General features: G+C 39.6%; 4 protein-coding genes across 8 annotated transcripts; 2 read left to right on the top strand and 2 right to left on the bottom strand.

Moving 5' to 3' along the window:
• Positions 1-54,903: 54,903 nt before the first annotated feature.
• On the top strand, positions 54,904-223,175 carry Frem2 (FRAS1 related extracellular matrix 2). 4 transcript variants are annotated; one of them, XR_011367901.1, is made up of 26 exons: positions 54,904-60,172; positions 66,745-66,834; positions 132,024-132,170; positions 135,389-135,619; positions 151,145-151,270; positions 152,911-153,162; positions 174,474-174,623; positions 176,910-177,119; positions 179,089-179,286; positions 180,762-180,926; positions 182,313-182,495; positions 185,589-185,719; positions 188,007-188,165; positions 190,328-190,631; positions 192,323-192,454; positions 193,165-193,496; positions 201,329-201,521; positions 203,282-203,386; positions 204,716-204,843; positions 204,964-205,098; positions 206,692-206,818; positions 207,594-207,781; positions 208,225-208,371; positions 209,524-211,119; positions 221,952-222,035; positions 223,095-223,175. XR_011367901.1 is itself a non-coding variant. In XM_070002916.1 (24 exons), exons 1-24 carry the CDS (start codon positions 55,003-55,005, stop codon positions 210,034-210,036), a joined length of 9,516 nt encoding a protein of 3,171 aa, XP_069859017.1. In that variant the 5' UTR covers positions 54,904-55,002; the 3' UTR covers positions 210,037-215,931. The 4 variants fall into 4 exon arrangements, 1 of the variants encoding a protein (XP_069859017.1); XR_011367902.1 differs by lacking the exons at positions 221,952-222,035; positions 223,095-223,175 and adding an exon at positions 221,885-221,947; XR_011367900.1 differs by lacking the exons at positions 221,952-222,035; positions 223,095-223,175 and adding an exon at positions 213,302-215,931.
• Positions 219,635-241,998, bottom strand: Stoml3 (stomatin like 3). The gene is made up of 8 exons (XM_070003313.1): positions 241,947-241,998; positions 232,632-232,735; positions 232,475-232,547; positions 227,006-227,088; positions 225,030-225,233; positions 223,199-223,333; positions 220,804-221,010; positions 219,635-219,706 (listed from the first exon to the last, which is right to left on the bottom strand). Exons 1-8 carry the CDS (start codon positions 241,996-241,998, stop codon positions 219,635-219,637), a joined length of 930 nt encoding a protein of 309 aa, XP_069859414.1.
• Positions 241,999-249,958: 7,960 nt separating this feature from the next.
• Positions 249,959-272,441, bottom strand: Proser1 (proline and serine rich 1). The gene is made up of 13 exons (XM_070002915.1): positions 272,017-272,441; positions 269,472-269,537; positions 267,044-267,112; positions 265,185-265,279; positions 264,075-264,168; positions 262,019-262,129; positions 259,724-259,807; positions 258,245-258,323; positions 257,678-257,773; positions 255,480-255,524; positions 252,434-254,186; positions 251,815-251,965; positions 249,959-251,296 (listed from the first exon to the last, which is right to left on the bottom strand). The coding sequence occupies exons 1-13, from the start codon at positions 272,059-272,061 to the stop codon at positions 251,174-251,176; spliced, it is 2,811 nt and encodes a 936-aa protein (XP_069859016.1). The 5' UTR covers positions 272,062-272,441; the 3' UTR covers positions 249,959-251,173.
• A 784-nt stretch (positions 272,442-273,225) lies between these two features.
• On the top strand, positions 273,226-283,914 carry Nhlrc3 (NHL repeat containing 3). Of its 2 annotated transcripts, XR_011367899.1 has the most exons (8): positions 273,226-273,504; positions 274,271-274,420; positions 274,836-274,983; positions 277,358-277,558; positions 279,611-279,702; positions 281,274-281,386; positions 281,488-281,620; positions 281,883-281,972. XR_011367899.1 is itself a non-coding variant. In XM_070002914.1 (7 exons), the coding sequence occupies exons 1-7, from the start codon at positions 273,421-273,423 to the stop codon at positions 282,133-282,135; spliced, it is 1,041 nt and encodes a 346-aa protein (XP_069859015.1). In that variant the 5' UTR covers positions 273,226-273,420; the 3' UTR covers positions 282,136-283,914. The 2 variants fall into 2 exon arrangements, 1 of the variants encoding a protein (XP_069859015.1); XM_070002914.1 differs by lacking the exon at positions 281,488-281,620 and having other exon boundaries at positions 281,883-283,914.
• Positions 283,915-288,358: the final 4,444 nt, after the last annotated feature.

Raw genomic sequence — 288,358 nt, 5'->3', positions numbered from 1 at the left:
GGTAAAACAGAAGGAGGGAGGAAGAAAGAGAGGATAAAAGGTAAATATGATCAAAGTATATAGCATGAAAGTATATAGTATGAAAATGGTCAAATGAAGCTCATCATTTTATACAACTGATTTGTAAATTTAAAATGAAAGGCTTTTCAGACTGGATCCTAATGTACTCAGTCTGTTCAAGATATTTGTGGTTACATGTCATGCCCTGTGGGAGACACAGACTCATATGACCCTGCCTAAGGATTCCTGTGTTGTGTGAGGTTTATGTATGCTGGCAAATGAGGAGAACGCTCCTCCACAACCCTGGAATAGGAAGCTCTTCCCCTATCTGGAGGAAGGACTGGACCTTGTGGAGGCCGTGGGGAATGTGCCCTTTCGTATTCCTCCTGAATGACTCTGTAGAACAATGTCTCTAGAAGGATGCCTCATTATCCCCTTTTCTAAGGGAGCCCACCTGCACCTTGCTTACTCTTTATAATTTCTGATCATAATGGAACTGTTTCACCTTTGTTGACAACGATTAACTCTTCCTGCTCACTGACTAAAGGTTGTTCACTCTCTGCATCCCCAGAAAACTGTTTAAAGTTAACTTTCTGTCCCGTGACTGCCCCATGATTGAAGATTCATTTTTCTATGCCCCTATGCTGTGTGTAAGCATATGATGTTTTAATAAACTTTGTCCTTACCCACATAGTGTGGTCCACTTTCCTGCCTTCCAGATACATGTTCCCAGGTCTCGCTGAAGAATCAGCAACAATGCCCCAAATATTTTCACAAACACTGAGAAACCCTATATATCTGGTAGGTATTTCCGAATATTGCAATCAGGTGGAAAGAATCTGCTTCCAAAGCCATGGAGAGGCAAAAAGTAAGAAGACAGAAGGCCAAATCAAAAAGAGTGATTTAAAGCCAAAAGAAAATAAGAATAGTGTGCTTCAGATTTGGGGGTATGTGTAGGAATAAGAACACCAACCGGAAAGGAGCTTGGAAAGTTTACTTCTACAGAAGGGTACGCCACCAACCCAAATCTAACAAGTAAGCAAGCACATGGAGCAGTTAGGCTGCTCCCTTTTTAATCTCCCTGCCTCAATTAACCCAACTCAGGTTCACAATTTGCAACTGGATGTGGCTTAATTAACAGAAACAGGATGCCTTACTTAGCAGGAAAAGGTTGTCACTAAAATTCAATGTACTTGTAACAGAATATCTTAAAACAGAGCAGGAATAGGATGTAATTATAATTTAATCAACAAGGGCCAAGCCCCCTGGCCAAAGCAGGAACTTTTCAGAAAAACAATTCTCATGAGATTAACAGAAAGGAAGAGCTCCACTTGGAAAGAAATGACAACTTTTCTTATAGTAGGAATGTGCTAGCATTGGGTAGCCTTTGACTGGAGCTCAAGGTAAAGCAGGTGTGGGGATGAGAACAGAATGGTTAGGCAATAGCACCAATTCTGTCTTCCAGGTTACATTTTATTTGTTTCCCAATTTGTCCCCCAAAGGATAGTGAATTAACTTGTTTGGGGGAAATAATTAGACCATTATAATAAATCACTTGCCATACTTTATTGTCATACACATAACAAAAGCTTCTACAACAGTGGAATAAAAAGGCAAAGCTATTTCAGGCAAAGGCAAGACAGGCATATATACAGCAAAAGCCACAGACACCTTAAATAAAGACAAAAAGCTTACGTTGATGCTTTGCTTGTAATTCTGTCAGAATTCTGCGGTGCAGATAGTGGGAAGTTATTTTGGAAACAAAACTCAAGTGACTACTAATCCTTTTTTTTTTAATTTAATTTAATTTTATTTGTGAACATACTGTACAAAGGAGTTACAATTACATGGGCAGGATAATGCGTACATTTCTTACCAAGCATTGCAGCCTCCTCCTGTGTTTACCTTTCACATCCCTTCCCAGCCTCCCCCCTCCCCCCCAATCACAATCCTTCTCCTTCCCCCCCTTCACCCCCCCCACCGACGTTGTAAAGCTCACTACTAATCCTTTTATCATCACTATCATCACATTAATAGAATAGAATCACGTTAATGGAATCACTTGAAAGATTTAGAATTTTGTAAAATAATGTAGTATTGAAGAAGATATGCATCAGGAACAGCATTTCATGTTTAGCTTCCTAGAAAGACAATGCATTCAGTTCATCATTCCATCAAAGGTTTGTTTGTGGTTTGTTTCCTTGTTAAAGTGGGTAGTGATTAGTGCCATGTGGAGCCTTCAGACCACAAGTTAAACCTCATATCTGCAGAACTGCCTCACCTGATTGGCCAGTATAAATTTGGTTATACAGTTTTGCATCCTTGTAGTATGCTATGGGGCTTATTATAATTGCTGTATCCTGACACACACACACACACACACACACACACACACACACACACACACACACACACATAACTTATTTACTTATTGCCAGTCCTGAGGATTGAACTCAGGGCCCAGTTGCTGTCCCTGAGCCTCTTTGTACTCAAGACTAGTGCTCTATGACTTGCGCCACAGCAATACTTCCAGCTTTTCTGAGTACACTTTGATATGTTTAAAGTCTGTCTCTTGTGAAAAGTACCACAATTTGAAGGAGCCTGTTTGCTTGATTTACCTACTGTCACCAGCTTTGTATACTGTTTTTGGCAAATGTTACTTTGCCAAATATGAACTTTGAAAAAAACTATTTTTCCTCTCTTAGAGCTATTCCAGAGCCATTTATATTGTGAACCTCATAATAGAGAAAGTCTAAAATATGCAAAAGCAAGGAGATAATGTCAATGATTTAGGGAATACCAGTGTCTAAGGCTCCCTCACAGTCACACAGGAAGCAAAAACTTGAAGAAATAGGAAGTGGATTTTGGACAGAGACAAGTAGCTAGGCCAGAAAGATGTGGCTTGGCCCTAAGGGATGTTGGCAAACGCGTGGGCTCCTTATGGCCTCTTGAGTTCTACTTGCTTAAGAAAAAGATGACAAGCAGATTTAGGAAGAGAACTAGCTCAGTTGAGCTCTTTTCAAAAGTAAATAACATTTGTATCAATTCTATAACCCTGAGGATATGTATTTCAGGTTAGGGCTATCACTTACTAGGATCGTTTCTTCCCTAAGGGGAAATGAGATTTTCAGATAATTGTTAAAATGACAGTCTATCCATGAGAACTCATAAATAAACACAAATTTCATTGTGTTGGAAAAGTTCCAGCCTTCCATTCTGGTTAGGTTCTGTTAGATTCTATACTTGGAAAGAATATATGATAGACTTTACTTTGGCCCAGTGTGAGAACAAGAAGCTAGATCATCTCTGTAATCCACTCACTTCCCAAATTGAACGAGAGCACCACGCCTCATTCATCTTCATGATCCTGTGACCTATGCAAGTGTCTGTGCATAGCAGAAGCTCAAGAAATATCTGGCAAATGAAAACTCCACATAAGAGAGCATCTCATCAATGGTCATCCTAATCACCCCACACTCCATTCAAGTGTGTGCATTCTGATTTGGATCCATGAGATAACACCACAGAAAAAATAAAATAATAAAATAAAACAAAATAAAAAGTACTGGGTGCCAGTGTAATCTTAGCTACTCTGGAGGCTGAGATCTGGTGGATTCAAAATCAACTCAGCCAGAAATGTCTATGAGCCTGTCTCCAGAATAACCAACAAAAAAAGCAGAGTGACTCAAGCGGTAGAATGTCAGCTAAGGAAGCAGAGTTCAAACCACAGTAACTACATTTGGAAAAGCATGATACATACCATGATCTCAGTTAGCTAAAAGCGATAGGTGTGTGTACGTGGAGGATCTAGGCAGTCGTGTCCAATTGAATTGCTTGTGGCACTAATACTTTGCTTTTTGCTTATCTATGTATACTCTAATGCATATGGTAAATAAAGGTTATTTTTAAAATATAGTAACTCAACAAATAACTAATAAGTGTTTGGGTTTTTTTTAAAGGATTTAATGTAAAGTTGCTAAGGACATAGAAAAGATGCTCCACACACAATCCCCAAATTAAAAAAAAAAATCAGTCTCACACAAGTTGCGACCAAGATTCACCAAATTGCTCAATGTTCAGTGTTGATACCAGAGTTCCACTGGACGTTTGAGAGGGTGACGTAGGTAGAGATAAGACAGGACAGACAGGACAAGCATGTAAAATGATAACAGTAAATCAACTTGGGACCACAGTCCTAAGAGATACAAAACAGATAATGCAGTCATATGCACTATGCACCAAGCAGGAGCTGCTACCTTCTCTAGAGGGCAGTGGTTCCTAACCTTTTGCAATTATGTACTACTAAGGAAAGCTGATGAAGTTGTTGGATACTGAGAAGTGGTTGCCAGTTTCCTGAATGGATGGGAAAGACTGCTACTTTACTAACAGCACAGGAAACCCTTAGTCCATTTACCCTTCCAACAGATATGTAAGAATAAGTTGAAATCCTTACAATATATATGGCAAAGATCTTAAAAATTCAGGAAATACTTTTTTGTGGTTTTTTTTTGGTGGGGGGAGGGGTGGGAAGGAAGATAAGAGGGGAAATGCTGGTCCTGAGGCTTGAACTCAGGATCTGGGTTCTGTCCTGAGCTTTTTTGCTGTATCACTTGGGCCACAGTTCCACTTCTGGCTTTTCAGTAGTTAATTGATGATAAAGAATCTCACAAACCCTTCTGCTCTGGATGATTTTGAAATCTGGTTCTCAGATCTCAGCATCCTGAATAGGTAGGATTAGAGGAGAGGCATGAGCTACCAATGTCTAGTTGTTTTGTGTGTGTGTATGTGTGTGTGTGTGTGTGTGTGTATGAAAGAGAGAGAGAGACAGACAGACAGACAGAGACAGAGAGACAGAGAGAGACAGAGAGACAGACAGAGACACACACAAAGAGAGAAATAGAGCACACAGATAGCAGAAACATTATAAAAAAAAAAAACTAAGATGAGACTAGAGTTGGCAATGTCTGACATCTGCAACACTTGCTTTAGGGAAAGTACCCTGAGGACTTGAGAGCTTTCTACACCACATTCAGCTCCAAGTGAATTGTTTTATCAGATGGATGCATGTCACCAGGATAAATCAAAACTGGCTCTGTCTCATTCTCTTAGGAAAAAACTTGGAAGGAAAAGGTACCCTGGAGATGAGGGCAGGTTTGCTCCATCTCTTAGGCCTGAGTCTCTCTTGATGAGAAAGGACTTTTTATTTTTTTTGCAGGGAGGGGGTAGGGGGTCCTAGGGCTTGAACTCAGGGCCTGGGCACTTTCCCTGAGATTCTTTTGCTCAAGGCTAGTGTTCTACAACTTGAGCTACACATCCACTTGCAACTTTTTGTCGATAGTTTATTGGATGTTAGAATCTCACAAACTTCCCTTCCCTGGGCTGGTTTCGCACTGCGATCCTCAGATCTCAGCCTCCAGAGTAGCTAGGTTTATAGGCATGAGCCACCAGTACCCGGAGGAAAGAACATATGTCTTATTTCCTCTTTAAAATCTGCTTATTTTAAGTTGTTTTTTGCTCAATTGATTTATTGATAGGTTTATGTTCTCACACAATGCACACCTCATTAGACTCAGGAAATCACAGGGAGAAAATTTTGACATGAATTTTTGTGGGCTCTTTTAAAATATGTGCATTGTCTGGATAATGTACATTTTTATCCTGTGTGAAAAATAACAATATATTTATGCGAAATTTAATAATTCAAAAGTGATCAGTGACTTCTTGCTTGGATAACCATAATGACAAAGGCTATTCTACGGAGTGAAGGGAGTAGACCGCTTACCTAATAAGGGTGACATCCTGAGTTCAAAACCTAGTATAAAAAAATTAAATAAAATTAAATAAATATAAATAGCAAAAGTCTGCCTTATACTTTGTTCAAAGCAAGATGTAATTTAGGATGGACTGGGGACTAACTTTTACACTCTTTGGTTTATTTTAATAATATAATCTCTATTGTTGGTGTTTTGTTGTTGCCTTTTTCCTTGGAATTTACTAGTCAACATTGTTCCCTCCTAATCTATGAGGCTAGTTACATGGTAATGTACCAGAGAAATAAGTAGTAAACAAAGCTGTTTTTTTTCTCAACTATAATTGTTCAAGTAAAGTTCCAGTATCTCTTAAAATCCTAAACCCTAGATGTGTGTGTGTGTGTGTGTGTGTGTGTGTGTGTGTGTGTGACAGAGAGAGAGAGAGAGAGAGAGAGAGAGAGAGAGAGAGAGAGAGAGAGAGAGAGAGAGAGAGAGAGAGAGAGAGAGGAAGGACTATATTGAAATAGGAAAACCATGATAAATTTAAACTTCAAACACCAATACTGACTCTACTTCAGGGATTTAAACACGGTTGGGGCAAATGCCTTCTAAAGCATAGGAAGTTAGTGGGTAGAGCATGGGTAGCTGTAGATCCAGTTCTGTAGGACTAAGCTAAACCTTTCAAATGGCCTGTCATTTAGAACAAGTTGAGCAGGTCTGTCCACTCCTCATCAATGCATTTTATCAACAAAGACTGATTAAACTTTAACTCCACATTCTGAGACTGTAGCAGTCATTTGTGGTTGAGCATATAGAGGGTATGTGTAAAACAGGAAATACATTCTCAGAATAGCGACTACCAGGTATTTGGTAAATAATGTGTCAGTCTACTCAAGCCAGATTGAATGAGATATGTTTGATACACTCATTAACTTTACTTTAGAAATGTTTAAGGTATAACTTCACATGGGCAAAATATTTATACCTAATAAAATATTGCATATATATTTAGCACAGGTTTATTCTCTGTGTATACTGCTAATAAAGAATAATGCTCAATAGGAAATGTACTCATTACTCATGTAACTGTAACCCCTCTGTACAGTATTTTTACAATAAAAACATATAAAAAAAAGAATAATTTCAGAAGACCAGCTTTGGATACCTGTAATTTTCCCTATAACTATAAATAAGGATTTCACAAAGGATATTATTATTAGTTTCTAAATAATATAATAGAAAATTTCACCCAAATTTGTGGTGTTTCTTTAAACCACTTAGCAATTGATTTCTGCTGAAGTAGAAAAAATAGTTAATAGAAATCATTGACTCCGTGATCCTGATTTCTGAATCTTAATTAAATACATTAATTCAAATTTCAGTTAGCCATCTGAAGGGCAATTTCAGTGACAGGATTACAAATCTTCTATGCATCTGAGCATAAACCCTCTAGAATAGATGGTGAGAAGGGAAGACATGGTTTCATCACACCTACCCTATGCAACTAAAAATCCTTTTTATTATTTTATCACAGTGAACCAAAGCATCCAGGAAAAATGTGGGAAATACAGTTTGAGCTTATTAGAGAAAATTTTATTTTTTTAAGTCAAGTAGGATTCCCTAGAGATATCTTAATAGGAGCTGCATATTCCAACTAACACCTGAGAAAGCAACATATAAAACATTAAGTAGATGGAATAAAATTGTAGACAGGTGATACAGAGCATAATGCCAGACAGGAAATACAGACTCAGTGGGGTTAGAATCAAGCCAGATGGGAATCCTTAATGAGACAATGTGGCGATAAGTGAGTGTATATAGAAAATATAGGAGAGAAACAGGGTACCCTGGAGAAAAAAGTCTGTTTCTTCCCAAAACTACACTAAAGTGAACATCAAGACACCTTTTAAAATAAGCAAATGTTAATTGTACAAAGAGATCTCATTATGACATTTCTACCTCTCCACAGAACATACTTTTTTTTTATCATCACCATCCTTTATTAATCTTTTCTATCCCTCCCCTTCTATTTTTTGTTTACAATTTTTCTTGTTTTCATTTTTCTTTTTCAGTCTTGCATATAACGTAGTTTGATCATATCCACACATCCAGCACTTTTTTTTTCAAGTTGAGCATAAATCCCCAAAGACAAAAAGAAGAGATGTCAGTGAAGCTAGAAAGCCAGTGAGGGAGTGGTAACTAATTCAGCCGTCTAGAAGGAGCCAGGCTAAGCCAGCTGGCAGCCGAGAAAAGGCAGTGCCAAGACTGTCTCAGTGGCAGAGACTTAAATCCCCACAGAACTGCAAGTCTCCTGTACTTCTGAAAATGATGCTGCAATTAGGAATACACCTTAAGATGCACTAAATGTCTATATAAGTATCAATTGGTCTCCTGGATCCTGTCCCTTGCCCCACTCCGCCAGAGGCAATCCTTTATCTACCCAGGCAATAGACTTCAGTTTGCTGCTCTGGAAGACTGAGTCAAGGGGAATCCACAGTCCAACGCCAGCCTCAGCTGGCATTGGAATGTAGCTTGCTAAAAGGAGATTCTTTGAATACTTTACAAAAGGAAAAGGAAAATTTCCTACTACTTCTCCCAATCAAATCTGGGAAAACCAGGTGATGTATATTCCGTTCACTTTCAGGCAGAACAGAGCTTACACTTATGGAGAAATCAACTAGGCCACAGGGAAAGATAGACAGATACCAAATGTTAAGGATCTCGCCAACAAAATCATTTAGTAACATAAGTCTATAAGTGTGATTCATCTCCTGAAAAGTACTTTTCAACATACAAATACATGTACATACAAACACACATACAAATATACACATAAACACATTCACCTGGGTACCTGTGCTTATGCCTGTAATCCTAACCACTCAGGAAGCTGAGATCTGAGGATCCTGGTTTGAAGCCAGTCCAAACAAAAAAGTTTGTGATACTGCCCTTATTTCCAATAAATTACTCCAAAAGAGCCAGAAGTGGAACTGTGTCTCAAGTGGTAGAGTGCTAGCCTTGAGCAAAAAAGATCAGAGACAGCATTCAAACCCTGAGTTCAAGCCCCAGGATTCACAAACACCCCCTTTCCCACCCCCGCCACCCCCACCACACACACATACGTACACACAAACTCACATTCAAATATACATGCATACAAATATACATACAAACAACATTTCAAGTCAATTTCTTATAATTAAGACAAAGGCTAAAATGATCACAAAAGAGAACATACACTTGTCGGAGAAAATGTCTCAAAATTCTCATTGTTACTTCAAAGATATAATGAAAAATAACATGATTAAACTAAATATAAAATATCATTTTTTGAACTTTGGAAAGATATTTTTAAAACAGTGTTAGCAGAGAAGTGATTCAATGGTCTATTTCATATTGTTACTACTTTGTATGCATAATTTTTTTAATTGTATTTTATTTTATTTGAGAACATACTGTACAGAGGGGCTACAATTACATGGGCAGGATAATGCATACATTTCTTACCAAGCATTGCAGCCTCCTCCTTTGTTTACCCTTCACTTCCCTTCCCCACCTCCCCCCTCCCCCCAACCCAATTTTACCCCCCTCCTCCCACCCAATTATACCCCCCTCCCCCCCTCCACACCGACATTGCAAAGCTGGTTTTGACATGACATTTTGTACTTCTCATTGTTGCAACAGGTCCACCTGAATCCTTAAACGACTTGTTTGTCCCCATCTCCTCCACATGTTATACTGACATCAAATATAGTGAAAGCGGGGGTTACACTGTGGGGGAGGGACATACAAAGCAACAAAGAAATAATCTTATAAATGCGTTAGAAACACATGCATGAAAGAAACGAAAACATTAAAATACATATTTAAGGGTTCATTTTCCTAACATCACATTATCTGACCTTTTCCGCTTGACTCATACCTATACTAGATATTGCAAATAAGGGAAACCATGGGACCTATGCTTCTTTGGGCCTGGCTTACTTCACTTAATATAATTTTTTCCAAACCTTTCCATTTCCTAACAAATGGGGAAATGTCATTCTTTCTGATGGAGGCATAGAATTCCATTGTGTATATATACCACATTTTCTTGATCCATTCATCTACTGAGGGGCATCTGGGTTGGTTCCATATCTTAGCTATGGTAAATAATGCTGCAATAAACATAGTTGTGCTGGTAGCTTTAGTGTGGTCTTGTTTGGAAACATTTGGGTAAATGCCCAAAAGTGGGATTGCTGGATCATAGGGGAGATCTATGTGAAGTCTTTTGAGGAAACTCCATACTGCTTTCCAAAGTGGTTGAACAAGTTTACATTCCCACCAACAATGAAGTAAGGTTCCTTTCTGTGTATGTATAATTTTTTAGATGACAAATAGATATTTAATAACTATATCTTTGACCAAGATTAGTTTAATCAACTTCAGATCATCTGTGGATTTTGGGTTTTTTTTAGGTCATAATGACTCCAGAGGGTTTTCAATCAGTTGTGAATTTTATCTCCTATTTTTATTTACTATTAAACCTAGAAATGGTCTGGGGTGTGCATCAGTAATTCTACCTGTTCAAGAGTCTGAGAATCAGAGCATTTTGGTTCAAAGCCAACTCAGGCAATTGATAGAGTTTGATAGAGTTGATAGAGTCTACAATACTCTATCTTCAAATAAAGAGTAAAATCCTAGGCTGGTGACATGACTCATGTGACAGAGTACTTCTTGTTCAAGAAGGGCAGCTAGATGAATTTAAGTTCTAGAACTCAAACTCCAGTAAGGGGGGGGGATAAAAATGGGGGTTCCTTGATTGTTTTTTTCAAATGATAATTAATACTTGCTAAATCTCAAGATCTTCTAGGAGTAAGAAGTAAAAAGACAAAAAGCTAGGCTATCATAGAAACATAGTCAAGTACTACTACTGGTTAACAATGAAAGAACAGTATTCCACAGGGACCTAGTACGTAATTATAAAAAGAAAGAAGGCATCCGTGTTGAAAGGGTAGATAGATATTTCCTAAATAGAGAAGGGAAAATGAGAGCTTGCTGAATTCAATCTGGTGACTTGCAGCAGAACTCAGGGACAGGAATGGCAGGGGAACAAGATGGTATATTTTTAGAGGCTATATTTTTATCATGAGAAATAAATGTGTTGTAACTAAACTATCAATCATCAGCTCTCTTATCATCTGACCCATGAGTCAAACATTCACTTCATCTTCTTGTAGCAAGCTTGATTACAAAGATTGTATTATTTTGAGAGATTCCATTTTAGTCAATTCCAGCAGGTTAAAAAGAGTAGAAAAAGGATTTTAATATGTGTTTTCAAGCTAATCATTCATTTCTTGAATAAACGAATTAAAGCAACTGTTGTGTGTCCGTCAGATAGACCAATAATGTCATAAGGTAAGCAAATAAAATTTATTTTTTAGAAACTAATTTAATTGGGAAGCAAACGTGACCAAGGTAATCACCTTAACCCACCATATGTGTTCACCTCCAGAGGGAGAAGAATTTTTCGGGAGCAAAGAGCATGTGGGCACATCAGGAAAAATCTAGACTATGTCTTTAAGAATAATCAGGAGTTTGCCAGAAGGAACAGTGAGAAGAAATTATTCTCAGCAGAAGGATAAAGATAATTTCTGTCTTCTGGCTATAAATGTTCCTGGCAGATATCGGTCTACCCCAGTTTCACACATTAATGAAGATATACTCAAACTTCAGAAAATTGTATTTTTAAGACACTTGTTAGTTAAAACTGCCTGTTTTACTTGATTTTCTGTGCTGCAAACTAGGTCTCATACTTCAGAGACATATTGTCTATGAAATAAACATAATCCTGAAATCAAATCCATTTGACCCAGTTTTGGGTTCTCCATCCTATTCAGACTGGTTCTTTCTACACAAAGCAATTCTCTTATTCTGCTATTGTCACAGGTGGGGAAAACTGTAGAATAAAACACAAACCTGGACATCCTGAGAGATGGAAAGCTAAAACTCAAGCAACTCTCATCTAAAATTTCCTCTCCTAAACTTCCTAAGTGGAAATGCTGGAAACAGCTCATTCATATGTGCTAAGGTAGGACTTTCTCCTTTCCTATCTAAATTATAGTTTACATGGGATGAAACACAAAAGCCCACATGTAGTATTTGATATGTTTTCACAAATACCATAAATGTGACTTATACTGTAAACAAAACCCTATCAATGTTTTTAATCAACCAAGAAAGTTCCTTTTCTCTTCCATATGTAGAAATAAGGATTAGTTATAATTGTTACATTTATTTATTTATTTACTGTAGTATCTTAAGACAGATTTTCACTATGTGGCCCAAGCTGGCCTCCAATTTACAATCCTCATGCCTCGGCCTCCCAAGTACTGAATTTATAAGCAGGCACTACCATGCCTGACTTTGTTATCTCTATATATTGCTTTCTTATACAAAGTATCAGAAAAATTTTTAAGTACATAGTCTCTGCTCACAGAAAATGGTGTTTAAATACATATATAAACTAAGAAGTTAAATCCTACATTTACAGTTTCACTAGGAAATAGTAGTACTCATAGCATGGAACAGATATCAAAACATTATCACCATTAAAAATATTTATTAAGTATTTCTATCAGAGGAATAGTATGTATACCTATATACATATATATGAGTGAAGCAAAAGTCCCAAACAAAATTTCTGTCAAATATAAAATCCACAAGAATTGTAAAACAGATCAATGATACATGTAAGACTTCCTGGTAAATATTTTCATGAAAGAACTGAATTTTCAGCAAAGCCCGAAGAAGAATATGAAGAGGATGATTGTGAGGATAATGGTAGACATGGTAGAAGAGCCATGTACAAGTAGGTGTATATAAGTGTTTATGTGAACTTTCCAGGGCATGTGTGTTTTCCCTCTTATGTATATATGTATATTTGTGTATACATATATACAATGAATGCATTGGGAGCACATTAAGTGCAAAAGAGTATAACTTGTGAGTATTGAATATTAGCAATTGCTTAATAAAAATATGAAATAAATGAAATAAAAATTGCTTTGTGGGAGAATGCAGTCATAATATTCAATGCATATCTTATGGAAGTAGGAAAGCTAAAGGGAGGGGCTGAATTGAGAGGGATGGACAAGAATGATGAAAAAGGTGATATCCATTAAGATGCATTGTGTTTATAAAACAACATGTTGAATGGGAGCCCCTTTGTACAACTACATAATCAAAATACAATTTTTAAAATTGCATTGTGATTGCCCATAGAATCTATTGAATATAAAGGTCTCAAATTTCAGGGTGAATTTCTGAGACACACAGAGTTCAGATGAACTGTTGTTCAAATGGCTCTGTTGTGAAAGAGTTTTGTCCAGATTTTTTTCATATAACTAGCTATTGATTGTTGGTGAATATTTTGAGCTCCTATCCTTGGCTGATCCCATTATTCCCACTAAAAACATTTGTTGAATATTTTTATGCTCAACAGATATAATCCTCAGGATCAAGGCCCTTTAGGACCGCTATCTCGATGACATGATTTATGCATGGAAACAAATGACAAAACCTCAGGCAGGTGCTGGTGACCATTCATGAGGTTGAGATCTGTGGATCATAGTTTGAAGCCAGCCTGGGCAGGAATGTCTGTGATACTCTTAACACCAATTAACCACCAAAAAGCTGGAAAGGGAGCTGCGACCCAAGTGGTACTGTGCTAACTTAGAGAGAAAAAAAACAAACTGTGGGACAGCATCTTGTCCCTTATTTTCAAGCCCAAGGACTGACCAAAAAAAATGCCACTGTATCTGTTTATATTACTTAATATTATGTGGTATCATTTAACTGCTAGCACAACATTGTAAATATAACGTTTGACTGATATAAAATTTGTACATAGACTGCAGATATCTTTGAATCAGTGCTTACTTATCTTTAAAATCAATGTGATAGGCCTTTTGCAGATAGCTCAAAACTTCCCAAATATCTTGAGTCAAGAGTCTATATATTTTAAATGTTCACTAGAGGTTGAAGACAGGTTTGTTTTTAGATGGTTACTCATAATGTAAGCTCATGATGCTCCCTAGAAACCTATTAAAATAGATTCAACTTCCTTCCTTCATTCTACAGATATATCCATAGGGACCTTCATAAACACATGTGATACAATTTTATTTATTTATAAAGGATAAGTAACTATTTACTTTCTCTTTTCCCTTAGGTTATAAAGCTTAAGAGAGAAGTGATTTTTATCTCAAGTTGAAAAGTATTTATCTAATAGGACATCAGCTTCATTGGGGGCTTGATGTTAAGTTCTGCATTAAGCATTGAGGTCTAGCTGGGCTAAGAGCACGGGTCTGGGCTAAGAGCACGGTGAGCAATGTTTCGTTAATTGTCCTTAATTGGAAAAAAATAAGTTTTTCTAGGGAGAAAAAAAAGCATGTATTTGAAATCAACACATTATACAAGTGAAGGGAGAAAAAACACTAAAAGGAACTGAATAAAGGAAGAGGGGAAACACTAAGAGAAAAATGGAAGTACATATTGGTCTTTGATATCTTATCTTGGCCAGGTCAAGTCACACTATAATCTTCTTGTTGCTATGAAAGTATTTTGAAGTTGTGATTAAAGGTCATAATCAGCTGACATTAAGGGAGATAATTGTAAATACTGTGAGTGGGCCTAATTTAGTTGGTTGAAAGTCCATAAAAAGCAGAGCTGAGGCGTCCCCAAAGAAGAAATTCCACTTGAAACTGAGGATGGCAGCTTGGTACACAATTGTACTTCCTCATACCTGACCTCTGATGCTGCCCCAAGCCCCCCTGCCCTTCCCCCCCCACCACATAGCCAATATCTTACAAAGATTTCTCTCTCTCCTCTCTCTTTCTCTCTCTTTCTAGTTTTGCTTCTGTGATTGAACCCTTTCTGATATCATACAAGCATTGCAAATACTGAAGTTGATGCTTTTCTATAAAACTTCTATCTAGTCTATGGTTTTTCAGTGACAAAGAACTTAGTATAACTACAGCAGAAATAGCTAAAGAACAGGTGTATTTTCCAAAATAAAATCCCTTAAACTCAGAGAGTTTTGCCTAAACCAGAAAAATAAAATAAAATACATATTTAAATAAGTGATTTTAAAATTTTAATGTTTTTAGTGAAAAAAAGTCATAGATAGGAAAGTATCTTTTAAATCAACAGACACAACATGTGAACACTAAGCAAGTTTAAAAATTACAGTAAAGCCATTTTGGCCCAGCATTCCTTTCTCCTTTATTTATTTATTCAATGAGATCCATTAATCATACTATTTGAATGTAAGCAAATGTGTATGAACCTTGAACTACAACTCTCATGTAGCCAGACCACCAACATGCAATTTCTTTTCTTACATGAACAAACAATAAATGTAATAGAGCAAATAAATAAATTGGGGACAAAAGTCACACAGTTATCTCAATCAATGTTAGAAACAGTCTTGGAAACAATTCAGTACTCCTAATTCTGAAAGTCCAGAAGAAACTAGACATGGAAGGAACATATCTCAACAATCAATGCTATATACAAGCAGTCAGAACAAATAAAGGAAATAAAGTATTTATAATCTAAGCAATTAATGAGCATTCAAAAAAATGTTTGACCTGGATGGAAATGTTTGATAATTAATGAAAGCCCCTAAAAGCAATATAAGTTGGAGGTAGAGGAGAGAGGAGATAATGAAAAGTAACAGAGTAAATTGATTAAAATATATGCGCAGATGAAAACACCACTTAATTTAAAAAGACATGCTAGAAACTCACTTTTATTTTTATTTCAAAAGAATCTTTGTTGCCATTGACTCTCAAATAAAATATTTTAATATTTTTCTAGATTTATAACATTTACTTCTCATTTGTGATTTAGAGAAACACATTTTTAAATTGCCTTGATAGTGCAATTTTCTGCCTAATTGCCACTAATTCTTTCTTAATTGATAGATCAGAGGAAAAGAAAGAAGAAACTTAGTCAACATAAAGTAAAAAAAGAAAAAGTAAAATTAGAATCTCATAAATAAAGTATTTTTCCCTTGGAATATAAAGTCTACATTCTCTTCAAATATGAAGGGAAAGTAGCAAAGCAAACAAAGCAAGATCTATGTAAAGAAATATGAAGCAGATGACAAATGAAAATTAAAACAAGGAAATAAAAGAAAGGACTAAAGGTCAAGTAAAAGGAATTTTTCAAAAGCCATTATAAAATGGCTAATTAACAATAAAATAGGAGTGCTAGCATAAAGGTTATGCAGTGAAATGAATTCCCATATAATTTTTGTCTAAGATTTCCATGAAGTAAGATTAACTAAACTCTCACTAAACATAAGGCATGAATTTAGTAACATTGGAATTTACCCCTTGCCTTCCTCAGAAATCTTAGAGTAATCTAACATTTAAGAAAGTGTCCACTTAAGAGAATGATGGCTGGCAACACAGGTCTCTTTCAAAATTCCTGTCTAGGATATATTAATAGCATAAAGTAATGTTTGTCTCCATTAACTTTTAGCCAACAATATCTGAGCAGGTGGCATGCTTTATTAAAGACTCCCTTTTGTCTTTATACAGTTGACAAGGTATAACTATAATCATCTGTGGAATGAAATCTCTCAGCTCTTAGCATGAATTACTGAAGTCAGATCTGTTCTCTTCTACTGTTCAGAACTTCTTTCTTCCTTCTTTTCTATAGTAGCCGATTCGGTGCGTGGAAGGTTAGTTTGGGGCAAAGGCTTAGAAGCAAGACAAGTTACCAAACAGACATCAAAGGTCAAATTTATAATGGCCTTTTCCTTTGACTATTCTCTGCCTAGATATTTCCTATGGTCTAAACCAAAGCTATGTGTTCATTTCTTCCAGTCAGGACATTTGATTCCATTAAGGCCCCCAAAGAACACAGGAGGAAAGACAGAAAAATTGGTAAACATGTACCTGGTTAGTTTAATGTAAATCCTAATGTGAAAAACATTCACAACAAAATCCTTATTTGCTATGTTAATCTTTTTATCCTTACCACTGTTATTCTCTGGTATTCTAAGCCCTGGATCATTTCCAAAGATTCTCTAATGCAAGAAAAATGTCTCAAGGCTCTAACCTATTTGCAAAGATTTATGAACATTTAAGGAATTAAAGATTTAAATATTAAGCATGGTCTCCTTGCTAATGAAGCTGGCATGTATGCGATTTCCTTAGGCATAGTTTACATGGCGTTGTTTTATTGGAAACAGCCTGATGGAAAGTCCCAGGTTTATTTATGTGAAGCATTAAATGCTAATTCTCTGAAACTTACTGTGGTTGTACTTACATGATTTCCTTCCCTCCCTATCCCTCCCTCCCCTTCTTATTCTGATCTACTAGAGAAGAAATCTTCCAACAATAAAAAAAGGAAGGGGCTGTTTTTGTCAGTTAAGTCAGTAAATATTTGATTCTGGAAGCAAGGGGAGAAACCTACGAAGTGGGAAGAGATGTGGGATAAGAGGAAGAAGAAGAAAAAATTAGAGGAGGAAGAGGAAGAGGAAGAGGAGGAGGAGGAGAGGAAGGAAGAAAGGAAGAAAGAGAGGGAAGAGGGGAGGAAGGAGGAGGAGAGCTACCATTTCATGAAGAATGACTGATTATGAGACATTCACACTTTGTTCTGCTTACATGACTCCATTCAGGCAATGCAACTGTTTATTCAAAGTACAACTTAGAGAAATAAAATAAATTGCCCGTTGATAACACAACTATGGTTAGTAGTGAAAAGAATTCAAGTTTAGGTTCACCTGTCCAATTTCTACAATGTCATACTATGCAATGGCTCCCTTAAATTATCCCTCAGAACCTCCTTACTATGAAATAATTGGAGAATAATAATAATTTTCCATAATTTGGATACTATTGTTCCTTAGTAATGTGTCAATAACTCTCAACACATCATGTCATTCTGTCATTTTAATTGAAGTTGTTTTGGCTACTAGATATGTCATTAGAAGATAACTTTTCTTTGTTTGAGTTTTAATTTTATTCTTAGTTGTTCCCATATACTACTGTACAAAAATAATTTGTGTGTTTTACCCCTCCTGCTCTTATCTTCACTTTATTTAATTAAATTATTTCTTTACTTTTTTGTGTGTGCTAGTCTCAGGGCTTGAACTTTTATCTTTTTTTGCTCAGAGCTAGCCACTCTACCACTTGAGTCACAACACTGCTTTGCTTTTGTTTTTGGTGGTTAATTGTAGACAAGAGTCTCACAGATTTGTCTACCTGGGCTAACTTTGAACTGCAAGTCTCAGATCTCAGCCTTCTGAATAGCTAATATTACAGGCATCACTAGTACATGGCTCAAATGGATATTTTAACCTGCTTCATAAAAGATATTTTTAAATGACAGTGACACTGTGGTTGTGCTAAATAATGCAATGATCATTGATGTAGTTGGCTTTGCTGGGCTGGCATACTACCTCCAATTTTACCCACTCAATACAGATGCCAATCCATCACAAGAGATAACTAATGTCTTATGGATGCAATGAAAATAGTTTGGGCTTTGCAAACTCCCCAGATCCCAAGGAGCCCCCAGTGTCTCTAAAACACAGCATGAAAATTACTAGACAAGGAAACAAGACATTTGTTCTTATATGCTTTGTTTTGTCAGTAGTGAGACTTGAACTCAGAGTCTGTGCCCTGTCTTTGAGCTCTTTTGCTCAAGACTTGCACTCTGCCACTTTGTACCACAGTTCCACTTCTAGTTTTCTGGTAGCTAATTGGAGATGAGTCTCATGGACTTTCCTGCCCAGGCTGCCTTCGAACTGCACTCCTCAGATCTCAGCCTCCTGAGTAGGTAGGATTACAGGCGTGAGCCACCAGTGCCTGGCTTATGATGTACTTTTAATTTCCCATGAATTATAAATCTTTTTTCTCTACCTTCAGGAAACCTGACAGTCGCCATTTAGAAGAAGCCCAATCAAAAACATTATTTAAAAGGACAATAAAAAAAATGCATTGAAAGTAATAGCAACCAGCCGGGCGCCAGTGGTTTACACCTGTAATTCTAGCTACTCAGGAAGCTGAGATCTGAGGATTACAGTTCAATGCAGGCCCGGGCAGGAAAGGCCTGTGAGACTCTTATCTCCAATTAACCACCCAAAAACCAGAAGTAACACTGTGGCTCAAGTGGTAGAGCACTTGCCTTGAGCTGAAAAGCTCAGGGACAGCCCCCAGGCCCAGAGTTTAAGCCCCACAACTGACAAATAAATAAATAAATAAATAAATAAATAAATAAATAATAGCAACCAAAGAAACATTTCTACCAGTAGATCCACTATTTTTTAAATAGTGTGTGTGTGTGTCGGGTGGGGGGGGGGAAGTACATTATTTTCTAGCACAATGATTTTCACCATTTTATTTTGATGCAATGAAGAAAGTTGAGTTAAAAAATGGAAAACTTGCTGGGCACCAGTGGCTCACTCCTGTAATCCTAGCTACTCAGGAGGCTGAGATCTGAGAATCACAGTTCAAAGCCAGCCCGGTCAGAAAAGTCCATGAGACTCTTATCTCCAATAAACCATTAGAAAACCAGAAGTGGCGCTGTGGCTCAAGCTGTAGAGCACTTGCCTTGAGCTGAAGAGTGCAGGGACAGCGCCCAAGCCCAGAGTTCAAGCCCCCCAGCCAACAAAAAAAAAAAAAAAGAAAGAAAGAAAAAGAACACTTGATCTGAGGCCAAGAGTACAAAGTTTCGCACTGCTTTCCCTGTCAGGTAGCAGCTGTTTCTTGTAACCAAGACTTATGTTTTGTTTTCTAAAATAATTGTGAGGACTAAATAATGTCTACAAATACTTTCTGTAAAATTATCCTAGTTGTATTTTTTATTTGGTCTGGGAAACTTTACCAAAATTAGAGATCAAACACTGTCTAAAGGAATTGTTTGAAGTTTATCGAAAAAAAAAAAAAAAACAGATCTGGAGAGAACTTTTATGATGCTGGGTCTTCTCTTTGATACATACTACATAAAACCCTGGCAGACATTTATAACCAGCTTTCAGAAATTGGTGAGCAAATGTATGATGAATACAGTACTGTCTGGTGTTGGTTTATCATTGTGTCTTCTGACAATTGTTAACTAAGCAACACAAATCTTTGTTAACATAATATTATTAAAAACACTATCATCTGGGTAGAAAAGTCTATGGGACTCTACTATCCAGTTAACTACCAAAAAAAAAATAAAGCTGGAAGTGGAGGTATGGCTCAAGTGGCAGAGTGCTAGCCTTGAGCACAAAAGCTTAAAGCACCAGGAATGGCACGCACACACACACACGCACACACACATGTGCACACAGAGAGAGAGAGAGAAATACACAACTCTATTTGACATACTTATGATGAACAGAAAAATCTTGCCATAATCAATTAGGAGCCATAAAACTAACTTTTCTGTTGGTTCTTCTTAGAGACTATTTGTAAACACAAGTCAAATTAAGAACACTATCAATGATAGTGCATCAACATTGTTAGGTATGAACACTCATCCTATGTAGGGGTACTGCAAGTCGTTCTTAGCTCTACCTGTCCCCAAGTAGTGGCAATAATGAAACTTAAATGGAATGTCTTCTGCCATATACATTTTCTGAGTCTCCAGGCTTTTGGGCTAAAGCATTTTCAAGCCGCTATCCTTCAATTATATTTAAAGGCTAGCTCTGTAATTCTCTCTTAAATACATGTCTCCACCAATGGCTAATCTAAGAGTTTCTCTGTTTAGTACACACTGTTATTGTTTTTGGCTTGAGTGTTTAGGACTGTCTTCCTCTTGAACTGATGTTAAGATTAAAACAATACATCCTTGGCATCCCAGCTCTAAGCTGGAGCCTGGCACACAGAAGGAACAATAGAGATGCATACATTCTATTCCACAAGGGCACACATTCCTGAATGCTACATCGCAGAGCCTAGTACAGCAGTAAATAGTGGGTCCTGTAATTGAAAGGCACAATTGTGGGTAGTGTCTCAGGCCTTCTGAAAGGCCTGTGGAACTATGTTTGTTTTCTGTTCATTTCTTCTCAAATTGCATGTCCCATTGTCATACATTTGTTCCTGTGATTCATCCTTAAAAATGTTCTCTGAGTAGGCCCAGAGATAATGAACTCTTCCAAGAGCAGAGGCAAATATGTGCTCTGCTCCCTCACTTCTCTGTACAATAGTAGGTTCCGAGGCTGTTATTCAACGGCAAAATGTCACCATCTTAATCCTAACTGCTTTATTGGTATGTGAAAGCACTGTTAAGCCAGTGTCTTACTTACATGTCTTACTTTCTTCTTCCATCAATAAAATTTAAAAAAATAAGAGAAGGGAGTGGGTAGGGGAGGAATGGGTGAGAATGTTGAAAGTTGTGTGACCTATTATATTCATAAACTTCTTTGTTAAATGACAACTTCTTTGAACAATTACTTAAAGAAAAATTTAAAAAATCCACAAAGACAAAAGAAAATTGAATACATATATTGACCTAGAGAATGCTGGCAATGTTGGAAGAATTAATGGAAGCTTGCTGGCAAGTCAGAAATAATCAAAGATCAATTGGAAGGCTAACTCTTTCAGATTAACATAAGCCTTAGTAAAATGATCTTGTCTCCTTCCCAGCTCTCCTGGCTCTGACTCAGTCTAATCCTAAACATTTCCTTTACATTGGTATCAGAAAGGTTAGATATTATATTGTTCAGGAAAGAGACGCAGTCTTCTAGCTCAGGAAACTGACAGTAGTTATTATGATTAATGGAACAAAAACAAATAAAGTCCTATTTCTGTATGATGACTACTAGGAGAAAATATCTAGAGCAATGCGATACTAACACTGTTTGAATTGAAATTCTAAGCGCAGTTTAATATTATAGTTAATGTTATTATATAAAAATCAAGAGTATATAATTTATGAAAGTGTCTGTAGACATTTTAGTCTCAAACATATTTTAATAAAACTGGAAGCAAGTTTAATATACAATTGGATATGAGACTGCAGCTTTGTTCATTTCCATTTTATCCCACACATTGTAATATACTTTATTTATAATTTTCCCACACTGCTGTAAGAGTTTCTTCTCTAATAAAATCTCAAAGTAGTTTCCAGCAATTCAGTTGACACACATATGTATGCATGACACACATCTATATGTATATAATATATACATGATAAAAATATATATGATAAAAATATAAATATAGGGGCTGGGAAGGTGGCTCAGTGGTAGAGTGCTTGCCTTGCATGCTCGAGGCCCTGGGTTCAATTCCTCGGCACCATATAAGCAAAAAGAAAAAAGCCAGAAGTGGCGCTGTGGCTCAAGTGGTAGAGCACTAGCCTTGAGCTGAAGAGCTGAGGGACAGCGCCCAAGCCCAGAGTTCAGGCCCCACGACTGGACCCAAAAAAAAAATATATATATATATAAATATATGTGTATATATAATAAAAATGGAAGCAACAACCATGGAACCAAAAAGTATAAGAATATCTTACAAAGAAATGTGTAGTGAGGCATGGTGGATCATGCCTGAAATCCCAGCTACATAGAACGTATAGGTAGGCGAATTATAGTCTAAACAAGTCCTCTGCAAAAACACAAGACCATATCTGAAAAATAACTAAAGCATAAACAGACTAAAGAATATAGTTCAGGTGATAGAACATCTGCCTAGTAAGTATGAGGCCTTGAGTTCAAGCTCTTGTTTTGACAAAAAAAATGTATGTAGAACAATATTAGTATGATCATTTGTTGCATTGTGATAGTTGCTGTGGAGGCATAGACTAAAGTTCTGTTTGGGTTAAACAAAAAATGAGAACACAAAGCATCTCCTTTTTGGTCATAGATACATGTGCCAGGTTCTGTCAACTTTGTCTCTTCTCTCTATCCAAAAGCACTGGCATCACAGGCTCTACACCTAGAAATGAGTACTTCAGGCCTGAAAGGGGAGGCTGGGTTTGGGGGGGTAGAATTCTCAGGAACACAACACCAATATAGAAAACATAGCTCTTGTTCTTAATTGTAAGTTGTAACTTCCCTAAGATGGTTTTAATGATGTCCTAGAGTGCTCTACGGTAAAGAATTTTGCGTGTCATGGAGAAGGCCAAACATGCACCAAACTAAAAAGATCCCCTCTCCACCTTCTTCACGGATGGAATTCACAGAATGCAATGACTTTGCTGCTATAGTTCATAGTTAAGTATACTTCCCTTTGTCTTAGAGGCCATGATCACTGTGTTTCCCTGCTTCCTAGACTATCTACCTCACCCCCACTCCCTCTACTGGGTTGTCTTTCCCAAAGATTATACATCACCTTCTAACCTTTCAGTCTAGTGACTGCTATTCACTCTGTATCATGTGTGATTCTGTAGAGTTACTTCATTTCCTTTTCTGTTTCTGACCACTCATGCTCCACCTGCCCCTCACTTCTTAAAAAAAAAAAAAAACAAGGTCTTTGATCTTAGCCTTTCTTCACTTTCTCTCTATTTCATCAAAGGTCCTATTCTCTGGCCTCAGCATCTCTTTCTGGCAGGGAGAACTTCCAAATCGACATTTTTCACCCTCACCTTTTCCCTGAGCTCCAGTTCAGCATCGTCAGTCAGTGGATATTTCCATTCATGAACTGAAAGACAATATACTTAAGATTGAGCTTTTCAACTTGGCCCACTTAGCTTCCTTATTTCTGTCTGTAACAGCATCTTTCCCAAGACATCTCTCTCTCCCCCCCCCCCATTTTGTTCAAGATTATCAGGGCGAACTATATAATTTTCCATTGATATAGGTCAAAACCTATCAACTATCAAAAATGTCATATGATTTTCCTTCTAAAGCTCAGGTTCCTTTGATCTCAACTTATTCCAGTACCCTCCAGTTTCCTACACTTCAAGGACTACAGTCCATTCTTGAGGTCACTCGCTTTTTAATTCACAATGCTCCACTTTCTTAAGTGAAGAGACTAAATTCCTTCATATGTCATGCTACATCTCCCAAGCCTACTTCATCAGTTTCTTGCTCCTGGAGAGTTTACTCAAAATCATTCTGCTGTAGCATCCTCTCATTTCTCTCTTTACTCTCAATACCTGCCTTCCTTCAGAAATCCCTATGCATTCAGAGTTCTCTGTTCTTTAATCAGACACAGCCTAGTGACAGTGCAGGTCCACTATCATCCCCTTTACTTACTTTATTCTATTTTTTATTTTTTTTAATGCTCAGACTGGAGCTGGAACTCAGGGCTTCACACTCTCACTTGGCTTTTCTGCCTATGTTTGACTTGCATTCTACTACTTGAGCAATGTATCCATTTCTTGCTTTTTGTTCACTATTTGGACATAAAGTGTTTTGGATATGTCTGCCCAGGCTGGCTTCGAACCATGATCCTCAGATCTCACCCTCCTGAGTAGTTAGTATCATAGATATGAGCCAATAGTGGCCAGCCATTTCACTTTTGTTTTTCTTTTAGATATTCTCACTCATGGATTGCCCTTCATGTTGTTTAAATGTAAAAAATTATCCATTACTCCTCTTTATTTCTTCACTAAGCAGAAAATACAACCTTATATATAGTAAGTGGTCAAAAAATGGTTGCTACTGCTTTTCATTATATATATAGATAAAAATAGATATATAGATATATAATATGTTTAAATACGCTAAACCTTGGCTCAGACAGCATACTTAATTGTATAAATATCTCTCCTGTTCAGAGAAAGGATATCATTTAAAATCATTTTAGTCTGCCTCTCTTTCTTATCAATGCTACAGAAATTCTTGCTATCACACACTTGTAAACTGATCTACCTCCTGAACAGACTTCTAGATTTCATCAGAATGAAAACTGATGAAAGATAGAAAGATTCTCTACAGATTTTTAATTTCTTGGACTAGACTTGAATTTCTTTACATCTCTAGCAATGAAATCTTACCAAGATATATATCAACATCTCTCAGAATTCACTAAATCCAAACAGCTCAGTGACCACAGTTAAATTGGAAAGCTTTGATACATGAATCCTGCTTTCACAGGACCTCATAATCTGTTATCTGAATATCCAAGCAAGAAAATGCCTCTTTGTAATCTACTCAGAATTGTTCTGGATCGCCCACTGCTTGCTTGATTTATTTTAAAACACCCTTGAGCTTTGTCTTCCCATGGATATAAATAAAATAATTCTTCCAAGCTCTACTGGTCTCCTAATATCCCTCTATCCTTATTTCATCTATTCTACCAGACAGTCACTGAGATTCACTCCAAGAGGATTTAAAAGTAAGCTAGTTTTCAGATAACACTCTAAGCAAATACCCAAGATGTTTTCAGATAATACCCTAAAAAAGCAACTCAGTTTCTTGTAAGATTTCTATTGTATTGTATCTTTTATTGCACTCCAAAATAAAGACAAAGAATTACTGTTTTTACCTTAAAAACATTCTGCTATTTATAAATAAAGGAAAAAACTTGAAATAACCTCTATAAAACAGCATACTTGCTTCTGTTTTTTTAGGTCATTTTCAAAAGCTACTTATCCATAAAAACAAAAAGAGTAAACAAAATAACAAATCTTTTATTATGAAGCACCAATGAGGAAAAAAATGAGTTCAGAGAAGTATAAAATTATGCAAATAACAAATAACATTAATTAAAATGGTCATATTTATCTTCAAACAGAACATATTTAGTAAAATGTTCTAATTATGTGATAGAATAGTCTACAAGGTCATTTGGTTTAAATTCATGAAGAAAAAAATAGATACCATTTTATTTAAATGCAACCATATTCATTAATTATTGAACCACATGACTGACCTGTTATTTTAATTTTGGTTAAAGATTAATACTGGTTGTTCTTAAACTTTCCTTAAGTCTTTTTTACTTTGTACTTAAGTAGAAAGATTGCACTTAAAGTTCATTTCTCTGCCAAATTAGGAAGGGAAATTGATTGCATTAAGCAGGGAAAGGAGAAGGAGGAAGAAGAGGAAGAGGAGGAGGAGGAGGAAGAGGAGGAGGAGGAGGAGGAGGAGGAGGAGGAGGAGGAGGAGGAGGAGGAGGAGGAGGAGGAGGAGAAGGAGAAGAAGGAGGGGAAGAAGGGGAAGGAGGAGGAGAAGAAGAAGGAGCAGGAGGAGGAGGAGGAGAAGGAGGAGGAGGAGGAGGGGAATAAGGAGCAGGAGGAGGAGAACAAGAAGATGAAGAGGAAGAGGAGGAAGAAAGAAGAAATCCAAGTGCAATGTAGAGATATGTTGTTAATTTAAGGTACAGCAGGCAGCCTGTAAATGTTTGCAATGATCCTTTTTTTTAATTTATGAAGGGTTTAAAAATATGGAACACGATCCTTACTTTTCTGTATGTATACCCTCGTATAGCCCCTTCAACATTTTTGTAAGATTGAACTATATGAAAACAGAATATGTATGTATAGTATTGAATAATAAAGAAGTTAACTGGCTCTGATCTCTGGTTTTGTTTTTTTTTAAACCCTCAGAATTTCTTGGTGACTAGAGATGGGGGTCCCTTGGACCACACCCAAGCCAGTAGTGGCCAGGTGACTCACACTGGGCCTCAAGATAGTTTTATAATGGGGGGGGCCACAGGCTTTTCAAGGAAGACCAACCATGTAATTAGAGGACTGGGACTTGACCCCCATACTATATCTGACCTTTCAAGAGGATATAAAAAGCTGGGATTTAATTCTATCATTTGCCCATTGATGCATTCAATCTTACCTATACAATAAAACCTTAGTAAGAATCAAAGAAACTCCGATGTGCTCCCTGGTGAGTGGGATGCAATGGTGGGCTGTGAAGGTGACTTGTCTTCAAGCAGGAATGTTCTGCTCTGTACTGGGGACTTGTCTTCAAGCAGGAATGTTCTGCTCTGTACTGGGGACCCTTCGAGACCTTGCGCTCTCGTCTGCATTTGGCTGGTCCGAATTTTTAACTTTTGGGATAAAAGCACACATTTTTCTTCATTCTATGAGTCACTTTAGTGAACCATTGAGCCTGAGTGAAAGCCTTTAATTGGTTGCCAGTGTGGACAGCCTGGAACCTCCTAGATTTCCGCTGATGTCTGACGTTAAGAACAACCTTGTAGGAGACTGTGCTCTGAATCTGAAGATAGGCACAGCACACTATTGTATGTGCTATGCCACTTCCAAGAGTAAAATGTAAGAGACTTTGTGCCCTGTCTCTCCCGTTCTTCCTCTCTACCTTTTTGCTTCTCTCTTCCCCTCCTCTATATCTACTTCCTCTCCTCCCTCTTCCTCCCTCTTTCTCTCTCTTTATTCATTCTCCTCTCTACCCCTCTCTTCTTCTCTACTCCTCCCCTACACCTCCTGTACTCCTCCCCACTCTTGCGGGTTTCTCTTGCTCTCTCTGCCTCTCTTTCCCTCCTTCCTTCTCTCCTTCCTTCTTTTCTTCTCTCCCTCCCTCTCTGCCTATCTGAAGAAGGTGGTAAATAAACTTATGGAGAGTTCCATGGGCAGTAACCAGAGATCTCCAACCAACAACCATTACACTGACTTATTAAGGACTAGCATCTTTGCCCTCAGCAAAGCCTTTACATGACTACAATCCTGATTCACATTTTACTTATAACTTCATCTGAGACTCTGAATAGGAACTACCCAACAAAGTAATTCTGACCCAGATTCTGACTCAGAAACCACAGATGGCAAACACTTGTTTTTAGTTGCTAAGTTTAAGATTTTTTTCCTTGGCACAAAAGTAAGTAATACGGGACTGGGAAGGTGGTTCAGCGATAGAGCGCTTGCCTTGCATGCATGAGGCCCTGGGTTCGATTCCTCAGCACCACATAAGCAAAAAGAAAAAAAGCCAGAAGTGGCGCTATGGCTCAAGTGGTAGAGCACTAGCCTTGAGCTGAAGAGCTGAGGGACAGCGCCCAAGCCCAGAGTTCAGGCCCCACGACCGGACCCCCCCCCAAAAAAAAGTAAGTAATACAATTCAGGAAGCTAAAGTTAAGAACCAGATCTCTTCTTTTCCAATTGATCTCAAAGAATAATGTGTCAGTTGCCCCTTTCCTGCCTTTCATTTTCTGTTGAGTTCGTCTCAGCAAACTTGCATACCTTCTTTATTAACAGTGAAATTTCTCCTCTTGATTCTAGCTTTGGCTAGACCAACCCCCAAATCTCAGTAGCTTATCACAGTCTATTTCCTAATCATCTCAGTTAGACATGGTTCAGTGGCCGGGTCTGCTTTCATTTGTTCACATCCTCACATGAAAGAAGAGGATGTCACACAAGTCTCCTCACCACCACCAAATATCATGGATGTCAGCTGACCCACATCCCTGGGTCAAACTCAGTCACATAGCACCACCCTATTAATCAGTACACCCACACAATATGCTTTTTCTATCTGGCCAAGGAGAACAAAAGGAATGTGTGACAATCAGAACTCTTTGCCTTAGCTGGGTATGGTGGTTGAATCCTGTAATTCTAGCTATTGAGGAAGTTGAAATAGGAAGTCAGAGTTTTGGGTCCACCTGGGCAATATAGCAAGAAATAAGAAAAATAAATAGTCCCTGATACCCTATCTTTTCTGTAGCATTAAAAAATCTAAGTAAGAGCCAGGCGCTGGTGGCTCATGCCTATAACTCCAGCTACTCAGGAGGTTGAGATCTGAGGATCACAGTTAAAAACCAGCTGGGCAGGAAAGTCTGTGAGACTCTTATCTCCAATAAACCACTAGAAAACTGGAAGTTGTGCTGTAACTCAAGCAGTAGAGCGCTCACCTTGAGCTGAAGAGCAGAGGGACAGCACCCAAGCCCCAGAGTTCAAGCTCCACGACTGACCCCCCCCCAAAAAAAAAATCTAAGTAAAAGTTGGTGCCGGTGGCTCACCCCTGTAATCCTATCTACATAGGAGACCAAGGTGTGAGGATCTCAGTTTGAAGCCAGCCTGGGCAGGAAATTCTGTGAAACTCTTATCTCCAATTAATCACAGAAAAAGGTGGAAGTGGTGCTGTGGCTCAAGTGATAAATCACTAGTCTTGAGCACAAAGAAGCTCAGGGACAACACCCAGGCCCTAAATCCAAGTCCCAAACCAGAAAAAAAATAGTGTAACAATCTCAAGTATTTAGGGTGATTGTAGTTGGAGACCAACCCAGGCAAAAGTTAGCACCACCTTCTTTTAAAAATCAATCCAGGCACAGTGGCAGTTCATGCCTGTAATCTCAGGTACAAAGGAGGTGGAGGTGGGAATATCACAGTCTGATTTTACACAAAAGTGTAAAATAATACCTGAAAAACAAACTAAAGCAAAAATGGCTGAAAGTGTTAGAGTGCTGGCCAAGCATGAAGCCCTGAGTTCAATCCCTAGTACTTCCCCAAAAGCTCTCTAAATAACACCTCTCACCCCAAAGAAACAGAAGTACCTTCATAGTTAGCAGGACACAGACTGAGACCATAACATTAAGCATCTCTGAGACAGGACTCATGGTATTTCACAATGTACGGAGGCATTTGTCTTCTATCTGGATGAAAATGCTATCCTGTCTACACTGTAATAAAGAAAAAGACCTTCAAATGTGAACTTCCTTATTTTGTGCATTATGGTGTTTTATCTATCACATTTGGGGTAGTTATATTTATATACTTATATCTAACTGCACTGTGTGGAGCAGGTTAAAAAATACCTACACAATGATGAGAGAGGGATGGCCATTCCTGACATATCCAGGAACACATTGTAAGTTGTGGCCGTCGGTGGACCAGTTCATGTCTAACTTCTCTAGCTCCTCCCATCCTCAGATGTTCTCTCTATTGAACTTGCAGTCTCTGCTAAGCTTAGAACTGAGACAGTCTATATGAATATGTAGACAGATAGTTGATAAACACATAGGTAGGTAGGTAGATAGGTAGGTAGGTGGATAGATAGATACATAGAAATATAGATCCATAGATAGTTATAGAGATACATACATACATAATGGTTATCCAAGTTATTTGGACTCACCCAAGCCTAGAATTTAAACTCAAATTCAAAACTCAATTTTGTGGCTTTTTGATATACACTCTGAAGAACTTATTACCCCAAATCCCAGATTCTCCCTCTTCTCACACACCTGTCTGGAGGACTACATTGATGACTAAAAAGTTAGAGATGTTCTCTTCGGTATTGCTTTCATGAAGAGCGAGTTGGGGTATGTGTGGGGAGGAGGGGGAAGGCCACTAGACACACCATGCCCATTGACTGCCCTCTGTAAATTTCGATTCATCTACACTTTCCAAACTTGGAGACTCAGTATCTGAGTTTTGTCAGTGGAAAGATTCGAGGGAGAAATTTTTAGAAAATAATAAAATAGTCTCATGAGCTCTGACCTCTTCTGTAAGGGGCTATGAAAATCATTTAAAACATAGGCATGGAATGTTTTGTTTCTGTTCTCTGTAGAACAAGAGAGCAAGGGGCAGAAATTTCCACTGGCCTTTTTTTTTTTAAATGCTTTATTTTATCTGCCAACCATGCTTAGTGAAGATTACAAAACCAGCCCTGAGCACTTTTACGCTAAGAGTCTAAAAGTTGATGTGAATCATGGAATTGAAGACCTGGGCAAGACCCCAACTGTTTATAGGCAGTAACTCTCACAGTTAAGATAAAAAGAAAAACTCAGACCGAAGCAAGTTTAACTCTTCCCTCCCTGGACATAACAGAATTAAATCACTTTTGTTTTCACATGAAAGCGAGGTGGAATGTTTCCTTTCCAATAAGAACATATGAAAATTCTTTTATCCCCTCATTGTAAATACAGACTCTAGGCTAATATACTAACTTTTCTATCTAGCTTACTATTTTGGAGGGTTGTATTTTATGAGCATGATACAGGCAGGCCTCTATATATATATGGGTACCTTGTCACAAATTCAACCCATCTTGGATCCCAAATGTTTTTTTAGGAAGGATTGCACTGAACATGCTTTTACTTGTCCTTGTTTCCTAAACAATATGATAGAAAAACTATTGCCATAGCATCTACATGGTATTGGGTATGGTAAGTCATCTAAACATGATTTAAAGTATAAAAATGAATGACAACATGGATGTCAAATCAATAGAACTGGAAGGAGCCCTGGTAAGTGAATCGATTCTATCTTCCTTTTCCAAGAACATAGAATTGTGTCAGACACATAGGGTTCAAAACTCTTTCTTTTTTGGCTAGTGGTGGTGTCATGTCTGACACAGTACCAGTTTCTTGGAATAGGAAGATATAATTCTGAGGTGAAAACTAGAAATAAGAATGGAGGGAAGATAAAGAAAATCATTCTTAGTCTGTCCTCATGTTGTTAGGCATCATAGTAATTATCATAATTTTTACAAACACCTACAAAATTTATGTTATGATTATATTAGCAATTAAAGAGATATAAAAGCTAAGCAGTAAAATAGCAATGTTTTTTATTTACACACTGCCTTAATGCCTAATAAGGAAAACCCTAGAGAGTAAATTAGCCTTTGACATAAGTTTAAAGCAAAAACAAAAACAAAACAGAAAGATTGAATGAACATTAAATAAGCAGTGTCTACCAAATGTGACTTCCTTCTTTCCCTCTTCTGTCTTCATGCTATTTTTTGAGAACACTACTATCCCCCCAAAGCCAAAAATAAGAAATTTCAAATAAATTGCTAACTTTCCTCGCTGTTTTCACATGTACCATGTTTCAGCTATTCAATATCTCTCAAATAATTTCACAAAAGTTCCTTTCCTTCATTGTTTTTCTGCCTTGTTACCCATCTTTTATTTGACACACTTGCAACTTCTCAAGTGTTAAAATCTCCTCACTTCATCTCCTGAGTTTCACGCTCCTTGTCCCTTTGCTTTTCCTTCTCCTAACACCTATGGATTCACATTTTCCTTCTAAAACATTCATCCCCAGAGCAGCATTAGAGGCAAAGCTGCCTTCATTAGCCACATAAAGAAACCCATGTACAAAAGATGTTTTTCTCTATGTTTGATTTATAGAATCTGTCCCTAAATCCCTACATGTCATTACATTTCTCCACTAAGAAGGAAGGAGAATTTAGTTAAGTCTTGAGTCTAAGCAATTGAGAACATATTAAATTTCTTTCCTCATGCTAAAGAAAACAAGGCTGTTCACTTGCTTATCATTTGTCTTGCTCTAAACGGCAAGGTCCTTCAATGGTAGATAGAGATCAGATGGTTTGATTTGCTTTCGATGGGTTTAGTTTAGTTTGGTTTAATTCTAATTGAACAGTACAAACTCAGAGCACATGAATAATGGGAGGGGCACAAACTCAAGAGTGATGTCTGCAATCTTTCAAAGACTGGTTTTGCAAGTTAGCCAAGTGGCCGCAAACCCACAATTAGTCCACAGGAATTTACTGCACCCTCCACAGTGTGTGGCACCTCTGCATTTTGTCTGACTCTAGAAACATGTATCTGCCCTACAAACTGTCAGCATCGCTCTTGCAAAGATTACCAAAGAGAGGGGCATGCAGGGGTGGCTTGACAATAATGCCCTCGACATGTTTAAACTTGATGGGCTGGCATGCCATTTTGATGTTTGCACAATAAGACCTGTCTGAGTGAGTTATGACACGTATGTATGAATGGTATTTTGCCTGCAGATGTACCAGAAAGGGTTTGCTTCTTCAAATCCTTGACAATCAAAGACAGATTCACAGGGCTAGCCACCAGGTGATATAAAGAAAGGTGTTTTTTTTTTTTAAATCACTTTCTGAAATGGCAAAAGACATGAAGTGAAGTAATTTTTCCCACTGTCATGAAGTACAACCAAAATACCACATGAACACAAGCAGAGAGCATAGGCAATGAACTTCCCAATGTAAAAGCCATGTATTGAGGCGGACGCTGGTGGCTCATGCCTATAATACTAGCTACTCAGGAAGCTGAGATCTGAGGATCACCATTGAAAGCCAGCCTGAGCAGGAAGGACCATGAGACTCTTGTCTCCAATTAAACATCAGAAAACTGAGAGTGGTGCTAAAGCTGAAAGCAGTAGAGCACTAGCCTTGAGCAAAAGAGCTCAGGGACAGAGCTAAGGTCCTTTGTACAAGCCTCATAACTGACAAAAAAAGAAAAAAGAAATGTACTTCCACATGGTTTTTTTTCATACATTTAATTTCTGTTTGAATGTCTCCATCTGCAGCAGCACTAAGGCCCAGTGACAGCACAAACAAATTTTGCATTGAGGACACAAATGGAGTATCAGACACCATTTGAGAGGAATCATCTGACATAGATCAGCCTGGCTTTAATAGTTTTCAAGCTCAAAACTTTCTAGAAGGGAAAAGCAAGAAAGAGAATCAAAGAAATCAAGAGTAGATGGGATAGATTTTTTGACTCAGCAGAGGGATAACCTCTGCAAAGATTCCTTGTGGGTTCTCAAGCCTCTCTGTTTCCAAGCTTTCCTCCATTCTATTCTCCATACTGAAATTTCAGCCCTTGGTTTCCTTTTTGCCTTTCTCATATAGTTTCTAGGAAATGGGTATTCTGATACAAACACCTATGAACTCTTGTAGTATATGGGCAAAATTGGTCAGGGGTGCTCATATTTGTAACTTCCCTGAAATGTGTGTGTGTGTGTCTGTGTCTGTGTCTGTGTCTGTGTCTGTGTCTGTGTATGCGCTGGTCCTGGGGTTTGAACTCAGGGCCTATAGGTGCTATCCTTCAGCTGTTTCCACTCAAGGCTAGTGCTCTATTACTTGAGCCATTGCTCCACTCCAGAATTTTGGTTGTTATTAGAGATGAGTCTCGTGGACTTTTCTACCTAAGTTTCAAAGCTTGATGTTCAGATTTCAACCTCCTGAGTAGCTAGGATTACAGATAGGAATCACTGATGCTCAGCCCTGAAATTTCTTAAATTAATGGCACTGATGTACAGACGACTAAGAAAGATAGAACTAAGAGTACTTGTTCAATAGCCACAAGGTCCTGGGTTCAATTCCCAGAACCAAGGGGCAAGATAAGACTTAAACATAAAACCGAAACCTGTAAAACTACTAGAAGAAACAATAAAGTGAAAGTCTCTCAAAATTGGTATAGAGAATGAAATTTTAGGACATGATCCCAAATGTATAAATCAACAATATCAAATCATTACTCATTGCATCACATTTTAAAAATTCTGTACAGGAGACGAGGAAAGAAAAAGCAATAAAGACTATTAATCTGATTATAGTAAAGTATATGCATATGTGAAATAGCATGGCAAAAACCCTTTGAATAATTAGTATACATCAAAAGACTAATAAAATGATTTTTTTTATTTTTCTGCACAGTAAAGGAAATGAACAGCAGCAACTGACAGACAGAAAAGAAAATTGCAACCCAAGTGTCTTGTATGGAATTAAAACATAACTCAAACAACTTAATGGAGCAACTATTTGTCAAGAAAACACATGCAAATAGCCAACAGGCATATGGGGGGGGGGGGCGGAGGACAGGGGCAGTACTTCACTTCACTAACCATCAGGGAAATGTAAATTAACAAAAAACATTACCTCACACTTGTACCAAAACTTACTATCAGAAAGACAAAAGAAAGCAAGTGTTGGCAAGTATGTGGAAAAAAGGAAACACTTGTAGGTCTCTGCTAGAAATTGGTAGAGCCATTATGGAAAATAGAACAGAGATTCCTCAAAGTTAAAAATAGTGCAAAGTTTATCTTTACTACACTGTCCAATGATGCACCATTCCTAATAGCCAAGACATAAAAATTACTTAACTATTCGTGGAGGGGGGTGGTGATAAGAGAAGAAGAAGAGGGGGAGAGATAAAGAGAGGGAGGGATGGAGAACACACAGACATAAAAAAGTAGAAAACAGCTGGGCGCCGGTGGATCATGCCTATAATCCTAGCTACTCAGGAGGCTGAGATCTGAGGATCGAGGTTCAAAGCCAGCCTGGGCACAAAAGTCCGTGAGACTCTTATCTCCAATAAACCACTAGAAAACTGGAAGTGGTGCTGTGGCTCAAGCGGTAGAGCGCTTGCCTTGAGCTGAAGAGCACAGGGACAGCACTCAGCCCAGAGTTCAAGCCCCACAATCACCAAAAAAAAAAAGTAGAAAACCCTGTCATTTGCAAAACCATGGGTGTATATGGAAGGTATTATGCTAAGTAAAATAAGTCAAGTACAGGAAAACAGATGCTGCATGGTCCAATTTATACATGGACTCTTACAAAGTAAAAGTAATAGAAGCAAAGTTCAGAGTAGCAGTTTATCAAAGGCTAGGTCAGAAGGGTATGTTAGGTCAAAAATATACAATTACTGCTGGGAGAAAGAAATTCTGGAGATCTTATTATGTAGCATAGTTAATAATAGTATATGATATACTTGAAAATTGCTAAAAATGTAGATTTTCAATATTCTCATGACAGTCAAAAATTAAATACATGGGGTGAGGGATAACATGCCTTTAATTTAATAAAGCCCAGAGAAAAAGAAATGTCCTATATTAGAAAAGGTATTGATCTATAATATATCTAATACCTGGCATTTTCCAGATTGTAATGACCTTGTATTAAAGACTGATTAATCTAATCTACAGCTGACTTTCCGAACTTATTGTGGAAAGAGTGTTTAGTGTTAATTCATCAAACTAAAATCCTCACCTGAACTTTTCATGCTAAATCTACTGAAGGAGCCAAGACACAGGAAACAGGTTAAGGATAGAAAAGCAAAAAATATCTCATCATAGGATGAATTTTATTTGAATTTTTAAAAAATTCTATATTCATAGAAAAAGACAGATGGCTGTGTAGCACTGGCACACCAGTACAAGTAGCCACCAGAACTTCTTTAAGTTCAGTTTAATTAATGATGATTTGCTTTTGGGAACACACTTTTTCAGGCCAACAGTTAGTAAGGCTCATCACCAATCATGAATCAGCTGGGAGGAAACAGACTTAGACTCAATCCTCTACATAGTCCACCGATCCACAGCAGTGCCATTTGAGCTTTGTTTCTTCCCACTCCTGAAAGTATACCAAGCCCATATCAATAACTGCTATGCTCTGAGAGACTGCCTGATAATGTAGTTCTCCTTTGTTAATGTAAATAATAAACTCAGCTTTGTGCTTTTGGCTTCAATTACTGAAATGTTAATGTCATAATCTTTTGACAGACTGTGTCGAAATGATCTCTTCTTTTTATCAATATCCACCACTGGGTAACAGGTATCTAAGACAAAGACTAAATTTGTGTTCGTTACACATTCCTTCCTGCTACCTGCTACAAAGACTCATTTATTGCACTTCTTGACTAAATAGGTGAATGCAGACAAGGAGAGATGCATACACAGATGGACAAACATACCGGAGAGTGGACACATCAATGGACCGTGGAGGAGTAAGTTCTTCTAGAAGTTTCTAGAAGATAAATACTACATCTAAGGTTTCATAGAGGACCCCAATAGTAAAGATGACCCTTAGCAAAGACATGATTGTATGTGAGACATTGAAAACATTTCTCAGAATTAAGTTTCTTGAGATCTTTTGTCTGGTTTTCTAGAGAAGGAAAGCAGATCCCAGAGAGGAACTGATTTGGAGAAAAGGGTGTCTCCATGTAAATGGAACCTGCTTGTTACCTTTCAGTAGACCTAAGAGTGTTCAGCTTCCTGTCAAGGTTTGCAAACCATTACCAACCCTTGTAGAGAGCTGTGTTGGGAATCTGTATTTCAATTAAGTTGTCTTCTGTGGATGCCTTGGGAACAGAAGCCCCCAAATGAAGAATCTTATTGATTTCCTAATGTTCTCAGGAAAACAGGTTAGCAGTAGAGGAGTATAGAGGGGAAAGTGTGTCTATTAGCCGCCTCTCACAGTGAAAACTGCTCAAAGCACTAAGAGCTACCACTGGAGCCATGATGGTGCTGAGTTTGAGAGCAGGGAAAAGCACCCTGGTACAGGGATATCTTGCACCTTGTAGGATGCTCAGTAGCATCCTTGACCTCTCCCAGGGTGACACCAATACCAGCAGCACCACACGCCTCCCCCACCTGGGAGAAGCTGAAGTGCCCTGATATTGCCAAATGTCCTTGAGAGCCCGACTCCCAACTGGCTGAGAATGACTAAGCTGGCACAAGAAGCAAAGTGAAGGTTAATGACACAGCGTTCTCCTTTTTACCCTGAACAGTGCAAGACCCCCAAACATTACTCGTTAGAGGTTATTGAACAGTAGCTCTTAGTGTGAAGTAAAGGATAGAACAGAGATTCTGCAGAAAGAATTCACAGCTGACTCTCTTGTTAGAATTAGCATATTGATTTTACTCGTTTACGGAGAGGAAGTCAATGTCTAGTTCTTGTTCTCAGTGCACAAAATGTTTCTAACTCAGTGTACTATAGTTGACCCTAAATGGTTTTTCTTGTTTTTTTGTTTTTGTCAGTTGACTTAAACTCAGGGCCTGCCTCTAAGCTTTTTTGCTCAAGGCTAGTGCTCTATCACTTTGAGCCACAGTTCCACTTCTGGCCCTAAACGTTGTGAAGTTTTTTCCCCCCAAGTCATGATGTATCTGTCATCCTGGAATTGTCTGACAATGACAATTATCAGACACTTTTATTGTTAAGGCTGAAAAAGTGAAGAGAAATCCATAGTCTAAAAGAGTAGCTTAGAACAGAGGATTAGACTAGATAGAACGTAAGCAGAGTAGGGCAGAACATTTGGGAATAGGAAACAAAGCTAAAAGGTAAACATTCATATATGAGAAAAGAAAGCAAGGCCGCCCATTGCACTGATCAGATGGAATCGGCACTAAGGTACTTCTATGATTAAGTGCTCATAAGGGCAGGTGTCAAATGGAGCTCCAGCCGCCAGTATCTGAAATACTCATGGGTACACTGAGTACCTTCCAACCTGTCTACTTGATGAATGTACAATAATCCCTTCCTTGAGGCTTGGTTGAATTTGTGTCTTTACTATGAAAATTTCTAGCTTGGTTTCCTCCTGCCCCAAAAAAGAGATAAATTTTCCCTCTGCCCTTCTTCTATTACATACAGGGCATAACTCTTGTTTGAATATTTGCACTTTGTTTGGTCACTGTTAATTTGTCACTCTCCCAGTGAACTAGTAAGCTCCTTAAGAAAGACTTTGTTCTCTGTTTGCCCTTGTAATGTAAGTGTCTAGAACAGGTATGTTACATTCATCTGCAAACCTCTACTGAATACTTGTTATGAATCATATATGAGTTATATATAAACCAACCTTGATATTCTTTTCCTACCATTCCATGCTCAAGAGAGATGATCCCTTACTCTTCCTCCAAAACAAGTACTTCTTTTCATTTTCTTGAGATCAAAACACTCATTACCCAAGACCTTCTCTGCCTTTGCAATGAGCTCTGGTCAACTTTGTTCTTCCAGGGAGAAGCTGCACCAGTGTCTATTAAAGTCAGTGTGTTCTAACCTTTCCCTTGGCATTGTAATATAATGTGTGACTATTGATGAGCTACTTCTGCAGAATGCCATCAGCAAAGTAGAATACTATATTTGAGATATGCTACTGGATTGCCTAATTTCCTTGCTAGTTTGTAAGAACTGTGCAATCATAGCCACTTTTCAGAAACAGTTGTGAGCCAGATTTTTCTCATATTACTAAACGCTAGTAGGTTGCTTCCATGAACTTACAAATTGATCATAAGAGAGAAGTCCGAAAAATTCTGATATTCCAATAGTAATATTACTTTATTCACACCACCCATACTAGGGACAGGCAACATATTCTGAGAAAGAAATCATAGGGCAGATTTTCATTTGGAGTTGCTAGTTCTTTTAATAAGCTACATTCTCTGTATCTAATATTATCTGGACACTTGTGAAATGGGTTGGTATATTTAGTTATAATCTACCAGTACTTGTACTCATGTAAATTCCCAGATGGCATTAAAGTAACACTCCAAAGTAATAAATGTTTTATAGACAGCATTATTAGATATTATTGAATATAATATATGGTCATATATAATATAGGCATCCATGTATAAATTTTGTTATTTCTTTTTCAGCTTTCCTACAGAAGTCAGCATCTCAAAGTCAGCATTATTATTATTGTTGTTGATGTTGTTAATTATTAGTGTGTATGTGTGTGGGGGGGGTGTAGTTTCTGGGACTTGAACTCAGGTTCTGGGTACTGTCCCTAAGCTTTTGAGCTTACATTTTACCAGTTGAGCCACAGCTCCACTTCTGGCATTTTGTTGTTTAATTGATAATAAGAGTCTCACTCAATTTCTTGCCTGGGCTGCCTTGAGATCACAATCATCAGATCTCAGCCTCTTGAATAACCAGGATCACAGTCATGAGCCACTGGTGTCTGAGACTTTTGGCATTATTCTGAAGCATCTACAGTAGCATATTCGCAGATGTAATGGATATATTTTTCCTCAGCTTAACTTTGCATTCCTACAAAAAAAAAATCCACCCACTTTGTAAAGCTATACTCAGATACACAGCCAGACAGTCACTAACATGCAGGAATCTTGAGGAATTGGGAAGATTATGTAGGAATGTGCTAAAAAAGAAATATTTGTTTGGCAAAATAATAAAAAAGACCTACTTCTAGAATTTAAGTGGCAAGATCCACATTTTTTAAAATATGATAATTATATTATTTCACAAATCTAAAGCAATAATACAAAGACTCAGAAGAAAAGCACTTATTAGAGTCTGAGACATTACTGCAATTCTCAAAAATCCCAACATGAATATCTTTGAGCATAATAGTTTTAGACTGACCAAGAAAAGATGAAAGCAACTTAACAGCTGTGGGTTAAAATTATAGCCTGCCTTCCTTTGATGGCAGTAGGGTAGATGTGGGTGTGTCTGGAAAATGGGGCAAAAGTCTCCTCTGAGCTCATCTTGAGTTCCAGGTCTCTGCCCTCAACTCCTATATACTTTAGCCCTCATAATTCCATTGCTGTGTGAAATAAGTTCTTCCACCCATCTAATTCAACTTGATGAAACTGTCTCTGATTCTTCTTCATCGACTAAGCCTCTGTCCATTTTGAGCATTTCTTTGCACGAAGAGAGAACTAAACCATTATTTATCAGAACTGTTTGCAATGAGCACCTTTTTACTTCCAAACATCCCATCTTCTTCCTTTTTCTCCTTATTGCTGCTAATCATCTTTTTCATTCAACCCTATTGGTTTTACTGCAATAACTTCCTAGCACCTGTATTTTCATTCTCCCTACAAAGAGCTAGTTGCCAATATACTAATTGTCCTAATACTAATATTTTATTAGTAGTTTTTTTAAAACTCTTAAATGACTAGCACTGGTTTAGCTTTCAAACCATTTCCTTCCATTTGCTAGTAATGGGATTTGAACTCAAGGCCTTGAAGTTGGTAAGCAAGCACTCTACCACTTTGGCTACAATGTCCAAATTTTTTACTTTATTTTTCAGGTGATATCTAAGCAGTTGCCCAGGTTGGCCTCAGACCCTGATTCTCCTAACAACACCTCCCACATGGCTGAGATTATAGGCATGGGTACAACACCCAACTCATTTTTTCAAATCTTAATACTTTTCAAATGACTTACAGGTAAGGTACTTGCGTTGTACAGTTTGTAGATAATTCTGGCAAAAACTCAAGGACCTTCTATCTCTGTGATATTTCTGTGGGTCCAGCAAAGAGAAGAAGGTTCAAGTGTTCCTCTAAAATGAAAAGATAAATTTCATCTGGCCCCTCCAACAATCAAAAAGGAAGCATACTCCTAAGTGAGTTTCTTTGGATTGTGGAGAAAAATATTCCTGGGTGTTACACAGGGTTCCTCACTAAGAATGAACTGAAAAGTTGCTAGTTTCAAGTGATACTCAGAAGGTTCTGGGACAGGTCCAGCTACTGTGCATGCTTCTCTGCCACTATGTCATATGGTCCAATGGATTCAATGATGCTTAGAGGGGTGCTGTTTGGAGAACTTGGCAGACCCAACAGTGGATTTGAAGACACTTATGAGTCCTTTGCAGACCACTACACTTTTTTCTAGGAACAAGCTCCCCCTTGCTTTTGGGCCTCAGTGGAGTCTGGATGATTAGCCTTGGGCCACCAAGTTTCTGTATAATTTTAGCCACTCACCTTGAACTTAATGTTGTGTAACTCAACAACAGTTGTCTGTTAGCAGATAGGCAAGGCATCTACATGACTGAGCACGAGCCAGTCCTGAAGATACAAGCAAGTTGCATGAAAAAGAGACCTTGGCATCCAGTCCCCACTTGTGTAACACTACCCATTTTTTTCACTCTTCTAATCCGACAGGGTGTTCGTTCTAACCAGGTGACAGAAGAAGAAAAGACTCTGGCCTGGTTGATCGATGGTTTTGCATGATAAGTAGGCATCTCCTAGCAGTGGACAGTTATAACACCAAAGAGTAGACACAGACTGTTTATTTGGGGGCTGCCTGTCCAGGCTGGGTTGGGAAGAAGAGGCAGCACAGACCCCAGGTACCAATCTGGATGTCCAGAAGAGACAACAGAAGAGTCATGAGGTTGTTGAGAAGTGTCCTGAGAGTCAATGACTGGCCTAGGACTGGAGGGGATATCAGGTATTAGTGCTGGGTCTGCTCTGTGCCTGATGCCCACAGGGGCCAGTAATTGGTGGTCAACCTTTATCCTAACCCAGTGCCCAAAAGGAAACCAACAGGGAAGCCTTAGTGTCATTTGGGATGGCATCTAGACCCATGAGGGTCAGATTAGTGTCTGGTAAGTCCTGTCCTGAACCTTGACAAAGCATATTATGAAGATGGCTACCACCTGCAGGCTCAGCACCAACATTGAAGCCAGGACCATGCTCTTCGGGGACTGCCAGGCTACCTGTTGTGGTTATCTTTCATTCATAGGTGTACATGACTCTGAATGGTTGTAGACAGAGCAAGCCTCCTTGGTCACCTGTTTGGGCCACACAGGGTCCTGGCTCTTCTGGCTGACCGTGCTTGCCAGATGTAGCGAGAGAGGCTGAGCAGTTGGTCCCACTTGATACCGTGCTCACAGTCATGGGCAGCCTCCTTGGTAAGCTGGAACATATGAACCTTCCCTCAATGAAATTTTTCTTACCAAAAAAAGCATCTGTGGTTTTTCAAGTGCTTTATCCATGAATATAGCATTCTACAGCTTCTGAGCAAGTCACTTCCAAAGCAAAAAGATGTGACAATTGGCTCATAGAAATCGCTGACTGGTCTAATCATGGTTCCTGTCCATGTTTCAAGAATGGAATAGCCTTTTGTTCACACATAAATACACTTAAAGAGTAAACATATACAAATAGCAACATGAGTTTAAAGCAATACCAACTATATTTTACTGTGTACCGTAAATCATAAGTTATTCACTCTCTTAATATTGCAAATTCTTAGAAAAATGGTAGATACAACCTACATGATTATTTACAATGGATAAGGAAACACCTCATTTCTGGCAACAATGTACCTAACTCTGGATTACCAATAAAGTATATTGAAATTGCTGTTTTTAGTATAACCAGTGCTATTAAGGTGTGACTAAATATCTTTACTCCTTACTTTTATTAGTTTACATCAGTTATACAGAGGTGATTCAATTATCTTTTTAAATTTACCTTTTATTATCACTAATAGTCACACAAAGTATCAAATTATGTGTACAGTGAATTTTACTTTTCTTCCATTTTCTTTTAGACAGGGTTTCTCTGTGAATTTCTTTCATCAGTATCATTGTCACAAATCTTTGTTTTTACATAGCATGTACATCCACTTGGATTATCTCCTAGTGTATATTCTTTTAAAAATTTTGATTAACCTCCACTATTGTACAGAGGGGTTTCAAATAAACATGTCAGTTTGTGAATACAATGCATCCTGGTCAATATCACCCCTTTCATCATTCTCCCCTATTTCTCCCAACCCCACCCATCCTCTCAAGTTACCTGGTTGCATTTTCACATATATACATTGAATATTGTGACTGTATTTGTGTACTCTTCCTGTCTTAATTTGTCTGTCCTTCCTCCCCTTGACCTTACACATGTTCCAGATTTCTTGTTTTCTTTTTTTCCTTTTTTGTTTTTTGTTTGTTTTTGGTTTTTGTTGGTCATGGGGCTTGAACTCTGGGCCTGGGCACTGTCACTCAGCTGTTCAGCTTAAGGCTAGTGCTCTACCACTTGAGCCACAGCACCACTTCTGGTTTTCTGGTGGGTTATTGGAGATAAGAGTCTCATGGACTTTCCTGCCTGGGCAGGCTTTGAACCTCGATCCTCAGATCTCAGCCTCCTGAGTAGCTAGGATTACAGGTGTGAGCCACTGGTGCCCAGCTAATATTTGTTTTGTGAAGCTCTAAATTAGTTGTTTAAAGGAGGTATGCCTGCATTTTAACTTTAGCAAATGTGTGTGTGTGTGTGTGTGTGTGTGTGTGTGTGTGTGTGTGTGTGTGTGTGTGTGTGTGTTCCTAGGATAAATTCTTTTTTTCTTTTTTTTTCTTTTTGTTTTTCTTCAATTCTTTTTTTTTAATTGTGAAAATACTGTACAGAGGGGTTACAATTACATGGGCAAGATAATGAGTACATTTCTTATCAAGCATTGTAGCCTCCTCCTTGTTTCCCCTTCCCATCCTCCCTCCAGCCCCCCCAATCCTTCCCTTCCCCCCCACCAAAGTTGTAAAGTTCGTTGTCGACATATCTTCTTGTACATCTCATTGTTGCAATGGGTCCACCTGTATCCCTATTTAAACGATTTGTTTTTTCCCTTTCCCTCCACAAATTATGCCAACATCAAATACAGTGAAAGCAGGGGTTATACCATGGGGGAGGGACATACAAAGCAACAAAGAAATAATCTTATAAATGTGTTAGAAACAATCGCATGAAAGAAGAAAAATCATTTGAATACACATCTTAGGGTTCATTTCCCTAACATCAACTTATCTGACCTTTTCTGCTTGACTCAGACATATACTAGTTATTGCAAATAAGGGCTTAGGATAAATTCTTGAAATTGAAGTAACTATTTCAAAGGAATAAAACTAATCTCCCTCCCATTGGAAACTAACCAAAATACTAACAATGAACTAGTCTCTTTCATCAAGTCTGGTAATGCCTTTTTTTTTTTTTTTTGGTCGGTAAGGGGGCCTGAACTCTGGGCCTGGGCGCTGTCCCTCAGCTAGTTCTCTGCCACCTGAGCCACAGCACCACTTCCGGCTTTTTTTCTGTTTATGTGGTGCTGAGGAATCGAACCCAGGGCCTCATGCCTGCAACACAAGCACTCTACCACTGAGCCACCTTCCCAGCCTCTGGTAATGCTTTCTACCTTAAAAAGGTAAAACCTTGTCTAACTTAGCTTTCCTGATTTCCTTTATCATTTTTTAAATTTTGCTTTTGTTTGTATATCTGTAATGTTAGTGTTGAGATCTTTCCAGTTAATTCCTTTCTACTCTTCCAAGAATGGAGTATATTTTACCTTAATATATCTTATAGCCACAAATAACAGAGAACAGAAAAAATATAAAGGCTGGGTACTAGTGGCTCAACCTCTTATCAGGAGGTTGAGATCTGAAGATAACAGTTCGGAGCTAGCCAGAACAGCAAAAAAAAAAGTAGAAGTGGAGCTGTAGCTCAAGTGTTAGAGTTCCATCCTTGAGAAAAAACTCAGAACAGTGCTCAAGCCCTGAGTTCAAGCCCTAGGACTGGTACGAGAAAGCGAAGGAAGGAAGGAAGGGAGGAAGGGAGGAAGGGAGGAAGGGAGGAAGGGAGGGAGGAAGGAAGGAAGGAAGGAAGGAAGAAAGGAAGGAAGGAAGGAAGGAAGGAAGGAAGGAAAAGAAAGGAAAGGAAAGGAAAGGAAAGGAAAGGAAAGGAAAGGAAAGGAAAGGAAAGGAAAGGAAAGAAAGGATCAAGCACAGTTATATACTTCCTTGGTTCAAATTCTAGCTCAGTCATGCAGTAAACCACAAGACAAAGACAGCAAAATGGCAAAGAATCTGACACACAGGTCTCAGGAATAATTGGGAAAAACAACAACATTTAGTCTGGTGGAAAGATAACATGTTGTGGAATTGTCTGCTGACTTCAAATACTTGATCACCTCTCATGTGGAAGACAGAGTAGATGGAATCCATTTCATGCTAGAAGAGAATACATGGAAATCACTAGAACAAAGTTTTCAACTTTATAGAAAAATGGACTTTCTAATAATTATCACCTTTCTGTAACAAGCCTGACTTCCACCCAGATGGCTGCTATTAGATTCTAGCAGTAGCCAATTATTACTATTCTATATAGGAAAGCAGTGTAGATGGGGAGGCAGTAGTTTGGGTTCCTTCCAAAATGTAACAGTAATTAAGCCTTATGGAAGACATTTGCTTATGAGCCTAGATGAGGCATCGAAGTGAACAAAGCAGGCAGCTGTCTAGACTGAAAAGTGGAAAATTACTTAGAAACAGGTCTAAGATTAAGTGATCATAAAAAAAAGAAAAGAAAATATTTGGTGAAATGTTACCTGACCTGGTCATGAAATCATTCTCTCTAAGGGAAGGTGTGTGCGTGCAGGCACACAAATTCATGTGCGTTTGTGGCACTTGTATTCTCAGCTACTCTGGAGACAGAAATTAGGAGCATGGAAGTTCAAAGCCAACCTGGGAAAAAAAAAGTTCATAAGTTTCTTTCTCAACAAATGAGCTGAACCTGGTGGTATATGCCTGTAAGACTCATCATATCTGAAAGGTTTAGGTAGAAGGATTACAGTCCAAGGCTAGTCTGGATAAACAAAACATAACTAAAACAAAAAAGGGTCAGAGGAGTGGCTTACCTGGTAGAGTGGCTGTTCAGCAAACCAAAATGTTTCCTTTAAACCCAGTACTGGGCTGGGAAGGTGGCTCAGTGGTAGAGCGCTTGCCTTGCATGCCTGAGACCCTGGGTTCGATTCCTTAGCACCACATAAGCAAAAAGAAAAAAGCCGGAAGTGGCGCTGTGGCTCAAGTGGTAGAGCGCTAGCCTTGAGCTGAAGAGCTGAGGGACAGCACCCAGGCCCAGAGTTCAGGCCCCATGACCGGACCCAAAAATAAATAAATAAATAAATAATAAACTATCAAATAACAATAACAACAAATCATTTCAAGAGCTGATTCATCTTAAGCAATAGTTTGTAATATATGTAATATAACAATTCATAACTATGTATGCATAAATAAATATGTGAGCCTAGGGGCTCATACCTGTAATCCTAGCTACTCAGGAGGCTAATTTGCGTGCCATGGTTTGAAGCCTCCCAGGCAGGAAATTCCATGAGACTCTTGTCTCTAATTAAGCATTAAAAAAGGAAAGAAAAAAAAAAAAACATGCTGGAAATGGTAGAGTACTAAATTTGAACAACAATGTCTCAGGGACAGTGCCCAGGCTCTGAGTGGAAGCTCCAGGACTGGCACACTAAATTAATTAACTAATCATTAATGAATTAATTTAATACATAATTGGTTTTTATGTTATAACTTTATAATTCAGTTTTAGAGCTTTTAAAATAAGGATTTTTTTCCCTTTGAAAGACATGTATATTTTTTTAGTCTCCTTTTCAAATTAGCTCTCTAACTTAATTTTTCTTTTAGCCTACTTCATAGACTCAGTACTGTAAGACAAGAGAGGTAGACTCTATTAGAGGCTTTTCTCAAATGTCACCTTATCTCAGAACACAGTAAGACCTTCAGTGGAGGTCTATAGTAATAATCAGAAAATAGAGCTGATGTAAGACACCTACAAAAGTAATCCTGTGAGTTGTTTTAGAAAATTTAAAATAAAGCTCTTTGTAAGGAAACTATTTCCCATCCTTATTTGTTCTTGTTTAGTTTTTCTGGGTTCGGCTAAATGATGGTCTCTTGTTTAAACAGTGTTTAAATTGTACTTCATCCTGGACTTTGTTTGAAAGCCTGCAGGTGGAGAATCTGCGAATATTAACACTCCAGGATCATTGGCTTCAAAGAGATCTTAACAAGAGGCCCAGCCAAATATTTGGGGAAATTGAACTAATGGAGAGGATGTGAAGGGAGGGCTTTCATGCTGAACTTCAGGCCACAAGGAGGGACTGCTCAGGGCTGACTCAGCTCAGGTTCCCACAGCCATGGGGACTAGGCATCACTTCACCCCTCCTCCCTCTACCTAATCTACGCAGCTCATAATTGTGTGGGCCCTTTAATACCTTCTACCTATCTTGTTGGAAAGTAAACGCCCCTCTCTTTCCTATATGAGAAAGGAAAAAGAAGAAGACTTAACCAAATGTTCCTGAAATTTTTTTCAAAGGCATGATTCAGGAAATAAGAGAAGAAAGAAAAGACTAGGAAGAAAGTAGTCTCCATTGGACAGTGCTTATCTAAACACATGGAATATGAAATGCTCCAAAATCCAAATAATTTTGAGTGCTAACACAGTCCCACAAGTAGAAAATTCCACACTAGTGATATCATGTGACAGGTCACAAAGCACAGGTGCACTAAAAAGATGAATTCACAATTACCTTCAGGCAGTGTGTGTAAGATGACTATGAAACACAAATTATTGTTGTGTTCACATGTACATTCTGATACCAATATATCTCATTATGCATATGTGAATATTCACAAATCTTAAAAAGATGCTAATTCAAAAATATTTCCGTTCCTCAGTATTTCAAAAAGGGATACTCAATCTCTAATTAGAGGACTTCAATGTTAATTCCTTTAATTAAACTTTTAGTTATTTAATTTACTTATAATTTTTTCAGTAATTATGTGAATTAGAAGAATTATTGGATTCTGCAAGGTTTCAGTTTTCTCAAATATATAAAATGGTACAATTGACTCTTATCCTACTGTAATTAATGGTGGCTGTGTTTGGCTGTCTTAAAAGCAAATTCACCAACAGGAGCCCAGAAAAACCCAACATTCATTTCCCTGTGCCATTGGGAGCTGGACATGGGCCTAGTTCCTGAGCTTACTCAAATTAACTGAGACAGAATAGTTCATTTCATTACTGGCTGTAGCAACATCCAAGGCCCACAAGCAGCAGTGGCAGTAGCTTCTAGAAGGCTGACTCTTACCAAATATTGGCCATACTTGAAGGTCACCTGCAAGGTGTGGTACCTGACCAGTGATTGCAATACCAACCTACTTTGGTCCCTTAGAAATTATGGGAGTGACCCAATATCTTCACATTTCCTTTCTGCTTAATTCAGCAAAGTCAGTTTCTGTTGATTGCTGCCACTAAAACTGAGTAACACATTTGTGTGGAAATGGAAAATGTGGCTCATGTGGTAGAGTTCCAGCCTTGAGCAAAAATATTAAAATGTTTGAGACAGAATAAAATGTGGACAGTGTAGTTTAGTGAACATTATCTTTTATGTAGAAAAAAGAATCAGATGCAAGCTGTAGATTCAAGAGATTTCAAAATATTAAAGGGAACATAACACTTATGAATATAAACAGAAAGGATCATTAAGACTTGTATCATAAGAGGAAAACAGCAGAGGAACAGGAGGAGAGGGAAGAGTAAAAGATGCATAGCTCCCTTGTATTGCGTGATAAGCAGAGATTCCACAGAAAATGAAGTATCCAAAATCATCCCTAAAGGTATACTGTGCAGTGTGGGATGCACTCACAGATATTGGAGTCAATCAGCACTCTCTCTTCACCCCTCACCCGGGTCTTTACTTTCTTACTTCATTTTCTGAACATATGAAAGACAACAGACTTTCACAAACAGCAGGTTGGGAGGAAGAATTTCTAAAACTCTGTAGCACAGTGGGAAAACACAATGATGATTGAGAACAATTTCAAAATGCCAAGAAAAGAGGATTTAAATGTTCTAGCACCAAGAAATGATAGGTGTTAGAGTAGATGAATATCTTAATCACCATGGACCAATCATTACCCATGATATGCATGTATTGAAATGCCACTCTGTGCTCTATAAATATGTGCAATTACTACATGAATCATGATGTACAAAAATATAATCTTATGTAAAATTATAATTTTTTTAAAAAAATGTACAATCTAAAGGTAAAGAGAGATTTCTTAATTTGATAAGCAATGAAAAACCAGAAACAATTCTGCAAAATGCCACAATAAATGATGGACTTTTGCTTTATTTACAGCTCTGTATAATGGGGATATATGTAACAGCAATAAAACAGGCATTTGAAGAAACCTTGATGGAAAGTAACGACGAACTGAGCAAGGACATTGATGAACAGGCCTGAGAAGACAACACAGTTGTGGAAGGCACTGTAGAGAGATTCTCCCAGCTTGATGACAGATTACACAAAATGGGTTCAGTTGTGGTTAAGATATGAGATGAGCATCACCTTCTATAAGGTCCATAATTATTTTGATGAGAACACTGAAGAAGCAATTATGCTTATGTGCTAGGAAGACTCGGAGATATTGTTGAAGGAAGTTATTTTTCTATGGAATAGAAAAATTAAGAAAGACTTTAATCAAAGATGAAGAAATTAGAAAGACTAGACAGGTAAAAGAGGAAAACTAATAGAACAATCAAGACACAGTAGGTGCATTATCATTTATTATAATCATAGGCAGATATTTCAATCTTTCATCCATAGGATGGTAAGTCCAGAGAATAAATAGAAACAAAGAGAAACTGAGTTCTTCATCTTTAATTAGGAAATATTTGCATATACAAAGTTTATATGTGCACTTAGAAAATATTCATATATATGCTCAATTGAGAAAGACAAGTGACTGAAAAAAATATTTTTCTACATTTCTCACTTGCTTATACTATATACACACAGACATAATTTTATTTATATACATGTTACTTTGTCCTAATCACATTTTTGGAGGGGGGGGGTACAGTCGTGGGGCCTGAACTCTGGGCCTGGGTGCTGTCCCTCAGCTCTTCAGCTCAAGGCTAGCACTCTACCACTTGAGCCACAGCACCGGCTTTTTCTTATGTGGTGCTGAGGAATCGAACCCAGGGCCTCGAGCATGCAAGGCAAGTGCTCTACCACTGAACCACCTTCCCAACCCTCCTAATCACATTTTTAAAGATAGGTATACTGACTTGCCTTGAGCCTCAAGTTGTGAAAGTCAGCTTCTAGTCCCATGTTCTTTCTTCTTATGCAAACTAATCTCCTAACCGAACATAACTTTGGAAGGTATAGGTCCTTATAAACAATGTGTACCACTTAACAATAAATTTACCTTGAAATCTTATCTATCCTCAAGATGGTATCATTTTATATTGCTGGATTTTTATCTCAATTTTCTTTTTATCTAAAAACATTAATTCATATGAGATGTATGTTAGCTCCCCATATCAACAAATAAAAATGTCATTCCACAGATCCTGGAAAGCAGTGATCCCATGAACAAGGAGCATGAGGTCTGAAGTCTCAGTTTTCTGATTTTGTAACAGTGATATAATTTTTTTAAATATCATTAATCAAGTCAGTCTTTCTGGCAAGAACGAGGCGTCACAGGCAATGGGGCAGCAAAATCAGAGCTCATCTATAAATTAGGGCACTTGCATGTTAGCACCACAAAGGAACTCATCCACATAGATGCGTCCTTCATTTTGCATTTGAGGCATCCATAGTTGGAAGCATAGAGGCTATTACAATTCATACAATTGACATCAGAGCCAAGGCTGAAGTGCTGCTCAGGAATCATCCCAGAGTTCTTTGCTCTTCCCTGTGACTGCACTGAAATCTGCAAATTTTGTGCTGATCAGAAAGCCATGCATTTGAAGCTCAAAGATTATAATTCTGTTGAGAACTAGTAACAATATTTGGCACCAAGCTTTAACCATTTGTCTACAGGAACAGCTGGCCTTTCACATCTTCAAATCCATGTTTCACTACATTATTGATAATCATCAATACAAAAGATATGTAAGCAAATCATAACATGCTTCCTGTATTTATTCCCTATGTAATATAGCATAACAACTACTTGCATAAGACATTTAGAGATGTCTTAAGTATAAACGGCATGGGGGTGTGCATAGTTACATGCACATATACTATCCTATTTTATATAAGGGTAAGCATCCACAGACTTTGATGTTTGAGAGGATCCTGGAACTCATCCCTGTGGATGCTGAGGCATAACTGTTCAGGAAGTTCTTGTGAGAAAGTCTCACTTTAGAGTTTCATCATCTAATAAAGGAGCATAAAGGTGCAAAAAACTATATATGAAACCCGTAAGATATTTTTACCACATATAGCTTTGAGAACTTCGTAATCTAATTAAAAATTATAAACAAACAAAAAATATCTGTGTGAAATTCCTACATGAATTCAGGCCAGATCCATAATCCAGCTGATCTAGGTCTAACTTCAGAGTCCTAGACCTGATTCTTGCCTGAATCTTAAATGCATACAAGTTCCTCTTTTACTTTAGGAAAAAGGTTCTCTGATACTTAACTTTAGAGCAGAAAGTATTCAAGTCTCAATAACCAATAACTTTAAATTGTTTTCAGGAGCCACTTAGTTGTGATTTCTAAATTGTAGTACACACACACACATATATTATACATACACACACACACATATGGTGAGAGAGAGAAAGAAAGAGGGAAGGAGAGAGTTTATTTTAAGGAATATTTTGTCAGGAGTACATACAGAAAGTATTAAAGGGATTAGGAAAATAAGAAGTGAAGAGTCGGGCTTAGATTTAAAAAGAATCACACATTTATTGAGTTATTTTATCTCTTAGTATATTGAACTTGCTGTGAATATTAGTATTTTCTTGCTAATTTTAAGCACAGAGACAGTTTAGCACTGGACTAACTTATTGTTCAGAAAGATCATCATCAATAATAGTGGATCAATAATAGTGGATCTCAGATGAAAATGCAATGTTTCACTAAATGAACAAAATCATCAATATAAATGGTATTTAAATAGATCATTATATTCATTGCCATCTAGTTGTAATATAAACTACAATACTTATGAGAAAAAAAATCTTAAGAATCATTCCATCACGTTAATCAAGGCAGGCTAAATGTAAAAGTTAGAAAGATTATTGATTTCCTAAGGCAACTTACAAATAAAGGTGGGCTGGTATTCTTAACATGAAACGAAATATTGAACTCTGCCCTTCAGGCATCCACCATACTTTAAATGCTGATCTTATCACTGCTGGCAAGTCAAACAGAGTTGGACTTTAAAAGGAAGAAAGGGAAACCCTGGAGCCACTGGGAAGCTTCAGGGGTCAGTCAGTCGTGATTCCGCTCAGAACTCACCCACGCTCAGCTCACAATGCCTATAGGACTACTTGGCTTTCAGTTGACATTTTTCAATAAAAACATACAATCAGCATCTGAAATATGATCTAGAAAGAGCCATGCCCTGAAACTGATTTTCTATTCCATTTGGCATCATTATATTTGTGTACAGGAAATAGGACATCTTTGTATCTGGCATTTGAATCTTGCATGAAATAAATCATTATCACAAATTATCAAATACTAATGAAAAAGAGAACTGGAAATTGGCATAGAGTGAGATGGGGATTTTTCTTAGGTGATTTTTAAAGTAATGGTCACAACCTGTTTGTGTGCTTGACTGTGTATTTTGCAATACATTGTGAAGTCTAGTTTTTAATTGTAAGTGCAAATTCAAAGCCCCCCAAAGATTGGGAGCGATGTCTATAGTACTAGCTAGCTACTAAGAAAGTGGAGACATGAGGATTTCCACTAAAAGCCAACCCTGGCAGGAAAGTCTGTGAATCTCTAATTAACCACCAGAAAGCAGTAAGTAGAGAGTTAAAGTGATAGAAAGAGTTCCAGCTTTGAGCTCAAAAAACTTAGGGAGTCAGGAGCAGGTAGCTAGAGCCCAATTCTACCTAGTCAGGAGGCTGATATCTGAGGAGCACAGTTCAAAGCCAACCCATGCAGGAAAGTTTGTGAGACTCTTATTTCCAATTAACCAGCAGAAAACCAGAAGTAGAGCTGTAGCTCAAAGTGGTAGAACACTGGCCTTAACAGAGAAAGCTGAAGTGCAGCACCCAGGCTCTAAGTTCAAACCACACAACTGACAAAAAAGAAAAGAAAAAAGAAAAAAAAAAAAAAAGCTCAGGAATATTGCTAGTTCAAACTCCAGCACTGGCATGCTGCCTTGCGCTCTCTCTCTCTCTCTCTCTCTCTCTCTCTCTCTCTCTCTCTCTCTCTCTCTCTCTCTCTCTCTCTCTCTCTCTCTCTCTCTCTCTCTCTCTCTCAGACACACACACACACACACACACACACACACACACACACCACACACACTTCTCCAAAGATCACACGCACTGAATAAGGTTTTGTGATTCAATTAGATGTTTTTTGTTTGCATTATTATCTTCCTTCTTTTTAAAAAGTTTCTGAAATTTCCATCTCTAACTCTCAGAGATCAACTGCTCAGTGGCTTTGTGGAACTGAACCTGCTGTCTCTCAGAGATGCTTGTGCTCAGAGTTGTTCTGTGGCCTGGAAAAAGCTGCATGTGTCAGCCAGGGATCAAAATCCTCACCTAGGGATCTCCAGTTAGCCCCAGAAGGTTAAAAAGACAGGCATGGCATGTCTTCCTGAATTTACCCAAACAAGCACCTGCATATCTTTAATTCAGAAATTTCAGAGGGCAGTCACAATTCTTACAGATGTCTCTTTTTCAAATTCTAAGTACTTTTTGAAGAGGAAAAGAGTAGAATAACTATTATCTCAAATCTCTGTTCCTGTGTAATAAACAGATTTGTATGATTAGGGGAAAAAGCATTACTGGGAGTAAACAAGGGAGGAAGTGACACTATTCAAAAAGAAATATACCCATTACCTCACTTATGCAACTGTAAATAACTGTAACTGTAACTGTACATCACCTTTACAATTAAAATAATTTTTAACAACATTGCCTGTGGATAAAAATACCTGGATCATAAAAAAAAAACACAAGAATGCTTGAAGAACCAATTTTAAAAATAGTTGAGTTTAAATTTTGAGAGTTTAGGGTGAAGGAGGTCATTGGGATGGGCAGAAAACCTATAAAAAGGAATCTGCACCACGAAAAACAGACAGACACCAGGGGGCAGGAAGAGCTCAAGCTGTGACTTCAATCCGGGGTGGCTGAAATGGGGTCTCAACTATTTTAGTTCGCCCTCCGGGTATTTATCAATTCTCTCGGCAAGCAAAGAAACGTGATGCTGACAAGTGGGTTGAGTTTGTACTTGGTCTAATCGTCTGTAATGACAGCTCTCCCGCTCAGCCCCGGCTCTGAAACAGCCTGAGGCTACATTCCCTAAAACTTATTCTTCGGTGCGAGTCTAGCCATTCTGATGCGAGTGCATTTCTCACGCATTCCAAATACCTGAAAGTTTGTTGGTGTTGCTGTTTGGTTTCCCTTTTTGCTCAGTGAATGTTGATTGCAAAGGAGTTTGTGAAACAAAACAAAAACCTCACCAGTCCGAGGTAATCTATGAGAAATCCACGTGGGGCGGGCTCTGGGTGGGGAGACCTTGCTCTAGCTTCTCATTTCAGTTGCGCTTTTGTGTGTTTGTTTGTTTAATAAGCCCCAGAGTTTCTTCTTCTAACACTGCCTTGGGTTTCGATGCAAACTCCTGCTGCTCCGTCTTTAACTTTCCACTTCGGGTTTGCAAGTTTGATTTTTTTTTTTTTTTCATTGATAGCAGAAGGGAGGTGGGAAGGAAGAGGGGGGAAATGAGTTGATCCGCATCGCAGGCCGAGGAAGAACTGGATCCCTCACCGCGGGGGTGGGAGGGAGACCCCACTTTCCCCCCAGATGAAGCCGGTCAGAGCCATGCGCCCTGCAAAGCAAGGGCTCCAGGCTGCGCCCCTGCTCTCTCGCTCACTCACTTCCCAGACAACCTGTTGCGCCTCCGTCCCCCAACCCCCACCCGGACCCCTCTGCCCGCGGTTTCCCCGCCTCGTCCCCCTAAGAGCTGATTGACAGGAGTCGCTACCCAACCCTGGGCTCGGGGCCTCCTCCGGGGAGCAACGATTGGCCTCCTGGGGGGGGACTAGGGTAAATGGGGGAGAGGAGGAGGGATTTCCCTCAAAGCCCGGGGTCGGAGGCGGGGGTGGGAAGGGACGGGGGAGACCCGGAAAGTTAGGAGTGCAGCGGGTGGCGGAGCCAGCGGGGGCTCCAGCCCGGGACCGCGCCGCGCGCGCGCCGCTCACCACTCACCCTTCTGGGTTGAGAACGCTGCGGGCAGCGCGCGGAAGACGGGACGCTTCCCAGAGGTGTCGCCCGCCGTCCACCCCGGGGTGGGGGGACCGCTGGTGCACGCTTCCAGGCTCACCACCAGTTCGAGCCCGAAGAACACTCGGACCATGCCAGCCACCGGGACTCCCGCGATCGCCCCCCGCGCGCGCCGCGCCGCGGACCCCACGGGCTTTCGGCTGACACCTGCGGCGCCGCCCTGGCTGCCGCTGCTTCTCCTGTCACTGGGAAGCCTCTCCGCCCAGCCCGCGGCCCCCGGCGGCGCAGCCCTGCTGTCCCCGGGTCTCTCGGGGGCTGCTGGGGTCCCGGCGGAGGAAGCCATCGTGTTAGTGAATCGCGGACTCCGGGTACCTTTCGGACGGGAAGTGTGGCTGGACCCGCTGCACGATCTCGTGTTGCAGGTGCAGCCTGGGGACCGCTGCTGGGTGACCGTGCTGGACAACGACGCGCTGGCCCAGCGGCCCGGCCGCCTGAGTCCCAAGCGCTTCCCGTGCGACTTCGGCCCCGGGGAGGTGCGTTATTCTCACCTGGGCGCGCGCAGCCCATCCCGGGACCGGGTCCGGCTGCAGCTGCGTTATGACGCCCCCGGAGGGACCATCGTGCTACCTCTAGCCCTGGAGGTGGAAGTGGTCTTCACCCAGCTGGAGGTGGTGACTCGAAACTTGCCCCTGGTCGTGGAAGAGCTATTGGGGACCAGCAACGCCCTGGATGCACGCACTTTGGAGTTCGCCTACCAGCCCGAGAAGGAGGAGTGTCGCGTGGGCATCCGGCCGGGCTTGGGTGCGCTGCCTCGCTATGGAGAACTCCTCCACTACCCGCAGATCCCGGGAGGAACCCGAGGAGGCGACCCCGAGCCTCTGTTGATGGACTGCAGAGCGTTTCAGGAGTTAGGCGTCCGTTACCGCCACACAGCTTCCAGCAACTCGCCAAACCGGGACTGGGTACCCATGGTGGTGGAGCTGCGTTCCCTGGGAGCTCCGGTAGGAAGTCCTGCTTTAAAACGCGAGCACTTCCAGGTGCTGGTGAGGATCCGAGGAGGAGCTGAGAACACCGCCCCCAAACCCAGTTTTGTGGCCATGATGATGATGGAGGTGGACCAGTTCGTCCTCACCGCCCTGACTCCAGACATGCTGGCGGCTGAAGACGCTGAGTCTCCGCCTGACCTGCTGATCTTTAACCTTACCTCTCCCTTCCAGCCTGGGCAGGGCTATTTGGTGAGCACGGATGACCGCAGCCTGCCCCTCTCTTCCTTCACTCAGAGGGACCTGCGCCTTCTGAAAATTGCCTACCAGCCCCCTTCTGAAGACTCGGATGAGGAGCGTCTTTTCGAGTTGGAACTGGAAGTGGTGGATCCAGAGGGAGCAGCCTCTGATCCTTTTGCCTTCATGGTAGTGGTGAAACCCATGAACACGCTGGCCCCAGTGGTCACCCGGAACACTGGTCTTATTCTCTATGAGGGTCAGTCTCGGCCCCTCGCGGGTCCTGCAGGCGGTGGTGGCCTGCAGAACTTGGTCATCAGTGATGAGGATGATCTGGAAGCAGTACGGCTGGAGGTGGTGGCTGGACTCCGGCATGGTCACCTCTTCATTCTGGGGGCTCCCAGTGGTAGCTCTGCTCCCAAGACCTTCACAGTGGCAGAGCTGGCAGCTGGCCAGGTGGTCTACCAGCATGATGACAAAGACGGCTCACTGAGTGACAACCTGGTCCTCCGCATGGTGGATGGAGGAGGCAGACACCAGGTCCAGTTCCTGTTTCCCATCACCTTAGTGCCTGTGGATGACCAGCCACCTGTCCTCAATGCCAACACGGGGCTGACACTGGCAGAGGGGGACACGGTGCCCATCCCACCCCTTGCTCTGAGTGCCACGGACATGGATTCAGATGACTCACTGCTTCGTTTTGTGTTGGAGTCTCCCTTTCCCACCATGGGGCATCTTCTTCTTCGCCAGAGTCACTCTCCTGGGGAGGAGCAGGAGCTGACCAGGGGCCCGTGGAGGAAGCAGGGAGCATTTTATGAACGAAGAGTGACAGAGTGGCAGCAGCAGGACATAACCCAAGGGAGGTTGTTCTACAGACACTCTGGGCCCCACAGTCCTGGATCAGTGATGGACCAGTTCACATTTCGAGTCCAGGATAACCACGACCCTCCGAATCAATCTGGACTTCAAAAGTTCATGATACGCATCCATCCCGTGGATCGGCTCCCTCCAGAGCTGGGTAGCGGCTGTCCCCTTCGGATGGTGGTGCAGGAATCTCAGCTCACACCCCTGAGGAAGAAGTGGCTTCGCTACACTGATGTGGACACAGATGACCGAGAACTTCGTTACACTGTGACCCAGCCCCCCGTGGACACAGATGAAAACCATGCACCTGCTCCTCTGGGTACTTTGGTCCTGACTGATAACCCCTCAGTCGTGGTAACCCATTTTACGCAGGCACAGGTCAACCACCATAAAATTGCTTACAGACCTCCAGGTCAAGAGCTGGGAGTGGCTGCTCGAGTGGCCCAGTTCCAATTCCAGGTGGAAGACCGAGCTGGAAATGTGGCTCCTGGCACCTTCACCCTTTACTTGCAGCCCGTGGACAACCAGCCACCTGAGATCCTAAACACCGGCTTCACTATTCAGGAGAAGGGCCTCCACGTCCTGGCCGAGACTGAGTTGCACGTGAAGGATGTTGATACCGATGTGGACCACATCTCTTTCACTCTCACAGAGGAACCCAAACATGGCCACATGCGAGTGTCTGGGCAGACACTGCATGTAGGAGAGATCTTCTATGTGGAAGACATCAAACAAGGCCGGATTTCCTACCTTCATTCCGGGGACAAGTCTTTGTCTGATAGCTGCTCCTTGGAGGTGAGTGACAGACACCATGTGGTGCCAATCACGCTTAGAGTGAATGTTCGCCCCGTAGAACATGAGGCCCCCATGCTGACCCTTCCTGCTGGGAAAATAGAATCTTATCTGGATGTCTTAGAAAATGAGGCTACTGAAGTCACGGCTAATGTGATTAAGGGGACTGATGAGTACACAGATGATTTGATGTTAACTTTCCTCTTAGAAGACCCACCCTTGTATGGGGAAATCCTGGTGAATGGAGCTCCAGCAGAGCACTTTAATCAAAAGGACATTTTGGAGGGCTCTGTTGTCTATACCCACACCAGTGGTGAGATTGGTCAGTTGCCCAGAGCAGACTCTTTTAACCTGAGTCTGCCAGATACATCTCAAGAATGGACAGTTGGTGGCAATACTATCCAAGGTGTTACTGTGTGGGTGACCATCCTGCCTGTGGATAACCAGGCCCCAGAAATTTCAGTGGGTGAACAGTTTATAGTATTGGAAGGTGATAAAGGTGTGATCACCTCCATGCACATCAGTGCTGAAGACATTGATTCCCCAAATGATGACCTCTTATGTACCATAGTGATTCAGCCAACTTCAGGTTATGTGGAGAACATTTCTCCAGCCCCAGGCTCTGAGAAATCAAGAGCAGGGATTGCCATCAGTGCCTTCACTCTGAAAGATCTGAGGCAGGGTCACATTAACTATATCCAGAGTGTCCATCAAGGGGTGGAGCCCGTGGAAGATCGATTTGTATTCCGTTGCTCTGATGGCATTAACTTCTCAGAGAGACAGTTTTTCCCCATTGTCATCATTCCTACCAACGATGAACAGCCAGAACTGTTTATGAGAGAATTTATGGTGATGGAAGGCATGAGCCTGGTGATCGACACCCCCATTCTCAATGCTGCTGATGCCGACATCCCTTCTGATGAGTTAACTTTTGTCATCACTCAGTTTCCTGCTCATGGTCATATCATGAGCCAGCTGATAAATGGCACTGTCTTGGTGGAAAGCTTCACCCTGGACCAAATCATAGAAAGTTCCAGCATTATCTACGAGCATGATGACTCAGAAACCCAGGAAGACAGTTTTGTGATTAAACTCACAGATGGCAAGTATTCTGTGGAAAAGGTGGTCCTCATCATGGTTATTCCTGTGGACGACGAGACCCCCAGAATGACCATCAATAATGGATTGGAGATAGAAATTGGGGAAACCAAAACGATCAACAACAAAATACTAATGGCCACTGATTTGGACTCTGAAGACAAATCCTTGGTTTATATTATCCGTTATGGGCCAGGACATGGCTTTCTCCAGCGACAAAAACCTACAGGTGTCTTTGAAAATATCACACTGGGCATGAATTTTACCCAGGATGAAGTGGACAGAAATGTCATCCAATACGTCCACGTTGGGCAGGAAGGCATTCGGGATCTAATTAAATTTGATGTGACTGATGGAATAAATGCCCTCATAGATCGTTACTTTTATATCTCCATTGGGAGTGTTGACATGGTCTTTCCTGACGTGGTCAGCAAGGGAGTCTCCTTAAAGGAAGGTGGCAAGGTCACTCTCACAACAGACCTCCTCAGCACCAGTGACCTGAACAGTCCTGATGAAAACTTGGTCTTTACCATCACCCGGGCTCCCATGAGAGGCCACCTAGAATGCACAGACCAACTTGGAGTCTCCATCACATCTTTCACTCAGCTCCAACTAGCTGGTAACAAAATCTACTACATCCACACAGCTGAGGACGAGGTGAAGATGGACAGCTTTGAGTTTCAAGTCACCGATGGGCGTAACCCTGTCTTTCGCACATTCCGTATCTCCATCAGTGATGTGGACAACAAAAAGCCAGTGGTCACCATCCATAGCTTGGTGGTCACTGAAAGTGAGAGCAAGCTGATTACTCCCTTTGAGCTCACTGTGGAAGACAGAGATACTCCAGACCAACTCTTAAAATTCACCATCACCCAGATCCCTGTTCATGGTCATCTCCTCTTCAACCATACCAAACCTGTCATGGTGTTTACCAAGCAAGACTTGAACGAGAACTTAATCAGCTACAAACATGATGGCACAGAGTCAAGTGAAGATAGCTTCTCTTTCACCGTGACTGATGGTACTCATACAGACTTCTATGTTTTTCCTGATACAGTATTTGAAACAAGGAGACCCCAAATGATGAAGATTCAGATCTTAGCTGTTGACAATAACATCCCCCAAATTACAGTCAATAAAGGGGCCTCTATGCTTCGCATCCTGACCACTGGCCACTTGGGGTTCATGATCACAAACAAAATATTGAAAGTGGAGGACAGAGACAGTCTACACTTTTCTCTTAGATTTATTGTGACCAAGGCCCCTCAACATGGATACCTCCTCAACCTGGGCAAAGGCAACCACAGCATCACCCATTTTACCCAAGGTATGTTTGACTTTTCTTTAAAACCAAACAATGTTCTAGGTCTTACTTCTTGAATAAATGCCTGTCCTTGAAAGCTTTATATGTAGAGCAATAAAAGCAGAGTTCAAAGGAAGGGAGAAAGAGAAGGAGACAGTAGATTCACTTTCCTGGGGAAATCGCTCCATTTTGGTTTATATCTCCTTACAGTAACTTCTATCAGAGTGACTGTAATGGATTGGGGGGGTCTTTTTTGTTGTTGTTGTTGTTTGCTGGAACTATGTTTGAATTCATGGCCTCACATTCTCTCTTGCTTTTCTGCTTAAGGCTGGAGGTCTATCACTTGAGCCACAGCTCCACTTTTAGCTTTTTTTCTGATTGATTTGAAATGAGAGTCTCATGGACTTTCCTAAGCAGGCTGGCTTCAACTAGTGATCCTCAGATCCCAGCCTCCTGAGTAACTAGAATTACAGTCATGAGCCACCAGTGCCCAGATATCAATGTATTTTGATAGTGGCAAGGTGTACTGTTAAAGCAGGAGCAAGACTTTGGTGAATTAAAAAAATCAAAGCAGAATTCCACTCTGCTACATTTTCCACACCTGTCTTCTGAGCTGTTATGTTTCATATACTGCATGTCCTTCATGAAGTATTTGAGTACATTAAAGAAAAGTGTGCTATTGGTTAATTGCTTTCATTCACATTTAAATTTATGTTATTTTCATTATTTTTAAGAACATTTGTGTCCACATTGTTGCAGTTATTAGGAACTTTGTAATGGGAAGAAAAACTATGTATGTATTGTCTCTAAGATTTTTATATTATGTTTATATTTTATATTTATATTTTGCGATATATTTATATTCAGACAAATACCTGTCTGAAAACCTAAGAGATAAACACCTGTCTAGAGTTGTAAAAGTTATATAGCATTGTAAGCTACTATGACAGACACACAAAAAGGGGGAGTAACAATGAATGAGGTATATAAAGGTTAATGATCACCTCCAAACCATACAGCTATTTCACTATTCTATTAAGACTCCAAAGAAAAGTAAGCAAGATAATAGTAGATGGTGGAAATTACTTTATCATTTGTGCCCTTCTGTCTCTCTCTCCTGTTGGAAACACAATATCAGACATTGGTTTCCTCTCATACCTGCATTCCTTAGGCAACAAGATTCCTCTTACCTCAATCTCCTGGGGTAGATGGATGCCCTTTGAAACAGGAAGGTTAGGTGACCTATGCACAGTTATTCAGCAAGGGAAGGGAGAGGTTCATTCAGTGTGCTGCCTGGAGAGTTAGGGCTCCGTTCTCCAGAATATACAACTCTCTCATTACAAAGGGATTTGTGTTGCTTTCATGAAAATCTGCCCACATTGGAATGGAAACTAGATCTACCCTGTGTGGGCTCTGTGGGTAAAGCTGGAGTCTAACCCTAGGCCATCCCAGAGCGGTATTCTTTTCCTGCAACAGTGTTCTGCACTTAGATAACAAATACTTTAATACACATTGATGTAGCAAATGGCAGTGTTTAAGTGAACTACTTCTCTGTTTGATGTTGGCAAATAGTCTCACACTCCAGCCTCCTGATTCTTGGCCCAAAGCCTGCATACATCCTAGGGCCTGTAGGGACAGGAAAACCCCAGAGTGCCAAGTGTCATGCCAGACCAGCAGGACACTTTTGTGTGAAGTCTTTCTGAGGATAGAGGGGCCTTGCCAGCTTAGCCCACTTTACTTTCATGGAAAATGAAGAGGATGAAAGGAATCTGTGAGAGGAAAGAAAATGGTACTTGCAATCTTCCTACTGAGCTGAAAAGGGAGTCTGATTTTGCAGAGTATTTTAAAAAGAATTTTTGGATGAAGGCAGGCAAGCTATTTAAATTCTGTGGACCAAGTTCAACAGTTGTAAATATTGGAATATTATTTCTGAAATATTAAACTCTAAAATGAAGCTATGTTATCATAGGAAATTGATCTATTTCTTAGTGGTTTTTGAGTTGCCATGGCTCATTTTCTTATGGCATTTGTAAAGGTAGAGTAGTTATGTTTATGATAAAAATTTCTAGTGTCTTTCAAAAAATAACTTCTAAGGGGAGTTAGTCATATTTGGTAAAAACTCAAACACTAACTAGGGAAACTGTTGGTATTGAATCATGCCGTATTCATTGGAACAAGTTGAGGCTAGAGTGTGGTTCGTGGCGGTGATTTATGGAGATTAGATAAGTGTTTAAAATGCAGAAAGCTCTAGAGAGCTGCCATGGCTGGCTGTTACTCCAGGAGGAGAAAGGAGGTGGTGTTTAGAGAGAAAACTGGGCTCTCTTTCTAATTTGCTTTTTGCTTTATCATGAGCAGAGATGCAAAACTGATGTGATAAATTTTTTTTTAATACACTGAGTTAAGTCAGTTTAGCGAAGGTGGTTCGTGAAGGTTGATTCCTAAGTTGATTGGCTTAGTGGCCCCTGGGAAAAAGAATTAATTAGTTTGTAAAACTCATCATTAACAAACAGTATAGAATTAGTCGGATTACAGAAATTGTTTATGTCAAATTTTACCTCTTTGCCAAGTTATCCCTACCCACAATCCTTCACTTTCCCCAAGGTCTGAATCACTTGTCTGGACTCTTTCTTCTTTGGGTAGAATACATAATGAGGGGAGAGATTGATGGAAGAGGTGACATTGATCAAGATGCATTGGTATTCATAAACTGACTTGCTGAGTTGAAACCCTTTTGTATAATTATTCAAAGATAGTAACTTTTTAAAAAAGAATATGTTATCATATCTTTTGTGGGATAATTTATTAATCATTTTCAGAAAAAGAGTAATGTCCCTAGATTTTGAAACAGGTATGGTTACTGAGCATATTAATGAATTACCATTTCATATTAATGAAAAACTATAGGATGATTTAGACTAGCTGAAATTAAAGCAATGCATATTCAGCAATCTGAAGAAAACCCAGTTAATCCTTAGATAGTTGCTTACCTCTTAGATTTTTTTATCCTTGAGTACTTATGTACTTTAAGAAATCTGGTGTTTATACTTATATTACATTTCTGTTATTCTTTTTTTAATCTTATTTTATTTTAAAGATGCAGTACAGAGGGGTTACAGTTACATGAGTAAGGTAATAAGTACATTTCTTTTCTTTTCTTTTTAAAAAATTTTTGTTTGTTGGTCATAGGGCCTGAACTCTGGGCCTGGGCGCTGTCCCTCAGCTCTTCAGCTCAAGGCTAGCATCCTCCCACTTGAGCCACAGCACCACTTCTGGCTTTTTTGAGTAGTTTATTGGAGATAAGAGTCTCACAGGAACTTTTCTTCCTAGGCTGACTTCAAACCGCAATCCTCAGATCTCAACCTCCTGAGTAGCTAGGATTACAGGGGTGACACAACCAACACCCAACTTAAGATAATATTTTGATCAAAGTCTTTACCTACCATGGAATTATCACAGTGAGGCCCCCTGGTTCTATTCACGCGTGTGTGTGTGTGTGTGTGTGTGTGTGTGCGTGCACACACACGTGCACACATGTGGTGTGTGTGCATTTGCATTTGTGCTGGTATTAGGGCTTGAACTCAGGGCCTCACACTGTCACTTAGCTTTTTTGCTCCAAGTTAGAGTTCTAAAACTTGAGCCACAGCTCTACTTCTGACTTTTACTGGAGATAAGAATCTCATGGACTCTTCTACCTGTGCTGGGTTCAAACCAAGATCTTCAGCTCTCAGCCACTTGAGTAGTAACAGACAGGAATGAGCCACTGACACCTGGCTGTTTCATTATTTTTATATAAAAATTTTAAATGTCAAAAGAAGTAATGCTGACAAAAAGTCTTTACCTACTTGAGATTTTAATAGAGTCCATTTCTTAAACCATAAATTAGTATTAACAAAGTGATGAGGAAAATAAACATGGTTTGGGTATGTGCCAATCAATGTTACATACTTTAATTTGGAAAGAAATCATGACATTTGCATGTCCTACAATTGTACTCATGTTCTATTTGCCTTTTAAGGTAATTGGTTAATATAGATAATAAACAACTTTCTTTTTTAAAGAAAGTTCTTAAAAAATAAGTCAATGCAGTGACAGATTTCTCAGATACTATCTGTTCTTACAAAATTTAAGAAAAGGTAGAGCATTGGAACAGTCATCCTCACATGATCAAGGGCATTGCCCCAAGAAAGGGATGTGTAGTCAGCAGAGTTCAGTTCATTCCTTACTGATAAAGAGAACCAACATACAAAAGCTGAATTTTCAGAGTAAACAGACCAAGAGCTGTACAGGGGAGGGGCCTGAACTGCTTAGCTCTGCAGAAACACACATGGGAAGGTACTGATACAAGTGTGAGCCAGCACCACTCAGTTCTTTCATTTCAAACTAAGTAACACTTGAGCCTTTCTTAGAATAAGACTTTGAGCAAAGGATTATGGGAAACTAGATAGGGAAAAACACACACAACACACACAGGCAAAAGTTTTCAATCTACTGGGAAAGGTAGCCAGATAGAGAGATACAAATGACACCAGCCAGAGTATGGAGGGGTCCTGGTATGCAGGAGAAGAATTCAATATTGTAACTCCTGTAAACAACAAACTTACAGTTTAGCAAAATGAAAACCAGAAAGCTGGAACAAGTGTTGTGGGGGTCAGACAGGCCAAGAGGAGGAGGGGCATCAGAATGGAGGGAGAAAGGTTGGGTAAATATAGACATAGTAGGCAATGTGCATTAGTGAAAATGGAACTAGGTCACTTTGAAGAGAGAGGTGGGGTTGAAAGGGATGGGGGAAAATGATGGAAGGGGTGACATTGATTAAAACCTCTTTATACAACTACTTAAAGGTAGTAATAAAAATAAAGCACACAAAAAAGACACCAGTGAGGAAGTGTGGGGAATTACTATAAACATAAACGTGAGATACCTTGGGACTTGCTTCACCTACAAGTACCTATGTTAATAAGCACATAATATTAACTCTAAAATCAGATTTTCACCTTCCTGAGATTTCTAATTATAAGTGAATCAACTTTCAGAATTGTATAATCCAGGATAGAGCATACATTTCACATCCGTTACACGGAGCTCTAGGAAATCATGAAGTAATTTGGAGATCCCAAATCTTGCCTTGCTTGAGATGATTCTTCCTCTTCCTTAGACCCATTGGCTTATGACTAACACCTTTGAACTCTGTAACAAGAGCTTTCAGTAGCTCTTAAGAAGTAGAAAATCCATAAAACATCACATACCTAATGTGGAAGCTATTTTTATTATAATCTGACTTTATATAACACTTGTCAATTCACTGATTGGCCCAGCTCAAGTAACAACCTATTGTTATTATCACACAATATAGTAGTTATTTGCTTTATTCTATTGTCTGGAACTGTTAAATAGATGAAAAAGAAAGTCTTAAAAAGGTTTGCCTTAGTACATGTTTTCTCTCATATATGGAAGCTGGATCTGAAATACAACTGGACATGATAACCTAGACAAGATTCTTGGTATTTACACACAGACTCCAGCAGGACACTCTAAGGGGAGAAATCCACAGAGGTACACCTCTGAACATTTTAAATGTATTGAAACAAATTCCAGGAAATGGAAACATGGGGAAGGGAGTTATTGTTTTTGTTCATGGTGGTAGTGTTCATTTTTTCTTTTGGATTTTTTTGTCTTTTATTCTGCAGTGGGCAAAAGAAGAAAGAAGGGTGAACAAATACATTCATGGTATTCAGTAAACACTATTCAGTAAACTATGCAGGGATGTGGTATGCAGGGATGAGAGAGGGGAACTGGGGGAAAGCAAAGGAAGGGGTGACATTGTCCAAAAAAAAGAAATGTACTTATTGCCTGACTTACGAAATGGTAACCCCTCTGTACAACACTTTAATAATAACAAAAATATGTTTTAGAAGAGAGTTTGCCTTAGTAATGAAAACAAATCTAGCCAAGTGGATTTCACAAAGGAGCAAGCAGTGTGAGGTGCATGTCTGAGAGAGTGTAACTTTCTACTATGAATAAAAGCTTCTGTTTTTATTAGATTTGTGTTTGAGTTCTAACGATAATTATTTAGATCTGTAGGATTTTTTTAAATCTCCTTGATTTTTTTTGTTTTAAACTTCAAAGAGCTTAAAGTTAGAAGCACAAAAAGTGAACAAGAGTGAGGAAGCAAAGGCTTTTCCTCTTCTGTGCCTGCTGGTAGGGCCAGTCGTACAGGGAGGCAAAGGATCTGATTTCAAGGCGGCCAGGAAATCTGCCATGCTTCAAAATATCTTCGTTTCCACCTGTCATGGTGTCTAGCATTCCGTATTTAGGTAGTCAGTCACTCCTTTGGTGCCAGGAGCAGCCACACCTTGCTATTATTATAATCTAAGTCCCCAGCTCTATTTATCTGTGTAAGGATCAGATTTCCATGAGACAGCTGGAATCCAAGGGGTTTAGAGATCAGGGAACTAATAGAGCACTGGGCCCTTTAGAAAGTGACCTAAAAAAAAAATCACGTTTACAGAAAAGTTAATAGCCAATAGCATAAGTAACAAGGAATTGGTTGTCTTATTTTTTTCTGTTTTGTTGTTGTTGTTGTTATTGTTTTCTAGCTGACATTGATGACATGAAAATCTGCTACGTTTTACGAGAAGGAGCGAATGCCACAAGTGACCTGTTCCATTTTGCGGTTGAAGATGGTGGTAAGTGTCTCATTCTCCTGGTAGTGAAACACAGGAGAGAAGTTTTTCCTGGTTGTTCCTCAGAAAAATTCTTACAAGGAATCTTTACTGAGTATCACGTGATGCTTCTTGGAATCTATGCAGAGTGAATTTGGCAAATTGGGAACACTTCTCATTGCAATCTGGCACAACCCTATACTGTAATAACTATAGAGAAATGTTCCAGTAGCATTTTGATTTTTAAGCATTCTTGTGATTTTTAACCATGAAAGAAAGGAAGAGATGGAGAGAGTTGTATAAATGGAATCCCACAGCCATATTCCTTGTCTGAGGTTGAATGCTTAAGGTCACTGGAAGATGTTGGAATCCAACTCTTCTCCACCCACAACCCTGTGCCCACTGATGTGCAGTTGCCCAAATGAGATACTGAGCTACACTTTCCTAGTGTGCACAGGGATGCTGTGTGGACTAATGATGGTGGATAGAGTGTTACGTTACCCTCATGAGGAACTTGGTACTAAGTAAATATCTACTTGATCTCATTGATATCATAGTATGTCTAATGATTTTCTCAGTTTGGAGGATTTTGTGACACAGTGTAGCTAAAAGTTTTCCAAGTTTGAAAAACAATGCCGAGAATGGGACATGCTTATGATTATGATTATGATGATGATGATGATGATTATTTATTTTTACTTTTGTGCCAGTATTGAGGTTGAATTCAGGTCCAAGGTGCTGTTTTTCTTCTCTCAATCCTGGTGCATTATTACTTATGTGACAGCTCCACTTCTGGATTTTTGGTGGTTAATTAAGTTACTTGAACTTTTCTACCTCCACTGGCTTTGAAGCTTGATTCTCATGTCTCAGCCTGCTGAGTAGTTAGGAATACAGGTGTGGCCGTTGGCACCCAGCTTTTGATCTAAGTTTCCTGGGGAATATGATTGTCATTATTCTCCCTAAGCTGACAAGCCAGTCACTCTGCTCAGCAACCAGTGCCAGTTCTCCCTTGGTCTGTAAAGGAAAATCTGACCCACTCTGGTATTGAATACACATATTTTGGTTTTGTTTGCCCTCAAAGGAAACACAGGGACCTCACTAAGTACTTATGTGTATAAAGTAAGTAAGGATATGTGCAAGAGAGAAGAGAGGGGAGAAAGAAATGATCTCAGTCTGATCTGTGTTCTCATGATTCTTTTAAAAACTGATGCATATTAGGTCATCCATCTCAGAATGGTTGCATCCTTACTCTGCAGGTTTATTGAAGCATTAAATAGCATTTGTTAGAAATATCACTGGACACAATGTGATCACAGCTGAAAAATGACATCTCTTGGGTGTGTGCCAGGGAGGCTAACTTGAGTTCAACTGTTTGATTCCTGCTATAAATCTGAGGCTTAATAAAGCTTATGCTATTATTTTGAGAGTAATCAAATCATAGTTTAGTGTTCTCCATCATGATAAAAATGTATCCCAATAAGGACCAAAGTTTTAAGAAAGAAACCAACTCATAAAAATTAGTCTGGTCGGGTGCCTGTGGCTCATGCCTGTAATCTAGCTTCTCAGGAGGCTGAGATCTGAGAGTCATAGTTCAAAGCCAGTCTGAGCAGGAAAGTCCTTGAGACTCATCTCTAATAAACCACTAGAAAATCAGAAATTGCACTGTGGCTTAAGTGGTAGAGCACTAGCCTTGAAGTGTAGAGCTGAGGGACAGCACTCAGACCCAGAGTTCAAGCCCTACGACTGAAAAAAAAAAAATTAGTCTGGTTATTGACTCTTGCTGCTCAAAGGAGAAAAATTCTACTCACTGAAACTATAGAGTAAGGACCTGAAATATTCAGATATTTTCTGCAGGCATAGACTAGGTTTATTTCGTAGAATGACTGTACAAACCGCAACAGTGAAGTGCTTTTCTTTAAAATTAGAAAAACGAACAAGTAGCTCATGGCTATAATTGTTCTAAGATACTGTAGCCTATATTTCAAAATATTTGCTTTACCTCATAAGCACACACACACACACACACACACACACACACACACACACACAAACCAAACACACACAATTATTCTACTATTCTACACATACATTGCTAGATGAAATAGTGGTAGCATTCACCTTTAAATAATTTGCCTGCATTCAAATGTTGAGAAACATGTAGTATTATATTTAGATATTTTCAGTGAGGAATGAGTAGGTGAAGAGGCTGGGCTTATTTTTAGAATTGCTCAGAAATGTGGTAGGGCTTTAAAAGATGATCTTTGTGTTTGTGGAAACAAGAAGGGAGTCTTTTCAGATTTCTTGGAGCTGCAGTTCACGTGGAACTGAAGATTCCAGAGATATTTCTTCTTTAATTTCTTCCTCTCTGTAATTGTGTTATTTACGGGGCTCAGGCATACTCTGGCAAACTAATATTAAATAGCACTAACCTTAATTTCCAGACTTGCACAAAACTTCCCCTACATAGGAGAAATGCAGAAACCTACAAGATTTGGAAAAAAATATATGTGGTTCTCAAAAGTTGACTTAACTTAAGTTTAAGGAAGTTTTTTTGGTACTGCCTCATAAGTAGTCTAATGTTTAGATGAGAAATTCGGTACTAAGCACTGGCTGTAGAGGTTTATTACATAGTGAGAGGTCTCCATGCCCATAAATCATTCTTAAAAGATATGTGAACCTCTTCCACTATTTTACATTTGGGAGGTCAGTTGAGCACTACAGCATAGTCAAGAACTCTCTCTAAGGGTCACATGGACTTTTCCTATCCAGGCTGGCTTTGAACCTTGATCCTCAGATATCAGCTTTCTGAGTAGCTAGAATTATAGGCATGAGCCATCTGTGCTTGACTCTACTCCTAATTCTCTTTCCAATGTACTAATTCGCCTGCTTCAACTCTACAAGCTTGGGTTTAGATGGATAGCTTTCTAAGGGAATTACTGTGCCAAACTTAACTCTTGAATAATCTAGAAAATAACCTATCATAAATGTCAGGGATGAAGAATATAAGAAGAGACTAAAACAGAAGCCCAAGCACTCTTTTCCTTTCTTTTTTTGGTCAATTGTGGGGCTTGAACTCTGGGCCTGGGTGCTGTCCCTCAGCTCTTCAGCTCAAGGCGAGTGCTCTACCACTTGAGCCATCGTGCAATTCCGGTTTTCTGGTGGTTAATTGGAGATAAGAGTCTTGTGGACTTTCTTGTCCGGGCTGGCTTTGAACCGTGATCCTCAGATCTCAGCCTCCCGGATAGCTAGGATTACAGGCGTGAGCCACCATTGCCCAGCATCCAAACACTTTGCTTCAGATTTAATGGTGGTTCCCTGAGAAGCTAGCTGCCCATGGGATTCTTCCATTTTAATGTGGCCATGCATGTTGGTCGTCCACTACTCAAGGGAAGGTACTTGTTTCAGAGTCACTGAATTTCAGGTTTAGTAGTAGCACATTTATATTATCAATGAGAGAAATGAGGAATAGATAATGTCAGGCTTTTTATCTTAGGAGTACTCTACTACATGTGGACTTAAAAAATGTTGGTAGATCTAGCACTGAGTACACAAAGCACACAGAGAGGCTTACAGCTTGGAGTTTTTCCATTAAGCTTTAAGTCTTCTGCATAATTTATTCATGCTTACAGAATTTTGCCTTCCTAGCATCCTACTGGGTACAGTAAAGTAGCAACAATGAAAGTAGCATGGTTCATATTTCTCAGATAAGGAAATGGAGGCATTGAAATTGGTAACTGATTACCTCAAACTCCAAAATCATCAAGAGGCTGATTTATAGCATAGATACTTCCCCCAAATAGTGAAAACTGATCACTTCCACCCTTGTTCAGGACAGCAAGTTTGTGTCTCAACTTTAAAGATAACTGAGTACAGTGGTTTATCATCCGAGCTATCCAGGAGGTGGAGATGTAAGGATGGCAATTGGGAAACAACATGGACAAAATTAAGAGCTCATCTCAACTAACAAGTTGAGTATGATGGTATGTCCCTCTGGTCTCAACTACTTGAGAGGCATTAAAGTGCATCTCAGTCTGAAATCAGCCCTGGGGGGAAAAAAGCAAGAGGCTATTCAAAAATTAACAAAACCGAAAAGGGATGGCAGCTTGTATCAAGTGGTAAAGCACTTCACCAGCAAGCACCAGGGCAAGGCTTTGAGTTCATACGCTAGTGCCTCATAAACAAAATAAAACAAAAACCTGAAAAGGTCTTATGGTCCTAAACTTTGTAATACTCTTTATTGGTATCATAGTGTAGGTCCTTCAATGATTATTTAGTAATGTAATCTGTTTCCTGGAATATTAACAAAGAGCCTGAACTCATTATATCAAAACAGTTCATCTATTTAGAAGTTCTGTCCATTTTTATAGTCGTTGTAATCTATAAAACCAAATTCGGAAGTTTGGGAGTGTTTTCCAGCTTTCTCTGTCTGACTTTTGTATTGAAACACAAATGGCAATCATGTATAGATTTAGTTCATTTAAGCTTCATTAAAAAAAATTTATCCTTTATATTTTCAAGAGGCTAATCATGTAATAATAATAATAATAATACAGACTTGACCATTAGGTCTTCCTTAGATGACTATTTCATTAAATTCTCATTTCAGACCTAGTACTCTGCATTAGATAGGTGGTGGATGAGAAAAGCCTGTATTCTTTGATCCCTTTCATAAGGTTTTGTTTTGTTTTGCTGATCCTAGGGCTTGAATTCAGGGCCTGGGCGCTGTCCCCGAGCTCAACACTAGTACACTAACATTTGAGCCACAGCTCCACTTCCACTTATTTTTAGTGTTTCATTGGAGATGAGTTGCATGAACTTTCCTTCCCAGGCTGGATTTGAACTATGATCCACAGACGTCAGCCTCCCCAGTAGCTAGGATTACAGGTGTGAGCCACCTGCACCCAGCTTCCCTTCATATATATAAAAATTTGGTTGGTACTGAGGATTGTACTCAGGCCTCACACTTGCAAGGCAGAAGCTATACCACTTAAGCCATGCCTCCAGCCATTTTTTGTGTTGATGACTTTCAAACTGTAGTCTTATTTTATTTCTGGGCCAGACTGGACTGCAATCCTCCTATTTGCGCTTTCCTACCTATACCAGTGGGGATAACAGATGCATGGCACTACACTCAGCCAACTGCTCTTCCCCAGCAGCTGTGATAACAAGTACCCATCACTGCATCCAGCCATTAGTTGAATCTCATGAACTTTTATGCCTGGATTGACCTTGAACCACAATCCCTCATTCCCTACCTTCTAAGAAGCTAGCTAGGATTTCAGCCTTGAGCCACCCAAGTGGTTCAATGTTAAACATTTTCTATTCTTACCTGATTCTTCCTTAGCTTTTAACATATGTATATATATATATATATATATGTGTGTGTGTGTGTATACATATATGTATATATGTATCAATACATATGTACATGTGATCATGCATATGTATATATGTATAAATATATACATGTGCATATATTAATATATGTATATATAATATATATATGAATATGTACATATATATATATATTATGTGTGTGTGTCCTGATCAGGAAGTTAACCATGTCTTTCTTTGTGTTCCTGGACTGAACTTTAATTACAGTGAGAATGTCTGTCTTAGTACTGTTAATGTGAGATCTCCACTGGAGAGAAGAAATTACTTCCTACCAAGAGATTATTATTAATCTTGGAGGTTCAGTGCTTCCTGATGCTTGAGAACTGTGGCAAAGGCTTCACATGAATCTGTGACAATATAGACATGAATGCAGCAGTAAATAAGATAAAAGCACTCCACTTTTAAGTGAGGAAAAATTAAATAGTACCTAAGAGAAGTTGCTACAAAGAATTTCAAGTGGCCCCCTTGCATTCCTTTAGAATGTTCCCTTATCCTAGCTTTAATTTAAATCCCCGTGGCACCAAGAAAGATTCTTAGTAAAGCTTTCGCATTTATAAACACATAGAACGTACAGCTGTGAACATTCCTTTGAAGTCTTCAGTGAAATAAACTGAAGAGTGTAAAGAGCACCAGTTCAGAACTTCCCTTATTCTTAAAAAGTTCTTTCCAGCATGGAAGGAAAAATAGTTGTCAGTATATTAAAATAATCATGCAATTGAAAATGTAAAGAGAAATAGAAATTTGTATAAGTTACCAACATTTTGAAGTAAGCCAGAGCCTCAACCATAACATTTTTGCATTTGATTACCCCAGTTTTCTTCCTTAGGTGTCACATGAGATAGCATTATGACAAGTAGAGAAGCAGAAAGCAGTATCAGAAAAATTATGCCCAGTCCTTATGAGAAAGTTCTAATGTAACTTTTTGTTCTAAGTCTCAAGGCCTCATCCTCGAATTGAAGGTGTGTGTGTGTGTGTGTGTGTGTGTGTGTGTGTGTGTGTGTGTGTGTGTGTGTGTGTGTGTGTGTGTGTGTGTTGCTAGGGATTAAACACAGAGCCACAGGCATGCTAAGCTAATGCTGTAACCCCTGAGCTATACTTCCATCATCCTCTCAAGATATTTCTTGATGGTCATAAGAGAGTCAGGACATATGCTCATCTGGCTTGATATAAGTGTAAGAGGAGCCTTACTCTTTGCTTCATTAGGAAGCTGGTTTGTTTCTCCCTCCTTTGAACTCTCATGACATGGGCATGCAATCTAAGTAAGCTGTGCCTGCCTATTTTGGCATGAAAACCAGGGCAACAGACACAATAACTGCGTGGGCCATTAATGACCATCTGGGTCCACAGCCAAGCATTTTCTCTTATTGTCTTTTATTATGCCTTGTAGTGCCCAATTTTCCATCCACCAAGAGCTTTAGTTCATAAGATCTTGAAAGATATAAATGGCATCTTGACACATAAGAAGCTGCAGTCATTTTTATCTATGAAATGTCAGCTAAGGTCGAAGATTTCATATTTTTACTTGATGATTAAATAAGCAGAGAGAGGAACACTGGGAACTCCTCATCCTAATAGAAGGAGCACAAGTTTTAGCTTGAAGGAGACCAGAAACCTCAGGGTTTACTGATAATTTGCTTGAATGTAATGCTAGGGCTGGAAAAAAATAAATGAGTACAGTAAGCAGAAAAATGAGGTCTTAGTACAAGCATTTGAAGATTATACTGATGTATTTGGCTTAGAGAAAAAAAAGTTAGCATTCTTAACAATAAAATTAATTGCAAGTGACATGAGAACCAGAGAAAAAATACTAGTGCCTGGGGTTATAATAAGATGCCTGACATAATGCCAGGCATGAATTCAAACACTTTTTAATCTGGAAGAAAGTACAATATTAAAATGCAACTGGGCCAGGAAGCTCAAGCCTGTAATCCTAGCCACTTGGGAGGCATAGATTGGGAAATTGTATTTTAAGGCTAGCTTATGAGAAAAGAAGTTTATAACACTATTTCAATCAGTGATTGGGCATAGCCTATCATCCTAGGGAATGTACAATGGCTAGGAGTAGTACAAGTACTTGTCATGACAGTTGTATAGTGAAGCACAAATAGGAGGGTCATGGTTCAGGCTTGCCGAGGCATAAAATTAAGACCCTATCTTAAAAATATCCAATGAGCTGAGCACTGGTGGCTCACACCTATAATCCTAGCTACTTAGGAGGCTGAAATCTGTGGATCATGGTTCAAAATCAGCCCAAGCAGAAAAGTCCATGAGACACTTATCTACAGTTAACAACCAGAAAACCAGAAGTGGTGCTGTGGCTCCAAGTGGTAGAGAGCTAGTCTTAAGTGAAAAAGCTCAGGGGCAGAGCCCAGGCACTGAGTTCAAGCCCCATGATCAACAAAATATAAAGTGGTTCAAGTGATAGAAAACCTACCTAGCAAGTATGAGACCCTGAGTTTAAACCTAATCTTCAAATAAAAAAGAAAAGAGAGAAAGATCTATTAGAATTCAGACCTTGGCAAGTCAGGTTGGCTACTCTGGCTCTAAATGTTTATAAGCCTTTCTTTTTCCATTGAGCAATTCAGAGTGGTTCAAGTGACTCAACTACTAGACTGGCCAGTGTCCATGAACATACCTCAATCCTTTATATATAAGAGCATAAACTAAAATTTAGTTGTTCTTTAGTCTCATTCTAAACTTATGTATGAGGTGAACACACTTGTTTTTAATGGGATTTTGTTCACAGGATTCTTTTTAGTCATTAAATTTTTGGATGACCCGGATCTTTATCAGTTGTGTATCTAGAATGTAGATATGATTCTATCATATGTAATTGCAATCATAATCAAATGTGAATCCGTCACAAATGACAGCGAGCTGCCTTTTACAAATGAAATTAAACTTCCTTGGGTGATTAAAAATCTCAAATCAAACATGTATTTGTGGTACCTATTAGGTACTTCAGTAATATCCCACGCTGTCTCTTGAAGTTTGTTCTGTGTGGCTGGGAGAACCAGGAGGTGGTTTGCAGTGGGCAAGTGTTCAGTAGTGATCAGCGATGATCTCTGTATTTGCTAGGGATTGGAGAGAGTGCAGAGAAGCAGAAAGGTTGTAAAAGAAGACTTGGAGCTTCAGTGCCAAAACTTTTTTTTGAAAAAGAGATTTCTTCTTCATTTACTTGATAAGTCATTCAATTAATATTTTTGGAGCTCACACTTGGTTTCAGATGTTTTTTGGGATATAGGAAAAGAATAATGACTGTAAGAGTCAAGGTTTTTGACCTGGGTTTAATCCTTAGTGTAATGCGATAGACAATATAGTTATCTACTCTTTACAATATTCTAGAGGTGACAGCACAGAAATGCAACCATCAGGAAAGGCTTCTCAAAGGTGGGTTTTAAACTTAAGATGAGATGTAGCTATTTAAGAAGGCACGAAGAAGCCTGTTCTGTTCAGCAGACAGACACTTGTATGAAAGTTCTACGCTTTAAGCTAAATGAGTCACCCAGAAAGTGGCACCATGTGAGGCCAGAGACACAGACTACAGCCTAATGTGTAGAATCTTGTACATTCCGTTGTTTTAGATTTGTTCTGAGGAAAAAGGGAGGCTACCAAATCATCATGATGCAAGAGTGCTTCCATTTGGGTTTTAAGACGATGAGTCTTGCAGCTTCTGAGAATCAGTAGAAGAGCAGGAGGAGCAAAGAGGGAGTGTGATCTGGGACTGATGTTATATATGGAAAGGACAAGGAAGATTTGATACAACCCCATGTCTAAATGTGCAGCTGTTTGGAAGGATTGGAGTATTGGGATAAAGCAAAATGGAGGACGTAAGCTTGAGTTGGGTTTTTCAACCTGAAGAGAACGGTGATCATGTTTACTGAAATGGGAAAGACTGACCATGACATAAAAGTGGAAAGGAAGGTAGCATCTTGGGTGAATTTCTTATGAGGTGTCAGCCTTTTCTTTGAAATGTGTACACAAAAAGGCTAGCCTTGGCCCTGCGTATCTCCCTGTCTATGGAAAATCAAGTAAGAGGAGACAAGAATAGAAGGTCATTCATGCCATTCTGTTCCTGTCACATAGCAATGACTGCCTGGAGAGCAACTATTTCTGCTGTCTCTGTGCCTCTGAGAACTGCCAGAGTTGCTTCCTCCTCTTCTTCCCTTTTCTGTTCTGTCCTGCATGTCCTCTGCTTCTTGTTTGCTTGTATTATCTTATTTGATTTTTAGACAACATTTTGCTATGTAGTCCAAGCCAGGTTTGAATTCATGATTCATCTGCCTTAGCCCTGCCTCTCCGTTCTGGGATTATAGGAGTTTTGACATCTAGCTTGGTTTTCCCTCCTCCTTGTCCACCTCCCTCTCCTCATCTTCTTCCTCGTCTTCCTTTTCTACTTCATCCTCCTTGTCTTTTCCTCCTCCTTTCCTCTTCCTCCTCACCCTATTCCTCTTCTTCTCCTCTCCTCCTTTTCTTCCTTTCCCTCCTCCATCTCTCCTTCTGTTCTAACCATTTCCTTATCACGACATTTATTTCAATGTTTTTAGTCCTATTCCCCCCTCTCTCGCTCTCTTCTTCCCTTCTCTGAGTGTCCTTCTCACAGCAGCTGTTCAGAGTCTGTTTGTGATGGAGAAATGGGAGCAGGTGCAGAGATGGAAAATGAGAGGTTGTGAACCTCTCTCTAATTCAGAGTTTAAGGACTATAAATGCTTTGAGGTTCTTTTGCAGTTCCTAAGCAGCTTACTAAGATTTTCATTAAAAAAAATTAATAAGAAATTTTCCCCAAGATCCAAAAACTAAATAAAGAACTAACTAAATAACTAAGTAAATAAGTAAATAAAACTGTCGATTTCTTGAGCATAAGTTTTATCAACTCCAAGGATAAAATTAGTAATCTGATTTTAACAAAATGCAGCACTCCAAATCAGCTGGTTTAGCGAATGCAGACTTCCAGTGCAAAGTTAGCTTTATTTGCAAAGCAGTAAGAGATGGAGTCACAAGAAACTAGTCATTGGTGAAATGTCATGTTTATTTGGGTCTTGGGACCATCTAAATAGGCTGCTATTGCAGCCTTAGAAGGCAGTTACCTCATTGACTGAATATTATAAGGAAGCAAGTAACTGCATTAATATCCTTTTGAGAATAGTCAAACATTTAATCATTAAGATGAGCATAGACCATGAAATTCTCTGAAGTCACCGAAAAAATGAATGCTGTATGCACGTGTGTCTTAAAATCCAAATGTTGCTGTAGTTAACAGGTAGTTATTAGTTCCATAGAGAGAAAATGTAAAATCTGTTTTTATGAGATTAGAGGAAAGCTACTACATTATTATTATTATTATCTTTAAATAGTTACGCAAAAGGGTTTTAATTCAACAAGTTAGATTAGGAGTTCAATGCGTCTTGATTGGTGTCATCCCTTTCATCATTCTCCCCATCTCTCTGATTCCCATCCATACATTCAAGTTACATGGTTCCATTTTCACATGTGTACTTTGACTATTCACTCCCTTTCCTCTCCCCATTCATCTTCTCTCCCTCTCCTTGACCTCCCCAACATGTTTCAGCTTGCTGGTATTTATTTTGTTGCACTATTTGTTAGTTCAAAGGATTTACACCATTGAAATCCTCTCCTGACTATACCATCCTTTAGTCAATTTGTGACTTGTATTTATGCATTATAATCTTGTATATATTTTTTCATATAAGTTTTCTAATTTATAATTTCCATTACAAGAAAAAACATGTATCCTTTGTCTCACTGGGCCTGAATTACTTCACTCAACATAATATTTTCTAGGCCCACCCATTTTTCTGTAAGTGACATAATAATGTTCCTTCTAATGGATGAGTAAACTTCCACTGCATATATGTATCATATTTTCTTGAACTACCCATCTGTTGTAGGGCATCTGGGCAGGTCTTATAACTTGGCTAGCATGTATAGTGCAACAATTAACATGACTGTCCAAGTGTCTTTACCATATCCTGACTTATAATATTCTGGATCGATGCCCAAGAATGATATTGCTGGATCCTAGCACCTCCTGGCTCCATGTAAGATTAGATATAAGCTACCTACATTTCTGTGTGTGTGTGTGTGTGTGTGTGTGTGTGTGTGTGTGTGTGTGTGTGTGTGTGTGTGTGTGTGTGTGTGTGTGTGTGTGTGCATGTCTGCATGCACCAATACTGGAGCTTGAACTCAGGCCTAGGCACTATATATGAACTTTTATTTTGCTCAATACTCTACCACTTTTTGCTCACTCTACCACTTGAGCTTTTTTGGTAGTTAATTGGAAATAAGAATCTCATGGATTTTTCCTGCCCAGGCAGGCTTTGAATATATTCCTTAGATCTTAGCCTCCTGAGTAGTCACCAGCACCTGGCTAAGCTACCTACTTTTTAAGGACTTATAATTCTGATAGTCTTATCAATAATGATTGCATAATGGATGGATTTTATTTAGCAGACACAATAATGAACATTCTGCCTGCTAAGTATTAATGCCATGTATTGATTTAAGAGTTCAGTAAGGCCAAAGGGACAAAACGTCATACTGAATCTTGATTGTTTGCAAATAAGAAAAAATAAGATTTATTAAATTTTAGGTTCATGGAAAAGTGATCACTGAATATTATAACACAAAGTATAGTTACTCTTGTTTCACAAATGCAGATTGATTCTTACAATGTAGATTTCATGAGAACAATTATTTATACAGGTGAGAAAAATCATTCTCATTTAAGTTCTATGTTGAGGTAGTTATTGTGAATGTACTAAAATGTTTAATTTGGTTCTGCTCTGGACAGTCAAAAAAACATTTCCCAAGCAGATGATTATAAATTACTTTCTTACTGAGGAAATAAATATCACATTAAGAAAACTGTGTACCTTGCGATGGTTTACTTTTAGAATTCTGACATTGTAGGTAAGGGGAGAAGTTTGTGGAATAAATTACTCAGTAATAGCTAATTACTATTAAGAAGATTTATTCTGCTATTAGCATTTTTTGGAGCAAAGAAAGTTAAAGAAAAAAGACAGAATAATTTTATAGCTCAGCTTGTTTTCTAACTTAGAACAGTTTTTTGTTCTTCATGTTTATTTTGAGCTCAGCCTAGAAATAACTCTTCATGGTACTTTTTAATGAAGGAAACAGGGACACCATTCATTTTGTTTTGAGAATTATCTGATCACATTCTTCCATACTACTGGATTCTACAGCACAGAAAAATTTAATCATTTCATCTCAGCAACATGCCACCTGCTACCTCTATTTCCACAGAAGTAGTTGTCGGAGGCATGAGCTGGAGACGCAGAAAACAGTGTTGGAAGCAAAGTTGCCTTTGAAGCACAGTGTGTGAAGCACACTTCAGCAATTGAAAATGGGCTGATGGAACTGATCAGAGCACTTCTGAAATTTAATGCACCCTTATTTTTCTCTTACTTAGTTTTATGCAGAAGTGGCTGAAAATTAAGTCTGCCACATCCTGCATACAAAATTACGAAATCTAGGGTGTATGTAGCCATTTAAGATATTGTTTCTGAGTTATTCTTGCTCCTCTACCCCCAAATCATTTCACTTTACTCCCATGTCACCCAAGTTACTAAATCCAGCCAGTTTACCTACTTTCTGCACGTCTGTTGAGTGAAAATACTCATTTATATAGCAATGTATTTATGTAATAATTTAAATCATTTTCTAATTGTCAAAAATATATACACATGAGTATGTAAATACTTATATACATATATACTATCTATGTGTAAAGTGCTTACCAAATAAATATTATGATGTTGTTAAAATACTATGCCATATAATGTACTGTATATATCTTTATTTATTGAAGCTGTGTCTCCTTTGACTTGGTCATCATAATAAGCATACTGAAGTTTATGGATTTTTGTTCTATTGAGAATGAAGTGAGTTTTTACCCTTGTCTTTTTTTCCTTCCTTCCTTTTTTCCTTCCTTCCTTCCTTCCTTCCCTCCTTCCTTCCTTCCTTCCTTCTTTTTTTCTTTTTAATTTTTTCACTTTTTTCTTTTTTTCATTTTATTCTTTGTACCACTACTGGGGCTCGAACTCCTGGACTCTTATTCTTGCTTAGCTTTGTCGTTCGAGGCTGGTATTTTACCCCTTGAGCCACAGCTCCATTTCCTTTACTCTCATCTTAATGGATTAATTTGACTCCCCCGTCTCTGTATCACTTTGAGAAAAATGAGAAAGCCACCAAGTACCCCTCCACCCCCATCCTAATGTCCATTGAATATCTGTGGACGAAACACCTTTGAAAAAGGAGAGCCCATTAATGGACACCAATTGTCTGTTTTATTTAATGAGACAAAGATTAATATACCAATTGTCTGTTTTATTTAATTTGAGAAAAAGATTAATAATGGTAAGATAATATGAATTAGCAAAGCATTTTATCCTGGAGATTTTCCTAAAGGATGTTATCAAATAATGTGATAAAATAGAAGTGTCTATGATAAATGACTTCTTAAGAGTTAACTGTGACTTCATTTGCTTACCTTATTAATGAAATATCTACCCTGAGATATTAGGGGGTATGTATGGTAAAGACTATTGTAACTAGCAATGCCAATTATTGATTAAGATATTTCGGAGCCATTTACAGATAGGCTGTCTCCCACTGTTAACTAGATGGAGTCTTATAACAATCATCTTACTCTTATTTTTCAGAGTTGTTAAGACCACAAACCCCACCACCCCCTTCTCCCTCCTTTTTATTTGTGATAGAAAGTATGGTTTATAATAATCTTTTGGCCTTGGAATTCCTGGCATACTTAGTCAGAGCACCTACTAGGTCCAAAGCCATTTCATATCCTCCAATGATAAGCCTCTACATAAACAATGTTTCTCTGGTGTTGGCTAGTGGCTTTTATGCTGCTAGTTTCTCTTTTCTTTTGCTGTAAAAATAAGTCACCCTGTAAAAATTACATTTGAGAGATATTTCTGTAATACTGGTTAAATGATCCTGTCATAGCTCCATGCCCGCAGTTTTGAATGAGGGAATCGCTGTGAGACGTATGAGCAGTTGGTAGTGGGAGGTCTAAGAGCAACAAATAGAAGTGGAGGGGAATTTTCTGGAACCAGCTCTTTACCTAAGTTGACTGCTCTGATTAGTATGGGAGTTGGTAGTTTCAATAGCTGCATCTTATTTAGGAAGCAATTGAAACAAAAAGAATTAAGATAAATTTCTCAGGGCCAAGCATGTAGCCTAGTGGTAGAACACATGCTAATATGCTAAATCCCTAAGTTCACTCCCCAGCACCAAAACTACATAAACATTTTTGAAGTTTAATATATTTAATTCCTATTACTTGCTATGACAAATGGTTACACACTTAGTGCATGAAAACAGCACAGATTTCTTATCTCACAGTTTAGAAATCAGAAATCCAAAATGGGTCTCTCTTATTGTGAAATCATAAGCAGGGATGTCTTCAACGGCAAGATCTAGAGGAAAACTTGTAATAGTTAAATTGTTTTCTGTTCACATTCTTTTTTTTTTTTTTTTTGTTAGTCATGGGGCTTGAATTCTGGTCCTGGGCATTGTCCCTGAGCTCTTCAGTTCAACGCTAGTGCTCTACCACTTGAACAACAATGCCACTTCTGGTTTTCTGGTGGTTAATTGGAGATTAGAGTCTTGGGGACTTTCCTACCCAGGGTGGGTTTGAACCACAATCTTCTGATCTCAGCCTCCTGAGTAGCTAGGATTACAAGCGTGAATCACTGGTGCCCAGCTTGCTTTTATCTTCTTTAAGAGAAGAAGGGTTTATTTTGCTCATGGTTTCAGAGGTTCTAACCCATCATGATGTGAAAAAGAACCTCATGTCATGGTGGCTAGGTAGTAGAGGGAAGTAATGCTTAAACTACTCTCCTTTCTTCTCCCTCTTTACTTTCATCTGGGACCCCAGCCTATGGAACTGTGATACTACGTCTTCTTGTGTTAGTCCTCTCTGAAAAGCATACCCATAGGTGTATTTTACTAATTTCCTGGCTGTTTCTCAATCCGATCATATTGATAAGCTAGATTAACTATCATAAACCTATCCTTTATTCAACTTGTCACCAAAAGGCTTACGTCCATGTCATTATGCAAAACGTACTAGGCAATATCTAAACAGCCCCATTTCACTAGACTTCCATAGTCGCCAGTCTCAACATGGCTCAAAAGTTCAAAGCCTCTTCTATGACTCAAAAACAAAACAAAACAAAACAAAAGAACCCTCTGAGGTGTGAGCCACTATAAAATCCAAAAAGAAATTACACACTCTCAAGATACAGTGACGTAAAATAAACATTCCTCTTCCTAGATGTAGGAGTGGGGCATAGATTGGAGGCATGGGACCCAAACAAGTCAGATATCCAAGAGGGAAAACATTGAATCCGATGATCCCCTGTCTGGCATCCAGGATACACCATGATATAATTTGAGCTCTAAGGTTCTGCCCAAGTTCCTTATGGCTTTGCTGGTTGCAACCCACATGGCCTATCTCGTGGCCTGGCTCTGCTCACTTTCTATAACTTTGCTTGGCCCACATGCCAGATTTCTGTTGGTATCTCCAATATCCCAGTGTCTCCACTGCAGCATAAGCCTGATCTTTTCCCTCTTAGGGGCGCTGCCTGCAGAGACTCAGCCCTGGCACGCCTTGACAGGCCTCTTCAGCTTTCTTTTGAAATTTAGATGGAAATCTTAGTGACTCTGCAACTCTTGGGTTTTGCATGACTACAAAACCAAAATCATGTGGATGGATGAAGGATCCAGGTCACAGGGGAAATGAATCCTGGGGAAGCAACTTCCTAAAAGAAAAAACAAACCATAAAAGAATTACCTAGGCAGCACTGTGTGATCGAAGTCTTCAAAATGACTTCACTCTGTCTTGTGCTTGAGCCTAGGATGTGTTAGGTCTGTCCAATCTGTGAGATGCTCTCAAAGCATCTTTCATAGTTTTCCCATTTCAAAGTATTCGGCTCATTTTTAATGGCCCTAGTCTCTTCAGCAGCCATTGTTTCTTTGGACTTAACTTTATACTTAAGGTTCTGGTCAAACTTCAAGTTTTTCTGCCATGCTTTCTGTTCCCAGTTTTTACTATAAATTTGGCTAAAAGCAGTTGACAGTAGTCACACCTAGCCTGAATGCTGAGCTGCTCTGCCAGATTAATTGGTAGGTCACCTTTTTAAAAAAAAAAATGCCTTTCCTGGGGCTTGAACTCAGGACCTAGGTGCTATTCTTGATTTTTTTTTCTCAAAGCTTGCACTCTACAACTTAAGCCAGAGCTCTACTTCTACTTCTGACTTTTTTTTCTTCTGGTGGTTAAATGGAGATAAGAGTTTTATAGACTTTCCTACCCAGGCTGGCTTCAAACCTCAATCTCAGATCTCAGTCTCCTGAGTACTAGGATTATAGACATGAATTCCTGTGCCCAGCTGGTCTATCACCTCTAAACTCCCATGAAGTCTCAAGGCTTAGACAAAATTCAGACAAATTCTTTGCCAGTATATGACGCACATGGCTTCTAGTTCAATACTTGGAGGAGTCCTTCTTCCCACAGAAATCTTATGAGCCCATTTTATACTGTCCACATTTCTGGCAGAATTCTCATTTTCTGAGCTCCTACCTGAATGGCCACTTAAGTTCTATTTATAAAATTCTGACTTTTTCAAAATTTTATTTTATTGTGAAATGATGTACAGAGGGATTATAGTTACATAATTAAGATAATAAATAAACTTCTTGTTGTTTTCTCCCACTTTCCCTCCCTTCATCTCCCCTCCCTACAAGTTATAATGTTCATTTCCAATATAGTGTCTTGTGAGTATCACTGTTGCATGTGTTCACCCTTTGTCCTCTGTCTCAGCATTTTGTTGTTCCCCTTCCTTTTCCCAAGTCAGATAAACATATATACAAGACACAGAATACCAAAAAACAAAAAAAAAGAAACAATGACAAAAGAAGGGATAAACCAATGGGAAAAAAGAATGAAAAAAAGAAATAACTTTATACAATACATTAAACAAAAAAACTCTCATTTCCATTTCTTGTAGTTCATTTCAATTAGCATCATTTTATATGATCATGCGTCATTGAGCTATTATGATCCTCTGCTATGACTATCTTAGTATACACTAATTATTACAAATGAGAGAAACCATGGAGTCTATGTTTCTTTGGGTCTAGCTTACTTAACAATATGATTTTTTCCAAGTCTTTCCATTTCCTTATGAATGCCATTCTTTCTGATGGAAGCATAGAATTTCATTGTGTACATATACCATGTTTTCTTGAATCATTATCTACTGAAGGGCATCTGAATTGCTTCTATATTTTAGGTATGGTAAATAGTGTTGCAATATGGAGGTTCCTCAAAAGACTAAACATAGAGTTCCCCAGCAATCCCATTCCTCGGCATTTATCAAAATGATCAAAGGCCACACTAAAGCTATTAGCACAACTATATTCATTGCAGAATTCTGGTTTTTTTGTTTTGTCTGCTTTTCCTAACTCTTCCAAATTCCTCCTGCAAACCAGTTCCAAAGGCTTCTGAATCACATCCTCAGGTAGTCAGAGAGTTGGCTCTGCTTCCTTGTTATTAATATTCTGTGTTTATCAGTTTTATTGTTTCTGGAACCAAATGTCAGGGAAAAACAAGGAAGCATTTCTTTTGAGTCATGGTTTCAGTTTTCATTGGAGGTAGTATGTGACAGAGTAGATAACATTATTGTGACCAGGAAGAGACAGACAGACAGACACAAAGGCAGCATTATTTATTTTTTTTTAATTTTATTTTTTTTTTAATTTTATTTTATTTTATTTGAGAACATACTGTACAGAGGGGTTACAATTACATGGGCAGGCAGCATTATTTATTTACTTTTAAAAAGTGTTTGGATTTTTTTTTTTTTTGGCCAGGATCAGGGCTTGAACTCAGGGCCTCATACTCACTCACTAGGCTTGCTAGTCATAGCTGTACTCTACCACTTGAATCACACCTTCATTGCAACCTTTGTTGGTTAATTGGAGATATAGTCTCTGCCTAAGATTGCTTTGAACCATAATCCTACAGTCCTATGTATCTTAGCCCCCTGAGTTGCTAGGACTAAAGGTAGGAGCTTATAGCACTTTCTTTACTTTTTTTGTTTGATATAGGTAGGTATTAACATCATCCTGTTTTTTAAATTACTGTATCTTCAGTTAGTTGTTCAAAGGGGTTTCTATTGAACATGTCAATTTATGAAAACAATGTGTCTTCATCAATGTCACCCATTTCATTACCACCTCAATCTATCCCAACTCTACCTACCTCCTCAACTTGCTTGGTTCCATTTTCACCTATGGATCGACTATTAGGACTGTATTCAACCATCATTCTTCTCCCCATTGATAAATTCTATGAGATAGAACATGACTTTTGCTTTCTTTTTTTTGTTTGTGGTGCTTGGGACTGTACCCAAGACTTGTATGCTAGGCAAGCACTCAATTAACTGAGCTACTTCCCAGTCAGAATGTGACATTTGGATCTGTGTATACATTGTAGACAAGTTCTTCTGAGTTAATTGATATATCTATCATCTTACCAGTTTACCAATTTGTGTGTATGCGTGTGTGTGTGTGTGTGTGTGTGTGTGTGTGTGTGTGTGTGTGTATGTGTTTGTGGTGAATAAGTTAAAACTCAATTTTAGCAATATTCAAGTATTAAAGTACATAGTATTGTATTGTAGTCCCCCTACAGTTATTGGACACTACATCTTATTCTTCTATTCTAACTGAACTTTTATACCTTTAAATTAACACCTTCCCCTTTCCCCCATCTACTCTGTATACCCTCTTCCCCAGGTCTCTGGCAAATATCTTCCACTGTTTCTAGGAGACTGACTTTTGTGCATTCTATATGAGAAATCACATAGTATCTTTTTTTTGTTCCTGATTATTTCACTTAATATCATGTCGTTCTTATAAATTACACAGTTTCCTTCTTTTTAAAGGCAACATAGTATTCCACGGTGTACATGTGCCTCCTATTCCTTATCCATTGCCAGCTGATGGACAATTAGATTACCTCTGTATTGCGGATATTGTGAACAACACTGAAATAAATGTGGATGTTAAGACATCTCAACGTACCATTTTTAGCTCATTTGGTATATATGCAGATGTTGGATTATACATCTTATGGTACTATTTGTCTTTATTTTTTTTCCATTTTCCTGAATGGCTCTACAAATGGGTAGTTCCATCACCAATGTATGAGGATTCCCCTCTTGTTACGGGCTAGTCAACACTTAGTATTAATCTATAAAATAGTAGCCATTTCCAAGAAAAATGGGATAATTTGCCTTTCCCTGATGATTAGACATTGGTCTCTCATTTTGAGTCTTTTTTTATAATAAGTTTTTTGTGTGAAAATACTGTACAGAGGGACAGCGAGGTAATGAGTACATTTCTTTTTTTCTTTTTTTTTTTTTTTTTTTTTTTGCTTATGTGGTACTGAGGAATCGAACCCAGGGCCTCAGGCATGCAAGGCAAGTGTTCTACCACTGAGCCACCTTCCCAGCCCATGAGTACATTTCTTATCCAGCATTGTTGCCTCCTCTTTTGTTTTTCCCCTCTCATCCCTTCCCTCCCATCTCATCTCCACAACTACATATCCCCATCCCACCCCGCCTGAATCGTAAAGTTTGGTTTGCGACATTGCATCTTGGACATTTCATTGTTGCATTTTTACTCACATTATTTCTATCTGTGACCATTAAACAAATTCAATAAGGTTACAAATTACAAAACCAACAGCTAGCCAACTGAATAGCAACCTTAATTCCACCTGCAATTTTAATTCTCTAACATCCCAGGGTAAGACATATAGATAAGACATGGGAAATTTTTTTTTTGGCCTACCAAAGTCATCCTACTTATATGAAATGAACCAAGTGACAAGTCTAAATTTACCTATCGGGTATGGAATTAAAGCATCATAATATATGTCCTTCTAGGCAAAAATAATCGTCATGGCCTAACATGAATGTCTGAAATTCCATCTTATTTTTAGTACTGGGCATTGAACCCAGGACCTAAAGATCTAGAGCTCTAGACTAGGCCAGTGTTCTATCACTTGAGCTATACACTATGTCCGTTTTGCTTTTAGTTTGTTTTTTCAGATAGGGTGTCTTCCTTTTGCAAAGGCTGGCCCAAAATCCTTATATCTCTCCCTTCTTGGTAGCTGAGATCACAGGCATGTGCCACCATACTGATCTCTAGAATTGGTTTTCATGAGGCTTGTATGTAAAAAAAAATTCAAGAATCTCCAAATGAAATGCAGACAACTTGAGAGACTTACCAACAGTGTTCTAAGCACCCAGGGAACATTTCAGAGGAAGAAGATGAAAAAGAAAATAAGTAAGGTCTCAGAAAGGGGAAATGGAATAATGCCAGTTTTCTTTCTAACCTGATCCACTATTTAGCCAAGAGCTAGTCTTAGTGGTAGGATTTCCCCCTTATGTAGGCTTACAAGCATGTACGAACTCCTGCATTGCAACTCTCAGAACGATAAATCCTTCTTCACCACTGTCTTGTTGATACTCGACAGTTTGAAGAAATCAATTGGCCTGCTGTCATTGAGGATAGAGAGGAGGCTTGTTTACAGAGATTGACAGATACCAGGAGCAGAAATCAGTTGGACTAATTTTCACTGAATACTTCATATATGCAAACCACATGGCTTAAAGCTGTGGAACTTATACATGTTTTATCAGATCCTAATTATATCACTCATTCTGGGTAGATTCTGACAGACAAAATCCTGGGTTTACAAATTCTGACCAGCATAATCTAAATAAGTTTGTTGTTTGTTTGCTTGCTTGCTTGTTTGCTTTTAAAGAAGTTGTCTGAATCACACTCCTGTAGAATTTGATGCCAGGAAGGATTTCTCAAAGACTGTGCAAGACCAGGAGAAGGGCAGGTGTCTTGCTCACAGCTGAAGGAACAAAAAGCCAAAGGCCTTAGGCCAACTGAATTGTAGGTACCAAAAACTTCTTTGTGAATATTATATGAGGCCAAGTGGCAGATGAGAGAGAGTAGTAATGTTGACGATATGGTAGAGGGAAAGAGTTGAATCAACACAGCATGGATCCGTTCAACCTCACTAGAGTTAACAGGGCAGGAGGCCCAGAGGGTTGAGGTCACAAAAGGAATTGTATTTAGGAAAATGTTGTATTACTGTACTCAATATTAATCTAGTATTGTTCAGGACATTATTAAAAGTAGAAGGTTCTCATTAGCAATAGGAATTTTGTTTGGGAAAAATGAAAATAGACAAAACTATTTTATTTGTACTGGAGCTGGAACTCAGGGACTAGGTCTGTCCTTGAACTTTTTGTGTTCAAGGCTAGCACTCTATTACTTGAGCCACAGTTCCATTAGTGGCTTTTTGCTGGTTAATGAGAGATATCAGCATCTCACAGAACTTTCTGCTCCAGCTGGCTTTACACTTTCATCCTCAGATCTCAGCCTCCTGAGTGAGTAGCTAGGATTACAGGTGTAAGCCAGCAGTGTCTGGTGACAAAGATATTCCTAAACATGACTTTTGATGAAAACAGATTCTATGAAGATTAAAGTAATTAAAGTAATTATGTGTTTGGTAAGATCAACATGTTTGTTTTTGTGGCTGCATTGTCACTGTTTCTAGAATTTGAGAAGAGTGATGGAAACTGACATTAGAAGAAACAGAGCGATAGAATACATAGGACAAGGGATGGTTGGAATGAATAAAGCCATACCAAGGAGCAGGCAGGGGAAAAGGTAGCCGACCAGAAGAACCATGATGGCAAAGCAGCCACTTGGAGAAGCTGGAAAACAGCACCAGTCAGAGCAGGTTGCCAGCACCTGGTGCCATGTAGTAGTGGCAGGCTGATCCATCAAGCAGATACCATCACCTGTATCAGACCAAACCTGTTCATTTCTGATATGCCTTTTACTGATCTCAATCCAGAAGGCAGTTTAACAATGAGTTTTATGAAAGAAAAAAAAGTGGTTGGCCAAGCTATGCCTACTCAAGCTGTGCAGCTGCAGGGCAAAAGGAGTTAGCTGCTTCATAGTTCTGATATCTGAGGCTAGTCTACCCCTTACAAAATATTTTTGGCACCAGTGTGTCCATCATCTTGATGGAACTTGCCAAATTTTATTTTGGTAGCAGTAAATTTAGTAATATTCACCTTTGCATGTTAGCAGAAGAAGTGCCAGCTCATTATTTCTCAGTCATATGGAAAGCCACTCTTACCAGAAATAATAGGAACAAAAAAAAAAAGCTTGGAGATAATAAGTTTCCACCTTTTCTGGATGCTATCAACTGCTTGGAATAAGTTCTTAATGCTAGTTGAGTATTGGAGTCACTTGGAGAGTTTAAAATCTTGAGTCTCTAGTAGTTCTAGAAATCTGAGTCTCTGGTGCTAGGACACAAACACTGATTAAAAAACAATAACTTCTCTGTAATATCAACACGCATCCAATACTACAAATCATTCTGACTAGAGACAGTGACTCTTCAATCTTGCCTGACCTCTTTGTTGCTGCTGCTGGTCCTCCTGCTTCTCCTTATTCTTCCTCTTCCCCTTCTCTCTTCCTCCTCCTTGTCCTCTTCTCCTCCTCGTCCTCTTCTTCTCCTTTTCTTCCCCTTCCTCTTTTCCTCCTTCTTCTCCTTTTCCTTCTCTTTCTCTTCTTCTTTATTTAACTGATTAACATAAATGAGCATATAAATAGTGGTAACGGAAGTTTAGAATGCATCAAAATAACCTAGAGGCTTACTAAAACCCAGACTGTGGTACTTACTACACAGAAAATGAACTAGACAACTTTTGAGAGACGATGGGTGGGAAAAACTGGGAGAGAATGGGGGAATGGGTGACCTTGTCCAAAAAGAGATATACTTATTACCTGACTTATATAACTGCAATCCCTCTGTAGACCTTTATAATAACAATATTTTTAATGTTAAAGCACAGATTGGTGACCCCAGCTCCAGAATATCTGATCCAGTAGATATGAGTGGAACTCAGAATGCCAAAGGCATTTGTGTTGGTGGCATGTGTTGAGAACCACTGTTCTGTCAAGATGTTAGGAAGATAATCTAATAGTATTTAGATTTGGAAACACATTTGACATTCTTCCGCCTGCCCACTTGACCGCAAAGTTCCAATCTATGGCCCTGAAGTAATATTGACCATGGAATTTTTTTAAGTGCTTTTCTTATTTCTGACAACCCATTAAAGAGTCTGGTAGAACATTTTCAGTCAACATTTTGAAGGCTTAAATTAGAAGTTTTCAGAACCCGGTTTGTGATGGCCACAAATATATTTCTCAGTCAATTTGTTTATTCCTCTTCAAAGTGTTAGTATGGTACAGCATGCACTATATAGAGCTTGATAGCACAGGTATCAAACTTTTGTTCTGTCAAACGGGATGAGAATAATTATTTTTGTGAAATCAAGAGTATTTTCATCCTTTTTAGCTAAACCAGAGCTTTTGGTAAACTGGGGTGGGACAAAAAGCAAGACTTTTTGATGTGCTCATAACAATTGCAAGCCTTGTAAATAGCAAGCAGGAAAGAATGGGCCCCAATGCTGTTGGGAGGATCTGAGACTTAGAAAGTCGGTTTCCTTAAAAGATTTTTGAGGCAGATTCTTCTGGTTAAATTTATTGGCCATGAATAAAAGTCTCTGAAGTTGAAGAAGAGGAAAAGGCAAAAGAAAAGGGGTAAGGGAGGAGGGGGAAGGAAGGGAGGGGGAGGGCAAGGAGAAGAAGAGGGAGAGAAGAGGGAGAGAAAAGGGAGAGGGAGAGGGAGAGGGAGGGAAAGGGAGAAGAAACATATAGAAAACCATTTGTTTAAGAGCTTGAGACATTTAGGGTCTTTCCAGTGTGTGTGTGTGTGTGTGTGTGTGTGTGAGAGAGAGAGAGAGAGAGAGAGAGAGAGAGAGAGAGAGAGAGAGAGAGAGATGTAATTGTCCCTTCACTATCATCTGACAAGAACTTTACAGAACTTTAGTGATAGTTAATATTTATTGAGCTCTTTTCATAGCCATACCTTCATAATCAGGTTCCTGAGAATTAAGCCTAATGTCCCAAAGCATCCATTGTATGAAATGAATTTGCTTCATGCTCGTGCATTCAGAAAAGTACAAATATGAACCATTAAGAAAATAATGATTGAAATTATGTCCTTTAGTTCTGGAATCTAGACTCTATGCCAAGCACTTCATGAGTTGTAGCTTATTTAATTCTCAGAGCCATCCTAAAAAGACAGCATGTTATTTTTTTACAGTGGAGGAAATCAAGTCTACTTAGTTATATGACCAATGGTCATAAAGTAAGTAACAGGGGAAAGATATAAGCCAAGAGTGGTCGAACTCAAGAACCCATTTATGTGCTATATGTTACTCAGCTTTCATGACTGAGACAAGTACCTGAGATAAGTCAAAATAAAAAGGGGGAAAGTTTATTTGGGCTTATACTTCTGGACGTTATAGGCCATAGCCAATTTGCCCTGTTGCTATGAGAGTGGATAAGGCAGGACTTGTGGTAGGGGAAGGCCCTGTTGGTCTGTGCTCAAGCAGAGCCCTAATGAGCACAAAAGGAGCAATGGAGAAGAAGGGACAGTGCTTGCATTTTTTTTTTTTGTTTTTGCAAAGATCTGAGGGGACAAAAGAAAAAAAAACTCCAACTTCTTCAGAACTTCACTTCTTCAGAAGTCCAGTATGGCTGACACCAAGGGAAAAACAGAACAGAAACCAGTCAGAACCATCGAAGCTTTTGAGGACTAGCTTCCATAGGCTGTCATGGAATGTTTAAGAAAGAAAAGTACGTAATTCAAATGTACTTTCACAAAACAAACCATAAGAGTGCAGACCAGTATAGACTCAGCTACTCAGGAGGCTGAGACAGGAGAATCACTGGAGTCTAAGAGTTAAATACCAGCCTGGGAAATATAGCATGACACCATCATAAACAAAAAATGAATTTATTTCTGCAAATCTATGGAATGGGGGATTTAGGGCTCAAATAATAGGATAAATGAAAAGGCTGATGTGAGGGCTTATGACTTGGGCTATGTAAAGTTCTGCCTTAAGCATACCAATATTGAGATGTCTGTTTGTTATTGAGGTAGTTAGCACACCATTCACATACAGGGTAGAACTCACAAAGACTGAGCTTAGCTTTGAAGTGCAGGTTTTACTATTCATCGGGTATTATGAGGCCAGCAGACCATTTTACCATGCCATGCAGGTCATCCCACAGAGGAGAGCAGGGTGGGCCAGGAAACACAGGGAGCTAGGGGAAAGCTTGGACATGTGTCTTTACTATGGGTTTTGTGATGAAGGCAGTGGCCGCAGGCTCGGAGTTGGCTAGCTTGAAGAATTCCTGCAGGCTCTGGGATGTGAGGCTCTATCTCTAGTAGTCTGGTACCTACCTGCCCCTGAGATCGATGATTAGGCACAGGCCTGTGGAATGTAAGAGTCAAAGGGAGGAGGTGATTTTGAGTCTGAGCTCTTCCTACAGAAGGTGTACTGCCAAGGGATGCTTTGTTATCACTAGGGATTAACCAGCACCAGGTAGGGCAGATTCTCTCAGTCAGCAGGTCATCTGTTTCTCTGATGCCAGAGCTCCAAGAAGACAGACAAAGACTATATTGAGTTCAAGAGCAAAGAGGTATGCATGTACACATGGTATGTATCATTGTGTGGCCTGGAGGATGGAAGGGAGCACTGAGATAACCCCTATCCCTGATAGTTTTGCTAAAATGTTGAAGAGTGCATCTGAGAGCAATGTTAAAAGATTGTCCTCTCTGGATTTTTTTTTTTTGGGGGGGGAGAAGGGGTTCCTCCTTCACTAAAGATTCTGGCCAGAAGAAGCTTAGGACAAAAGAATTCCACTTGCCCTCCTCCTCCCCCCACTCTGCTACCTCAACTATTCTTAGGGGAAGTTTTAGAACAGACAGACAATTGTGTTGGGAGGAAATAAAAATATTTACCCATTATGCATAGAACGAAATTACAGTTGTTGCTGCACCTTCATTTGGCATCTGATAGATGTTTCCAGAAGAGTTAAGTGGTAGTTCAGTTAATCGGCAGATCTTCTGCCAAGTTGCCAGGCATTTTAATTAAAGTTGAAATGAAAGGTGGTGATTGTCAGGCCTGACAAAGTGGGATTCTTTATTGACTTTAATTAAGGTGCAAAGAAAGTATTGTTTTAATTCTTCAGAGTTTGTTGCCCATAGCTCTTAGGGGGCCTTCAATACAAGTCCTGCTGCTTGAAGTTTCCATCCATTGCAACAAGACTCCTCTAAATTACAGATATTTAGGTTTCAGATTTGAGTTGAAGATACAGAAATCCTTATTACTACATTTTTGTATGCCATTCTAACAATATCCCTCTATATATCCTGTTATTTTACTCATTCCTTTAAGAATAGTGTTCAAATGACAAGAGATCAACATTCTGTTCTTCAAATGTATTTGAAATTTTTTCCCATTTATTGGAGGTGTGTGTGTATGTGTGTGTGTGTGTGTGTGTGTGTGTGTGTGTGTGTGTGTGTGTGTGTGTGTGTGTGTTGCAAGCTGGATAAGTGGAGGATCCATGCGTATTCACCATTTTCGCCAGTACCTAACAACGTAATTCTTGGTATAAAGTAAGTACTCAGTAAATGCCCAATAATAACAACATAATACTTGGTGTAAAGTAAGTAAGTACTCAGTAAATGCCCAATAATAACAACATAATATTTGGTATAAAGTAAGTACTCAGTAAATGCCCAATAATAACAACATAATATTTGGTATAAAGTAAGTACTCAGTAAATGCCCAATAAACTCATCAATGAATGTCTGCTGAGTGTCCTAGATGGCAGCAGTTACCTGTGTTCGAATGCTGCTATCTCCTCAGGCTTTACTTACTGCAATGATTTCTTCTGATGAGCTTTTTTTTCTTTATGGTATTTTTTTCTGTTTTACTTCAGGTGAAAATTTTTATAATTTTATTATATAATTTTAGTGGTGGCCAAAATGAAGCACATCAGAACTATAAAATGAGTTGAAATCCTCTTTGATGATAATTACAGGTTCACCCCAGCTTGTCCTATGAGGATGGCATAGATGGCAGCCCAATTCTCCAACAGTAGCATTGCTAAAACTGTCAGGCAAGTTGTGTTCATCTCACAAGTGCATATTGGACAAGGGTAACCGGCTTCTGTGTGTGTGCGTGTGTGTGTGTGTGTGTGTGTGTGTGTGTGTGTGTGCACTGTCTTTGAGCTTTTTTTTGCTCAACTTGAATACTCTACCACTTGAGCCACAGTGCCATTTCTGATACTTTGGAGATAAAAGTCTCATGGACTTTCTTGCCCAGGCTAGCTTTGAACTGCAATCCTCAGATCTGTCCCCTGAGGAGTTAGGATGCTGGGTGTGAGTCACCAGCTTTTACACTCAAGGCTGGCATTCTACCATTTGAGCCACAACTCCACTTCTGGCTTTTTGATGATTAATTGGAGATAAGAGTCTCACAGTCTTTCCTGCTTGGGCTGGCTTTGAACCATGATCCTCATATCTCAGCCTTCTGAGTAGCTAGGATTACAACTATGAGCCACCCGCTCCTAGCTCTCACTTTTGAATTAGAGAAAAAGAGCAAGTAGAGACTTAGGGTAGGTGTCAAGCCACGGAATTGGTTAACCTTTCTTCAGGACTTGGCTAAGCTACCTAATGGGGACAGTGTACCATCAACAATGCTGATAGAAGGGTGTATGAAATAGATGAAAGGAAGTGAATCATTGATGGCTCTAAATTTAGACACAGCATCAAATAAAGATCCCACCGTCACACATCTCAGGTAACCTTAGATCTAGCTGCAATGTCCAGAGTACTTTGCTTTAACTAAAAGTTTCTTATTTTCCATTGGACTGCCCCAGTATTCAATGGCATATATGTGGTTGTTGTTTTTTTGGCGGGCGGGGGAAAAGAGTGGATGGTTTTCTTATGCATATTATAAACCTTTATAAAATAATTCCATTAAGCATCATTTGGGGGTGAAAACATAAATGTCATGTAGGGACTTAACATGAGGAATATATCCAGGGGGACAGGGGGACAGGGCGGTTATTAAAGGCACTTCCAAAAGCTTGAAAGCAAGCTTTTGCTTTGCAGGCTTTTGCTATGAAGTAGAATATCCCATCCTGGGACAAAGGAATGTGGGATTGCTGGAGAGTCTCATTAACACTTGGCACTTTCTTGGAAAGGCTTGCGAGAAGAAAGTAAAAGAATTATATTTGACCTCTTCCTCAGACAGCTCCCTCTCCCTCCCTCCTCCTCCCAACCTATTATTTGCACCTGTGTATTTTGAGCTGCAGTACTAGCTTTATTCTCAAAGGCAGAAATGCTTTTATGGAGCTGTGATTTGTCATTTAGACAAGGCTCATTGCCTCAATTTGGTGGTAGATGCAGAGATGAAACCCACAGCCGTACCACTGTGCATTAACGGAGAGGAGGTTCAGGACGCTGCTTTTGAAGTCTTGAAATGTAAAATCGGACTGAAACACATCAAAAGAAATATAAATGAGTCCAGGTGCCACTGAATTTTCCAGAATCACTTTCTTCTTGGTTTCTCCAAGTGTGTTTGCTGAGGAACAGTCATGGGTCTATAGGTATTAGAGATTATATTACATTCCACATAATCTGAAGAAGCTGTAGTTGTTCATACTGGCATAAAATTGAAAGGATATTTAATGCAAATGTCTGTTGGATTTCTGGGTGTGTGCCGGTCCTGGGACTTGAACTCAAGGCCTCGGTGCTACCCCTGAACATTTTTGCTCAAGGTTAGTGCTCTACTGATTGAGTCACAATTCCACTTCTGGCTTTTCACTAGTTCACTGAACATAAGAGTCTCACAGTCTGGCTTCAAACAGCAGTCCTCAGATCCCAGCCTTCTGAGTAGCTAGGATGATAAATGGGAGCCACTGGCCCTGCACGGCTTTTTTATTTTTAATAAGTGTGTCCTATTTAGAAGTTAGATCTGAGGGTTTTTCACTGAATGTGGCAAGAAAAATAAGGAAGATATTCAGTCATCAATGTTAACTTCTAGAAAATGTATCGCATAAGGATAGTTTATGTTTGATTTGCTTTATTTAGCCACTACTTTAAATACTAAATGACCAGATGCATACTTTATGAAGTAAATGATTAAAGATGCTTCTTAGATAAATTGGCTTTTCAGGTTCCTCCAGGGCTCCTGAAATGATAAGCTGCCAATGAAGAGAGCTCAAGAAGCCAGGGTGTTGTTAAAAACTAGCTTGACAATGGGATCTTCTATTCTCTGAAAGAGCCAAGTAGATACTATAATTTATTATATCAAGCCAAGATTCTCTTGAGAGAGAAAGAGGAACACTACTGATTCTGGACATGGTGCCAACCAGTATAAAATGGGACAGTCCTTCACAAGTAAATAGTGGCTGGCCTGTAAAGTTAGAGAAAATGCTTTTTGTTGTTGTTGTTGTTGTTGCTTTTTTTTTTCTTCAAGGCTGATGCTCTACCACTTGAGCCACAGCTCCAGTTCTGGCGTTTGGTCATTAATTGCAAATAAAAATCACTTAGCCTTCCTGCCCAGGCTGGATTCAAACTGTAATCCTTAGTTCTCAGCCTCCTGAGTAGCCAGGATGACAAGAGTGAGCCCCAGTGCCTGGCAAGCAAAAATACTTTAATAGCCACATTTCATTGCTATTTCTTATGTTCCTGAGTCTGTGCTAGGCATTGGGAAGCAATTCTACAATGAACAGACAGAGGAGTTTGCCCTCTCTGCATCACCAACTGTAAAACAAACAATTGCTCAGAATAGGGATTTGCAAATAAATGGCCTCAGTGGAGCAGCTAACTACTATTTGTCAATAAAAAAGAAAATTAAGTGTGGTTGGTATTCAGTAGTAACTGAGCAAATTGTTGAAGTGGAAATAACCCTGCTGTGCAAAAGAGACCTTGTGAATTATCATCACTGAGTAATTGGTATAAGGTGAATGGTTGTGAATTTCATCTTCAAATGCCTCACATGTATCTCTGAGATATTAGGGTGTTCTCTGCTGTCAGGTACTTCATGATCAGGAGATTGAAAGAGAAATTTGGAATTTGGAAATGTACATTATCTCTTTACATTTGAAAGAATGTCATATTAAAGATGCACAAAATCTAAACATCATTAAAACACTTTCACAGGCCAGACACTGATGGCCTACACCTGTAGTCTGAGCTACTCAGGAGGCTGAAATCTGAGGATTGCCAGCCCGGGCAGGAAAATCCATGAGAATCTTATCTCCAGTGAACTAGCTAAAAGCTGGAACTGGAACTGTGGCTACAATTGTACAGTGCCAACCAGCCTTGAGTGATAAAGTTCAGGAGCAGCATCCAGGCCCTGCATTCAAACTCCGAACGTAGTATGCATGCACACACAGACACATACACACCTTTCAAAGACTAAAACTAAGTTTGACAAAATGTCATACCACAGGAGCTCTTTAAGATTTGAACAGTGTTCACCCATAGAAGTGCAGTGGTGTGACTATAGAGATCAGAACTTGTGCATTCCTGTTCCATCTCTTGCCAAACTCCTCATTAGGCTTTGTTTATCTGGAATGTTGCTCATTGAACAGAAATTACTGCAAATAATAAAACACCCTAACTACATGCTCATTAAAATGTGTGATTTATTTTTACCTAGTAAAGTGCATCAGTTAGGACAGCTTTAATTTTCAAAGCAGATTATATTTTGACTCAACAAGTGTCTGTGGACTTATTTTATGAAGGGCTTTATGTTGGTCTCTGTTTGGTGATTCAAAGAGAAATAAGACTTGCTGTGGGCGGGAAATGAGGAGTATTAAAGCCAGACAGAACTGGGTTCCAAGTCTATGACTTAAGTGTGGTATCCCCATTTAGGAAGACCTTCTAAATATCACTGATGCTTACTGAATGAATTCGTCAAGAAATTCTTAAAGTAAAAGAAAGAGTCACCCTAGAGCCAGATGCCTGTGGCTCACTCCTGTAATTCCAGCTACTCGGGAGTCCAAGATCATGGTTTGAAGCCAGCCAGGACAGGAAAGTCTATATAAGACTCTTATCTCCAGTTAACCACCAAAAAGCCAGAAATGGATATGTGGCTCAAATGGTGGAACTCTAGTCTTGAGCTACAAAGCTCAGGGACATTGCCCAAGCCTTGAGTTTAAACCCAAAGACCAACAAAAACAAACAAATACATGAAGTTATCCTAGCAAGACGTTTAAGAAGAAATGATTAGAAGAGCTGCTAAATATCAGTGAGGGTTCAGTCCTTAGCAGATAATATGTCTGTAGAGAATTTTGCCACATATGAATTTGGAAATCTTTGGTACAGTTTTGCCTAAAGGAGTCATGCTGGCTTGGGAAATTATGAGACTTTAAAAAAATATGTTGGAATAATGTTTCAGTAACTCAGAATAGTAATTTAAAAAAATACTACTAGTGTGCTCTGGTTGGATGTACATGCAATCTCAGAACTTGAGAGGCTGAGACAGAAGAAGAATAACAAGTTTAAGGCAAACCTGGGCCACATAGAGAAATTGTATCTCAAACAAACAAAACAATGGTGAAATTGAAGCCAGGAGAGCATCTCTGATATAGACAATATAAATTGTTAATAGAGATTTTGTTTAAACCTGTCTAATTTTTTTGTTGTTAGGTAACAGATATCATACTGATATTTTCAGTTTAATTTCCTTTGCTGTGTTGAAACATCGCATGATTTTTTTGTTTGTATGTGAATATATATATATATAGTTCTTTTGTTTGTTTGTTTGTTTGTTTGTTGTGCTGGTACTGAGTCTTGTACTTGGGGCCTAGGTGATGTCTCATAGACTTAGAACCCCTTGCCAGGGCTTCAAACCTTGATCCTCAGCCTCCTGAGTAGCTACTATGATAACCATGAGCCACCAGAATCCAGCTAAAATGTGTTTCTGAGTCCGGCTAGCAGCCAGGGCAAACTTGGAGCTTAGAGGAAGCCAGAAGAAGAGATATTTTTGTGTTTTTCAGTCACAAAGTGTTTTCTTAGACAACTAATTGTAAGACTGTTTTTTTATTTCCCCTGGAATATTTTTGCAATATTGTGCACATTGTGAAACAATATTTTTAGACTTTTAGGATCCAAGATCTTTTCCCACTCTTAAAAACATTGTTGATAACCTCAAATTTTGGGATATAGTTTATGGATACAAATCATGATTTAAACTGAAAAAAAATCCAATATAATTTATTCATTCACCTAAAGTAAATACTGATGACTTTACTACATATTGAATAACATTTGTGTTCATAATAACTATTTCTAAGTAAAATCTTAGAATTCAGACTTGTACATTTTAAGAACTATCTGAAGGCTGGAAATAGTGACTTTAGTCTGTTATCTTAGCTACTTGGGACACAGAGCTGAGGAGATCACAGTTCAAGGCTAGCATGGGCAGAAAAGAAGTTTGCCAGACTTCAATGGTTAGGTGCCCCTTTTATACCACCTTGAGGAAAGCACAGTGGTTGGGCACAAATAGGAAGATGGCAGGAGGTGTGTGTGTGTGTGTGTGTGTGTGTGTGTGTGTGTGTGTGTGTGTGTGTGTGTATGTGTGTCAGAGAGAAAGAGAGAGGGAGGGAGGGTAAGGGATGCTTATAGTGCTTTGCTTGAAAGACACTTGGGAGTTGATTAAGAGAACACAGTCTCACTATAACTTTTGTAAAGAATTCTAACTTCTAGGTAAATTTAATTTTTAGAAATTGAAGTCTACCTTTATGTGTAGATGTTCAAACTTACCCTAAAGTCATCCCAGTTTATAAAAATCTTCACATTCTGGAATGGGAATATGGCTTAGTGGTAGAGTGCTTGTCTAGCATGCATGAAGCCCTGGGTTTGATTCTTCAGTACCACATAAGCAGAATAAGCCAGGAGTGGTGCTGTGGCTCAAGTTGTCGAGTGCTAGCTTTGAGCAAAAGAAGCTCAGGGACAGTGCCCAGGCCCTGAGTTCAAGCCCCAGGACTGGCAAAAACAAAAAACAAAAAAAACCTTCACATTCCAAATTATAAATGTGCCCCTTTGTTTAGAAATTATGTGTTTGAATTTAGATAAGCAGAGCAATGACTACAAAATATAATTCCATCCATGTCTGTGTTTTAAAGTGAAGGTCACCAAAGGGAGGAATTACCTGTTCTTTCTGATGCTTCTCTTTGATTATATCCTTGTCATTTCACTTATGGTTTTTATTTACTAAAAAAAATCATTTAGTAAAATAGTAATTATTTGTCATCACCACAGCAAGAAATTATAACAAGATCTCTTTTAAAATGCTTATTCTGAAACTACTTAGGAAATCTTAAATAGTTGTTGAAGTAAGGTTTAATGTATAGATGTTTGGATGATGGAATAACCTGTGTGTGTGTGTGTGTGTGTGTGTGTGTGTGTGTGTGTGTGTGTGTGTGTGTGTGTGTGTGTGTGTGTGTGCCTGCAGGGTTTTAAACTCAGGCCCTCGGTGCTAGCCCTTACTTACCCTTTTTGCTCAAGACTGGTGCTCTACAATTTGAGCTATAACTCTTATTTGTGGCTTTTTGCTGGTCAATAAGAAATCACAGTCTCACAGGTTCCCCTGCCTATGCCGGTTTTGAACTGAGATCCTCAGATGAAAGCATCCTCAGTAGCTAGGATTACAGATGTGAGCCACCAGCATTCTGCAGGATGGAATGGCTTTTCAAGGATACTCAGAAACTTAGATGCTATTAAGGGAGCCACTGTTTCTGATAAGCAAGGCAGTGAAAAATCTTCAGAAACCTCCATGCTTGGGAAATAGCAACCACATCCTAGCCTCCCTCTCTCAGCGTCTACTTCCATCTACATCCGAAAGCTTTTGTGTATGGGGGGGCGGGGGGGCGTGGAGTGGTAAAAGGGATGTGGTTCATGGGACTCCTCCTAATTACAAAGGTGCTGTTAGTGTGAAAACTGCTCCTGGAAATGTGAAGGGGCCGTCTGTGGCCCAGTGAAAGGCATAACCAGGAAGGCAGCAATCTCTTGACTGCATTCAACCAATGTCCTCAGTGTCCCTGAGCCAGAGTCACTCATTCCTAGACTATACTGCTCTGTTTATTCAGTCAAGCTGTTCTCTGCCTCACAGATTCCCTTAATGATATAAGCTAGCTCAAGCCTTGAAAGATAATTTTTAACTAGAAAAGTAACCTATTTATAAGATTGATTGTGTGTGTGTGTGTGTGTGTGTGTGTGTGTGTGTGTGTGTGTGTGTGTGTGTGTGTGTGTGTGTAAGTCAGTGATTCCAATGAGCAAATGTTTTGTAGCTTGGGGGAGCAAGTGACTAGAAATTGGGGTGGAGAGGCTTCTGTTATTAACTGTTACTTTATCAAAACCTCTCTCTAATCAGGAAATGCATTCTGCTTTTAGAAAAGCTGGAGAAAGAGTACTTATTTATTTTCTTTTGAGAAGTTGGTATTTCAGCATGTGAAATTTTTTTGATGATTTACAATGAAGAATTTCCATTTTTCTTCCATATTCTCAAATGCTTATCAAATACTATGTTCGTCCTGTCTGTGTTAGATAGGCAACATGATATTGTATAGCAGGAATATTTTGAGCATGAAACTTACGGAAAAGGCAGACCCATGGGCTCATTGGCAAGCCTCATCTGTTAAGAAGACAAAGCAAAAACATCACTGGATAATCCTAATTAAAGTAAATACCATAAATCATCCTATAACGGAATTCATAGTGATGCTAAAGCTTCAATGTTTACTGGTGATGGAAATTCCACTAGCCACTGGCAGTGCTAACTGTCTGTAGAAGTTATACAGAATGAAAGTCAGAGATGAATTGCTTATTCTTGTTCTGGCTTTCTTCATTCTGTTTTACTTCTGTCTCTCTCTCAATACTTTATGTTTAGTGGCTTCTCCTAAGAACTTGGAACTTTTCCTGGTTCAACTGTCCCTATTCACCTTCCCAGCTTAAAGTTCATGTGTATCAGACTCTACTTTTGTATGTTCTCTTCTGGGTAACGTTATTGGCTAATACAAACCCAGTTCTTTGTGCCTCCTTCCCATACTTCAAAGTCCTATACAGTGTGCAGCGTGTGTGGCTGCTTCAGTATTATGAATTCCTATCTGACTCCTATGGATTCTGTGTCTCCATTTATGGATTGTTCACCTGAAATTAGCCCCTTGAAAATTACAGACTTTCAAGGTTTGTAAAACAAATGAACAAAACAAATGAATGAACACAATCTTTGAATAATTCTCTCAAATGTTGTTATTTCAATGCTTTATGCAAATGCTTTTTATTATTTAGGGGTTTTTGAGTTTTCAGTTGTGTGTGTGTATGTGTGTATGTGTGTGTGTGTGTGTATGTGGGTGTGTGTGTATGTATGTATGTATGCAGGTGTCCCTGAGGTTCTTTTGCTCAAGCTAATGCTCTACTACTTGAGCTTCAGCTCTACTTCCAGCTTTTTCTGTGGTTAATTGGAGATAAGAAACCTATGGACTTTCTTTCCCAGGATGGCTTCTAACCTCAGTCCTCAATCTTAGCCTCCTGAGTAGCTAGGATTACAAGCATGAGCCACTGGCCCCCAGTTATTTCTTAGGCTTATTTTAATTAATGTCAGCACCCAAGATACTTGAAGGAAAGAATACAACAATGTTAGTGTGTTTCTCTTGTATATCTATGACACTACAAGTTGCTAGAGATTGTCCAGTAAGTATGATAGTACAGGAAATCTTTGTTTTGATCTGTGAGATATAAATCAGTTCTGAATTCTAATTTTAAAGTTGGAACTAAGAGTAAATTAAAATCCAAGGACTTGAGAATTTTATCAGAAGACAAGAAAGAGCAGTGAAGGAAACTGTCAAGATTGGTGTTTAAGAGATGCTAGACAGCCATCAACTATTGATTAGTATAGCAGTCTTCAGAGGTGGAATTTTTGTTGTCCAGGACTAGTGGGCAGTTTTTTGTTTTGTTTTGTGCTGGTCCTGGGGCTTTAACTCAGGGCCTGAGCACTGTCCCTGAGCTTCTTTTTGCTTAAGGCTAGATAGAGCTCTACCACTTGAGTCCCTTCCAGCTTTTTTTTGGGGGGGGGGGGTGAGTTGGTGTTTTATTGGAGATAAGAGTTTCACAGGCTTTCTGCCCAGGCTGACTTCAAACCATGATCCTCAGATCTCAGCCTCCTGAGTAGCTAGGATTATAGTTGTGAGCTATCAGTGCCCAGCCTAGACTGGTATATGAGGTGTTGGTATAGATGCATCTAAGGAGTTTGGAAAGCTGGCGATTACAAATGGTCAAGGTTTAGGCATGTTCTAAGGTCTTAGATTTTATCCTTATGTTACTAGGGAATCTATGAATGGAAATGTGACTTAATTAGCATGATAGTAAGATCAGTGGAGCATGAAATGGAAGATGGATGTGGAGGGAAAGGAAGACACACTGGGTGGGAAGCTTTCTGAAAAATTTTAAGGACTGTAAAAAGGTATGCTGTAGTAATGAAAAGAAGGGGTAGATTTCAGAGATGGTTAAAACTTGGTGGTGAAGATTTGGTTAGATGTTGAGGTGAGTAATGAGACAAGCTGGTATGACTCCTCATGCTCAGAAAATGTCAACCTTGTCCTCTACAATGAGGATGGTAGGAAGAGAAGCTTTGGCCCTCAGCTTTGGACGCAAGTGAATTCCAGATACCTTAGGGACAGCTAAGAAGACTCAAGTCATGGAAAGTGGCTGATCCTACTCTGAAACTGACAAGTATGGCTTGGATCAATTGATGTATGTACCTAATCATATTTGTGGGAGGATTAAATCACACAGATATGCAGCACTCTTGGCAATGTCTAGTCCCCAGAAAGCACATGACAGTTGCTTATGAGGGAGGACGTGTCAGTGGTAATAGAAATGGTGGAACTGTAGAAATGTGGCTCCAGTGGTAGAGCACCAACCTTGAACTCAAAAGCTTGAGCCCTACTTCCACCATGTATATCACTGGGTATTTTGAGTCTTGTGGGCTTTTTATCCCTAGGCTGACTCTGAACTGTGATCCTTAAGATCTCAGCTTCCTGAGTAGCTAGGATTTCAGGCTTGAACCATTGGCTCTAGCCTTTGTTCTGTTCTTTACTGCAAGAACAAAAGAGACAAAGAAAATGGTAGTGCCTCATTATCATCATTCCTCATCAGGAAATGAATGGCTATTCTATGACTTCCTGGCAACACCTGCTATTATGAATGATGCAGTGTGCAATGGGCCCTCTGGCCATCAATAAATATTGATGATAATTAAAATGTGAATTGCCAAGAAGCATGATTGTGTGCTTAGAACTGTAAAAAAGAATTGTGCTCCTGTTTGCTGTATTTAGGTTTTAGGAAACTTTTATTCATGGTGCCAGTTTAGAAGTTTGCCCCTTTGTTAGTGCTTTCTGTTAGGAGAAAACATAATGAGTACTTGACTCCCTGCCCGCCCTAATGGGGGATGGGGAAGACAGAGCAAACTTTGCTATTCAACAGTGTCATGTTCTATGTACCTATGGGTCACCTGCAGAAGCTGCCATAGTAAGTTGAAGAATATATACTTTTGTCCTATATCCTTGGACTTCAAATCCTTACCCTATAAGGTATGTATATTAAAAGGTAAGAAACAAAGACATGGAGATATAAAGTATTTTAAGTAGAGAGTAATTGGCAGAACTGGAATTCAAACCCTAATCTAACTTAAATCATTCTTTTACTAGACCCCATTGCCAACCACCCAGAGGATCACAAAGGGAGACAATTGAGACCCAGGCTTGAATCAGCACTGGGATGGGACAGTAGGAAACAAATTACACAGGTAGAAATACACAAAGAAAGGAATACTACTAACAGATTTTAAAACATGGAAGAAATATTGTATCCACCATGCTATAATTTTTCCCTAAGGAAGACCTTCCGTGCCTGAAGTAAATGAACAAATGGGAACTTGGTGTGGTTTTTTGACTGAAAACTCCACAGTAGAAGTCAGTTCTCAAGTGTGTAGAAACAAACAATGCCCCACTGTTGATCCAGGCAAGTCAAGTCGCTGTTGGAATAAATGAAGATCCTGGAGACATTTGAGTACTGTTTTGCCTAGGAACATGATGACCTTCACAGTGCTTCATTGAGTGACTCCCTGAATCTTGCTCTTTGGAAAAGATCATTTTTATTCCTTCCTTTCCTTGAGCTGAAGCAACTGTGTTCATCAGTCATGGATGATAATTGCTATGGGTCCTTTGTTCTGGGCATGCATTTCTGATGCTGTGAAAAGAGGAAATCATTTTTATCATTCCACTTGTGGAAAATTCCCCAAATCCTAAGTATCAGTCTAAGGCTGAGGTCTTACGTACACCTCTGGAATTTGAAGGCTTACCACTGCCTTGCTGATCATCTGGAGAATATTGATGGTGAAAAGTAATGACATATTGAGCACAAGGCAGAAATATCTAATGAGGAATCCACCCAAATGATTATTTTGAATCACTGAACTAAAAGCAAAAGTAGCATTTTAATTACAATAATCATAAGACAGCCATTTTCCTCTCTGTCAACATCTCCCTTACAATGTCTTTGCTGGCCCTGGGTCTTGAATTAGTGCTTGGGTGCTGTCCCTGACCTCTTTTGCTCCAGGCACGTGCTCTTTATCACTTTGAGCCGCAATGCCACTTCAGGTTTTCTGGTGGTTAATTGGAGATAAGAGTCTCACAGACTTTCCTGTCCATGCTGGCTTTGAACTGCTATTCTCCAGTGTCAGCCTCCTGAGTAGCTAGGGTTATAAGCATAAGCCACTAGTACCAGGCCCTTATATTGTGTTTCCATTGCTTGGGTTTTAAGTGTCTCTATCCATGATTGACTCAAAGAAAAATTTAGGGCTAATAACTATGACAAGTGTTCTATAAAAATATGCACTTGCAAATGTAATGATGAGTATCTTGGGAGGCAAGATTTTCTAACATATATGGTACAGGAATCATGAAAATGAGATCATACAGAGAAATTATATGGTCTTTCCAGTACATATATGAATATGAATACTACTGAATTTGACAGAGGGGATAAAGGTTAGCATCCTCTTGATGTTATTAAGTCCTTGAGTCTTTCTAGAGTCCACAGACAGAAGCCGGGTTGCTTCTGGGTCTGGCTCAGGTGAATTTCCCTTCTTGCTTTTTCTAATATTCTAAGTCTTTTAGGTTCCTTCATTTCATTCAAGATATCAAATGTTATTGCCTTAGTTTCTGTCCTGCTGTTTTTGTGGCATTTTATTATTTACAAGCTGGAATTGTTGTGGGCCTTCCAAAGAACGTGGAATATCTGTGTGTAACTTTTGAGCCATAAAACTATATTACAATAGTTCTTCCAGTGAATTTGGGGACTTAGGAGTTAACTTTGTCCACTACCTTCTACACAGCTAAGAAACAACACTTGCAAATTATTGTAACTAGTAAATAATCATTATAGTGCTAGTGTTGAATAAACATTATACTATAACATTATAGTATAATGTTAAATAACCATTATATTGTTGACAGAAATGGTCTTATTGCAAGGTCTGAAATAAAATTTCTGAGATAATTTAGACATTAAAAGTACTTCATACACAGCCAGGCACTGGTGGTTCCTAACTGTAATCCTAGCTACTTAGGATGCTGAGACCTGAGGATCATGGTTCAAACCCAGCCCAGACAGGAAAGTCTATGAGACTTATCTTAAATTAACCACCAAAATACTGGAAGTGGCACGGTGGCTTAAAGTGGTAGAGCGATAGCCTTGAGTGACAAAGCTCATGGACAACACCTAGGTCCTGAGTTCAAGTCTCATTACTGACAAAAACAAACAAAAATACTTCAGATACATCACATAGTTGGCAAGCTATATATATATAAAATACCAGAAGTAAAAAAGAGCAAGTAAGAGCAGCAGCTTATAAACAAAATTGACAGACTCAGTCTATCCTTGAGACTGTCTCATGGAACTTACTCACAGGTTTTCCTGTGCACAAGTCTCTTTTGGACCAAATATGTTGGGATGCCAATCTAGGAAGGATCCAGTTACCTTTATACTTGACAAACTTAAGTAAGTCTTCTGCTTTTGAATAGTATATTGCATACCATTGTTCTGATTTTTTTTAAGTAGGTATAGTGATTTGTCTCACAGTTACTCAGAACCTTGAAGTAGGTTTGATTTATTTTTTTACACTTCCAGTGTATTTCAAAAATAGTAGCTACTCCAGAGAGTAGATACTCTAATCTCCAATTAGCCACCAAAAATCTAGAATCAAAGCAGTACCTCAGTGGTAGAGCACTAGCCTTGAATAAAAATAGTCCAGGGACCAGCACAAAGAAACAAAAGGAAGAAAGGAAGGAAGGAAGGAAGGAAGGAAGGAAGGAAGGAAGGAAGGAAGGAAGGAAGGAAGGAAGAAAGGATATTGGTAGGTTGGAAGTAGAATCTCCTAGGAGTAAAAATCACTAACTTTAGTGATGACAGAAAAAAAATAATTTGTTTTAATGTGCCTCCGGTGGCACAAGGCACAATATAGTACAGGGGCAAAGCCTTATATTCTTCAAGAAGCTATGAGACATTGCTTTGTTACAGAGCAGTGCAATAACAGCTGTTCATAATTGCGTTGTCAAGTTGTCAAGCATGGACATGTTTCTACTTTGCATCACAACTGCACCTTTCTTTTTTTTTTAAATTTAAATTTTTATTTTATTTTATTTGAGAACATACTGTACAGAGGGGTTACAATTACATGGGCAGGATAGTGCATACATTTCTTACCAAGCATACAACTGCACCTTTCTAAAAAAATGTGTTATACAAAGTAAGTCAGGCTCAGAGAGACAAAGGGCACGTATTTTCTCTTGTGTGGAAGTTAGAGCTAAATGACAAACATATGTGAAAACACATACAGGGCCATGTGCATAAACACATAAAACAACTTGATGACAGTATGGTATACTCAGGGGAAGAATCCAGTGGCATCATTCCCCTGAACAAGAAACTTACAGTCTAACAAAATGAATGCTAGGAAGCGGAAGCATGTTTTGTTAAAGGGGATGGGGATGAAGGGGAGGAGGAATTGGATGAGTGGAGAGAGGAATGGTGGGCCACAATGCTCAAATTGCATATGTAAAAATGGCACCACTTGACTTGAGGGGATGCGTGGGGTTGGGAAAGATAAAAGAGAATGTTGGAAGGGCTCACATTGGTCAAATGCAATGCACTTATAAGTTGACATTGTGTTGAGGCCCCTTTGGACCACAGTCATAGGAATGTGTGAGAAATGGTGAACAAGAAACATAAAGTGCATGGAATGGTGTGCGTTAGCTTGCCATCTCTGTGAAGTACTGGGACACATCAACATATAAGAGAAAAGGTTCCTTTAGAATCATGTTTTCTGAGATTTCAGTCCATGGTTGCTTCAACCCGTTGAACTAGGCTGGGATGGCAGAGGATATCATGTTCAACTCACAGCATCTAGAAAACAAAGCAGAGAAAGAGAAATCATGATGACAGAGACAGAGGCAGAAGTAGAGAAAGAGACAGTGAGAGAAGTTGAAGCTTATGGTCAAGTGTCAATGATCCAGTTTCTTTCCATATCCCCACATCCTAAATGTTTTTCCACTTCCCCACAGCACTGCACATGGGAGACCAATCCTTAAGCCATGGTATTTAGGGTGGAAGGTAGGGAGGCTTTTAAGATCCACAACCAAATATATATCTATTCGACACAAGAAAGTCAATGAGCACACTCACCAGCATTTTATAATATCCCCTTTTCTCCATTCTGATATGGTACCTTCTACAAGTTATAATAGTATTTAATCAGGTACCTAAAATCACAAGGCTAATTCCTATCTTTCCTGTGAGGATTTGTCTTTAAAAAAAAAAAAAAAAAAGCACCTCTTCCTCCTGGATTTAACTCTTGCTGTTTTCATGGATCACTTCATATAAATCCTGATCCTCATAAGAAAGCATTTTTTTCAATTGTTTATTTCCTCTCTAAAATCTCATAAACATAAGTGCGGATGGAAGCCAGGAGGCTGCCAGAGTCAATGCTGAGTTATTATCCAGGAGTATTCACAAGATTAGCAATCTCCTGCCTTTCTTTCCACATTTCTCTTTCATCCTCTTCACCTCCTCACAGTTGAGCCTTTCTGTTGCCCCTTGTGCCACATTTATGTTTCTCCAAACTCCCTAGTCAAGATCATTTTTCTACATGAGAAATATAACCCTATTTCTCACTTTCATCGCCCTTATACCACATCATCTGGGAACTCCTACCTCACAGAACACAGCAGCAATACTTGTTAGATTTACAAGTGTGTGTGTGTGTGTGTGTGTGTGTGTGTGTGTGTGTGTGTGTGTGTGTTTCATAGGATTTTGGTTGTAGTTGCATCCACTTCTACTCTGTTGTCCTAAATGGATGTTAAAACCACTTACTCTAAGTAGGCGTTCTCTGTCTAATCCTGGTAACTATAAACATTTTTGTGTAGAACAACATCCCTGCACCACTTAATTCTTTTGATGAGACTGACAAGTACTTAAGTAGAGGAAACTGTGCATAATGAAGCTATTACATGACTTCAGTCTGTTCCCACTAAAAATTCTGTACTGTCGCCTAGGCGTGTCGAATGTAAAATGAAATGAGGCTTTTGGATTAATTTTCTCTATGTTGTGACCAAATACTTACCAGAAACAGGAAGACTGGCATCATTTGGCTCAGGGTTTCAGAAGGTTCTGTCCGTGGCAGCTTGGTCGCATGTTCCTGGACAGAAACCCATGGTGGCAGGTATGTGAGGAAGAGGCCTTTCACCTCATGGTAGACAGGAAGCAGCAAGTGAGGAAAAGACTGGGAACATTTAGAGGCACAGGTCCAGGGACCTAATTCCTCCAAAGAGTCCCCACCTTCAAAAATTTCTACAACTGTGGGCGAGGGGAGCAAATTCAGATAAAGTCCAAGTCTCCCACATGAACCTGTGGGGAATATTTCATACTCAGAACAACTCTGAGTAAGATAGTGTTGTGACACATACAATGTTCGTAACACCCAGATCCTTAACTAGAAGCAAGAGAAATACAGTCCACTTTCCCTTGCTTAAATCCCACAGTCCAGCTTTTTTAGGTTTTGTCAGATGTTGTCTCATCTACCATCCACATGGTCTTCCAGAGTGAGAGCCTCTGCTCCCACAAAGGGCAAGGAGAGAAGAAGAAAAAGAAGAAAGAGAAGCATTCTGCAATCTCATCTACTAAAAGAATATTTTTCTCTGCTTCATTGCATTCTGAGCCAGGCATCAGTAGCTCACACCTGTAATCCTAGTTACTCAGGAAGCCGAGATGCAAGGATCACTGTTTGAAGTTAGCCTGGGCAAGAAAGTCCACTGAGACTCTTATCTCCAATTAGCCACAAAAAGCTAGAAGTGGAACCATGACTCGAGTGGTAAAGCACCATCCTTGAGTGAAAACTACAAGACAGCACCCATGCCTTGAGTTCAAGCCCCAGTATATCAGACATACATACCAATACATTCTGAACAATACATGGTAATTCTTGGGAGGCAGCTACTAGAAGGCATAGGTAAGGTGGATCATGGTTTGAGGTTGGACATTAGGAAAACATAAGACCTTATCTGAAAATTAACTGAAACAAAAAAAGGACTGGATTCATGAAACAAGTAATAAAGTACTTACCTAGCAAGCATATGGCACTGAGTTCAAGCCCCAGTTCTGAGAGAGAGAGAGAGAGAGAGAGAGAGAGAGAGAGAGAGAGAGAGAGAGAGAGAGAATAAATACATCCTGAAAATCTCTATTCCTATTATTATTGCTCTTGAAAAGGACTCAGATTTTCTCTGTTAGGAAAAATAATCAACAACAGTTTCTTAGGGACATAAACTTTGGAATATATTTATGGTAAAATAAATACTGCCTTAGTCTCCTCTTCAGAACACCTCATATAAACATATATGTTTATATATATGTATGTGTGTATGTGTGTGTACATGTTCTGATATGCATATAGAACACAGGAGTGGGGGGGGGGCTGGGAAGGTGGCTCAGTTGTAGAGTGCTTACCTTGCATGCTTGAGGCCCTGGGTTCGATTCCTCAGCACCACATAAGCAAAAACAAAAAAGCCGGAAGTGGCGCTGTGATTCAAGTGGCAGAGCGCTAGCCTTGAGCTGAAGAGCTGAGGGACAGTGTCCAGGCCCAGAGTTCAGGCCCCACAACTGGACCCAAAAAAAAAAGAACACAGGAGTGGGGCTCATGAATGCTTTTCATTTTATAATCCATTTGGTTCTTTAGATAAGAAAAGACATTTTCCAGTAGAACTTATTAATATCATTACAGCAACTTAGCAAGGTATGAATTGATGAGTAGAAATGATCTTTCTGTTTCCTTCTGTTTTTTTTTTGTGTGTGTATGTGAAAATACCGTATAGAGGGGTTACAATTACATGGGCAAGATAATGAGAACATTTCTTATCAAGCATTGTTGCCTCCTCCTTTGTTTCCCCTTCCCATCCCTTCCCATCTCCCCCTCACCAAAGTTGTAAAGTACGTTTTTCGACATAATGAATTGTACATCTCCTTGTTGCAATGGGTCCACCTGTATCCCTAGTTAAACGTTGTGTGTTTAAAATTGATGAGTACAGGGTTCCTGTGCTTGCTGATCTCCTGGGAACCAGTTACCATTCAGGGTGAGGAAGAAGTACAGGAGGACACAATGTGCTTTCACAACTTTTATCCATTTATCAGACTTACAGTTTAGGTTGCAGTCTTATCCCTTCTCCAAACCCCAGCTTGGCCCACACTTCCTGTTCTAGTGGCTTAATACTTTCAGAAGCATTGCTCTCAGAAAGCCTAAGTCCCTTATCAGAACAAGCAGACAGGGCACAGGTCTCAAATATCCACAGCAAGCAAGAGCCCAGTTGAAAATGGGGGCTGGGATAGCCAGTACATTGTTGGCGATTTTAGCTGGGTCATTTACTTAATTGTTTTTAAGGAACTAGTAAAAATCCCAATATTTGCCTCTTTGGAGATCTGATCCCATATTTTACTAATTAAAAAGCAGGGTTGAAGGATTGTCTTGTTAAGCCACAAAAGCAAAACGTTTGTCTGCAACAGCAAATGTGGTCTCCGCAAGTAGGCCAGTGTTTACTGGAACTTATTTTTCCTGGTATTCCACAAACTAACGTATTTACCTTGTCTTTTGAGTTTGGAAATGGAAGTTCCTGATAACAGGATTTTTGTAGAAAATAAAAACCCTTAACTTGTAGACTCTCAACTATTGGTATCAAATAGGGCATTTATAAAACAAAATACATGACCAGCTGGGCACTGTTGTTTTCATATTTATAACCCTAACTACTTGGAAGGCAAAGGTCAAGAGGATTATGGCTTAAGGCCAGTCCAGGCAAAAATTTCACAAGGTCTCATCTCAATAAATACCATGGCATAGTGATATCCATCTGTGATCCCAGCTAAAGAAGAAAGCATAAAGTAATTGGATCATGGTCCAGGCAAGCTCAAGCAGAAAGCTAGACTACATCTTAAAGATAACCAGAAGAAAAAAGGCTCTAGGGATGTGGCTCAAGTAGTAGAACACCAGCATAGGAAGCTCAAAGTCCTGAGTTCAAGCCTCACTACTACCTAAATGAATAAAAAATAAACCATTTAGTACCGTATATACTCTGTTTTTAAAGAGCAGCTTGAAAAATACTTTGATTCTTTGTCAAGCCAGACAAATATGAGTGTGTGTTTCTGTTTACGTGTGTTTCTTCAAGTGTACATAAGCATTTGAACATATACTATTTCCCCTTTCACCTACAAAAAGGCAGTTGTCTAGGTAGACAACTTCTGTTCAGAGCTCAGATCTGTCGAGCTACGATGACCCAGGAAGGCTTTTGACTTCAAATTCTCCACTCTCAGTTTCTCTGGCAAAATTTACTCTGCTGCAAATATCTGCAGGAGAAACCATTACCCACATATCTGATTTCACGCCAAATCTAAATCATGCATTGACTTTTACTCGGACACACATTTGCTTTATTTCTCAAGATCCTTGCTCACCCCTAACTTCCTGTGGAATTAACCATAAATTAAGACAGAGCTGGAAAACTACTGCCTCAATGACTTCCTGAAAACTCTAGTAGAAAATTTTCCATGTCAGTGGTGGATGCTTTAGACGCTTATATAAGAAAAGAAGGCAGTTTGATCATTTGATCATGTGGATTGTTAATTCAGCTTATAAATAAACATGGCTTCCTAGCACTATGTTTGAGGCAGTCTCTCTCTCTCTCTCTCTCTCTCTCTCTCTCTCTCTCTCTCTCTCTCTCTCTCTCTCTCTCTCTCTCTCTCTCTCTCTTTCTCCCTCTCTTTATCTCTATATGTATGTGGGGGTTGAAGAACCTGCCACAAACATAGAAACCAATACAGAGACAGAGGCAGAGACACAAAGACAGAAACAGAAAGAGACAGACAGAGATATGTATGATTGAGCTTTTGACAAAACTTCCCCCAAGAAATTCAGGCTTGGTTTCTTTTTATTTCTCAACACACTGTCTTTTCCATCACCTTCCTAAGTACTAAAATGAGAATGAACTTCAGAATGTGTGTATATTGGTGCAGGGCCTGATTTCCAAACCCCTACATAAATTAAATACCTAAACGTTAAGACCTTCATAAAAGATCTTAGTAGCTTTGCATACCAATTTATTGTACAAAGTCTTAAGAGAATTACTTATAAGACTTGTTAATAGTACTTACTGGCAGGATTGAAGGATTACTCGACTATCTTATTGCTAGCTTAACATTGCTTCTCACTGGGTGCCAGTGGCTCATGCCTGTAATCAGGGGACTGAGACGTGAGCATCACAGTGTAAAACCAGCCTCCTCAACAGGGAAGTACATGAAACTCTAATTTCCAGTTAACCACACACACCAAAAAGACAAAAATAGAGCTGTGGCTCAAGTGGTAGAATGCTAGCCTTGAGCAAAAAAAAAACCTTAGGAACAGCACTCTGACTTCAAACCCCAGGATCGGTGTGTGTGTGCACACACACATGCACACACATACCCTCACACACACACATACACACACACATACACATGTACATTTTGAAACTCCAAACTTAAGAGTGCTATAGATATGTTTATCATTCCTTTTATAGATGTGTATAACCCTAGTCTGTAGATACACCAGAGTTTATTCAATAATCTCATTTTGAGGTGGGTGAAGGGGTTGGGAGAGGGCTTTTGCATTTACAAATAATTCTGTAATCAGTAAAATAAATGGTCATAATAAATGGACATAAAATAAATGGTCAGAAGACTTGAGATTCCTTCTAAAACCATACCTAAGAATGAGTGTAGGTTGCGGATTTGTTCTAATCCTGTGGAGGCTAAGACCCTTCTTTCTTGACTTCTATCCAAAGTGAGTTGCCAAAAGAACTTTCATAAAAGCTGTTTCCATGGGCATGGTGGCTTCCACCTGTGGTCCCTGCAGTGGGATCAGGGAAGGAAGTAGATAGCAAAAAGTTGTTAACTAGGAGATGAGCCTACGCTGTTCTACCTCAAACAAACAAAAGGAATATTTTTTTAATTTTAATTTTTTTGTCAGTTGTGGGACTTTGAACTCTTGGCCTGGGCACTGCCCCTGAGTTCTTCAGCTCAAGGCAAGTGCTCTACCATTTAAACACAGTGCCACTTCCAGTTTTCTGGTGGTTAGTTGGAGATAAGAGTCTCATGGATGTTCCTGCCCTGGCTGGCTTTGAACTCTGATCCTCAGATCTCAGCCTTCTGAGTAGCTAGGATTACAGGTGTGAGTCACCGGTGCCCGGCTCAAAGGAATATTTTAAATACTAAAACTTACTCAGAAATAAAAATGGATACCCAAAATCTGTCAACCAAAATATTTGAAGCAGTATATGAGATACAGCTTTGAACATACTACCACAGCAAAGGCCATCTCTTATTTCTTGATTTTTGACAATGCATTCAGTTCATCATCCAGGCTTTGCAGCATACTTGTGATCCTCCTGCTGGGTGCTAGAATTACAAGATGCACTGCCATACCAACCCAAGCTTCTTACTTTTTTTAAGGACAAAACTTTTATTTTTCCTATAGTAATATTTATGGACCCATCAGTATCATAATGCAGATTTTCTGTCAGACCAGTAAGAGAAGGCAACTGGGAAGTATTTGAGAGTGTTTTGGTTCTAAGACCATCTTTGAATTGTTCCAAAAAGTCAGCATTCATTTTCAGCATTTTATTCAGGTGTAGTTGGCAAAAAAAAAAAAAATCGTGTGTTGTGTGTGTGTGTGTGTGTGTGTGTGTGTGTGTGAGGGTATGTATGTGTTGTTGTTGTTGTTGTTATACGAGTAGGATTATGAAATACCAAAATCAAGCTAGTTTACAAACCTCACCAAATCATATCTTTTTTTGTTTGATTGTTTAAAACAATTAAGACTGACACCTTAGCAAATGTCAAGTACACCAACACAGCATAATTAATTGTAGTCACATTTTGTGTCTTAGGTCTCAGACCTAACTGAAATTTCGTCCCTTTGACCAAATTTCTGCTTTGCCTGACTCCACTTCCCAATCCAGCTGTGGCTACTAACTAACTCGGTTCTTGGCCTCTCTAAAAGGCTCTTGGCTTTTGTCTTTGTCTGCCTGATATATTTCACTGAGCATGGTATCTTCTAAGTTCATTCATGTTTTGTAAACAAGAGTATTTCCTTCTTTTTCAATGCAATGGGATAATATTCCAATGTGTGCATCTACCACAGTTTCTTGACCATTGATCCACTGACAGATGCATAGGTTGTTTCTTCGGTTGACTAATGAAGGTGCAAGTCCTAATACCTCTTCAGGATTCTGATTTCAACCCTTTTACATAGATATAGATCCAGAAGTGAGCTAACTGGATTATAGTACATCCACCTGCAATTGCTTTTCCGTGCTGTTTACCATAATAACTGTACCCATTTATCTTCCTACCAACTAACTCTGTGTTACTTGAAATAACACTTGTATTTCTTCTAGCATGGAGCAGATGACACCTTCCCACACTAACATCTAGCCAGGGAGCAGCCTGACTTTCCAGTGTTCCTCCTCCTCCTCCAGGGCTCCTCCACAGCCAGGCAGAGCCGTGTCTCTTGCTGCCCACACCCGTGCCAGTGGCTCATGTGACATTATCTTTAGGGTCCCTGAAATGTCCTCCGAGGTCTCTTCAACCCAACACTCCCCCACCATTCCTCTGAATCCCAGGGACCTCACATTTTACTTTCATCCTACATGTTATTTTTTTACTTTATATTTTGCATATGTGGCGTTTGAAAATGCACACTGCATTAACATGCTGTATGTTGTTCCATTTTATTTTCATATAATCTGGTAGTCTAAGACCATAACAAACAGCTGGCTTTATACTGGTGAAGGTGTTTTTGTTGTTGTTGTTGTTGTTTATTCCCCTGATGTGGTAACTGTGTATGTAGATGCGCAGCTCTTATATTAAACTGAGATAATGAAATCACCCATGAGGGCTCCAGTGTAATTTTAAACAGATCAGAACAGTAGTTACCAAGGTGTTTGCTTAATAAAATGATTCTACAAGAGGAGCACAAAAGCTAGCTTTATGAAATCAATCTGAAATAAGTGAAAAGAAAAAATAAATGCAGACATGCCACTATTATTATACTACCCTATCCTTTCTTGTTCCTCATATTTCTCTCTTCCCCCCTTTCTCTGTCTGTCTCTCTGTGGCGGTCTCTCCCTCTTTATCTTTCATTTATTCTTTCCCTCCTACCCTCATTTTTAGTTTGTCCTAGAAATATCTAGTAACTTGGTATTCCATATCTATTTGTGTGTATACCTGCGCACACCTGTGTGTGTGTGTGTGTGTGTGTGTTCATCACTCCTAGGGCTTGAACTCAAGGTCTGGGCACTGTTCTTTAGCTTTTTGGCTCAAGGCTGGTACTCTACCACTTGAGCCACAGATTCACTTATGGTGTTTTGGTGGTTATTTGGAGATACGAATCTTACAGACTTTTCTGCTGGAGCTGACTCTGAACTGTGATCCTCAGATATCAGCCTCCCGAGTAGCTAGGATGACCAAGCATGAGCCTCTGGCACCTGGCTTCTGTATAGTTTTGGAGAGTGTAGAGATTTAAAACTTACAATTTATAAAAAGAAAAGAAAAAAAGAGATGTCCTGAAAGTTGTAAGTGGACCATGAAGGCAGTGAAAACAGAATAACAAGGATGGGTGTGGTGATGAAAGCATCATGTCTGTATGGGTAGAAGTGGCACACACATTGAAATCTATTAATTAGTAGCTAATGTGATTGAATAAATGTGATGGAAAGGAGATTAGAACTTCCAGTTTTTTATTTCACTGCTGAAAATGAATAGAGCTTAGAATATATTATTGACTCAAATTTCACTCTACAATCACAGCCTATGAAACATAATTCTTCTTGAGAAGTGTTTCTTATTAAATTCTAACTTTCTACTGTACCAAGAGACTCAATTACATAATTCTAATTCATAGAATGGCTTTTGTGCTCCTAGTTCAACTTAATCACTTAATATAAATGTTGAAATAATGCAACAAAATAAGTTAAAGATTTTTAACAGTCAGATTGAGGCACTTCTTATTTTTTCCCCCTTGGAAATTTTTATGTTTTATTGTGGGTATAACACATTGTCAGAAAATAATCAAAGACAGGTACCAGTGACTCATGCCTGTAATCCTAGTTATTCAGGAAGCTGGGTGAGAGGATCAGAGTTCAAAGCCAGCCTGGGCAGGAAAGGATATGAGATTTTTATTTCCATTTAACCAGCAAAAAGCTGGAAGTAGAGGTATGGTTCAAGTAGTAGAGCACCAGCCTTGAGTCAGAACACTAAGGAACAATGTCCAGACCTTAAGTTCAAGCCCCAGGACCAGCACGTATACACACACACACACAAGAATAATGCCCCTCCATATGTTAGTTGTATAGTATCTTCTGACAGTGTATATGATACTGTTATACAAATAGGAATTAGAAAACAGACTCACCTCACTGGGGATTAGCTGGGGGTGCTAAACCAGGTACTTCTGGAAGTGAGAGAATAGAGGGCCATTGCCTGTCTCTCCCCTAGTCTTCATGGGGTGTGGGAGATGTCTGGCGCCATAAAAGGAATTAGGCTGTGGTTTGAACAGGGACCCAAAGGCTATTAAGTTTATTTTAAGAATGTGTTGCCAGAGATCTAATAAATTTATTTGTAGCCACAGGCAGTGCACGCATAAAATCTTGCTGTGCCAGGTGTTTGGTTTTGTATTTTTTCCTTTCCCCAGAGGGTGAAGAGGAGGTGGGGCTTCCTGACAAATTTCCCTCAGCTCTCCTCTCTGTGAAGCAGATAGTGCTTCTGCGAGGGTATTGTGCTCATAGACATGTTTACTTCGATTTGGAAACTAGTTCTAGACTGCTCTCAAGAGAAATAAAAGAAAGATGTCCTCCAATTAAATACATACAAACACATACATATATGCATACATGTTTGTGAGTGTATATATATGTATATGTATATGTGTGGTGTGTAATTTCAACACACAATTTTTATGACCTTATTCATGTAGTATTTGAAGCCACAGTTTTAAAAAAAAACTGGAAATCTATTCTTCTTTTATAAATAGCTGCCTTATATTCTTAATTCAAGCCACAACCATGTGGACCTTGGTAAAACAGACCACTGAGAAAAGATACCTGTATAGTGTATATTTATATTGTTTTCCAATATGATTTTATCTTGAGTTCATTTGTACTTGTTTAAGATGCAGTGTTGCACTTTTATTTTTGTGGAGGTGGGGGGGGGAGAAGGTAAAAATAATATCCCCTAGCTGTTCACATTACAGCATCAAAGTGATTAAGCTAGCTTTTAATTGAAGACTCAGAACGATAATCCGGTGCTGTCCGTGTGTGACAGAGTCCACCTAGCAATTACAGGTTTGCTTTGTCCTTTGTCCCTGGGTGTATCTATACCTGAATTCCTTCTCCCAGGCCTGCATTCTTGCAGTGTAGACATACATCCCACTCTGACTGAGGTTCTAACTATCAAAGGAAGTTTGAAGCCTGAAACCTTTCAGTTTGACTAAGGAAATATGCTTAAACCCTGGTGAGTGGATCTAAATTGAGGGTTCTTTTGGTGCAGAGTATGAAAACAAGTGTATTCTTTTTACACTTAATTAATTATCTCATGGGAAGAGGGTGGTTGGAAGCGGGCGGAAGAGCCATTGTTAGAAAACATCCAGGGTCCTTGCCAGATCAGGCTTGCACATTTTTTTCTTTCCTTTTTTTTCTTTCTTTTTTTTTCTACTGGATCTAACTGATAGTTTCCATCAATCAGTCAGCCAGGAGGAAAGGTTTCCCTTCCAGGCTTCTAGTCATCCCAGCTTTGACTGTGACTCCAAACCATCACTAATACAAGAAGATCTTAACTCTTATTTGGTGTTATTTTCTCTATAATTCTACCTCAAATATTTAGAAACGATACTCTTTTTGTGATTCCATTATTATTATTATTATTATTAATTATTTTACCATTTGATGGGCTACCTCTTCCATAACACCAAAGTATTGCAAATGGTGAAGCAACACTCCCATTGTGTTTTGCTTCTCTCCAGTAACACTAATGTTTAAACTCATTCTGACCAACTGGAATGAATCTGGAATAGCCTGATACTGAATATTGACTGGAATGAAGTCGTTGATGACTTGGAGGAAGTATTGAGAAAAATGCCAACAGGCTGTATTCAAACCTGTGATCTGCCCCTAGAGGCAATGAAGAGAATTTTGGTGTAAAAGAATTAACTTGTACTCCTTTGCCTTTTACACAAAGTGTGAAAATTCCTTGCTTGTAGGGTTTCCTGCAAAATTCACCGAGACATTCTGCCTGATACAAATTCACTGACCAGTTCCCCAGTCTGCCTAGCCCTTCTTCAATGGACATGTTTAGGATCCTTAAGGTTGTGTGGAGTTTAGCTGGTTCACATCTTTACCTAGCCAGTGAGCTTCTGGACTCACCTATGCCTGTGTTGTACTGAAGCTGTCTGGTTCAAGCCGGTGCCACTGGCCAATGATGCTTCTTTTTGAACTTTCCCTGATGCCCACAATCCATGATCCCAGCACAGCTTGAGCAGCTATGCCCAGCTTTTTCAGGGTATGCCTTAGAACTGTGCCTTACACTTTGCTGTTATTTTGTTGTTTTATTTGTTTTAGCTTTTTGGTTTTGGGTTTGTTGTTGTTGTTGTTGTTGTTGTTTTTTGTCAGTCGTGGGGCTTGAACTCTGGGCCTGGGCACTGTCCCTCAGCTCTTAGCTCAAAGCGAGCGCTCTACCATTTGAGCCACAGCTCCACTTCTGTTTTTTTCTGGGGATTTATTGGAGATAAGAGTCTCACGGACTTTTCTGCCAAGACTGGCTTTGAACCGTGATCCTCAGATCTCAGCCTTCTGAGTAACTAGGATTACAGGTGTGAGCCACCAGCTCCCGGCTTGCTGTTATTTTGTATCAAAGGAAAAGGGTATCCAAGAGTTCTCCCTGGGCCATGACATGGGAAACAAAGCAAAGATTAACTGAGCATTGAATGAAATCTCCACTTCTGGTTTTCTTTTTTGCTGAGACCCAAATGCTCATTCAGGAAGAACCTGGGAGAGAGTTAGTGATGAGTTGACTTGCACACCACCATGAGTCTCAGCTGCACACTAATGATAGAAGATTTGGCATGGAGTCCATTATTGTCCCTAACATCCATTTCCATTGTGATTAGTTCTGTCTCTAGAGACGTATTGTAGCCCTGGAAAATCAGGGACCATGAGGCCTGTCAGGCATGATCTGTGCCTAAACTAAGATCCCAGAGTGATCTCTCCAGTAAGATTAGGAATGGCTCTGTGTGAGGATTACTTCCACCTACATTACCTTCATACAGGGTAAGGACACCGCTCAAGGTTCCTTTTATAAATCCTCAGATTATGGCAGGTAGCCAAGGACGAAGTAGACATTCTTCATACAGGAGCCATAGCACTGTCTGCACACCAGTGTTATGGTGGACAGGGACAAACAGCTGGAGAAAGCCTGGAGGTGCCCATCTGAGAACATAGGGGAATTCCTTTCAGCTCATACTGAACATAAGCCAGAGAACCGACTGACTCAAGAAAGGATGAGAAGATGAAGGGAGTACTTCTCCACTCCTCATGTCCAAAAAGAATAACGTATTGCCACTTATACTGAGCCCATGCCATGCTTTTTGCTATTCATGACAACTAGGTGCTATCAAATCACCATGAATACTAAATTCACCAACAGTGAACCAGTGTTCCTAAAGGAAATAGGTTCCTGTGAGTTCTAGACACTAATTTCTCATCAATTGATCCATACAGCTCTTTGTTGCCTGCGTGTTCTGCGCAAAAGCACCTTATCTGATATGTGTTGCTGACAATTAGCTTAGCCGTCATAGCCAACAGCAACAGAACTCATGAGTGAATAAAATTTATATGATGCACGTTTTCCTTGAAATGTACGTTATAGTTCTCTTGTGTTTAAAAATACTGCATAGTTCTTTAGCTCCATGATGTGGGACCATTTTAAATAGTACAGTCACCTACAAACATATGAAAATGTGCCAGCAACCAGACTGTGATGAGAAAATGTGTTTATATAAGAGTATCAGGTAAATCAAAAATTTTAATACCATATGTGCACATTCAAGAATGACCACAAAAATCACTTCGAGTATTGATTTGGGCAGCTGCAAATTCTTTTCACTAGATGCATTTGCAAATATGGACTACAGACGTAAGAATGGCTGCAAAGCAGCCTCTTGTACAGGGTAGGAATTCAAGTCTTCAAAAAGTCACATAAAAAGAAACATTGTTGAGTGCTGGTGGATCACATCTGTAATCTTAGCTACTGGGGAGGCTGAAGTCAGAGGATTGTGGTTCAGAGTTAGCCAGGGAAGATAAATCTATGAGACTCCCATCTCCAATTGAAAGCAATGAGGCCACAAGTGTAGCTGTGGCTCACGTAGTGGAATACCAGCATTGGACAAAAACAGCCAAGCAAAAGCCCACGACCTCAAGTTCAAGCTCCATTACAGGCACAGAAGAAATATACCTTATTATGCACCTCTCCCATACCTTAGCCATTATGGGCATATATCACACAGGGAAGGAATAAAACTCCACTTCATAATGTGGCTTGTTAGCCCCCAGTATCAGTATACCCACGTATGTGTGCTCACGCCTTCCCTCGCTCTCGCTCTTGCTCTCGCTCTCGTGATCTCTCTCCCTCTCTCTCTCTCTCTCTCTCTCTCTCTCTCTCACACACACACACACACACACACACACACACACACACACACACGTGTGCATTATCTGGGAACGTCCTGGAGAACCCACAGAAAACTAAAGCACAGAGTGTGAATTAATCCAAACTGTTAGTTCAGCTGGAAGTTGCCAAGGTGTCTTATCTTCCTTTATTCTCTTGGCTGTGAAAGGCATGTTTATTTTGTGCTTTTTCTGAAAGTAGCTGAAAAGAGCTGAGCATCTGTGGCCCACACCTGTAATCGTAGCTATCCATATCCTAGGAGCTGAGGATCCTGATTTTTTTTTTTTTATTGTGAGAATACCATACAGAGGAGTTACAATTACATGGGCAAGATAATGAGTACATTTCTTATCACGCATTCTTGCCTCCTCCTTTGTTTCCCCTTCCCATCCCTTCCCATACTCCCCCCACCTCCCTCCCCACCCAATCCTCCCCCCCCACCAAAGTTATAAAGTGCATTTTTTGACATAACGACTTGCACATTTCATTGTTGCAAGGGGTCCACCTGTATGCCTATTTAAACAATTTGTTTTTAGCTCCAGCAGGAAAGTTTGTAGACTCTTATCTCCAATTAACCACCAAAAATCTAGAAGTGCAGGTGTGGCTCAAGTGGTAGAGTGCCAGTCTTGAGAGAAAATTCTCAGGGGCAGTGACCATGCTCTGAAGTCATACACACACACACACCACACATACACATACCCCAGAATAGTCTCAAAGGTCCCATACCCCTCATGTGTGTGTGTGTGTGTGTGTGTGTGTGTATGCAGCAGATCAGTGAGTGCCTTCTCTGTTTCTCTCTTCCTTCTGGGTCTTTGTCATGCCACTCATCTTTTTATATGTTTCTCTCCACATTCTCTTTCTCTGTGAGTGGGATTGACCCCTAGTGCTCTGCTGCCTGTCTCTTGGAACATACAGTATAAGCTAATGAAAGTGGGGTGAAGACACACAAAGGGAGGGGAAAATCATATTTCAATGATCAAAAGGTGCATATGGCAATAATTTTTGAAAATTTATTTTTGGATGAAAATCATCATTAAAATTATGGAGTAACCTGCACTATTACAAAGGATATTGGTTGGGCTGGGAAGGTGGCTCAGTGGTAGAGAGCTTGCCTTGCATGCCTGAGGCCCTGGGTTTGATTCCTCAGCACCACATAAGCAAGAAGAAAAAAGCCGGAAGTGGCGCTATGGCTCAAGTGGTAGAGTGCTAGCTTTGAGCTGAAGAGCTGAGGGACAGCGCTCAGGCCCAGAGTTCAGGCCCCATGACCGGACACAAAAAACAAAACAAAACAACGGATATTGTCAATTCTTCAAAATGTACCTCTGAGTTCTGCAGGAGCTCTTTTAAGTCACAGGTGCTGTTAAGTTTAAGATGATCAACATTTAGTGTCTATGACACTTCAGGATAAACTCTCCTCCCAACCCATCCCAACTACGGCTTCATTGTCTCCAATATCCACTCACATATAAGGAATAGGAGAAGAAAATTAATATTTAGTAGATGTCCTGAGCTGAATTCTTTGAAGTTCTTTTTCTACTAGATGCCTTATAATCTTTCAGGAATACCCCCTTCTCCATCACCTGGCACATCCAAAGACCACCCTGTACTTAAAGCCCATTTAACCACTATCCCTTGCACGACTTTGCCTTTGATCCTCTCAGGTAAAAGCAATCCCTCCCTCTTGTGAAGCCCCACAGCGCATTATCCAGGTCTCCTGGAGCACATGCAGGCTCCAGTTTCCTCAGGCCACAGGCCAGCATTGCTCATGCTCTATCTCCTATATTTGAATACCCACTGCTGGAAGGGGGTCGGAGGTTCCACTGAGAACTTCAGCTTTGCACGAGATGGATCTCAGCCAACACTAAAATCAGCCTGACTTTTAAGGGCCAGAGAACCAAATTCCACAGCCAGCAGAGATTCTCTTGTGGAAGACGTTTAAGGCTATGCAAAGTTAAAGTGAACACTGTCATATCACAGAAATAGCCATGAAACCAAGCTCTTATGTTTGATTTAGATTCTCACCATAATTATTAACTCTAATCCCGGTGGTGATGGCAGGCAGGCTAATCATTGGCTTATTCTCTAAGAGAGCAACAGTGTGACTTAGACCCCAATACTACCAATAATAAAGTAAATAAAAATTTTTAAAAAAAGAGAAAAAGACTATAGGTTGGTCTTGTTTTAGGATTTTTTTAAAGGTTGTTGTATATTTAATTTACAGTCAGCCTCAAAGTCAAACCTGGTTCTTGTCCTGTGAAATTCTACCAAACTAGAAAATATCAAGGACGTTCGTTACTGGTAACTTACTTTATCCAAGAAGAAATGTCTTACAAAGCTAAACTAACAATTCAACCAGCACCAAAGTTGTGACGCTGGCATCTAGGAATTGAAGTATGCTTTGTCTTTAGAGGAGTCGGGCAGCCCTGTGTGTTTAGGGAGGGCTAATTGAAGATTGGAATTCTTTGTTATTCTAAAATAACTACAGAGTTTGAATTGAAAAGAAGACTAAAGACCAGCTGGAAAAGTTCAAAAGGGGTCTTTTCATCAAAACCTTAATGGCTTTAGTGTCAGAGCTTGGGGACAAAGCTTTGGGGAGTGTGCTTATCAGCTGTCAGGCACCTGTTGTGTGGATTTATAATACAGTTATGGATTTAATTTGTTTCCCACGAGACTGAGGCTAGGCCCTCAGACTTCATACATGACAGACTGTTTTTGGAAGGCATCTAATCACATGTAAATCAAAACTTGATCAAGTTTCTAAACAGCTTGATTTCATCAAAAATTTTACTTTTAGCTTTGGTTAAATCATGAGCATTTATGGTTTCCCTTTATTTTTAGAAGATTTTACATAGTTTGTGATACATGAGTGAGTGAAACAACTTTACTTTTTTTTTTTTTTAATGTCAGTCCTGGGCTTAAATTCAGTACCTGAGCACTGTCCCTGAGCTTTTTTGCTCAAAGCTTAGTGCTCTATGACATAAGCCACACCTTTATTTCTGACATTTTCTTTTTTTGCTCACTCGCTTCTTTCTTTCTTTCTTTTTCTCTTTCTTTCTCTCTTTCTCTCTTTTTATCTTTCTTTCTTTGGTTAATTGGAGATAAGAGTCTTACGGAATTTCCTGCTAGAGATGGCTTTGAAATACCATCCGCAGATCTCAGTCTCCCAAGTAGCTAGGATTACAGTACAGGCATGAGCCGCTAGCACTAGTGTCCTGCTTAGAGTTTAATTTTTAAAGAAGGGAGTAATAAGAAATTACAGCTTAGTTCCTCCAATCCTTATATCACTTGTATATTAATAAGTGCTGACATTTTACAAATTCCGAAACAATATAGAAATTGGGGTGTGTGTGTGTGTGTGTGTGTGTGGGTTGCAGAAGTTCTGTAGTACTTATTTCTGTTCCAAGTTAAGCTTTATGGATTTAATTTCCTATTCTCTAGTTAAATATCTACTTTAAAAAATCCCTCTTCAAGAATGAATTCTGAGTTACTGTAATAATTAACCTGGAACATCTCACTGTCTCCCAAAGCAAAGTTTCTTGATGTTGTTGCTAAATTTTATTTCACATAAAATCCCCAAAGTGGGTGTCCATGTGAAATACTGACAAGACTGTTATGCTCCCTGTCATTCAAAACCTTGGATTAAGTAGCAACTTAATAACTTCCCTCATCCTTCCAAAGCATAGACATAGTAAGTTGTGTTCATCATTAAGTAGAAACAAAATGAAATTTCTACTTAATGAAACGGGTAGGTCTGGCTAACATGCTCTAACCCATGCTCTTCCATAATGGGGCAGAAGCCTTTCATCTCCAATAATCCCTGAAGGTGTCCTTTAGCGAAATACAAGTTCCAATGATTCACATTCATGGGCAATCACTTTTAAAGCTTTACATAGTGTTTATGCATTGTAGAAAGTACTTGAGCTTGAACCTAGAGTCTGGGTACTCTCCCTTAGCTTTTTTTCCCTCAAGGGTGTTACTCTACCAACTGAGTGCCAGCTCTGCTTCTGGCTTTTTTGCTGGTTATTTGGAGATAAGAATCTCATGGACTTTCCTGCCTGGGTTTGGCTTTGAACTTTAATCCTTAAATCTTAGCCCCCTGAGTAGCTAGAATTATAAGTGTGAGCCATTAGCACCCAGCATAGAAACAAATATATTTTAATAAAAAAGAATCAGTACTGAGATGGGTTATGTGTAAACAGAAATTTATATTACTCAATAAAAATGAAGCACGTCTCAAGTTCTCTCAGCAAAGACACCTAAGATCTTAATTCATTCACTAGCCATCTTTTTTCTTCTAACCATAAGCAAGTGGACTCTCTGCCATTTTGGATCACTTAGGAGAAGACACAATAACGATGGAACAGAAGAGTAACTACATCTAGGCCAGGAGGTTGTGGAAACCGCTGTAGAGAAAAATTAATCAGAATGAAAAGGTCATTTGGCACGGGGTTTGTGTTCAGGCGTGCTGTTTTACAGAACATCAAGAGAAGGCCCTGTTCACAAAACATTCTTCAATATCTAATGTTTAGAAGAGAAATTTTTAAACAATATTTCAGGAATGAGGGTCAATTTGTACAGCTAGCCAAAACTTGTCAAAACTTAGGAAAGAGAGTTTAATTGGAAGAGGCATAAAAAAGCTAAGATTGTTCTTAGTAGAAGGTAATAGAATATGTGAAATCCCCCATCTGTGTACAGGCAACAATGAGAATAGGGTGTTGATCAGTGTTTCTCTTTAGAGAAGTGATATACAGCATACTTCAATAAATGCATGCAATGTTTATCCAGCTAATCAAAGCAGTTGGCATTTCCATTTCTTTATCATTTCAAGCTCCTCTTTTCCAGTTATCCACAAAATACATAAGAGTTCTGTTACTGTAACAAACAAAATAGCCAGATAATCACCTTAAGGAGAAAACAAGTTTATTTTTGTTCAGAGTTGTAGAAGTTGGCAGATGATAATCAATAGGCCCTGTTTGTAGTGAGGCAGTATATATATCATTATGGCAGGCAGTATAGGCTGGAGCAACCTGCTTGTCTTGTGTCAACCAGGAAGTAAAAATAGGAAGAAGTAGTGCTACCAACTTAATAGCCCTCCCATTGACCTAACTTCCTCCCGCTAGGCCCCGCCCCCTAAAGTGTCCTTCAACATCCAAGAGTGCCATGGACCTGGGAACTAAGATTCAACATATCAACAAAACTGCAGTTTAAGTTATTATGACTTGTAATTTTCCAACTGTGTTGTAGAGTACCAGAGCTTTTTTTTTTAGCATCAAATTGTGCTTTGATATCTACTATTTACCTCTCTCTATCCTTCCTTCCTCCACTCACTCTTCTGTAGTAATCACATCAGAAAAATACTTCAAACTGTATTTAAGGAGATGGAATGCTTACTCTTCCAATTTTATACAATTTAATGCATTGTATACATTTATCAAATTATCATCAAATGAAAACTTTAAAAAAGAAGTGGTAGTATTAAAGCCATTACAGTAAGGATAGACAAGGGATGTCTTGATATAACACAACCGACATTTTGGGGGGTTAAACCTGAGCTGACTGGAACTATAATCTAAATGAACAGAAATGTGGCATCAAATGGTTGACATGTACTAATTCATTTAGAAATCAGCCCCTGGTGTATCACGTAATTTGATAGACAAAATGTTGACAGCAACAGTATACACTCTTAATTTCTCACACAAATTAGTATAATTTAATACAATTAAAAGCTGTGAGAGATATCCACTGAGGTGCAGGATTGTAGAGAAAAATCCATATATGAGCAGCCATAGAATCACGAAAAAGAAAGGATTACAGAAGCCCCAGGAGGCTTTGGGGGTGGGCGGAGTAAAAATAAGGATTCATGTGTAGTACCAACCAAAGATCAGACCAGGCAGGAAGACAATGGATGGTCAGGAATAAAAGTGAGAGATCCCTGGAGCTGCAGGATCTTGGCTTGACCTTGAGTTAGCAGATGAGAATAAGTTAGAAATACTCAGGTAGTTTGGGATAAACCTGGAAATCCAAAGAGGAGTTGGCTTGACACGTGCAATAGCTGTAAGAGAAGGAGACAAAGCAGGATGAGCTCCAATAGGTTTAAAGTAAATGTGTAGCAAGACAGTGAATGCAGGGTGTATTGGGGCAAGTGTAGGTAGGTTGGCAAGGCAGTGGATCTGGGAGTGTTTATAGCATACTATCTGGCCACATGATGTTATATGTGTATTATGGGTTGTGTCACTTTGAGCCACAGAATAACCACTTGTGGTAATTAGTAGCACTCTCATTTGACTCTTCAGATGAGGAAACTGAGGTTCAGAGAAAGAAGCTGCTCAGAGTCAGATAGCAGATTAAAAAGAATGCGGTGTGTCTTGGGCTCCAAGTCCTCAGACTTGTCCTCCAGACAAAGTCTCTTCTCTTTAGAGTAGGGAGCCTCTGGGGACTGGTGGATGTTAGCTAAGTGTATGAGGACTAAACAAGGGATGAGTTTCCTTCTTAAACCAACACCAGATTCTTAGTCTCCAACATAGATATTGATCTGTTTTAAAAGTCAACATAAAACAATGCATTAGTGCTCATTCACCTATAATTTAGCTACTCCCAATACTGATATTTGAGGATCACAATTTGAAGTCAGTCCAGGCAGATATATCTGAGAAACAACCAGTAAAAAAAGGCAGGAGTGGAGCTGTGACTCAAGTGGTAGGGCACTAGCCTTGAATGACACACATGAGTCCAGGATTCAAGGAAGCCCTGCCCATTCCCACAAATAAAATACAAATTTTACTTAAAAATTAGCCAGATATTTCTTTGGTCCTGGCTTACTTCACTTCACTTAATATAATTTTTTCCAAGTCTTTCCATTTCCTAACAAATGGGGTGGTGTCATTCTTTCTGATGGAGGCATAGAATTCAGATAGATAGATAGATAGATAGATAGATAGATAGATAGATAGATAGATAGATAGATAGATAGATAGATAGATATAGATATCACATTTTCTTGATCTATTCATCTACTGAGGGGCATCTGGGTTGGTTCCATATCTTAGCTATGGTAAATAGTGCTGCAAGAAACATAGTCGCGCTGGTAGCTTTAGTAGGGTCTTGTTTGTGATCATTTGGGTAAATGCCCAAAAGTAGCATTGCTGGGTCATAGGGGAGCTCTATGTGGAGTCTTTTGAGGAACCTCCATACTGCTTTCCAAAGTGGTTGAACAATACTAATACATGTGTAGGACAAGCAAAAAAGGCCAAAAGCTATGTACATATGACCATATAAGATGAGGTTAGGTGAAATGAACCCCAAGATAAGGACACAAATATCTTTTTTCTTGCTTGCTATTGTTTCTAATGTATTTATAATGTACCCTGTGATTTTTGTGTTTCTTTGTATGTACCTCCCCCATGATATAACCCCTGTTTTCACTGTATTTGATGTTGGTGCCCTGAATCTTGTATATACACTTCTCTAATTCGGGGAGGGGAAAGAAAAAAACAAAATGCTTAAATAAGGATACAGGTTGACCCATTGTAACAATGAGATGTACAAAACACCATGTTGAAAATGAACTTTACAACTTCGGTGGGGGGGTGAGTTGTGTAGTGGAGGTGGGAAGGGAGGGATGGTAGGGGGAAAACAAAGGAGGAGGCAACAATGCTCAATAAGAAACATACTCATTACCTTGCTCATGTAACTGTAACCCTTCTGTACAGCATTTTTTCAATAAAAAAGTACAAAAAAAATTAACCAGATATGATAGTGTACACCAACATTTGAGAGAATGAGGCAGGAAGATTGTGAGTTGGAGTCAAGCACATGATACATAGAAAGAACTTATCTCAAAAATGAAAACAAGCCAGCGCTGGTGGCTCACACCTGTAACCCTAGCTACTCAGGAGGCTGAGATCTGAGGATCATGGCTCAAAGCCAGCCCAGGCAGGAAAGTTTGTGAGACTCTTATCTCCAACAAATCACCAGAAAACCGGAAGTGGCACCATGGCTCAAGTGGTAGAGCTGAGGGACAGCACCCCAGCCCAGAGTTCAAGCCCCACGACCAAAAACACAAAACAAAAATCCAAAACAAGAAATAGTGTGATGATTCCTTATAAATATATTTTTGCTTATCTTAAAACAAAAATCCATAGGGAGACTTCAACATTAAATTATATAAAAATCATTTTTTGCCTCATACTCCCATTACCCTAGAGCTGTATAAAAAGCTTTGTTGTATTTACAAGTCAACTGACAAAAAATAAGAAAATCAATTTTCCTACATATGCTCAGCTCTCCCAGAGATTATTTTCTAGTTTATGTATTAAAAAAAAAACAACCTCAAAATCACTGCACTTTTTCTTTTTTCAAAAAATCTAGAACAGAATGTTCACTTGCAACTTGCCCTCTCTGTGGATTTTATTTTTTTAATCATTTTACTCAGTCTGTAAAAGTCTCCACATTTTCCAGTCTTATTTATTTTTTCTCATGTAGATTTCTTTATGGGAACCCAGAAAAGAAGAAACTGAATTAAAAGTGTGCTTCTAGCTATGTTTATTATTTGGGTTTCTTTTTTTTTTCTTCTATCCTTTTCCAAAAAGACTTAAAAGGACTTGCTGATACCTTTGTTTATAAACCTCACCTTACTCTGAAATAATTGGCAGAGATCAAAAGGAGTGGAGGGATAGGTGCAATGTGATCAGCTGATAATCATTTCTCCTTTGTTTACCCAACAGAGTAGCTTTCATATTAGAGAGATCGCCAGCCAGATTCATTTTCTCTGGTTAGGCAGCCAGATCCAATTTGGTGGGAAGGTGGGAGGAGAAAGCCTTATCTCAGAGTGGAAAGAGCTGTCTGTTTGCTCTGAGGAATGGAGTGGAATCTTGTGGGGAAGAGAACCAGAGAAGGGATATTTGTTTTTCCTTAAGTGGTTATAATTAAAGCCTTCCACCCAATTGTTCTGTGAACCAGAAAAAGGTATTTATGAAGTTGCAAAAATCTTTAGAAACTTGACAAAGAAGGCTTGCAGCCATATCTAAAGAAAAAAATTGCTCTCTTTCGCCACCTTGTGGGTAAGGCCTTGTCCTGCAACGGTAGATATTGGGTTTTATGATTGAAAGGTTGTGTCTAGTAGTGTTGTGTGCCTCTTCCTCATCAACCTCTTTTTTTTTTTTTAAAGGAACTTGGGATGAATTATGTAATCATTTGTAAGTCTATATACCAATCGCTAAATAGGAGCTATATCTCCATGTATGGATTCCAGAGTTGTGATGATTCTTCAAATTGCATCATTGAAATAGTCTGTGGAATTTTTGAGGTTGCTCATTCAAGAAAGCATGAACTCAGAGTTTTAAGTATTTTTTTTTAATTTTCCAGGGGGAAACCGGTTAACCAACCAGCATTTTCGTCTGAATTGGGCATGGATCTCTTTTGAAAAAGAATATTATCTGGTCAACGAAGACTCCAAATTTCTAGATGTCATCCTTAAACGCAGAGGTTACTTGGGAGAAACTTCATTTATAAGTAAGTTCAACTTGTATTTATGTCATCAAAATCTTGTTTTTATAGTAAAGGCTTATCATTTTTTCCTTAGAGTAATGAAAACACTAATTTGATTCACAGGTTTAAATGCTTAGGGAGAGGAACATATTCACATTTAAAGATTCTTTAGCTGCTAAAAATATAAAAATATAAAAACAATTTTTGTGTAGTTACGTACATCTTTAAGCCTTCAACCTAAAGATGATCTTTCTTAGGCATCAAACAACTTTACATAATAGAATGTAGTCACTCATATGTTAAAAAATGAAAACTGATGTCACTAGTGTAGAAAAAGTTTAAGGGACTCTATGCTTTCTGTATAAAAGTCTGAATCAGTATAAGTAAAGAATAAGGGCTACTTTAATAAATAAACAAAACTATTCAGTGATCTTTAGACACCAAAATTTACCTTACTATTTAAATGTTCTGGTAGCTCACTAAAAGTTGCATGATTTCCCAGACACTATATGAAAGATTTATGTTGTCTATTTTCTTTATCACCAATATTCCAAAGCAAAATCCTAATCCTTTCTTCTGTATTATATCTTTTAAGTAAAACTGAAAGTCAAATGCAAATTAATAATTTTTCAACTGTAAGTTCATTTCCTTTCATAAAGCATAAAATAATGAAAAGTACACATATTTAGATCATTTGAAGCAATAATATATAGTTAGCACTGCATACTTGATATGTCAATGAAAAAATTGCAGTATCTTAAGCATTATTTTTTTTGTTCCCTATATTTAGCAGACATTTAGGCTGCTAGAATTTATATGCGTGAAAGAGCTTTTATTGAGTGAGACTATCAACTAAGATAAGGATCTATGGAAATGCCAGCAAAATAAAAGCTCAGGAGCCCTGTGATTATTTTGAAATTTTACTGGTCCATCAACCCTTAACCAACCAGTAGATCCCTATCAACAGAAAAATTTCTGTTTGTCTGTCTGCCTGTCTGTCTCTTTTGTTTTGATTGCCTCCCTGTATTTCTCTTTTCCTTCTTCTCTCTGTCCCTCCTCTTTCTCCCCTACACACACACACACACACACACACACACACACACACACACACACACACACACACACACACACACCCTATACTTTGCCACTTAACAAGTCAGTCTACTGAAAAAGAAAAAAAATGCACTGCAATCTTTGTGTCATTTATTTTTCTGAGACCTGTGAGACAAATTTTGCATTTTGCAATTAATTGTACAAAAAGCCTTTATTGTGATATTTATAACATTCAAATAATATACTTTGGTCAACTTCATCTATCTTTCCTATCCCTTCTCCTCCCAAGATAAATATTTTTTTTTAACAAAAGCCTTATTTTTATGTTCATCTTAAGGTTCAACTAACAGCCAGTGATTTAAAAATTCTAATTCATCTTACATGAGCAATCTGAGGACCAAAGTTTTTGTCTGTTTTATTCTCTGATCGAGACTCCTGAGGCAGGATTGAGGCCTGACACCCAGTAATTCCTCAGTGAACATTTGTATTTGAATGGAAGACTTTTTAAATTACATTTGTTTCCTCGTTTAAGTGTTTATCCTATCCAACTTCTCTAAAAAAAATCCATATTTTTAAAACAGTATACCTGCAAATTGCCAGCCTGATTCACTAAGATTCTGGTCCCATACCGAAGGAAATACCAGGTAACTTGATGGAAGAGTAGTGTTGAGATTGAAGGGAGGAGGGAGAATGATAGAAGACATAACATTGATCATAAACTGACACGTTCAATCAAAACCCATTTGTACAAGCACTGAAAGATTTAAAAAAAAACAAGAATTAAAAAAATTAAAGGATATACAAGGACAAGGAGTATTTCTAACTATTCTAAAACAGAATTTGTTCCCTGCATTTCAGCTTACAGTCTGAGTACCTCATGCAGTGGTATTCTTTTAATGTAATTAGAAACAGAGACCCTTTAGCCTTTCTAGCCCACTGCAGGTGACCTTGAATAACCCATCAGAGTCAGACATGCATACTGCTCAAAATAATTACATATCTTAGCTCTCCCATTCTGTTCACATGGCTTCATGGTATTCTGGAATGTTCCACAAAGACGCACCTGGCAGTGACCATGGTGATCAACTAAATTTGATTCTCTAAGGAGTCTTATTTCCTTTGAATGTTCAGGGAACATTGCCATTTACTCTTATTATTCTGTTTGGATATTTATGAAGTAAGATTGTCAAAGAGGTCTTTAATCACCTATTGACCTGTGTTGGCTAGTTAGAGAGTACTTATGTTTTTATGAAATAGTGACATCTGTGGGAAAGTGTATGTAAAGGACGTTAAAGTTTACAGCTTTGCAGGTGTAAGGATATTGTACAACATCAAAGCAAATTTACTGTTTCATTTTTACTAGCACAAAATAATTGTGCGATAGGATTTGTCACAATATTCATATACATGTATATATTTCAAAATACATTATATTCCCCCCTTGCATTTATTCATCCTCCCTTTCTTGACTCTTGCCTCCTCCTCTTCATGTTAAGAGTCTTTAAAGGGTTTTGTTATGCTATTTCCATGTCCATAGAATGTGCTTTATTTCATACCCTCCTATATCCTCTCCTCTCCCTTTTATTCTATTCAGTCTTATTTTGCATGAAGTTCCAACACAAAATTTGTCCAAAGAATATATAAGCATATCATAAATAGGGAAAGAATCATAAAGTACCCAACACTATCATCATCTAACTCTCATATCCGACCCATCCCTTGATTGAACTGTCAAACAAAGTGTCACCCAAACCATTAACAGTCCCAATTGTAAAAAGTCAGTAATCAGGTTGAGTGTCTGTGGCTCACACCTGTAAACCTAGCTACTCAGGAGGCAGAGATATGAGGGTCATGTTTAAAGCTAGCCAGGGCAAGAAAATCCAAGAGACTCTCATCTCCAATTAACAAACAAACAAACAAACTCAAAAGACAAAAGTGGAGATTTAGCTCAAGTGGTAGAGCCATGCCTTGAGCAGAAAAGCCCAAGGACAGCAGTCAGGCCCTGAGTTCAAGCCTTAGGACCAGTAGAAACACAAACAACGAATAATAATCCTCAGGGATGAGGTGCAGTTCAGTGGTACTGGCCTAGCAGGTGTGAGGAGCCGTGTTACATCTCCAGCACTCAACAAAGATAGTTGGGAATCCTATTGAAAATAATACTGAGGATGTGATATGATCTTTCCATGGAGGTATTGGCACGAGAGATGGGACTGCGGTGAAAGACAAAGACTTCAAGGGCAAAGCTCAGAAGCAAGTGCAATTCAACCCGGGCCAAACCAGGGCCACGTGGAGGGTGCGGATCCTGAGCGATGGTACGCATGAGCAGTCGGAGACCTTCCAGGTGATTCTCTCGGAACCAGTGCTGGCCGCCCTGGAGTTCCCTGCGGTGACCACCGTGGAGATCGTGGACCCCGGAGATGGTAAGGACCCGCTAGGTCATTGCCAGCTTGCTAGGTTATTGCCAACTAGGTTTTCATGACAAAATGCCTTACACAAGGAACCTAAAATCCAGTATTTGGATTTTTCTGTGCAGAGAATTTTTTCTAGATGAACGGTTCAATTCTCTTAGGGAGGATAATGGGAAGAGGAAAACGTAAAAAAAATAATGATGAAGGGAGACAGTTTTGTGGGTTTTTTTCTCAATGAAATACCCCTATGGTTGATAATAATAAGTCCTTTCTGATAGCACACTTGTTTTCTTTAGGATCAGTATTGTTCATATTCGTTCATCTTCAATTTATTTCATTTGCTTTAAAACACTGTCTTACACCAGGCGATGGTGGCTCAAGCCTGTAACTTTAGCAACTCAGAAAGCGGAAATCTGAGAATCTCTATTGCAAACCAGATTGGGCAAAAAAAAAGTCTATGTTGGATCTTATCTCCAGTTAATCACCAAAAGGCTGGAAATGGAGGGCTGGCTCAAGAGTGCCAGTCTTGAGGGGAAAAGCTAAGGAATAGCACCTAAGCCTTGAGTTCAAGCCCCACCACAAGTGCACACGCGCGCACACACACATACACTACTAACTAGTAACAAGTAATAAAATAACAACTCAGACAAATGATTTAGGAGTTAGACTGCTTAGAGGGTTACTTAATAATTCCCCTTGTCTCATTCAATTATGCAAGTAGCTGTCAGATATTTGCCCTATTTTCATTTGGCCACATACTTCCTCACATTTGTTCTAACATCTACCACACCCAACTGGGCTAACCCAATCAAGGTAAACGCAATGCTTTGACTCACTGCCCTTAATTTCTTTTAGATTTTGTGGGTATGTGTTGTGTGTGTGCGTGTGTTGTTTTTTGTTTTTTAGGTGGGGGGGGTTGTCAATATACACTCGTGGTTGCAGTTGGTAGAAGTGAGCCTGGATGCTTTCCTATGCAATTTGACCTTTTCTTGCTCCTGCCAAATGCCCACAATCCTGGTTTTGTCTTGATGGAAGTTAGTCAGGGGGTGAGGTTGGCGGGTGGAGGGAGACTGATTGAATGGCTTTTTTGAGGGTTGGCATTTATACAAACTTTGTAGAGACTTCTAAAGCAGAAATCCTGTCAGAAGCCAGACATGACTTTGTTTTAAACTGCCAGCTGATGTTATTTTGTTAGAAAACTCTTAAATGCCATGCAGCGATATTATCTGCTGATTACACAAATGGAGATGGGTGTGGAAATCCCTGTGTTAATAGATTGAACAAAATTAAAGAGCATAACTCAGAACCAGAGCTCCAGCATCATTGGTTTAACTAACTCGTCTGCCTTTCACCAAATACAATGTTAAATTATGTTTATAATTTCTATTAAGGCACAGTTGGCATTTTACTACATTTACAATCTGCATCATCTAGGGAGAGATAATTAAATTTTCTTCTAGTTCTGAGTTTTGGGTATATGAAATAATGAAGTTTTTCATCTTTAAATAAACCCAGGAAGATATTAGTTCTTTTTACCTGGTTCATTAGTAAAAGTGGAAACCATTTCTTGAGATTTTATTTGCTAGTTGGTACCATTGCTGTACTTTTCTTTAAGGAATAAGACATTTTATACTTATCTTTGCCTTCCTATTTATAAGCCCAGAGTGATACTCTCAGTGCTGTCTCAGCAGTGTGATATTAAAACAATACACAATACACATTCCCACATGCATACACACATATACATAACCTCACACACACACATACAATGCAGTCTTAATTTCATTTCATGTATTGATCATCTGAATGATCTTTAGAATTTTCTAGATCGAGTTGTCTCTATTCATTCCAAACCATAACTAACATCTGACAATTGATAAGTATTCCCTAATGCTTTATTATGTTCTATGTCTTGTTGGAGATTATTGATCTTGAAATCATAATAAATGAAAAGCCAAGCAAGGGCTCATGGCCCTAAATTCAAGCCCCAGTACTGTCACACACTCATACATACTCACACACATACACCACACACACACACACACACACACACACACACACACACACCACATTTGAATTTGACTCCAACTTTACCTTAAATGAAACAGCTACTATGGCACAGTTGTTGTTTTTTTTATTGGTCGTGGGGCTTGAACTCTGGGCCTAAGCACTGTCCTTCAGCTCTTCAGCTTAAGTCTAGTGCTCTACCAATGTAGCCACAGCACCACTTCTGGCTTTTTCTGTTTATGTGGTGCTGAGGAATCGAACCCAGGGCCTCATGCATGTGAGACAAGCACTCTACCACTGAGCTACCTTCCAAGCCCAAGAAAGAATTCTATAAAACAAAAAGCAGACTTAAATATTATTGTTTCTAAAATCACTAATCCAGTGTTAGATTTTTTTGTTTCAGAAGTTCATGATCTTTTATTCCCACCCTACAGAGGATCACTTTAATTTTTTTAATTGTTTCTTTGTACATTTTCTCTCCCTACTTCACATTTAAATTCACTTTCCCTTGGAACATCTCTTTCTATCCTACCCACCCCTCCCGATATTCATTCTAAAGTAGCCTACATGATTTTTGTTGGCATGCATATTTTATATACTTTGTATACCGGATATATATTTTTGGCATGTAACATTTTAATGTTATCCAGCTCTTCCTTGGCATTACATACTAGTGTTACAAAGACACACTGTCTACCAGAAACAATAGGAAGAGGACCCTGCATGTAACATGATGTGATACAGTAAAGTATTAACAAAAACCAGAGAAATTGAACCACCTCTGCTGAATTTGGGGCTGGGAACTGCGTTTACCTCTTAGCAGGTCTGTTTAAATACATGCAAGTCCATACTTTTCTTGGTACTTTCCTTACTCATAGTTGCCTTTGATAATGGTAAATTTGGCAAATGGTAAAACTGAGATTCATCAAGTACTTCCCACTGTTTGCCAGACAGCATGGTTGGCACATCATATTTGTGCAATCTTTTTAATCTCATTATCGTATAGACACATCTACCATTTTTAGATATTTTACTTGATGCTTATAAGAGGTTCTTAATTACATGTGAGAAGCTCTAGAACGTTAGTACCCAAACTGTATGACCAGAATAGCTTTTCCATTTCAAATCTCTGCATATACACCCAAACATACACCTACATGAAATGCATACATGCACCCTACCTTCTCACACATTCATAGTATACTGTTTTAATTCTTCCTACCCACGTAAATGTTTTATATCACTCAGTTCTGATTTAGGTAAAGATTTAAATGATGGTGTCTCTGCCATGGATCAGTATCTAGATCCACTGAGGAAAATAACACATACTCTTGAATGCTTACTCGTGGATTTCACCTGAGCAGGGCTCAGTGCTCACACTAATGTCAGTGATTCCTTTGACCGGCCATGTGTTTTTGACCCTCTGTTTGGAAACCATGGCTCTGTGATTGATACTGTCCACCCCTCTGTTGAGAGAAGCCCTGTCATCAGGTTTCATGCAGTGTATGTACAGGTCCCTAGCCTGTGCTGAGTGGCAGGCACCCTGGAGTCCATGAGCACAACAGTCTTCCCAATCCTATCCCTGACAGCTTTGGGATAGGACTAAATGTGATGAAGCTATATCTTGAACTCTGCCAGCAGATGGTCCCTGCTTTCTAGCCAATCAGGATAGGACCACCTGGGATCAGTCCCACCTTTGGATCAAGAATTTCACACCTAGCTTGATGAAGGAGGCTCATACCTGTAATCCTAGACACTCAGGAAGCTGAGATGTGAGTGAAGATTGTGATTTACAGCCAGCCCAGGCAGGAAAGTTATCTCCAATTAACCAGCAAAAAGCCAGAAATGTGACTGTGGTTCAAGTGGCAGAGTACTAGCTTTGAGCAAAAAAAAAAAAAAAAGAGCCCAGGGACAGCACCCAGGCCCTGAGTTCAAGTTTTAGGACTGGCACCATAAAAAAAAAAAGAAAAGAAAAAAAGAAACCCATTTCATTATGTCAAATAGATACAAGAGCAAGGCTCGAAGTTCAAATCCCATTATTGCCAAAAAAATAAACAGATTAGTAATTAACTGATTGCTTGAATGAAACATTTGTTTACAATTCTGTAAACTGACTTAGTGTCAGTTGGCAAATGAGATCACTGAGGTTTAAAGACTTTATTTCCCCCAAATTTCCAGGCCCCAAAGTGGTAGAAATAATATTGGAGAAAGGAATCAAGTAATATACAAGTATATACATATATGTATACATACATATATATGCATTTCCCTCCACCTCGTATTTTGTCAGACTTGATGTCTGGCATAAACAACTTTTGGTAGAAAGGATATGTCAGCGTAAAACAATTCCCATCACAGTGGCCAAGAAGTAGAGGAAGCAGAATACTGGAAGGGGTTCGGGCATAATATAGTCCTCAAGGACATTTCCCCAGCGACCTAGGCTCTCCTTAGTGCACTCAGGTTGACCATTAAGATAAACTCATTCACTCTTCTTAAGCTCTTTTCTTTCCTTTGACTTATACAACCTGCCATCATTTATCATGACTACACAAGGGGTATTCCAAATCATAGTTAATAGGCTTGCTTAGCTCCAACAACATCACTTTAGTTTCTCCTATGAAACTAACAGCAAAATCATTTCCTTGTTTCTTTTTCCATTGCATTTTTTTTCCATATTGACTGGAATGCATTCATATAGCTAGGTGAAACCAAATGTTCCATGGAGATAAGCGAAACCTAGTCAGCTCTTTCGTAACGTATCTGTACATTCAGCAAGACAGCTGGAACATCTTGCTAGATGGCAATAATTCCACTAAGAGCTAAGGACACAGGTGCTACCCTGTCCTTTATGCTAACCCCTCAAGATAGTCCTATAAATGAGGTGATTGCATTCCACCGCGTTGTTAAAAATGACACGTAAGAGTGTTAAGTGCCCGGACAAAGGAACAAACAGAACTCATGAGAGATGGGACTTCTTTTCTGTCAAGGACCCCCTGGACATTTATACCATCATTACGGGCCATGCAAAAGTATCTGTATAAACTAGAGGGCAGCCACTGAGAAGTGTGTGTGCCTGCCTTGTCATGTACTAAATTATTTTTCAGGCTTCATATAGACTTTGGGCCAGAGGCTTCTCTACCCCTGGCTGGAAGGAGTATATAAGTCAATTTTGAGAGAGAAGATAAATTTTACAAGAAAATGATTCTGTATACTAAACTTACTATCTAAAATCTTTTCTTATTTTTAGATAACTGATATTAAGCATTTTCATTTCTGGGAAAAACAAAGGAGGAGGTAACAGTGCTTAATAGGAAATGTACTCATTACCTTACTCATGTAACTGTAACCCCTCTGTACAGTATTTTTACAATAAAAAAATAGAAAATATGGAAGAGCAAAACTCATTTGATCTAAAAAATCATTGCTCTTTTACTTCCTAAATTCTAACCAGAGTAAACTGAATCAAATGTACCTTTATTGGGAGACCACAACCTCAAATACAGAGGTACTTTGGTACAAATACTCAGCAAAGGTGTCTCAAGACTGTGAAGTGTTTTGTGTGATTATTTTCCTGGCACACTTAAAAAGCCTTCAAAGCTAGACTTGCATTCTGATAATTGCTATAATTCCAAAATATAGCTCATTCTATAAACTATGTAATCATGTTGGTGGGAGCATATTAGGTTAATGCTATATAATATTAATAGAGAGTAAACATTATTCTAAAGGAATGTAGAACTTAACGTTCTCAAGAAACCTTAATGTTATTACATACAAAAAAAGGAAAACTTGTCTCTGCTCTGAGTGAACAAACCCGTTTCATGGGATGAAATTCAGATAACACAGCCTGAACTATGTATATAATGCAAATATTGACTTTTTAAAATTCTGTGCCATCGTCAGTGTTGACAAAGAGCTTCTATTTTCAGAAGAGTCCAAATTTCAAGTCCCAGAACTAACAAGATGATGATCAACTATAGCCAATGACCCAGAAATGATAGAGAAAGCATGCTTCAGTAGGGTCAAACCTCCTATTTGAACTTGTTTTACTATGAAACGTTGGACATCATCATAACACACACGTCTAACCATGTGTTGAAGATACAGCCATAGCTTCTTGCACAAACTATGCTATGACTAAAACAGATTTAGCCTTTTTATCCCTTGGTCTAGTTTTGCTTTTTTTTTTAATTCGGTAGTTATACACAGAGACTTCAAGTCAATATATCATCTTAAGAATGCCATACATCTTGATCAGTGTCACCTCTTCCACCATTCTCCATCCCTCCCCTCAAGTTTCCTAGCTTCATTTTCAAATATGTATAGTGAATATTATTATCATTCCTCTCTCTCTTTATTCATCCAACCCACTCCATTAATCCAGCCCTCTCTCAAACAAAATATGCTTCATTCTTCCTGGAATTCATTCATTTAAACTGTCAGCTTCATTGTTGAAATGATTTATGCCATGAGTATCCACTCCTGTGTATACCATACTTCAGTTTAGATAGATAGATAGATAGATAGATAGATAGATAGATAGATAGATAGATAGATAGATAGATAGATAGATCATTTCTCTGTGAGTCTGACTTTACTTAACATCTGACATCCTCTTGGAAAATACCTTCTAAAACTTTCTACACTGAAAAGATAAAGACATTCAATTAAAAACAAAAACTTAAAACTTAAGAGTGAGCTTAAAACTCACTCTTACCCCCAACTCTGAATAGTCTGGTAGGCCAATTTTTGGATTCAAGAGTATCTGGGGGTGAGCCTGTGACACATTATCATGTGGGTGAGGCACGTTTTCATTATCTCCCCCTGCTGCTTTTTCAAGCTTCTTTTCAAATTATTCTGTGACACTTGGGCCATGCCCAAGTTCAATCACATCAGTGACAGGCCCTGCTTTGTCCACGCACTTGCTGACCAGTGGGAGGGTGCTGTGATTGCCAGGAGGCAAACCGGAGTTGTTTTTGAATGTGCCAGATTTTTCTTTTTTTTTTTAATTTAATTTTATTTTATTTGAGAACATACTGTACAGAGGGGTTACAATTACATGGGCAGGATAATGCATACATTTCTTACCAAGCATTGCAGCCTCCTCCTTTGTTTACCCTTCACCTCCCTTCCCAGCCTCCCCCCTCCCCCCCACCCAATCATACCCCCCTCCCCCCCCACACCGACATTGTAAAGCTGGTTTTGACATGACATTTTGTACTTCTCATTGTTGCAACAGGTCCACCTGAATCCTTAAATGACTTGTTTGTCCCCATCTCCTCCACATGTTATACTGACATCAAATATAGTGAAAGCGGGGGTTACACTGTGGGGGCGGGACATACAAAGCAACAAAGAAATAATCTTATAAATGCGTTAGAAACACATGCATGAAAGAAACGAAAACATTAAAATACATATTTAAGGGTTCATTTTCCTAACATCACATTAACTGACCTTTTCCGCTTGACTCATACCTATACTAGATATTGCAAATAAGGGAAACCATGGGACCTATGTTTCTTTGGGCCTGGCTTACTTCACTTAATATAATTTTTTCCAAATCTTTCCATTTCCTAACAAATGGAGAAATGTCATTCTTTCTGATGGAGGCATAGAATTCCATTGTGTATATATACCACATTTTCTTGATCCATTCATCTACTGAGGGGCATCTGGGTTGGTTCCATATCTTAGCTATGGTAAATAATGCTGCAATAAACATAGTTGTGCTGGTAGCTTTAGTGTGGTCTTGTTTGTAAACATTTGGGTAAATGCCCAAAAGTGGGATTGCTGGGTCATAGGGGAGATCTATGTGAAGTCTTTTGAGGAACCTCCATACTGCTTTCCAAAGTGGTTGAACAAGTTTACATTCCCACCAACAATGAAGTAAGGTTCCTTTCTGTCCACATCCCCTCCAGCATCTGTTGTTGTTAGAGTTCTTGATTTTTGCTGTTCTAACTGGAGTGAGGTGATATCTCAATGTTGTTTTGATTTGCATTTATTTTATGGCTAGGGATGTTGAACATTTCTTCATGTGTCTATTGGCCATCCTTCTTTCTTCTTCAGAGAAGCTTCTCTTTAAGTCTTTCGCCCACTTATTTATTGGGCAGTTGTTTCTTTGAGGATTTGTTGGGTGGTTTAATTTTTTGAGTTCCAAGTATATTTTAGATATGAGACCCTTGTCCATTGTATGGCTAGTAAAGATCTTCTCCCAATCGGTGGGCTTTCTATTGATCTTGCTAGCTATGTCATTTGCCCTGCAGAAGCTCTGCAACCTTATGCAATCCCATTTGTCCAACCTTTCTTTGATTTGTTGCACTTCTGGGTCTCTATTCAGATTTTTCAAAGGCAGTGAGCACTTAGTACTTTTACCCTTTGACTGCATTTGCTTTCCTTTGGTCTGCGATGAAAGATTTTTCAGAGATATTTTATTCTGTCATGATTTGGCAGAGTGTGCTGTTGTTCATCTTCTTAGGATAATTGAGAGAAAAGAAGCAATGAACATCCTCTTCCAGATATAGCTACAGCTAACTACTTTGCTTCTAAGAGCACAAGTCCTCTTCTTTCTTCTTTTTCTTTCTTCTTCCTCCTCCTCAACTTCTCCTCCTTTCTTCTTTTCGGTGTAAGTCGCAGCACAGTCAAGATTTAAAAAATAAAAACGGCAATTACTAATCAAAGTGCTCATAATAGGACTGATAAAGACTGCAATTACTTTATACAATCTATCTTTTGACATGAAGGGTACGGGAACTTATCTGAAAGTACAAAAGGAACATAGGTTTACTGTCCAAAAAAAATGCAGGATCACCAAATAAATAAATACTTGAGGTTCTAACGGTGGAAAATGGGAGAGGGGGAATGTAGGTGTTGGTAGGAAATCTATGTACCTTTGACTCATGTCTTTATATACCTAAAACTGCCAAAAAAGAAATCATAGTCGTTATGCCTTATAAAAGACACATAGAGAGAGAGGAATGTGCGAAAGAAAGGGAAACTGTTAGGTAGAAAGTAACAAAAAGTGGACATAACACATGGCACATAACATGTGGCCCATTGTGGCATTTCTTGTTTCTAAAGTATCTCGGACTCTTCAAAATGGCACTTTCCCCCCAAATTCCCTGGGTTCCTCCTTCTTCCCATAATACCCTGGGTCCCACTCAACCAATGAAAAGAACTAGGACAGTGCATGCATGACACAAGCCATCAACCAATCAGCATAAAGCCCAGGAAACATGGGGAGAGCCCCCCACTATAATAATGAACCTCTGACAGACTCTGTTGGGCTCCCATCTTTGGGACCCCTCTCTATTGAGAGTCTGTTTTGCTGCTTTTCTTTTGATGCTTTCCTTTCACTTATAAATAAATGTGATGTGTCTATCAGCCTCTCTCTCTCTTTCTTCCTCTCTCTCACACACACAAAATCATTTATAATTTTACAACATGGGTGAGCATTATTGATGTAGAATGTTTAAGGATGCAACCCAGAACTCATGTTTCCCACTGGTCTCTACTTACTGAGAATTTACTATATCTTCCCAGAGACTGCTGTAGCTTCAATCTGAAGTATGAACGGGATTTGACATTCATTCTTTTCTATTTTTAGTTGCAGGTACTACACTCTTTCTGTATATGTATATAAACATTTATGTCATGTATCTTACATATGTTTGCAATTTTTGTATGTATACAATTATATACATTTATAAAATTTCTGAGGAAATATTGAGTCTAATGGAATCCTCCAAGCACTTGTTTCTAGCTTCCTTTTCCCTGTCTCTCCTTCCTCTGACCACTCTCTTCCTTAGCAGTGGAACCTTAATCTCCTTTCTCATTTAGCTTTGGTTTCCTCTGGGGTGAATGTTGTTTCTTAAGACCCTGGGTGATCTTCTCTTTGCAGAACCCTGAATGAGCCCAGTGTTCTGTTGAGTGTGTGCTCTGGGATATAATATCTGGTTTGGAATCCAGGACAAGTAGCTAACAACCAGGCCTGCTGCAGGTTACTTACCCTTGGTGTACCTCGTGTTCTCAGAGGTAAAATGACAGTCTCAATAATCCTTACCTCAAAGGTCGATGCAAAGACCAAACTAGCTGGGGCCTGTGGACTATTTAGAATAGCTTTCACAGTAAAGATCTCTATATGTTAGCTAATCATTTTTAAGAATAACAGAAGAATGGTGCTCTTAGACATTTTGCACATAAAGAGCAGTGCTTATTTGAAACCATCTGTACATGCATCTCTATTGTATATATAAAGTGAAGTTGGAAAAGGACATTAGCTGGAAAGTCTACCAGAGGGATTCTTTGTCTCTCTGATAGCCTTTTCTAGTTTCTTGCACAGATTATACATTTCTGTTAGAAGTTAGGTCAACAGAATGTCTGAACTTGATACTGGGCCTATTTACCCTCTGTCAGATCAACTATAGGAGTGAATTCCAGAGCCGAGTGCCGGTCATGACACCCAGCTCTCTGCTTTATTCACAATTCTAAACTCCTGGCTCTGGTGAGGAGTTCTGACTTGCTTAATCACTCCTTTATGGGTCATGGGGTATAAGGACAAGCAAAACTCAGATATTCAAGGTTTCACTCTTATAGAGTTACTTAATTGAAATCCTATTCATCAAGCTTTAATAACAATACAATAACAATACAAAATTGGCCAATATAGACTAAATGTTATAAAGGATCAACTCTTTCTTAGTCAATTCCAGTTGTTACAGCAAAAATGTAATAGACTGGTTTGCTTTAACAACAAGTATTTGTCTCTCACAGTTCAGGAGGTAGGGGAATCTAACATCAAGGGGCTCATAGTGATTGAATTCTTGGATAGGTATCTTAAGTCTTTCAGTCTTTGCCTCTACCTTGTCACTCAGTGTTCAGTGTATGCTGCGAGAGAGATTGCTTCCCTGCCCTTCTTGTAAGCACATTAACCCACCATGGGAAGCCCTTTTACCATGACCTCACCTAAACCTAATCACCCCCCAATGGCCCATGTCACACACCATCACATCTGGTTCTAAAGCTTCAATGTACGGATGTGGAGAAACACAAGCATTGAGCCCATAACAAATCCTAAGAAAGACATCAGGTTTTCCATACAGTTTTGTACTAAGGCAGTGGAGTACTGGCTTAAAAGACATAGCTCACACCTGATTGAATCCCAAGAATTCATCACAAGATACTCATGGAAACTCACTGAGTGTTTGATCTACATATTTTATTGCATTATATATTTTTGTGCTAAAAGTCAGAATGATAGCTGGGTGGAAATTTTATAGTTGCTTAAATCTCGCTTCATAATTGTAAGTGCAATTCATGCCTTACTAAAACTCACATTAAACCCTCAATAAATCAGGAAAAAAGAGTATTCTCTAGAGTCGCTTTGATTCCTTGTCAAGCACACCTTCTTGACAGCAATGCCTGTGCCTGCCCTATGCACTGATCTGTCAGCAGCCTTATTCATTTCTGTCTTTCTCTTTGCTTTTGGCCTCCCACATCTACACTGCTTTGACTGTCTCCACCCTTAGGATTTCTCCTCATCCTCCTTTGTTCAGTCTTCCTTATCTCCCTGACTTCACCATGCCCCGTAGTGCATCCCTAGACCTGTTCTCTCTCTCTCTCTCTTTTTATCTATATTCCTCCTCATGCCATTCTTCTGACCTAAGACTTTACATACATACCACTGCTTACTGGTGACTCCCAACTATATATTTCCAGTCTCGAAATCTCACTGAAATCCAGGATTGTATACCCAGAAATTTCTTGGACATTTCAACTCAGCTATTTAGAAGATAGCTCTTTTTAGGGGTGGGGGGGTGGGGTAGGTTGGTCCTGGGACTTGAATTCAGGGTCTGGGTATTGTCCCTAAGCTCTTTTCCTCAAGGCTATCACTTTGAGTCACTGCACCACCACTTCCAGTATTCTGTTGGTTTATTGGAAATAAGACTCTCATAGCTGTTCCTTTCAGGACTGGCTTTGAATGGCGATCCTCAGATCTCAGCCTCCTGAGTAGCTAGGATTACTTGTGTGAGCCACCTGGCTTGCCTTATTTTTTAATATAACTGTTTCTCCCAAAACTGATTATCCCCTCATTGTCCCTATCTTCATAAACAGGAAGACAATTAGTCAAGACAATAAATCTTAAAGTCCTTCGTCATTCTTTAGTTCCTTTCGTATACCACATCTGGTCCATCAGAAAACTGTTTCGTTCTTCTTTTGTAATAAATCCTCCATACAGCCCTACTATCTTTCTTCTAGGACTATCTATCATCTCTTTCCCAGATGGTTTTAAAGTCTTCTAATGGGGCTCTTTGTCTCAGCTCCTAGGATTTATTTTCTCTCACACAACAGCCAAAGCTTATGTTCTTAAAACAGATAAGATTATTTTACTATTATCCCACACCCAAAGTTTTCTCATTCCATATGGACAAAGTGAATGTGCAAATAGATAATTCAGGATCATGTATTAAAAATACAACTCTGACCCACGACCTACAGTCCCTAGGACCAACCAAGCAACATGATGATTCTACAACAATCAACCCAGGATAACCAGGACTTGATCTGATACCACCTTCCCTAATTTTGGTCTCACTTCCAAATCTGAACCAACCTAAGAAACCCATATAAGCATTCCTCAGGAATACCATGGGATGCCCAGCCTGTTCCTGGTTCTCTACCTACCTTTGACACTCCATCAAATTCCATCACACAAGAAGTTGTACATAAGACATAGTTGCTTGCTCTCATCTCATTGGGCAGATTTGTCTATTTCCATTTTTCAAATGTCCTTACCAGGGCTTGAACCCAAGGCCTCATCCTCTTACTCTATTCCTTTGCTCATGACTTGCACTTTCCAGTTGAGCCATGCCCCCAGTCCAGCATTCTGCTGGTTAATTGAAGAGCCTTTTTTGCCTTGGCTGGCTTCAAACCTTAATCCTACATATCTAAGCCTAAATTTAGACATGCCTACTTGCCTAGATCCAGCCTTCCCATCACCCTTCACACATATAATTTTTTCATATTATGTTACATAATATAACTTTGATCTTTTCATATGTTACTAGATAGAAAACTCCTTGAGGCCAGAGACTTTGCTTACTTTTCTATGTACTCTTCCAAGGATAGTGCCTAGCAAGTCACACCATCAGTATTTGATAAATCAGTGATTAGTTATAAAAGCTTAGATGTGGAACATTTTAAAAGTGAATGTGCCAGAGTTCTAAGAAGACACAAATAACACACTCAAGATGAGTAATTTGAAAAGGGTTCAATCTCCTAACACTATTATTACTAAGATGAGGGCAAGACTGTGGAGACCCAGAGGCAGTGATGTCTCCTAGAGCTACTGAGAGGTTGGGCCATCTCTACCTTGCAGTCTGAGGGGCCCAGAGAGGTACCACAAACAGGTACCCTGGCCTTTAGACTAGGTCAGGGGAAAGCCAGGTCTGGGAATGCGAGGAGAACAGGAGGAATAAGCCCCTACTTGTATTTCCCTTTGACTGACCTCCTCCATTCCAAAACCATAGAACAAAGTTAACATCTCCTGAAGCATCCACTAGTTAGCTCCTGGGGCAGAGAGCAGGGTGGGAATGTGAACCTTAAAGATTGTACCTGCTTTTCCTGAATTGTTTTTATCATCAAATAAACAAAACAAAAAAAAAGTGGTCATACTATTTTAAAAAATAATGGTGGCCGAGCACTGGTGGCTCAAGCCTGTAATCCTAGCTGCTCTGGAGGCTGAGATCTGAGGATCATGGTTTAGAGCCAGCCCGGGCAGGAAAGTCTGTGAGGCAGTTATCTCCAATTAACCACCAGAAAACAGGAAGTGGTGCTGTGGCTCAAGTGGTAGAACGCTAGCCTTGAGCTGAAGAGCTGAGGGACAGTGCCAAGGCCCAGAGTTCAAGCCCCACACTGACAAAAAAAAAAGGTGTAGTGAGTGTGTCTATGTGAATGCAACACATACCAAACAGGTTTACAGCTGACTACCAAATTTGTTTGGGGTTTAAGATGTCAAACTAGTGGATTAAGTGCTTCTTATAAATTGATGAGTGGATAAAACAAACGTGGTACACGTGCAGAAGGGAATATTATTCAGCCATAAAAATAATAGGATTATATCGTTTACAGGAAGATAGACTATCACATTGAGCAAGATAAGTCAAGCTCAGAAAGACAGATGCCATGTTTTCACTCATATGTGCAATCTAGACTTCTTAAAAATGTTTTTATTGTAAAAATAACTAGATTCATGAATCCTGAAGAAATTGCTATTTTTCACAGTGTTGAGCAATATAATCCTATTACATTGATCATGAATCATCCAAAAGGATTGTTCTTTCTAAAATTATTTTCTTTGACTGGTTGTATAAGAGGTGTCAATTCAATGTCATTTACGTGTGCAATGACTCTCCATCAATGTCACCCCTTCCCTCATTCTCCTCCATCTTTCCCAACCCCACAGATCCTATATTATGACTGTTTCTCCCACCCTTCCTCTCTCCAATTAACTTCCCCACTACCTGTCACCTTGTACTCATATCAATTCTGAATGTATCTATTATCTCAGTTTAAGACCTGAAACTTTGAAACTACTACAAGTAGCAGTAGGAGCAACACCAGAACTTATTGACATAGGAACTTCATGAGTAGAATTTCAGTATATTCCAGGGAGAGAGAAGGACACATGGGATTGTATTAAGCTGAAAAGTGAAGGACATAGTTACTAAGTTAAACGGACAGAATAGAATATCTTTTCCAGCTTTACATCTACCTAATATCGAGAATATACAGAGCTCAAAAAACTAAACCCCCCAAAGAATCAGTGGCCCAATTAATAAGTTGGCAAAGGAGACAGAGACCTCACAGAAAAAAGAAGGACCACTCTTTAGATGAAAAAAATAACAGCAGATACTACTACATGCTTGGATTCTAATCTTGACTCAACAGTGAGCCCTCTTGGCAACTAAGCTTGACTCTGAGAGCCTGAGGTCCCCAGTGTAAAGTAAGCAATGGGTCAAGAGGACTCAGGTCTTTGCACCTCTCAGTGTGTCCCATTCCAGGGGGAGGTGCTAGTATATGCCAAGAGAACAAGCTGGATTTAAAAGAACTGCATCCACAGCACTTACTAATTGGGAGAAATGCAGTAACTGGTGGAAAAAGCCACCTTGGGTTTCATGATGGGTATTTTTCTTTTTTAGTTTATTGATACAGAGTACGGACACCTTCACATCTGCTTCCGTTTACCTCTTTCCCTTCCTTCCCTTGAACTGTGTTATCCAAAAAGAAAAAAAAAGGAAAGAAGGAAGGAAGGAAGGAAGGAAAGAAAGAAAGAAAGAAAGAAAGAAAGAAAGAAAGAAAGAAAGAAAGAAAGAAAGAAAGAAAGAAAGAAAGAAAGAAAGAAAGAGGGGGGAAGGGGGAGGGAAAACCTCAGCCATTAGAGAATCTCACTTCTCACTTGCATAGGATTTTTTTCAGGAATAAGAAGTTTGGTCAGATACTATAATGGCAGTGGTTGTGCTTTCTCCTTAGAGTCAACTGTATTCATCCCTCAGTCTGAATACAGCATTGAAGAAGATGTGGGTGAATTGCTTATTCCCCTCCAGAGGACTGGGGACGTCAGCCAGGAGCTGATGGTGATCTGCTACACAGAGCAAGGTAGAGCCATTCGTGAAAGAACTGCAGATATATACACACCTCCTTAACCTTTTGCACCCATGACTTTTCTCCATGATAATTTAGCATTATTAACAGATTTTTTTTCATAGATACAAAAAGACATCAATTTAGCAGTTTGAGGCCAGCTTTGGTAAAACATTGATGAGACCCCTGTCCCCATTTCAACAAGTTGAATGTGGTATGAGGGCACCTGTCATACCAGCTACACAGAGGACATAGATAGTAGGATCATAGTCTAAGGCCAGTTCTAGGGGAGAAATCAGGAATCCATCTGGAAAATAATTTAAAACAAAAAGGACTGGATGTGGCTCAATGAGCAATGAGTTCTAACCCAGTACTGGCGTGGTATATATATATATATATGTGTGTGTGTGTATTTATTTATTTGTAAATATAAGTATTTATAGATAATATTGTAAATATTATAAATATATTTTAAATATAAAATATAAATATTTTTATAAAAATATGCTGTATTTTTATATATTCTGGCATATATATTTACCAGTATTGGGGTTATACATATTACATATATCATATTTTATACATATATATATATATAATGTGATAATAGATCTAAATTTTCTCCAAAAGTTTTACCAAACATAATAGATACCTTTTCAGATAATATAAGAAAAGGTATATTACTTTGGTACATCATTATATGACCATATATGTGTAAATTTTGCAACAATAATCAATAATGTTTCCTTTGTGCATATTATTTTAAAATGATTAAAGTTGAGTTGAAATATATCAGGATAAATAATCCTAACTGCTGTTGTATTTTGATCAAAGTTAGCAGTCAGTGATTTTAAGCTATGTAGTCCTGAAAGGTTTCAAAAATTCCATGAAACATTTATGTTAGCAAATGTAATGTTTCACACACACATTTAAAATTTAAAACTTGTCTAAACACATAACAAACGATTCCAATTATTTATTTTGCTAATGAGTAAATATCCTCTGACAATTGAATTTATACAATCCAAAATTAAGATTTATCTATAATTGTCATTAATACACTACATATCTTCCTAGATTTTCCAATAATAGAAAAGAAAATGTTACAGAGGCTGTTAATATATGAGGAAGCTTTCATTAACATCTTCATTAATATGTATGTGAATTGAACACCAGTCTAGAACAATTAAAAACAGACTTCAGGATTCACTCTTGGGTTCCCAGAGCAAGTGGCTTAATGTGTGCACACCAAGTGTGTAAAACCTAATAGAGCAGTGGAGAGGATTAATGAGCCAAGCATGTAAGGCCCTTGGCTCTTGGCCTGCAGTCGTATTTGAACAGTAGGAGCTATTATTTCACAATACCGTGTTGATCCAAACAATCCACTGATGGGAGAGACAGGAGAACAGCGGAAATTGCCATTGATGAGAAAGACAAGCAAACGGTGGAAACTGGACCCTGGCTTTTAGCTTGAGGTCATTGTGAGGTTGAATCTCATGACCATGGAACAGAAAGTGATTGCTTGTGTAGTTCTGGGTGTTCAGATGCAGTGGCGACCACTGAAATACAACACAGCAAAAATGAATGGTTTCAAGAAATACCCTGGGAATACAACAGTGACACATGAAAACCTCTTGAATTCTTTTCACCTCCAGGAACAGCAACTGGAACTGTGCCTACTTCCGTGTTGTCCTACTCTGATTACATATCCAGGCCTGAGGACCACACCAGTGTCATTCGCTTTGACAGAGAGGAACGGGAAAAAGCATGTCGCATCATTGTTATTGATGACTCCTTGTACGAAGAGGAGGAGAGCTTCCGGGTCCGGCTGAGCATGCCCATGGGTGGGAAAATGGGCTCAGAGTTCCCAGGAGCTCGGGTTACCATCCTCCCTGACAAAGATGATGGTGAGTATCTATGGACCTCAAAAATCCTTCACTAGCCAAGAACAACAGCATGGCTGAAAACTTTCTAGACAGGAAAATCTGAAAACAAAAAACATCATACCCAGCACATCTATTTTATGCTAATTTTATGACATGATTCCTATTTTAAGGCATAAGCTTTCCAAAGGGCAAAAGTCAAACCTATGTGTCCTGTTTCTCAGTAGTTTCTTTCACAATGCTATTTACATCAGGTGATTACAACTTTTTAAATTTCATCATGATGAAATTTTAACAAAACTAATTTATCTCTTTTTCATGTGGCTTTCTTTTTTTGGGGGTTTCCGGTCATGGGGCCTGAACTCTGGGCCTGGGTGCTGTCCCTCAGCTCTTCAGCTCAAGGCTAGCACTCTACCACTTGAGCCACAGTGCCACTTCCGGCTTTTTTTTTTCTGCTTATGTGGTGCTGAGGAATTGAATCCAGGGCCTCAAGCATGCAAGGCGAGCGCTCTACCACTGAGCCACCTTCCCAGCCCTATGTGGCTTTCTTTTTAAAGCTTACAGTTTGTAACTTCTGTTTTTCAAAGAAATATGCCTGCAAAGGAACCAGTAGGTCACACCTATAATCCTAAGTACTAAGGAGGCTGAGATCTGAGGATTGAGATTTGAAGCCAGTTTAGGAAGGAAAGTTCATGAGACTCTTTCCAATTAGCTACCAATGGCCAATCAAGTTAAAGGATAGGAGGTTGAGGAGGACCAGTGGATGAGGCACAGACAGAATAAGTCCATGAGAACAAATTAAAGACAAGCTGATGTGTAAGAACAGGATGCTCCAAGGAATTAAGGGAGAACAAGGAAAGTGCTCCATATCCAGCAGAACAATAAAGAGGCCTCAGGTAAGCCCAGTTGGGTGTCTCTTGGGTAAAACCATTTCTCTCCCATCCATGTTTCCATTCAGATATCTGAACCTTTTCTTCTTTTTTTTTTTTTTCTTTTTTTGTCAGTCATGGGGCTTGAACTCTGGGCCTGGGCACTGTCCATGAGTTCTTCAGCTCAAGGCAAGCACTCTACCACTTGAGCCACAGCACCACTTCCAGTTTTCTGGTGGTTTATTGGAGATAAGAGTCTCAGGGATTTTTCTGCCTGAGCTGGCTTTGAACTATAATCCTCAGATCTCAGCCTCTTGAGTAGCTAGGATTATAGGCATGAGTCACCAGCGCCCAGCTAAACCTTTTCTTTATACTTATTTAAAATACCATTAGTAAAACAAACCCAATGTATAGTTCTTCAAGGGTTCTGTTTTTAAGAAGCTCAGCAGTGAGATTAATGTTGATCTGCTAAAGGAATGATTCCTCTGGCGAGGTAACACAGCTGATGGTTCAGGCTTTCCACGAAGCTTTATCTTCCTCACTGTGAGGTATCTCAGCTTGGTGTTCAGCAAGCTATAACTTTGGAGTGACTTGTCTACCTCATCTACTTCTACTGCTCCATACAAGCCTTTGGGCTGACATACTTCACAGACTATCACACGGACTGAATGATGATTTCTTAGTACTTCGGGGAAAACTATACAGAAGAAAAAAAAAATGATGGTATAGAACCTAGAACCTGTACTCATGACATTCATATCTTTTTATTCACTCTCCTGTTTGGTTCTGTATAAGGAAATTCTCACTATTGTCTTTCTCTTATTGTATCACTTATTGTAGGACTGTTAATATGATGACGACAATCACTAGAGCAGTCATCTTTCTTTTATTCTGATTTGAGAGAAGCAAGGATACCCACATTAATGGAAAGAAAGTCAATTTTCTTTCACATGTACTATCATTTGGATCTGAAATGTTCCCCAGAAGCTTTTGTGACCATCCTTTGTGACTATCAGGAAACACAGGATGCAATAGTGGGTGGAGTCTAGTCAGAGGATGTTAGATCACTGGGGGAAATTTCAAGAGCCCATCCCCTTCCTCTCCTTGTTTGTTTCCTAGCTGCCATGAGGTAAGCATCTTCCTCCATCACATTTTCTCACAATAGGGTGCTGCCTTACAACAGGGCCAAAGCAGCCAGGCCAACTGACCATGAACTGAAACCTCCAAAATTGTGAGCCAGGATCTCAAGTTTTTTCTCACAGTGATGGAAAGCTGACATGATTTCTAATGGTAGAAATACAACGGTAACAGCTCTGACTTCTGTGAGTACTGAGGATTTTCCCTAAGTGACCCAGAGCATTCTCAAATTCTACAAAGTATAGGTACCTTTTCCACTGGATAAATGGATAACTACAAGTTACAAAAGTTTACAAAACTACTTAAGCCAGGCCACCAAAGGTGACTCACACTATAATCCTAAACTCCTCGGGAGGCTGAAATCTGAGGTTGTGGTCCAAAGTTAGCGAGGGCAGGAAAATCCATGAGTTTCTTATTTCCAGTTAATCAAAAAAAAAAAAAAAGGTTGGAAGTGGAACTGTGACTGAAAGGTGCCAACTTTGAATATAAAAAGTTAGGTAGAGTGTCTAGGTCCTGAGTTCAAGCCCCAATACTGACGTAAGAAAGAAAGAGATAGAGAGGAAGATAAAAAAAACTGCTTAAGATTACAAAGCTGCAAAGTGTTACATATGGTTTTAGAGTCTAGGTTTAATTAGCTCATATTTGATGGGCTTTTCCACTAGACTCTCTTGATTTCTAAATTTCATCAAGGGGGTTATAATCTTCTGACATATCTGAAGAGAGAAAATTGACAATGAGACTAAAACAAAACAATTTGAATATAAGACAACATTGGTCAAAGTGATATCACTTGTGAGATGGCCAGTTCATAATCCACTAAAAATCATGTAATTGGAGTGTGGGTATACAAGCTGGCCCCACAGTCGAGGTAAGGTATCCTTTGTGCTTTTTCTCGTGCTTTGCACTCTCATTACCATGCTTGTTTCTGGAGTAATGAAGATAACAGGTGAAGAATCAATAAACCAACCTTCTTCATTCTTAGCCCTTTTAAAAAGAACGATGGTTGTCACTGTCTCTTGTTTCTTTAGTAACAAGCCTCCCTCTCCACTCCCATTATTCTGCTGAGGCTTTTTTTTTTTGGTTGGTCATGTGGCTTGAACTCTGGGCCTGGGCCCTATCCCTCAACTCTTCAGTTCAAGGCTAGCACTCTATCACTTGAGCCACAGTGCCACTTCTGGTTTTCTGGCAGTTCATTGGAGATAAGAATCTTACAAACTTGACTGCCCAGGCTGGCTTTGAACCTTGATCGTCAGATCTCAGCCCCCTGAGCAGCTAGGATTACAGGTATGAGCCACCTGGTGCCTGGCTTCTGCTGAAACATTTTTGGGACTAATAATGGACAGAGCTGTTTGCTTTATTCACTTATTTATTTATTCTGTGTGTGTGTGTATGTTAAATCTAAGACTTGAACTCAGAGTCTTGCAGTTATTTAGCTTGCTCACAGCTAGCACTTTACCACCTGAGCCAGTCCTAAAGCTCAACCTTTGGGCTCATTGATTGGAGATGGAGTCTCATGGGGACTGTTTTGTCTAGGCTGGCTACAAACAGTGATCCTTCAGATCTCAGCTTCCTAAATAGCTAGAATTACAAGGTTGAGGCTGGGCTCTTTGCCAGCTCTTAACTGTAGGAGAGCACAATAGAGACTCTAGAAGTAGAGACATATCTTGATAAAATCAGGATTGCAGCATTAAGGAATATCTGAAATTTTTCATTATTTGGGAAAGAATTACATGCTTTACACCAGCAACACTAACCATGTGCAGATGACCCTATATATCTTTGTATCCTCAGTACTAAGTCTACCATTTAATACTGCAATGTTGGTTCTTTAGGAAAAGTATAAAAGCAATACTGGGAGTATTACTAATCTTTGTTGTCAGGCTTTGGAAATGAATTAAGGAACCTTCCAGCTAAATTCTTTCTCTGCCTTTGTGTGGAAACCCTCAGGGGTTTGACTAATGGATCTGTCTCCTTCAACCACTCTGGAAAAATTACCATGCCAGAAAGAAGCCAGGAACCTGTTTTAGAAAAGGGGGGGAGGACATCACAGTGAGCTTAGTACTAAATGTAAGTCAATGCTGTGCCACTCCAAGGCTTACTGACAGTGGAAAAGCTTTCACAGCTACAAGAACACTTAGTGAAGAAAACACTTCTAGTGCTGGAAAAAGACATCCCAGAAGGGTGCGTGGGTGAATTTTTGTATTCATTTTTGCAAAGCTGAAAAGCCTACTCGCCACCCTTTTTTGTCTTAAACATAATAATTGATGTTAATATAAACTCAAAACAAAGGAATGCTAGTCAGATGGTTCAAAGCATGGCCAGATGCAATTAAAGAGAAGACTGGACAAAACAAACTTATATTCTGCATTGAGTGTGCTAGAGTTAGAACAACATTAGAAAAGAAGAACCGGGAAAAATGGGTTTCTGCCAGCATAAAGAATTCATGCATTGTACCTTGAGATTCTTAATCTCTAATGAACTACATAAAACACAAACAAACAAAAAACTGGAAGTGAAGCTGTGACTCAAGTGGTAGAGTGCCAGCTATTGACAAAAAAGTGGAGGGACAGTGCCCAGGCCTTGAATTCAAGCTCCAGTACTAGCACAATAAAAAAGAGAAAAGAAAAAAGAAAAGCAAAGAAAAAAAGGGAAAAGAAAAGAAGGAAAGATAGAATTCAGTCCATTATTGAAATTGCCAACAAAAAGTATTAGTTACATTTACAGTTTATGGTTTTAACTGTTGCCCCTTTTCAAAATAAATTAAAACTAAATTATTACAGATTATACTCTTACACCTCAATTTAAAGCAGCTTCTGATTTTTATTTTTATTTAGTTATTTATTTACTTATTTTTGTCAGTCATGGGGCCTGAACTCTGGACCTGGGCGCTGTACCTGAGCTCTTCAGCTCAAGGCTAGCGCTCTACCACTTGAGCCACAGCGCCACTTCTGGCTTTTTCTGCTTATGTAGTACTGAGGAATCGAACCCAGGGCCTCATGCATGCAAGGCAAGCACTCTACCACTGAGCCACCTTCCCAGCCCCCAGTTTCTGATTTTTTAAAGGGCACTTTAGCCGGGTGCTGCTGACTCACTCCTGTAATCCTGGCTACTCAGGAGTTTGAGAGTGAAGGATGCCAGTTCAAACGAGCCTGGGCAGGAAGTCCATGACACTCTTTATCTACAGTAAACTACTCAGAAAAAGCCAGAAGTTGTGCTGTGGCTTAAGTGGTCAAGGGCTAGCCTTAAGCAAAAGGTCAGGAATAGCACCCAGGCCCTGAATTCAAGCCCCCAAACACACACACACACACACACACACACACACAGAGAGAGAAGCACTTTTTATTATAATCATTTCAGGTTTACAAAATTTCAGCATTTATTCATAGTCAACAAATATGGGTAGGAGAGGACAGAAAGAGAAAGCTGTGTGCATTGAGTGAATGTGTCATCCATTAAAGACATGGAGAAATAAATGATGGCTCCATGTTTGGCCTTGAGAGGACCCTGGGGCTCTCCACTATTCTGATTCCTAACCCTGCCTACTTTGTTCTAGGCCTTAATCAGAAGGCCAGCTCTCAGAGATGTTCCAAAAAGGAAGATAGTTGCAGTTTAAAATAAAAGCAAGCTATCACTGGTCAGAGACTGCTGAGTGGGTTCCTTAGCATTGGGGTTCTGTCTGACTCAGCCTCTAAAGAGCTTGTGTTGTGTTCCTGTGAATTCCCCTGGTGTTTCTGAAACTAGGTAAGTGTTCTGCTCACCCCAGGCCAAGTGTTAACAAGCTTTGTTCCACTGCATGTACACAAGCTTGGCAGGTAGCCATCTGACTCTCCTGCTAAGTCCCATGCAAACATTTCCCCACAAGACTAGAAAAGGCAAAGACTCTAGAGTTCTTAGGACAACAGCAAACTGTTGTGTATCGTTTACACTAAACAAGGACCTTCTTGCCCATAAGAAAGTGAACACAGGGAACTGTGCCAGGATCTGGGTCTAGTTCATTCAGAAGTGCATCCTCAGGTTCATGGAGTATACTTGCAGGCTTGTGGCCTTTTGGTGACTCAAGATGAAGTGACTGTATAGGAACAGGTCACAGTGGTTAAATTGAGTCATGTCTCTCAGCATTTGCTTAGAAAAGTGTGCAGAGGCCATCTTAAAAAAAACACAGAATATATCACACTACAAATCTCAATAATGATCTATATGGAAGTGGTGATACTTGTCTCTAACTAAAAATGCCTTTCTTCTTTGAACCATTTTACGCTTTCCCTGTCACACTTCTGAAGAAAAAGAAAGCATCTTTCTCATCTTTTCTCTAAGAAATAACAGCTCCTCATTCTGCCTGCCAGAATGGGTCTTTGAATACAATACAGTCAGCCCTCTCTATCCGTGAGTTCCACACATACAGATTCAATCATCTTCAAATCAAAAAGAGTTGAAAAGTATTAGATCTGGGCTGAAGTTGCACAGATTTTTTTGTATGTGTCTTTATTCCCTAAGTCATATGGTGGGCAGAAGTTCTGAACCAGAGTCCCCTTCCCCCTGCAACCCTGTCTTGAAGTAATATGGCAAAATTGTTTGTATACCATTTACATTGTACTCAACATTATAAATAAGAGGGGAATGATTTAAAATGAAGATGAGCTAAGTTTTCTGTAAACACTGTTCATTCCAGAAAGAGACTTGTGTCTGTGAACTTGGGTATTTAGGAGAGGGTCTTAGAACTGGTCTCCCATGGAGACCAAGAGGCGATAGTGCATTTATGCATCTGTTCACTATTGTGGAACCTGTCTGTCATGTTCCAGGGCCTCTGATAGATTAACAGAGACCAAGAATTTGTCCTGCTACCCTCACTGCATATAGGTACAGTGAGCAGTTCCCTCTTGACTACAACCAGCAGGGTTTGAAAGGCACATTCACACCCCTTTTGATCGGAATGTTCTAACTCTTGAAGTTACTTGTTATCACGAGTTAATACAGTTTAGCAGTTTAAAAATTTCATTTTAAATAGACCACTACAGTTTCTTCCAAAACCCTCTATTGCACTCTTCTGTCTGAAACCCATATATCTACTAAGTCACTTCTAGCATACCCCAATGGTGGGGTATGATGGTAAATCTATAAATCTATAAAGGATTTGGGCAAAGAGACAGACAAAAAATGCGTCATGAGACACTGTGAAGCAGGGCTCCACATGGGGTAGGAGCCTTCAGAAGGGCATGCAGTTTGGGCCTTGGGCTCCAGGAAGGCTAATCTTCCACCACACAAAGAACTGAGATGACTGAGTCATTCGAGTTGGCAGCTTGTAAATTGATGTTCATTGTCACATGTCCGAATAGGCTGTGACAATCTCTCTATTGTGAAGACAGTCTCACTGTTTGGGATGAGCCATACAGGTCAGCAGCCCCTGCCTTTAAATACATTTCTGTGAAAAGAAATAAAAGGGCCGATCACTCTTTATTATAGGCACGGTGAGAGAAAATAGCTTCCGCTTTCCACCTTGGGTGGCTGAAATCCATCTCAGCTTCAGCCTCCCCTGGGGTGCTTCCTACACAATCAGCTTCACGGTCCCAGGAAATGCACCACCAAACTAAAGAGCGCTGGTGAGAATGCCAACAAGGAGATCATTCTTTTCCTTTAAAAAAAAATAAATAAATAAACAAAACCACTCTTATTCAATGGGGCGGTTTTCAGGAGTAATCAACTTCCAGGGGGAAAACTGAAAAACCAAAAAAAAAAAAAAATGTGAAAAGCCAAGCGACCGTCTTTACAGTGCCAGTGTTGCAAGATGATGCTGTAAGCAGGAGCAGGGCAGGAATTTGATGGCTAAGGTGCTTGGTTCTATACTCCATGCCTGTGTATGTATGTGGTCTCCATCTCAATAAAGGGGTGGAGAGAGGGACAGAAGTTTAGACCATTCGCCAGAGATCCTTGCCTCCTGACAGGCCTCATGTGCACATTTTCACTGATAATCATCAAGAACACATATTTTCAAGTTCTTTTCAAGGTTGGTAAACTTCAGGGATAGCATGTGTTGGATCTAGTTCAAAACATCGAAAGGCTAAGTCAACTATTAGCTGGAGGGAGAGGGGTGGTTTGATTAATTCTCAGGGGATGGCTTATTACCTGGTTCAAAACATTGCATCAGGGAAATTATGGAATTTAGTTGTGCTTGCAAACCTCCTTGTCTTCTCTTTCTTTCTAAAGAGTGTGAGAGAGAAAAAAATGATACAGGCATACAAGTTACAGTGTTCATGAATATGTGTTATCTGAATATGGGAAATCATATTAAAATGATAATGCTGACAGATGTTAGTACCCTGGCTATGGTTTTCCCATTAGTTATCAACCACTTATGAGACAAAGATAGTTTTCTAAGTCAGTTTTCCTTGAGAGGATTTCCCTTGCAGAAAGGAATGCAGAGAGTGAGCATGTGAAGATTGCAGGGGTGTTCAATGAAAGGACTAGCTGCCAGCTAGTCCGTATTGACACAGAGCCACGAGCTTCTGGGAAGGACAGAAGAAGGTGCTGGGTAATACAGTTTAATGGTGTGACTTCCCAGAGCCCCAGTGCATTATCTCATGTTGCAGAACAGAAATCCAAGACCTAAGGCTTCTCCATGGTAAACATTTCCCAATGACCAGAGAGCACAAGTACCCACGGGCATGCGTGGAGAATGACTGTGTCTTCCATTCCTGCCCTGGAATCCATGGGCCAGGGAGGGCACTGAGCTCCCAAGCCCTTTCAGCTTGGAACAAGGGGGTCACAGCCCCTTCCTCAGCCTCCAGTGGGTACATGTCAAGGGTCTGTTGTTGAGCAAACTGTGGCCAGCATTGTTTATTTTTCCAGTGACAGCCACAGCTTTTGTTCTTGAGACCTCACACGGATGCTGTTTAACACTTTATTAGTTGTAGCCTGTCTCCCTTCAGCTGTTGGGATTCCCAAATAAATCACCATGATGTCAGAGTCTCCATTGATTCTGAAATGTTGTTTATAAAGTTCACTCTCGCAAGCAGGCACAAAAATGGACATGTTTACCGTTGGATTGCTGATTTGAGAAAGCAGGGACAATTGTAAAGGGGTGGGGAGAATTAGCATAATGGAATGACTCATGATCTTTCCTTCTTGGTTGGGTTTTTTTTTTCATATTTTGAGAAATGTACCTTCTTAAGTTATAAATGTGAAAGTGTATATGGCCTACTCATTTTTTTCTCTTACATAGAAGATTATATTCTTCTCTTTTACTTCAATCACCATCATTATATATAAATATATACATATGTATATTAAAGAAAATATTCTAAACATAAGCATCTGACAGTTTTTGCCTGTCTAGTTATTTAACCATTTTCAGAGGAAGTTGGGGGAGGACAAATGTTATAGTATTCACATTGAACCCCACAACTTCCTTCACCCGTCTGTGCCTCAAATCCATTTTGTTTATAAACAACAGATGACAATAATTACCTTGTAGGACTGTTAGAAATAATAACATTATAAGCACTAAAGGCATGTAAAAAGATTCTAGAGATATTGATATGACTTGTCTGCATGAATTAGATTGGCCATTACTATTATTGCATTAACCATTGTTCAGCTCCCTGGGAAACATTCCCATCCACACTACTGTGAAATGCAACAGCAAAGTTGGTAGAAATGCCAGAACCTGTTAAGAATAGAAAATGTCTTATACCTTCACAGAGAAGATGGATTTTCTGCTCTGTATTGATTTTTGTTAGGTCTAATAGTTTGTGATCATGTTTAAAGAAGACAGATCCTATGGGTTTGTCTTTTTTGAGTCATAAGATTTTTAAAGTCATGACAAGAGTACTAAACGGAAGCACACCAACTACATAGTGACAGTCTAACTCTCTCTCCACCGAAGCCTCATCTTCTCCCCTGAGCCAGTGCAGTTTGCTGTGAGTTCTTCCATGCATAGTTACACATTGTTGCACATTGTTGTTTTCATTTTGATTAGAAGCAATTGTGTGTCACTAGAGTGCAGTAGAAGCTAAAACATATTCTTGAAGCAGTCTTCTGGTCCCCATGTTGCCTATTCGTTGGCTTTGGTTCTTGTACTTTTAGACCTCAGTTTCCACATCTGTGATATGGGAAAGTTATACTACTACTTGCTGAGACAACATTTAATTTTGTCAGGAAGATCTAGTGGACATATATAAATATGAATATGTGTTATACGTGTAGCCTTAAAGCACTCTAAAAGCACTCAGTAAATATTGGTTATTATTATGTGATCAGATAGACATTATCTTGTGATACACTTCATTTCACATAACAGCCTGTCGTGAAAATCTTTTTAGGTAAACTCATATGAGCTCCACTAATCCTTTGAATATTGAATATATTGTATGTTTGCACAATGTAGCTAAAACATATTCAACAGGGCATATTTAACAGATCTCTTTGAAATCACATATATTCTGTAATCACATATATGGCCATCACTTATTTACCTAGTATCTCTCACATTCCCTTTTAAATGTAACAACATTTAATGAGACAACAAAGTACTTGCATGGTACAATACCCATAATGATTAATACTCACTGAGAGCCTGCAGCATGCCAAGCGCTGCTCTGAGCTCATTCTATATACACGCTTCCTAATCTTATTTGTGAGGCAGGTCCTGTTTTGTCCTCAAATAAGGTAGTCAAACAGTCTTGCTTTGTAAGTTGCCTGAGGCCCTACCACTAGACAGGAATGGAACTACAGCCCCCTTGCATGCAAAACAATCATTCACCTATGAAAGGACATCCACAGTGTCACCTGGCTGCAATCCAAGAGTGTGTTATACCCCTCAGTAATAAAGTAAATATATCAAACATTCTGTTTACTTAAAGAGAGCTCTCACATGTACCATCATTCCTCTCTTTGATCTTAGACAACAGAAAATATTTATTATTGAACACAAAGCGATATGAACACTGCTACATATGAACACTGCTATATAAGTCAGCATCTAGCTGGGCACCAGTGACTCACACCTGCAATCCTAGCTACTGAGGAGACAGATCTGGGGGTCATGGTTTGAAGGCAGCCTGAGCAGGAAACTCTGTGACTCTTTAGTCCAATTAATAGCTGTAAGTGGATGTGTGGCTCAAATGGTAGAGTGCCAGCCTTGGGCAAAAAAAGGCACCCAGCATATTGGGGGTCTATTAGCTTGTTGGTAAGGTAGCACACTAAGTAAGTGTATAGGAATTGAGGCACTGGGGAAACATCGTCTCCTTTGCCTTTTAAATTTCCTAGTGGGTGAGGGTTTTACCTACTAAGTGAGAGCAGAGCTCATTCCTTTCCTGCTTAAGCAAATTATGTCAGTGGTGTCTGGAGACTTGAAAGATACACATCCAAACACAGATTTGGGAAGAATTTATTTCACCCACATCAAACAACCTGGCCACATTCCATCTATGATTCACTTTCAAAAGTTGCTTCTCTGCAGGCTTTCTATTGCCTGTAAAACTGATTTAACGTTGACTCAATACATTATTTTTTAACTAGTCTTCCCAAATAATTATGCTCATATTTACATTAAATTTCATGCAACAGGAGAAAAAAAAACCTGCATGCAATCTTACTCTGTGCCACTGGATGATAGAGTTCTGATGACTTGGACATAGAAATTTCACTTTCAACTCAGGCTGACCCTGGGGAAGATCAGAAAGAATTTGGAGTGCCGCTAGATTGTTAGTAGAGTCTCTGATAAACTCTGTCTTTTTGAAGAAGAGCTGACTGTGTGTCCTCCAAGGGAATTTCCCATCCTTATCAGCTTCTAAGTATGTGTCCGCTCTTCTTTATCCTTTTGGAGAAAACTAGAATTTGCCAGAAAAATGAATGTCAAAATTGTACCCTTAAAATAACATCTATTTTTACACAATCATCAGTTTTGGCTCAAGATTTTGAAAATGTTTTTTTTTTGAAGACCAGATGAGGCCATTCTAAAGAAGGTATGTTTATGGATTTAAAGAATGTCTTAAAGGAAAAGCAGGGAAGTTCAGTCCTAATTAACTAAAACTAATTTTATTTTTTAGAAAACAAAATGTTGCTTATAGGAAGTTAGTTCAACCAGGTATCTTTTTTCTTCATTTTTGTTACTAGAAAAATTGCAAAACTAGTACAGCAAAATATGCCCGCTTATACGATTAAGGAATGTCATCATTTTTCATAATTAATTCAGATTTTTCTTTTTATACTGGGATTTGAGCCCAGCTACTCATACTAGCTAAGCATGAGCTCCACTACTGAGCTAGACCACCAATATGCAAATCTGTTACAGTTATCAAAGATTACACATACAATGCTAGATTCCAACCAGTGTCTTTCAACCACAATAGTACCCAAGAGTAACAATGATCATAATACTGTGTGTGTGTATGTGTGTGTGTGTACCCATATGCACATGAGCCCCCTCCCCCTCTGCAGCCACACACACACACACACACACACACACACATATACACACATGTTCATATATTTCAACTTGTTTTCCTTAAAGAATATCAGCATTGTACTTTGGAGATCTGATCACTTGAAATCATTTACATAAGTTTTAATTATCTGTCCCCCTACTGATGAACATGGATCTTTCTTTTTGTTTTTGAAATATAAATAAGGTTACATCAAAAAACGTGCCTGTAAATATATCTGACTATATGTACAGAAACTCTGAAGGGTATATACTTAAGGGTAGAAGAGCTGGGTTGTACTGGTTGAACAATTTTGTATTTACCAGATATTACAAAACCTCTCCAAAGTGATAGAACCAACTTGTGTTTCCACCAGCTGTATCTGAGAACAATTCTTTTCTCAAGCAGAATTTCTTCACTTTCTTCCAGTCTTACAGAATCCCATTGGTTTTTCCAATTTCTATGTCCCTGAGCCCTAGTAAAATTATTTACTGAACAAGTCATAGAACAAGTCTGACACTTGCATATTTATGTAAGTGTCCAATTTCTCCATTTATGGTTTAATGAAAGTTTTATTTTGTGCTTCAGAGCAAGAACATATATATATATATATATATATATATATATATATATATATATATGTTCAAACCTTAGAATTTGCATTGTAACTTTGTAAAAATTCTCACTAAATTCTTCTAGCCTCCTCTATCATGTTCTGAAAGTTGTACAATGAAAACCTGCTATAATTATAAATTAATAAAAGTTTTCCACTAAGCCAGGCACAGGTGACTAATACCTATAATCAATCCTAGCTGCTCAGGAGGCTGAAATCTGAGGAATGAGATTTGATCACTCTCCTCCTGTCTCCCCTCTCCCCTTGTTTCTCCCCTGTCCCCTGGGTCTCCTATACTTCTTTCCCTCTCTCAGAATTACTAGGGTTTGAACCAGGACCTTGTAATTACCAGGCAGGTACTCTATTATTTGAGTCACAAGTCCATCAAGAGATTACTTGTCTCTTAAAAAAAGGGACATTAAGGTAGTTCAGCCATTAAATAGAAAAATATAAACTATCATCATTTTCATCCTTACGCAATAGGTATTTGAGCATACCAACATGTTTCATTGATTTTTTTTCTCCTCAGCATAACTTCTTGCATCTACAGTCCTTTGAATTTACTTTCATTGTGCACTTAGTAATTTTTCAGTGTGCTCCTTTAAGGAGCTGATACCTCTTCATCTTTGTCTTTTCTTTTTTGGTACTAGAGAGCAAACCCAGGACATTGCACTTGCTAGACAAACACTTAGCCACTGAGCTACATCCCATACCACCTCTTCATCTTTGACACCTAAAAATTCCATACCTCTACCCTCCCCCTTCCATTATGTTATAGTCTGGTTTTCGATGACATTCTCAAGTGTTGATTCATTGTCAATCCTCACATTTAGAGACTAGCAGAAACATGCCTTTGGCTCCACTTGACCACAGTGATGTTTTGTTCCACTTTCATCCTACTGGATTTTTAGCCTAGTTCATTCTTTACGGGCTGGGAAGGTGGCTCAGTGGTAGAGTGTTTGCCTTGCATGCATGAGGCCCTGGGTTCGATTCCTCAGCACCACATAAGCAAAAAAAGAAAGAAAAGAAAAAAGCTGGAAGTGGCGCTGTGGCTCAAGTGGTAGAGTGCTATCCTTGAGCTGAAAAGCTGAGGGACAGCACCCAGGCCCAGAGTTCAGGCCTCACAACTGGACCCCCCCCCCAAAAAAAAGATTCCCCTCCTAGTTCATTCTTTACTTACAGAACATATTAATGACAATGGGAAAAATTTCAACACTACCAAACATAAATGACAGATTACCTTTTATTTTTAATCTATCCTGAGTGCTGATTAAATTAAGTAAAAGTGGTACACTGCCTGTAATCCAAACTACTCTGGAGGCACAGACTGGAAGAATTGAAGTTCAAAGCCAGACCAGCAAAAACCCAGTGAGATTCTATTTCAATAAACAAGCCAGCTGTGGTGGTACAGCTACTTGGATGCATAGGAAGGAGAATCATGGTCTAAGGCTGTACCAGGCAAAACACTAGAGACTTTAATCTTTTAAAAAAATCACTAAATAGAGGGGCTGGGAAGGTGGCTCAGTGGTAGAGCGCTTGCCTTGCAAGCCTGAGGCCCTGGGTTCGATTCCTCAGCACCATATAAGCAAAAAGAAAAAAGCCGGAAGTGGCGCTGTGGCTCAAGTGGTAGAGCGCTAGCCTTGAGCTGAAGAGCTGAGGGACAGCACCCAGGCCCAGAGTTCAGGCCCCACAACCAGACCCAAAAAAAAATTTAAAAAAAAATCACTAAATAGAAAAGGTCTTGCAGCACGGGTCAAGCGGTAGAATACTTGCTTAGTAAGAGCTATGGCCCTAAGTTCAAATCCAAGTAGATATTGCATCACAGAGCTACCAGTAATATAAATATCTCAAGTAGTATCTTTTAAGCTGATGGTGTGTATGTGTGTGTGTGTGTGTGTGTGTGTGAGAGAGAGAGAGAGAGAGAGAGAGAGAGAGAGAAGGAGCTTTATTGTATTTTACTGTATTTTACTGTATTCTATTTGTCTTCAGTGCTAGGGGGTACAGCTCAAGCCCTTGAGAATATTAAGTGACTACTACCCCTTGAACTACATCTCCAGCCAAGAACTAAGTCCCTTTCTGATATTTTTGGGACTATTTCCCATGATGCCCTAGCACAAATGAATGAACTACAATTCCTTTGTATGTGTCTGTATGCATGCATGCATTTCTATATGAATGTCTAGGTAAAAGTCTTGTCCACTAAATCTGTGAAAACTTTTTATCCAGGCAGGGCATGGTGGCACATGTATGAATTCCCAGCAAGGCAGAGGTAGAGAGATCAAGAGTTTGAGATCAGTCTCAGCAAAAGTCAGAGAGTCTCCAGAAAAAAATGAAAAACAAAGGAGTTGAGGGCTTGGCTCAAATGATAGACTACCTGCTTAGCAAATAGGAGGCCCAGAAAATAGAAAAGAGGAGGGAAGGGAAGGGAAAAAACAAGGAAGGTAAGAGGAAGGAAGGAAGGGAGGGAGGGAGGCAGGGAGGGAAGGACGATGGAAGTGAGGAAGGAAGAAAGGAAGGAAGGAAAGAAGGAAGGAAGGAAAGAAAGAAGGACAGGGAGGGAAAGAAAAAGAGAAAGAAAGAAAGAAAGAAAGAAAGAAAGAAAGAAAGAAAGAAAGAAAGAAAGAAAGAAAGAAAGAAAGAAAAGAAAGAAAGAAAAAGAGGGAGAAAGAGAAAGGGAGAAGAAAAGAAAAATAAAGAGAATTGAAAGCCTTTATCCTAATGAAGCCTTTTTTTTCCTTTTCATCCTCCTGAAGTCAACAGGTAGGCTTTATCTAGATCTGAATCTGTGAGCTCTATCATTTCCCTGCTGGAAACCTTGGGCAAATCTCTTGATCTCCTTTAATCCCTGACTTCCTTATCTGTGAAAGAGGATTAATGTAGTACAAACCTCAAAGGATGGCAGCTAGGTTGAGGTTGACACAAGGTGAGTGTTTAAACAAGTAGTGTGGTTTCTAGCTAGTAGGCTGAGAAAGAAACAATGACAGTGGAGCCTCTTCCACTATCCAAGAAGTCAAAGTGTTAGAAAGACAGCAGGAGTTAACCAGATGAGGGGAGGGAGGTATGTCACCCTGCAGAAAAAACTTGGCATGGCCCAAGGAAAGACAATCCAGACAATGGATTACTGAGTAGAATGGGGGCCAACAGGAGGACTGGAAGGCAAACCAGTTACTTCAGTGTCTTATAAACCACCTTCAGGCATTTATGAGCAACCCAAGAGCCAGAAGAAACATTGGAAGCTTGTCAGCAGAAGGATTACCAGGATGCCCCTCTGCCAGATGGGCTACAAGCCTATTTAAATGGTTATTGGGAGAAGTCGAATGGAAGAAGTTGCTGGCAGCTCCTTGCCCTGAGACCACCAGAACCAAGATAGGGGGTGGAGCCTTGAGGTATGCGAGGGAAGAGAGTTGAGCCTGCAAAGTTAGGCTCCAAAAACCAGAAGATCTGAGCTAGAGATAACCTGATGGGGGCTATATTAGCTGGAAGAAAATTTTAGGGGGGGCTGTGTTGTTCTCAGCTCTGTTCCAAAAGAATGTGTCAAAGCCTCTATTCAATTCTAAGTAAACATGGTAGTTAAAGACACAGACTGATTGACTGATGGTCCACATACGCATGAGTAAATAAGATTTGGCTGTAGATAGCAATTACTGCTGTTATTTGGTTCTTTCATCTCAGGAGACACTTGCAATTGTAAACATCTATCTAGAGGCAGGAGGGGAAAAAAAACTTCACTTTTTCCCCAAGGGAACAAACTCAAATTATTTCTCTTTGTGGCAGGTGTATGCTCTGTTTAGCTTTGTCCATAGCCTTCCCTTCTACATTTGTAGGAAGCAAACATGATTATCTCTGTGCTGGAAAGTGTATCTCCAGCTTTTGAAAGTCTCATTAACGTTCACTGAGGGAAAGTAGACACTTCTATACTCACTGATTTGATCTGCACCGTGACTTTGAAGTGTACACCATGAAAGATGGACAATAGATTCCAACTTCCTTCTGGAATTTCATACTTTCTCTAGGCCAGTTGAAAACCTCCTTTGGGCTGCTCGCACCCAGTTTGGATGTATCTTGCCTGCTTTAGACACAGAGGATAACTATGAATATGTACCCTTAGCTAAAGAGAGGGGACCGGGGAAGTTGGCTGCATTCTGGTATTACATAGGTGGAGATGTAGGATTTGTGCCTTCTTTGATCAGAGACTCATATAAACCACCGACCTTCCCCTTGAAGTTTGAATGTCAAAACAGTAAAAGGCACAATGTGTATTTAATGGACTGAGTAGAGGATTCAGTAAGCTTTTCCTAATTTGCTCTAAATTGTAAAAAGACTGTTTCCATAATTGAATGTTTAACAGAAATAAAGTTCCTACAAAGGGGAAAAATAAGTTTACAAAAGAGATTAGAATGTAAACATCATACTCATAAATAACAGCCTTTGACTGTCGCCACCTCGTATTCTTTTCTTCTTTTGGCTTGCTTATTACGTATTAAAATGGTCCGGGAACATCTTGTTTGTTTGTTTGTATATTTGTTTTTATATTTATTTATGTATTTATTCATATGCATTCATTCATTTTTGTATCAAATCTGGTGCTTGAACTCAGGGTCTAGAAACTGTCCATAGCTGCTTTGCTCAGGCTAGTGCTCTACTGTTATGAACCACACCTCCAACTTTTGACTTTTTGCTAGTTAATTGGAGCTAAGAGTCTCATATACTTTTTGGCTGCCTAGGCTGGCTTTGAACCACAGTCCTCAGATCTCATTCAGATCTCAGATCTTAATAGGGGTGAGTTTTATTACAGGTGTGATTCACCAGTCCCCCCCCCACACATCAGGTGATGCCTGTAATTCATCTCACTGCTTGAAGATCTATAACTCATGTACATAAGGTTTTGTCTTAGTTATAACAACTGTAAATCATATTCAAATTTGAGAAATTTTTAAAAGATGCTGAGAAACTGAAATATGTACTCTCACTGGCCTGCTCAATTCCTCTCTGCTGAAAAAATAGGTGTTTTTACCTATTTCATAATACTCATGTCAAAAAAGAAACTAGGTATTTATGGTTTGAAAGCGGTATTATTATTGTTGTGTGTTTTGGCCTTACAGAAACTACTGAATTAGGTTTTAATTTCCTAAGAGTCAATTACTTCAAACAATACAATGATTTGCAATTGATTATTTGCCTCATTTTCTAGTCACCCTCAGGGAAGTACAGAGGGTGAGAAATCATATAGAAATAACTCTGGTTTCTTTGAACAACTAACTTAGTCTAACAAAATGAATACCAAAAACCTGAAATGTGTTTTGTTTCAGGAAGTATAATAAGGGGAAGGGGAGAAGTTGGATGAAGAGAGGAATGGTGGGAAAGTATAATTATCATATTCAATGTAAATATGTGGAAATGGAACCAGGCCACTGGAGGAGAATGGTAGAAGAGGTGACATTGATCAAGATGCATTGTACTCATAAACTGATATGTTAAATTGAAGCTCCTTCGTACACTAAAGTTTTTAATTAAAATTAATTAAAAAGTAAAAAGAACATTTTAAATGTTGAAATCTACTGAAAACTAAAAACTTCTTTTTAAGGAATTAATTGACTTAACCAACTTCTATTAACTGCTGTATTACAATTGAAGAATTTATCGTTCAAACCCTTTTTCTATTTCTATTTCAGCTTCTTCTTTCATTGAAGGGAACAATGTACCATGTAACAATATGATAATACTGATTGATATTCTCTCTCTCCCCTCCCTCTCTTTCCATCTTTCTCTCTGTGTTCATGCATATAAACCATCCCTGTCTGTATATGGTAATTATTATCATTACTCTTCATGACAAATTGGATAAAAAATTCACAGGGTGCTACATGAGGCTTTTCTTCTTGCATAAGCCATGCAGTAAGCCATGAAGTTAAAACCAACAACAACAAAAAACTTGTTCTAGAGCTGAGAGAATGAATTTGAACATACAAGCAAAGCACAGTATTGCCCTGAAGTGTGGCTCCTTTGGTGCTTTTTGATGATACTCATTCACTTGACTTTATTCTATTTAGTTTCTCATAGGGCTCTGTGAGGATTGGAAAGGTGGGGACAGCATTATTAAACAAGTCATTCTACCTCTCTGGATTTCACAGCTTACTTGCTCTCATAACTCAAAAACTTAATTTGTATGTTGATGCAGTTTTCCAGGAATGTCAACAGATTTAGAGAGCTCACTTGTTAGAGACAGGTGATCGAGCTCTGTGATAATTATAAAAGACAAACAAATATGCCTGTTTTGGCCATCTGGTCCAAATGAGAAATTTTTAGGGCTCTCGGTCTTCACCTTTGACCCCCTCCTTAGATGTGGGAATGTGAGGAATGTCCAGGTCTACTTTGCCTGAGGCTGCTGAGATAACATCTCCATCCATAGCCACACACTCAGAGGTTGGGGGGAACCCCATCCAAGTTAAAAGGATGGGAGGCACGTGAAATATGCTGTGGACAGATTTATCACTTGCTCTTGCACCAAAGTATGCAAACAAAATGTCCAAGACTGATTTCCTATTATTCAAGAGTTCAGAGGAGCTAGATGCTTTTAATCATGCCCAGCAGCTGAAGACACAGAGAAAACAAACATTTCCAACTTAGTTGTAATTTAACTTGAAGCAAGAAAATAAAGAATTCATTTTCAACTCGAGTAGTGTGCAGACTGCCTTTGGCTTTTCCAGTGGCTTTGTGAGCCATTGTTGGAGGACTTGGTTTTATTTGGGGGTATGGGTAATTCATTCTGATTCTCTGAGACATGATACTATCTCCTGAATGACTTGTGTTCTAAGGAACAGTGGTGTGAGTGGTAAAATTCTTCTGAATCTTCTAAAACCAAGGACAAACTATTAGCATGTTTCATGACAAAGAGCTATTCACAATATGTGTATGCACTCAGCCAATTTATCTTTTTTAATAAGTGTTTGTAAAATTAGTTCACATTGGGAAAACTTATGAATTCTATTATTTTTACAGTCTCCTGTGAGCTTATCTATATATTAACTTTTTTTGTCAGTCATGGCGCTTAAACTCTGGCCCTGGGCACTGTCCCTCAGTTCTTCAGCTCAAGGCAAGCTCTCTACCATTTGAGCCATAGCACCACTTCCGGTTTTCTGGTGGTTTATTAGAGATAAGAGTCTCTCGGACTTTCCTGCCATGGCTGGCTTTGAACTATGATCCTCAGATCCTGAGATCTAAGTAGCTAGGATTACAGGTGTGAGCCACCGGCACCCAGCTTTTTTTTTTCCCCCCGTCTTGATGCAGCTTGAACTCCTGGCCTAGGCACTGTCCTGAGCTCTTTTGCTCTCTACCACTTTGAGCCCTAGTGCTACTTCCAGTTTTCTGGTGGTTCATTGGAGATAAGAGTTTCATAGACTTTCTTGCAAGCGCTGGCTTTGAACTATCATCCTCAGATCTCAGCCTCCTGAGTAGCTAAGATAATAGCCATGAGCCACCAGCACCTGCCAATAAATTTGTTACAAATTTATCCCATAGTTTTTAATCTATGCTATCTAACTGCTATACTTCTAGCAGCTATGTCAACTAAGCTATTGGTAGGAAATAATTCAAATTCATTATCAACACTGGAGGAAAATACAAAATCACCTAAGTATGTGCCCTGGTTTGGTGACCTAAGTCACATCGTCACCATCCATGAGGACAAATGTTAACCTCTGGGTATAAAGATATTTATTTAATGAAAGCTTAGTTTGTATAGAGGATCTTTCCAACATTATAGGTAGCCAACCATCAGGCCTTGGTGTCCATAAAGTCTTTAAGATTACACCTAAGGACTACAACCTTAGTGATTATAACAGCCCCAAATACCCTGGATTAATCCTGAATCTAATGAACTAGATTACCTAACACAAGTACCAGAATCTCCAGAGTGAAAACTTAGTAAGAGATGATAAAACAAATGCCCAGGCCAACTTGAAATAAATCATTGTAATATATTATAATGTCTTTGAATTTATTTTCCTAGAGAAGGTTTCAGGAGGTTTAGAAGCCTTATAAATCTCATACATGGGAGAGAAACTAATTTTGGTGCCTCAAGATGAACACTTCCCATTAGGCACTTGACCATATGCATTTTTAGTTTTAGTATTGATATTTGGACCTGAAATAAAAGTACAAATTAAAAGAGATGGTACCTGCCTAAGAGAAAACTTATATGACGATTTAAGGTAGAGCTAATTCCTCTAAATTGGATCCACAGTATTTGATGGGGGAAAATAAAAGTAATCACAGTGTTTTCTGTGCCTTTCTTAACAGAACCCATCTTCTACTTTGGTGATGTCCAGTACTCAGTGGACGAGAGCGCAGGCTACGTGGAGGTACAGGTGTGGAGGACGGGCACCGACCTCTCCAGGCCATCTAGCATCACAGTGAGATCCCAGAAAACTGATCCACCCTCTGCCGATGGTGAGCAGGTTCTTACAGCAGCTCTTGAGTGTCTTCAACTTCCAACTCTCAGGACACAACATACCTCTTGGGCAAAACTCTTCACTCTGAAAGCAACCTGGATGGATTTCCCCCCTCCTAATCATTACTATATCATAGATAAATTTGTGTGTGTGTGTGTGTGTGTGTGTGTGTGTGTGTGTGTGTGTGTGTGTGTGTGTGTGTGTGTACCAATATTAAGGCTTGAAATCAGGACCCCTCATTCTCTCTAAGTAGGCTTTTTCTGCTTAAGGCTGGCACTTTACCATCCAAAGCATACTTCTCCTTCTGGCTTTTTGCTGGTTAAATGGAGATGAGTCTCATGGATTGGGCTGAGCTTGCCTCCTGAGTAGCTAGGATTATAGGTGTGAACCACTAACACCAGACAGGTTCTCCACTCTTGTTCATCTGGGTTTTGGTTTTTTTTTGGGGGGTGGGGGTGGGGAGGATTTGGTACTGGGGATTGAACCCAGGATGTTGCGGTTGCTAGGCAAGTGCTTTTCCATTGAGCTACATCTCAGCCCACCGGTTCTCCACTCTTGACTCACCTCACAAGGTTGAATGTAATGATGTATAAGTATGCAGAGTGATCCTGTCGCCCTCACAGAAATCTAATGACAGCTACGTATCATGTATGCATGCATCTTCACTTGTTCCCATAAATACTTCCGAGACAAAATCCTTTCCTACATGTGTTTATACAAGCTGTTCTTGCTAAAGCAGCCTGTCTTTTATTGTTAAATTTGTATTTTAAAAAAAAATGATTACCATGTTTAAGGCAAACATAGGATTCAGTATTTCCTTTTCTTTTTTTTAATTAGCCAACAGTACAAACTGTCCTATACATATCTTCTTATATGTCCCATATATATATATATATATATATATATATATATATATTCACCTTTGTGTGACAAATGTGTGCTTTGTACATATGAACACATTCATTACACACAGTTTGCTTCCAGCCACCAAAAGTAAACAGAAGTAAGGCCATTTTCAAAGCCACCCTTATTTTTTTTTTAGAACCAGCAGCATTCTGTGTCCAATAAACATGTGATCAACCCAATTACTCACTGAAAGTAAAAGAAATAAATGCAAATGAAATTTGAGAGTAGGGAGTTACCAAAATGCAAATAAAGTGGCAAAAAAGCAAAGGATACAAAAAAAATAAGGAGCTACAGACTTCTGTATTTTTGTGCTAGAGCTTTGAACCCAAGGCCTTGTTGTGCTAAGCACCTCTATTCCTAAGCTACACCCCCAAGATTCAAGTCTTTTTTGAAATATATTGAACATAGATATACTTGAGCAGTCACACATGGAGAAGGAAAAGTAGGGATAGAGTCAGACAAGCAAAAAGTATGAAAACAGAAAGAGAAGCAATGATACTGAACTACTTACTGTCCTCCACTCTGGCCTTTTAAGAATATAGAGGCTGAAATTTAAAAGGCTGCTTTATGGATGGGGTACTAGTGGCTCATATCTATTCTCCTAGCTACTCAGGAGGCTGAGATCTGAAAATCATAGTCCAAAGCCAACTTGGGTAAACAATTCTGAAGGACTCATTGCAAACTAATCAACAAAAATCCAGAAGTGGAGATGTGTATGGCTCAAATAGTAGAATGCCAACCATGGGAGAAAAAGCTGAGCAAGATAATGAGACCTTGAGTTCAAATCTCAGTTCTCTCTCTCTAACTCTTTTTTTTGGGGGGGGGGAGTCCGGTCCTGGGGCCTGAACTCTGGGCCTGGGTGCTGTCCCTCAGCTCTTCAGCTCAAGGTTAGTGCTCTACCACTTGAGCCACAGCGCCAGTTCTGGCTTTTTTTCTTTTTGCTTATGTGGTGCTGGGGAATCAAACCCAGGGCCTCAGGCATGCAAGGCAAGCGCTCTACCACTGAGCCACCTTCCCAGCCCCCCCTCTCTCTCTCCATCTCTCTTTCCCTCTCCCTCTCCCTCTCCCTCTCCCTCTCTCTCTCTCTCTCTCTCTCTCTCTCTCTCTCTCTCTCTCTCTCTCTCTCTCTCACACACACACACACACACACACACACACACACACACACACACACACACGAGTTAGTGAGATTCTTTCAACCATGAGACATACACCAAATTTAGAACCTGACCTTAAAGTCATAACCTCATTAACTACATAGATACCAATTGTAGGCATTTCAGTAAATGTTCTTTTCTGTGCTATGGTCATATAATTTATTTCTTGCACTTTAAAAATTTAGTTCCCACCTGGGTAATCCTTTTGCTCTTCTCTATAGCTGGAACTGACTATGTGGGAATCAGCCGTAATCTGGATTTTGCCCCTGGAGTGAACATGCAGAGAGTTCGGATTATTATTGTGGACGACCTTGGACAGCCCGTGCTGGAGGGGGTTGAGAAGTTTGAGCTGGTACTTCGTATGCCTGTGAATGCTGCCCTTGGCGAGCCCAGCAAAGCCACCGTGTACATCAACGACTCTGTCTCTGACTGTGAGTGCTCATTTTACAATCACAAACATCAGGACTTATAAATGTGGCAGTTAGAATGAAAAATCATATCGATTATATTCAATTGCAAAGGCAGCCATTCTGAAGCACCAAGGACTCAATGGCTTAAGGGAAATTATCTCAGGTGCCAATTGCTTACCACTGCAACCCTAATTACTCAGGAGGCTGAGATCTGATGATCCCAGTTTGAAGCCATCCCAGGCAGAAAGGCCATGAGACTCCTTTCTCCAATGAACCACCAAAAATGATGAAAGTGGAGTTGTGTCTCAAGTGATAGAGCACTGACCGTCCTTGTGTGAAAAAGCTAAGGGACAGTACTGCCTCCTTCCCTCCCCCCACCCCCCAAAAAAAAGAAAATTATCTCACAGCTGTTAGCCACAAGTCATACAAGAGTGTTGCTTAGGTTGATCCATTCTGAAGACTGGGTGAGGCTTGATCTAGTAATGATCATCTTGTCCCTACATGTCTTCCTTTCTTCTCTTCCCATATGCCTTTCTGTTCAATTCCCCCTTTATAAAATGAGAACACCAATCACCTTGGGCTGTGGTCCCTCCTAATGCCTTCATTTCAACTTGATTAAAGACGTTAACCTACCAACAAAGTCATATTCTCAGCGTATGAATGTGACAGACCACACTATTCAACCATTACAGGCTCCCCGCCGACCATGCCTTCCTTTCTCCTATCGACTATTTTGATAGACTTAGCCTTTAAAGGGAACCTCTAGTTTTCTCATATTTTAAAGAAAATATGTTATTATCATTGGTCTCCTGATGCTATCTCAAGAATTTCCTCATCTCGCATGCTTGGAGCCAGACAGAGCTCCACGGCCCCTTGAATGTCAATGATCTCTTTTATTTCCTCCACTCTTTCTGTCATTTCCTTCATCAGGTCGCCTCTCAACTTTCCCTAATAAGGTTCCAAGAACACTATCCTTCAACAACCAGCTGCGGAGCATGGGGTAGGGCTATCTGTCCAGTCACCACAAAAGGAACGCTGAGCACTTCTTCATTCATGATCATTCTAACCATGCTTGGAGGAATAGAACATTTTGTCTATGAGATCTGTATTGTGTTGACCCAGCTTAGGTTTTCTAAAATTATTTAGAAGTTCATCCTCAGCTTTCCCTGTTATGGTCTGCAGATGCTTATAATTATGTGCACATATGAAGCATTCTTCATATGAAGGTATTTTGAAATGCTCATGTCTAAACAATACAGGTAGGCAGAAACAGCTTAAGGTCTTCTGGGTTTGGCTGCTTTCTTGCAATTTATTGCATACCTTAATTTCACAAAATACGTAGGAAAAAAAGAGTTCAGAGTTCAGTGATAAGGAAATAAATCAAAACTCTTTTTGTCAGTCGTGGGGGCCTGAACTCTGGGCCTGGGCGCTGTCCCTCAACTCTTCAGCTCAAGGCTAGCGCTCTACCACTTGAGACACAGTGCCACTTCCAGCTTTTTCTACTTATATGGTGCTGAGGAATCAAACCCAGGGCCTCATTCATGCAAGGCAGGCACTCTGCCACTGAACCACCTTCCCAGCCCTCAAAACATTTTTTTTATTATGGATGCTGGTGGTACTGGGGCTTGAACTCAGGGCTTCGCATTCTTGCTTAGCTTCTGTGCTCAAGTCTGGTACTCTCCCACTTACACACCTCCACTTCTGGCTTTTTGCTGGTTAATTGGCAATTTAAAAAAAGTCTCTCACATTTGTTTCTGCTAGCTGGCTTTGAACTTCTCTCCTCAGATCTCAGCCCCTGAGTAGCTAAGATCACGGACAAGAGTCATTCATGCCCAGCAAGACAATAAGTACTCTTGATTTGCTCAAGCTCAAAGGAATAGACTGAGCTCCACTTCTCAGTTCTTTTTTTTTTCCTTCTTCTCTCCACTATCCATTCACCTTTTTCTTAAGGAAATTTCCACTTTGATCCATGAGTTTATTTGATTTGTAGTGCCAAAGATGCAATTCAAAGAAAGAGTGCACACTGGCAGTGAAAAGGATGGGCAGATCGTTGCAGGAATCCACAGGAGCGGGGATGTCCAGTTCACATCTTCCGTGAGATGCTACACCCGGCAGGGCTCTGCACAGGTGATGATGGACTTCGAAGAACGTCCCAACACTGACATCTCTACCATCACATTCCTCCCCGGTAAGTCTGGGCCTGAAGTTTTTAAGTGTCATTTGAGAGAACCAAGTATTTGTTGTGAAGTGTGTATCAGGGTAATATATAATTTCAACAAGCTTATAGCCATGACTTCGGTGTACTAAGAGACAAGTAGTTAATGGTAACAGGTTGAGTGTATGGGCCTGTGCTTTCTCGGTTGACTTATTGGCTCCTAATCTTACATGGTTTATTCAAAACTTAATGGACAAGAATATATCATATTGTACAGCTTTCACAATGCAGGGAATTAAGCTTAATGTTGAATATAATTAAATGAAATTGCTCGCACTATTTTAATATGTACCTTAATTTATGTGATCATTTTGATCTAATAATTGCATTTAGAGGAATATGTTCTAAGAGAAAAAAATCATAAACAGACAGAAAATTTCTCTATGTAAATGTTTATCACAAAGTTATTTATAGTACTGAAACAATGAAAAAAAAGTGGTCAACAACTGAGAATTATTTCTGTAAATATCCATCAGGCAGCATATTTTATAGCCACTATGATTTTTTTTGGGGGGGGGTCCGGTCGTGGGGCCTGAACTCTGGGCCTGGGCGCTGTCCCTCAGCTCTTCAGCTCAAGGCTAGCGCTCTACCACTTGAGCCACAGCACCACTTCCGGCTTTTTTTCTTTTTGCTTATGTGGTGCTGAGGAATCGAACCCAGGGCCTCAGGCATGCAAGGCAAGCGCTCTACCACTGGGCCACCTTCCCAGCCCCCCACTATGATTTTTTTAAATTGGGTCAGTGGCTCATGCCTTTAATCCTAGCTACTTGAGAGGCTGAGATCTGATGATCATGGTTTGAAGGAAAGTATGTGAGTCCATTATCTTCTAATTAACTAGAAAAAACTGGAAGTAGAGCTGTGGTTCACGTGGTAAAGTGCTAGGCTTGAGCAAAAAAGCTCAGGAACAGCACCCAGGCCTAGAATTCAAGCCCAAGGACTGGCACACACACCAAAAATTAAATACAAAAAATAATCGTTAATGAGTTTGGAGACAGTTAAGAGTATAATTTTGGTTCAGTTCATTAGAGCAAGGATCTAATTGTTCTTGGCTCAATTATAAGTAAAAATTTAGTAATAGTAGAAGTTAGTATTATGATCAAATAAAAACTGACCACTCAATACAAATCTAACTTTTCTTTCTGATCTTAAGACCAGAAAATAGGAGAGAACTGTCATTTTTCTCTTTTTTGCTTACTTTCTAAGGATAGAAACAAAAATATTCTACATCTCACTATAGTTAGCAAAGGCAAAAATTTCTACAGAACAGTGGGGGTGACTGTTCAGCAAGTATTTATTGAAGGCTTACTATATGCTGGAAGATCTTTGCATTGATAGAGTAGAGGGAAAGCTACAGCATTACTCCTGTGATGCTTGGACTCGATTGCTGATACATCATCCTCCTTGTCAATGGGATATGACTGTCTTGCTGCCATTACTGTTTGTTCCAGGTGAGACAGAAAAGCCATGCATCCTGGAACTGATGGATGACACAGTCTATGAGGAAGTCGAGGAGTTGCGCCTGGTACTGGGGACTCCACAAAGCAGTTCTCCCTTTGGGGCTGCAGTTGGTGAACAAAATGAAACCCTGATAAGGATCCAAGATGATGCTGACAGTAAGAAGCTGTTTCCTTACATGTCATTACATTGACATGTGAATTGGAAACTGAAATCTATCCCAATTATGGCTGGAGGTGACTCAGAAAAGAATTCCTTTTCTGAGTAGAATTAGAGCAACTGAAAAATAAAAACAATACAAATGAGGGGGAAAAATCTACATTAAAACTGATACAATATAGCTGGGTGACAGTGGCTCCTGCCTGTAATCCTAGCTACTCAGCAGGCTGAGATCTGAGGATCACAGTTCAAAGCCAGCCAGGGCAGAAAAGTCCCCTTGAGAAGCTTATCTCCAATTAACCACTTAAAAACCAGAAGTGGACTGTGGCTTTAAAATGGTAGAACACTAGCCTTGAGCTGAAGAGCTCAGGGACAGTACCCAGGCCCGAGTTTAAGCCCCACAATAGACAAAAAAAAAAACTGATACAATAAAGAGTTTGGGATATAATTCAGGTTACCTAACATGTAAGAGGACTGAATTGAATCCCCAACACTGAAAAATTAGATAGACAGCAGACAGACAGACAGACAGGCAGGCAGACAGATATAGACACTTGCAGATAGATATAGACACTTGCCTACAGATAAAGAGTAGATAGATAGATAGATAGATAGATAGATAGATAGATAGATAGATAGATAGATAGATAGATGGTGATGGATGTATAAATACATTTGTGATTAATAAATAGATGATACATAGATACATGTAGATGTACACATGCATGAATGCATACAAACACATATATCCACATATATACATACATAGTTGATAAATGCTTGTATGACCACAAATACATACATACATGAATCATAGATACATCATAGATACATGCATACAAATATACTCCCATACATACATGATAGATATATACATATTAGATAGGTAGATTAATAGTTAATAGATGAGTGAATGGATGGATAGGTGATAGATAGATAGATAGATAGATAGATAGATAGATAGATAGATAGATAGATAGATAGATAGATAACAAAGGTGATTTGGAAGAGTATGTCTTATACCTAAGTAATAAAACCCAAACTTTTGTACCTTCCCAATCCCCTGTACAAATCTTGAAGTGCAAGTAGTTTGGCAGCAAGAATTTCCTTTCCTCCATCCCCCATCAATGGCCTGAGACATGTAATTTATGCCACAAAAGGACAGCCCAGAGTATATGCCCTATTGACACTGGTTAATTCTCAGGAAGGAGTTGGGCTACATCTGTCAGCTTTTATTTTCATACTCACTTGAGTATAAGGGGGCAGAGAGAAGGCAGGAATGCAACCATCATTACATTCCTCCCCCATGGTAGGAAACAGAAATGGGGGAAATTGTGTTTCTCTGACTAGCAATTTAATTGGTACGTGTTTTCCCCCAACTTTAGAGTCCATTATCAAATTTGGAGAAACCAAATTTAGCGTCACTGAACCTAAAGAATCAAGAGAATCAGTGGTGGTCAGAATTCCTGTGATTCGCCAAGGAGATACTTCCAAAGTTTCCATCGTGAGGGTCCACACCAAAGACGGCTCTGCCACCTCTGGAGAAGACTATCACCCTGTGTCCGAAGGTAGGAGGTGCCCAGGCCTGTCTCCAGCCAGGTCATGCCATATTAAGCACTAGCACTGTGCCCAAGCGCGGGGGTGGGGGGGGGAAGAGGGGAAGGGGGAAAGAAGGGAAGCATTCAATACAATACATATAGATACAATCTTTTAAACTCATCTCCTTAAAAGAAGAAAAGACAACAGAATTAAATTCTAGAATGTTCCTTTTTGACTTATAGGGTATAGGTGTTAAGACTTTGAGGAATTTTCAGTAGATGTACTCCATAGCTTTCTGTTTGAGTGTAACTTCCTATTGACGTTACCTTCACGCAGTGATCAGACTTTATGTAATCACTTTCTTCCAAATGTCCATTCCACTGAAACTGTGGCAAGATGATAATCTATTTGAGGACCCCTGAAATCTGAAATGAAAGCCAGAAAACTTTGTGCTAATAGAAGACTATGAGAGGATTCTGGAAGACCAGCCACAGAGACCCCAAGACCATGCGTCCTCAGGCTGTCTCCTATGGCTGCCTTTCATCTCCTGATGCAAAGGCTGGGATCAGTTTTATTATCTCCTTTTAGGAGCAATTAAGACAAATCAATATTCTGTGTGTGTCTGCCCATCTTTCTGTCTCTCTCCTCTCCTCCATCTGTCTGTCTGTCTCTCTCTGTCTCTCTGTCTCTCTCTCTCTCTTGCTTGTTCTCTCTCTTTCACACACACACACACACACACACACACACACACACACACACACACACACCTGCTGTCAATAAACATAAACTTACCTCCAAAATTAAGCTCATTAATCATTTGGAATACTTGCTCAGAGTAGCAGACATCAGTTGTTACCCATGGTGCACTTCAGCCATTTTACTCACAAACAAAATTTACAAAGTGACTGATAGGAATTAGTGACTGGCTAGCAAACCAAATGAATGAATAGAAAAAGAGTATTTTCTACAAAGGAGCTGTATCTCCTTTGCTTATATGCCAAAACTTGGATAAATTACTATGGAACTTCAGATATGTCCTTAGATATTTTTTCTGTGTGTGAAATAAATCACATGTAATCTAAGAGGGGAGAAAATAAAACTGATTAGCTACTAAATTCTAAAATATAAAGTCAGCCTTTTCTGTAATAAACAGGTTATAAATGACTGAAAAAAATGCAACAGATTTTCATATACTTCCTTTAATTCTTTGGCTAAACAGGAACAATCTTACCACTGTGTAGTAAACTGAGAGATGAAGTCAGATGGAAGTTAAATAATACGAACTCAACTATGTGGCTTTTATCCTATAAATTTCAACATATGGTTTAATAGTGTTTATAATGAAAACTTAAGGGATCTTTTAATTTTTTTGTGGGGGCGGTGGTCAGTCGTGGGGCTTGAACTTTGGTCCTGGGCACTGTCCCTCAGCTCTTCAGCTCAAGCCAAGTGCTCTACCACTTGAGCCACAGCACCACTTCCAGCTTTATCTGCTTATGCGGTGCTGAGGAATTGAACCAGGGCCTCATGCATGCAAGGCAAGCGCTCTACCACTGAGCCACCTTCCCAGCCCTGATTTTTTAATGTTTTCATTTCTCCTTTTGTGGTTTAAGTGGAGGTCAGTCCTAATCAAATTAAACAGAACAAAATTAAACCAAAGTTGAAATTCTTTTATGTTCTAAAAATAAAGTAACAGATTAAGACAAATGTACTTGAGAAAATTGACCATCATCTAGCAAGTGTTTAAAAACAATAATTTAATGGTTAAATATTAGTTAAGTATTTAATATGGTAAATATTTTTTAAAAATTACTTTGTAAACTTCATAGAAGTTTTATTTGTATAACTCAGGGGGTTATAGAGGCTTCTGCTTGCAATAGTAAGACCAGCAATGAAAATGAGAGAGCATGGGAAGTGTAAAAGGGAACAGAGAGGGATGGAAATGTTATTGCTCCACACAGTCTATTCTTTGTTTGTCTCACCACCTGCCTATGACCATGTAAGGCTATATAAAAGACTTCAACAACTTCTGTTTTCCTATGAGTTTCCAGACTTTAAAGTGTAAGAAATGATTTTTTTCTAATGGTACTAAGGTTTGAACTCAGAGCCTCATACATACAACCAAAATACATGTTTGAGATACAATATTGCATTTACAACTCAGCAATTTTATGTACAGCTTTTCTACATACATAGCACAACTACCATGCATATTCAATTCTACCTATAGTCCCATTCACAAGACTAGGGTTCTATTAGAAATTCCTCAGAATTTCTAATAGTATGAGAATTATTGATTGTCCTCTAACTCAGCATATATTTTTTTTTTTTTTGGTTGGACATGGAGCTTGAACTCTGGGCTTGGGTGCTGTCCCTGCGCTCTTGAGCTCAAGGTGAGTGCTCTATCACTTGAGACACAGCACCACTTCTGGTTTTCTGGTGGTTAATTGGAGATAAGAGTCTCATGGGCTTTTCTGCCCAGGCTGGCTTTGAACCATGATCCTCAGATCTCAGCCTCCTCAGTAGCTAGGATTACAGGTGTGAGCCACCGGCTCCCAGCTAGCATATTTTTTAAACTCTAAAAAAAAAAATCAACAAATCAATTTAATAACATAAATAATAAGATAATAAATAATAAGAATTTTTCTTTTAGTAGGAAGATAACGGATAGAAGAATAGTCCAGAATAAGCCCGACAGTAGTGCAATGCCTAATGCCTGTAATCTTACCCAAGAGGCTGAGATCCAAAAGATTGTAGTTCAGGGCCAACCCAAGCAGAAAAGTCCACAAGGCTCCATCTCTAAAATAACCAACAAAAAGCTAGGCTGGAGTTGTAGTTCAAGTGGTAGAGCATCAACCAAGCAAGCAAGCAGGACAAATGGGGAGGCCCTGAGTTCACACTCCAATTGTAGAAAAATATAGAATAGAAAATGTTTCAGTGTGTTATAAGAACAAGTAATATTTCTTAAACTGTGGGTTACCTTTTTGACACATATACACATATATAAATGTACTAGACTGCAATATGGACTCTATTTTCCATTATAGATCCACAGGCCAAATAAAGCTTGACCATAACTTTTGTTCATGTGTAGAAGATTTAAATCTGTGATTTTGCATTTGTAGAAATTGAGTTTAAGGAAGGAGAAACGCAGCATGTTGTTGAAATTGAAGTATTATTTGATGGGGTCAGAGAGATGAGAGAGGCCTTCACTGTACACTTAAAACCCGATGAAAACATGGTAGCAGAGACGCAGGTAAGTAACAGTGTGGTTGGTATAAATTCATGGCCAGCATTCTACTGAGCAATGCCGATGAGAAATCACATCACCTTATATCAAGTGATGAGACTTCACTTGTGATAAGGATGCTCATTATCTCTTTCCTCTCAAAAATAAACTTGATTCTGATTATAACATAATCAGAAATTTTCTCTTTCCTTGACAAATCCTCTTTGTAGAAACTCAAGACCTGGAGTTAAAAAACCCCACATTAGCCTATCACCTTTCAGTCAGTAGTAACTAAACTTAGAATTAATCTCCAGAGAGAAAGCTTTGTCTCAGCATAGAGATGAGACATTGATTCAGTGCCTCAACTCATTAAATTATACATTTTTCACCCACAATACTGTTGGCTAGCCCTCAAAATCCTTAACTGTTTCTTTTGATTTGATTAGAAATTTTTTATTCAGAGCCTCATGTCTAAAATATTACATAAAACTTGTTTTCTATGCTTATTTAATTTGCATTGTGCTACAGATTTCCTTCAAGATAGCCATAATGTTGATCTTTACAGTAAATTTAACTGTTTACATGACAAATCACTTTAGGAACAGGTTGATTTTATGTCTGTGCTTAAGTTTGCTATATTGCTTTTATCATTGGTTTCTCTATTAATAGAAGGTCAAATTGAGGAAATGTTTTCTCTTAGGGTATTTATCCTATTTTATCATTTTAAAATTGAATGACAATATTTCTACTATATTTCCTTTTTAAAGCTATATTTATAATTCAATGAGTATAGGCAGAAAATCTGCAGCAAATGTGTGTGTGTGTGTATGCATACACTCACACATGCACCAATACTGGGGTTTGAACGCAGAGCCTATGTGTTCTCTCTTAGCTTTTTCACTCAAAGCTGGAATTCTACACTTGAGCCACACCCCCACTTTTGGTTTTTTGTTGTTTAATTGGAAGTAAGAGACATTTCAGACTTACCTGAGAGGGTTGGCTTCAAACTACAATCCTCAGATCTCAGCCTTCTGAGCAGCTAGGATTACAGGCGGGAGCCACCAGCTTACTTTTGTAACTTGATCACATAGAAGTCAATCTTTCATTATCATTTTTATGGGGTAATATAGGAAAGTCTCTGGAGTAAAAAAAAAAATCACTAGAATTACTTTTGTTACGAAGGTTCTCTAAAATTAAGCAGAAATCTCTACCTTACAAGGATTTAGTAAATTGCATTTAGTCAAAACCCATACTTTGTATGTTGACTTTCACTTTTCCTGGACAATCACAAAGGGCTACAATTGAGACTACCATGTTCCTTTGCTGTGATGTACACAATCAAATGCATTTTTTTATCTTTACTATTTCAAATTGAGATGAGTTCATGCAATGTAACCTTACCTTTTTTGTTGTTGTTGTTGTGTCATGGGGCTTGAACTCTGGGCCTGGGCGCTGTCCTTGAGCTCTTTAGCTCAAGGCAAGCGCTCTACCGCTTGAGCCATAGTGCCACTTCCAGTTTTCTGTGGTGGTTTATTGGAGATCAGAGTCTCACAGACTTTCCTGCCTGCGCTGGATTTGAACTGTGATCCTCAGATCTCAGCCTCCTGAGTAGCTAGGATTATAGACGTGAGCCACCCGGCTCAATGTAACCTTATCTTAAGTCATAGAGCAGCTATACCTGTGATACCAGTTATCAGATATTGGGAGGTTGTTCAAAAAACAGGGCAGATGGATAGCAAGGAATGTCCTTACCTTGCCCTGCAGGAGGTATTGTGTTTGTGGCTTCCACTTCTGTCTGGTTCTCAACATCTCTCAGCCTGCACTTCAGGCACTGCCTTTTTGCCTTGCCCATTCAAGTTTTGATTTTCATGGGCCTCCACTTTATTAGGACCCACATGATCCCCTGACCTTTTCTCAAGGTGTCTGTCAGCATCCATCTCACTATCAGCCAATGGACTTTTTTTCATACAACGTCTAGTCTACAACTGCAAGACAGATTTGTCTATTGTTGCCACAATTGGAGGAGAAAATAACAATTGGGATCCAAGTTCCACGCAAGCCACTGACCAGCCTTTGTACTGGCTTCCCCAGCCTCAGATGCTTACCTCTAAGATGATACAATATACACGAACAGTGCCAGAGTCACTGACAACCAGCTACAGAAGGCTTGCTACTCTCCAAGGATTCTGGGCATGACAATTTTCATCTCAAAGAGTTCATGAGTTTTGCAAGAACCTTGAGTATTATTCTGCACAGTAGAAGCACTAAAACTCTTAATATTTTATGAGTTGATGATGATTATCTTTCCCTCTAGGTCACCAAAGCCATTGTGTACATTGAAGAAATAAACAACATGGCAGATGTCACTTTTCCTTCTGTCCCTCAAATTGTGTCCTTGCTAACATATGATGACACTTCCAAAGCTAAAGAGGGCACTGGACCTGCGTCTGGCTATCCTGTCATCTGTGTTACGGTGAGTATGGAATTGAGGAAGCACAAGGGAAATTAGATAATTATTTAAAATAATCATAAGCCTTCATTATTCTTTGTCATGATGGAATGAAAGTAGGAAAGTATTAACAGGTTTGAGTTTTGAAGTGAAAAAGAATAACCTTAATTAAATGAAGATTCCATGTTTTACTTTATTCATTTAAAAAATGATTTACTGCCTGGTCAGTAAGTAAATCTTAGAAACTGATTTTTTTTTAAAGTAAGTTTATAGGAACCAGTGGCTCACGCCTGGAAGCCTAGCTACTCAGGAGGCTGAGATCTGAGAATCTCGTAGAAGAGTCCATGAGGCTCTCATCTCCAATTAACCACCAAAAAGTCAGAAGTGGGGCTGTGGCTCAAATGTTAGAGTGCCAGTTTTGAACCAAGAAAGAGCATGAGGCCCTGATTTTAAACTCTAAATAAGGTACTAAATAAATAAATACATACATATATACATGCATACATACATAACACATGCAAAGGAGTTTTCCTTTGCACACAAGGAATTTAAACGTAAAGATGAGAAGAAAGTTACCACTAGCTCTAATATGAGGCAAGATGTGATCATTACCATAAGAATGATTCAAATTAGAAAGCATAGCAGTGGCTCTAAGTATGAAGGGATGTTTGGAATAATCAAGTTGAGTTTCCATAGCTATGATACAATTTAGTTAAGGAGAGATCATTCTAGAAAGAAATGATTGCAACCAAAGCCAAAGCTGGAGAAGTAGCACACATTCATCACATTTTAACTTGTCTTCTCTTGACTAAATCATAAGCAACTTGTGAGCAAATATATCTTGCTTTTTCAATCACAGCAGCCCTAGTGTAACAACCCACCTAGAGGAATTTATGCAAAGTTTACCAAATTAACAAGTCATAAATAGTAACAGATTGTCTAGGCCTCTAAAAGTCTTATTAAGGAACTTGGGCTTTTTGATGGGTAATGGTAAACTCTTCCAGAGAAGAACTGCTCTATTAAAGGGGTGTCATCTGGGACAGTTAGCTGGGCAGTAGTGCATTGCTTGACTGGAAAGAAATTAGATGGAAAGAGTGGCAAGTGGAAAAGAAGAGACTAAAATTTAAAAGTGTTGCTCATGCCTATAATCCTAGCTACTTGGGAGGCTGTGATCTGAGGATCTGAATTTGAAGCCTGCCAGGTAGAAAAATTCAAGAGATTCTTATCTCCAGCAACCAGCAAAAATAGCAGAAATGAAGGGTGGCTCTAAATGGTAGAGTGCCAGTATCAAACAAAAAACCCAAGTGAGAGTATGAGGCCCTGAGTTCAAGCCTCAGTACAGGCACGTGTGCAGGCACATGTGCACCCACAATTACACACACACACACACACACACGCGCGCGCGCGCGCTCGCATTGTGAAAGAATAATCAAGTTCACTGATCACCTGGAGAAGGACGGAAAGAAGGAAGAAGTAAGGAAGGAAGGAAGGAAGAAAGGAAGGAAGGATGGAAGGAAGGAAGGAAGCTAGGAAGCTTTCAGTGGCTGATAGGTATCCATAATGGCGCTGCTGGAATTATCAACCTCATGAGCAAGGTGACACCTTTCATAGGGAAAGAATGATATGAGGGAAAGAAAACACTAATTTAATTTGTGAGTTTGAAGGTTGATATGTTTAAACATTTTACATGTAAACATCCAATTACTGGTTAGAAATGCAATTTAGACTTCATTTAAAAAAAAACTATCACAGCTGGAAATAAAACTAAGAAAATTCAGCCAGGTGCTGATGGCTAACATCTGTAATCCTAGTTACTCAAAAGACTAGGATCTGAGGCTCATGGTTTGAAGCCAGCTCAGTCAGGAAAGTCCATGAGACTCTTATCTCTAAAAAGCCAAAAGTGAAGCTGTGGCTCAAGAGGTAGAGTGCTAGCCTTCAAAAACCAAAAACAAAACCTCAGGGACAACACCCAGACCCTGAGTTCAAGCCCTAGACTGGCACACACACACACACACACACACACACACACACACACACACACACACACACACACACACACACACACAGGAAGTTGCATGAGTAACCTGAGGCACCGGTGAAGACATTGGGATTGAGAGGGTTTGGGAAGAAATAATATCCTCACTGTTCTGTACTGTGGTTCTAACATAGGTTTTTGTTTCCCATAGGCTTGTAACCCCAAATATTCTGACTATGACAAAACAGGGTCTATTTGTGCAAGCGAGAACATCAATGACACGTTGACCCGCTACCGATGGCTGATCAGTGCTCCAGCTGGCCCTGACGGTGTGACCAGCCCCATGAGAGAGGTGGACTTCGACACTTTTTTTACATCCTCCAAGATTATCACCTTAGACTCCATATACTTCCAGCCTGGATCTCGAGTGCAGTGTGCGGCTCGAGCTGTGAACATGGATGGCAATGAAGGCTTGGAGCTGATGAGCCCAATTATAACCATTGGCAGAGAAGAAGGTAAACCGTTGTGTTGCCAGCTTCGCATAAAGATGGCTGGAATGCTGCAGAATATCACAATGTCTGTTCCTCCAGACGGCTGCTGTTCTGTAACGCTCCACATTCCAATATGAAAATCCATCTTTACTATAACATCCCTTAGAAACGCAGTTATTCGGTCCACATGTTTTGAGCACCTATGATATGTGTGATGGAGGGCATTATCCTGGCAAGAGGAAGAAGGGAAGTTCCCTATCGTCAAGGAGTCCTTAGAGAGGTTGAGGGATACACACAGATGTCAGTCTGGATAAAGTGCTGAAATGCAAAGTTAGAAGTGATTGCTTCTGGAAATGGAGGTGAAGCTCAAGTGATAGAGTGCCCATTTTGAGTAAAAAGGCCAAGGGAGAGCATGAGGTCTTGAGTTCAAGCCCCAGGACTGGCACCAACAATGAAAAATTTGTGAGTCCAGATAGGTTCAACATAAAGCTGAAGCTTCAAACATAAGCAATGACCGCAGCATGAAAAAAAAAGTGGGGGCTGGGAAGGTGGCTCAGTGGTAGAGCGCTTGCCTCGCATGCATGAGGCCCTGGGTTCTATTCCTCAGCACCACATAAGCAGAAAAAGCCAGAAGTGGCACTTTGGCTTAAGTGGTAGGGCACTAGCCTTGAGCTGAAGAGCTGAGGGGACAGCACCCAGGCCCAGAGTTCAGGCCCCACGACCAACAAAAAAAAAAAGGTGGAATATTTTGCAAGTGTCTAGTAGAGAAATGGAAAAGCTTGTGAGAGGAAAAGGGAGGGTTAGAGATAAAGCAGGATGAGATGTGAGCGTCGGGTATGCACAGGAGCTCAGCTAGATGCTGGATGAGAAGTCTGCTGGTCTGGGACAGCAGGGAAGGAAGTCTAGGTATGTGTGCCTATGCTCTGACCTCACCTGATTTTTGTGATACTAAACCATTCTAAGTACTTTTGTTGTTGGAGGTGGTGGTCATGAGACTTGAACACAGGGCCTGGGTGCTATCCTTGAGCTCTTTTTGCTCAAGGCTAGTGTTCTACCATTTTGAGCCACAGCTCCCCTTCCAGTTTTCTGGTGGTTAATTGGAGATAAATGTCAGACTTTCCTGCCCAGGCTGGCTTCAAACCATGATCCCCAGATCTCAGTCTCCTGAGTAGCTAGGATTGCAGGCATGAGCCATTGGCACCCAGCTTGTCTAAGTACTTTTTAAAGGTTATGCCATAATGGTAAAGCATTTTCCAAGCCTCCGTGAGACACTGGGCAAAATCTCCAGCACCATTTAATAAATAAATCAATAAATATTTTATTTACCAATAAATAATGCTTTATAACTAATCATAAGTGTATTATTCTAGGGCAAATATCAACTTCACTTAATAACTTTGTCCCTAGTGATTTTTTCACCCATTTTCACTCTTTGCTTATACTATGTGTTCAAATAATTTTGTGAGTCTGTTAATAAACTAAAATGACCAGCACATATGAAATCACAGTGACTAACTGGCTTTTCTCAGATCATCTCAAATCTCAGCACTGCAAAGAAGCCACTGAAGAGTATGTGGTGATTTACATTCCTCACCATGTTTTAGTGCCCAGGGAAGGTTAGAGCAAATAGAAAAGTAACAGCACTTATATTAACATACTCCTTAGGTGTTAATCTCTTAATCTTCTTTTAACATAAATGTATTCTTCTCCTCTAGGCCTTTGTCAACCTCGTGTGCCTGGAGTTGTGGGGGCTGAGCCATTCTCAGCTAAGTTGAGATACACAGGCCCTGAAGACTCGGACTTTGCAAACCTGATCAAACTCACTGTCACGATGCCACACATTGACGGTAGGGATCTAGACTGAGCAAGTCAATTGGAAGGGTTTTGGGTTCCTCGTCACCTGATTTATTTCACTCAGCCTCTTCTAAATGTCCAAGCCTAAATAGTGTTGAATTTGTAACATGGACTTCAAGTCTTTTATCTTTCATTTCTGTCAGTATTGAGAAGTCTAACAATGTAATCATTCTTTAAAATTAAGCAAGCTTGGCCAGGTACTGGTGACTGATAGCTTTAACCCTAGCTGCTCAAGAGACTGAGATCTGAGGATCACAGTTTGAAGCTAGCTTAGGCAGGAAAGTCTTTAAGACTCTTATCTTCAATTAACCATCAGAAAGCCAGAACTAAGCTGGGTGATGGTAGCTCATACCTGCAATCCTAGCTACTAGGAGGCTGAGATCTGAGGATCCTAGTTCAAAGCCAGCCAAGGTAGGAAAGTCCATGAGACTCTTATCTCCAATAAACTACTTAGAAAAAGCTGGAAGTGGTGCTGTGGCTCAAGTGGTAGAGCGCTAGCCTTGAGTACAAAGAGGATTAGGGACAGTGCTCAGGTTCTGGGTTCAAGCCCCAGGGCTGGCACAAAAACAAACAAACAACAACAAGCAAGAACTAAAGGCCTTGAATTTGAGCCCCAGTACAAACATAAATAAATAATAAATAAGCCTGGGAAAGATCCAATACAATGAGACAGGATTGTGTTAATGTGCTCCCTCCCCTATAGGCATGCTCCCTGTGATCTCCACTCGAGAGCTCTCCAACTTTGAGCTGACGCTTAGCCCTGATGGGACAAGAGTTGGGAACCACAAGTGCTCCAACCTCCTGGACTACACAGAGGTGAAGACCCACCACGGCTTCCTCACGGAGGCCACCAAAAACCCCGAAGTCATCGGAGAGACCTATCCTTACCAGTACAGCTCTCCCATCCGAGGCTCCAACACCTTACGCTTCTACCGAAACTTGAACCTGGAGGCCTGCCTGTGGGAGTTTGTCAGCTACTACGACATGTCAGAGCTCCTCACCGACTGCGGAGGTACCATCGGGACTGATGGCCAGGTACACATTTACAACCCGTGAGCTCTCATCACTGGATAAATCTGTTCTGTCAATAGATTTGTACTTTTTCTTACTAATGATTTCGGTTCAGTTTATGTTCAGTGATACAGTACATTAGTCACAAGTAGAACCCAATAATTGGATGGAAGGTGAGAAAATCCATGTCTATTGCTAGAACTATGCATCAAAATATAGGTATTCTATAGACAGTGGGTCAGTAACATTCTCTTTATGTCAGAATTCAGTGTATCATCATTGGCCTTAAGGCCAAATCTACTCTGACATCTAAAAATTCTTAGGTGCTGGTGACTCATACCTGTTACCCTAGCTGTTTAAGAAGCTGTGATCTAGAGGCTTGAGTTTCAAAGCTAGTGGGGGCAGCAAAGTCCAAAATACCCACCAAAGAGTAAGGCTGAACTGTATCTTGGTTGGTAGAGCACCAACCAAGCCATCAAGTTGAACAATATAAAATACTGTGTTCAAATTCTAGTTCCAACAAAAAGAAGAAATACATCCAAATAGTGATTTCTCTTCACAGTAAACATTATCTTGTGTATATTCATGAATAAATTAAATGTTCTGTAAGCAAACTTACTCATTCAAGTGGTGAATGGTGTGCAGATTAAATCATGCCTTTTGAGATTTGGTCTAGATTCCTAATGGAACTGGCAGCTCCCAGCTTCATTCAGGCTATGTCTCTAAAGTGTTAAAATATAACATATGTGGTAGCAAGAGAAATTTGGTGAGAACATGCTGCCCCAAATTATATACAGAAATCAGCGGACACTGTGGTCAGGAGGCATGATCTTAACAGCTTCTTTGGGGGATTTTGTTGTTTTGTTTTGTTGTCATGGGGCTTGAACTCAGAGCTTAGGTGCTATCCCTGAGTTCTTTTTTGCTCAAGGATAGCGCTCCACCACTTTGAGCCACAGCTCTACTTCTAGTGGATAATTGGAAATAAGAGTCCTGGACTTTCCTGCCCAGGTTGGCTTTGAACCACAATCCTCAGATCTCAGCCTTTTGAGTAACTAGGTTTACAGGTGTGAACCACCAGTGCCTGGCTTAACAGCCTCTTTTAAACGCAACAATAATAAACTCTATGCGGGTGGCTCATGTCTGTCTGTAATCCTAGCTATTTAGCTAGCTGAAATCTGAGGATCACTGTTCAAAACCAGCCCAGGCAGAAAAGTCCACAAGACAGTATCTCCAATTAACTACCAAAAAGCCGGAACTTGAGGTATGGATCAAATATTACAGTGCCAGCCTTGAGTGAAAAAGCTAAACAAAAACACAAGATACTACACACACACAGACACACACACACACACACACACACACACACACACACACACAGGCACGCATACACACACATACACACACACACACAGAAGTAGCAGCAGCAATATTCAGTAACTTGCATGAATTAGAAAAAATTCCCAAGTAAAAACACAACGTAAAGACAGTGTGCATTTGGTCCTAGCTATGTACCTTGGCAAGTTGCATTAAACAGTCATACATGAGAGCTATTCCTGAGCTTCTTCTGCACCCATCTTTGCTGCCTGGAAAACAAGGATACTATGAAAGAAAGATATCCTATCCTCAGAGTCAAAATAAAGACTGTGACTGAGCTATCCCAGTGTTTCCCTTTATACATCAATTACCTCTGCTTCCTGCCCCTCTTCCTCACAGAGCGTGGTCCCAGTCTACTGTGAACAATCACCATTCACCATTCCCTTTCTGATTGCTCTACTCCTAGGGGTTTGCTTAAAGCACTGAAACTATTCATGTAAACCGAGGACAGAGTAGTAGGTCACATTTTTAGTTTAATTGTTCCTTGTTGAAATCTCTTTTTCTTTCCCCCTGCCTTGTCTAATTTTTACTCAGAGACGTTTTCTGTTTTCTTCACACTATGGTGGCACTCTTTCGTCTTTCATATGTGATTCAGACAGTGTTTGCTAGTGAAAATCCCACACACACTTCCTTGAGCTTCATCTTGTCAAAGCTGTCTGGTTCTCCAATGTGTTATGGTCATTCCGAATGCAAAACTATGGTGTTAACTCCTCAGTCTAAAACCAACTATAAAATAATTACCTGCACTGACCCTGCTTTGCTAAATTCCAGTTCCTCCATTGAATTCTTTGCGGGTTTGTGTGTGTGTGTGTAGGTGTGTGTGTGTGTGTGTGTGTGTGTGTGTGTGTGTGTGTGTGTGTGTGTGTGTGTGTGTGTGTGTGTGTGTGTGTAAGAGAGAGAGAGAATGGGTATGCATGTGGGCCAGTACTAAATGGGACTTGAACTCAGAACCTCTCATTCTTACTTAGCTCTCTCTGCTAAAACCTGACACTCTAACACTTGAGCTATAACTCCCCTTCCAGCTTGTTGCTGGAGAGATAAGAGTATCTCAGATTTGTCTGCCTAAACTGGCTTCAAACTTCTGCTTCACTCAGATCTCGGCCTGTTTAGTAGCTGGGATTATAGATGTGAGCCAGCAGCGTCTGGCTTTGAGTTTGGAGCTTTCTTTCTTACCAGGACCTCTATTAGTTAGAAAACTCATACATCTGACTCTGTAGTTGAACCGTGAATGGTTCTGCTGTGTTAGGTGGAAACAGGCAGCTCTCGGTTTCAACGAAGCTTCACATGCCTGAGTCTGGTTCTATATAACACACAGAATAAGGATACACACTGCATGAGGCTGTCACATCATGAGATTCTTACCCCGTTTATGCAATCTTAAATTGATGGCCAGCATGTGATATGAATTCTCTCTGCGAGGATTTCTTTGGCTTGGGCAATATTGAAAGATATGTAAAAGTATAACCATGCAATCAGTATCACAGTGATGAGCACATTCAGTGTAACTCACTGAGACCACAGCACCTGCTTGTAACATTCTAAAACCCTCAGTGTAATCTGTAAACAGTAGCACAAGCACATAAAATGAGGTGCTTATTCTCTTACAGGGAAAGAATAGAGATGACTATCTCATTTGTCCCTACGTTCTTCTTTGGGCTTAAACTTCTATTTTTTCTCCTATTGATATTCTCTCCCCTCAAAGCACTTTACATATTATTGAAATATAGTAAAGGAGAAGTTATAGGTGCAGAAGAAAACTAATCATCTAAAGCTAATCCCTTACTTTTCCTCCATTGGTCTTGGGGTAGAGAAGATAAGACGTAGTCATAGGAATAACAAAATCATCATCATCATCATCATCATAGCTAATATGCATCTAATGTTTACCATGTTTTCCTAAATACGTAGCATCTTTTATGCAACTGCATAAGAACATTGTAAGTACTGCTTTAGTCTCCTTACAGTCAGATCACTCCCATGTTCAGGGAGCTGGTCATGCTGTGTTCACACCCACATCATAATGCTTAAGGACTATCTAATCAAGTGTATATGAAGAATGATTGTCACAGATGTGATTGCAAGAGTGACTAATGAAAGCCAGATGCCAGTAGCTTACACCTGTAATCCTACTACTCAAAGGACTGAGATCTGAGGATTACAGTTCAAAGTCAGCCCAGGCAGGAAAGTCTGTGAGACTCTTATCTTAATTAACCACCCCAAAAGTCCAGAAGTGAAGCTGTGGCTCATATGGTAGGTAGAATGCTAGCCTCGAGCAAAAAGCTCAGGGATAATGCCCAAGCCTTGAATACAAGCTCCAGGATCAGCACACACACACACACACACACACACACACACACACACACACACACACACACACACACACACACCCCACACGCGTGTGCCTAACCAGTGTTTCCCACTGTTCTTATTATAATGCTGACCAGTAGCAACCATAAAAACAGGTGCCAGGGTACATCACACAGCCCCTCCTAATAAAACAGTACAAATCCAGGTCCTTTCAAAGGCAGTCTACAGCTTCAGTGTGCAGAGAGCTCAGTTTGGTTTTGATTTGATTTTTGTGTTTGAGTTTTTGTTGTTCTTGTTGTTGGGATTTTTTATTTTGTTTGTTTTGTTTTTCTGGTCTTGAGGCTTGAACTCAAGACTCAGGGCCTGGGTGCTATCCCTGAGCCTGAGCCTTTTCTGCTCAAGACTAGCACTCTACCACTTGAGCCACAGCTCTGACTTTTTTTTCTAAATTGGAGAGAAGAGTCTCACAGATTTTCTTGCTTCGGCTGGCTTTGAACTGTGATGTCAGCCTCCGGAGTAGCTAGGATTACAGACATGAGCCACTGGCGACTTGCTTGCAGCTCAATGCAAACCAATTTCTTGAGACGACATCTGAAGGAAAGCAAACTAAATGCATGGTAATTGGATTCCACTTTCCTCCATCATGGGAGTCTCACCAACTTTAATGTTCCAATGGCTTCCCTTCTCCTCTCTTTCTTCTCCCCGCTTTCCTTTTGGTCCCTTGGATGCCTCAAGTAAGCAGGACATACAGGTCTGTGTGCCTTCTGCGGTCCCTTCCCTCTTCTTTCCTGGCACTGGCACTTTAGCATAAAGTAATCGTGTGCAAACAACTTTTATTACCCTTTAATTGCTTCTGCCAGGAGCAGCATACTGAGGAACTGAGTTGTTTTTTTTTTCCTTATGTGGTCATTGTATTTACAGCTACCATGATGAAATATTGCCAAGTCCCTGCATTTTCATGAGGGTGAATAGAAATCTGTCTCTGACACACTCTGAGTTTTCTGCTTTCCTTAAGCTCCCAGTTCAGACTATTTAACACAGAAGAAACAGTTGCCAAAGAGAAGGGATCAGGTTAAAAAAATTTTGGGGATAATTGTCAGCAGCTAGGAAGTTTGATGATCATTTATGCAGTTTGACTACTGCTATCCTTAGCTGATATCTTGACTGTGTTTTCATTGGCCATTCCTTTGTACATTCACTCATTGAAGAAGCCGGCAGTGAGCATTTCAGGGGACAATCAAGGATTGTAGACCAAATCTATACACCACCAAAGTAGAATTATAAGAGTCAGATCTTCATTCTTATAAAACGTCAAGAATTTTTCATGCCAAGGAAAAGAACCTTAAAACTTCCATAGAGGAATTTGGCTAAAATAGTTTTCAATCATTTGTTTCTAAAATATAAAAACAATTGAATAATTAAACTGAAAAGAATGTAAAGACTAATGTAATAATTTAATTAAAAATAACTTAAATGAAGGAATCTATATGTACCTGGTGCTTTTATAAAAATTAAATACAATGAAAAACCTGTTTCTTTCTTTCTTTTTTTTTGTCAGTTGTAGAGCTTGAACTCTGGGCCTGGGCACTGTCCCTGAGCTCTTCAGCTCAAGGCTAGTGCTGTACCACTTTGAGTCACAGTGCCACTTCTGGTTTTTTGGTGGTTAACTAAAAATAAGAAGTTCATAGACTTTCCTGCCTAGGCTGACTTTGAACCACGATCCTCAGATCTCAGCCTCCTGAGCTGCTAGGGTTACAGGCATGAGCCACCAGTGCCCAAATGAAAAATATTTTTGATGAAAAATGGCTAATAAAGTTAACTAAGTTTTTTAAACCATTGGATGTTTAGAATTTTCTCTAGAAAGCCATTCTTTTAAAAAAATAAAACACTGCACACCACATGACTTACACTTCTTCATCTTAACTATTCAGGAGGCTGGATCTGAGAGTTGAGATGTGAAGCCAGTCCTGGCAGGAAAATCCATGGGACTCTTATCTCCAGTTAAACACCAAAAAGCCAGAAATAACTATTCAGGAGGCTGGATCTGAGAGTTGAGATGTGAAGCCAGTCCTGGCAGGAAAATCCATGGGACTCTTATCTCCAGTTAAACACCAAAAAGCCAGAAATATGGCTTTTTGTTAATGGCTCCAATGGCATAGCACCAACCTTGAAAGAAAAAGCTAGGCAAGAGCTCAAGGTTCTGAGTTCAAGCCCAAGTATTGGCACGCAAAAGAAGGAAGGAGGAAGGGAGGAAGGGAGGAAGGAAGGAACGAAGGAACGAAGGAACGAAGGAACGAAGGAAGGAAGGAAGGAAGATCCTTATATCCAAAATAACCAAAAACAAATAAAACAGAAAAAAACCTGGGCAAAGCCATGGCCCAAGTAGTGTGCCTGTGGAGCAAGCAAGCTAAAGCAGTACATGCTTAATACTGACAAATAAAAGTTGTTCGTTTTATATTTTAATAATTGCATTGCAAAGGAAAATTCCTAAATATGTTCACTTGGTTAGGTAAACCATAGCTGACAAGCTATATTATAAGCTACAGAAATTCAGTCTCAATTAGTATTTGTACTTCTTTTTTCAATGCTGGGGCTTGAACTCAGGGTTTGAATGCTGTCTTTTAGACTTTTAATTCAAGGTTGGTTCACTACCACTGGAGTCATACCTCCCCTTCCAGTTTTGGGGGGATAATTGAAGGTGAAGATCTTTCATGTGTGTCTGCTTAGGCTGGCTTTAACCCAGATCTTCAGATCTCAGCCTCTTGGATAGCTTGGATTACAGGACAATAGTTCATATAATTTAAATTATTTGCTAACTCGGGTGTCTAAGTCCTTTTAGACAGTTTATTTGGATGATTATCACACAACCTGACTAAAACTTCCAAGAAACAGGCTCTGTTTCCCTCTCATGTAAAATAAGCCAGTAGTGTTTGCTTTGTTGTATTTTAGACCTATTTTGAGAGTTAAATGCAATAATTTTTATTAGGTGATCTATTAGGACTGTGCCATCTTTGTTTGGTGTGTAGTGAGGTGTGAGAGAGAGAAGAAAAGATGAGAAACTAGGTTTTGGCAGAGCTCTGGGGAAGCATATGGAATTCCATAGAAAATTTACTGTGTTTCTTTAATACTTAATTTTCTTATGTCTTTTTCTTTCTGTCCATCATGCAACCCATAAGTCAGCCACTCACAAATAGACACAAACATAGTTGCAAGAGTAAATGGTAATGTTAAATAACTTCTATTGGACCCTACTACAGCATCTGAAATTTGGTAGGTGCTTGACAAATAACTATTCATTGATCCTCCACTATTCCCAAACCATCTGTCAAATATCTTAAGAAGAAGAAGAGTATAAAATTCAAAGCAAGACACTTTGCTTTTTTCCTGAAACATTTTAAATGCTACATGTTGTTAGTGACTAGATTTAGTTCCAGATCTTTGCCCCTTGTCTCATCTCTCTGTATAATTAAAAAATAGCTCATAGTAGCATTTTAAAAATAAGATCCAATAGTTGATGGGTCAAATGTTTATCTAGTAATGAGTGGATAAATGAAATGCAGCTCTGACACATGAAAATCAAAAGGAATGAGGCATGGATGGAAGCAGGCCACCTGCTGGAAATGCCTTTAAAACACACACAAAGAGACACAGGGACTTGTATGAAATGTTCAGATAAGCAAATTACATAGTCATATGAAGTAGGATAGAAGTTGGCAGGGACTCTGGGGAGGAGGAAATGGTGAGGGACTGCAAATGAGCACAGGGTTCTTTGGGAGTGATGAAAACATCCTAAAATTGCATTGATTGTATTCGTGGAATCTTGGCTTCTTGACTATACTAAAACTACTGAATTAGTCACCTTAAATAGACCAATTATACAATATAATTTAGTTAACCTGCTAGAAGATATACTATGTAAGTATCCTCTGTGGAAAATGTGTATCTTAAGAATTGCTGTGCACCTCTCTGTGATGGAGGTAGTTATGAACATAATTTAATAGATCCAAAATGAAGCGAGGAGGAAATAAGGTTATAGGATGTTTTCATTTTCTTGCCTTCCTGAGGATCTGAAATCTTCAGTGAAGTGAGAGGCGGTTTTGAGTAGCTTGGACAACAAGAGGCTCATTTGGTTTAACTCTGAATGGTGTTGATGGGGATCATTTTTGTTGTCGTAGGTCCTCAACTTGGTACAGTCCTATGTGACTCTTCGAGTTCCTCTGTATGTTTCCTACGTGTTCCATTCCCCAGTTGGGGTTGGAGGCTGGCAGCATTTTGACTTGAAGTCAGAGCTTCGTTTGACTTTTGTGTACGACACTGCCATCTTGTGGAATGATGGCATTGGCAGCCCACCAGAAGCTGAACTCCAGGGTGAGTTGACTTAGAAAACTAGCTTTCTCATCTATTTGCATTACTTGCAAGGATTTTTTAAAAATTGTACAACATATATTATAAAATATGTAACTATGAAATCAGTAAATTACACTCTTACTTTTGTTGTGAGAAAACTCTTGTTTGATGAGATCATAGTAATATCTCGAATTCTGCCAAAAAAACACATTTTTTTGAATTGTTAAAGCTTCCTTGTTGCCTGGCACCTGTGACTCACCTCTGTAATCCTAACTACTGAGGAGGCTGAGATCTGAGGATTGAGGTTTCCCTGGAAGGAAAGTCTGTGAGACTCTTACCTCCAATTAACTAGCAAAAGATAGAAGAGGAGCTGTGGCTCAGGTGGTAGAGTGTCAACCTTGAGCAAAAAAAAAAAAGCTAAAGAAGCATGCCTAGGCCTTAAGTTCAAGCCCTAGTACAGGTACACACATACTAAAAATATGTCCCTTGCTATATATTGTAGATATTTTACTCTTGTTCTTGTCTTAGGTGATAAATCCCTTATATACTACAAACACAATCACCATATTTCCCTAGATTCTAGAAAACAGGAAGTTCCAGCTGAAAATAAGAATCACTTGCAAGGGGGGAAAAGAATTGATTACAAGGGAAGAAGTTATATATCTTTTTCTTGTAAAAAAAAAAAAAAAAAAAAAAACAAAACAAAACAAGAAACGCATTATAATATCCAGAATAAATTATGTCCAGAACAAGTTCTGACTTACCCTACAGTTATTTGTGCATACTGTGTAACATTTCTGGAGCTTAAGTTCTCATTTTATGTTCAACTCTCCTATTACCCTTTCGCCCATCTGGTTTCATCTATAGCTAGTCAGCATGATATTTTACTAGCCTAAAAGAAAGCACAGTTGACAGCGCATCTCTAATATAAATCTACAACCTGAAGCAGGTTAAATTTACCTTAGAGCTGTGGGAGAAGTACCTTCAAGATTCCTTCTAGATTACTTTGTGTTTGCATTCCACATCTGGCCTTAAAAGATGAATATTGGTGAACCTTACTTGGTATCTCTAACTGTGGTCCTTTTATCTCTGGGGCCAATTTTGTCTTGGGAAAGTATCTGAATTTTATTAAAAGCCATAAAATTGTCACTCCCTTTCCATGCTCAAATAGCTACAGATGTGGTGCGGGGTGGGGGGGGTTGGTTGAGGGGGGTGTTTGCTGGTACTAAGGTTTGAATTTAGAGTCTGGGCACTGTTCCTTAGTTTTTTCACTCACTTCTGGTCCTTTACTACTTGAGACACATTTGAATTTCCAGCTTTGTAGTGATTAATTAGAGATAGGAGTCTCTTGTACTTTCCTGTCCAGGTTGGCTTTGATCCTTAATTCTCAGAGCTCAGATCTCCTTTAAGTAGCTAGGATTACATGAAGAAGCCACCAGCTCCCAACTAAATCCACTACCATTTTGACAAGTTTATTTGTCTTGTCTCTCAGATTCATTTTGGCAGACAAAAAAGTTTTTTTTTTTTAAGTCACTTAGTGTATTGTCATCTTCTATGTATTTCATAGTGTTATGGCTCATATTACCTAATTTGCCTCTCTTCAGATGTCTTTCCTCCTTAGAGAAAACAAAGAAAGTTCTGCCTCTCTTATTCAGATTTCTCTTGAAAGACAAAGATGTCTAGAATGGGTAAAGATAGGAGAAATCACTAACTTTGGGGAAGGATTTATCTATTTTGAAGCCACTAGACTCTTCCATCCCTGCTTTTGTTCCCCATTGTAGGTTCTCTCTATCCAACCAGTATGCGCATTGGTGAAGAGGGTCGTCTGGCTGTGAACTTCAAGACAGAGGCTCAGTTCCATGGCTTGTTTGTGCTGTCACATCCAGGTAAAGCTCATTCCCCACACAACAAACATTCCATATTCACTCAGATTTCAACAAATGAATTTCACACATGCAGCTAGCTCCTCCTTGGGCTTGCAAATCACTTTTCAGCCTCTCAGGAGCTGCAGAATTATCCTATGGAGGCTTTTGGAGAAAATGCCAAAAACATTGACGCTGTGCAAAAAAAGAAAGTCGTACGTACTGAGTAGCGTTCCTCAGAAAGAGCACATAGGAATAGCAGTCCCTTTCTCTGCTTTGTTTCCATTGTTGTGTTTCAGGTGTTTCTCTGTTCCCTGCTCTTTGCTTGGGACTGTGAGAATCCTTTCTCATAGTCAGAAGTGGGCACTTGACTTCACCGCTCAAGTTTCACATGGCTTAACCAGCTACATTTATTAAGAATTGGCCAGGGAATTGAACTCTCCAGGGTGAACTGTGTTTGAATATGAATAAAGCACCCACCCGTGTGTGTTGGTCTGAATTAGCAAGAACATTTCATTAGAAATAATTTCTTTTCATTTGATTTTCCCTATTACCATATTGTTTTTGTCTGTTTTATTTCTGTGCCAACTCCTGTCAGATGGGAAAGGCAACACAGTCCACTTACCCACACCAACGCCTCCCTTTTTCATGGCATGAGCTCTAACAAAGGAGAAAATGGAGTAGAATATTCAAGAGCAACAAAGAGGATTCATGGTATTTTTGTGAGATTGAGCCTCAGGAACAAAACCCAAAAAGAATCACTTTGCTTTATGGTAATTGGCGATGCTGGTATCAAGAATTTCCGGGTCTTTATGGTCCTTTCCACATCTCCACCTTTCTAATACACTGGATCTTTGTTTAGCCCCGATTACAGGCAATCTAATTATAATTAAGAATCCATTCAGAAATTGGGTTTGTCCAGATGTGCGGATGTGAGGATGGAAGTGACCTATTTTAAGTTTGGCTCTTAGCTTGGGTGTACAATTAACGCATTCTCCCCAGCCTGGTTGCCCTCTGCTGACTCCTGGAAAATAGCCCTGAGCCATTCGAGTATTTCTGTACAATTACCTATTGATGGATTACAGGGCAGAAAAGTTTCTAATGTGGGAATCCAAGGTCACACATCCTCTCTGTATGACCTTGAGAGAGCGAGCTACACAGTCACTCATAGCCCAGTTTCTTTACTTGCACATTGAGGACATTTACACCAACAACCTTGCTTACTCTGCACATTGTTTATTAGAATAGAAGCAAGTTGTACAGGATATGGTGCTTTGACAATGCTAAATTGTGGCATACTTTTCCAACCTAAGCACTCTACAGTGTTATTTGGGACACTTATTTTTTTCCTAGCGTCCTTCACAAGCTCAATGATAATGTCAGCTGACCATCCAGGCCTGACCTTTTCCCTCCGCCTCATAAGGAGTGAACCAACCTATAACCAGCCTGTACAGCAATGGAGCTTTGTCTCTGACTTTGCAGTAAGTGACTAAGACCTACTCAGTTTTGCTTTTCTGCTGACTTCAGATTGCACAGACTTTTCAAAGGAAAATCCAGAAATGGCTATATAAATCTGTAAATGTCTTCTCTCTTCTCCAAAGGTACGTGACTACTCGGGAACCTACACTGTGAAGCTGGTGCCGTGCACCACACCATCCAATCAGGAGTACCACCTGCCAGTCACCTGCAACCCCAGAGAGCCTGTCACCTTTGACCTTGACATTCGATTCCAACAGGTATGCTGCAAAGCATCTGTGACCTCCACTTTTAGAACCCAATTTTGTTGGAATCAAGGTTTACTTTGATTGGTAATTTTTCTCCACATATCGATGAGTTTAATTCTCATATGCTGAGAAATAAGGGAAGCAATTAGGATGAAGACATTATCTTCCATCTGTCATAACTTCTGGGTATATAATTCATAGTTCAAGTTCATATATGAGTTATTTATTTATTTATTTATTCATTCATTCATTCATTTATTTTTGGTCAGTCGTGCTTGAACTCTGGGCCTGGGCGCTGTCCCTCAGCTCTTCAGCTCAAGGCTAGTGCTCTACCACTTGAGCCACAGCACCACTTCCAGTTTTCTATTGGTTTATTAGGGATAAGAGTCTCATGGACTTTCCTGCCCAGGCTGGCTTTGAACCGTGCTCCTCAGATCTCAGCCTCCTGAGTTGCTAGGGTTGCAGGCATGAACCACCGGTGCCCAGCTACATGAGTTATTTATCCTTTATCTGATTTCCACTTTTTCTCCTCCTGCAGTTTGCTGCCTTGGAGATGGGGAAAAAATTTCCCTAGCTCCTCTGTACTTCCCCATCTTGGTTTCAGTCTTAAGGGAAAATGAATATCTTGTAGCTCATTCTACCTCAAAGTATCTACATTTCCACAAACTATTAAAAGATGTATGCTAGCAACTTTTTTTGGTGATACTAAGGTTTTGAATTCAGGGCCTTGTGCTTACTAGGCAAGGACTCTACCACTTGAGTCACACCCCTAGCCCTTTTTTGCTTCAGTTGTTTTTGTTTTTGTCTTGAACTTTGGTGCTGTCCCTGAGCTATTCAGCTCAAGTTGAGCACTCTACCACTTGAGCCACAGCACCACTTCAGGTTTTCTGGTGGTTAATTGGAGATAAGAGTCTCATAGAGTTTCTTTGCACAGGCTGTCTTTGAACCATGATCCTCAGATCTCAGCCTCCTGAGTAGCTAGGATTACAGGCATGAGCCACCAGCACCCAACTTGCTTCAGTTATTTTTAATAGGGTCTTGAGTTTATGACCCAGGCCAGTCTGGACCGTGCTCCTCCTATTTATGTTCCCTCACATAGCTGGGAATGACAGATTCACACCACCATGTGCAGTTTTGTTTGTTTTTGGTTTCTATTTATTAGCTAAGATGGGAGTGTCACCATATTTGGGGGATGGGAGGGCTGGAATTGGCCTTAAACTTACACTTTTCTTTTCATATCTCTACCTCCTAAGTAGCTAGAATCACCAGAGTGGTCCATGCCCCAGGCTGTGATGACAACTTTTGTCTAAGAACTTATACTAAATGTTGACCTACTGGGCATGAAATTTATCAGTCCTTTATAATCACCCAATAGATGGAAATAGAATGCTCCTCATTCCTTAAAAAAATTCTTTTTTAACTCCACCATTTTTACCTTCTCCAGAAGGAGTAGTTGGCTTGGCTGACCATGGAAATTTCAGTGTACTCTTCAGCATTGTACTTAGCCATATTCCATGAATACACATGCCTATGAACACCCAGGTGTGCACATATGCATGTGAGAACCACTAACATTACATAAAGGGCTTTCACCCTTGGTTTTAGGTCAGTGATCCTGTGGCAGCAGAATTCAGCCTGAACACCCACATGTACCTGCTCTCCAAGAAGAGTCTCTGGTTGTCAGATGGCTCCATGGGATTTGGGCAAGAGAGTGATGTTGCTTTTGCAGAAGGTACCACGAGAACAGGAAGGCAGCTCTGCTGGTCCTGTGCAACTGTGGTTGGGATGGTTTGCTTTGTTAGGACGGTTGGGTGGGGACAAGAACTACCTCTTTCACACTTCTGAGAAGTCACTGGAATTGGCTATAGGTTACTGAATGGATTTCTGGGGAATTTACTATTTCCATTATCTGAGCTACTTTTGGAACCAATCTGAGGTTGCTTTTCTTTATTTTTTTCGATTTTGTTAGACTAAACTGCAGCTACAGGAGACTATAAATGCCACCAGCACAAAGCTGTGTGTGCCTTTTCTGGTGATGTTTATATCAAGCATGTAGCAAAATACCTGGCACATGTGAGGAGTTCGATGATAACTGTGAAATGTTTTATTGAATGTCAAAGGCTTCATTAAAGTCATCTTTCAGAAGTAAATAGAATTAATTATAGACTTTTATTGGTGTTTATTTTTTCAGTGTATTAGTCTACATCTCCCTAGTTAAATCTCACTACAAACTAGACTTTAACCACAAAGGGGATTTTATGAATGCTAAATCACAGACCAGACTTTGAGATTATTCCCTCTGTGGCTGAACTTCTGAGGCTCTGTAGCGCTCATCAATCAGTTGTGATCAGTCTGCAGGGTGATCTTACCTGAGGCCTAGGAGAGGACCAGACTCTGGCCTTCCACATCTGACAACAGATTAGGAAACCATGTCTACGTTCTTGTTGTCATAAACTGTTTGTACTGTCTGTCAACCAAGAGAAATAACATTCCCATGTCTGTTTCAGGGGATGTAATTTATGGTCGTGTCATGGTAGATCCTGTCCAGAATCTAGGTGACTCCTTTTACTGCAGCATTGAGAAAGTATTCCTGTGCACGGGAGCTGATGGCTACGTGCCCAAGTACAGTCCAGCAAATGAAGAATACGGCTGCTTAGCAGATTCCCCTTCACTCCTCTATAGATTTAAAATTGTGGTAAGTGCTTTGACCCAAGCAATAAACAGGCTGAGCCTTTTTGTCTGACATTTCAAACAATAATATTTTTTTAATTTAGCCACATAGCAATGCTTTTTTTTGGTGGGCGGGGGGGGGGCTTGAACTCTGGGCTTGGGCGCTGTCCCTGTGCTCTTCAGCTCCAGGCAAGCATTCTACCGCTTGAGTCACAGCGCCACTTCCGGTTTTCTAGTGGTTTATTGGAGATAAGAGTCTCATGGACTTTCCTGCCCAGGCTGGCTTTGAACCACGATCCTCAGATCTCAGCCTCTGAGTAGCTAGGATTACAGGCGTGAGCCACTGGCGACTGGCTTAGCAATACTTTATGATAATCTATCCTTGTCCAAAACGCATAGGAAAACATTCTATCCTGGCAAAAGTTGGCATTAACGTATAACAATCATCATTTTCCTTACTGCTTCAAGGACAAAGCCCAGCCAGAGACACAAGCTACCAGTTTTGGAAATGTGCTCTTTAATGCTAAACTGGCAATAGATGATCCCGAAGCCATTCTCTTAGTGAATCAGCCTGGGTCGGATGGATTTAAAGTTGACTCAACGCCGCTGTTTCAAGTAAGTCCCAAACAAGCTTACTTATCACAGCCACATAGACATGTCCACATAGCATTTCTGCATCAGATAGCTCATCAACAAATGGAAATCATGGTAACAATATATATAGTTGAGTGAGAAAATTTAGTAAGGTATTGCATTCCAAAAATTCTACCTATTGTTATTTTATCAATGTGTTAGTACTCTTTTATGAATAAAGTCTCTGGTTCAGCCCAGAATAATATGTTTAAGTCTGACCAGAGTAATTTGCTTTTCTTTTTTTAATACTTCTTTCCTATGGTGTGTGTGTGTGTGTGTGTGTGTGTGTGTGTGTGTGTGTGTGTGTGTGTGTGTGTGTGTGTGTGTGTGTGTGTGTGTGTGTGTGTGTGTGTGTATGAGCGAGTGCGTGTCCATGCATGCCAGTTCTGGAGCTTAAACTCAAGGCTACTCATTCTCACTTGGCTTTTTCACTCAAGGCTGGTACTCTACTATTCAAGCTATATCTCCACTTCCTCTCTGAAACTTTTAAGATGATTTTTTTTTCCTTGCAGTTGCAAGGCTTGAACTCTGGGCCTGGGCACTGTTTCTCAGCTCTTCAGCTCAAGGCTAGTACTCTGCCACCTAAGCCACAGAGCCACTTCTGGTTTTCTGGTGATTTATTGGAGATAAGAGTCTCACAGACTTTCCTTCCTGGGCTGGCTTTGAACCGTGATCCTCAGATCTCAGCTTCCTGAGTAGCTAGGATTACAGGCATGAGCCTGGGGCTGGGCACTGTTCCTCAGCTCTTCAGCTCTGGCTTTGAACGGTGACCCTCAGATCTCAGCTTCCTGAGTAGCTAGGATTACAGGCATGAGCTACCAGTGCCCAGTAAAATACACTCTTTACCTAACTTATATAACTGTAACCCTTCTGTACATCACCTTTATAATAACAATAAAATGTAAACTAGGTCTGGAGACATGGCCCAAGCAGTTGAGCACCAACCAAGCAAGCACAAGATCCTGAATTCAAATCCCAATAACATCAAAAAGGAAAAAATAAAAAAGAATATTGAGTAAATAGTTCTACAGATGAAATAATCACTTATCATGATTTCTACCATTAGGCTCTCTTATATTTAGTCATGATTAAGATTGGCACATTTCCTAACAAGTAGTGTTGTGTGTTTTCTAGGTTACTCTGGGCCGAGAATGGTACCTACACACAATCTATACAGTAAGATCAAAAGACAATACTCTCCGAGGGATTGGCAAAAGGAGTGTGGAGTACCAGTACCACTCTCTGGTGCGCCATGCAGATTCCCAGGCAACTTCAATGAGCAGGAAGAAGAGAGAGATCAGAAGCACACCCCCACTGGCCTGGGAAATTGGTGCTGAAAACAACCGAGGCACAAACATCCAGCATATCACCCTGGACCGCAGCACCAAGAGGCAAATCCCGCAAGGGAGAGTTCCTCCTGATGGCGTCCTTCCCCGGGAGTTCAACAATCCTGGCTCTGACATCAGCCTGATCACTGCCTTGGGCGGCATTGCAGTGGGATTACTCACCGTGTGCCTCTCCATCATTGCAGCCATGGTGTGCCGGAGGAGGAAGAGCATCAGAGCAAAGGATGCTGCCAAGGGCTCTGGCAGCAGTGAGCCTATGATGTCCCCACAGAACCACCATGGTGACAGCTCAGAGGTGTGAATACCGCAGGTGGCATTCAACCTTTTTCCTAAGTGCCTCAGAAAACATGAGCCCCCAGATAGATGGTGGAGAATTGGGGACTTCCATGATGAAGCTGCTCAGAGCACCTGCCTGTGCTAAAGTACTTGGGTTTATATGCTATCAATTCTCTTAAGCATGGAAAGACATATTTGGACCACATCGTTCCTCTTGCCCAGAAGGCTTCCAAGATGTGGTCACACATAGACAGAGCCATGAATGGGTGGTGAGGAGTTCACTTCCTGTTCTGGGTATGCTCTCTACACTGTGGAGATGATCTATTCAAAGGTGCTAACGGGCTCTCTGGGAAATCTGAGAGTCTATTGTGGCTATGTGTGAGTAAACTTTGAAGGTGCAATGATCACTTGTTCATTCATTGTATAACTGATTATTAGTAGAAGTAGTTTTAACTGGTAGTCTGGAAGGGTGATGAACACACTGTTTATGATGACAAGTTTTCCACTCAGTGAAGACAGCATAGAAACATGACCAGGGCTTGCTCATCTTTGCTACTATTTAGGAGAGAGTGGAAAGAAAGATAGAAAGAAGGAAACTTCCTCACTTGGAATTAAATTGAGTTTTGTTCTTTTCAGGCCCTCCTTCTTCTATTTGTTTATTTAATTTAAATTAAATCAAAGAATATGTTAATTCTGGCAAAAACTTTTTTTTAAAAGCAAGAGTGCTCTGTTGGGATATGTAGTGTTATTAGAGCTCCTGAGTCGTCATATGCCTCTTTGGTGCTAAATATTTGTGGGAAGTAAGAGGATTGATGTTAGATTCACTCTTAAGACAATGTTCTCCAAGAACTGAGCCTAGATGTTTGCAGGTTTGAACCCATAAAGGATCATGAAAGAGACATCTTTACAGCTGGTGAAGACTGAAAATGGTATTTATGCATGTGGTTATGGATAACCAGAGTGCCTTTTACACATACTTTAAAAGAACATTTTGACACATTACAGATGAGGTCAACCCTCTCAGTCGCAGAGACACAGAATAACTCTAGAACCCACGTGGCCATAGGACATGTGATGAAATTCTAAATGGCACCCAGTCCAGATGGTGGTAAGTGTCCTAACTACAACTGTTGTTCCATAAACAGATGTGGAGGTGCCTAGTGCCATTGGTAATGTGCTTCTTTGATCTAAGAAGAAAGCATCACTCTGTGGTGTCTAGTTCAGAGAAACCCCTCTCTACATTTAAAAAACAAAAACAAAAAAAACCTGTAACTGCTTACTGTTCATTCTACAAAACCAAGGTACTGAAGTCCTCTTTCTGGATATTTACCTTCTGCAGAAATGTGTAGGGTTTTTGTTTGTTTTTTAAGAAACTACTTTGGAGAAGGAAATCAGTAGTTTAATAGCCAGTCTTCTGAAATCCAGACAGTGTATTTTAGACAAAAATAAGGTTAGAAGGAAAAGAATAATGCCTAAAGAATAACCTGCAAATGCTACCTGGTATTCTCTTCTACTTCAGCCATAATCTGGCCAAGTTTAGCCTCTTGGTACAATGGAAATTCAGGGAAGAAGACCTTCTTCTCAAGTCCTACCTGTGTTTCTTTATTTGGTGCCTGTGATACCAGCCACTGGTTGGTTGGGAAAAGTAAGCTACACTAGTACTAGGTGAGAAGGGAAAATTGTCTAATACTTGCCTCCCTTCTTTTAGAAAGCTGTTCACTTTACATTTAAAGTCATGTAAAGAGAAAGAAAGTAAACTGTAGTGTGCTATTGGGGAATTTCTAAATTTCACCTACATCTCAAAGATTCTCCCCAAAAAGACATAAATCAAAAGTACTGTATAGCCCAGGAGTTCATTTGTCAAAATAAGTAGTGATATCTTCTCAATTTTCTATCCCATTCTTTTGCTTTACCTTCTGGCAGATGCTTAGCTAAATGCTTAGCTACCTCATAATTAACAGGAATTAAACAGCTTCACATAGTGCATAGACTTTTACTACTTAGTATGGAGTTCAATTTATGAAGATCTTTAGAGCAAATATTCTCAATCCATTTCCTGATATGGTAAATACTTCTGAACCCGATTCTCATGCAGTCTTTGGGTATCTGTCATTAAATAAAGCAATTAGTAACATATCGTTATAACAAATTTCTTTTAGCTGGGCTCATTAAAATACAAATTTTGCTCCACAATATATTTTTCTAATGAAATCACTGTCTTTGAGTTGAATAGCATGTTAAATGTATTTTTCCACTCTAACTAAATGAAATTTTTCTTTCTTTCTTTCTTTCTTCCTTTCTTTCTTTCTTTCTCCTTCCTTCCTTCCTTCCTTTTTCTTTCTTTCTTTCCTTCCTTTTCTTTTGTTTCTTCCTTTCTTTCCTCCTCCCTCTTCCTCTCCTTCCCCCATTCCCCTTCTTTCTCCCTTTACGTCTCCCTTTTCTTCTCCTCCTAATCTTTGCTCATCTCTCCTTTTTCTCTTTCTCCTGCTCTCTTCTTTCTTCCCTTCATCCTCTTGAAAAAATAGAGTCTATGCATCAGTATCTTGTGACCCAATCAAGGTCTTATTGATAGTACTATATAGTTGATATTACATGATAATACAAAAAACAATAAACAGTATCATTAGTGGCCCCTTTAACCATATAAACAAAAAAGCATAAAAATAAGTAAATTTTAGTAAGCATCTCATTTTTGTTTATTCCTTCAGTTAACATATATTGAGTGTTCACCTAGATTTTATTAGCCCTTCTGGGAGATGACAAAAACAAAAGTACAGTCGTAGATCTGTCTGATCTAGCTCTTTCCAGGATAGCATGTCCAGATTTGTATTAAGATTCTCTTCCAGGCATATCTGTGAGCTACTGAAAAGATTCTCTGGAGCACCAACATTAGATTCCACTCTTTTTTTTTTAATCGAAAAACAAAACATTTATATAAGTCATTCTTATGACAGAGTGAAAAAATATTCCAAGCCCACACTGAGAAAGTACATTGTGTGGCAGTAGGTGGCACTGTGTTTTCTGTTACCCTTCACGCAGGACAAGCCCTCTGTATTCCAGGAGTGGGATGTAGCACATAAACTCTTCCGCTTTTAGCGTCAACACTGTCTCCTAAGGTCCACTCAAACCAAAGTCCAATGGTTGAATAATGTAAGTCTAGACCAACTAGAATCCTGCTAGAATCCAGCATTTGTTAAAAGGGCCTGCTGTAGGCTCAGTATGTTGGGATTCTATTCTATAAACAGTGAAAGACCTTTATCAAGTCATCTAAAGTTTACATTTTTTTCCAGGGTACCTCCTCGGTCATAATAATGGAAATACATTAGTATAAAAGTTACAAGAAGCCTGTCCTCATCCCCATCAATGCTAGAACTATTTTCAGGATGAACAATGTGGACGTAGCTATATTAGAGCTGAATGTAATGACTTTAGTTGATTTTTTTTTTGGTATGTACATGTGCTAGTTCACAGATCCACTTTCTGCTGTTTGGTGGTTATTTGGAGATAAGAGTCTCCTTGTTGGGGATCACTTTGAATAGTTATCCTCAGCTCTCAGCCTCCTGAATAGCTAGGATTGCAGGTGTTGCCACTGGCACCTGGCAAAATTTTTATTTTGGAAAGATTTATTTAATATTGACTTGGAAACCAAGCAGTCCTTTAAATGGGAAAAAGAAAATATATTGTTAAAGATGCCAATATTTTACAAATTGGAAATTCTCCTAGTTGTATTATTTTGAAAATAAACATGTGATAATTTTTGAAACTATTTTTTCTAGCCATTATGGGCCATAGGAAAAAGATGAAAATAAGTGCCTTTGCTAACTGTACACCAGATAAATGGGAATCATATGTTCAATGAGTCTAACTTTGCAGAGCATGCAAACTTGTAATTTGGAAGAAAACTATACATAGTAATACTGTCTGTCTCTCTCTCACACTGTCACACACACAAACAAAAGACATCTCATTTCTAGATAGCCCCTAAAGCCATAATTCTAGCTGAAATAGTTCACATAATGAAGGGTCATTTGTGAAAACCTTTTCTCATGGGAGTCTTTATGACATTATTTCAAAGGTTAATGTATTTCCTTAAAGTATTCTCTCAAAATATTTGAAAAAAGGCTTTGAGGTGTAAGAAGTTATTCTGATTTTGATAAAAGGCTTTAATACAGAGCATAATTTTCTTTTACCAGCAAAAATATTATATAGAAATTGCTTAGAAGGAGATTACATAGACTTCATAGAGAAAGCTAATTTTCTCTCAGGCAGAACACTATAAAGGAAAACATACCAGCCAAAATGACCCTCTCTATTTAATTTTATTGGGAAAAAATCAGAATATTAAATTTGAGAACTTAAAACAACTTTGCTTTCTTCCTTTCCAATGCATTTGGTTTCTTTCTGTGCATGAATTTATTTCAACAAACCAAAACTATCTTGGCAATGATGTCTAATTTGACTTCTTCTGCCTCTCTCTCTCTGACTCCTCTGTTTTATTTTTAAACAAATACCAAAGTTTATTACAACACTATAATAGTAAAGACAATGTTATCACCACATTGTATGAAAGAAGACAAATACAAGAGTGAAACCAAAGAGTTCAAAATAGATGCACTCACATATAGTGATCTGATTTATACAGAACAACTTTACAGTGTTTTTCTTTATTTTAATTTTGCTTTCTCTGAGATGTGTTAATTCTTCCAGGACTGGTTTCCCTTTTCGTTGTGAAATTGTTACCATGTTTACTGTGTGGTCAGCATTTTCTTCTATCCAATGTGGAAAAGTCCACAAGTATGTGTGCAGTGTCCCTTCTTTATAAAATATTAAAGATTTGGAGATGAAATAAAAACTTGCTACCCAAAGATCAAAAATGTCATATAGAGTATTATGACAGCACGTTGTGCCTTGATTTTTTTTCTCTCAGTGGAAGGATAGATTTGACATATAGGATATAAAAACCCTTTAAGAATTTCATTCAGTGGGTCTAAAACCAAAGATTCATTCATTCATATATATTATATATATGGGCATATATAATATATACATACATTTTTTAGAGTAGGTGAATACTTTGCACTGAGACCAGTAGCACTGAAAAATGTTCAATTTATAATTACTAAATGTACAATGATCTTTTACAATGAGCCGGATAATGCCTTCACTTGTTTTACATGATCATTTAAACAATTCAGGTACATCTACAATAGAGTTTTACTTTTTTTCCCCAATGTTTGGGTCATCCTCTCACAAAAGAACTATCAGTATTATGCCTTAAAAAGAGAAAAAAATAATAATGCTTGTTTTTAAAAGCTAACAAAATTAAAGAACCTTTAATGAAAATTATTCTTAAAAATAAAATGGTAGTCATTGGTTAAAAATAACAAGGCAAAAATAATAAGACAATTTCTATCAAGGCTAAGATAAAATATCGCTATAAAAATAACCAATATGAAAGTCAATGCCTGTGCTGTTAAGAATTCAAATATTTGGCAAGATGACTTAAAAGCCCATTTGTGTATTAAAGAAACTTTCCCTTAGACAAGGGGTTGTGTGTTTTATAATAATTACACATGCTTGCTTGCTTCCCAGGCTTTCTCTGTAATACTTAGTAAATTTACCTTAATAGTCACCGAATGACATATCTCTATGTGTAATGGAATTACTTACAAAACTCATTAGCCTTTGTTATTTTCCCATGGGAATTCCCCACAATCTAACAGGGTCTCATTCTTTTATTCCATGTATTCACTAAGTTACTTCAGAATATCCAAGTTTATTCCTGGGGAATATAAGTATGTCAATCATTTAGAGCTGTTCAGTTGTAAATGTATTCTAAAATAATTCTGTCACGTGTGTTGCTGAAGTACACCTGTCTTTCTTCAAAGTATGTCATGTATTTAGTATAAATAAAGCCCATATAAATGAAAGCATAAATGCGTTCAAAGGGTCAACTTGTGATGACACATTCTTTATGTTTATTTAACCTGAAGTCTCAGAATTCTTTCAACACGCAATGAATGGCAGTTAACTGGAACTTTGAAATCATTCAGGCCTCTGGACTGAGACAGTGTTCCCATTTCCTCCCTGATACTAGTTCACCTGAGATGCCCACACTGTAAAAGATAAAGATCCAGACTAAGGCCTGCCAGGGGCCATGTATATTTGCTGGTGACAGCACACTTGGGGTGATATCTTTTGACCAAAGGAGTAAGTCAGTAGTCATTACTATCATTAGACAGTCCTCCCAACTTCATTGATGAGGAAGAATTGACAGCTAGGGTCTTTACTGCCAAGATGGATGGGTCACCCTGATGCAAACTTCACCTAACAATCATTTGATTTATCATGAAGTCAAATTTTTAACATGACACCAGTATCATTTGGCAACAAGAAGAGATGAACATACAACCTTATACAAAAAGGGAAAAGCACAATGAAAAAGAAGGGAATGTAGAAGAAAAATCCTAGCCAGTCACTGGTGGCTCATGCCTATAATCCTAGCTACACGGAAGGCTGAGCTGTGAGGATGAACAGTCAATGCTACCCACTGTGCACAAATCTGAGAGACTCTTCAGCAGAAAACTGGAAATGGAGATGTGGCTTACATGGTAAAGCACCAACCAGTCTTAAGCAAACACAAAACAAAAACGCCAAGAGCTCAAGAGTTCTAGGCTCTGAGTTCAAGCCCCAGTATTAGCACTGAAAAAAAGAAAGAAGAAAAAGGAAAGAGATGCTTTTCTTCCACTGTGCATCCAGCTCTGCTCCTTAATCCCAACCCAATTTCTGCCTGCACCCTTAGCATTGTAAGCACTTTGAATCTGTTTGAGGATAGAGTTAGAAGACAGAAGATAGAATTAGATAGAAGACCTATTAGGACATCTCCAGATATGGCTCGGATGTGGTTGGCACCCCAGAAAGTCATCATCCCCAATGTAGTGATGTTGAGTAGTGAGGACCTACTGGAATGAGTTTAGGTCATTGGAACTCCATCTCTGAAAGGTAAAACTGGTGTCAGTGAAGAGTCACAGGTCTTACAGGAATAGATTAGTGTTCTCCAAAGTAGGTTGTAATAAGCAAGCATGACACATTCCCTTGGTATCTCTTCTGCACACCACTGCCTTGTGTACTCTTCTATGTTATTCCGACGATTATATATGCAGGTAGCCAGAAGGTCCTCACCAGAGACATAACGTTTGTCACCATCCAATCACGGAATTCCAGTCTTACAAACTGTGAGCTAAACCTCTTTTCATTATAAAGTACCCAGCTTTGGATACTGTCTTCTAGCAACAGAAAATGGACAAGACACCACAACATTTAGGAACACCTGCAACTAGAGTGGTAAAGATCAAATTTCAACAATTTTTGCCTCTTCTCTCATATCAACTAGCTGTGGAGTCAGAAAGGGTAAAAGAAGAAAAAGGAAGTACTGAGTTCTGACTGAAACCAGGCTCAGGGCACAGCATGACAAAAGATGGTTAGCAGAAATCTAGAATGAAAGAGTTTGGGGACAACAAACATTGAAAACTTCTTGATTTTCCTTTTTCCATTTTTCAGTTTCCTTAATAGGTTCTCATTATAAAGCAAAGAAGAAAAGGTTCAAATATTCAATGGAGTCGAAAGGATTTTTAACTATTTGAAATACTAATCATGGTTCCTAGAGTAAATTTTTCTTCCATAATCTGCTAGCAAGTTTCTTTCATTGTCAAGAGGATCATAGCTCCTGCTTGGCTTTTTCATTCAAGGTTGGTGCTCTACCACCTGAGATATACCTTTACTTCCCAAATTGTGGTTTTTTATAAACCACCTATTGGTGTCTTTCATCCTAGCATTCCTAATGGACCAAAGTAGCATTAGCATCACCTCCTGGTCCAGCAACAAGAACATGTCTTGGAGAAGTGGAAACTTCAGGCCCTGCATTGATACTCTAGTCTGGGCCAACCCTAAGTCAGAATGGAAAATCACTTGACACAGGTTATCTGCACTGACCTAATGATTGATGTAATGTTTTCGAGTTCTACAGCTGCATTATAAGTAGACTAAATATTTCTCTCTCCAAGAGAGATTGTCTACTGCCTCTCCTTTTGGCCTGTTCCTCTCTCTATTTAGGGGGAAATACCTTAGCCTTATTCTAGAGATGGGTGGAGGTGACTGCTCTGAATATCACCTTTGGCAGCCACATCACAAACAAACTCTGAACTTCCCTGACTGTTCTACAGCCCTTAGTCCCTATGCATACTTACTTTCCAAAGATCTGGTGTCAGCTTTTAGTAATATAATAAATAACCTATTGTAATATATGCTAAAGTTTAAATAAGTGGGGGGAATGGGACAATTTGAATCTCCTGAGGAGTTGTCAAACTGTATCTTCCACAAGCCCACAGATTTTTAATACAGTTCTTAGACCTCCAATCACAATCCCAAAGAATGGAAACAGGCTATGCACTGTTTTTGTTAGTGTTTTTCCCCTGTAGTTTTGGACGGTGGTGATGTGGAGAAAAGGTTGTACATTTGAAATGAGTCAGTGAGGGAAAGAATGTTTACCCCCCATTTGGAAAGTTGCCAGCAAAATTATGTGCATTTTGAATGTGAATCCCAGAAGCCAAAAAAGGATTCACTGTCCATATCTGGAATAAAGGTAATTTTTTAAAGAAGGACCAGCAAAATGCCTTGTATATGCAGGGCATCCTTTCAGGTAACTCTCAGGGCCTGAAGTGCCCTGGCCTGTGTTAAGTTGGTGCCATTGTCCTTACAAGGTAAAGCCACCAGTCACATGTCTAGTTGACATAGCTTTATAGTCTCCAACTATAGCTCATGTAGTGACCTATCTTAGGTGTCTCCCCATGACTGAAGTTGTCAAGTCCTGTTACAATGCAACTAATGTTCTCAGTCCATAAAGAGAAAGTATGATTATCACTGGGTTAAGAATGAATTAGTAAGCCTGGCCCCAGTGGCTCACACCTGTAATCCTAGCTACTCAAGAGGCTGAGAGCTGAGCATCGCAGTTCAAAGATAGCCTGGGCCAGAAAGTCCGTGAGACTCATCTCCAATAAACCACTACAAAACTGGAAGTGGAACTGTGGCTCAAGCGGTAGAGTGCTCTCCTTGAGCTGAAGAGTGCAGGGACAGCACCCAAGCCCAGAGTTCAAGCCACATGACCCACAAAAAAAAAAAAAAAAATGAGTTAGTAAAAAAATCCAACATGAGCTGTAGATTGCCTTCAAATCATATCATTTCGTGGAAATAAAATAGGTTGCAAACCCAGAGTTAGTGTATATTCCCCATTTTGTATTCATTCATGAAATGCATTGATGGCGTGTGTGTTTGTGCAAGAAGAGAAGAGGGTGGTGATGTGGCAGAGGTGTGGAATACGAGGGTGGCAAGTTATGAGGGAGTGTGGAAAGGAGTGAGGAGTCAGGGGACCTGTGTGCCCACCTGTGCAGTCCTCAGAGTTTGGTGGTGAAAGCAAAAGGCTTCCCCTCCTTCCACCTACCCCCTTCTCCCAGTCAAACTCAGTGACGTGTAAGAGCAAGAGCAAGGAACGAGGTGGCAGTCAGAGCTGCTTTTTGTGGGTTTTGTTTGGTTTTTTGTTTGTTTAGTTCTAATCCAACCTTCATTGGTTATGGGAACTTACACAAATCACTTCGTATTTTGGCATGACATTCTCCTCTTGAAGGATATTTCTTGGTTATCTATATAAAGGAAAGACTTCAGAGTAACACAGAGCAATTCAAAATACTAGCTGTAAAGGAAGTTTAGCCTAATTCTCAAAGCTGATCCTTTAAAAAAAAAAATCAGTACTTTGGCCACCAAATAAACCCCCAACAAAGCGATTTTTTGCAGAAAGGGGTGACCTTGTATTCATGAGCTGCTTTGTTCAACTCCTTTGTACAACTTCTTAAACATAATAAAAATATAGTTAAAATAATAATATAATAAAATATAGTTAAACATAATATAAAATACATTCATATTCTAATACTTCTTTATTTGTAACAAATTAGTTGGGAGTGGATAGAGGGGGAAAACAATCCTTAACTATCAGAGACTCTAAGGAATAAGAGTGAAAGCATGAAATTCACAGGATGACTCCTATGGCTTCAGGAATGGAGCCTTTGTAAGTATTCTCACTTGAAAACACAGAAATTACTGAAACTTTGTGCCTTAGTAGATCCTGGCCCTCCCCCGTCCTGAGCTGAGGGCAGTCCCCTCCCCCTCCCCACTCCACGTGAAGCCTCAGCTGCTGTTTTATTTTACACATCACCCACCATTGTCAGCATTGAAAGGTTCTGTTGTGAGCTATAACAACAGAGCTATCCAACTCTTCTACAGGAGCTGTATCAAGTAATTACTGTGGAATTGTAAAGCAATATGGAATAAATATGAGACCCATTCCACTTTAAGAAGTATCTAGAATATTTCCTCAAAACAACTAAAAAAAAGGTATTCTGAAATCTTAGTCACCCAGTGTTCTCTCCCCCACTGTGAGAAAGTTATTGCTAAAAATCAAGAGCCAAGTCCTTAACTAATTACCTAAGAATATTGCAATGCTGATTATGTCTTTTAAATAATAGTACACAGTCCTCACTTTTGTAATTTTGACCCTATTATATTCTCTATCCTTGCTTTCCTCTGTTAATGCTATTACAGTTGTTGGAGTTAGTTACAGTGGCTGGAATAGTGCTGGCATGTTCACACTACTAACTGCTGGCTTCTCCATTGAGTACAAAGAACTCACTAAGCAATGGTCTGGATAGAGGTAAAAACCTCAGACCTTGTTTTTACTGACTATCTTGTTGCTATCATAGCTGACACCACCTATGCCCTCCAGTATGTTCATGGGCAGAGGAAACACGATGGTGGAATTCTTCTCTGTGGCCACAGTGGTTAAGGTCTGTAGGTAACGCAGCTGCAGAGCTATGGGGGATTCTGCCAGCACCATGGAGGCTGACTTCAGAGATTTAGAAGCATTCATTTCTCCCTCTGCTGCAAGGACCTAAAATGAAAGGAAGAATAGTTGGCAGTTGTGACTAGGGTGATCTTTTGCTGGGACCATGCTGGCGTTTCTCCTGCCAGGTCTCACTTGTCTGAACAGATTTCTTCTTTCCTTGGTTAAAATTAGAGTCTCACATCCGGTGGTGGAGCCAGGCACAATTGGCTCATACCTGTTATCCTAGCTACTCAGCAGGCTGAGATCTGAATGTCCTGGTTCAGAGCCATCCCAGTCAGGAAAGTTTGTGAGTCAGAAGTGGAGCTGTGACTCAAATGGTAGGGCATTAGCCTGGAGCTTAGGGATAGCACCCAGGCCCTGAGTTCAAGCTCTAGGATAGGAATGCGCGCATGCACACACGCACACACACACACATGCACACACACACACGCACACACACACACACACACACGCACACACACACGCACACACACACACACACACACGCACACACACACACACACACGCACACACACACACACGCACACACACACACACGCACACACACACACACACACAGTCTGGTCACAGATAGCAAGATTATGCAATATTGAGAGAGGTATTTTGCAAGCTATATATTCCTGAATTCTATTTACAAACATAAATAAAAGCACCATCTTTGACAAAAGGAGACTTGGCCATCCACTCCAGCAATGATCTTGAAACGCTTTGCAGTCTTATTAACTGCTGCACTCATTTCTAGAAAAGTCTAAAGTTCAAGGGCTCCAACTGGCCTTTTTGCCGTTTTTACTTTCCACAAAATACATTTATTTCATGATATTATTAAATTAGTCTCTCACCTCTAGATTACATGAGGTACTAGCCTGATGACTATCATTGGGATTCTTTTAGTTACTTACTCCCCATTTTTTTCTCAAAGAACAATTCAGCTGGGGCTCACTGTCCATATGAGCCCTGGTAACCAGATCTCTCCTTGGGAACTACAGGAAGTCAGCAGATAAACCGGATAATGAATGAGGAAGAAGAGCAAATGAGACCTTCATCATACCTTAAGTAGGATTCCAAAGAAGGTACATGGAGTTTTCTACTTTTGATTGGTTTCTGATACTTCTGGGACTCTATCCAAGTCTGAAGGTGATTGATTTAAGAACATCTGGGGGCTGATAATGTGGCTTAGTAGTAGAGTGCTTGCCTTGCATGCATGAAGCCCTGGGTTTGATTCCTCAGCACCACATAAACAGAAAAAGCAAGAAGTGACTCTGTGGCTAAAGTGGTAGAATGCTAGCCTTGAGCAAAAGAAGCTCAGGGACAGTGCCCAGGCCCTGAGTTCAAACCCCAAAAAAGAGTTCAAACCCAAAAATAAGACAGAGAGAAAGGGGAGGGAGAGGGAGGGATGAAGGGATAGAGGGAGGGAGGGAGGAAGGAAGGACACTTGGCTTAAGTTTTGTAATAATCTGAGTATTTAGTTATTTCCTTTGAAATCAGTAATACTTAATATATTCAAATAATGATGCTTGAAAGATTGGCACCAAGGTGGTTATAGCCTAAAAATATTGGTACCTGGACCTATTCAAGACCTTGCCCCACTGTATCTGCAGTGTTCAATTCTCTAGGAGACTCTTGATATATAGCCAGTGTTGGGCTTCTCACATGCCAATCATACTCTTGACCTGGTACCAATTACTTGTGTGTGTGTGTGTGTGTGTGTGTGTGTGTGTGTGTGTGAGAGAGAGAGAGAGAGAGAGAGAGAGAGAGAGAGAGAGAGAGAGAGTGTGCTGGTCCTGGGGCTTGAACTCAGAGCCTGGGCTCTGTCCCTGAGCTTTTGTGCTTAAGGCTATAGCATTCTACCACTTGAGCCCCAGCTCCAGTTTTTGGTAGTTAACTGGAGATAAGTGTTTCACAGGGCTTTACTGCCTGGCCTGGCTTTGAACCACAATCCTTAGTTTTCAGACTCCTGAGTGGTATATTACCTCTCAACTTTAATCCATGGGAAATTATCAGCAAAATAACTGTAACAAGAAACTCCTCTTTTTTTTTTTTTTTGTCCTTTCTTTTTTTGATACTGGGGATAGAACCCAAGATACTGCACTTGGTAGGCAAGAGCTTTACCACTGAGCTATACATTCCAGCTCACGAAACTATTGTAGCAGTACCTGATCCTCCATTCAAGGCCTACACTCCTCTGCTCAACAGCAAGCAGCTCTCCCTCCCCATGAGCTCTGGGCAGGCTTACCCTGGCTCTGGCCTCCCGGGTGGCTTCAGCCTCAGCCGCCATGGATCTCTGCAGCTGTACAGGAATCCGGACATCTTTGATTTCTACTCGGGCCACTCGGATTCCCCAGAGTTCGGTGGCATCATCGAGTAAGGTCTGTTCCCAAATTCAAATAAAGGACATTGATCAGAAGAAAAGTGGTCAGATGTAAGTGTCTAGGGGAAAGCAAATCCTTTTCTGAACCTCTTGTTCACTTTTTGGAATTGAAATTAATCCCATGAGGATTTCAGGGACAAATTTTTACAGGTCTGTTGGTGTTCTACCAAAAGGGCCACCCTACAAGCATCCCCAAGTAACTACATGATGTCCATATGGATTTGAGCGGCTGCTTGCTGCTTGCTTGTCACTGATATCCACCAGATGGTGGTGCAAGCTTCTCCGACAGTCCTGGTTCTGATACTGCACGTGTAAATGACTGAGCCAACTTCTTAATAACCTCTCTGATTCTCATCTGTGAAAGATTCCTTCTCAAGATTGCCCTAAGATTAGAAGATAATACATATAAAACATCTGTCCAGGCCTAGCAGTGATTTGATGAATATTATTATTGGTACTTCTTGATGTATTATATTGTCTTCCTCTCTTCAGCCATCTGCCCTAGGACTAGTTTTAAACAAGTAGAAAAAAAGTATGTATGTACATATGTATTATACGCTATATATACACACACAAATATACAAATATGTGTGTAAGATATTTCTAGAATATATTTTAGAGCATTTTAAAGCCACCTAACATCAAAGATATTCTTATCCTTTGTAAAATATACATACATTTTTTCTTTTGACAAGTATACATATATATGTGTATATATATTTTTGTATATATATTATATACACATATGTGCCATGGAAGATATCTTGCTGGTTATCCTGGAGAAAGAAGGACAAGGATACCTCAGGAAATAATGAGATCAGAGGGCAACGCCTCCTAGGAACAGGGCAGAGAACTCTACTTCCAAAGGGCAATTAAACATTTTCCTGTTTATCATTTTTATAGGACCCCAAGAGCTAGAGATACCTGGGTCCTGATTCTAGACAGGAAACATCTGAATTGCCAGCCTCCCAGTGTTGACCTTACTCATAAAATCTTAGTGCCTTTGAACTACCTGAGGGACTATTCAACAGAGCACTAATGACCTATCTCATAGACTGCAGGATCAGAATCAAATTGTAAATGATTTAAGATATTATAGAACTGTATTGTTAACATCAATCTAGATGCATTGTATTCATAAGCTGCTTTGTTCAATGGGAACTCCTTTGTGCAACTACTTCAAGAGAATAAAAATATAATTAAAAGAAAATACAAAAATGTGATTTATAAACTGGGATGTACAAGCGATGAGTTCATAACTGCTACATCCTTGATGATTACCATTATTTTTCATATGATTGATATTGGTAGTATGATAGAAAAATTGTCCAGACATGTCATTTTTTGCCGTCTTAAATGACTCTTCTAAATTTTTCACTCCAAAGAAACTATATCTGAATTCTAACCTCTTTAGAAAAGGCTAAGTTTAGTTGGTTGATTCTTAATTTGGAATTAATAAAATAAAGGATAAAAGGCATAATTCCTAAGAGGTCTCTTTTCCCATGCAGATAGTTAAGTCTTTAACTATCTTTAAGTTCACTTTAACTAACTTTAAGTTCACTTTAACTAACTTTAAGTTCACTTCTCTAGAACTGCTGTGTGTATCTGTGTGTGTATGGATGTATGTGGATGAGTGCTTAGAACTGCAAGATCATTGAACTGAGTGAATAAAAAAGATGCCGTCCTTGGTTCTTACCTGGATGCTGTGGGCAATCTCTTCCCGCCCAGCTAAGATCTGAGACAAGGTCTGTGTCCCTAAGACATTTCTCAGAGTGGTCTGTGCCAGCAGAAATGTGGCTTGGTGGACATCATGGACATTAGCCACAGCGGAGACAGCACTGTAGATTCTGTAATAGACGACTCCATCCACCTGTGTAGTCACGGAGTCTCTGGTGAGGATCTGTGGAGGAACAACAAGGTGAAATCATCAGTGGATGACTTTTACAACAATCATCAAAGGAACCCTCTCCACAGAGGGAGAGTACTGGTGACAGCTCACACCAGCAGGCACCAGAACTCTGTCCTGGCTTGAGTGCAATGTCATCTTACTGGACAACACAAGACTCCTGAACTGATTTGACGACTGCAAACTTCATAACCTCATCTTGGAGAAGTTTTACATCACACAAACAGAAGTCTTTGACGGGATAGGGTGAGAACAGACACTTCCCACTTAGAATGTAATAGTATAACTCTGATGGGACACTAATTTTCCCGATACCTGGGTTCCACTTGTTTTTCAGTGATCAGACTTGATGAGTGATGCTTCTTATGAAACACAGATGGTATCAGAGACCAGGTTCCATGGTCAAGTAAAGCCAGATGGATTTTGCTTTACAGAGAACCAGCATCATTTGTTCCCAATAATGTGATATGGTTTGGGGAGTGACAAAGACATTTCTGGGTAAATCACTAGAGCAGAACTTAGAAATACCCATGATAGATCTAGAAAATCCCTTGTTTAATTTGCTGAGACTTCTCAGGGCTCCTGTGAACTGGACAGAGTTCTGACAAACTCAGGGACTTGTGCTCCTATTTGGCATTTTTGCTAAAGGGTGTCCCTCTACTACTAGAGTTACACTTTTCACTTCCAACTTTTTAGTGGTTAGTTGAAAAATAAGAGTCTCACGGGCTTTTCTTCTCAGGCTCTAGCTTTGAATCTCTCTCCTCAGATCTCAGCCTCCTGAGCAGCTAGGATTACAGGCGTGAGCCACCAGCCTCCAGCTTGACTCATTTTGTCTCATTACCTTTGTTCTCTCCGCCCTTAGGTCCTACTCTCATTTTCTTTCTTTCTAGATCACTTTGGTTATGTATGATTATAGTAATACCATTCATCAAACCTGGTGCTCAATTATTGTTTGATCATTCATTCACAGTGTTTGCATATCTATCTCTATTTTGGCTTGACAGCCTCCATCTTAGGTCCTCTGCCCTTTCCCCCTAATCAGGTGACCAGCTCAGGCCTGACCACAATTGTCCACCCCCCCACCCCGCCCAAACTGCACTATCTCTAGTCCCAGCTGTGCCAGCAAAATGCTGCTGCCACAGTCAGGAGATTCTGCCCCAGCCACATGCTATGTCTAGTGTTCAGCTTCAAGACTTGCTGCTTTCCGTCTCCCTGTCCTGCCTTTAGCTTCTCTATCACTATCTAACCACCTCCCCTGCATAAGGAGAGGCTGCTACTCTCTATCTTGAGAGAGCATGCCTGCCAGCAGGCTTTTGCTGTATGTGACTATATGTTCGTGTGGTTTTCTGGGCTGGTGCTTTCATATAGTGTTCCAAGAATTAAAAAAGAAAGAATAGTAAAGTCAAAAAACAAAAGTGAGTCATGTAGGTGCTTCTAAAATGTCCTTTGAGAAGGAGATGGGAGAGTATCAGAATGTCCCACAGTTCACTGTCAAGATCAACTCAGTTCCTTCCTACAGTGACTTGTCTCTTCTAAGCACCTGTTTGTCCTGTCTTTCTCTAACCCATCTCTTTTCCCACTTTGCTCATCCCATATCTTCTAGAATTTCAGCCTATGTCCTTGGCCTCATCCTCATTTGGTAAAACAAAGCCTACTAGATTTGGAGCTACCTGGGGTAACTCAAGGGAGATTCATTTCATCCTCTGGCATGTAGTTTAAAGACATTGTAATATTTCTCTTCTAGTAACACATATTTACTCTTTTACCTCTTGTGGAGGAATGTTGCAGGTAACTGTTCGGAGATCAACTTTGACAAATACATCTATGCAAGGCAGGACCAGGATCAAACCTATTGTTTTAAAAAAAAGGAAAAGAAAATTGATCTAGAGTTTTACTTTTTGAAACTCATTACAACAAACCCTCCTGGCTGTATGTTACCTCATTTACATGGACCATTTATGCTTCACAAATAATCTTCAAATGAGCACAGGAAAATGATTTCCTCCTATTAGTCACTGAAGAAAAATAATTACTTAGAAATCAATGCCTTTTGTTTAGGAGCTAAAGATTCTTGACTTATTTATTTCTTTTACTGCTTTGGATGCTTGAACTCAGGGACTTGAGATCTCAGTGGGTTTGCTTACTCATAACTGGTGCTCTACCACCTGAGTCATGCCTCCAGCTCTGCTTTTGGCTGGATATTTCAGAGACAGAATTTAGCAAACATCATTTGGCCCAGGCTGACTTCAAATCACACCCCTCTGCTCTCAACCTCCTGAGTAGCTAGGATCACATGTTTGAGCCACTGACACCCCACATACCTTTTAATGTTTAAATTTCATTTTTACATAATCTCTTTCAATCTGTGTGTTTGTTTGGCATATTGAGTAATTGTATTTTTAATAAAGGTACTTATCTAAAAGATTCAGATGACAGACTGTTAGACATGAATTGGCAGTGACTGCTAACATTTGTAGCATCTTTATTAATGCTGACAGAAAAGTGGATAAAATATTTCCAGGATCTCAGATTTCCTGAAATCAATGCATTACAGAACTAACACCTCCTGCCTGTAGTCCCAGCACTCAGGAGACTAAAGAACAAGAATTAAAGAGTTTGAAGCCATAGAGCAAGATCCTGTCTAAAAAAGAAAAGAAAAAGATCTGGCTTGAGTTAAGTGGTGTTACTCAGCCAGAAAATCTTACTGTCTCTGGGTTGTGAAATATTGGAATTGGCCAGCAAAGAAAAGGCACAAGAGAACTCCTTTGAGGACTCTGTAAATCTTCAGAATTACCCAGAAATACTTTTATTCCTTTACTGAAAGAGTTGAAAGGACTAGAACCACCAGGCATGTCACCAGTCCTGAAACCTAGCAAGAGTTAAATCTTAGCCCTGTCATTGTCTAGCCTTGTGACCAGGAAACATTCACCTAATTTTCCAGAGCTTTGTTTGCATATGTGTGTGTGTGTAGATACACATACACACACACACACACACACACACACACACACACACACACACACACACATATACACACATATACAAAGTAGAAGTAAAGATTAACATGCTAAAATGATCCAACATGCTACTAAAATATAGTGATACACATTGATAAATACATCTTAACTGTTCCACAAATGGCAGCTCTTATTATTAATACCTTCATAATTAAAGAATAATTTGTTGCCAGGCACCAGTGGCTCACACCTTTAATCCTAGCTTCTCAGGAGGCTGAGATCTGAGGATCATGGTTCAAAGCCAGTGTAGGCAGGAGAGTCTATGAGATTCTTATCTCCAATTAACCACCAGAAAACCAGAAGTGGCACTGTGGCTCAAGTGGTAGAGCACTCGCCTTGAGCGCAAGAGCTCAGGGGACAGCACCCAAGCCCAGAGTTAAAGCCCCACGACAAAAAATAAATAAATAAAAGGAATAATTTGTACCAGACGCTATTGGCTCATGTCTGTAATCGCAGCTACTTAGGAGGCTGAGATTTGAGGATCATAGTTCAAAGCCAGCCAAGACTCTTAGTCCCAATAGCAGCAAAAAAAAAAAAAAAAAAAAAATCAGAAGTAGAGGAGGGATCAAGTGGCAAAGCATCAGCCTTGAGCAAAAAAGCTAAGCCATAACGCCCAGACCCTGAGGTCAAGCCCTTGTTATAGCACCACACCCCCCCCCAAAAAAAGAATTTGCAGAAGTGGTTTTCCGTTGGCAATGTGGCTGATTTCCCTTCCTCCTGTGAGTCTGAGGTAACTCCTCACCCCTGGAGAGACGTATGATGAGGTTTGTCATCCTGGGCATTGACTAGTGAAATCTTCTGGGAAAATTCAGTTAAAAGATGTACATTTTTTCCCCCAGAGTCTCCCACGTTATAATGGCTTTTCTGCTTCTCTCAGAGCCAGTTTTATTTTAACTTATAATCTTAGTGCCACCAGATCAAATGTGATGGGGAGGGGATCTCTTTGTGTTATTATCCTTTGTTGGATGTGTCTGACATTTGTCTTGACAAACTGGTAAGAACATCTACAATAAAGAATCCCTGTCATCTTTTTCTCAGGTTTTGCATGACATTAGACATGTAAGATTATACTATTTGCTGAATGCTGATGGCTTATATCTGTAATCCTAGTTAGCTATTTAGATGGCAGAGATCTAGAGGAATATACTTCACAGCCAGACCAGGAAGCAAAATTCACTAGACTCTATCCAAAATAATCAGTAAAAAGAAGAGCCAGCAGAGAGACAAACTGTAAGTGTTTTCCCTCCTATGTGGAAGCTAGATCTAACAAAAAAAACTGGACATGATCATTTATACAGGGCTGTAGACATTCACACACCATCAGACTAAAGGAGGATACTCTTAGGGGAGGAACTCAAAAGTATAATTTTCCTGAACATCTAAAATAGTATTTATCAAAATATCTTCCAGGAAATGAAAATATGTGTTGTTGTTATTGTTACTGTTGTTTGATGTTTTTTGTCTTTTTAGGAAGGCCAAAATGGGGGCACAGAAACACAGTCATGGTATTCAATAGACACTATGAAAAAAAGGAACTATGTAACTTATGGGCAGGGATGGAAGGGAGGAACTGGGAGAAAGCGAAGGAAAGGGTGCCATTGTTCAAGAAGGGTTGTACTCATTATCTGACCTATGGGATCGTAACCCTCCCGTACAACACCTTTATAATAACAATAAAATTATATTACTTTTTTTTTACACTGCAGAGCTGGAGGTGTAGCTCCAGTGAAGCAACAGTAAAACAAATGTGTGGTCATTAGTTTAAAGCAGAGTCCTGCCAAGAAAATTTTAAGAAATTATCCTATCTGAAATGGTCAATACTTTTGAAACCGTCCAGATTATACTATGTGAAATGATCCAGCTTCTATTTTGTAAATATCTGCTATGTATTCACCTATCAGATGTCTATCACATTAAATCATGTCTATCGTGGTTCATGACCACGTAAAAAGTACACAGAATGTCACATGCATAAAGACAGCTGAGTCCCCAGAAATCTTACAGTGTAGTAGAAGAGAGAATAATTTTGCTAAAACAAACATTAGGAAGAGACCGAAAGCAAGCATTACCAGGGAAATACAGCTACTGAACATTGTTTTTCATGGGCCTTCTTCCTAAGATGCTTTCAAGAGTACTAGACTTAACCATATGTGTATGGTTTGAATATCAGGTATACCCCAAAGGTCCCTGTATTGGAGACTTGGTTCTGCATATGACAGTTTTCAAAGGTGAGTCTTTGGGGAAGTATTTGGATCGTGAGGACTCTCATATAATTAAAGGATTAATCCCTTGATGAACTTATAATATGAAGACATTATTAGGAGGGAGGGCCTAGTTCAAGAAAGTGAATGACTGGAGTATGCCCAGGAAAGATAGAGTTTGTTCCTGACTCTTCCTCCTCCTTCCTTCTTTTTCCTTCCTTCTCCTTCTTTGTCCTCCTTCCTCCTCCTCCTCCTCCTCCTCCTTCCTCTCCCTTTCCCTCTCTCTCTCTCTCTCTCTCTCTCTCTCTCTCTCTCTCTCTCTCTCTCTCTCTCTCTCTCTCTCTCTCTCTCTCTTTCTCTGTTTTCCTAGCTTCCATGGGATGAGGATCTCTGTTACATCATGACCTCTCTTGTTTTTTTTTTTTTTGGTCCAGTCGTGGGGCCTGAAGTCTGGGCCTGGGCGCTGTCCCTCAGCTCTTCAGCTCAAGGCTAGCCCTCTACCACTTGAGCCACAGTGCCACTTCCGGCTTTTTTCTTTTTGCTTATGTGGTGCTGAGGATTCGAACCCAGGGCCTCAGGCATGCAAGGCAAGTGCTCTACCACTGAGCCACCTTCCCAGCCAACATCATGCTCTCTCTACTTTCATGCCCTGCCTTACTTTAGACCCAAAGCAATGAAGCCAGCTAAACATAGACTGAAACTTCTTAACTATGTGTCAAAATAAACCTTTCTCCCTTTTTCATTGCTTAGATGAGGGGTGCTTTTTATAATAATTAGAAACAAACAAAATATAGAATTGTCATTTTTTAATCAAAACACACATGAGGAATTTCTTATGCTTCAACTAAGAGAGGTTGTATTACATCATCTTTTTTTCTAAAGTTTACCACCTCTATTCTCACCCCATGCCCCTTAAAAGATTATTTTTGCCTCATGAATAGTTTGAAATACTTTTTTCCATCCATTGCTGTACAGATGGAAAGAAATGTTACAGTAGGTGTTAGAAGCTCATATTTATTCCATTCATAAAGATTGTTCTAGATCAATCATCAAACTTAACATTGGTTTCAGATTCTTTTCAAAACTAAGGAATTAACAAAAGGAGTTGTGCAATGGCTTGCAGCTCTGTCTATCAATCTACTTGCCAGGAGAAGAAACTACATTTTGCTTGTTTACTAGCTCCTTCTGAAGAGTGAGAATTAAAAACCAGCTCCTTTTGTTTGTTTTGTAACAGTACTGATGCTTGAATTCAGGAAATAGGTGCTGTCCCTTAGCTTTTTTTTTTTTTTCTTTGCCAGTCCTGGTGCTTGAACTCAGGGCCTATACACTGTCCCTGAGCTTCTTTTGCTCAAAGGTAGCATTCTACAACTTGAGCCACAGTACCACTTCCAGTTTTTTTCTGCTTATGTGGTACTGAGGAATTGAACCCAGGGCTTCATGCGTGCTAGACAAGCACTCTACCACAAAACCACATTCCCAAACAGCTTTTTTTTTGTTTTTTGTTTTTTGGTTTTTTTTTTTTTTTTTTTTTGCTTGAGACTGGTACTCTATCATTTGAGCCACATCTCTACTTCCTGTTCTTTGCTACTAAATGGAGAGTAAGGGTCTCACAGATGTTTTTTGCCTGGACTGGCTTTGAACTGTGATCATCAGAACTCAGCCTCCTGAGTATCAAGGATCACAGGCGTGAGCCACTGGCATGGAGCTTAACCAACTCCTTGAATAGCCTCCACAGATAACTTAATGTTGTGCCTTGACAATTTGCTCAGTCCCTTCATTCTCTTGCTGTATTCTCAGTGGCAGTGGTGGCAAGTGACATCCAGCAATGAGACTGCCTTGTTATGTTCACCCACTGACATAATAGAGAAAACAGGGCAGTATCTTCAACTGCACAGAAAGGTGAGAGCTCCAGCGTCCTGTGTTTTTGACTCCCAATAGATGCCTCTAGGAAGACTATCAGTGGTGGTCTAGTAACAGGTACCCATGGTGTGTAACAGGGTTATACACAGTGCCTTACCTGGTCCCTTGGCTTTACCAGCTTGGATGCGCCCCAGTCGGAATACAACAGCCCGTTCATATTCTTTAATGATCTAAGAGATTAAGGGAGAACATTTTAGTCTTAATGGCTTATCAGCTCATATGGAGAGCCCCATTTTACTTCCCCGGGGAATTACCTTCACGCACATCCATATGGAGATGGGAAAGGTAATGATCACTAACAGCAAAGAAAGCAAAAATAGAATCCAGCCACACACGCCAAGCTGGTTTTTGTTGATTCCTAGGAAGTAAAAAAGAAACAAACCAGTAATCCATGTGACTCTTAGAAAATCCATGCAGCTGCACACAGGTAGCTCATGCCTTTAATCCTAGCTACTCAGGAGGCTGAGATCTGTTTCATGTTTTGAAACAGCCCAGGTGGGAAAAATCCACAAGACTCTTATCTCCAATTTACTACTGAAATCACGGGGAAGTAGTTCTGTGGTTCAAGTAGCGCTGTGGTTCCAATAGTAGAGTGCTAGCCTTGAGCACAAAAGCTCAGGAAAGCACTTGGACCCTGAGTTCAAACCCTAGGACCAGCACAAACAATAGAAAGAGAGAAACAGAGAGAGAGGAAGAGAGTGAGAAAGAGAGGAAGAGAGGGAAAGAGAGGGATGGAGGGATGGTGGGAAGGGAGGAGGTAGGGAGGAAGGCAGAAAGGCAGGAAGGCAGGAAGGCAGAAAGGGAGGGGAGAAAGAGAGGGAGAGAGGGAGAAAGGGAGAGAGGGAGAGATGGAGAGAGGGAGGAAAGGAAAATCCATTTGCCTGCACAGGACACTGTTTAGAGCTGGCCAAGCCTGATGTGACTGAAGAGGAAACTTAACTACTTCCATATGTTAGAAAGCAGCTAACATCCATGCACACATCAACATCTATGTACACTTGGGCACACACATATACACTCCCGGGTGCACATTTTTTTAGGCTTTCAGAAATTTAAATTGACTCCTCCCTTCTAAGTAATGTCTCTTAGTAATGAACGTATAGAGTTGATGTAGTTTATTATTCTCAAAGCAAAGAAACCCATGCTTCATAGAATGAGATCCATCCATCACACCAGAACCATGGGCTCCATGGACTTTTCAGATGAAACTCAAAATAACCTCTAAGGTAGGAAGGTATGTATGGTTATCCTCAGTGGGGGGGTGGGGAAAAACCAGTTGGAAGAGACCTTAGGTAGGAGTTTCCATGTGTGCTCTCTCACCCTTCAGCCTTAGGTCCTTATACAAATCCCCACTAAACTTGTCTGGTCTGCATTTCCTCATTGGCTAGAGCTATAGAAGCTATTGACCTTGGAAGGTTTCATGAAGAGTTAAGTGAGACTACTTTTATATGGTCCCTGACTCATGCGGTAATATCTATCTTAGTAAGACTGTATTACTACTATCATTAATGTTTTACAGATGGATAGGAAAGTTGCCATGGACTTGGCAACTTTGATGTGTGACACAACTTTGTTGGAATTGGCTCATTCTATTCAATGACTTTTTGTGAACCATACATTAGGGTATCAGTGACATTTTGGCTTAATAAATATTGTCTTGTAGCCTGGCAGCGGTAGCTCATGCCTGCAATCCCAGCTCCTAGTACATTTACAAGACAAAGAAATTTACCCAGATGGCTGGGAAGCTTATGCCTGTGTCTGCCACAGAGGCCTGGCAGCCACAGGGGTGAAGTTTGACAGAGGGAGAGACAGACAGACAGATGACAAACAGACAAACAGAAAGAAGGGCAAGGAGAACAAAGAAAGTCTAAACATATAAAACCTCTAGGACCATTTACCATTGCATTAGCAGAAATTGCCCAGACCTCAGCGTATTTTAATGTGGAGCAAGTAATTTTAGGAAATATCAGAACCAAAGAAATATTAATACTTAAAAGCACTTTAGTTTGATAGAAGACTTCTTCTCATACTCTAATACTCCACAGCTCCATTTCTGGCTTATACTAGTTGATTGGACATAATAATCTAACATAGCCAAGTACTGATTGCTCACACACCTGTAATCCTCATTACTCAGGAGGCTAAGATCTAAGAATTGAGGTTTGAAGCCAGCCATGGCAGGAAAGTCCAATGAGATTCTTTTTTTTTTTTTTTTTTGGGTCCAGTCGTGGGGCCTGAACTCTGGGCCTGAGTGCTGTCCCTCAGCTCTTCAGCTCAAGGCTAGCGCTCTACCACTTGAGCCATAGCGCCACTTCCGGCTTTTTTCTTTTTGCTTATGTGGTGCTGAGGAATCGAACCCAGGGCCTCAGGCATGCAAGGCAAGCGCTCTACCACTGAGCCAACTTCCCAGCCCCTCCATTGAGATTCTTATCTCCAATTAACCACCAAAAAGCTGGGAGTGGAGTTGTGTGACTCAAGTGGTAGAGTGCTAGCCTTGAGGGGAAAAACAAACAAACAAACAAACAACCTCATCCACAGCACCCAGGGCCTGAGTTCAAGCTCCAGGACCAGCACAAAAAGAAAGAGTCTCACATACATCTTCCAAGAGTTGCACCTGAGCACTGCCAATTGCCAAAGCCACTGCTGCTGAGAGCACTGGGGGGGGGGGGGGGGGAGGGGGCCCTCTGGGTATCATTTAGCTTCTTGGTAAAGCAAGACCCCATAAGCCACTTTCCCAGCTTCCCTTCCCCCCGGCAGGCCGAGTTCAGCCTGAAGGGCTCTCAGGGTCCAGCAGGAGACCGCGTAGTACTGGTTTCACATTTTTAAAGAAGCTAATCCCTTCAAGCGGCCTTTCTCCGGAGCTTGCTCCAACAGCTAAAGCCAGGTGCTGGATTTGGGGATTACACATCTGACTGACAGTAAATGCTGGGACAGTGTCACAAAAGACCTTCAGAAATTCCCACACTGCCCTCATGTCAATCTACACAAGGCTTCTGCCTTTATTGAGCTGATGAGAGGGGGGAAAAAATCAAACCTGGATCACATGTAGTCAATGGATTCAAAACCACAGACAGGGGCTGGTGGCTCACATCTGTAATCCTAGCTACTATGGAGGCTGAGATCTGAAGATCGCAGTTCAAGTTAGTGAGACTCTTGTCTCCAGTTAACTGACAAAAAAAAGCTGGAAGTAGAGCTGTGGCTCAAGTGGTAGAGAGCCAACTAAGGAGGGAAGAGAAAGAGACAGAGAAAGAAAAGGAAGAAAAGAAGGAAAGATGGGAAGGAAGAGGAAGGAAAGAAATTGATACAATTACCTGCAATACTATTTGGAAGCATATACTAAACTGAAACATACCTTATTCATAGTCACTGCTACTACCCCAGAGGAATGAGGGCCAATGACAATGAAAAGCATGTTTGAGAACATTTACTAAAATGGCCACTGAAATCCATGAACAGGAGAATAGATAAATAAGCTGTAGTACATTTGTACAAAGGAATATTATCCAGTAAAAAAATATATAAAACTATCGCTTATATACAAAATAAAGATGAATTTTATAGTACAATACTGGTGAAATAAGGCAGACATGAGTTTTGCATACATTTTGACTCCATTTATAAGGTTTGTTATATGTCATGATTTATTCAAGAAGAGTGAACTACTATATTTGAAGAGAAAGGAGTAGCCATCTCTAGGAAGTGAAGCTGTTGCTGATTGGGGAGTTAACTGGGAAGGACATGGGAGAGCCTGTTGGCATGTAGGATGTATGTGTCTGCAGGTTGATTACATAGACTTATACATACCGAGCCTGAGAAATAAACCTAGACCAATCAAATGAGAAAGACAAAGACTATTTTCAGTGCCCACTCTAGCAGAAATCCACCCCTTCACTCTCAGAGATGCAAAGGCAGCCAGAGGTGTACGGGAAACAGAGGTGGTTCGGGTGTGCCCTGGTGGGTGAGGGGAAGCTGTAAGCAGACTGCTGAGAAGGGGACTCTCTTTTCAGATTGGTTAGAGACATATCTGAAATTCTCTGATTGGTCCTAAGTTGGAAGTAGGGACAGAAATTAGGGTGGCTATTGGCAATTAATTAATGTAGGTCTTATTCTTACAGAAATTGTTTGCCTGCATTCCTGGATTGTCATTGAAGGCTAATCTGAATTAGACAACAGACAGGCTTTCTGGGCTGTTCATAAAAGATAATGGGTCAATATTCTGGGTGGGTTGATACAGGATTTGGTTCACAGTCACACGCATACATGTATGCATGTACATATGTGCACATATATATATGTGCAAATACATATATGCATATGAATGTATTTGGCTGTACATGTGTGTATTAATGCATGTATGCATGACCTGGATTTTTCCATTTGCCCATTCAGACTTCCAAGCCAAAGACTTGTGCTTGTATGTCATACTGCACTATATCATACTTCAATAGGTAATTCAAATAACTATCAGAGTATTTAAAATCAGGCTAGTCTGAAATAGTTTAGTGTTTGCTCTATATTCTCAGAAAGAAGAGGGCAGGAAACTTTCAGCAGTACAGCCCATGGGCAGATAGGTGTGCAGATCAGGGAGGAAAAGTAGTTCAGCCCTGGGTCAGTTGGCCACATTTTCTGACCCAGACACCTCCACTTCAAAGCCATGACATCTTGCAAGCCGTTCCACCAGCTTATGTGTCTTTTCCTCTGTGGTAGCACAACCACAATGACAACTACAGCTAGTCGTCAAGATTAAATATAATAACATATGTGGGCTAGGCATGTTAACACATGCCTGTAACTCTCGCTACTCGGGAGGTGAGGGCAGGAGGATCACAACTCAAAGCCAGCCTGGAGAAAAAGTTAGTGAGACCCAAAGTCAGAAACAATGTGGGCATCGCGGCTCATGCTTGTGGTTCTAGCTATTCAAGAGGCAGAGGAAAGAGAATTATATTCTGAAAGTGGTTCTAGAAAAGTCATCACAAGAGTCTACCTGGGGGTGGGAGTGGCAAAACTAAACTAAAAACAAAAGGGTTGAGGATTTGGCTCAAGCAGTAGTAGAACACTTGAGAAGTCAGGATAAGGTCCTAATTTTCAACATCTAGGATAAGGAAAAAAAGTATATATGTTCACACATGTATAGATATAGTAAAATAGTTAAAGGAGTTACTCCTAGCGGATGAGATCCTCTAAGCCACTTGGGAAATGTCCAGAGTTTTTCTAGAGGCGAGCTTTGACCAAGACAATTTGAGAGCCTGAATGCACCTCTTCCTCACTCCAAGGCTCCTAACCAGACTTTTCTTAGAGCATGTTTCTGCATATTTAGAAAATCCTTTTCCTGATTTCACTTCCTGAAACTAAACCAGGACCTAGTAGCTGTCTTAGGAGTGAAATCATCAAAGGAGATGGGGGCCTGGCTTGAGTGGGGAACTTTCCCTAAGCTATAAGCTGTCTTCTGTCATACCTACATGAGCAGTATATCTGTAAAATATGTATGAGTGTGTGGACGCACGTGGGTGCATGCACACGCACATGTGCGCATACACACACACACACACACATACAAACACACACACACATACAAACACACACACACACACACACACACACACACACACACACACACACACACACACACAAACGGCCAATGACCAACCCTTAAGGTTCTCCAGGAAGTTTTCTACTATCTCCACCACCCTTTACCATCCCTACCAACCTTTGTTGAGTGAAGCTGGTCCACACTTAGTTCTGGTATTTCTCCTTTATAGCTATAAATAAACTCTTGCTTGTTTGCTTAACTTTGTTCAATACCATCTTCTTCTGACAATTATGCATTTTATTTTATTTTACTGAGTAGGGTTTGTTTCATAAAGAATTGATTTTTTGCCAGGTGCTTGTGCATCACAATTGTAAGCCTAGCTACTCAAGAGGCTGAGATCTAAGGATTGTGGTGAAGGCCAGGCTAGGAAGGCAAGTTTGTGACACTCTTATCTCCAATGAACTACCAAAAAGCCCAAAGTGAGGCTGTGGCTCCAGTTGTAGAGCATCATCCTAGAGCAAAGTATTTAAGTGGGTTAAAACAATCTCAGTGGATTTTAGTATGTTTGCAATATTGTGTGACCATCCCCAGTATCTAATTGCTGAGTATCTACACATGTTGCTTAGTCTTCCTCCACTCTCCCTTTAGCATTTGGCCTAGACTTAGCAACATTTTCATTGGTTTGTTCTAAATCTTTATAGGATAGTGGCTCTTCTGTATGTGCAAGAACAAAATTTTCTATTTTATATAATAAAATCTTTAAATCCCATGACATTGTTTTTAGCCTGCAAATATAATTTGGCCATTGGCATTGTAAGCTCTTCCAGATAACTTTTAGGCTCTTAAAGAAACCAGTAATGCCAACTCTTCCATGCAGAATTGCTAATTCAAATATGATAGTGCATGGGAGGCTGAGACAGGATTTCAAGTTTGAGGTCAGCCTAGACTATAGAGCAAGACTGTCCCAAACATGTAAAAAAAAAACCCTGATAATTTAGATATGAACAAGGGCCTTATCATCTATGATAGGTGTATGATTACCATACTCTGACATCTCCTAAGAGTCTTTTGTTGCATTTTAATTTATTTTCTGCCAGCATTAGGGCTTGAACTCAGGGTCTTGAGCTCTCACTCGGCATTTTTGCTCAAGGCATTCTACTCTACCACTTGAACCACAGCTCCACTTTTGGCTTTTTGTTGTTAAACTATAGATAAGTAGCTGATGGACTTTTCTGCCTGTGCTGATTTTGAATTGCAATCTTCAGATCTCAGCCTCCTGAATTAGCTGGGATTACAGGCATGAACAACCAGGGCCCAGCTTGTTTATAGTTCTCTGTCTTCCCTGACATTTTTTTAAAGCCCTTTGAACACAGATATTTAGTGTCTGTGTCTTGACTTCCTGATCCACAGCAGATGCCAACGAATTAAATGAATGTTAGCTACACTTCTACCTCTTTTAAGAATCAGGATGATGCAGATCAACAGAAACAGACGCACAGACCTGTTTGAACATTCTGTTCTGTAAATAATGATCCATCAGAAGAGATTGTTTTCTCTCAGGAGACTCAATTAACCAGGAACTCATATGCCCTTGCGTTTTTCTCTTGTCTACTGTCCGCTCACCCCCACAACATCATTATGAGAAGAAAATAAAGAGATGTGTGTCCTTGCATCATTCTTTGTCCCACGGTCCCTAGGCTTCCCACCCCCTTTGTCTGAAATAACAGCACTGTCAAAGATAAGTGCAGATACTTTGTCCAGGAGAGTTACACCTACACAATCACTGGACAGCACCATTTATTTCAGTGCTTGAAACAAAAACACAAAAATAAAAACAAAACCCATCTTGCAGTACAATGGAGGAATAATTAAGTGAACTGTGATTCACACACTCAAAACTGAAATATCCAACATTTTTTAAAAAGTATACAAAAGCATGCATGAGAAGACCATTATGAACTGATTCTAAGAGGAACAAAAAGTAATAGAGCTCGCTACGTGCTGGTGGTTCATGCCTGTAATCCTAGTACACAGGAGGCTGAGATCTGAGGATCGAGGTTCAAAGCCAGCTTGGGCAAGAAAGTCCATGAGACATTTATCTCCAAAATCCACTAGAAAACTGGAAGTGGCACTGTGGCTCAAGTAGTAGAGCACTTGCCTTGAGCTGAATGCCCAGGCTCAGAATTCAAGCCCCACGACCGCCAAAAAAAAAAAGAAGAAGAAGAAAAAAAATAAGTAATAGAGCTTGAAACTATTTGGCCAGTAGGATCTCAATTAGTACAAATGAATATATAGAAAGAAAAATGTGGATGAAAATCAAAATATGAGTAATCATTGTTTCTGAGTAATCAAAACATGGTCATTCTGAGTTTCCTTAGTTTTTTTTAATAGGTTTATAAATCTTAGTTTTCTTAACTTTAGATACATTTGTGATTTTAAGAAGCACCTTTAAAATTAAAAATGTACCCAGTAAAAACTGTTCTGTGTGTTTTGGAGCAGGAAAAACTGCATGGGGACAGGAACTGGTGACTAACACTTGTAATCCTAGCTACTCATGACCTGAGATCTGAGAATCTATGTTCAAAGTCAGCTTGGATAGACAAATTTGAAAGATTCTGAAGTAGAACTGTGGCTCAAGAAGTAGAGTGCTAGCCTTGAAAGAAAGAATCAAGCAGGAGTTAAACCCTAGCCCTGGTAATCACACACACACACACACACACACACACACACACACACATACACACACACACACACACACACACACACACAGAAGAAAACAAAGAAAGGAAGGAAGGAAGGGAGGAAGGAAAAAAAGGAAGGATAAAAAGGAATGCAAAGAATAATTAGTATATGTCTAGGATAATTTTATTAGATGAGCAGAAAAGCTCCAAAGCTATGTACAGGGCTGGGAACATGGCTTAGTGGTAGAATGCTTGCCTAGCATGCATGAAGCACTGTGTTCGATTCCTCAGTACCACATAAACAGAAAAAGCCAGAAATGGTGCTGTGGCTCAAGTGGTAGAATGCTAGCCTTGAACATAGAGAGGCTCAGGGACAGCACTCAGGCCCCGAGTTCAAGCCCCAGGATTGGCAACACACACACACACACACACACACACACACACACACACACACACACACACACCCCAAGTATGTACATATGACCATATAAAATGCTAAATGAAATGAACCCCAAGAAATGAACACAAGAAGTTTTTCTTTGTCATTATTTTTAATGTACTATGTGATCATTTTTTGTTTCTTTTGTATGTTCTTCCCCCTATGGTATATCCCCTGTTGCCACTGTATTTGATTTTGGTACCCTGCATCTTGTATATATATTTGTCTAATTTGGGGAGGAGAAGGGGAATAACAAAATGCTGAAACAAGGACACAGGATGACCCATTGCAACAATGATACTCATAAAACAGTATATTGGAAATGAACTTTACAATTTCTTGGAGGGGGAGGAAGGAGTGGGAGACATGGGGGAGGGAAGGGCTAGTAGGAGAAAAACAAATGAAGGGGTAACAATGTTCAACAATAAACTCATTACCTTACTTATGTAACTGTAACCCCTCTGTACAGCATCTTTACAATAAAATAAAATTTAAAAAGGAACAATTACAAAAGTCTAAGTGATATTTCTAATTTATTTGAGACAGTACATTGTTTTTACACTTTAGAACTTATCAAAACCTTAAAGGGTTTGAAAATAATACTGTATGTTTTTTTTAATGTGTAGATTTATGGTGTTTCATTTTATGTCCTTAAAACGGGTTATTTTTAGCCCTAAGTAAGTAAGAAATTTAAATATTAAAAAAGAACAGCAAAGATAAGCAACCATTTTAATTTTAAAATATGGCAAAAGAGCAAGTTATAGACTACTCTTAGAAAGCAGATAAAACCAGAACAAGCAATTACTATAACCCAAAATTCGGGGGCTCGAAATGAAACCAGAGTCAATTTCAGTAAAGGCATCTGATGCTTGCACTAGAGCTCTGTTCTGCCTTGCAAGAGAGGAAGAAAAGAACTTACCCACTAGATTCTCCTTATCCTGTTTCTCAGGGGAAGACGCCCCGGAATCCATCGCATTCTTGAGAAGCTTTCAAACTTGGTGAACTGTCATGAGTTTGGCAAACCTGGGCTTGCAGGTGGCACCTCTGATGTGCTTTGGAGTGGGCCAGAGCCCAAGGATCGAGAGGGAGGGACACGCCTCTTTCATGAGCCCCCAGAGGAGCAGTTACCCTGGCGAGGGAAGCCTGGCAACAGAAACAAAGTTTCTTTCATGAATTCACACTCTCATTGTTCATAGAGAACACTTCTGAGGTGACACCCCTGTGTATTTTTCCTGTAGCATGTATATATTGTACAATGTTTCCCTGCTCTTTGTGGACTATGTACACCAGTGGTGTATGCACACTGCAATGGGAGGTCTTTTGATACTCAAATCTAATCATGGTATCATCTTGCCTAAAATCATCTGAGACTGCTGATTATTAGGAAGGTAAAGGCTAAAGTCCTAAGTGTCCCTGGAGGCTCTGTGAGTGGGTCCTTTCCTCCATTTCCATCCTCACTCACTCTCTCCTCACTGGCTCTCTTGTCCCTCAAAATTTGCATGTGTCCTCTGGTCTCAGGGTCTTTGCACAAGCGATCATATGCGTAATGAATATTGGGCTTGTGTCTCTTATTTGCTCTAGATGAGGGGTTGACCAACTACAGCTCAGGTCTACCTTCTTCCTCCCCTTTCCTTTTCCCTTTATCTCTCTCTGTCTTTTTGTTTTTCAAAAGTGAACTGTAATTGGAATGCAGCTATGGCGGAGGCAGAGGATCACAAATATTATCTATGTTTTAGAAAAACTGGGCTGGCCCTGCCTTCAGCTGTACACTTTCACAAGGAGAGTGACTGGGTCTGGTATTCTTTACCTCTGCACCTGCAGCAATTAGAGAAATGCAGACACGTGACTAATGTTCCAGAGATTCTTGTCCACTTGGAGAGGAAGTAATTTGTCAGTGATACCAACTCCAAAATGACAAAGGCATCTTTTGAATCCAGAGCCTCAGTGTCTTGGTTTCCTTCTTTCTTCTGAAATCAATGAGCATTGTGAGTTCATTCCAAGACTGAAAATGGTAGCTTTCTAATATTCATCTTTCTCATCCCTTTCTGCATGAAAACATGAAACCATGTGTGGAAATGTAATGATGCCACCTCACCCCATTCCCCGTATAACTAATGTAAGTTACTAAAAATAACAAAAAGGAAAGCTCTGATCTTCGGTCACATTGTCTTTTCCAACTTTTCTTCTCTTAACTATATAGCTATTTCTTCCTATTAATTGTCTTCTTTAAAAAAAGCTCCCACCTTGTGGGGTAGTTTTCCCAACTATTAATTGCGTTCTCCACAAACTCAAAAAGCAGCAGTAACTATGGCTGCCATATGCAGATTGTAATGACCAGAATGAATATGGGATTTAGGACTTTAGGGAAGGACACTGTGGGACTAGGACAGACTCAGACTTAAGTGTGGGCATACACAAGGCCACTGTCTGCATGTTCCTTCTTCATCCTTGGTGATGTCTCCACATGATAAAAATGGCATCATTACAGGGGTGGAGAAAGCAGGCTTTAAGCTCACACTGTCTCCATAGGAAGAAACCTTTGCTCTACCATGAACTAGTTATGTGACTGTGGGTAAGGTATTTAACATCCATCTTTCTTTCTTTCTTTCCCTCCCTCCATTCCTCCCTTCCTTCCTTTCTTTTCTTCTTCCTTCCTCCATGTGTACCATGGAGAAAATAGTTTCTACCAAACAGGCTTGTTTTCCTGTGTGAGAATCACCAAGTGTTACATGCAAAATATTCAGAATGATTGGCATTGGTCAATGGTGGCTTTCATCACGAATGGAAGTTGAACTATGTATCTCACCACAACTCTGTGTCTTTCTCTTTGGGAACAGTGGGTTTTTGAATTTTTACAGTGGGTTACAGTGGTATCACATGAATATAAGACTGATTGGTGATTCTGTAGGTCAGTCACCAGTCTTGAGTCCTTCCTTGAGGGCTATTCCAGTTACACATTTGAGGCCTGTGCTTGGCTCTGTATTGTTAACACCTAAATTCCATCTCTTTCTGCCTAACTCTAGCTTTCATTACCATGTCACACCCTTAACTCTGTGACCCTTTGGAGAGATCCACAGGAACACTTCTTGTTTCTATCATTTCGCTTTCTTAGGCTATTTTCAATCTTTGCCTGGAACTAGAAGCCCCCTTTTCTTTTAATCCAATGCCCCTCTGAGTCATGTAGAAAAGGCCCCAGTCCAGTTTGTTTCTAAACACATTCTCCCTTCAAATTGGCCAAATATCATTTGTGTGAGCTCTCCCAGGGAGGTGCAAGGTATAAAAACAAAAACAATCACAGCCCCCAAGGGAACTTGAGAGGAGCCCCAAGGTAATTGGCTTGGAAGATGACTTGGAAGATGACTAAGCAGCTGTTGTTCTTCTTCCTGAAAAAAAAAAAGTCCCAAATGTTTCCCCTAGAAAGCAGACTTCAACAAGTAATGAGCACCTCCAAGGTGCTGTGGCCCCACAGGGATGCTGAGATGTAAAAAGTGAGCTCAAGTTCCTATTTCCTCCTTCCTCCTCCTTTGTCTAAAACTGTTCGATTTTAGTGAAATTCAGATTTCTAGTGAAGTTCTGCTTCCTTTAGCCATGGAGCAGGATGGGAAATTGTTTCTGATCGGGATTGTTTTGTTGTTTCTACTCAGTCATGTTATCAATTTGCTGATAAAGCCCTACTACGAGGACAGCTGTTTTGAAGTGCTCTAGTTCAATGCTCACTGGACAAGTGACATGTGGTCATCACCTTACACCTGACCCCGAACTAGAGACAATCCATTCTAGTCCTGAACCTTTCTCTTGTCCCAAGTGTATAGTTTTAGGTCCATTCTTTGGCTAGGTGTAACCCATATTTTGCGAAGATAAACGAATCTGTTCTAGGATTCCCTTCCTTCCCTTTTTTCTCTCTTCCTTTCTCTGTCTCCTCTCTCTTACTTTGTTTTGCTCAAGGCTGTGACTAGATCACTTGAGCCTCAGCTCCATTTCCAGCTTTTTTTTTTCATAGCTTATTGGAGATAAGCATCTCATGAACATTTGCAAACCTCAGTTCTCAGAAGGCAACCTCCCCAGTAGCCAGGATTACAGGGGTGAACCACCAGTGCCCAACTGTTCCAGGACATTTCTTGATCACACAGAGGTACATCCCCCCTTTCTGTGAAATTTTCCATTTCATTCACTCATCATTCATTGCACTTTGTTTAAAGTTCTTACTCAGTTCTTGAATTTCCACATTTTAAAACAACAAACTTGAAATCCCATTCAGTATAGGAGTAACTCCCCAGCTCCTACCTTGTTCTCTCTGCAGAAAAATAAATGTTTTTTTCAATCCACTGAATAAACAGCTACCTGGATATACACAATTAAAATATGCTGCATAAAATATATTGAGTAAAAGGTTTTCTTATGGGCATTAAAAAAATTTTTTTTTTGTTGCTAGTTTAGGTGTTGTACAGAGGGGTTACTTACATTAGTCAAGTAAAGAGTACATTTCTTCACCTCTCCCAATTCCCCACCCCATCCCAGGGGGCCTTTTTTTGGTACAAATGATATATACAGTGTTTTATATACATTTATTGTGTAAAAAAGCAACCACAAACATTTACCCAAGGAGAAAATTAGATACCACAGATGCTACTTGATTAGTCTCTCTAGGTTCTCATCTCCACTTCTCCATAAAGACAATCTTATGGAGAAGACAATCTAAGTTTCATTAACCTCTTGCTTTTAGTTATCATATATGTTCAGTTTAGTCTTGCTATTTGTTTTTTGACCTATGTAAAAGTACTTCTCTGCCTATCAACCCATACTATCTTATTGAGGCATATTCACACTGTTGCACGAAGCTATTGTCTATTTCTCAGTACTCCTCAATACATAATAGTGTCAATTGGTCCTGGTTTACCTATTTATAGAGTTTCTGTTACCAGAAATGCCATCATGAATGTTTTTGTATAATTCTCCCAGTACATAAACATGCAAGCTTTTCTAGGCCTTAAAGCAACTTTGTAAAATTATCAAGAGTAATTTGTACCTTTAAGCCAATTGCTCTCACTTGTAATCCTAGCTGCTCAGGAATCCATCACCTGAGGCTCATGGTTTGAAACCAAAACTGGACAGTAAAGTCCATGAGACTTTCCAATTACCCATCAAAAGGCCAGCAGTAGACCTGTGGTTCAAGTGCTAAATTGTCAGTCTTGAGCACAAAGGCTAAGGTAGAGTGCTGAGGTCTTGAGTTCAAGACCTAGTAAAGCACTATCCCTCCCCCCCCCAAAAAAAAACAAAAAAAATAGTTTAAGTCAATTTAATCTTACTAAGCAGAGTACAATATTTCATCACTGATGCTTTGATAGTTAGACCTTCAAACCTAATGAGTATAAAATATTATTTAATTATAATCTGAGTTTTGATTTCTCTGAACTTTAATGAGTTCTGATTCCTGTCACATGGCTATTAACAGCAAATATTTTCTCCTCTGTGAATTATATATACACCCTTCTGGTGCATGCCGTTTGGCCTTTTTTCTTACTAACATAGTCACTTTTTATGTATATTAATATGTACCACATATATACATACTCGAATCATCATATTCACACATGTATTCACATATATGTAATATATATATAAATAAAATCAATCTCAAATGATACCTGAATGGCAAATGTTTTCCCAGTTGATTCTTATCTTTTTAGATGACATATTTGATATCTACATAAGAAGTTTCAATATACTTAGCTTGGTGTACCTTGTTTAAAATCTTCATGTTTAGCCAGGCACTGATGGCTCACGCCTGTAATCCTAGCTACTGAGGAGGCTGAGATCTGAGGATCGCAGTTCAAAGCCAGCCTGGGCAGGAGAGACTGTGAGACTCCTATCTCCAATAAACCACCAGAAAACCGGAAGTGGCGCTGTAGCTCAAGTGGTAGAGCGCTCGCCTTGAGCTGAAGAGCTGAGGGACAGCGCCCAGGCCCAGAATTCAAGCCCCACGACCAACAAAAAAAATAAATAAAATCTTCATGTTTTAGTGACATTAAAGATTTAGATTTCAAGCCTTGACATCTGGTAAAGCAGGTCTTCCCGTCATCTGGCCCTCTTGCTATTCTTCGTCCTATGGCCACCCACATGAATTTTAAAATCATCTTGTGAAGCTTCTTGAAAGTGACTGGGAGTCTGATAGGAATTGTTTCTGAATAGCCTAAGGACAGCTAGTACTGGTAACCATAACTTGTGTTTCTTCCCTTAAGTAGGTATTTTCACTCATCCTCTTAAAGTTTAAAAAGAAATTGTCCATAAAGCTTTGTTTATTTATTTATTTTTTTTGGCCAGTCATGGGGCTTGAACTCAGGGCCTGAGAACTGTCCCAGAGCTTCTTTTGCTCAAAGCTAGCACTCTACCATTTGAGCTCCAGTGCCACTTCTGGTTTATTCTGTGCATGTGGTACTGAGGAATCGAATCAGTTTCATGAATGTGAGGTAAGTACTCTACGACTAAGCCACATTCCCAGCCATAAAGCTGCTTCTTATCTTTTGGTGGATCTACTTTGTAACAAGTACCACTGTCTTTTGTTGAACATTTTTCTGTGGTTGCTGCTTTGAAATGTCGGTAAACTTTACAAAATCTGTCACCTTACAAGATCATCATTCCTCTATAGTCCTTTTCTTTCTTTCTGTTATTGACATTAACTAGGATTAGTACAGTGTTGAATTACATTACTGAGTTGGTCTGTTTGACTTTATAGGAATACTTCTCATATTTTGTAATTAACAATGTTATACTTCTATTTATATTTAAAAATAATTATGTTAATTATACATATATACTTTTATCTGTTACCTTTAAAAAATCATGGCTAAGTATTTCTTAAAAATCATTATGGTGGGGGCTGGGAAGGTGGCTCAGTGGTAGAGCGCTTGTCCTGCAAGCCTGAGGCCCTGGGTTCGATTCCTTAGCACCATATAAGCAAAAAGAAAAAAGCCAGAAGTGGCTCTGTGGCTCAAGTGGTAGAGCGCTAGCCTTGAGCTGAAGAGCTGAGGGACAACACCCAGGCCCAGGGTTCAGGCCCCACAACCGGACCCAAAAAAAAAAAAAAAATCAATTATGGTGATTGCATTAAATGCTTTTTATGCATGTACCGAAGAAAAATTAAATCCACTAACTTGTTGGGTGGTGTTATCTTTCCCTAAATCGCTGGGTTGCTAATTTAATTTTTACTATTCTTCCAATTAACAAGGAGCTTTGGTATCAGATGCACGACATTATTGGTGTTTTTCTCTTCTAATCACAGAGGGTATTTTTATATTCTTGAAATGATCCATTCCTCAAATTTCAAAAGAACCAGTCAGAAAGTCTTCAGTGACTGTTGCTTCCTTGTTTTGAGGGCCAGTGTATTGGAAGCACAGCTTATGTCTGTGTTGCTGCTTCTCTGCTGTTCTAAACTTTTCTTTCCTCCTTTCACTGTCTTTCCCTATCAATTAGGAGTTATCACCACTGACTTTTTAACCACTTGCTTTTTTTTCCTTTGGTGTTGGTCCTGGGCTCAGACTAGGGGCCTGGGCACTGTCCCTGAGCTTTTTTGCTCAATGGTAGTGCTCTATGAGCCACAACTTCACTTGTGGTTTCCAGTAGTTAAAGGTAATCTCGTGGACTTTCCTGCCCAGGCTGGCTTTTAACCACAATCCTCACATCACAGCCTCCTGATTAGCTAGGATCACAGGCACAAACACTGATGCCAGCCTTGCAATTTAGAAATATTTAAATAAAATAAAATCTCATTAGCTCTGATTTGGAATATTCAGCTTTCTAAAATACACAATTAACTCATCTGGCAAACCAAGTTATCAATCTCAATTTTACAATTTTGTGTTTCTGCAATAATCATCCAGTCTCCCAGCTCTAACAGCGTCTACATTAGTCTGAATTTTCTAATTACTGAAAACTATTGACCAGAGCAAATTTTTAACTCCTTTAGCATGGTTGACAGCTTTTATTATACTCTGGGATGGTCTTCAACTTTAGATCCTCCTGATTCCAGCTCCCCAGCGCTGGTAGTATAGCCATTTGTCACCAGACCTGGCTCTATAAGACCTTCTGCCATTACATCTTTTTTGCTTCAAATATATAACATGGCTATGCTATTTTGTCATCTTTTGTGCCTTTATAAAAATTATTTTAGTCAACCTTTTAAGACTTTAATGTCACTAAGAAATCTTTCAGGTAGCAATGAAGGCCTTCCCCTGGACTCACCCATCCATGTTCCTTAACCACTTGGTAACAGCAGTGTGGTAATATATACTTTTCTGACATTTACCACTTACCTACTGTGTAACTCAGTGTGGCTTCTTCAAGCCAATTTGGTTAGGAATATTTACCCCACAGGGTTGTGAAAGATACATAAAATCACTCTGAAAAAATTAGTGCAAGTGTTCCATAAATGTGTCCTTCAGTTTTTTGTAATCCTATGTCCAACATGTGCAAGATAGCAAGAAGAAATGTAGAAGCGATAGCAAGAAAAAATGAAGACAGGATATGATTGCTTTGTTCACAGAACAGAAACACACCTTTAAGTAACAGAATAGGTAACAGAGGTGGTTCATTCAGTAACTATTTTGTGAGTGAATAATCAATTCATACAAGCAATAAAATAGAAACTTTAAAGTGTGATTAATGTAGAATTAAAAAGAACAAATGGTAACTTCTAGCAACTAAATGAAACAGGTTATAGTCTGTTATATTCTGTGTTTGAAGACGGTAAGTATGTATCAGTTTCAAATATTATGGCTTTTATATAAAGACTTATATAAAGACTTAAGGAAGTGGGCCATCAATAGTTTGCATTTCAACCAAATTCAGACAGGAAAAAACAATTATTAGCACGAGTGAATAAAACCAATTAAAAAACCTATCTAAGCATTTAATAAAACACATAAAATATTTCATATCCATAAAGTTTATTTTAAAAAATGTTAAAAACTATCTATACAGGAATATTTAATATACTTAAAAATGTTTGTTCCCCGTATTGAAGGAAAATACATTTGCAACATCTTCCAGACGCCATCTTTATAAAAGTAAAACCTCTTGATGCTGAAATGTACTACAGTAGATTCTAGTTTATGCTTTTAAATCATAGGACTGGAATTCATTCTTCCTATGTCCCCCCTCCCCCAATGTGGCAGTTCTTAAATTAATGACATTCAATCATGATATACTACCACAGGTCCTTAGATAGCGTACATACTGCATATATACTGCGCAAGTCTTCTCTAGTTGCTGTCACGTAATTCTTTCAGATAAGCATTTGACTTTAAGTACAAAGAGAAATACTACATCCCATGATTGTAAACATTCACCGAGAGCTTCCAGAGCACAGTGAGTAATAGTGCAGCTGAGAGTCCATTAGCTGTTCCTCACTCATCTGGATACTGCTGAGATTAGAAATGTGCTGAAGGCCAACCTTGTCATAAAGCCTTCCTCACTTGTAACAATGTAGTTACAAGTTTTAACAACTACTTTGTAGTTCTGGAATATACACCTGAAAGTCATTCTCAAGATGACATTAAGCACCATTTTCACTTACCTGAAATATAGAGTTAAATTCAGCAGTATGTGCCACCATTAATAGCAGAAATGAAAAGAAACAGTGGCTCTTGAATCCCCTTTTGCGGATACATAGAGAGTACCAAGGTCCAACTGATACGAGCAGAAGCTGCTTGTGCATTTGATCAAGAGTACTACTTCCCCAGGGCTGCATGCAACCCATACATCTGAGGCACAACTATTACTTCTGTCAGTGGAGGCTACACAAGCGGATTTAAGGCTGTTTTCGGCTATAAGAGTTCAGTCTCCTCTTTAATATTCTATCTAGATCACATACATGACTCAAAATTTTGTAGGATGGAAGTTAAAAACTCCCCAAATACTTTTTAAATACTGTTAATCCATACAATTTGCCAGTATAGTTATAAGGGAGTGGGGAGTAATCACACTTAAAAGCATTATTTTTAAAAAATGCAACAAGAATTTTTCAACTCTTGTCCTAGCTTCCTAGGCCTATCTATCCTCATGTTCTAACTTTTGGCCAATTTCACATTTGTCAGATTGTTCGCTGCAGTTCTCAAGTTGATCCCAAGAACAAGAAACATTTAGAGATGATCACTGCCATCCAGTCTGCGACAGGCTTGGCTGCAAGGAAAAAGGTGTTCCAGGTGTGGAAGGGTAAGCAGGAAACCCCTCCGGCTGAGCTGGGTAGCTTTCCAGAGCAGAAGCTGAATGGACCTGGGAGAAAAAGAAAAAGAGCTTAGCAGAGCGCCAAATGCAATCAAGTCTTGACTTGCTTTGGCTGTTACACATATTCGTAAAATTAAGAAAAGGCCAAACTTTTAAGGAAGGAAAGTCTGTTTCTAGCAGACTTTCTAGCATTTTAGGAAATGTTTAAACTTCTTCAGGTAGAGGAGAGGCATCGAAGTGTCACTAAAATACTACCTATTCTTGCAAATAGGTTCTTTTTAGTAGAAGACAAGTTGTCAGACATAAGAATCCATTTTATTCAGATCTTCAATTGGAGATTTAAAAAAAACCTATTTGGTGGCGAAAAAAATTCACATAGGGTTTATCTAAGCCTTTGTTAATCTTCTGAAAGAAGGCAAGCACAACTTGCAAATTTGGGGGGAACTAATTGATCTTGAAATCCCCAGACTTTGAAAGAAGAGCAGATTCTTGCCACTATTGGTGTGATCGCTACTGAGGTTACCTGTGTGTGCTACCTTTCTATTCAGGCTGGCTTTGCCACTTACCTGCTGCAACAATGCTGACTGGGCAGCCGCACTGTGCTGTAATTCCTGCAGGGATGACTGTGGAGCACTCTGGGAAAACCCAGGGATGCCTGGGAGGGACAGAAGGCCTGGAAAAACAGAACTGCCAGCAGCCTGAAGTCCAGATGATAAACTAAAGGAATGGATAGAAAATAGGTCAAATTGCAGATCAGACAGAGACGCTGCTTTCTATCTGTCAAGAAGTATCTTAAGATGTTATAAACAAAACAGAATTTCTTCCTCTGTTGTAAGAAACCAGAAATGCTAGCCACTCAGGATGTAATGAAATATTAATGAAATAGCCTCTATAATAAATTCAACAGTGTTATTATGTGTCATACTGTCTGCTACTTTGTAAGCAGCAGTTAACAGCACATATAAATACTAACACTTTCCTAACAAGTATTAATATTCTATGGATTAATATTAGCACAATGAATCAACATTTTTGGGCACTTGGAAACAATTTTTTTGGCCCAGAAAAAAACCTAATTTAGGACCACCAAATAATGACATTTTGACTTTTGTTTCCCTAAAATATGATGAATCTAAAGTTTACATTAAAAAATGATTTGAATCAGTTTGCAAAGTATTAACGTACCCAGCTTGTGCAACAAGAGCAGAGTTGAAATTAGAACTAAACGCTGAGGCGAACCCTGGCAGGACAGGAGCTGGTGATGGGGCTGTGGCAGCCACAGGCAGGGGCGTGACAGCAGCCACTGTGGAAGGCGCCTGTAGCCCCGGGAACGAAGGGACCGCAGGGGTCACACTCGGGGTATTTGAGACAGAAAAGCCTGGGTAAGAGGGGTTTGCAGGGGGAAGAGGACCCTGGGTGACTGGGAAGAGCGAGGGCATGGCAGTGGGCAGGGTGAGGGGGAAGGGTGCTGCTGAGGCGGGAGCTGAGGCGGAGAGCCCTGAGAGTGCAGCTGCTGTGGAGCTGGGGTGTGGCGTGGCTGCAGAGGTGGCTATCAACGACCCTGCCAGAGATACAGAGGGATTAAGAGATGGGCTGCTGGGTAAGGGAAAGCTACTGGTCAATGCAGTGAAAGGAGGAAGAGCAGTAAACACTGGGGCAATGGGAGTGGAGGATGCATGTGGTGGGAGGGAAATGGAGGAAAGGGGGTTGGAACCATTTAAGGGAGTACTCAAACCAGAAAGACCTGACAAGGTAGGGTTAAGGCAAGTAGACAAACTGATGGGCACTGAGGTCGAAGTGTATGCACGACCCAGAGTCCCTGACAAACCTAAAGTGCCGTGAGAGGGATTTACGGAATGAGATGGGCCTTTGAAGGCTGAGGGAGTAGGACTGGTGGGCTCAGTTTTGATCATAACTGGAACAGTTGTTACGGCAGGGTTGGAGGAAATACGCAGGTCTGTGGGGCCAGGGTGGGGGCCGTGCAGGAGGGCTGTGGAGGAGCCACAGCTCACAGGCACGGTGGCTGAGGAGGCTGCAGGAGCAGCTAGCAGAGCCTGTGCAGGCTGGGTTGGGGGAGTGGCGGTAGAGTTAGCTGCTGGAGATGCCAGGCCTGGGAACATGGCCAGCCCCGGAGTGGATGACCTCTGCATGGCAGGGACAGTGGACGGGGCATAGCACTTGTTAAGGGCTGATGCAGGAGAATCAGAGTTTCGATTAGGAAGAGAGGATAATGAAGCCAGTCCACTGGTGACAGCAGATGACAAAGCAGAGGAACTGATTAAATTGGTGTCATTTGATGTCAGAAAGCCTTTTAGAGCAGACAGAAGAGGACTGTTTGCACCCAGTGGGCCAGTGGTGCTGGGAACAGACCCACTGGCAATTACAGAAGGCATTGGGTGGGCTACCCCATGGGATGTTGGTGTTAAGGGCAAAGGAACACCTGCAAAAACCGATGACAGTGAAGCAGAACTTGGCTTGTTAGTAGAAGCAACAGAAGAGCTGGCAGAGAAGGACAGGCTAGTGGAAACAAATGTTTCGTTGGAAGCAAGAGTGGCCCGAGGTGTAGATGAGGCCTGAGGGGCTGGGGTTGGAGGAGCAGAAGGCCCAGGCAGTGGCACTAGGCCGGAAAAACTGGAAGGAACAGGAGCAGATGTGGTACTGTGGATGGAAGCAGCGGGTGCAGTAGGCAAGGAGGGGGTCCTGATCACTGTTGGGTTTGGTGTTGATGGCTGAGGTACGTGGACAGCTGAGGAGACCTGGCCTGGGAACACAGGAAGTACTGTGTTGGGCATGTTCAATCCAGAACCAGTGGCAGGTGCTGATACAGATGCATGGCTGACTGCCTTGACGGGGGAGGCAGTAGGGACCGGAGCTGCTGCAGGTGTAGAAGGATTAGAACCATGAGGAGAAAAGAGCTGACTTGCTGGGGTAGAAAATGCTGTGGGAGGAAGAAAGGGAAGAATTTATTATGTTGAAATGTCCAATCTGAATTCCAAAGATATGCGTAACTATTATTTTTTAAATCAAGCTTTACAAATAAGAAAAGTAAGGATGGGTCTTATAATACTTGGCTCTTATAATATTTAAATGGCCAGGATTTCATTCCTGATCTTCCCTTGAGAGCCTAAGTCAGATCTAGGTGGTGTTAGTCTGTCAAGTAACAAGGAGGGAGTCGTAAGAAGCTTAGAAGCTTTCCTTTCCTATTTTCCCACTCTTAAAATCTGAAACTAATTTGTGAGTAGAGTTAAATGCATTTACTTTAATAAACCACTTATCCAGAGTAATAATCAGACATCGGTTCCTTTCTCAAGAACTTGGGAGTTTGTGACTGCCCTTTCAGGAACATACAAAGTATTGTTGCTGCCTCATGGGTTGAGTAAAACACTTCATATTATTAATCTGGGTGTCAGTCCCCTGGTCCCTCTCTCTACCTTTTACTTATACTGACTAATCTAGTCTATATCAACCCTCGCTTTCACCTGGCATGTCCTAAAAGCTCCTATAAGGACAACAGTGTCTTTCTTTTGCTGTGGCTGTTCTTGTTTTTTTTTTCAAGAAGCGCTGGGATGGAAGCGAGGACCCCCCCGCCCCCATGCACTAAGCAAGCCAGGTCAATCTCCCATAGAAGCCAGTTCAAAAGGACCAAGAAGCATCACTCTCAGGGAAGGACATTTTCCCTCTGAGACTCTTACTGTGTCCAAATAACTAGATCCATGTGCACTTTGCTACTCAAGAACTGACTCTAACTTTCATGTCAGGAAGTGACTCCTTCCTGACTAGGGGATTAGTGCCTAGAGGGAAATTTCACTACTGTGGTGCTACTGCCACCTGGAGGAATTGTTAAGCACACTGTACCTGTCGTTCCCTTTCCTGCCCAACAGTACTACTGAAATGATTACATTTAAAAGGAGAATCTGACATAGAGTTTAAAAAGTCACAGAATGCAAAGTGACTATGGGCACACATGCCACATGGTATTTAGATGTCATTGCAGGTTTGCAAACAGGATACAAAATCATGGATTAACTGACCTAGTATAATGTGTGTATTTTAAGCTGTATCTAAAACATATTAGGGTTAAGCCATTTTTTAGCAAGTAGTTCATTAATTCTTTATATAGGAGCTTTCCTTAAACTATTCCAAATATGCTTAACTCAAAACTGTGCTCAGTGATTAACAGAGTAGACAAACATGACAAGAGAAATTACATCTGACCAAACTTGGTACTTACTTTGATTCTGTGTAGGTTTTGACTGATTGGAAAGATCTTCATTTTCTATATAAAAATAAATAATTAAAAGTTAAAGTACAGGTAAATACACAGCAGTAAACATAATATATACCTATGGGAAATACAAATATACACACACTGACAGGATTAAACACAATTGTTTTTCCTCTCTCAACATCCTGTCCTTCCACAGCAGGACCTTGCCTTAACAAGTCAGGTTTTAAATAGATTAAAAAAAAAAAAGATACATTTAAGAGACCCATTTGAATCTGCCACCTAGAAGAAAGTGTAGCCTGTGGAAGGGCAGAGACAACTGTCATTAGCTGAGCCAACAGCCAGTCTTCTAGGTAGCACTGCTTACAGGAGTAAAGACTGAGAGTGGGCAATGGCTGCTGGGGGAATATGTACAGAATCCAGTTATCCAAGTGGGCAGACAGATTAAAAGCTGTCTGTTAAAAACACTATGAAAGTCATCAGAGAAGCCAGGCACAGTGGCTCAGATCTACAGTTCTAGCTACTCAAGAGGCTGAGATTGCAGTTCCCAGTTAACTAGGACAAAAAAGTTCATGAGACTAACTACCCTAGTGCCCAAATATTCTTAAAAGGTTTGGAAGTAAAAAAATCCCTCAAACTCTCTTTAATCTGATAGTCAACAGGAAGGCTTAAACAAAACCAGATACTATTATCATTTTTGGATTCTTTTATGTATAGATTCTAAGCTTTTCCAAACTTGTTTGGTAACAATCCTTTGGTGATGATTAAGGGAAAAAAAAAAAGACAACAAGCAAGGAACCAGTGCTTCATGCCTATATTCTGAGCTACTTGGGAGGCTGAGATTGAAAGGAGTACGAATTGAGGCCAACCCAGGTTTGTAAGAGGGGGTAGATGGTAAATGATAGATGGTGCCTAGGCATGTGCCCCAATAGGAATTGAGACCATATCTCAAAATATAACCAGCACAAAAAAGGACTGAAGGTGTGCCTCAGTAGTAGAGCAAGTGCCTAGTAAGGTTGAGGCCCTGAATTTAAAACTTTAGTATGAGCAAACAAACAAATGAATATAAGGAAAATAAAACAATAGTGGGGATCCATCACTAACCTACTAAACAGAATCTTAGCAACTGAGAAATTGAAGATATGTTTACTAAATGTCACAAGTAGTCCCTGGCCCAGAAAAATCTACCTTACTGTCGTTCTGCCACTCTTGTCATGAACATCTTATCACCAGTCTTGTCTTCTACTACTAACACAACAAACCCGCAGTGGTACATTACATAAGCAGTTCACATTTATTGAAATGGGGGATCTGGAAGACCCTCCTGCGAGTTCCACAGCACTTTGCTCTTTCAGTAGTGATTATTCCTCTTTACCCCTTATAATCTAAGTTAGCATTTGCTAAAGCTAAACCATAATCCAATCTCAGAGGAAAAAAGACAACGCAAAAAGGCACAATTTAAGTCGGGCATCAGGTGCTCACACCTGTAATTCTACCTACTCAGGAGGTTGAGATCTGAGGATCACAGCCCAGGCAGGAAAGTACATGAGACTTATCTCCAATTAACCACCAAAAACTAGAAAGTGGAGCTGTGGCTCAAGTGGTATAGTGCTAGCTTTGGAAACAATGAGGTAGACTACACAGAAAAAAAAATTTTTTTTGGTTGGTCAGGGGGCTTGAACTCTGGGCCGGAATACTCTCCCTCAGCTCTTCAGCTCAAGGCTAGCGCTCTACCAATTGATCCACAGCACCACTTCCAGTTTTCTGGTGGTTTACTGGAGATAAGAATCGCATAGACTTTCCTGCCTGGGCTGGCTTTGAACTATGATCCTCAGATCTCAGCCTGAACAGCTAGGATTATAGGGGACTACATGGAAATTTTAACGTTTTCCTTACCTGTATTTCCCATTACACTGTACACTCTTTGTAAACAGGATATTTCACCTTTGTATGCCCAACACAAAGCACATTGAAAGGCCATCAAATATTACTTAAAAATAGTACTGAATAATTATTAAAATATTATTCTATATTGCAAAAGGGAAGTATGAAATTATGAAAACAACAACCAAATCTGTCAGGCTCTTGTTGGTAGGACATACCATGCAGAGCAACTGCTCCCTCCATGTGTCTATCTCTATATGAATTAAGTCTCTTTGTGTATGAATTACTTACTTTTAACACCCATAACAACATGACTTTACCTGTTCCTCCTTGATTTGGAGTATACGGAGGTGGAGGGGGTATACCTGGAGCTATGACATTGGCTAATGGTACCAGACCTGCATTGTTATAAGCACCTAAAAGAAAAATGTAATACAAAAAAATACATATAACTTAGTATCACTTTTATCAGGAATTCCAACTATATTAGTTATCTAACTTATTTTTACAACTACTCTGTATAAGAGCTGCATCTCAGGTGGAGATGTGGGGTCAGGGTTAAGTGACACTTGACAGCAGTCAGACAAGTGGAGATGTCCATGGAAGGCAGAAGCCCATTCACTGGCACGTAAGGCAGAACTTGTCATACTTAACATACATCATTGCCATTTTAAATTCAAGGTCACTTACCAAAACAAAAACTACAATAATAGTGATTAAAATGAATCTGAACTTCATTTACCTTAAGGAAAATCAAATGGACTCCACTTCAGTGGTACAGAATAGAAACAGCTGATCATGAGAATACAAGTTCCTAAGTGCTACAGATATCCCAAGAATGCAAACTAAACTTTCAACTTAATAAGTAAAATGGAGAGCACTCTTACTTGGTGCGATAGTTGCATGTGGTCGGCATGGAGGTATTGGGTAAGGAACAGGTTTGTGTGGATTGTATGTTGAAGGAGGCTAAACAAGAGGGAAAGTATAGCAGTTAGAAGAAAACCAAGTAAGCCGTCTCCAAGCAAAATATACCTTGCTTTTCATACTTTAGTACCAATAAGCCTAAAAATGCTCCAATGTATCCAATGCTACTACAATGCAATGGTGAAAATGAAGGATCTTTCTTTAATAAATGTGGTTCCTATTAAAATTCAAAGGCATGCTCTACCACAGTTGGCTAGCTGTGTGTTTAATACTCAAATAAAGTTAAATCCAAGAATTCCTATCCTTTCCTTTGTAACTAGCAGAAGAAATTAGCTCTGTGAGAAACCTGAAGGTGCAGACTCTAAACGGATTAGGAATTCATCCTATCAGCCCTAGCTTCTTTTCTCCTTTTGGAAGATAAAAGCATTTTCTTAGTGCCTGGAATTCCAACAACTCCTACAGAATGTATATTGGAATTAGGAATTCAATATTTCAGTTCTTTTGCCTATTGTAATCCATAAACCCACATTTTATTGTACAGTTGATGGTTTATGCTAATAAAAGCATTAAAAGTTTTGTCTTTACAGAATCAGAAGTATTTAAAGCTAAGTATTTAAACTGTACAGTTAGTAGTGTTTATGTAACAAAGAGCATTAAAAAAAATTGGGTCTTTTCAGAATCAGAAGTACTTAGAGCTAAACATTTCAAGCTGTACTTTTACCTGCAGAAAGTGAGAGAGTGTGAGTGAACCTTTGGGCTAGAAGAGATCACTGCTGGGACTGGACCTTGTTTCTCCACAGTTGCTAGCATTCTAGTCATGGGGATAGGCAAGGACCACAAGGAGGCTGTGTGTGGGTGCCTCAAACTTCACAATCCTTCAACAAAGGATTAAATTCTCCTGTTTAATTTACATTGCAGTCATAATCACTCTCTTGGGAAGATTCAACATCCTGGTTCCATCCTTATTTCACCAAGCTGACCTCAAATCTGAACATCAGTTCAAGCATATGCCAACTCATACTCCCAACTCAATAGCTGAAAGGAGTAAAACAATTTGACTTTGTTACTTTAAAATAAACTGCTTAACCTCAAAAATGCCTTAATACTGCTAATTAATTATACTTTTTTTTGTTGGTTGTAGGGGCTGAACTCTGGGCCTGGATGCTGTCCCTCAGCTCTTCAGCTCAAGGTTGTAGCCTTGAGCTGTGAGCCACAGCGCCACTTCCAGCTTTTTTCTGCTTATGTGGTGCTGAGAATTTGAACCCAGGCCCTCATGAATGCGAGGCAAGCACTCAACCACTGAGCCAACTTCTCAGCCCCAATATATACTGTATTTTATCTTGAGAACTTCTAGTATATTTAAATTTTGTTATGCAAGAATTTATGCATTCAGTAGAAAGTTACATGTGATACTGTTTTCATTTTTTATTTTTAGAACATACTGGTTTGGATGGTCCAAGAATCCGTGCAGCAATTCCTTTGCCTTCATTGGTACATTCTTCACCATCTTTTTTCAAAGGGGTTCCCTATTTTTAAAAAAGGAAAAGAAAAATAATTTAGACTTACTTCCTAGAGTTAAGATTCAGACTCTAGACCACATTCTGCCCTAGAATCTCACTATGTAGTCCAGGCTAGTTTTAAACTCTTAATCCTTCTGCCTAAGTGGTCCCAAGTGCTGCGATTTCAGGCATGTGCCATACTGGGCTGGCCCAGATAGGGTTCTTAACTGTCCTGTCATTAAACTCTGTAACACTGGTATCAAGTTCTCTAAAGTAAACATGCAATATGCAGAAAGGAGTAACACAGAAGAATCAAATATATTCTAATTTCTTTCTTCACAGAAAGAGAAACATGAAAACATACTTCTTATGCCCCAGTGTATAAACACTCAAAAAAAATGAAATAAGCCAGGTATTGGTGGCTCATGCCTATAATACTAGCTATTTAGGAGGCTGAGATCTGAGGATCATGGTTCAAAGCCAGCCCACACAGGAAAGTCTAGGACTTTTGTCTCCAATTAACCACCAGAAAAATGGAAGTGGCACTGTTGCTCAAAGTGGTAGAGTGCTAGCCTTGAGCAGAAAAACTCAAGGTCAGTGCCCAATCTCTGAGTTCAAAGCCTCACGACTGATAAAAAAAAAAAAAAGAATGAAATAGAATACCAGTATTCTAGTTGAAAATGTGAAAAGGGTGTTCTCTATTAAAGTGTGTTATGCTTTCAAAGACAAATGAAACGTCACTAAAGACTGCTAAATGAACATACCAGAATAAGCTGATTAGACTAATACTATATGTCCTTAGTGGCATACACTAGTATGGAAGTCAACTTCCAACATGGTCTCCATTGGTACTAATCTTGTCACTGCCCTAGTATAGTACCCCCATCCCTGAAAGAACAGGGTCAGCCTGTATAACTAATAGCATATACAAAAATGATGGCATTTGATTTTCAAGATCAAGGGATAAAAACCTCTGCATTTCTTTTTGGCTTCTCAGATTGCTTGCTCTGGCAGAAGCCAGCTGCCATGTCATGAGAATATTCAAGCAGCATAATGGAAAAGTCCTTGTGTTAAGGAACAGTCCACTGACAAGGTAAAGTCCTTATGTCAAGGAACAGTCTCCTGACAATCAGCAACACCAACCTGACAGGCAAGAAAGTAAGCTATCTTGAAAGAATATGCTTAAGTTCCAATCAGGTTTTCAGATGAATGCAAATTCACAAGAAACCCTGAGCCAGAACTACAGCTAAGCCATACCCAAGTTCCTCACCTATATAAGATCAATATTGAGGGGGCTAGGAGAAGGTGGCTCAGTGGTAGAGTGCTTGCCTCACATGCATGAGGCCCTGGGCTCAATTCCTCAGTACCACATAAACAGAAAAGGCTGGAAGTAGCACTATGGCTCAGGTGGTAGAGAGCTAGTCTTGAGCTGAAGAGCTCAAGGACAGCGTCCAGGCCTAGAGTTCAAACCCTACAACTGACCAAAAAACAGAAACAAGAAACAACAAAAAAAAACCCCAATATTGATTAATACACAAACCAGGGGTTTGTGTTACACAGTTTCTGTTACATAGTAACAGAAATGGAAACAGTTATTTCACAAAGGGGTTTGAAGGAGCCTGGATGAACTTCTTCCAGGCTTTACTATGCAATGTAATTCTCATGAAGGAAATAGGACATGTAAAGTTTTCCTAAGTCTACATACTATTTAGTATTTAACTGAGACAAAAATACTGAGTATCTGAGAAATGCTCCTTTATTAAATGTAAATCAGTGCTTCCATAGTATACGTAAAAACAAAACAAAAACTATCACATTTTGTTTGGCTTCTTCTGAAAAACTTACAGATATAATGAGCTGGACACTGGTGGCTCATTCCTCTAATCCTAGCTCCTTGAAAGGCTGAGGTCTGAGGATCATGTGTTCAAAATCAGCCCATTAGAGAAATCCTAGAGACTCCATCTCCAATGAGTCAGCAAAAAAGCCAGACTAGAAGCATGGCTCAAATGATAAAGTGTCAGATGTGAACCAGAGCCCCTCAGTGCAAGTCCCAGTATTGGTGTGCATACATACATGTGCGTGTGTATGAAAGTTATTCATTGAGGTGATGACTTCATAGAAGACCTTTCCTTTGAAGAAGCCTCATCATCTGGGATGTTCTCTTAAATATCATGAACTTATGTTGCTTTCACATTGAATCATAAGAAGTTTCACATATAGTCAGTATAATGTACTTACTGGGAATATTCCATTTATACGACTGGGTTTTCCTTTGGGATATGGGTTTCCTGGGATGGTTCCACAAGAAGATATCATAGCATGAGGAGCTTTACAGCCCCCTTTGAAAGCCTGTAATACAAAAGAGTAGTTCAAAAAAGTCAAATCAACTCCAATCAAGTAATCTGTTGAATCCAGCTAAAATGTATGAATTAAGGAATAGAACCATCTTCCATTTGTTCGTATACCAACTGGGGCACACAACAGTCCAGATGCAATATATTATACAAAATATATATGTATATAATACCACTGTACAATTATTAAAATGGGAACATTAATGTTATAACTAATATTTCCTTAAAATATTTTCACAATATTTGGTAAATTGTGTGGAAATCTATTTATTAACTAATCTACTCCACAGGTCACTAGGTCTCCAAAAACTATACTAGTGAGTAGCCAAGAATTATTTTGGACACAACATGTTACAAAATTCTAGAAGGGATTTGGGTTTAGACTGTATAATTCTGTATCCCCAGCTTCTAAAATGTTGTCTCACACATACTGAGTTCATAATCCCTGAAGTCTTTATATTTTGATCTATATAGTAAAGAGCTAATTATAGATTACTGATATCATTTTGGTGCTGGGAACAGAATCCAAGGTCTTGAGCAAACCAGAAAAGTGCTGCAGCACCACTGAGCTACATCTGTAGACCCTGATACATAATAAATAAGTTGCCGGGCGCTGGTGGCTCACGCCTGTAATCCTAGCTACTCAGGAGGCTGAGATCTGAGGATCACGGTTCAAAGCCAGCCCGGGCAGGAGAGACCGTGAGACTCCTATCTCCAATAAACCACCAGAAAACCGGAAGTGGCGCTGTAGCTCAAGTGGTAGAGCGCTCGCCTTGAGCTGAAGAGCTGAGGGACAGTGCCCAGGCCCAGAGTTCAAGCACCATGACCGACCCCCCCCCCAAAAAAAAACCATAATAAATAAGTTAAATTAATGATAAGCACTGTATAAGGCAATTTCAATGCTAATTATAGAAATATTTACATACAACACTGTATTATGTCTTATATACACATACTTTTGTGCATCTGCAAGTTATACTATAACTCATAACATTTATTTCTATTAACTGTATAATTCAACTCCCTACTAATGTTAGCCCTTACAAAAATCATCTTAGCTAAGGCCTGGCTCAAGTGGTCAAGTGCCAGCTATGAGCAAGAAAAAAAAAAAAATCTCGATTTTGGGCTATTCACTGTGAACTATACTAGATGAATAGTAACTTTATATATGAATTTGTATGTTTCTAACTATTTCCTTAGAACAAATTCCAGGAAGTAGAACTTTTGGGCAAAAAATGTCCTAACATTTAATGTTTGAACATTTTATTTTAAAGGGTCTATAAGTCTACATTTGAGAATACAGTTGTCATGCTAATTAATCAAACCCTACATTCCACAGAACACTTAGTGCTAGAATATTTCTGAGAAGAAAACTGACAAAAATTTTAATAAAACTATAGCCATGTATATAATGGCTCCATAAAGACCTCAGTCAAGAGCACAAAGAAAAATTTAAAAATGGGGCTCAAATCTGTGTATGTGAAACAGAGAAAGGTAGCGTTGCCAACCTTTTTTGGATTCAGAGAAAGCTGTGAGGCTATAGGAGAGTTACTTAGCACATTCTTCATGTAGTTTTCTGATTATTTCAGCTTACAGCCATGGAGAGTCTAAGGAATTTTCTACCTTAAGTGACCAGTCATGCATTTTAGGCTTGAACAGGTACTGCTTTACCCTCTTTTATACATTTTAAATTGATATTCTTTTATTTTTATACTAATTTTCTATAAATTTAACATAAGCCTGATAAGACAGCCAATTCAAAAGCTCAAACTCCTTAGTATTTGTTTTCACTGTTAAGCCATATCCTCCGGCACCCCATGGAGCCAGCTCTAGCTCTCCTCCATATATCCAAGTTAGCAGATAAGAGGGAGACATTTCGTTCACCACCACTATTCTGAAAAGGCATCATGTTCTCTTCACAGCAATCTTGAGGAAATTACCTGCTCCAGCACTCTCTTGCACCGTTTCTTCTCAGACATGTTTATCCTGAACAAATCTTCAATGGGGCGGGAGTTCTGTGCATCAACAATGTTTCTACCAAGGAAACACAATTCAGCTCTTTGCTTAAGAACATAGAGGTCAGCAACTCTGGTTTACCACACAAGCATAGCTGAGACCTCAGGACACAGGGAGAAAACAGGATTATTTCCTTTAACAGATCAATTTAAATACATTTATGTAACAATGACAAAAAATAACTGAACTGTTTACATGATTACTGGGAAGTTACAAAGTAATACAGCAAACAAAGAACATGTTTTGATTTTGAGATGAGGGAGAATGATGGAAGGACTGACATTAATCAAGATACATTACATTCATAAATTGAATCTATCAAACCAAAACCCCCACAATACTACTTAAAGATTATATAGAAGAAAAAAACAATTGTTTTGAAATTCTTGAAAACAAAGTCTCTCTGGTGAGTGTCAGGAGAGATGGGACTAGAATGTATGCAATATATTAAAATGAAGGTTGATGTAAATGTTCACCATATATTAAAATTTGTGTTTTAATGGATATTATCAGTATATAAATGTTCAAAATGTATGCCCTATGAATAAATTAACTTGCATATCCTTCAACTGAACAAGGATTAGATCCTTCCCTTTTCTCAAACTCATGCTCATTTTGACCATCTCTCAAATGCTCTGAGGTGTCTTCATTTCCTTATAGCATTTAAAGTTCATTATGTACTTCATAGCTGTGAATCCTGATTTTTACTATTAAGAGAAAGAAGGTTCAGAAAGTATAGGTGTCTTCTACTTGTCTTTCATGTCATATGGATCAGGAAGGCAGCAAGTCATTGATATGAAGAAAAATCAAACTAAATTATCCCTCCATGTCCTATGATTTTGTAGGTTATATCATTTGGTAATAAGCACACTGGCTATTATTCAAATAGAATCAGAATCCATCATTAAACTTTCTAGACTGTATTTTATTAAGGGTCTATTTATGCACATAGTTCTCACACATTAACGCACAGCAATGAGTGGGAACATGGTTAACAAGCTTCCACATTTCAAGTAAGAGAATGAACTACTTACGAAGCTAACAGTTCAAGAGCAACTAGCTTGTCTTTACTGAAGGTGAAGCAGTTGAGTATATTGACCACTTCTGCTGGATGAACAGCTACCATTTTCTATTGATACAAAAAATAATTTCAGATCAATGTGAAGTTTTCATGCCAGAAATGTGTCCCCCCACATTCACCTTATGAAAATATAAATGTTCTTAGTAGGGACATTTTAGGTGAAACAAAAGCAAAGGCCACTGGGCGCCAGAGGCTCATGCATATAATCCTAGTTACTAAGAAAGCTGAGATCTGAAGGAGCACCATTAAAAGCCAGTCTGGGCAGGAAAGTATGTGAGACTCTTATCTCCAATAAATGGTCAGAAAACCAGAAGTGGCACTGTGGCAAGTGGTAGAGTGCTCGCCTTGAGCTAAAGAGCTGAGGGACAGTGCCCAGGCCCACAGTTCAAGCCCCATGACCAACAACAACAACAACAACAAAAAAAAAAAAACAGAAGCAAATGCCCAAACAACTCAAAACAAATCTTGAAAACATGTAAATTATACAAGAGAATTAACATTTTAAGGAATTATTATTTTCAGATGAAGATCTAAGTTTTCCTATGAACCCTTTCAATCCACATTTCCTAAATGTGTTCATTTATGGAGTGAAAAAATTAATAAGTACTACCTTCCTCTGAACATTTATATATAAAAGCAATATTTATACATACAGGAGATTAAACTAGTTAAAGGACTAGAATGACAACCTCTCTCACTGGAGGAAGTTGGTATGCCACAGACCAGCACCTCCCAAGCAGCAATCCATAGTGCTGGACAGAGCCAGGAAAAAAATAGAACTGTTATAAAGGGTCTACTTAATGTACATAAGACAATCTAAGATTCAATGAAATGTTACACAATCATATACTGAACTATGTAAAACATCAAAAATTAATGTAGCTCATGTAATGTATGGAAACATTCCTTTTACAACTTCTTTAGCAAAGTCAGTCTTCTGTGTGAAAATAATGTGTCAAATCAGACTGCCTTTGATAGAAAAGGTGCGACAGTTTGGCTCAGGTAGATGACATGAACTGGCCCTGTAAAACACTCTTCACCTCTGAAATGTAATTCTAAAGCAGGCAGAGGCAAGCAGGCTACAGAGCTGGTATGAGTTTGATAAAATAATGTGAGACTCTCATCAGTATTTCTTTTAAAAATAAATCTCACTGGTGCCAGGAGAAAGGTGTATACCAGAGGATAGGAGAGATAACCCTTACTTCTTTTGTATAGTAAAACAAACAATAACAACAACAATAACAAAAACAAATACTAGGTTGATTCCTGTAAGAAGTTAAGGACTTGTTAACTGGTTCTATCAAAAACTACTCATCCCTGATACTCCTCGGAACACCTCCCTCTACAACTGGATGGGTGCTCTGTACCACATAGATGTTCCTATTTATCCAGACTTCATGCCTATCATAATACTTCCCATGAACTAAAAACACAGTTCCATAGGCTAGCTATGCCCATTACATTCAATAGCTATGGGTGATCAATGCCTACCAAAACACAAAGGGTGAATGGTAAAAATCTACCTTTAAAGAAAATCAATATAGACCCAAAGAATGCAAACATAACCTGCCTGATGTGATGACTCTTCTAAGACTACATAGAAGAGGCACGTAGATGGTTTAAAAAAGTGCATAAGCTGGTTTAATCAAGTGCATAAGAACACTTACAAATTCAAGCTAGTCAATTAATACTTTCCTCTAATTTGTTAATCATGGAAATGTGGTATGGAATTTAATAGGGCATGAAATATAAATTTACACTTCAGGAAGTTTAAATTTTTTGTTATGATAAAATTTATAATATGGTACTTACATGCTGTAATGCTTTCATTGCTTTCAACTGAGGCTCTGCCCAGGAAAAGTATCTCAATAAATCAACCACCTGAAAGCAAATGTTAATTTAGTACTGATGACAGTATGTTTGCATACATTTCTATAAAAACTCATTCCAATATTTAAAATTGTGCAGCCTACGTGATGAAGATGGCACTGGAGTCTAAATGTGACTTCCAACAGAGTAACCAACCATGTCTTTGAATGTGGAAATTTAAATCACTTAAATCTAATTTAAAATTCAATTTTTCAGAAGCACAAAGCACATTTCAAGCGCTCAATAGCCGTATGAAGCCAACAGCTACCACAGACAATATTTCTACCATCACAGAAAGTTGTGATGAACAGCACTGGTTTCCAAAAAAGGAAAACATGCTAGGCACTGGTTGCATCACATCTATAATTTTAAGCCATCAGAAGTTTAACCTGAGGATCATGGTTGGAACCCAGCCTATGCAGGAAAAGTCTGTGAGACTCTAACCTTTAATTAACCAGCCTCCCCCCCCCAAAAAAAAAAACCCCACAACAAACAACAACAATAACAAAAACAGAAGTAGAGTTGTGGCTTAAGTGACAGAGCAGCAGCCTTGAGAGAAAAAGTTGAGGGACAGAGCCCAAGCCCTGAGCTCAAGACCAAATAAAGGCACACAAAACAAAACAAAAAAGGGAAAATATATAATCCAGGAAAAAGTGAGCACCAGTGGGAGGACTGGTGAGATGTGCTAGATGGTAACTAAATACCAGCTTGGGACAATAAAAGTGTATTGTGAATGGAAAACTTTAAAACAAAGATGGAGAGTGTGATAGGAGTTCAACCATCTACACAGGTGTGGTGGGTATGACTTATGGAGGTCCACTGGCGTCTAACTTCCCTTGAATATGTAGGGCACAATACTTCACTCATCTATTCTTTCAAAATCTAAGGATCACCATAGGCAACTGCAGCAGTTTCTTAATGGCGTTATCTTTTTGAGAATTCAGATAGCTAGGTTCTCATTAACTCCTACTACCACCCAGACAACTAGACAGAGAATAAGAGCTGAACAAGGCCTAAGATCTGGTCTACTGCCCCTAAGGATAATTCAATAAATAAATAAATACTAAATCACAAAACTGGGTCAACTACCTTATTATGAGGGCCTTAAAATGTGCTAACATTTCAATTCTACAACTAAAGCAGCATGTAAAGAAAGTGAAAATACTTTTCTTATAAAGCAACACACAAACAGTAAACAGAGTTCTTCATACTTCCCAGTTCATTTGGAATGAAGCTATAATTTTTTCTATGGGAATGGTATTCCTACTTCATATTCAAGGCTGTATTTTATATATTATAAAACTTAAACTGCTAGCCTTTTAATGCAGCAGGTGGACTTAGCTTTAAAGATTTAAATGATTTTAACAAAGTGAAGCACCACTAAGGGAAGATTATCTATAAAATCAATCTCTCTTGCTTACAAACACACACACACACACACACACACACAGCTATTGACTATAACTTTTATTTTCAAAACATGTAAAGAACATAGATAATTATGTAAAGCCATGGGAGAGCTAAAAATCAACATTAAAAGGATAGTAACAGATGTACATCAAAAAAGAGCTTTAAGAACTTGGTTGACAGACCTTTAGGCCTTTGAAGTTCTTGATACTTTTCAAGCCCTTGAGAAAGAGAGTGGGTGTTTACTAATCCAGTCTCTATGTCCAACCCAGAACTGCCCTCCACAATTATTTCTGATTTCTAGCAAGACCCTTCCTAGCATTTCTCAAACACTGTCCTCAAGGACACTGGATACTATAAGTTTGTAATATGACAATGGGACAAGGAAAACTGTTGGTGATAGAACTTTTCACTTGGGATAGTTGCGGGGCAGGAGGACAGTAGGAATGAGATTGATTACAACACAATGTAAATGCATGGAGCTGTAATAATGAAATCCTGCCTTGTATAACTAAAATAAGCTAATAAAAATTGTTCTTCACTCTGCATATGTGCACATTTATATGTACAAACACTTTTCTAAAAATCATTAAAGTTCCCTGAAGTGGGGTGGAAAGTGTTCACTAAATTATTCATGTTTAATACATTAGTCTTCTTGAGACAGTAAGGGAATCATTAAGACACTGTGTATCTTTTCCCTTAATGCCGCAGTTTACAGTTAGTGGCGTCATACAACGTTCATGCATTCTTTTATATCAAGTGAATTTTGCTAATTATTGTCTTATAAAGGGTAGGTTCACAAAGTATCTTTGACTTATTAAAATCTGTGAAGTTTTCTGCTGAGTTTCTTAAGCTCCTGGGTAACTATAGCAACAAAATAAAAGCAACTCTGTATTTGACTAGCAGGTAAATACATATATTAACCAGAACACAAGTCTAAGGAGAAGGCTTAGACAAGGAATACCTGTTCACTAGAGAAGTATCCATGCACGTATTCAATTGCTTTTAATTTATATTCTGTCAAGACAGCCTAGAAAAGAAAAGCAGTATTAATATATACATATACCAAACTGTTCAAGCAACTCAACAGCATCTACAGAGAGAAGGGGGAAAGAGGAGGGGAGGGAGAGGGAAAAGGAGGGAGAGGGAGGGTGTGAGGGAGAGAGACAGAGGGAGAGAGGGGGAGAGCGGGGAGAGGAGGGGAGAGGAGGGGGAGGGAGGGAGGGAGGGAGAGAGAGAGAGAGAGAGAGAGAGAGAGAGAGAGAGAGAACACGCAGAAAGCCTCCTGGGACTCCCTACTCACTACTACAAAGAAAATACCATTTTAACAAGGAAGAGTCAATAATGGGAGAAATTACATATAGTATTTCCCACCTAAACTATTTGTCATTTCTTAATGTATGTATAGAACGTCAAGTGATTTTAAAAAAAAGCAAGAATACAAAGTCAGGTTAAGGCTTTCAGCAAACACCTCAATCAATGTCTGGGTCTGCCACTCACAGACATCAGACTTTGACAGACATTTTCATTCCTTTAAAGCATCATTCACGACCCACCTCAAAGAAAGTGCAAGACAAAATCTGATCTGACCCACAACAGCTGTTCAGTAACCTGTTTCTTTGCTCTGGAACAGTATGTGAGAGAAGTAGAGGACCTGGACAACTGAAATCACAACCGTAACACTTCCAGCTCCTTACTGAGAGACAGAAATGCTCAGCTACCATAACTTGGGAGTCACTAATAACTAAAAATGAACTAATACTTTTGCTCTTACACTGAAACAATTACAGTATTTGTATTAGTCCAAATATTTGATTCTGGCAGGAGAAAACGTCATTAATTACTGGTACCCTCAGGGTGCTCCTCACAGAAACTGAGGAAAAAAGTGTTAGCAATTCAGATTCAAATACCTAGCCTCCGGCACTGAGTACCAAGCTTTAGTCAGCCTTCCTCAGATTGAATACTACATAGCCTTCCATCCACTGCTTAATCTCACACAGTCAAACTAACCAACAGAAACTAGGTGGCCCGCCTATAAAACCATCAGTCTCTCCCTCAGGTGTAACTAAGAAAGTGACTCAAACATTAAGTACTCACAATTAGGGGCTAAAGTTACCTTCAAATTCAACAAAGCCCTCACTCCCATCTCCATTCCTAAGTCTACTAACTTGTTTTAAATGACAATAGTGACAATCAAAATAGGGAGAGACACAAGACCAGTTTAATTGGACATTTACATTTAAAGACAAACCAGAGCAAAGCCATATTCAGGAATTCACCTACTGCATTCCACTTTAAAGTATTTCGGACAAGCACCCAATCTTTAGGCCAAGGAAGCAAAAGAGCATCCACAAAGAGCAGAGCATGAATAACTTAAGTTGCCACCACACTTGAATACCTTTCATCTCTGGAAAATGTCCTGTACCCCTCATTTCTATTTACTATAGGGCATTTTAACAACACTAAGGGAGAGGATATCCATATTGAAACCCTGTGTCAGCTATAAGTAGAAAATCTACTGGTCTGCTTGAATTTACAAGGTATTTTCTCAGGCAAGCTGCAAATCAATTCAAGAACAAATTTGACAAATTCCAGGTATACACAGTTGGCAAACCAATATTTCATTCCAAATACTAACTGGATAAGTTGGATTTGCAAGTTTCCAGATTTTAAATCTGTTTTTAAAAAAAATCAACAAACTAAATAAGAAAAATTAAAAATGGCCAATTTGCGAAAGAAAATAAAGAAAAAAGGAAAACTAGCCGCTTCATAAACTGAAGTAAACAATCAGTAGTACCAAAGCACCCAGTTTGGATTCTTTTGGGGTTAAAGAGCTTAAGGCATAGAAATATCCATTATTAGCCCAAATGGCCTAACCATGGCACCCATGCTGACCGTACAGCCTCTTACTGTAAGTTCTTTTAGTTTTAAGTAGTAGGTTCTTGGGGTGCTGGAGATACGTGTAGACTCTACTCAGAATGTTTCTGGTAGCTTATGGGAGGTAGGAGAGATTCAAAATAACCTTGTAAATCAAGAGTGGAGGACTCCTCCACGCAAAGATACAAAGTTCAAGTTACTGAAAATCCCTTCCCCACAACGTGGTTGTAAACTTAACATCACACTAGTTACTGAACAAGTCCCTATAGGTCAGCATCGCAGTCTACCCCATCCTCAGATTTGAGGAAAAAAAAAAAAGAAATCCTAGGAATTACCATAAAGAACATTTCTACGTATTTAAGTTTCTTATCCTGAAGAACAGAGATTTGCGGAAACGGCTTGGAAACCGAAGGTAAATCTGAATTTCCACAATGCCTGACTTCCAAAGACGCACCGTCAAACGCATCAGGACATAGCTTCCACACCACGCGTGAAATTGCCAATGCATTGAAGCAATTAGTTTCTGCACGCCCCCACATGCAGTACCTCGAAACAAACCAGCAAACAACACCCCCCACAACCCCCCCCCCCCCGCCAGTATTCCAGTCTTCAAGCGGCTGGGGTGTCATTACCTTCCTGATTTCATCCAGCACCGTTTCAAAGGACTTTTTATCCATCTTGAGCCCTATCTCGACGTAGTTTTTAAGACAACTATAAAATCTTCATCTCTGGTCGTCAGCGCAGATCGGAGGAAAACACGTTTACAGTCCAGGAAGGAAAGCACTCGGGGTGGGTGGGGGGGGGGGGTCGTGGAGAGGTAGAGTACTGCAAACTCCGTCAACGCATTAAAACGCGGATGGGAAAAACTTTCAGGCAACCACCACCAAAAATAGATGAAAGCCACCGCCGGGAGGCTTCCGCAGCCAACTCCACACCGCGCTCCACGGCGTCCCGGGGAAGGGCAGAGCCTCGCGGCCAAGTCCGGGCTCCGGCGCGGAGCTGGAGAGCCAGGACCACAAGGCCGCGGGGCCACTTTCCGCGACCGCAGCGGCCCCGGCGCCCCGACTCTCCCCCCCCCCCCGCCCCTCAGCGGCCTCCCGGCCCGCACCAGCGCCCGCACCGGGGCGCCTCACCGCCGCGATCCGGGATTCACCGCCAGGCTCCCGCTCATCCCCGGCCGCTCCGCCCGACTCCGGGGTGCCACACCACTCCGGTCGCCGGAGGCCCGGCAGGCTCTTTGTTACCAGCTTCCGTGGTTCCCGGGAAGCGAGCCGCCGGCCGGAGAGCAAGCAGGAGCCGGGTGGCGGGGAGCTCGTCTTCACACCGGGGGACTCGCGAAGGCCGGAGCACCGCAACGCGTCAGGCGCACTACTGGATCAGCCCTAGAGTCCCCACCGGTTCGGGGGACCTTCCGTACGCCTCGTCGCGCTCAGTAACTGTAAACTTCGTGCGGCCAGTAGGGGCTCCAGTTTTCTGAAAGCGGCGGAGGGCGTGGGGGGGCGGGGGGAAAGGAGGCTCCTGGGTCCTAGTGTGGGAACATAGACGTCTACAGGCAATGCCTGAATGTTTTGGAAACGAACGTGGACTGAATTGTCCTCAGAGTCTGGCAGTTGTAGCGTCACCATGCTCTCCCCCTTAGTCTTCGCTTTTTAGAAGTCGCGTCTTCGTTATTGAACCTGCATTTAAAAGAAGGAGTGGCAAATGAGTAAGGAGTATGCGCGGGACACCCCAGTTTGCTGTCCGGGAGACGCCTACAGCGTAGACCCCTCCCAGGCTGGGTGGGGTGGAGGCGGGACAAAACAGTCACGTGACGGGCATCTGAGCACCTGACGTGGGGGCGGGGCCTTGGGGCTGACTGCTGCGTGCGGAACTGCGAAGCTTGGGCGTTTTGCTTTTTTCCTTTTCTGTTCGCATTTTTGGCTTTGAAAGCCCGAGGCTTCTGGCTGGAGCTCTGGAAATCGAAGCGTCTTCCGGGCGGACCGGCGGGGCGGTGAGCCACCGAGCGCTCGGACCTTTGCGGATGCTGCTCTCCGGCCATGGCGAGACGCTGGGTCTGCGCGGCCGGGGTCGCCCTGTTTTTCGCCTGTCTGGTGCTACACTCGCATTTCTGTGGCCCTGCGGTGAGTTGCGCGGCGACGGGGTGCGGACAGCCCGGGAGAGATGCTCTTCCGAAGGTGGTCCGGGCTCCGGTCCTGCTGGCCGGCCTCAAACGCTGCCCGGGGGCCGGACCTCGGGCCGTTCATCTAGGCTTTCAGTGTTAACGAGTATGGTAGCGACATTCCCACACCTTCATCTGCCCCTGCCACACTCAGGTTATTTGCACACTTATTCTATGTGCGTTTTGGTCTCAGACGTTAACAACAACACTATTTCTATGGAATCATTTCAGTCAGGGCAGCAAGCCCACTGGCTGTGGAAAGACATACTTAAAATAAGTAAGCCTCGCCGCTCGCTGGTAGCTCACACCTATAGTCCAAGCTACTCAGGAATAGGAGACTTGAGGATCGCGGTTTCGATCTGGCCCGGACCAGAAAGTCCTGGAGACTTTTTCTCAGATTTAACTAGCAAAAAGACTGAAATTGCTAAAAATAAAAATAAAAATGGTAGCCTTGAGCAAAAAAACCCTCAAGCACAGCGCCCAGGCCCCAGCACTGGTACACCTGATAGATACATATATAAAGCCCCTCCCCACACGCACAAGAGGGGAGTGGGGAGCGGGAAGGGATAGGGGGCCTCATTTTTCCCCTCCTGAGAGAGAGGAGGGGGAGAGAAGAGGGGAAGGGAGGGAGGGAAAAGGGGAAGGAGAGGGGAGGGAAAGAGAGAAGGTCATTTCTTTCCCCTCCCTGTTTTTTCTTACTCTGTCCTAATCTTCTGGTTTTATTGAAGGTTTTAAGGAAACGCCCTTTTCTAAAGTGGAGAACGGAGAAAATGCTTTATCGCTTGGATTTGGGTTGGCCTAGGTTTTCAGAATACTTCACTGGCGTGACATTTTGTGTTGCGGTTGATTCCCTCAACGGGTTGGTTTACGTGGCCCAAGTAAGTAAAATGTGGATTTTTGCCCCCCGAGACTATAAAAGGAAACAATGGATCCCCGTTTTTCTTCCATATAGATGTGTATATATGTGATATGTAGGTAGCCATATGCATTTATATTATGCTAGTTATGCAACTTAATTTTGAATTGGCGTCAGGTAAATTGGTTTTGAATGTAATAGCCGTTAGCTGTTAGGTTGTTTAAAAATTTTAATTCTTATTATTGTTATTATAATGGTGATGTGCAGATTGGTTAGAGTTAACATAAGTCAGGTTTAACTTAGGTTTTGAAGTTGGGTTTTTTTAAGCATTACGAATTTTCAAAATGAACCTTTTTGTTTATCTCTTACAAAATAAAGATGATCATTCCTTAAAATGGATCCTACGTAACTAAGCAGTTATTTTTGTATACCTTCAGAGAGGGGATAACATACCAAAAGTATTAGTGTTCACAGAGGACGGATATTTACTACGATCTTGGAATCACACAGTTGACACACCTCATGGTATGTTCGCATCCAGCACACCACTCGAACAATCCGTCTGGATCACGGATGTAGGAAGTGGTATGTGTAGTAATATGCATTAAATTACTTTACTCAAAGCTGTGCTCTTTGCTCAGGTCCTTGCTTCTGCATTTTGAAATCAGAATTGCCAAATTTTAATAATTCTATTGCACTGAAGAATAAATGAACAAGGAAATTACTCAAGGGATCTTTCTTTAAACTATCAGTTCCTTTTCTCAAATAAGTCTGTACTTCTTCAGCAAAGTCAAATAAAATGGCAACTCAGAATGAACAAGTTCATTTCTTCTCATTTTCTTTGACAAGTTTCCTTTTAGAAGGGCTTGTGCTAACAAGCCATTATTACTTTGCTGCCTCAAGTGCAAAGATTTGCAGAAACTGAGGTTAATGATTTTGAAATTACACTGACCAAAGCATATCTGAAATCTTTTCCTCTGTCAAATATTTTAGTTGACAATGTCTAAAAACAAAGAAAGCACAATTGAATCTACAGCTATGAAGAAACTTCTCAGAAAAAGCAAATTTATCTGTGCTGGTGAAGACCGGCTAGTAGGAGAGATAGCCTAGATTACCTTAAGAACTCAGAAGGAATGAAATCATAAATGTAGTATTTGTAGTGTTCTTTGGCTCAGTTATGTTCTTTCATTTTTAAGATATTTTTTTCCAGGGTGGGGTTTGAACTCTGTGTTTAACACACACACTTGCTTGGGTGGTGCTCTACCACTTGAGCTATGCCTCTAGCCCAAGTTTTTTTCCTAATATTTTGGAAATAGCATCTCTTGGACTTTCCTGCCTTGACTGATCTCAGCCTCCTGCATCGTAGGATTGTAGCTATAAGACATTAAGCATCTGGTTCTAAGTTAGGTTCTTAACTTGAAGGACATACTACTTCTTTAGTTCTGGATAATTCAGTTACGTGTGTGTGTGTGTGTGTGTGTGTAGAGATTCTTGATTTCTATAAGTAGAGACATTGTCAAACTTGTTCTCAGAACATAAAAGATTTCTGGGCCTTGGGTGGTAGATAACTATTTTAAGCTTCATTTCGGGGGATAAATTTATGGTTATAAAAAATTTGTAGTACCTGAGTTGGTATAAAATTGTAATGAGATTTGACTATTTTTGCTTCCCTGCCTTATTTTCATTGACAGTGAATTCATTGTTAATAGCCCTCACTTTTAATTTATTCTCTACATGTCATCTTTTTCTAATGTAGAACTTCACTGATTCTCAGAAAGAAAAAAAATAGCACATATGAACACTTAATTCTTTCCACTGCATCTTTTTTTTCCATGCATAGATCCAAAAAACAAATTTTATGTTCCTTCCCATTTTTTCCAAGGAATTGATTTCATCTACTGAGTTTTAGAGGAAGTTCGGGAACCGTTGGCTTTTTCTGTAATATTTTGTTCTCTTTTTAGTTCTGCGTGCGTGCGTGCGTGCGTGCGTGCGTGCGTGCGTGCGTGCGTGTGTGTGTGTGTGTGCGTGCACGCCAGTCCTAAGCTTGAATTCAGGGCCTGAGCACTGTCCCTAAGCTCCTTTTCTCAAGGCTAGCACTTTACCATTTGAGCTACAGCTTCTCTTCTGGCTTTTTGATAGTTAATTATGGAGATAAGAATCTCACAGACTTTCTTGTCTAGACTGGCTTCAAAACCCAATCCTCAAACTTCAGCCTCCTGAGTAGGAAGGATTATTATATGTGAGCCACCAGTGTCCAGCTACTGCAGCAAATTTTAAGTGTGTAGATTAAGTATAATAAATATATTTCTTAAGATAAAATTTGTAATGCATGGTGATTCAGTTTATAACTAGTAAGCCAAGTATATCCAGTTAGTCTTTGGAATACCTGTTAATGAATTTGACCTTGCATGCCTTCAAGTTGATTTCTGTTAAGTGTTTGTCTTTCTCTTGTTTACTCATGTTCTACTTATTTTGTCCATAAAAATCACTTAAACTCAAAGATTATTTTCCTCCTCAAAGGAATACTTAGTGGGTTCAATTTTGAATTGATTTACACTAGAAGAATACATATTTTTTAAAAAGTAGCTGCACATGACTGATTGAAATACCTTCAACTATAAGTTATTTCTTTTACAGTTATTTCTTGATTCTTTTTAATAAGCAAGGCCATGCATCTGAAAATGAAAATGGCACACCAATAATTTGTTAACCTCATCAGCTTTCTGTAATAAACATTTTTGGTTATTTATTTGAATTTATAATCTGTTTTGGAGTAATTAAGATTTTATTCATCAAAAATCTGGCTGTAACTTATAAAGAAACTCTTATTTGATGTCAATATTAACAGTTATCTGAGCCTGTCGACCTTTTTTAGTTTATATCAAATTTTTCCTTACTTGAAAAGTGTAGAGGTTGTACAGTGATTTTATTTGTGAGACATGAACATCTGTCTTTACAGGATCCTATGGTCATACTGTTAAAAAATACAATTCCTTTGGTGATCTCGTTCAAGTCTTGGGTACTCCAGGCAAAAAAGGCACGGCTTTGAATCCCCTGCAGTTTGATAACCCTGCAGAACTGTATGTGGAGGACACAGAAGATATTTACATTGTGGATGGGGATGGAGGATTAAATAACAGATTGATCAAACTGTCCCAAAGTATGTGGCTTACTTTTGAATGTTAATTATGAGAATATTACTTTATAAATGGGATTTATTTGATACTTGGCATAAAGACCATATAATGTGCATTAGGAATACACTAAAAAAACAGGTGGCTAGGATTGCCAGTAATAAATGAATGTGCTTACAGGCCTGCTGGTTTTTCATTGAAGGAACTGGGTGGGTGGGTGGGTATAGAGATAGTGGATCTCTTACTCAATTAAGAATGGAAATGTTAGGAACTCCTAACACTCTGGGCTCCTCCCCAGAGTCAGGTAGCCTGTTGGCTGATCAATCCATTAGCAATTTATCAAATGCCAGACTTCCTGGTAGTGACTATAGGGGAAAGTCTGTTTTATGTTATGGATGAGACACTTAAATGTAATGTGTGGCAGTTTTTAAAATAAAATAGAATTTAGGAGTAGGAACCACTAATTTGTCCAGAGAAATGGGCTGAGATGTTATAAAGTCCTTGGGCCACACTACTTTTGGTAAACGAAGAAAAGGGTGGGCAGAGCAGTCCTGGAGGCTTTATCCTGTGAGGTTTACAAAGGTCATTAGCTGGAAATGTGCTTCTGGAATAGTAGAAAGATTATCTGAGGACTCTTGAAGCTATATTTTGCCTATATTGTAGTCTTCTGTGGTTTTGTTTGTATGGTTGGTTGGTTTTCTTTTTGCTAGGGCTTGGAGTTTAAACTAGGCCATTTGCTAGTGCTCTGGCTTGCACTTGCTTGGTTGGTGTTCTACCACTTAATTCATGCCTCCAGCCTGGTACTTTGCTGGTTAATTGAAGATAGAATCTCACAGACTTTTTTTTTTTTTTGTCGGTCGTGGGGCTTGAACTCTGGGCCTGGGCGCTGTCCCTCAGCTCTTCAGCTCAAGGTGAGCGCTCTACCACTTGAGCTACAGTGCCACTTCCGGTTTTCTGGTGGTTTATTGGAGATAGGAGTCTCACGGTCTCTCCTGCCCGGGCTGGCTTTGAACCGCGATCCTCAGATCTCAGCCTCCTGAGTAGCTAGGATTACAGGCGTGAGCCACCAGCGCCCGGCATCTCACAGACTTTTATGTTCAGGCTAGTTTTGAACTTCAGCACTCAAGGCTCCTGAGTAACTAGGATTACAAGTGTGAGCCAATGGAACCCAGCTCTTTTTGAGGTTTTAATAGGAAAGTAATGTTCCAGAAACAGTTTTTATAAGACATGAGGACATCGTTAGTGAGTGCTGTCATTTGGAGGCTATGTAGTTAGCTTACCATCTAAGAGTACATTTGGAAATTATCAGTTAAAAGGAAGGTAAGACAGGGTAAAGCAGCGGTCCAAAAAGTTGTATGAAAGGAGTGAACAATCAAACGTAGGAGACAGATTGAATATGGATCTATTGGTTTTCTGTGGCTGCTATAAAAGAAAGCTACAAACGAGGTGATCTTAAACAACAGGAATATATTCTGATACTTTTGAAATCCTGAAGTCTGAAATTAATTGAAGTAACCTCTAAAGGTTCTAGGGGAAGTTGTTCCTTGCTTATTCTACCATCATGGTTCATGGCAGTATAACTATAGTCTGAGCCTCTGTCATATGACCCCTTTGTTGCTTAAATCTCTATATTCCTTCTCTTAGGAGGAGGATTTAGGGCTTACTCTAAATCTAGGATAATCTCATCTTTGGAAACCTAACTTAATGAAAGCTCCATTTCTAAAGTAGGTGACAGGTACATGGACGTATCTTTTGGAGGACCACAGTTTAGCCCTCCCTAGAGTGATTAATAAGGTAGACAGACTATAAAAATGTCAGCCCAGTGAAATAACATTTTAAGCTCAGTGAAATAACAAAACTAAAAAGCAAGTAAATTCGAAGCAGTCATCAAGCAGAGATAGCAAAAGTGCCCTAATTGCTTGTAGTAATTAATGGAGGAGTTAGGCAAGTGGCTTTCTAGCCAGGAAAGCACAGTCAAGTCAGTAGGGTGTGCTTTTTGAAAATTTATGTTGTGAAATATAGCATTCAGAGACACAATTCTATATACTGCACTGACGATATGTACTTACTCTTTATAGATTTCATGATCCTTTGGCTGCGTGGAGAAAATGGAACAGCACCTGCTAAGTTCAACATTCCTCACAGTGTTACACTTGATTCAGTTGGTCGGGTAAAAATGTACTGTCTTTATATTTGGGAGGCGGAAAGAAAGATAGAGAGAGATGGGGGGAGAAAGAGAGAGAGAATTAATTGATATATCTGGTCAATTCTCTCTCTCTTTTTTTTTTTTTTTTTTGGCCGGTCCTGGGGCTTGTACTAAGGGTCTCTGAGTTTCTTTTGCTCAATGCTAGCTCTCTGCCACTTTCAGCTTTCTCTGTTTATGTGGTACTGAGGAATCGAACCCAGGGCTTCATGCATGCTAGGCAAGCACTCTGCCACTCTACCATTCTATACCACATTCCCAGGCCTCAGTTCTTCTCTTAACTAATGTTCAGCTCCTATACTGACAGCATTCCCTACATATTTAAAAATTAGCAAGATAGTTGTGTTTATATCCCTTATGTGGTAAAAAGAATACTGAATCCAAACGTAAAGTTACCTGGGGGGGGGGGGGGGGAATGTTTCTTTCCACTAGGAAAAGTCTTTAAGTGAAACACTTTCCATTTACAAGAGAAAAAAAATAATTCTCACCAAAATGAAAAGACAAAAGAGTTTTATTTTAAACGTTTGAAAAACACTTGTTCTCACTAGTTCCATAATGGGGAACAGAAAGCTTTAACCAATACACTTCAATCATTTTTTTTCTTTTCCACCCCCATTTATTAACAGTTCTTTTTCCTTTACTCTCTTTCCTTATCAGAGATACCATTTGCTTGGAGTTAGCTTCTTTGTTTCTACTTGGAAAAAAAACTAAGGACTACCGAAAGCACACATTAATAAAGATCTAAGGGTTATCCCGAAGAAATGGTGCCTGGATTCCCAAACCCATGAGATCCAGTGGAGCCAAATGGGGAGGTAGTGGGTAGCAGGGTCTTTCCTCTTGACAAGTCTTCCTGTTGTCTAAAACTCTAACCACATCATGAAAACCCTTTCACATTATGTAGCAAGTTTCACCCATCCATATAGAAGTCATTTAGAATGAATCTAACCTCCTACTTTATACCAATATTTCCTTAATAAGTCATCATCATCAATAACCTACCTTAAACATGTTATCCTTCATATGTTTTGTCATCTCCTGTCCTTCCTCTCTTAAGTGCTGTAGCGCTTAGGACACACCTCAGTCACAGCAGGTAGAGATACTGCTTTATGAGGGTAAACCAGGCCACTTTCTCTTGTCCTTGTCTTGTGGCCTAGACTAGGAAGTGACAAATTGGCAGCCCTCAGGGATAGTGAATGCTCATTAACAAATGAATGAATGACTTTCTGTATCTTTAATCTGCTGGGTGACTGTTAGGCCCCTCAGGTTTTTAGTTACTCTTATGTTAATATTGTAGCGGGAACATCCTGGGCTCAGTGTTTTGACACTGGGCTTAGACTGTGGCCCTCACATTTCTCACTGCACACAAACAAAGCTTTTGACCTTTGAAATGTAGCTTTTACAGATCAGAAAATAGGATTTAATAATGCCCTCTCCTTTGGAGACCTCTAAGTACGGAGGTAATTTATATAAATGAGCAAAAGTAATCATATTCTCATATCGTGGGTCTTTTCCCAACTGAAATCTTTTTGTTTTCTCAGGTGTGGGTTGCTGACCGAGGAAATAAAAGACTCCAAGTATTTGATAAAGACACTGGAGAGTGGTTAGGAGCATGGAGTAGTTGTTTCACAGAAGAAGGCCCCTCTTCAGTCAGGTAATTGTGCCTTTTCAAAATCCTTAATTTTGTTTGCTTATATGATTCATTATCTCTGAAGAGCCAGCAGAAAGCTCAAGGTATTATTCATGTTCATCTAGGAAAAGTGGAAAGAAACAAGCATACAGAGAAGTTTTATATATGGGAATTTCATATCCCAGATACAGTTACTAACTCCCAGTGGCCTGTGAAATCCCAGTGAACCTCCCACAGCCAGTGGCAGAGAATCAAAGTGTGAGTCTGTGATAGTGGACCCAACCTACTTCCAGTTTCCTTTTGTTTAGTAAACTTGTAATATTGAGGGTTTTTTTTTAATTTAAGTTAATCTTTGTCTCTACTGTCCCAGATATCTTATTCCCTCTGTAGAATTAGATCAATTTTTCTTTCTCTGTAACAGAATCACCCAGCAAATAGATAACTGCTGTAGTTTGCACAATGGGAATTAAAATGTTGACAAAGTAAATATTTAGGCTTCTGAACATTACTTTCTCCTTAGATTTACTCCAGATGGGAAGTACTTGATTGTGGCCCAACTGAATCTCAGCAGGCTGTCCATCCTGGCGGCCCCACCCACCGGAAACCTCGGGCACTGTTCAGTGATCAGCACCATCCAGCTACCAGATCAAGTTCTGCCACACCTCTTAGAAATAGATAGAAAGACTGGGGCAGTCTATGTAGCAGAAATTGGGGCAAAGCAAGTACAAAAGTTTGTTCCTTTGAATAGCCACGTTTTTGGGTTCAGTGTTTAGTCTTCTTTGTTTTTGCTTAACACTCAAAGCCGGGCGCTGGTGGCTCATGCCAGTAATCCTAACTACTCAGGAGGCTGAGATCTGAAGATCATGGTTCAAAGCCAGCCTGGGCAGGAAAGTCAGTGAGACTCTTTATCTCCAATAGACTACTAGAAAACCAAAAGTGGCGCTGTGGCTCTAGAGGTAGATCACTGTCCTTGAGCTAAAGAGCTGAGGGCTAGCGCTCAAGCCCAAAGTTCAATCCCCATGACCGACAAAAAAAAAAAGCTCAAACACAAAAATTTGTTCATTTTCACCTGATCTGGTAACAGAAAAATTTGTTTGTATGGCATCAAGAGTCATGATGTTTTATTGCTGTTCTAGGGACTTACTGTGTAAGCATATTTCAGTGAAAGACGTGTGACTTTTAAAAAATGGGGTTAGCCAGGCTCCAGTGGATCACGCCTGTAATCCTAGCTAGTCAAAAGGCTGAGATCTGATGATAGGAAAGGCTGATAAGACTCTTCAATTAACCCCCAGAAAAATGGAAATTGGTGCTGTTGCTCAAAGTGGTAGAGCACTAGCCTTGAGCAAAAGAGTCCCTCCTCCCTTTCTTTCCTCTCTCCTCCCTTCCCACTTCTCTTTTTACTTTTTGTGCAGGTAATGCCTTACTGGAGCTTGAACTCAGGCCCGGGCATTTTTCACACAAGGCTCCACTTTTAGGGTTTTTTTTTTTTTTTGCTGGTTAATTGGAGATAGGAGTCCCATGGACTTTCATGCCTAAACTGGCTTAAAACCTTGACTCTCAGATCCCAGTTCTCTGAGTAGCTAGGATTATAGGTGTGAGCCACCACAGTGTGCAGCTAGTTTCTTTAATGTACTGTTTGAGAAATTTTGAGCAAGATGGTATGCAGAGTAATTTGAGTATCTATAGAATGCAAGGAACTAAAGACTTAAAAAGGAAAGAAGCAGGGTAGGATGACAGCCTTCTGAATAGCTTGCGGAGTTTAGTAGAAGAGTAAGTGGACATATAGCCCCAGCACTAGGACAGCAGCACACAAATGCAGTGGAACTTTATCCAGCTGGGACTCATGGAGCCTGCACGGGTGTCTTCTTGAGCTGACCAGGGAGAAGGAGAAAACAACCTGATCCAAGTAGGGAAGGTGTAAAGAGTTACAATTAACAGAATTTCAGCAGGCTTTCGTACCTTTTTGTAAAAGTCAACCTTTGGTTATTTAGTTTTGGATCTTTAGCTATAAGATACTTATGCTGTAACCCAAGCCACTGATAACGGTGCTCCCATCTGTCATCTTTGGTAAAGGCTCTGAGGATCAGATGTATGCCAGGTGCAGAAGTCCCCTTGAAGTCTGTAAGGGTCTGTTACAAGCATTTCATTGACTGGTTCTTCTAAATGTGCCATGTACATGATACCAAGTGCTGAGTTCATCTTGGTTTTATATTTATTACTTTTAGTAAAATGTATCCTAATGGGCTTAATGCAATTGAGCTAATATGGCCAAAAGTAATTTTAAGCTTTACTTGTTTGTTTGTGATCCAGGACAATAAGTTCAAATGTCTCTCTCTTTGAAGGAAGGTAAGTTGTGTCAACTGGTGTCATTTCGAAAGTTTCATTAAACTCATTCTATATTTTGTAAAACTTGCTGGAAAATACCATTCCTGTGTTCTTGCAAAAAAAAGTGTTTAATTTCAATTACAGAATTTTACTTGGATGTTTTTGGATTAATCAGTTCAATGAATAAGAAATGTGTTTTACATTAAAATTATGAATTTTAAAGAACAGTTAATATTGTCTGGATTCTCAATTTAAAGATTAAAAAAGTAAGCCGGGCACCTGTGGCTCAAGCCTGTAATCCTAGCTATTCAGGAGGCTGAGATCTGAGGATCACAGTTAAAAGCCAATCCAGACAGAAAATCTGTGAGACTCTTATCTCCAATAAAACCACTAGAAAACCAGAAGTGGTGCTGTGGCTCAAGCGGTAGAGTACTTGCCTTGAGCTGAAGAGCGCAGGGACAATGCTGAAGCCCAGAGTTCAAGCCCCACGACCGACCAAAATAAATGGACTAGTACTGAGAGAATGTCTTCAGTTTTATACTTATGAAGTAGTGTAGGATAATATACATCCATAATGCTAGAGGTTGCTTGAAAGATTTAAACAATGGAGCTTCCTTTGTGTGAAGATCAGATGTAGCTGACAGTAATAACTTGCTAATTATTGCTCTATCACTGTGGTAAAAAGGGAACTTTTCTTTTATTCTTTTATGTTTTTAAATGCTTTAATTTTGGTGGGTTTTTTTTGTTGTTGTTGTTGTTGTTATGTTTTAACTGGGGCCTAGACTCAGAGCCTCATGCTGTCCCTCAGCATTTTTGCTCAAGGCTGAAGTTCTGCCACTGGGGCCAGACCTCCACTTCCACCGCTTTTGCCGATTATCTGATTTGTCCATCTGTGCTGTCTTTGAACCTTCTAAGGAGCCAAGGTTATAGGCTTGAGCCAGCAGTGCCCAGATAGAAGTAGAACTTCTTCATACTTCTAATTTCTAGGTTTATTTTGAGGCTTGGGAATAGAGGAATTATTCCACTTTAGTTAACCAAAGACTATATCTTCCCCTATTTCCACTTCCCCTATTTTAAAGACTGAGTCTTTAAAATTAGTCAATCAGAGAAAACACGGATGTCACCTAATGCTAGGCAATTTTTGGTTGTAAGGCTAAGATAATGTAATTTGTTTTGCTTTTCATAATTTATAAGCATTTCAGAATATATGAGCTTTGCTGATTTAACAAATCTATGTGTCAACAAATGTGAAGGCATTTAGACAGGATCTTCTGTGTGTTACTTGTATGCTAGTTGGGGAAACACTATTTAACCCTTGACTTAATTAAGGCTTCAGTACTTCTGAAATTTGCACTTGTGGTTTCCTATATTCTTAAGACAGAAGAGGGCAGTAGAGCTCTGCTTATGAGCATCTTGACGGCCCGTTATATTTTGCTTTTTAAAATTGAAGCTTGTAGGAGGGATGGGTGAGATTGTTGCTAAAGATGCATTGAACTGCTTTGTTAAATAACAAGCCTTTTGTACAACTACTTTAAGATAATTAAGTTTAAAAAGCTTGTCTTAACCACACATATACTTATTCTTTTTTCTTCTGTAGCTCACTTATATCTTGAGAAAATTATACTAATTCCTTAAGAGCTTCACATTTTTACTGCTTAGTTGGACTTTCCTTAAAAAAAAAAAAACATTTACAAGCCGGGCACCGCTGGCCCATGTAGGAAAGTCCATGAAACTCTTATCTCCAATTAACCACTAGAAAACTAGAAGTGGTACTGTGGCTTAAGTGGTAGAGCACTAGTCTTGAGCTGGAGAACTGAGGGACAGTGCCCAGGCCCACAACTGACCAAAAAAAAAAAAAAAAAAAAGTTTACATAGTTTCAGTAATTTAAGCTAAGAGTAAACTATTCACCTTAGATACCAATACATCTATTTTCTTAGGTAAATTTAGTATAATGGAAAATGCATTTGTATTAGCACAGAATTATTCTTTTTTTTTCTTGCTACTTTTTAAAAGCAATTTTACCTGTAATTGTTGATGATTTAATAAATAAGAAAAATGAATTATTCATAAAAAGGCCAAATCCCTTCTATTCCTGTAAGCTGCCTATAACCTATGAGTTTCTGGTTAATGATCTAAATACCTAATTATATGTGGATCCTTTTTGTATGTATGAATTGAGTAATAACTGAGCAGTAAAAAATAGCATTTCTTAAAGCCATTCTTATAGACTGTAATAACTAATGATATAATAGCTAGTTACACTTAGTTTTTGAAAGTTTTAGCAAGGATTTATTTTAATATAGTTAAAGTAGGAGAAATAGAAAAAAGAGAAATATTTCATGTTCTCCAAGAAGGAAATAAGAGTTAAAGACTCTAAAATAACACTTTCAATTATCATGTTGTATTTCTGTGTAATGCATGAAGAATCATTGTAATACATTAGACAAGTATGTCTTAGGTAGACTGAGTCTTGAATAGAATCTTCAGAAAGATCAATTTGCATATCACAAGAGGTTGGTATCATAAACTTTTAGGTTTATGTGCATTTTTTCCTTTTGGGGTATAGGCATGTGTACCATAATGCATTATGTAAGTATAAATACACATGTTAACAGCATCAGCCCAAATACAACAGAGCAATTTGATTAGAAACTTCACATGGAATAAATTAGAGCTTCACATATACATTCAAAATTCTATGAAAGGGAACCTGGCATGGCAGCAGATTATTTGAAAAAGATGTAGAAAGTTTATTGACCAAAAAAAAAATCAGCCTTATTAATTTTTGGCAGAGCTAAACTGTGTGTATAAATATCATGATAGTTTGATTAAACAAGATTCTGTGCCCTAGTATACAGCTGCAGTGGTGGATGCTACATTCAAGAGAAAAGTATCTCGTGTGTGTGTGTGTGTGTGTGTGTGTGTGTGTGTGTGTAAAAAAAAAAATCAGCCTTATTAATTTTTGGCAGAGCTAAACTGTGTGTATAAATATCATGATAGTTTGATTAAACAAGATTCTGTGCCCTAGTATACAGCTGCAGTGGTGGATGCTACATTCAAGAGAAAAGTATCTCGTGTGTGTGTGTGTGTGTGTGTGTGTGTGTGTGTGTGTGTGTGTGTGTGTGTGTGTGTGTGTGTGTGTGTGTGTGTGTGTGTGTGTGTGTGTGTGTGTGTGTGTGTGTGTGTGTGTGTACCAGTACTGAAGAACTGAGACTTGAACTCAGGCCCTCATGCTCTCCTTTAGCTTTTTCCCTTCAATGCTGGTGTTTAACCATTGAAGGACATCTGTACTTCTGGCTTTTTGCAGCTTAATTGGAGGTAAGAGTTTCTTAGATTTGTTCACCCAGGCTAGCTTCAAACTGTGATCCTCAGATCTCAGCCTCCTGAGTAGCTAGGATTACAGGTGTGAATCACCAGCTGTTGGCTTACACATGCCATTAAAAAATAAGTTTTCAGTTGACATTAAAACTATTAGTTCATCCAACAGCTGTTTACATTTTAGGTGCCAGGATATGGTGGTGAGCAGGGTAAATCCTCTTCTCTTCTGGATTATATTCTAATTGAGGAAATAGAGGACTTGGAAAAGAAAATGGGAGTCTGATTAGATAGAGTTGGTGGTATCCACTAACATTTGACTAAACAGATGCTACTTGCCATCCATTTCTTCCCTCCACTGCTAGAAGACCTGGAAGAGTTCTCTTCTTGCTTCCTCAGCCTGCAAGCATCTATGGGTTACCTGTATCACTTGGTTCTAAACACTGTAACATAGATGGAAGTCTACTGACAGACTTCTGAAAAACATGTTCCCTTTATTAAAAAAAAAAAGAAGAAGAAAAAGAAAAAGAAAATGGTCAGGAGTCTCTAGGTCCAACCTTCACTTCTGCCTTGACCTTCAGTGGGCTTGCTGGTGACCTTGAGCAGGTTTGCTACCAGCAAACCAGCAATCTTAGGGAAGGCAGAAATGTGGACATTTGAGTTTTCAGGAAATTGGAGAGCACTGCACTAGCCTGTAGTTCCTTTTTCCAGACTTCCTTTTATATGAGATGGTTAAACATTGCTGCATTTTAAGCTACTATTAGTTGAACACTTTTTATGAAGACAAAACATTCCTAGGAAATATAATATTGAAAGAGGCTGTATTAATTTGAAAAGGATGGAAATTTTTTATGGTTTTTAACTGTTATATATCCGAGAATATGTCACTCTGATATCTTGTTTTTATATTTTTTGCCTTTCTTTGGTGATAGATTGGATTCCTGTATCAAATTTATCCTGTACATTTTCCCCCCTCATTTGTAATTGGACATTGATGATAGCTATACAGAAGGTATTAATTTTTCTACCTCTACCTTAATGAACTTTTGCTGACTGTAATTAGCCATAAATATTTACATTTTCTATGTTTGCCACTATGACTAGGCTTTAAAAATATTGGGTTTTTTTCAACATTTTTATTACATTAGTTGTATTATTCAAAATGTTTGGTAATAAATGAACACTATCCTCATTTCTGATTTTAATAGAAATACCAGTGTTTTCTCAGTATAATATTTACTTTCAATTGGGACAATTTTGTCTCTTTTTAATTCCTTGGAATTTTATCAAAAATAACTGGTAATGATATATGCAATATATTAGTGGAATGAGGGTTCAAATTTTTTTTCTTAGAT

Source organism: Dipodomys merriami, unplaced genomic scaffold (genome assembly GCF_024711535.1).
Source record: "Dipodomys merriami isolate MVZ:Mamm:240054 unplaced genomic scaffold, mDipMer1.0.p SCAF_6, whole genome shotgun sequence".
Lineage (NCBI taxonomy): Eukaryota > Metazoa > Chordata > Mammalia > Rodentia > Heteromyidae > Dipodomys > Dipodomys merriami.
Note: the sequence above shows the minus strand (reverse complement) of the source record. Positions and strands in the feature narration are given on the sequence as shown.

Excerpts from the sequence above, each read along its gene's own strand:
- Frem2 (XM_070002916.1), top strand. The coding sequence starts at position 55,003 with ATGCCAGCCACCGGGACTCCCGCGATCGCCCCCCGCGCGCGCCGCGCC. Across the intron at positions 153,163-174,473 it reads CCTCCCTGACAAAGATGATG|AACCCATCTTCTACTTTGGT; the intron begins GTGAGTATCTAT and ends CTTTCTTAACAG. Across the intron at positions 203,387-204,715 it reads GTTTGTGCTGTCACATCCAG|CGTCCTTCACAAGCTCAATG; the intron begins GTAAAGCTCATT and ends TTTTTTTCCTAG.
- Proser1 (XM_070002915.1), bottom strand. The coding sequence starts at position 272,061 with ATGGATAAAAAGTCCTTTGAAACGGTGCTGGATGAAATCAGGAAG. Across the intron at positions 259,808-262,018 it reads GTATAAATGGAATATTCCCA|GGAACCCCTTTGAAAAAAGA; the intron begins GTAAGTACATTA and ends TTTTAAAAATAG. Across the intron at positions 255,525-257,677 it reads TCCAAATCAAGGAGGAACAG|AAAATGAAGATCTTTCCAAT; the intron begins GTAAAGTCATGT and ends ATTTTTATATAG.
- Stoml3 (XM_070003313.1), bottom strand. The coding sequence starts at position 241,998 with ATGGATTCCGGGGCGTCTTCCCCTGAGAAACAGGATAAGGAGAATCTA. Across the intron at positions 232,548-232,631 it reads CCATATGGATGTGCGTGAAG|ATCATTAAAGAATATGAACG; the intron begins GTAATTCCCCGG and ends TTAATCTCTTAG. Across the intron at positions 221,011-223,198 it reads CCCGGGAGGCCAGAGCCAGG|GTCCTTGCAGCAGAGGGAGA; the intron begins GTAAGCCTGCCC and ends CTTTCATTTTAG.
- Nhlrc3 (XM_070002914.1), top strand. The coding sequence starts at position 273,421 with ATGGCGAGACGCTGGGTCTGCGCGGCCGGGGTCGCCCTGTTTTTCGCC. Across the intron at positions 274,984-277,357 it reads GATCACGGATGTAGGAAGTG|GATCCTATGGTCATACTGTT; the intron begins GTATGTGTAGTA and ends CTGTCTTTACAG. Across the intron at positions 279,703-281,273 it reads CACTTGATTCAGTTGGTCGG|GTGTGGGTTGCTGACCGAGG; the intron begins GTAAAAATGTAC and ends TTGTTTTCTCAG.